General features: G+C 29.3%; 10 protein-coding genes across 26 annotated transcripts; 4 read left to right on the top strand and 6 right to left on the bottom strand.

Moving 5' to 3' along the window:
- Positions 1-3,023: 3,023 nt before the first annotated feature.
- LOC111033993 (eukaryotic translation initiation factor 4B) lies at positions 3,024-18,416 on the bottom strand. The gene is made up of 12 exons (XM_022314997.1): positions 18,172-18,416; positions 14,551-14,661; positions 13,703-13,884; positions 10,005-10,115; positions 9,568-9,730; positions 8,688-9,131; positions 8,301-8,559; positions 6,346-6,585; positions 5,936-6,267; positions 5,813-5,873; positions 5,718-5,751; positions 3,024-4,941 (listed from the first exon to the last, which is right to left on the bottom strand). The coding sequence occupies exons 1-12, from the start codon at positions 18,176-18,178 to the stop codon at positions 4,894-4,896; spliced, it is 1,992 nt and encodes a 663-aa protein (XP_022170689.1). The 5' UTR covers positions 18,179-18,416; the 3' UTR covers positions 3,024-4,893.
- Positions 18,417-20,220: 1,804 nt separating this feature from the next.
- On the bottom strand, positions 20,221-24,297 carry LOC111033999 (ribokinase-like). Of its 4 annotated transcripts, none has more exons than XM_022315004.1 (7): positions 23,863-24,297; positions 23,724-23,793; positions 22,210-22,342; positions 22,002-22,125; positions 21,748-21,921; positions 20,550-20,839; positions 20,221-20,478 (listed from the first exon to the last, which is right to left on the bottom strand). In XM_022315004.1, exons 2-7 carry the CDS (start codon positions 23,768-23,770, stop codon positions 20,302-20,304), a joined length of 945 nt encoding a protein of 314 aa, XP_022170696.1. In that variant the 5' UTR covers positions 23,771-23,793; positions 23,863-24,297; the 3' UTR covers positions 20,221-20,301. The 4 variants fall into 4 exon arrangements, with proteins under 4 accessions (XP_022170696.1, XP_022170699.1, XP_022170697.1 ...); XM_022315007.1 differs by having other exon boundaries at positions 23,949-24,297; XM_022315005.1 differs by having other exon boundaries at positions 23,964-24,297.
- A 13,659-nt stretch (positions 24,298-37,956) lies between these two features.
- Positions 37,957-69,273, bottom strand: LOC111033994 (carbonic anhydrase 2-like). The gene is made up of 6 exons (XM_022314998.1): positions 68,866-69,273; positions 51,142-51,210; positions 48,047-48,211; positions 40,918-41,056; positions 39,872-40,205; positions 37,957-39,061 (listed from the first exon to the last, which is right to left on the bottom strand). Exons 1-6 carry the CDS (start codon positions 68,903-68,905, stop codon positions 38,840-38,842), a joined length of 969 nt encoding a protein of 322 aa, XP_022170690.1. The 5' UTR covers positions 68,906-69,273; the 3' UTR covers positions 37,957-38,839.
- LOC111033996 lies at positions 41,539-44,819 on the top strand. The gene is made up of 6 exons (XM_022314999.1): positions 41,539-42,258; positions 43,210-43,384; positions 43,925-43,968; positions 44,079-44,145; positions 44,387-44,517; positions 44,663-44,819. The coding sequence occupies exons 1-6, from the start codon at positions 42,196-42,198 to the stop codon at positions 44,765-44,767; spliced, it is 585 nt and encodes a 194-aa protein (XP_022170691.1). The 5' UTR covers positions 41,539-42,195; the 3' UTR covers positions 44,768-44,819.
- Positions 69,274-127,027: 57,754 nt separating the features above from the next.
- On the bottom strand, positions 127,028-227,687 carry LOC111033991 (maternal protein pumilio). 12 transcript variants are annotated; one of them, XM_022314986.1, is made up of 21 exons: positions 227,383-227,687; positions 227,161-227,248; positions 225,145-225,242; positions 224,486-224,689; positions 224,272-224,376; positions 220,611-220,781; positions 208,143-208,266; positions 206,840-207,000; positions 206,600-206,772; positions 200,529-200,832; positions 136,059-136,362; positions 134,421-134,717; positions 132,698-132,802; positions 129,896-130,036; positions 129,633-129,800; positions 129,351-129,534; positions 128,718-128,967; positions 128,390-128,617; positions 128,138-128,300; positions 127,839-128,007; positions 127,516-127,765 (listed from the first exon to the last, which is right to left on the bottom strand). In XM_022314986.1, exons 3-21 carry the CDS (start codon positions 225,223-225,225, stop codon positions 127,516-127,518), a joined length of 3,582 nt encoding a protein of 1,193 aa, XP_022170678.1. In that variant the 5' UTR covers positions 225,226-225,242; positions 227,161-227,248; positions 227,383-227,687. The 12 variants fall into 12 exon arrangements, with proteins under 12 accessions (XP_022170676.1, XP_022170680.1, XP_022170681.1 ...); XM_022314984.1 differs by having other exon boundaries at positions 127,028-127,765; positions 227,161-227,685; XM_022314988.1 differs by having other exon boundaries at positions 127,028-127,765; positions 129,896-130,033; positions 227,161-227,685.
- On the bottom strand, positions 174,083-182,574 carry LOC111033992. The gene is made up of 2 exons (XM_022314996.1): positions 181,090-182,574; positions 174,083-174,604 (listed from the first exon to the last, which is right to left on the bottom strand). The coding sequence occupies exons 1-2, from the start codon at positions 181,387-181,389 to the stop codon at positions 174,545-174,547; spliced, it is 360 nt and encodes a 119-aa protein (XP_022170688.1). The 5' UTR covers positions 181,390-182,574; the 3' UTR covers positions 174,083-174,544.
- Positions 227,688-231,090: 3,403 nt separating the features above from the next.
- Positions 231,091-239,265, top strand: LOC111033997 (NEDD4-binding protein 1-like). Of its 2 annotated transcripts, none has more exons than XM_022315000.1 (5): positions 231,091-231,430; positions 236,003-236,880; positions 237,112-237,333; positions 238,636-238,743; positions 239,045-239,265. In XM_022315000.1, the coding sequence occupies exons 2-5, from the start codon at positions 236,009-236,011 to the stop codon at positions 239,151-239,153; spliced, it is 1,311 nt and encodes a 436-aa protein (XP_022170692.1). In that variant the 5' UTR covers positions 231,091-231,430; positions 236,003-236,008; the 3' UTR covers positions 239,154-239,265. The 2 variants fall into 2 exon arrangements, with proteins under 2 accessions (XP_022170692.1, XP_022170693.1); XM_022315001.1 differs by having other exon boundaries at positions 235,993-236,880.
- A 2,279-nt stretch (positions 239,266-241,544) lies between these two features.
- Positions 241,545-246,532, top strand: LOC111033998 (cell division cycle protein 23 homolog). Its single transcript, XM_022315003.1, has 9 exons — positions 241,545-241,973; positions 242,314-242,481; positions 242,549-243,197; positions 243,285-243,489; positions 243,562-243,741; positions 244,211-244,375; positions 245,061-245,304; positions 246,006-246,252; positions 246,321-246,532. The coding sequence occupies exons 1-9, from the start codon at positions 241,855-241,857 to the stop codon at positions 246,435-246,437; spliced, it is 2,094 nt and encodes a 697-aa protein (XP_022170695.1). The 5' UTR covers positions 241,545-241,854; the 3' UTR covers positions 246,438-246,532.
- Positions 246,533-257,857: 11,325 nt separating this feature from the next.
- On the top strand, positions 257,858-265,424 carry LOC111034000 (glycine receptor subunit alpha-2-like). 2 transcript variants are annotated; one of them, XM_022315009.1, is made up of 9 exons: positions 257,858-258,335; positions 260,621-260,813; positions 261,485-261,705; positions 261,790-261,872; positions 261,965-262,180; positions 262,628-262,744; positions 263,064-263,229; positions 263,337-263,499; positions 265,122-265,424. In XM_022315009.1, exons 1-9 carry the CDS (start codon positions 258,247-258,249, stop codon positions 265,362-265,364), a joined length of 1,491 nt encoding a protein of 496 aa, XP_022170701.1. In that variant the 5' UTR covers positions 257,858-258,246; the 3' UTR covers positions 265,365-265,424. The 2 variants fall into 2 exon arrangements, with proteins under 2 accessions (XP_022170701.1, XP_022170700.1); XM_022315008.1 differs by having other exon boundaries at positions 257,866-258,335; positions 262,589-262,744.
- Positions 265,425-271,519: 6,095 nt separating this feature from the next.
- On the bottom strand, positions 271,520-275,015 carry LOC111034001 (dnaJ-like protein 60). The gene is made up of 5 exons (XM_022315010.1): positions 274,764-275,015; positions 272,965-273,067; positions 272,716-272,882; positions 272,393-272,515; positions 271,520-271,758 (listed from the first exon to the last, which is right to left on the bottom strand). Exons 1-5 carry the CDS (start codon positions 274,838-274,840, stop codon positions 271,596-271,598), a joined length of 633 nt encoding a protein of 210 aa, XP_022170702.1. The 5' UTR covers positions 274,841-275,015; the 3' UTR covers positions 271,520-271,595.
- Between the last annotated feature and the right edge of the window lie 13,343 nt (positions 275,016-288,358).

The following is a 288,358-nucleotide window of genomic DNA, read 5'->3' as shown; positions in this document are numbered from 1 at the left end:
TAATATCAATAGATAATTTTCTAAGTCTTGATTTTCAAAAAGTATGCTTTTTATAAACCACTATAAAGTAATTACAATGTTATGTAAATATAAAATTGTGTGTTACCTACTTACCTACTCCTCAATATTTTACTGGACCTTTAAAAGAATGAAGAAATAGTTTAATGGCAGACATGATTGTTCTAAAAAATTTTTTACCCACTAAATTTAATTTTGAAGACATACAGAAAATGATAAATAACAATGTTTATCCAAATTTATAAAAATAATTAAAGTTGCTATCACTATACCAGTATCATCGGCTACGTGTGACTGTGTGAGAGATATTTTTCAACCCTGTAAAAAATTAAGAATTGGCTTCGAACAGGCATGCAACAAAATAGATTCACAAATCTATCTACAATATGTATTGAAAGAGACATTACTAATAATTTAGATGCTGAAAAAATATTCTAAATAAGTTTGCATTAAATAATAGAAAAATGAATTTATAATAACATATAATATTAGAATTATTATTATTATAATAAATATATATAATAATATCATGCTGAATTGATATTTTATGTTAGATTATTTAATGATTACCAAAGCAAAACATTTTTGTGTATAATAAGTTTGTTTGATGACTTGATGAGGTACTTAAGATGGGTACCAATTTTCAGCTCTATGCGGATTATTCCGAAGTTCGAATTTTTTTTTGTCCATTTTGACCGGACTATATGTTTGTCTCCCTTTGTCGACAAATAAAAATTTCTCCTGGAGAGTCAAATTAAATTTTTTAAGAGCTTTTGAAGATAAAATTTAAAGTTAACTTCATTTAGTTATAAATTTTAAGTAAACTATAGTTACGAAAGATAATAATATGTTATTCGATATGTATATATACAACATTCACTCGAATTCTCATGTAAAGATTTTCTTATTTTGTTGAATTCGAAAACGAATAACTGTAAATACTTGAAATTTACACCACGTATATTTTATCAATTCATATACTTGATACAATTGTCAAAATATTTTTACTCAATTTGAGCTGTTCATGGACATTTCCTATTTTAAAATTGTTAGTTTTTTTTTATAAATGTCAATAAAATTTTATTTATTCGAATTAAATGATAAACGTTATTCTTTGTGTTAATATGAAATTGTGTCCAAATTTAAATTCAAAATGTCTGTAAAAAATAACACTGTATTCATATATTTTTTAGATTTCTTAGTTATGGAAAAAAACTGCTCAAGTGGAACCTTGTTTTACATGTTCAATCTTTAGCTATGAAGAAAATGTTATACATTTTTAACTACAAAATCATTTTCAATTTTCAACTTGATAAATATTGTCAAAATTGTAACTTTAAATGCTTAAAAAAAAAAGTCCCTATGAATTGTTAATACTCTTAACTGCTATTGTAATAAGTTATCAAGAATCTTGTATTCAATTTTCATGCTTTTTGACCCAACCAATAAAATTTAATTGACATTTATAGAAAAAAAAGGAAAATGTTCAAAATATTTTGAAAATTTTATCAAGTAGGTATATGAATTGATGAAATAAACATTTATAAAAAAATCGCAACAAGAGAAATCGAGTGAATATCCAATGTTGTAAAAATTTCAACTTCAAATTTTCATATTTGACTTTCCGGTAGAAATTGGAAATGGAAAATTTTTTATGAATTTTTAACTAAATATATTTGCTAATTTTCGTGCTGTTTACGTAGTTTAAACGCTCATAAAAAATAAAAAAATTATTGTGGATTTACGTTCAACTTTTTTTTAAATTTCCATTAACAACTTACAGGAACTTTGTATTACATTCTCAAGTTTTTTGACTTAGTTAAAAATTTTTATCGACTTGAGTTTAAAAAAAAACAAATAATAATCGACAATTTCATACGCCTATAAATAGTTCAACACTAGTCAAAATATTTTGAATATTGTATGGTGTATAGAAAATGTTTACACAAATATTCAGTGAAAATGTCTACGGTCATTTTTGTTAGAGTTACACTAAAAACCAAAATCGATTTTTCGAAAAATGGTTTTGCCTAAAAATTAACGTTTTTACATAATTTTTTATTTGTTTTTCGTGTTGCTTAGGACACACAAAAAAAATAATAATAAATAAATATAAAAACACACATCATTGTAAAATCAATACATTCATCGCTCAGCTCAGAATCTAAAACGATTGCAAATTTATTTATTTATTATACTGACGTACCTACATAAAAAAATATAAATGTATGAAATAATATAATATACCTATAATAAATAATAATATTTTGTTTTCTGTAATAAAGCCTGTAGGAACTTACATAGTTACATACTTACTTTTTTTATCATGTATCCATGTAGAAACTCACACAGCCTCCACTGCAGCTGTCGGTTAAACTAGGGAGGAAAAAAAGGAACTTACATAGCAATATGTAGGTGCCTTTTTGTATCATATAGGAACTTACACTCGCTCGTTTTGTGAATACCTACCCTGAAATGTTGATTTTGTTTTTATTAAATTATTTTACATTGTAACCTCGATAGAAAAGTCTAGACTACAATTGATTACACCTGCATAACATTATATGGAGTGGCTGGTTGTGTCCGTAGAAGGTAAGGTAGGTCGAAACGAAAAATATAGTTTGATTTTAGTAGAGAAAATAATAATAATAGGGAAATAATGAGTACTTTAGGGCTTTCAAAACGTCAGGCAAATTAAAATAGCAGAACACAATAAAATTATATAAAACAAAACAACTTAAATAGATTTTCCCCTTGTCCACCCAACATTGTATCCAGTTTTAGAATACATAGACGACTTCAACAATTCTACGGCCAAGTCAATAAAATATATTAGCACATGTGATTAAGGTATATTATATTGCCTGCCAATACCTGATGTTTTCCTAGCAGTTGGCATAAAGATCATAACTTATGCAAATTTACAAAGTATCATTTCTTAGGATCATTCCTAGTGTTGAATACCTTTTATATTCAGTAATGGTTACATAACAAGACAATAATAATTGTGGGAGAAAACGATATATTCAACACTTAAACACACATTGTTTATACAAATAAACAGGACTAGCACTAAAAATGTCATACATTAAAATATGTATATAAATAAAATACATAAGAGTACCAAATACCATTATGCTATGTCAGACAATAGTTAACAATAATTTACACAATTTTCTAAATATAAACTGTTATATAATTTAAATACAATTATTATATTGTCATATTATATTTATTACATTTGTTTAACTTCTTGCCGTCCAATGTCATACTTTTAAGTTATTTCCCATTTCTACTATCATGAAAAAATTAACGCAAGGGAACAGTATTTAAAGACTAAATGTCAAATAAAATTAAGCTATGTGAAGAATTCTATTTCACGCAAGATCTAATAGTTATATTGCACAACCAAAAAATTTGAATTGGGATCAGTTGATATAAAAAAAATCCCACAATATATTATGTATGTATAAAAAAATTTGATAGATAATATCACATGTATTTTCAAAAATAATCCATAGAAAACCAATGTTCACAATATTACAAATAAAGTACATTCATTCAGAGAATCACTAAGGCAGTATAAATAATTACTGTATTGTCCAATTATTACACATTTTACATTACAATTTTAAAGGAATAAGTTTTTGTATTACTTTTGAAAAACTAACTAAATAACAATAATTTTCGGTTATATACAAAGGTTAACAAATAATTTTAAAAAGTGCTACTTAATGTAATAACCAATGAACAACACATTTAAATAAATAATGCACAATAATAATTATAGTTAACCTAAATATTAAAACTGCTCGAGCAGGTTCTATAATCAAAGAATACAATAATATCGATATTGTAAAAATTTAAAATACCTACTAGAAAGTAAAAATAATAATTTAATATTTTACAATTTATTATTATTTACATAAAACAAATGATTAATTGATGAAGTTTAAATCACATTTTGAAACTAAGTCAGTATCAAAAATTAATTAACTCACAAACTTAAACATTTAAGTATTTTAAAATTAAAACAAAAAGTATATAATAAATACATCACAAGACTGCATATATTCAATAGACAAAATATACAATTATTACCTAATATTTGTTTTATAAATTATAATACTTACTTATAATTTATGAATATATATATACATAAAATATATAATAGATACATTTATTAGTTAAAATCCAATTATCAAGTATTAGTCTGTTGATACACAAATCACTAACATTTAAAAATGTTTACAAATTAAGATGCTAAAAGAAAACTTGGCAGTGACTTGTCCTTGGTCAAAGTCTTGTTAACATAAATAATGAGCGTCTGTTATCATATACCTAATATTTATATATATATAAAAAAAAATTATAATTCACTTATTCAAGTAAGCAGTCTCATGAATTGTTTAGACGGCAAATTGCAAAATAAATTAATATTTAAATCACAAAAAAAATTAATTTGTACTGTGGCAGATAATAATTGTGCAAGCCACAAAACTTTAAAAATAAAAAAAATGAATCAATTGTTAAATTCAGATGAATGTCTCAATTTGTATCACTTTAAATTTGTATGGATATAGTGTAACAACAGACATTGTAACTTAAAATGTGTAACATACAATTATTAAATTACATTTACTTTTAAACAGACATTTTCATACATTAGACATGTTTTCAGACATTAATGTAATGAATATAACATGATGAGATTATAAAGAAAGAAGCCAGCTGTCTTTCATTTTATAAGAGCTCTCTTTCTGTATATATATATATATATATATATATACATATATCCTTAAATATAAGTAATATAAGTATATAACAATTTAATGAAAAATAATAAAAAACAAAATAAAACATAAATTGTATTTTCTATTCATTGGAACCATCATCAAGAAGTGCAGCAAATTTATTACTAGTCTAAAACAAAATAAAGTAAATTTATAATTATGAAAAATTGCAGGTCATGGAATATTTTATAATAAATAACTATAATCTATCTAACAAGAGAATGTGCAGTTTCTGTTCATCCCCACGTGATCTAACCAAACCAACCCTGCTCTAACGGAACTGATCTCAATGGCTGATAATCACAGATTAACAGTTTTTATTCAGACCGTAGCACGTTTTCTCACTGGACAGAACTTATTTGAACAATTATTAATCTCAGTAGTGATGATAAATTGTAGTACCCATTCATTTTAACATTACCTTTGTGTAGTGTGTGTGGGGAGACCTTTACAAGACTTAAAAATAAATACTGTTAACTCGAGCAGTTTAAAATTTAAATATATTATTATATAAATAAACTGTAGTAAGAATACAGTAATGTAACCTTGAGTTATGTTTCAGACATCAAACAAAGGTATGACATCCTTTTAACAGTATAACTTTATAATTTATTATTACTACTAACTGTTATATTTGAAGTTAGAAGTTTTACTAAGATGGTATTTTAACACTTACAACAATATTAGACTTGAAAGTAAAAATTCTAAGTTGATTGGTCAAAATTACTCATTTTTACAATTTTGAGGCATACACTGATTATATTGAAAGAGAGAACTTTAAAAATACCATTAATTGATATTGTTGTACCTCATTCTACCCATAAAAATATTAATTCATAATTAACTTTACTCAGGATTAAAATTGCATGCTTATAAATGTAAGTACTAATAAAAAATAATGCTTACAGATTTCTTTAGCTCCTTGGTTATAACAGGATCTCTGTAAATTATATAAGTAATTAGTTATAAATTAATTATTATATTGAAATGGTTTAGCTTACTTCTTCTTAACTTCTATTTCTGGTAATTTTTTAATGACTTTAGGCTTCTTTTTTGATTTATCTAAAAATTAGTTAACATTTAATGTATTCATTTTTATAGTAACTTATATAATTATTATTTACATTTGTCAGAACTATTCTTTCCGCATTCAATAAATCCAGAGTCATTTGTATCTTCTTCGGTAACTGGTTGATCTTTTACTACATCAGGTTCACTAGATTGCCCATCAGGGTCAGTTCTCACATCAGTTGGAGCTTCTACAACTATGGGTTCAATAATTTCTGACCCATCAGCTGCTCTATCCGGGATATTTTTATCTACATCAGGGACAGTTGCTTCTCTAATAGGTTCAGATTCTTCAGTACCTATTACTACAGTTTCTTCATCGGAAGGATTTTTTTTACGAAGATTTGGTGGAATGTAAACATTAGGTCTCGGTTTTTCATCTTCCACTCTATGAAAATAAAAATTGTATAGCATGTTAAAATTGCTATTAAAATACATTTTGATCAATATAAATGGTTATAAGTACATTGGCGGAGTTCCATTGCACATATTTTCCTCAGAAGACAAGGATTCTTTAATTAGAGTATGTTTTTCCCAAGCATTTTCTCGTGGAGGTGGAGCTTCTTCATATCTAGGGTTACGTTCAGGAGAAACTCTTCGCCGAGGTACACGATCATCATCACTTTGTCGACGTGGGCTTCTGCGTCTCCATGTTTCAACTGATTTAGGCTGAGGTGGTGGTTTGACTTCAGTTTCTTCTTGACACCTAATAAAATGAGATGTTTATGATAGGTCTAGTTTCATAATTTTACCAAACACAGTTACTTCAAAATCTTAACTACTCCACATAAGATTTTGTATTATCTCCACTTAAGTAATTTTGAAATCATATTATCTTTCAGTTGAAACTTAAGTAGAATTAAGTACGTTCAAAACAATTGAATTGTCATTTTTTTTTTAAATTTATCGAGCAAATTGGAGGTCAACTAAATAGAATTAAATATAGCTGGTACTATGATTGCTCTTTTAATTTTGGCTAAATGCTCAATCCAGGTAATAAAAACAATATTTCTGGTCTATCAAAAATCAGCCTTGCTCAACTGTCAGCTCCTAGAATCATTATCCTTTAAAATAATCTCTTAAAATACACTTTCATGAATTATTTTACAGATAATATATGTTCCCATCATAATATTAAAATCATATATGACAAAAATGTCTCAGAAAATCACAATATTTCACCAATCATTTAAGCATTCATTTGCTGAGTTGCTGAATAAATAAAGTTATGTAAATTGTTAATTTTTGTAACAGATTTTAGAACAAATTTAATAGTATAGGTAATACAGTACATGACTAAATAAACAGGCATGTTGGCTAGATTTCACTGCACATGAAATGTTTCCTAGACTATACTGTCTCAAAAGAGAACAACCACATTTTGAGCATTATAAATGATGCAATTTGGTTCATCGAGAACTATGTGATCATGCGAATACTGGAAAGTAGGTGGGCGATGTGCAGCGCTGAAGTAAATCGGTCGGTCGCCTGATTGTTCTCTTTTGAGACAGTATAGAAATGAACCCTACACTGCTGCATAGAAGAAAAATGAATATATACGAGTAGTTCTCAATCTTTTTAATACCGGGACCTAAATTTCCCCCGAAAAATCTTTCGAGACCCACATTGTTTCACTTTTCAACAATTTGTGGAAAACAAAATTTGTATCATATAAATATGTATACATTTTTATTAGGTATTTAGTTGTTTTATAGGTTTATAATTAATATGAATAAAAATACATATAGTATAATGTAAAATGTACTTTTATAATGAGGTACCTGACATAAATTTATTGTGCAAACTGGAGGTCAACTAAATAGAATTAATTTAGCTGGTACTATGGTTGCTCATTTAATTTTGGCTGAATGCTCATTCCAAATGATCATAAAGTACTATGATGTTTGGTCTATCAAAAATCAGCCAAATTTGAATTAAATTCTTATAGAAATGATTCAAATTAGAAACTTATTTCCTTAAAAAAATTTGGAAAAATCAATTATACTATCTACAATGAGAATAATATTTTAGATCCTTCATTAAATTTTTTTTATTTTTTTATTAAATACCTATGAATCATCTAAATAAAGAAAATTTTAAATCAAGTATATTATTAGAATAAACTATGAAAAATAAACTATGCGGAGGTCCTCTGAACCCTTCATCCGCCAACCAATCACCCCTAGGGGATGGTCGCAACTTGTCTGTCCTCCTGAGAGTTTGGCTTTTAAATCTTAAAACTGAATATATTTAAAAATAAAATATAAAAACTTTTTTTAAATACTCAAAAGCATATCATCTAGTTTTAAGTATATAATCAATAATCATTAACATTTTTATTTTTTGGTTGCCATGGCTGCTAATATGTGCGAGATGTAAATATACTAAATTAGTTAATAATAAGTAAAGATGAAAACTTACTTATTATCAGAAGTTTCATTTAAACTTGTTTCTGAAGAAGCACGAGACAGTTCTGATTGAGGTTTAGGTTCATTTTTGGCTAAAAGTTTTTCTTCAATCTCTCTTTCTTTAGCTGCTGTGTCTACAGGTTTAGCTCCGCCAAATATAGATGGAGCTGCTACATAGCTAGGAGCTTCAGTCGTTGGTGCATCAGGATCAACAGTCTTTGGTTTGAGTATGAGCTTTGGACGTTCTTGTGGCAGTGAAGTATTATCTCCAGCTGATAAATGAATGTTAAATATTAGTTATAATTTTTAATTCAACGGAATCTCATTTTATATTATAAAAATATCATTGATGTGTGCTTAACATAAAAAAATATTTATTTGGAAAATAGTTTATAATTACCAATTTCGGGTAAATCATCATCTCGTTTGTTAAAACCAAATCCTCTTCTAGATTCACCAAATGGTTTTCGTCCTCCTTCTACATCATCACGACGCTCACCAAAAGGTCTTCTTCCACTATCAGAATCATCATAACGACGATCTCCAAATGGTCTTCTACCACTATCAGAGTCATCACCTCGGCGATCACCAAAAGGTCTTCTCCCACCTTCAGAATCATCTCCTCGGCGATCACCAAAAGGTCTTCTACCACCTTCAGAATCATCACCTCGTCGATCACTAAAAGGTCTTCTTCCACTTTCAGAATCATCAAAACGACGATCACTGAATGGTTTACGTGCTACATCATCATCAACATTACACCTGGCACCTCTCCAAGGACCATTATCTCGTTCGCTATCGTGGTCTTTATCAAAAGCACCACCATCTCTTCGCCTAGTAAACCCTATAAAATAGTATAACTTATGAAGTTATTGTGGTAAATTAGGGCTCAAAAGTTAAAATTGATAAGATAATATGCATGATGTGTGTACATATAAAAATCTTTAGTACCTAAGCACAAAAAAGTTTATAATTTTTTAGGTATAACTTAAAATAATAGTTTGGAAATGGTGGCATGAGCGATCTATAATAATTTTAATGATCTAAAAATGTTTATGCTGACCGCTAACTTGGGAAATAGCTTACGATACTAGAAAGGTCATACAGATCGTAAAAATTATGGTAGATCACTTACGACAAAATTAAATAGTACCTATGCACTTGAGTAGTATTACATAATATTTTTTATTAAATCTAACTACCTATGATATTTATGAAATATGATAAGGTAATTCCTACAACTTACAAGTCTTGCTAATAAAAGTACTTAGTATATTTACCTCCTCTGTCATCAGTGGTTGTTGAAGTACGGTTAGTTGATCGCCAATCACCAGGTTCATCACCACCAGGAAAATCCATACCCATGCGACTGCCTCTTTGAAAAGCATTTCTAGAATCTTGCATTCCACTAGCGAGTTCAACACGAACACGACGTCCACGGATCTAGATAAAGTATATACTTCAGTAAAATCTATTTGAAACAATTAGATGATTTTACTAATTAAAATAAAATGTAACACCCTGGATTGAAAAATTGATTATTTAAATCAATTTTCCACAAAGAATGTATGATTACTATACTTCCGTTGACGACCGATAAAATTATTAAATATATTATATTGGTGCTTTTTTAGAAGATATTTTTTTAATGATTCGATTTTGATATGATTTAAATGATCGAAGGTACTCATTTAAGACAATACATTTTAAAACTTACCAAATTTTCCATTCCAAGTGCAGTAATGAGTTCTTTTCGTTCTTCAAACTCAACGTATCCAAATCCTTTATTACGACCATTGTCATTACGTGGTAATTTTATGTTGTTTATCTATTTAAAAACACAGAAGCCAATTTTTAATATTTTAATGTGGTTAACAAATGAATTATTTATATTAAGACAAATAAGCATAATAAAAAACAAGGACTGCATTAATATTTGTATTTATATAGATCGAATAATATTTTTGAATTAAGTAACTTTTTGTTCTAACTTTAACTCACCAATTGACAATAATGTATTTATAATTATTAATATTTTGACATAATCACCAATGAAGTTTTAGCCATTCAGGGTTAGTAGTCATGAAGTTATTTAAGCATAGACTATACTCTATTCAAAATGAGATCGTACCTCGGCAGCGACCAATTTTCGTCCAAAACGGTCAGACGCATCCCCTACTTAGTCAAACAACGGTTCAGAATTCCGATAGTGTATGCTCTGTAAAACAGTTGCTAATGCTGCAAGTGCGGAAGTACTATATTGTTTACGCGCGCTTATATACAATTTTAATTAAGTGTTCACTTAAGCTGTCGGTACTATACTAATGCAAAACTCCCTTTGACGAAAGCACGTGGAACTAGCACTGCAGAACGAAACAACGCCTATGCCTAGAACTCGGCCGCCCGAGGTATGGTCTCATTCTGAATTGAGTATAGAAAAAATATTTTTTCCAAGAATTTTGATTTTATGACATTATCCTATCAAATTATTGATAGCTTAATTGAATGTTCATTGTAAAGCCGGTCAGTTTTCATTTGGCGATCATGACTGATATTGTCTTGTTGTTCAGAATTAGAGAAGTAATCAGATTTGAATAGTTAAAAAAATTATAAGCTAGTACAAACGAACAGACTAGTGTTGAAGTGTGTAAAGCACACAGAAACAATTTGGGTAGTGGAAATGCACAGCTTCCTCAGACATGAAAAAAAAGCTTTAATGATTGTATCTGCTGGAAAACTGATGTAGACACATTTCTTTAATAATAAAAAGATATCATTGATTCAATATATATGCCTAGAGGTTAAATGGCAATCAACTCAAGTGCAACTACAGTAAAACCATTAAAAAATTAAGAATGACAATCAGTGAAACCGAAAAAAAGAATTCATTATATTATGCTTCTCCGTGACAACACAACTACATTGTTTAGCGAAAGTAATGAAGAGTATTATTCTCCAGAAATTCTAATGAAAAACGAGAGAACCTCCTTCACAGAACTGCCACCACTGTAATATTCTTGAATTAAAAATATATTAAAATTCAGCAGAGATACAACAAAGCGATAGATGCCACAAGTGACGTGTTTTAACACTAACTGGAAGGAAGTTGTACAAGATGGTGCTTTTAGGTTAAGCTGGAAAATGTTACAATGTTATAACTTAAAGAGGACATTATACCCGCATGTGTTGTCTCAGTCTTACAAGAGTGTAACATATCAAATTTTACATCAGCAGATCATGTTTGGCTTAAAAATTAGAAGGAATTGACTTCTTACAAAAAATTAAAAGTAAGATTATTATGGAGGGCTTTTCACGGACTTTTTATTGTATTTAAACTTTAAAGAGTTGAGTATTAAAAAAGTGTAAATTGTTTGTACAGCTTAAAATTCTCGTAACTCTTTAAAATTAAAATATAATAAAAAGCCCACAAGAAGCCCTCTCTTAATTTTTATAAGGTCAATTCACTCTAATTGTTAAGGTGACTGAGCTAAACGTGATCTGTTGAGCTTAAAATTTGGTATGTTAAGCACTTGTAAGACAGAGACAACACATACGGGTATAACATCCTCTTAATGACGATATTTTTTGCAGAAATCTGAGTACTTATAACGTACAACTCTAATGTGCTAATTCCTTAAGAACAACCCTCATTGTTCTAAAATCATTTCAATAAATAAGCATCAGAATTTTTGAAATATATACATAACATTGGTTCAACTAACACAAACATGTGAAAGGAACTCCACATGCTAATATTCGCCTTTGATTCATCATGTTTAAGTTGAGCATTACATTTCAAAATGAAATACCAAATAAATACTGATGGTTTTAACTAATATTTTAATAATCAGGTGAAGTATAACTTGTAATAAAATTATTTAAATATTTATTTCAGTAAGCTCAGACACATCAAAATTTTTTTTAATAAACTAGGGAAAACAAGTTAGGCTATATTGTGTAGTTACTGGTATACATTTGCCATTGAGGTCAATGTGTTAACCTCTATTTCAAAGGATATTAAATAACTCATTTATCACTATAAGTAATAGACATTAACTAATGTATGCAGAAAATATTCTATACTTATATTTTATAATATATTATTAAAACATTAGATCATAAATTATTTTATTAACAACACCATAATACTGTAAAATCACTCCTCTCAAAATCTAAAAATGATTTAAATGATTTTAAGTACATTTAAAACTATTTAGTAGTAGCATTTTTCAGATTTATTCATAAATGTATTAAACCAATAACTAAAGATTGATAAGCATTAATTGGATGTTAAGTTGACCATAATATACATTACCAATAATAATTAATTTAACATGATTTTAATCTAAATTTAAAAGATTATAAAAATTAATTATAAGTTCAATTTTCAAACAAGACATTTTAAACAAAACGTGTTTCATATATTAATATTTAACTACTTTATAGATAACTTAGTTGAATATTCATAAGATTTTAAATAGACTCAAAGTAAGTCATATACATTCATAGTATTATAATATTATAATAGTAAGATATTAAGTAGCATATTATAATGGAGCAACTTACTAAATGCTTATGTCTGTATTTTACTTTGCGACCATTTTAGGTATTTATCAACACTAAAATAGTGTCTAAAGAATATTTTATTTAGCATAGTTTCTGCAAAATACTTATCGATGGCAATAAGATTATCAACTCAATGCATTTTTTTTTCAATCAGAACAGAGTACAATATAAATATTGAAAATGTATAACAACTGCTAAGACAGTAGCTTATTCAAACTTAATACTTATTCTAGGAGCTGTCTTTTACTTTGCGACCATTTTAAGCATTTATTAACAGTAAAATAGTGTCTAAAGAATATTTGATTTAGCATAGTTTCTGCAAAATACTTATCGATGACAATAAGATTATCAACTATATGCATGTTTTTTTAAATATAGATAAACTGTTATAACAGTAACTTATTAAAACATTATATTCATTTTAGAAACTGTATTTAACTTAGCAACCGTTTATAGCATTTATTAGCAGTAAGATGGTGTCTAAATGAAAATTTAATATAGCACAGTTTCTGCAAATATTTATTGACAGCAATAAGATCATCAACTCTGTGCGATTCACTAAGTATAAAATATTTGAATTATACAATACAATTTTTCATAACTTTTTAGAAACTACTAGTGTATTTAAATTCAACTATTTATTTATTTAAGCTGTTCAATGGTACAAATAACGTCAACCACTTGCAAATGAAATACCAACATAGCCACACTTCTGTGTACAAGTCTTCTACCTGGTACTGATCTCATTCTGATTAGAGGATCAGGATCAGATAATAGAATTTACTAATAATTATCTGGTTCACCAAAATTATAAAATATTTATACATAGATATTTTAACTATTTTATACCTTCAGTCCTTTAAAATAATTTGTGATATCATCTTCATCAATTTCAAACTGCAAATTTGACATATGAACCAAGAATGGACCTTCTTGGGGCACAGTGCTTTCGTCTATAATAGATTCACATGCTGCTCTTGGTGCCTTAGGAAGGTTTAATGGCTTAGGTTCAAATCCAAAGCCAGCAAATCCTAAAAAAATATTGTTTTAAATATGGTTTTGTTTACACAAATGTCAATATCATAACATTATGAATAATCAAGTAAAACAAACAATGTTAATTATGAATAGTCACAATAACTGAAACATTCTTGGGAATTTATTCAAAAATTGTACAAGTATAATTGATAAATGTAGTATAATAGACGGAAAATGTTATAGAAGTCATACATAAAAAGCCCTCAGATTTAGAGATAAACAGTCAACAAGAGATTAGTCTGAATTGAGTTACACTAGCATAAGCTAGAACCTTGCAAATTGAACTAAAAGTGCGAATCACAGGAGGTTCCAACAGTAACCAAGATTATAGTCTCAACCAGAGGCGTCTCAGACCCAAAAATCTTAGAACTGGACCAATTTCTGGTTCTCCTGCCCAACTTTTTCAAGAAGGCCCCCGGCTGGAGGGTAAGCGATTTTGCCTCAGACCTTCCCGGGGTTATTAAGTAACAGAGTACTCAGTGTGTGAACCCCTGAAGCAAGATTCTTGTTGACTGATGTCACTCTCGTTAAGAAGCTTAAACAACCAAATAAACGGGGGTAAGCTCTAAAACATTCATCATAAGGCATGTTTTAAAACAATTAGGTATGTATTAACACATATTAAACTGCAATACTGTACAATGAAGTAAGAGGTGTACCGTGTTTTCCATTATGTTCTTTTTCTGCTTCGTCTGCCCAGCATGTTCCACTAGCAATTGAAATAACATCTGTTTCTATTGATATCCACTTCTGCTTTTTATTCTTTTTGCCTATAATAAAATTTCAATAAAAATAATTATTTAATAGGTACCAAAAGGTATACATAATTTCTTGATAATATAACAGTCACCACAGTATAAATGGCATACAATAAAAAACAACAAATAATAGACAACTGAATGTAACATTCCGGATTGATGGACTTATCAAAAACTATTAGTCCCTCACTAAAGAAAGTCATATTTTAATTTACTTCCATTTGACGGCCAAAATGACAATACAAGTACAATTTGGTGCTTTTAGGAAGACCCTAACTATCTATGAACTTAAATCAAGTAGGTAGTTCTTAATTCCAAAATAAATCATTAACTTGAAGACTTATATTGAAATAATGTAACATTCCGGATTGATGGATTAATCAGAGTGGACTGATCCCTCACTAAAGAAAGTAAAATTTAATTTACTTCCATTNAATATAAAATAAAATAAAATGTTGTATAAAAAATAATAATTTACATATATAATTGCTATATCAAAGTTACCCCACTCAACATTTTTGGTTATAACTAATAAAATAAAACTCTTAGAAAAAAACGAGGGGTATCTTTGATTTAGTTGGCTGAATGCCATTACATCCAATGGAAAAAAAAACACTGTATCAAAGTTACCCCACTTGCAGTATAACATTGATAATGAATTAGGAAAATTCATATAAAATTAATTAATGCACTTAAAATCAAAAAACTAGTGCCTACTTCAAGATACATATGTAATTGAGCCTCAAACACTGTTAAAACAAATTTATAAGAGTTAGTTTACAACATATACTAAAAACAAGTAACAAAAAGTTGAAAAAATTATCAAAGTAGCCCCATTTTACGGTAATCAAAATGGAATGATCCCTCACTAAAGAAAGTAGTTTGATTTACTTCCATTTGACGGCCAAAATAACAATAAAAGTACAATTTGGTGCTTTTAGGAAGATGTTTTAATCAATATTTAATCCTTAGAGTTTAAACAATAATATATAAAATCAAGAAAAAAGCAACTTAACTATTGAATGCATGAGAGTTGCAAGCCCTAGTTTTGGTCACCTAGTTTTAATACCTAACTTATAAATACAATCATGATATTATTATAAATGATACATAGGTAAAAGGAAAAATGTAATTGATGAAAAAATGACTGGATGATGTCATTAAGTAAGGGTGGAGTGGTGGTCAATACTTTTTCAAAAGAATTCAAAGTGCTTTTAAGCGACTGCCTGAAACAAGGCGTTGCGCTTTCACTGCTACTATTCAATACGGCATGAGAAAAAATTCTACCTTGCGTTAAATATTTTAATCATGAGGTCAAGATTGGTATAACTAGACTGGAAGATTTAGATTTAGACTGATAGATTTCTTATTTGCAGAAGATCTGAATATACTTGGAGAGGATAATGAATCAGTAATACAAATTACAAAACATAACGATAATAAACTAACCAAAAAAAAATATTAGTATTTAACCTCAAGTAATGGAATTCCGTGAGATTTGCAAACATGTTATCCGTCCTGGATAATTTATGTCATCAATGCACATGCGCCTAGATTCTCAGGATCCATATGACACAACCGGGGTAACCACAGGGAGCTAAGATGGTTTTACGTAACAAGTCGAGGGATTTTTTTGTTTTTATTTGTCCGAGCACAGAGCCACAAGTGAATGGCCATGTGGGCATCATTGTAAAATTTTGTTCTTAAAAGCACGTCTACCCACATGTGTTGTCTCAGTCTTACAAGTGCATGATATAGTAAATTGTACTCTCAGCAAGTCACATTTAGCAGTTGATTTAAAAATTAAGAGTAAATTTGCCTCTAATAAAATAGGTAAGATTATTATTTAGACGACCTCATGAGCTTTTTATTATAATTTAATTTTGAAGGGAGTTAAAAGTATTTTACAATGTACAAAAAATTACAATTTTAAAATACTTTTAACTCGTTCAAAATTAAAATATAGTAAAAAAACTCACGAAGACGTCTAAATAATAATCTTACCTTTAAGAGGTAAGTTTACTAATTTTTAAACTAACTGGGCTGAACACGATCTGCTGTGGGTACCATTTGCTATGTTACGCAATTGTAAGACGAAGACACTTCATACAGGCATGACTTTCTCTTAACTTGGAAAAAATATTCAAATCCCGGAGCATGCACATTGATAGCACAAATTAACCAAGACCTAAGACAGAGTTTCAGAATTTATTAACATTAGATATACCTACCTATGCATATTATGGTTAAATATTTACTGTTCAATAATTTTAAGAATGGCTTTTTTTGGAAATTCAACAGATTATAAATGAACTGGCAAATACCTACCTATACTCTGTCCCAAAAGAGAATAATTACCCTGACCAACAAACACTAACTGTTTCTTTTTACTTGTCCACGCACTGACCAAAGATTGCAGTTAGTGTTAAGTTGGTTGAGCTCACTGTTTCAAACAAGTGCTCATAGTATCTAAACTATGGGTTGCTTGATTTGTATGACATACAGCCAAAATATCGATGGAAGGACCAAATTAATAAATATAAATAACAAAAAGCGTTAAAATTAAAAAATAACCAACAAACGTCAAATACCCATTTTACAAAAAAAAAATTTCAACGTGGAACACGGTTGAAGCATTCGCATGTAGGAAACAACCGGTAAGCACCAGAAGTAAATGAAAAATGAAATCCACCAGTTACGCCGTTGTAAGAAGTATCGTTCGGAGACAAAACGCCGAGTGAAATCAAGGATACTATCGGGAATCGTGACGTAACAAAACGTAACAAACGCACCGAAAGATAACAAAAATAAGGACTTCCTCGACACACGGCCGGAAGAACGGGGGTGATGGGGTGGGGGATCGAGAGGTAACGGTCGGTTCACCCCCACCACGGCGACTTCCGTCACCGCCACCGCGTTACACATTATTTACACATCGCGCGACATTGACAGGTCGCTGGAAAGTGGAAACCGTCACGGTGACGGGTGGCTCTGGGGGACACTCCCTTGTAGACCGCAGGAGAGACGAATCGGACGCGTCTCAAACCACGTATCGGGTGGGCGCGAAATTCACGGACCGACGAGCGTGGAAGCCATTGACCCGTTATCATCGGACGTGTGATAAAAAAAAAAAATATCGTACGATGCGTGTAAAACACGTGAACGGTGTAGGTATTTCGATAGCGCGAGGACGGTCGACCAATGATCGTCGAAATAAAAAATTACGCCAGACAGACTCCCTGTGCGGCCGAGCGGCGGTATCCGGAGACCTTGTTCCCGGACAAAACGTGGTCACGGCCTCGGCACGAGGCTCAGACCTTAGACACGCGCGACGACGACCGTGAAGCGCCGTCAATGCCGCCGCCGCCTTTGGGAACGACGAATTCGTCGTCGTTTGACGGCGGCGAAGACGCCTGTCCGACGGACATCTTGCGCGCCGTCAAATCTCGTCACCGGACGGAGGGCAAGACAACATCATAATATAATAATAATACGACCGGACACGGGGAAGGAGATACTTACTCGACATGGTAGTTGTTGGAGCGGTGATCGGATGACGTGTAGTGAACGGAACGCTGACGACTGAAGGTGGACTCCCGGGTTGCACGGCGCGCCGTCTATTTGCGTAAACGAAACGAACTCGTGAGGACGCGTTCGTGCCGAGTTTTTCCTTTTCGAACGGCTGTGGCACTACACCGTCGACGCCGTGTGAGATGAAAATGAACGAGGCGGTTGCGGAGTGCGGACGTCGGTGTGTGTGTGACGCACAGGCTTGGCGAAACTATCGGAACGGATGCTAGTGGGGGTGGCCAGGAGGGGGGTACCTGTCCTGCCGAGCAATGAGAACCCACGGCACCAAAATCATTGCTTGTTATGTAAAACGTGTTCACGGTGTCCAAAGAGGTTCGGTATTTTTCGAAGAACCTCTTTGGCCGCCAAACGGTGGTTCAAAAATATAGTAACCATCATATTAGTATTACCATTAATCGTACAAGACGCGGGCACGACTGCGATTGTAACCACTGAACAATATTGTAACCGGCATACCATTTTCAAAATTTTTTATTTTTTTTAGGGACATTCAATACAGATGTTGTTTGATATTTATAAATATAATAATATATATAACTGTTGACATTTAACTCACGCAGGTCTTGGACTAAAAAAGACAAGTATCCTTGAAAATTATAGAGTCCCCTGCCCCACTAATTTAATTTTAACACCTTAATTGACTATCAAGTTTATTTTTAGCATCACTATTCTACATTTCTATTGGCTATTTGGCTATAATCAAAATAATATCTATTAAATAGGTATTAAAAATTAAAATTAAAAATTATATTTATAATTTATTATCATTATAAGTTACTGAAAAATGTTATAAGTTGATGGTTTAATTATTTTACGAGGCACTATCCAAAAAACAATAAATATTTTTTTTCTAATGGTTCAAGAAAGAATCCTTATTAATTTAACAAATCATTAATTCTACCTAATTATAATATTATACGCTGATACGATTGGAATGGTTGTTCCATTTAACATGGACACGCCTTTTTTAGAAAATCTTTTTGAAAATATTAAAGGCAGTTTGTCGTTATAAAACAACATTTTTGGTAAAAGATCATTTTTTATATAATTATAATTTGTAAATTTTATTATTTTTGATTTCATATTCAAAGCAGAGTATTATTTAGAGTATTTCAGAGAGTGTTTTAGCTATTTTTCACCCCATTTGTAAGAAGGAATTGGATAGCTCTCACAGGAAATAAGTTTTGGTTCATCCAAATTGAAAAAAAAATTGTTAATGTATAGTTGGCTACAGAAATAAAAACTTTTATAATATAACCTAAACATAAAAAATTAATTTGTTAGTAGGTAGCTCATATAGGTACTTGACTGATTTCGACAAAAATTTCAAAGATAGTTCTCAGGAATGCTTAGAGAGTAGTTCAAAAACATCCATAGTGTTATATTTAATCAACCATTTACAGATTTCCCATCTCAGTCAAATTAGCCAGTGAATCGAGGAACACTAAAATCAATTACACTTATATAGCAACATATATATTTTATATTGGTTCATTTGTTCAGGGGGTGTAAGAATATAGAGCTTGTTATTTAATAAATCATAATAAGCTATTATTACGTATATTTGTTTCAATTAAGATTAGTTAACAACTTTATACAGAAATGAGAATACTAAGACTATGAGTATATCTACTATCTATACAGTATACATTGCACTTACAAAGTAAACAGATGAATATTATCTGTTATATTCATTTTTTTATAAAATTAAGATTAAAATGAATGTTCTAGAGTTGATATGTAAACTAATTAAATATGAGAAAAACAGTAGGTAGATAATGAATGAAAATTAAATTGTATTTTTGAATTACCTATATACAATCACTACACCTTTAATACCTAAGTAAAAATGTCTTACTAGGTATACACGTGTGGTTTAATGGTTTTTTTTAAACTAAAATGTAGATATACATTGACAAAAATATGTCTTATTATTATAATTTAAAATGGTTTGAAAAAATAACATTGTGTTTAAGACATAACAGTTATAACAAATAACAACTTTTTAAATGTATAAACTATTATTAAGTACTACCATATATTTATTTCATGTATATATTTTTAATCGAACATATCGTCGGGTAAATCCTTTTTTAACGGATAACTTTTTTGAGTTCCTTGAAATAGAACTGTCCTAGTAGCTATAACACATGCTCTATGAATTTGTTCATATAAACTCAAATTTGGTGTATGAACAATAAAATAAGCCAGAGATCCTAAAAACGCATCCCCAGCACCCTGAAAAAAAAACCAAAAAATGTTTCATTAGAACCCAATAAATTACAAAATTGTATTTTTTTAATATTTACTGAGGTATCAACAGGATTTTCTATTTTTGGCACTTGAACCCACTGTGGTTCTCGTTCATCTTTAGATGCAAATACGGCACCCAGAGATCCTAATGTAATAATTACAGTTTTACATCCTTGTTTTAAAAGTAATGTTAAAACCTCATTGGCGGATTCAATACTATCAATTTTCTTAATGCAATTTGTGTAAATTTCTGCCTCAGATTCATTTACACAAAATATATCAGCCAATTTAAGTATATTTTGATAAGAATTTGAATAAGCTGGAGCCCCATTTACAATTTTACAACCTAAACAAAATATAAAATAGTTAAATGCTTTGATATTAAAATGAATTCTATAGTTGAATATAAGTCCTAATACTTAATAATAATTAGTAGTAAAATTGAAATGTAAATTGAAAAATTAAAAATATGAGCAAGCATATAATATATCTACATAGAACATATTATTATGTTGATCATGTAAACATAGTATAAGTAATTCAAAGTAAATAGCTCACCATTAAGTAACATCTTTGGGTCAAATGAAAATAGATAATGAATTGTAAGCTTATTGTTCAGATCAGGATTACAATATTTGATGAATAATAATGAATCACTTATAATATTTTACTAATACCTAATTTAAATTTTAAAATAATAAGAGCAAACTTCAGATGCCTATAATTGTAAAATATTAAAAAACTATGCTATGTAATAGATATACAGTGGTGTTAATGGTGTTATTGATATTATGTATGGTTAATAATATTAATAGTACTTCATATTTTAATTCTTACAAAAACTAGTTTATGAATTTATAGTTCACGCTATTATTTCAATTCTATTTTCTGATTTTTTTTAAGAACATTATTTGTTGAATATATTTTAAATAATTTGTTTATATACTATTAACTGTAATATTATTTTGTGTTTGTAAAACTAATACATGTGTAAATGTATTATGGGAAGAATTTGAAATCATCAATTAGCAAAATAAATATAGTACCTATAAACGAATAAGCACATTTAAGACCATCCAAAAATGAACACAAATATAATATATATAGTATGATTAAATATCCCAATTTTTAAATACGTTTCTGCTAAATTTTTGGGATCAAATAGGAACTGTAAAATGTACTAACTATCAATAAACATTATTTCAACAATTACATTATAAAATATTGGTTGCACTATACTTAAGTATTATTTACATTTACTGTTGGTTGTAGAAAGCTTATTAAGTATAAATTCCGTTGTTTCCAGAGGTGTTTCAAATTGAAATAGTACAACCCTAGCCTCATTGAGTAATAAATCATGAGCTTTATCCACATCCTCTTTTTGTAATGTTCCATTAGCTCCAGCTACTATAATGATATAATTTTCACCTGAAATTTAAATAAATTTTATAGATAGTAATTTGTAATATTATTGGCTAACTACTAATAATAAGTACATCATTTTTTACCATTATCAGTAACATTGATCTGAGCTACTCCAGTATCAACTGATTTTTTTGTTATAAATTGAGTGTCAACACCCCATCGTTTAAAATTACTTATAATATCTCTACCAAAAATGTCTGATCCAACCTATAACATAAAAAATTAAAAATTGCAAACAAAATTAAATGTACGAAACAATTTTATTTGTGTTTATGCATTATAATATCTCACACAGCCAATAAATACAGTATCAGCTCCAAGTTTCTGTGCAGCAATACATTGGTTTGCTCCCTTACCACCAAAATCTAAAGTAAATTGTTTACCATGTATGGTCTGTCCAGGGTTAGGCAATTTTGATGTATAACTGTAAACAAATTAAATGTCTTGTAAAATAAAAATGATTATTAATTTTATATACAAATAATAATAGATATTATGATAAAATAATGTTTTAATTTTGTTTATGTTATGTTTTAATTTCCTTTATTCTTTTTTTAATATGCTGATTTTATTGTTTTTAATATATTTGTGCTTATGTTATGTGAAATAGATACCAAATTATAATACCTATAGAATAATTTTATAAGGATCCAATAATAAATTGAATTTAAATATTATCAATATTGATATTAAAGTAAATTATATTACTATTAGTATAATAGTATAATGGTAGATTGATTTAATTTTTTCCAAAAACATTGTATTTAATATTTATTATATTATTAATGCTGAATTATTATTAACTTCTAGCCAATACCAAACATTGATACCTTGAGCTACAAATTTGATATTTTAATACAATTTTAACTACAAAATAATTAACAAACTTTTGTAATTTTATCAGTTAGAACTTCAAATATGCTTTTTAAAAAAAATATGCCTGTGTATCGTAAATCTTTATTTTTTATAATTCCTTTAATAATTACTTGGGAGAATCTCATATTAAATTTTCAAGCTTTTAACTAAGCAAAAAAAATTTTGACAATGTTTCAAAGAAAAAAATTGAAAATTTCAACTGTCTACAAATAGCTCAAGACGATTAAATAAGAATATTTTATAAATTATAAAATGTATAAGAAATGTTTGTACAAACATTTGGTGATAATATTTGATTTTAAATATTTACTATTATAAATTTTTTGAATTGCAACAAAAGAAAGTTAGTTATGCATACGATCTACTTGTTTTTTCTTCATTTTTTTCTTCATGATTATTAGTACCTCCTGGATATTTTCAATATTATCCTCCTAAAAGTACCAACTAGAACCAATTTTCTACAAGAAACTACTTTTAAAGCATTTTTTATACTACCTACTTATGCATTGGGTAAACCTACATCATTGTAAGATCAATACATTCATTTCTTGGCTCATATTCTAAAACCAAATGAAAAATATTTATAAACACTACTGATAGATACTACATACCTACATGATGTAGTACTTAATACCTACTTACTGCTTTTTGTATCAATTATCATACTTTGTATTTTTACTAGGTAAGGATTTATATTTTACATACTACAAAAAAAATAACAGTATTATAAGTTACCCATAACTACTACTTTTTACAGCAATGTATAATTATATCCATTAGATTATTATCACCTGCAAAGGTACATTAGTTATTTGAATACATTTTTTATAAATTATTTACTAATAGATAATTACTGATAATTAATAACTAAAGTACTTAGTCACAAAATAATTTGAAAATATACTTGTTTAACTATAACACATACTTACAAGAACATATCAGTACTACAAGAACCAATAACAACAATCTTCGACATTTTATATGGTATGAAATTATAATCTACAAAAAATTTAAAATTTAAAATTATGGAAAACCGAATGAAGAGAATAGACAATCAGTGGTTTATACAATTATACTTCCGAGTTCTGGGATAAGTATTATATAGAGAATAAATGTACAATTATTTATACTTTTGTACGATAATAATTACCAACCCAATTAATATTTACCAAAAGCTGAAGGCAGAAGTTACAAGAACTTAAATAATTTAAATACTACAACAGGTAGTAGGTGCTAAATAGTTAATACTTTAATAGTTATTGACCAAACGACCAATTAGGTCGAGCCATCAATGATTAGGTGATAAATGATAATCGTAGTAATGTATCATACTTCTATATTATAATACTAAATAGAAGTCATTAAATTGAATAAAGTAAAATGTATTAAATTGCACTAGTAAGTATACTTATTAACTACTTATGTATATAGTATTATCGTTGAGTGTTACGCGTTATACAATTCTATATAATCTGGCTAGAATAACAGTCTGTGGGTACATATTATTATTATCATCATCTAATTCTACAACCGTCAACCGATCATGTCCATGCCCCATAGATAATAAAGATATCTTTATTATCTATGCCATGCCCCGGCTGCATCCAAGGTTTATAGATAGTACTATCTATTGCCGTGCGTTCTATTATCTTATCTATATGGACTATTTTTTTTTTTTAAATACATATTCTGTGCAAGGTGGATATAAATATTATGTATAAATCATAGAGTAATATTTACTCTATAGTATAATTGTATACCCACCTTGGGTCTATGATTAAATGTAAATTACACAGATATATATTATTCTATACATCTGTGGTAAAAAATGTAATAGGCAAAAGCGCTCCTCAGTTGTTCCCCGCTTAACAATAGACATTTATATGCTATGTTACCTACCGGACATTTTGACAATCCCTGGGAAATCTGAAATTATGAAAATTCCTATTAACGGAAGGAAATGATAGCATTGCCTAGGAATTGTCAATTGTCATTGTTTCCTTAGTTTATTACACGGACTAAGATAGAGTCTTATATTAAATAAGTCTATCTTAGTCCGTGGTTTATTAGTCATTGTTATCACGCATCGCTCTCTTACTTTTAATTTAAAACTTTAAAACTTTAAAACTAAAAAATATAAATAACGATGCTTTCCGGTTAACGTTAATTTGGTGTTAAAGGTAGAAAAACTTATGAAAGATCTTTTATTCAACTGTTGAGCGTTGTTTATAAAAAGAAATATTTTTAATGAATTTCAAACTGAAAAAAATTAGCACATTTTCACGATTTTGATGAATTTTGTCAAAGTTCTAACTTCGAACAACCATAAACAACTATTGTGGATGTACGCACAACTTCTTTTTTAATTACACTATTCATAATTTATTTGGAACCATGTGTAACTATTACAATATCAAAGTTTTTGAAAGAACTAAAAATTGTTTGTCGACAATAACTGAAAAAAAAACTTTTAAATTCCTCATGGCTATACATAACTCAAAAAGAGTTAAAATATTTTTATAGTTATTTAACTTATGGGAAATGCCAAATGGTCATAACTCATATTAATTATTTTATAATTTTACTGTGTAATTTGTATGGTATCATTAGGTACTCAATATCGTTAGGAAATAATAGCATGTATCAGACAATGATGACGTTTTCTTTCCTTATTGGGAAATGGGAATCGTTATAATTTCCTATTAATCATCATCATGTTCTAACACTCTAAGTCTCTAACAGTCAACATTTCTGGTAACATAGGTATATTTTTGTGACAATTTTTTGACATGGTAAAATTTTATGATTTTTAAGGTTTTTTCTCAATTTTTATTTATAAATAATTTAAAATTTAATGCGATGTTGATAATTAGTTTTTAGCTTGGTAATTTGAAAAATATTGAAGATACATAGACTCGATTTTGTCGAATAATCATTTTTAAGTTTAATTTCGGACCAAATATGATATTTTAACGGAGAATAACGATTTTAGTTATTTTATTGTAATTTTGTTGTTTTATAACTAGTAGTATTTGAAACGTTTATGCATTTAACCGTTAATTAAATTAATCTTTATTTAAAAAATAATTAAATCTTATTTTTAAAAAAAAATCGGGGGGAGGTGGTGTTAGGGTTAAACCCTAGCCCCCCCCCCCCCCCCCCGGCTAGAGCCTTGTCCGTTATTCCGTTACAGCGACTGAGCGGCCTTTATTGACAGCTACAATTGTATATACAGCTGAGTTATTCCCACTTGCTCACCTTTTTTTTTTAACTGTTGTAAATATTATTAGGAACTTGAAAGTTAGAAACATAAATTTCCACAAAAATGTGTACCGATCCAAGAACGCAACTACGCAAGTTGTTGCATGTTAAATATTACTCAAATAAGTCATCCCTACCTACCTATATGTATTATTATAAACGTAGTATAATAAATTTTGATAGGTATTTAATAAATAGTAAGTAATTCTTATTTTTATAAAATTATGATTTCGGATGGAACTTAAGCTCTTAATATATCACCACAAGCTCCTGATGGATTAATTGTAAATATAAATAATTCTTTGATAACTATAATATAATATATTAGGTACATTATAATCTGTTATAATATAGATAATATTATGATATATTTTGCTGTAAAAGTATGTGCTTCTAAGTAAAGTTTTTGTTAAATATAAAATTATTTTTTACCTATTTCAGGAAATTAAGAAAAGGTTAAATATTTAAAAAAATAAATAATAAAAGTTATCTAGAGCTGATACCCACCTACTCTATTACTCTTCTCGGTATTTATTTATTGTATATTCGTATGGCATTCATTCCATTACAGATTAACTACTATCGAAACGTCAGCGTTATTTTTTATTGATGAATGGCAATTGGTAATTATTTTATTATTTATTAAAGTTAAATAGGCACATACAAAAAATACAATAGGTACATAGGTACTAAAATTATTATATAACAGGGATGGCAATCCTTTTGAACACTGTGTGCCCAAAATTACCTTTTTTTAAAAGCTTGCCTTGAAAAAAATATAAAAAATGTAATGTTTTGTTATACTATAATTTGATTGTATAATTAATGTATTGGTATAAAAAAGTTAGTTTAGGTACATAATAATTGTAATAATATTGCTTTGTTAATTATTTATTTTGATGTGATTTTTGTCGGTGAACACTTGATGCTAATTCGTTGCTATTTGGTTTATAATTTGTAACTCTTAATAAAGTACATGCGGCACTGCATTCATCAGTTAATCGTGACCGATAAAAGCCATATGCTTTTTACCTATTATTTAATTAAATTATATTATATATTATATATATATTATATATTTGAATTATATTTTATATAATTAATTTTTTTATAATTTTATTATATAATATATAATAGAAAAAATTTTCGAGTGCCCACAAAATCTTTTCACGTGCCACCTCGGGCATGGATTTGCCATCCCTGTTATACAACATACTATTATTATATGAACCAACAATATTATTAAAATTTAAAGTCTTACACAGGTATCACAGAAGAATGGTTTGGTACCTACATTAGTACCTATATACGTATAAATGTATAATACTATTAAGGGTATAAGATAGGCAATAGGCATTTAATTTACATTTACTGTCTACCCACACCACGATTAAAAATAGTAACCATCTACACATTACTCTATAATCTATTTGTAATTTGTATTACTAATGAGTTAAAAATGTTTGTGATTCCCTACTACCTACCACTTACTAGGTACTTATTGGTACTTAGTAGGTACTTATTGCCTGATATAATGCCCGGGAAGGAGTCCATGGAGCGGTATAAGCAGAGCCGCAGAGGATCGAATTCCCCCGACCTCCAAATATAGAGGTGTAACGCAGGATGGGTATCTGTTGCTTTCTTTTTTTATCAGTAGAATAGTTGTAACTTGTAGTGTTGTACACCTCTAAGGCCTAAGGGGGTAGTTCAGTGAGATAAAGTCCTCTCTTTTCTGCGGAGCCCGCCTCATAGTTTCTTATTATTATTATGCCTGTTGTGGTCAAAAAATGTTTGCTTGCATGAGAAGCTATAATCGCTATATTGCACGTATTGTACGCCCACTCTGAGCATGTTTGCAGGTTGTGTTGCCCAATGTATTCTTCTTCCATTGTGTACCGTTATTATTATTTTATTGTTTTTTTTTTTTTACAGTTGTATAATATTTGCTTTGTTATATTATTATTTCTGTAATTGTTTCAATTAATAAACGAAAATGATGACGTCGCGGCAATAATGCTCACGCGGTTTTCCGTGACGTTGTCGATACAAAAAAAAAAAAAATAATAATAATAATAGTAAACAATAATTTTAGTTAGTACCTATCTACCTATATTATACACTGAGTATTATAGATATAGGTATCTACTCAGTACTCCTATTGCCTTATTGTTTTAATTGATCAGAAATGTTTGAAGTGCATTCAAATTATGTTCAGACGTGCAGTACAACATTATTTAATTAGTGTAACTATTATGGGTAGCCGCCAGCCGGGTAGGTATGCTTAAGAGTTAAAATGTAAAATTATAATTGTATTATAATAGTTTGCAATGTATAGGTACTTAATTACGATTACCTATATAAGTTATATGAGTATATATAAAATAATATATACTACTTTATAATATAAAGTCTATATTATAATTTATAAGTAATTCTGAGTTATATAGGTAATACAATCGTCACAATAATAAGTAATAATTAACATTAAGTTTTTTGTAGGAATATATAGACGTGTGGGCGTATAAAAAATATAAAATAAGTACGTATATCTGTAACTGTATAAGTGGTGTGCGAAGCTATGCATGCTATTGTTTATTTTTCTGTTTTTTTCCGAATGGAAAGACATGAATTCACATTATCATNATACACGATCGTACTTATTTAATAGTACTTATTTAATTATGGACTTAGTAAAAATTGCATGCTATAACTGCCTGTGTCATTATTCATTAACCATTTCAACAACATTTTATTTGTTGGGTAAGAAACCGTGAATACAAGTTTACAAGGCTCCTGGTATATTGATTATTGTTACTATAGCAGTTGAAAAATATTAAAAATACATAGGCACCAGAGCTTGCGCTAAAGAAATATAAGAGTTGCACATACTGTTTGTTTTACTGAAGTAAAAAAATTTGATGTTCGCTTCGCTCTCACATAATGAATAATACATACTATTATACATATTAAATAATATTATATTACACGTCATAATATATGAATATTAACAATTAAAATAACAAATTCCTTTAATCAAATTTTAAAATAATTTTATTTTTTATGACAACCTCTTCATCAGTTTCACCACTATCATCACAGTTTTAGAACCGTTGTATGCCCATAGTTTTAAATGTTTTAATCTTTTGATAATCTTATATAATAAAACGCTAATCATAAATAAATAGGTATTTACTATAACAATGTTTTAATCATAATTTCTAATAATTTCAGAAATCAAAATGTCAAATGGTTACAAGCTCATAGACATAATATAAAATTAATTATTAAATATTCAAATCATAATATTTTTTATGAACTGCACACCATTTAAATAAGAACTACACATTTAAATTTAGAACTGCACATTTTATGCACAACTGCACATTAGTGCAAGCTCTGATAGGCACAATTTTTTTTATAAGCATATTCAAATTTAAAATTATTTTGTAGTTAAAAATGTATAATATGTTCATCTTTTATAGCAGAGGATTGAAAATTAAAAACAAGGTTACACGTTGAATTTAAATTTAACACTGACTTACTTGTAACTTACTGTACAACAGAGCGACACCCACTTAACCACCTTTTAAATAATAATATTGGGTCAGGGGCCCAATCATGAGGCAGACTGACATTGCATGGAAACATAATTTTACTAAAGTAAGTAAAGCCATCGTACAATACAATAGTGTTACATTATAAATATATTATGTTAAATACTACAGGGTTACATTAAACAATAAACATATTCTACAAATGTCAGTTATTTAGTAAATTATCACATCATAAATATTACTTTAACAAAAACAATACTACATTGGTTAAATTGTTTATATAAAATATAAATATCACAATGGCAAAATCATGATTGAAATCATAGAATCTCACATCAGATTCTCTAAATTGAATAAAACATTAATATTAAGTATAAAACATTAAAACATGTTTATTGACTATTCTTTATGTATTTTAAGATATATATATTGAAAATAAATTTAATAATATTATACTTTTATTTACTTTGCATTATGAGTTGATCCTAATGGTTTATTTTTATCCACACAATAAGACAACTGATGAGGCATTTTTGAAACTTTTTTGGGAACAACTGAAGGATCAAAAGATTTTATATTACCTCTTGGTAACTGGCTTGAAGTCAATTTTAGGTGTTATCCATGTTCATTGACTCTTTTCCATTTAGGAACTCGGCCAGAAGTTAAATTATGTCTACCTCCAATTTGTGTAACACGTCTTCCTCGAGCTGTTGGTTGAGTTCCAATATGTTTATTCCCAATAAGTTTAGGCTTTATACTCTTAGGATTTATGCCAGAGTATTTTCCAAATGTCATCATTGCAGATAACAAAGCTGCATGAGTATTTACATTTTTATCAAATGAATTTACAAAAGCGTTAATACCTGGTAAAAAATATTCTCTATCCGATTCAAAAGCTCTTTTAATTTTATCCACTGTGGAATCAAACTTTTCCAATACTTCATTGTAAGTAGGTGAAATTTGAATAGGTGAACTTTGATTTTCACTTATGTTTAAAGAATGACTGGGTTCTACTATTATATTATTTTGGATTTTTGGTTCAACACATAGTTCAGTATTTTCATTATTTTCGGTGTTAAGAAATGGAGTATACCAATCTTTTTTAATATCACTGCATCCTGTAGCAATAGTATGTAGTTTTATTCTAGTATGTTCATTAGATGGTAAACATAGAGGTATATCAATATTGAGATCTTTGGCAACATAAATTTGATGCTTGCAAGGTTTTCCTGTGTCACCTTGTGGACATGAACACAAACCAGTATCAGTATCAACATTGTACATTGTATTTTTTATCTTATTTTTTACAACAAAAAGTGATTTTCCCAAATCTAATACTTTATACTCTAAGGTCTTTTTTTGTTTAGCTGATATAAAATATTTTTTTTTTAGATACTGAGGTGGTCGATTAGCAGCAACGTCCAACATTTTCATCTCATAAAATTTATCTAAATCATTGATAATAAAAAAAAATAATTGCACTGGAGAATATGCTTTTGTTCTTTCAAGCACAACATCTTTCATTATCTTAACTCCAGCTTCACTTATATTGTTCGTATTTTGACCTCTTGTAACCAAGTTGTTTCTTAAACAAATAGCCCATTCCTGTCTTCTTTTGAATAACCCTTCAACATATACTTTAAACCTAGGATAATCATTTGTTATTGGGTTTTGATTTATCAAGTTAAAAGAATTATTTAGTTCATCAGTATCCTTTGAGTATATCATATTTTTTATCCCACTAAATAGGGAAGGTCTGTGTTTTAAGGGAATTCCATGGTTAGAATCCCAAAGATATCTCCAAGCGGCTTGTAATACGTGAAAAATACAAAGTAAAAGTGTTGTCTGAGGAAATACTTCACGTAATGCGTTTCTTTCAGCTAGTGAGTCATCTGTCATAAATATTCTAGGACCTATTTGACCTCTTTTACCTAAAGACTCCGGAGATAACATTTTTTTCCACAGTTCCAATCCTTTTACAATGATTGATGTAGCTTCACTAGTAACAATCAAACTACCAACAAGCATACCACCTGCACAACTGTTAGTATAAATGAAAAATACTTTACATCCATAACGATCCACATTGCCTGATGAATCAATGAATAATACTTCTCCACTCTCATCAAAACCTTCACTTATCCTTCTCATCAATGGGCTAAGTATTGCTATAATAAAATTTCCATCATCAAGAATTTCCATTGATGAACATTCATAATTACAGTCTCTGTTGTATTCATCTACAGCATCTTTTAAAGATATCATCATAGCATCTCCATGAGAGGATCCAAAGTGTTTTTTGAATGTCTTATAATATTGGTAATAAACCCACTCAGGATCTGGGAGTTCTCCTCGATCTCCTGCACAAACATAATAATTGCTACCTTTGTCAACATATAGCTGTTTTTTTAATGTGAGAAGAGCTTTTGATGGCGATTTCCCTTCTTCAAATAACTTCAATATTTGCTCTTTAACTTCATCAGATGGAATTCTGTACTTTAAAACATCTGCACACATCAGCTTATGGTTATTAATATGTCTCATTACAACAACAGCCTTTGATGTGGGTTTATCATATGGAGCACTAATACAAAAACAAATAAAGTGGGACAATATGTAATGGGCACTAGGCGTTAATAATTTTAAATGTTACCTATTGTAAATAATTTTTGAAAATCATTAATACCTAATTTGTTATACATTTTATATTTGTATCTATAAAACAACTCTACAAACAGTGTTTTAGTTATCAGGTTTTTTTGATTAATTTTTAGGATTTAAGAAAAATATACATTAGGTATGGCCGTATAGGTAATATTTTGAGTGAAGCTAATTTTATGTTTAAACGCCCAGGCTATAACATATAATAATACATTTACTTACATTTCATCAAAAGTGTGTTCTATTTGAATTATAAGTGTTGCTATACAAGACAAATGTTTTGCTCTAGGAACTGAATTTTTTTTAGGTCTGGTATTATGATGACATCGGTACCTTTTCTGTAAATACATTTTAATTAAATAAAAATATTCAAATAATACTAATGTAATAATGTTAATGAGAACTTGCCTTAAAAATAACTGAATCTGGCTTTTTACAATTTGTGCTAAGGTATGTTGTTTTACATTTTCGTCTCATTTCTAACATCCAATTGGTAACATCAGAGACATCAAAATTCAAAATTTCAAACTTAGCTATAAATTTCCCATCACTTAAATTTTTCTTGGTTAGTATATTATAATTATAACCATCAGGTATTTGTTCCTATTGTAAAAATATAGCTATTTTACAGATATTTAGTTGACTAGTTGAGCTACAGAAAATGTTTTATGGATATACATTTGATGTAGTTACTACATGTATGTATACTATAACAATATTTATTGTTATAATAATATTATTGATGTTTTATATTACCATTAATGCAATATTACTGCTTGTATATACCATTGCTTTTTTAGGTTCAGAAGGTTTTAAGTTTGCTGAAGGCTAAAATTTAAATTATTTTTAATTTTACTATTTTTCTTATTAAAATGAATACCACCACATTTACCTTGGGGTGTAATAAAATATTTGATTTTAGATTAAGACTCATATTAGAAATCTGAGTTTCTGTAAATCCATGAACTGCTCTTAAATGTCGATTCAAGTTCTTTTTTTTGACATTCAAACAACAGTCTTGTTTTTCAAAAGATTCAATACATTTGGGTACAGAAATAGGTGGCTTAACTGCAATTTGATGCTTATTTTTTCTATGCCTTGACAGAGTATAGCTATACTTAAAACTGGCATCACACTCTTTACAAACAAACAACTAAACAATGGAAGTAAAAAATAAGATTTACCTTTTACCAATATTTCAATTATTATAATAATGTCTTTAATCATCATTCAGAACATGAATAAAAATATTAATTATCTTTTCTACAATATCCAAATCTTAACAAAGACATTCGACCTTTTCACAAATTATAACATACTAAAATTTATAAAATAATATCATAGCTACTTGTAAAATTAATATATTTTCCAAGATATTAATTAATAGTTTATTTTTTGTTTTCTTGATTAAAAAAACAACTAAGATATTTTAACTATAGGTGTAGAAAAGTTATAAAAGTTTATAAAGACATTAAAAAAAAAAACAATTCTATTGCACATAAAGTTTGTTTATTAGACATAATATATTTGTTAGTGACATACGTATATTTATATTCTAAATGGTCAGTACTATAAGTATCTAAGTCTAAACATTAAATTACATTACCAATATTTTTCTACATTTATATCATAGGTAGTCATAAGCATTTTTAATCTTTAAATGTATTGACAATAAATATTAATACTTAAAAATAATCATAAATATTAAATTAAAATTAAATTACAGTCATATGTTAATATTTCAATATAAATAATCTAACATAAAACTAGAAAACATAAATAATACATAAAACTAGGGTATACTGTTCAACTATAACCTTGTCTGGTTTTGTTTAAGTGATTTGCTGACTTAAAATCTTTTGAGAATATAATCTAGATAATAAAAAAACCATAAAATCAAAATTGTAAATTAATTTTGTTCATTGGTTAGGTACACATTATTTAGTAACATAAATTGTATATTCTAAATGGTTAATGAATAATGACACAGGCAGTTATAGCATGCAATTGTTACTAATAAATAATAAGTTAAATAATAATACCTGTGATTTTTTTGCTAAGTCCATAATTAAATAAGTACTATTAAATAAGTACGATCGTGTATAGCATTTGATTATATGATGATGAGTATAAAATATAAATTATAAATGAATAAATTCAATATTTCAATTTCTGTTGTCAATTGTCATAGAACTTGCCGTGTAGGGTCCGCCTTATCAATGTATTTGTAGTCTCACACTATCGCAGTCTAATCTCGCAAAGGTATGAAATGTGATTTGGCTTAAATAATGATAACGGCATATCGAGGAGCCACCGTGACACGATTTAAAATTACGCGCCCCGGCAGGCTGCATCCAAGGTTTATAGATAGTACTATCTATTGCCGTGCGTTCTATTATCTTATCTATATGGACTATTTTTTTTTTTTAAATACATATTCTGTGCAAGGTGGATATAAATATTATGTATAAATCATAGAGTAATATTTACTCTATAGTATAATTGTATACCCACCTTGGGTCTATGATTAAATGTAAATTACACAGATATATATTATTCTATACATCTGTGGTAAAAAATGTAATAGGCAAAAGCGCTCCTCAGTTGTTCCCCGCTTAACAATAGACATTTATATGCTATGTTACCTACCGGACATTTTGACAATCCCTGGGAAATCTGAAATTATGAAAATTCCTATTAACGGAAGGAAATGATAGCATTGCCTAGGAATTGTCAATTGTCATTGTTTCCTTAGTTTATTACACGGACTAAGATAGAGTCTTATATTAAATAAGTCTATCTTAGTCCGTGGTTTATTAGTCATTGTTATCACGCATCGCTCTCTTACTTTTAATTTAAAACTTTAAAACTTTAAAACTAAAAAATATAAATAACGATGCTTTCCGGTTAACGTTAATTTGGTGTTAAAGGTAGAAAAACTTATGAAAGATCTTTTATTCAACTGTTGAGCGTTGTTTATAAAAAGAAATATTTTTAATGAATTTCAAACTGAAAAAAATTAGCACATTTTCACGATTTTGATGAATTTTGTCAAAGTTCTAACTTCGAACAACCATAAACAACTATTGTGGATGTACGCACAACTTCTTTTTTAATTACACTATTCATAATTTATTTGGAACCATGTGTAACTATTACAATATCAAAGTTTTTGAAAGAACTAAAAATTGTTTGTCGACAATAACTGAAAAAAAAACTTTTAAATTCCTCATGGCTATACATAACTCAAAAAGAGTTAAAATATTTTTATAGTTATTTAACTTATGGGAAATGCCAAATGGTCATAACTCATATTAATTATTTTATAATTTTACTGTGTAATTTGTATGGTATCATTAGGTACTCAATATCGTTAGGAAATAATAGCATGTATCAGACAATGATGACGTTTTCTTTCCTTATTGGGAAATGGGAATCGTTATAATTTCCTATTAATCATCATCATGTTCTAACACTCTAAGTCTCTAACAGTCAACATTTCTGGTAACATAGGTATATTTTTGTGACAATTTTTTGACATGGTAAAATTTTATGATTTTTAAGGTTTTTTCTCAATTTTTATTTATAAATAATTTAAAATTTAATGCGATGTTGATAATTAGTTTTTAGCTTGGTAATTTGAAAAATATTGAAGATACATAGACTCGATTTTGTCGAATAATCATTTTTAAGTTTAATTTCGGACCAAATATGATATTTTAACGGAGAATAACGATTTTAGTTATTTTATTGTAATTTTGTTGTTTTATAACTAGTAGTATTTGAAACGTTTATGCATTTAACCGTTAATTAAATTAATCTTTATTTAAAAAATAATTAAATCTTATTTTTAAAAAAAAATCGGGGGGAGGTGGTGTTAGGGTTAAACCCTAGCNTATCTGTAACTGTATAAGTGGTGTGCGAAGCTATGCATGCTATTGTTTATTTTTCTGTTTTTTTCCGAATGGAAAGACATGAATTCACATTATCATTTATCATATTATGTGTAATTGCATAGGTATACATTTGAAGCAGGCATTTGTATGTATAGCCAGGTGGGGATCTACGACAATTGGGAATATAATATCGTATAGGTAATCTTATTTCTAAAATTACTTTTTTCATTCCATCGATTATCGACAGTACGTATAGTGTATCAAGTACTGCAGTGACGGTGTGAAGGTAAATTTTTGAGGCATAACGTGTCGGGGGTAGGGGAGGAATACCTGCATTAAGTAGGTAAGTATAATAAGTTGCCTGGGAAGGTGAAAGTCGGTAGTTAAATGGTAGATAATACTAGATAAAATGTTAGTAGGCATGGTTATAGAGTAGAACAACATATTATTTGGTTTTGATTGTAAACTTTCACGGCTGTTAAGTACGTTGCGGCTAGCAATAAACTGGGCCCAAATATGGGAATAGTCCAGTTATTTAACACCCTCAGTTCAGGAACTGAACAAACGTCAACAAATGCTTTAAAACGAAGACAACTGTGTTTATCTAATTGAATAAATCATTTTTGTTTTCAATCGGTAGGTGCCTAATAAACATAATTGTCAGTGGTCACACTGTATAACTACAGTTACTATCAACATAATTTGACTCTTTTTAAGCTATTTATAGCCACGATCAATTTTTGAATTTTGTAAAAAAATTTTAATTATTGTTGACACAAAGTTAAATAATTATTTGTGTGTATATTTAATAGATTTATGTTATTTTTTAATGAAAGTGAACTATAATATTAAATAGAAATTGTCTCAATAAATATTTGTTGGTGTTCATTACCTAATAGTAATAATATGGTTTTATATGGTTTTCTTAATACAATTCTTAATGTTAGTTTAAAAATAAACAATACTACACCAATCTTCAAATTTAAACTGTTTAAATGATAAATATGATGATGAAGACCCATTAATGAATATTATACTTTCATAGCAAACAAATTCTTAAATGTTCAATCACTGGGGTGAATCAATTATTTTATTTTATCATTGTAAAAAATTGTTCTGCTCAGAAATCAGAATCTAAATGCTTTGCCATCATATTAAATGTACCTGAGTTAAATAGATTATTCAGAATGTATAATTTGTTTATGGTATGTGTTTTTAAGACAGAAACAACTCAAAAAATAACTTATTTGTTGTTATTTGCAGCTTGCAAGTATTGGAAGGCATGGTCAGGATATAGTAACACAGAAATTATAAATAAAAATGTTGAATTTTTTTTCACATAGCTAAATCACATGTATTTATAAATTACAATACAATTTATTCATTTAGTTTTTAAACATACGAATATTTACACAATCATTGTAATTATACTTACACTTTTTATTATTTATGGCAATATGTATCATTAAATAAAAATAAATAATTAATTGTAATACTTATACAATTTAAGATATAACTATCATTATAATTAAAATTATTTTTCGTATAACAGTATCTTAATATAATACCTATGCACTAAAAAATGTTAAATGTTCAATACATTTTTTGTAATTCATAATATAGAAAACATATTTCCTTAACTTGGTATATAAATACAAATATCAATAATTTAAACTTATTACAAGCTAGTTTATTTCTTATAAAATATTAATTGGCTCTACAATTCTATCTTGGCGAGGTAATTTTTATTTTATAATACTTTTTTGCTTTCATAGATTTGTTAATTTATATTTTACCTTAGTATTAATGTACAAGGTATCGGTCTTGTGTATTTATTAAATCCTGATTAAATATATGCACTTATATAAAATATTATATAATGAATATTGTTCTAGTCTTAATTTTTAATCAATATAGAACAATAATAAATTGTAATGCAGGTATATAAATAAATTACATAATTAAGTAACTCTTTAAATAATATGTCCATATTGCTTTAAGGGTAAATAGAGTTTAGCCCCATTCAAAAAATTCCTGAGAAATATTATCACTTGAACATTATTTTACATTATCTTTAAATTAAACCATACAAAAATATAGTATAATGCGAGACCATTATTTAAAAATACCTACTTTCTAAATGTATTTAGTGATTATAAAGTGATTGACAGAATTACAAAATATGGCCATAATTTTTATTGAAGGCAAATTAAGTGCATCATTTGCTTTTAAATGTGAAAGCTATGGTTCTGTAATGATGTAATTATTTTTAGAATATGTTTCAATGATAGTATTCAGACCAAATAACTCACAAGAATTAAATATAGGTATTTAAAATTGTTAGTTTAAAAAATAAATGGTAAAATTATTATAGGTAAGAAAAAATCTTAATAGGTACATAATTTTTATGAAAAATAATAGTAAAATACTAAAATAGGTACAAAAAATGTTTCGTTAAATAGAAGTAAAACACACAAAACGTGTAAGACTAATAAACTGTTGAGATCTATCACATAAATATAGTTATACAATTTTTGTTTTACATATATATATATATATATATATATATATACATATTGATTAATATATAGTGTAAATATCCTTTTCATGGACCATAATAATTTAAAAAAATTCTGTTGATGGTTGAAGTTGGTTTTAAATACAATAGAAGAATCAGAATAGAGTTAGTGTAACAAGTTTGCAACATAATAACATGAACATTTTGGAAATGGTAAGACCAAATGTTGCAGCTGTATTTTTTTGAGTAGTTGGTGTATTCAAAGCCGCAAAGCCACCTACATTATACCACACTGGTCTCCCCGACAACTCTTGTACAGGCCTAGAATTGTGTGTTAGTTGTCCATGTTTTGAACGCAACATACGAAAAGCTTGAACCTACAAAAATCAAAAAGATAAATTAATTCAAAATGTGTTATGATACCTTATTATATAATATAATCTTAAAAAAGGTGTAGACATGTACTGTGTAGTAGTTGAAAGTGAATGAAACAAATTTCTAACAATATTTTATACTTAGAATTTAGATAGGATATAACTACCAATTATAATTTACACATTGGTTTACTTTTATCGTATAACTATTATAGTTATTAAGAGGACATGATACCCACATGTGTTGTCTATGTATTACAAGTGCGTAATAGAGCAAATGTTATGATCTATGACTTAATGTTTTATATAATTTGTAGTGAGTATCCACCAATTTAAATTATAATTTGTTTTTATCTAGACGCCATTCCCTAACTGTTTCTTTATATCTTCAATCACAATTTTTAAGAAGATATCAATAAGTTTTTCTGTTTATTCACATTATATTATAGATCTTGGGTTTTATCAATATTAGGCTCACTCTCAACTTAGACATCAACATAACAATTGATGGAATTCTAAGTATTAAGACTTAAAATTTAAAAAATTAAATACCAACATTTTAACTAATTTTAACTACTGTCAACAGGGCCTTCAACAGTCCCCTTCAAATCTTTAAAGTGCATTAAAATTGTGTGCAGTACAACAAATAAAATAGTCATAGTTTTTGTAGGTATGCTATTGATAAAATCAGTAATACTGAATTATTCAATTTATTTGACCCAATAAGTATATTGAGTTGAACACTTGAACATGTCTGATTTACAAGCTTTACTTATCAATAATATTAATTTAGTAATTAAATATATATAGTACCTGGTTATGAGATAGTTGAATTGGATGTTTGAAATCTATCCATGTAACGACTTCCAAGCAAGGTGGTGTGGTTAAGGAACCTTTGTATGTGAAATAGAGTTCGGTAGATTCGGGTAACATGGATCTAATAGTGAATCCGACTTGTAAATTTGATGATTGATCAGGCATATTTATTTGACCCAAGGTGTTGACGATTTCTGAGTATACAGGATTGTCTTCTTGAGTTATTTCAAAGAACATGGCTAAAACAACCAATCCGTCATTTTTTGTTAAGGCTGTTTTTTCATCATCGTAATCTGTGTTTGAAAATACCATGTGCAATTCCATCGGGTAGCTATATAAAAACCACAAAATAACAAACATTTGAAAATTGTATTAAATAATTTGATACATTAATTATTAGTATAATAATAATATATTTTAATACTTAATTATACATTTATGCATCAACTATTGAATTATGTGAGACGCCCAAATAATTTAAATATATATATTCTGTTTTATTTTAATTATTGTTTATAATATTGTATTTTAGTCTTCCATAAAAGTTTCACATCAATATATTTTACCAACTTCTAGATTGGTTAAGTTTTAATAATAAATAATAAATTACAAAATAAAATAATATGTGGGTAGACCGCTAATCCGATTTATATGGAACCAGGGGGTGCCGATAGTTAATTTGTAACACATCAAAGTCTTTTGGATAAAAATGTTTTCAAATGCTTTATTAAATTATTATTTATTACAACATTTAATTATGTTTAATTGTATTTATTTGATTTAGATTACATTTAATACAACGTTTAGAAATAAAAAGCACTTTAAAAAAATGTAAATTATTATTAATTTTAATTTTTAAATAATATGTTTGTACATTTCTTAATATTTTGTTGATAATTGTTAATTACATAACCTTCATAATTGTATTACAATTACAATTAAATTAATAGCACATCAATATAGTCAATGTGATTTAGGGTACAAAGTAAATTGCTAATATATTCACTGCTTGCTTGTATTTAAATTTTCAACTATTTACATACCTATGGTTGTTGATGAGGTCTTCACTGCCCAATGAGTCATTGACACCCCAATGGAAATGTAATTGAGTAAATCTGTAGGTTGGAGTTAGTGGACCTCCACTGATCATTACTGGTGCAGTATAATTCAATTGTAAGACCACTGTAAATACACATTTCAAATAAATATTTTTGTATATTTTTAACAGTGTAACTTGTATATGAACCATCTATTTAAGAAATGACGGGAGTCACAAAATATCACAAATTGAGATATTGAATGGAAGTGGAATGTGTTAACGAATGATAGACAGATCATTTGCAAAAAAAAATATTTAATAACACCGCAAATTATCAGTATGAGAAAGAAATAACCATGTATTACTGGCCGCGTAAAAACAGTTTATTCCTGTTTTCTCAGAATTACCTTTTATTGACTTACGTGTACTCAAATTGGTGGTTCATATAAGTTATTAACAACAGGTAAACTGTATGTTCCTGTATTCTGTTAATCATATACATATCATTTTACTAAAGATATATTTTCAATAGCAAATACCAATATAGGACCTAGGTGTTATAGATACCTACCTAATTAGCTCCGAGGAAACTATTATTATAGATTAGAAAATATTCCATCGTCAATATTATGTCAAATGATGAGTACCTAGTTATAATTATTTAGTTGAATGCCTACGAGTCTATAAATAAATTAATACGATATAGGTATAGAAGTATAATGTTACAGGATAAGTTTTTTAAGTATTTCCAGTAAACATCTAGGAAAATGTAGTTGAATTAAATTATAAATGTTACATCATTTTTTTTATCGTGTCTTTATAAGTATAGAATAATAATCGATTGTCAATAGCACTATTTATGTAAGGTTAAAAAAATCCTGGTCTAATATTATTATGTAATATAACGTAATAACTGAAGTATTTTACTCTTATAATTTAAAAGGCCCAAATAAAAAAATTTAAATTTGTATAAATCTTTTATTCTCCCTGATAATGTGTGTCTGTATGCTCTGTTCATTAGTAAAATATCATCTATGGTAAAAAAAAAAAAACAGTATCTTAAACATAAACAGAGGTTTAAATCTATGTTATAGTGGCATAGCCATTATTTTACAAACTTTTTAAACAATGATCAATAATTTAACTATTTCAATTATAATAATGTAATCGTAAATCAATATCATTCAGTATTAATTCTTTAATTCAATTTTAAAGTTGTTCAAAGGAGTTAAAAGTTGTCTTAGTATTTAATTAAATATAGTTGTTTTTAAGAAGAAAAAAAATGGCCACACCAGGGGAATTTGACGACAATTGGGTGGAAGAAATATTCGCTAAATCTGAGTCTGTATGTTAAATTAATTTAAATCCATGATTATAATTAAGAATAATATATCAGTATATTACAAAATATGCAATAATGACTAAAGCCAGGAATTGTATGCATTTGCATGTTTGCATGTAGTGTATGCACGTCCATGAGAGTTTGAAATGTCAACATAATATCATAATATAACCAGACCAAATTCAAATACCAAATTGTATTATGCACATTTTGCATATTTGGAGGATTGTTGCATATTATTTCATAAATGCATATTTATGCATTTTTAATGTATATCTATTAAATACATTTATGATAGATCAATTTTACTGGAGTAAAAATTGTTGATATTGTTTCTCAGAGGTATTTTGTTAAGATATTGGCATGTATACCACACTATAATACGACCAAAAAAAGAATTTAGATGATTATAGAAAATATAGAGAAATCTATTATATTTTATTATTGATTGCAATGAAAACCATGATAACTATTTGAATTTTATACTGACAAGTCTTAAATCTAAGCTTTTTTATGTTTAAAATATTTATACATAGGAGCTTGTGATTTTAGTTTTTATTATTTTGAATGTTTTATTTTGAGTTTTCTGAAAGTTTTTTTAAATTTTGATTTTCTTGTAGAAAGTTTGTTTTAATTTTAATTATTTTAAATTAGTTACCTATCCAAAAAAAAAAAAAAACTTTAAATTGTAAATAATACTATTGTAAACCCTTATACCTATGTACATAAGTAACTGTCAAAGTGCCTTTACTGAAAGGTCTCTTTAATCTGTTTCACTCAAGCCATTATTCATTCATCACTTTTAATCATTGTTCTTTTATGTAACAGATTGTAAATTGTATAAATAAAAAAAAAAAAAAAGTTACCTATCCAAGTAATTTTTAAATGCATAGAATTCTAAACTTTAATAATGACATAAAAAATTATATTTATGTCTGTTTTCCAAACTGGCAGGTAATTTTTCATAAGATGCAGAATATTATTGAAAACATGAAGTGTGTATTAGAGTTAAAATCAAAAATTAAAACTTCTGAAGAACAAGGAAACAAATTACAAGAATATGTAAAGATGTTAAAAGATATGATTCATAAATCAAGTAACTACCACACATTGATTTCAAACATTAATAGTGAGTTGAATACAGCTTAAGTAATATAACATGATAATATAATTTAAGTGTACCTACATGTATATTTTAATATCAAGGTTAGGTTAGGTTAAACATTTATTGATTTTATGGTCAATTTAATTAAAATTAGTTTTTTATATGGATGTGAACTTTAGGTAACTATAGTAAAAACTTAATTATTTCAAATGTCTTTAGATCATTATTTTTTAAATAACAAATCGACAGGTTGGTCAATCATAACAGTGGTGTAATACAGAAAAAATGTTTTTTTTTCATAACTATTGTATTACAATTATTTTATACAATAAAGTCAAAAGTACATATGCAAATAAAAGTTATTACATAGAAAATAAATTTAAAATGAGCGGTAACATGATTTTATCAATCATACAAAAACATCTGTACAAATCATTGTTACATCTTTAGTCTTAAACTAATACTTAAATATTGTTTGGGATTATATAATGGATTTTTAGTTTATGTAATCTTAAATATAATAAAATATATCATATAAAAAAATTGTTATTTGAAATTGTATAGGTGCAATCAATGAATTGGAAAAGTCAATATTGAATATTAAAAAGGTAATTTTAAGTATTAAAAAAGGTCTTTTTTGATATATAATTAGTAAAAATATTATGTTTAGATGACTAAGTTAGAAAATTAGTTATTTTTTTAAATTTTATTAATATAGGATATTGCTGTTTTGGAATTGGAAAAAAAAATTGAAATGAAATCAACTGAAGGAAATGCAAAATTAGGTGGGTATGATTATTATGATTATTTATTTAGGTACTATAATTTCTATGTTATGCAAATTTTTAATGTCCTAAATGTTTTTCAAAATATTATACTTATTTATTTTGGCATTAGTACTTTACCTATAAGTGAAAATACCAACTAAAATGTCTTTCTTACTTATAATACTTACTATATTAGTATAATAGAGATTAATAATAATGTTTCTCATTAAATTTTGAATTTCATCATATTTTTGCCCAGTGTTGAGTATGAAAAAAGTATTATCAGAATTATATAATAAAAATTTTGATTTGCTGTTACAAAAAGAAAATAGATTGCTTGAATTGAAGAACCAAACAAAAGAATTTAATGCCACACATAATTTATCTAAGGTAAAAATATATTTGTTACTATTTTCAGAATTTAAAAAGAATTTAAAAAGAATATAATATATATTATATATTTATATATTATATTAAATAGATTCCTAACTTATATAAATGGTTACATTTCAACACAATGTTTTGTTTTCATTAGGAGAAACAGGAACTAGATTGTTATAAAAAAGAATATGATATGCTAAAAGCCAAAAATATGCACCTCAAAGAATTAATATCGTTCAGCATTAAACAACAAATGTAAAATGTTTGTCATTTCAAATAATAAAAATAAATAGTATAAAAAAAAATTCAGAAGATAATAATAAATTGGCAAATACATAGTTTTTTTGATACTGATAATTTTATAATTTATTACCAATATATCATATGTAAATCAATTTATCTATTTTAATTACATATAAATATACTATATTAGTTTAAGCGTCATTAAGAGTTGTATATGTGTAATTTATTTTGAGATTATTGACAGAAAATGGAATGTGTGGACTGGCAAAATGACATACCTACTAAGCAGTGAGTAATTGTTGGTCTAAACTTTGTACCTTAAAAAGCTTAGATATAATCGTTGACGATGTTGATGATGTATAAGACAACATTTACGGCGAGAGATTCATAATAAACTCTATATTATACCTAGTTTATACTATAGTCATTAATTTTTTATAGTATAATATTTGTCTTTTTACATTTAAGTAAGAACTCTATAACTTATATTCAAATTATAAATTGATTTATAGGTACCTATGTAGGTATTAAAGTGATAAAATGTAATATTTTAATTAATGTTTGTCTTATGTATAATGTATAATGTATAATGTGAATAATTACTAATTAGATGAATGCTACCTAAGAAGGTAGATAATATTAATATTAGATTCAAGCGTGAAAATGATATAAATCATCTAGAGTATCAATGTATAGGTACATAATACACATAGGAAGTGCACTGCATGTCATAATCCTTTTTCATTCATACCTACTAATTCTAGTCCAGTGCACATGAGGTCAGAATACAATAAATTATTGTTACAATTAAATAGTAGTTTAAAGCTAAGTTTAAAGTGGGAAAGTAAAGAGAACAAATTAAAATAATTGGTAATAGTAGTATATTAATGGGAGTATTCAATATAGGATTATTTTAAGTTTACTTACATAAGATAATTCTGTATTTTTGTATGTCATTAAGTTTGAAATAGTTAATGCAGTGATTAATATCTTCAAGTTTATATTTACCCTATCATTAGGTAAGCAAGAAGCAACGAAACACTTATATTAATCATTATAATACAATTATAAGTTTTATTGAAGGTGCATAATTTACAAAAAGAGTATATTTATTCTGTGACATATAGTGCCCATACAATATATTCCTATAGACTGTAACGTTAGACCTTGATTACCTATATTATAATAAAATATGCACCTAATAGATACCAGTAATATCTATATTTTATAAAATATACACATTTATATTTATAATTATTACCTACTACTGTTGAATTCTTATGTAGGTACTTATATCCTTTACTCTAAGATAGTAAATGAGGATTAAAACCACCTGATAAAAATATATACTTAAATAGTAATAAATAAATTATCCAACAGCTTGCTTTTGGTTTTCAAGTATGTATTTTTATCGTCAATCAATTTTAACTAGGTAATTATTATATTTTTGATTTCTCTTCTACTGAAAATCAGTGTACTACTAATGAATTTATCGCCATTGCTCATTAGTTATTGCCTAGTAACATAATATAATAACTACATTTACATTTGTAAATTATGTTTTCTATTTTAAAATGTCTGTATACGTGTGCCCCACAACTGGAAACTGGAATCATTCTTATTGTTGGTTGGGAAATTTGAATAGTGTTTTGTAGGTTTCAAGAATAGTTGAGAAGCAGGGTCTTTACTATTTGTCTTCTTATCAAAGACATTCCCAGAGTGTGTTTATTGAAATTCGAACATCACAAGTGACTAAGATTAATGACTATAATCTCTGTTGGTAAGATATAGTTAATAGAGAATGTTTTATTCATTGTCTGTTAATGACAATTTCTTAGTTACATACTGTAATCATATGTATTTTTGACAGTATGGTATTATAATCAAACTAAACTTTTAATTTGACTAAAATCGAGTATATTAAGTAGGTAGGTAGTTTGTAAAATATGATATTTTACATAGGTGTAGAGATGAAACCGCTATGTAGGTAATAGGTTTCTATTTTTATTATTATTATTATTATCTGCTTTAATTTATTTCCGTTTCATGTTTTTCATGATCTATTGTAATATGGCCAAGGTTTTATGTAATTGTAATTATTATTTGTATGTTTTTTTTATTCTTTTAGAAAATATAATTTGAAGTTAGAATTTGTTTCAAATGTATTTTAAATGCATTTTCCCAAGCATGGTACACTGTGAAATACTGAAATGTATGATTCTCTAGAAACTAGCTGTTAAGCCATTAATACATTAATTAACTGACATCATTTTGACCGTTGTATAATATATTATACAGTTTACAAATCACAATATAATATGTAGAGTAATTATTTAACAAATTGATTTATTTTAAATTACTATAGTAGGTAGTTGTTATTTTTCCAGAGTTGGTTTTGGACCCATCAAACATTTAATGTCTGTACATACTAAATTTTGTCTTATTAATTACATAATATATATCTTTCATTTAAACGGTTTTTATTGATTTTATTGATAGGATTGGTCACAACTCACAACTGTGTACAAAATAATAATATGGCACACAATGATCTGCCGATATACAGTTGTATCTACTTCCACTACACCTTTGAAATTCACTACACTTCCACACAATGTTTACCTATACTTTTGTAGGCAACTACTTATATAATGTTTTACATAAACTGGTTAGCTGTTTTAAAATTTATTTAGTGATTAAAAAAAAAAATATTAATGAATAAAATAATTTAACAATTAAAATAAATAATTGATAATTGTTACTATAACCTCTACTAGCTATTGTAATATCATAAATTCAGTTATTTTCTTAATAAAGAGCAAATCAGTTTTGTACCTATATGATAGATAAATATTTATAACAAATTTGTAAGAAAAAAAATATAGATACATATTGTTTTGCTATTGAAATCGTTCAAGTATCATGGCTTTATTTTTATTATGATATAAGTATAAATATGACATATTTGGAAAAACTACAGCTTTAAACACCACGTATACATATGTAATATTTAAACCAACGGTTTAGAAAAGGATAGAATGTTTTCACTATCTATGAAATATTGTGGAACTTGAGTAACTAAAGTAACTTAGTATAATATTGTTTAAATGTAGGTACTGTATTGTTCTGATATGCTAACTATTAGTGTTATAATGTTATATACTCATGCAATACTATTTCATTGTTTATTCTTTGACTGTTGAAAATTTGATACTTTATAAGTTATAACTAATTTGCCTTTTAAAATAAATAAATATCTAGATATAATAAATAATAAATAAATTAATGTTATTACCTGTATGTCCATTATTTGTTATGGTTGTTGATGTGGGAAGTGTGTCAATATTGTGAAAACGTAAAAGTGGTAGATTAACTTTCGTCACAAGATTCTCTTCTATGTCGATTGGCGATTGATATTTTCCTGAACATGTTTTATATTCAGTTGCCCAATGCGGAGGATCTAAAAAAATAAAAAGGATTATTATTTGCATAATTTAGATGCGGCTGCTAAACATTTTTTTTATCATTGTTGTTTAAAACTTTTAATAAACACATTCTCATCATCAAACATAGAAGAAAAATCTTTTTCTATACTTTATGAAAACGTCTAAATGATATAATTAGATTAATTTAATTTAGCTAGGTATGTAGGTATTTTCCAAAATTCCAACCATTCTACTAACAAATATATACAATATACCTCAATTTTTTAATTTTTTTTTATGTATATGATCATTGTGGTATTCATCAAAAATATTCAACCATTTCTATTAAAGTAGATTCTATTTAACATGTTTTGTATGGTTATCATCAATATTTATTATTTTAAGCATTTGATAATAAAGACCTAGTTCACTGATTGTATAGGTTTCAAATACAAATTGTATGGACACATCAATGATTCCAATAACATTTTTAAAATACACAATTATATATTATTTTTTTTTTATTATAATATATTTAACTAAAGTTAACATAATATTACATGATGGTATTTCAATTATTTTATACTTTGTTTATTCTATTGGTATTACATGTTATAGCTTATAGGTAACTATTTTGTGAAACTAGTTTAATATTTAGGGTACCTACTACCTACAGGCTAAAAATATGATTCTATTTTGCCATGGTCAGCCTGTAAACTTAGTTACAACCATTAGTTTGTGTATTCGTGCATATCAAATTACCTACTGATGAAATTGTGGTTATTGATACTACATTACTAGGTGTAGTTATGAATATATTGGTGTCTCTAGAATTAGTGGTTTTAAGGTCCTAAAATAATCCATGATAAATTTTATTTTAATCTTTGATCAATCCTAAAAACAATTAAAGGTTATAATCAATTGCAATATAAAATATTTAAAAACAACAAGCTACATACCATGAAATGTATAGTAATATTTCTTGAAAACACTTTTTACGTGGATGGTGGATATAAACATGTTTCAACATCTGATTTACAGACACTATTTATCATATGAAGGTATATCATGTAACTGATGTAACATGCATAAAGTTAATAAAAGTTTATTAAAATATGAAGTTTTCAAAACCATTATTTACAGTTTTTAAATGAAGAACTTTATTTTTGAAGTTCGACATAAAACAAAAGGCACTTTATACAAAATATTCAAAATCATTGGAATTCTCCTGCAAATGGTTATAATGACTAATGAGGAATCGGAATAAATCTTCTATAATAATCGAAACAAGTGTTTAGAAACTTTACAACAAGAACTAAAATAAGCAAAAAATGGTATCTCCCCACTCCTAAATAACAATCATTTTAAAAATAGAGTCTAAAAAACTTCTATGTCCTTCCTTTCATACTATAGAAAACATAATACAAAAATAAGCACTTTAAAATTTTATATTTGAAATTGTAATATGATATGATATAAATTTTGTCTTTTGATACCACTCTTTTGTCTTACTAAAAAAAAAAAAAAAAATGCTTGTCTGGTTATAAATTATTATGAATACATTTTTAGAAATTATAGTGAGGTACTAGGTATGGTATATTTTTTACCGTATTGTGTAATGTACTAATGTGTATATTTGTATAATACTATAACGTTTTATTAAAACATATCAATATATAATACTGACATGTGACATATCAGCTTCTGTCATTGTACCTCTGTCTGCTGTTCTCTAATAAATTTTAAGTTCAAATTACGATGTAACGTATACACTATACAGCATCCATTTATTTATCTACAGTAGCAAGGAATCTATTGGTTTTGCAGATATCTGCTCATATTTTCTATGCCATCAATTTATAATCTATACTAGTGTAACACTTACCTATTTTTGTTTAAGCTATTAAAGGCAGTAGTTATGTGCACCCAAACCCATTTATAATAAACCATATTTAGAATATAAGTACCTATATTATGTTCCTTTTTTGGTTACCTACAAAGTTTTTGAGAAACTGAAAAACAGTCAAATATGACTCAATGTTATTTCCAGAAACTATGAAGAATTAATAACTTATTAATTGCTTATGTTTTTTATACTAGTTATAATATATTTAATAATAATATTAGATAAGTACTAGGGTAGGTACTGTTGTTTTTATAGCGTCCTAAAATCTAAATAGGTTACCTACCTAGAGATTTTCATAATGGAACATATTTTTTTGTTTTAATTTGTAACTTGATTATTACGTTAAGTTAATATTATTTTATTTTCTAATGTGCGTAATAAATAATAATAACTCATGTGTGATTGAAGGAAGTATCCATTTCAAATTTTTTAAATAAAATGCTTGAAAATAAATAAATAAATTCTTTAGGAAGGCATGAAATTTTATGTGTTTATATTAATAGGTTTATACTTTTAAAGTTTTAACTTATAAACGTAATATTGATACAAACTGTAATCGAGAAAACTTGCTACGTTTGGTTCATAGTATGGAATTCAACTAGGGCTCATTTATACGAAGTACGTATTATATAATTAAAATGATACATAATCCGTGTGGTATTTATTCCAAGCATATTTCTTCTACGAATTACGTAAGAACATGTATATGCTATATTGCTTTATAACGAACTAACTACGATGTATTTTGCGTTTTAATTAATATTTTGTTAAGCTAACGACTTTCATGTTGCCATTAATCAGATCGATTTTATACATTTTATATTATATAGGTACTATTCGACTCTGCACTTGTGAACTATTTTTTTTTTTAAACAATGCTGTAATAGATAATATTATAAAATTCATCTGGATTTTATTAGTTTATAATTTATAATGTATAAAATACTCGGTCATCAATTAACAAGTTTTACCTTGACCTTAGAATTTTAAAGCTTGGAATTCGAACCATACAATATACATAATAATTAGTAATAACGTTTTGAATATTATTATTATTACCAAGCTCTCCAGAATCGTAACCAAATGATTGTTCGTTTTCCCCGTGGCTTGGTGATCCGCATGCCAGACCTGCAATAAAAATATAGTTGCTATAAATATTAATAGTACATAATAATATTTCCTTTTATAACTGATTTTTGTAACGATTTTTACTGACAAAATTAGTTTAGCTTAAAAAAAGTATAGTTTGAATTCAGATAAATATAGAATATACCTAACACGTGCTGTCAAGTAGGTAGGTAGGTACTTACACGTATTTTACAGGAAAATATTAATCCACTTTCCACTAGAATTTATTAATTCAACATTTTAAGTTGTAAAATAATAATCTAGTACCTACATTTATTAATGATAAGTATATTTATCCACATGGCTATATATTATATACAAGTACGCTTTATTAAAAATTGAAATGTACCTATTTACCTACAAATAATTTGCGTACGACATGACCTACCTTCACATTATTTTATTACGACTTTCACATTATAAACTTGTATATTAATAAAATCATTATAATATTTCAGTATTCATTCGACCATTTGATTTTTATATTTTGTTTATTTTGTTTATTTTTATTTATTCTTCAAGATAATGGGCCCTACTGAATATGTTCGTGTGGGGGCCCATGCCCCATGAGTTCACAATTTGAAATTAAGTTCTTCAAACAGTTAATATAAGTTAAATAATAACAATTTGTAATATACATTTCTCACATAACTATAATAATAATATTAATATAGTTAAATACATATACATATTTTCTTTTCTATATATTATCCTATAATTGCATAAGACTCGTGTTAAAGTGTAATTAAAAGTATCCATCTCAATATTAAATACTTTCAAAAATATATTTCAATTATTATATACTTTATACCAACATATTAAACTTAAACGCGTTTAATTGTCGTAAGTGAAATTACTTGATTATCAACACTTTCAAAAAATATTTGAACTTTGAAGTGTGATTTTTGATATAGGTACCTACGTTTGAAAGTTAGTTAATAACTAAATTCGCACGTAACACTTCTTTTTTACAACTGTCTAGGGAGATAGGTATAAATGTGATATAATGGTTTAGCGTACGAGAGTGTTCAATTGTCCATATTTAAATTTTAAATTATATTGAACCAATTTAATAATTCATTACGATAATATTTATTAGTGGCGTCTGGTGATAATATGATATTATGTTGATGAGTGGTTATCGTGTCATATACTTCTTCGCGTTGTGCTCGTTAATAAATCAGATTTGTATAATATTTGTTGCATATATTATATAGACACTAGACGCCGCACAGAATAAAAATAAAAAAACGCGATAAAAAGATTGTAGTCTGAGCGAGTAATTTTGATTTTCCAAAATGACCCTGTGTCGCTTTTTAAATGACATAGCTGTTATTTTTATTTATTGATCGATCGCAATTTATTGTGTGTATAATACACACATGCACGTACGATGGGCAAACATCGCGGGGTTGAATTTGAATGAAAAAACGTGTAAAGTCATGTACAACGAGTTAGTGGGACAATGAGGTTAGCCAAGGCCCAAGGGCAACAATGTCGCAATCTTAGATCGAGAAAACAACAATGATTGATAGTTAAAGGATAGGTACTTAGTACTTACTATATAATGTAATGGTGTATAATGTATTAATTTTACGGAGACAAACTCTTGCGACGTTGTTAGTGCATGTGTACACGCGTGTTTATACGACCTGCGTAAAATCTGTGACATTTATGTCGTCAATACTCCTCTACAGGAAGTTGTCAGGATAATCATCAAGAGTTATACCAGTTCATAAGGACTTTTTTTATATTTCAACATTTTATCGTAAATTTGAGATGAATGGTAAAATTGCGATTGGTGAAATCCCGAAGTGTGATTTGACACACTCTTTCTTAACTGTAAAGTGAAATATAATACTCCGTTTCGACGTCATAGGTGATGACATTATATATCATATCCATACAAATTTTTATAGCTTGTAAATCAAAGTGAATTTTTAAAAAAATGACTGACTTTATTTTTATTATTAATTTTGTATTAGATAAGTAAATAAAGATATTACCTAATACAAATTATAAACATTGATTGGTTTTTGTGTCCAACTTTTTAAAGTTTAAACAAAACAAATGATTGTGGGACTATATTTTTTAATCATAAAAATGTAACAAATATATCTAATTAATACCTAGTTTTCTTAGCTAAAACTCCCCCCCCCCCCCAAAAAAAGGAAAAAATGTCATTTGTAAATCCGTTTAATGTATATTATACGTATGTACCTATTATCTATATCATATAATTTTGTTCTGGAACAAATTGTTAACGGGTAAAATATCTATAGTTATAAATAAACCAACTTCCAATCTAATTGTTATGTGTTAACTAGCTGTTAAATCAACTGGAGGTACATGAACGGTTCAATATAATATTATTGTCATTGACACTAATTATACAGTAATAAACGATTTAATGATCCATTTAATGAATCATCAACTAAATAAACACACACGAACGGTACGTGGGGGGAGGTGGGGTTATTAGCTAGGTATTACGCTTTTGAGTTATTGATACCATACGAATTATTCTTTCAGGTTTGTTTCGAAGAACATTCGATTTTTTGTTAATATTTAAGCAATAAAATTCATGCTGCAGGTAACCATAAATAGGTAGTATTAGAATTGTATTAAATCTAATGCCTTTATGAAAATCCTAAAGAGGTTACACTTTTGTGCCAAAATAAATTTTAACAAAAAAAATTTACATTTCATAGGTATACATACAATTTGTGTATAAAATAAATGCACCATTATAATAATATATGGGTTTATTGGAGATCATAAGTATAATTACATACTTGGTGAAAACATAAAAATTAATGACCGCAATTAATACAAACCAATTTTATTGATTATAATTTAGTATTAATAATAAAATAATCTGCAGAGTTTATCTAAATTAAATATTAGAGTATATTTTAATATTAAATATTAATTTAGTAAAATATAAACTTCAGACTTAACCAAGGAATAAGGATGTATTTAATTGTGAAACACACAACATTCGTTTGCCAATAGTTAATAGTCATCAAAATGTAAATGAAAGTTTTAATTTTAATTTTAGATTATGGGCCATTATTGTATTCATTTTACAAAGATAAATGTTTTTTTGTGTCTGTGTGTGCAAGTTTTGTAGGTGGTTAAAAAATTTTTTGATTTCAACTTTGAGAGTGGTTTCTGATAGAAGATTGGATCTATAGTTGATATTTATGCTAAGTCAAAATGAACTATTTTCAGTGCTATTTAAAATTGTTTTGTTGTAATTCAAAATATACGGTAGATATACTTAAAATTTTCATCAAATGTGTACATATTATTTTTTATACATGGATAACTTTTAAAAATGTTTGATATAATTTTGAGTTATTTTTATCGACAATTCTGTTGGTATAATATTGAATATTGATAAAATTTGTTCGCATTGCCATAAAGTTTCAAAATGCAATATTCTAAAGTTCCTCACAAGTTATTATCACCAGAATTTAAGAAAAAAGTTGAACGTAATCCCACAAATATTTTTTATGAGCGCCTAAATATTTTAAGCGTTGACTAAATTGGACGCAAAAAAAATTTCTCCTATAATATGATTTTAGCTTTTTTATTGTTATTCAAAAATAATTGAACGTAGGAACTTGGAACTTGAAACTTTAAATTTTCATTTTTCACCAAATTTTTCATATATGATAAAATGTTCAAACAATTTTAACTCTATGAGGTATTTATATAGGCATTTTAATGAGACGTGTTCGATTTTTTTGTTTTTTTTCAATTATTGTCCATAAATAATTATTCGCTTTTCAAAAAACTTAAAAATGTATAACAAGGTTTCTCATAAATTGTTATTATAGTGTAATTAAAAAAGAGTTAATTTACAATAATTTTTTATGAGCGTCTATGAAATTTGAGTTTTAACAATTCGTCAAAATTACGAAAAAATTGTAAATTGTTTTGAGTTGGGAATTTAGAAATTGTTTTCTTTTATATCTAAGATTTAAAAACTGAATACGAGATTACTCATAAGTTTTTAAAAATGAATTCCGGAGAGTCACATCAATTAATAATTTTTTATGATCGTTTGAAGTTCAAATTATTATGACATTGGATATTCACCCGTAAATTAACAATTTCTCATCGGACGATTTCATTATTTTGTTGTAATTCAAAAATAAATAACCGCAGATACTTGAAATTTTCATTAAATGTTTATTTTATCATTTTATATGCTTGTCAATATTTTAAAAATAATTTAATTCTTTTTGAGCTATTTTTAAAAAAAATTAATTTTATAAAGTACCTATTGATAAAGAGTTTTTTACTGTTTCTAATAAGTTGTATTTTTAGTTTTAAAAATATTAAAGATATACAGGCCCAATATTTGTATAAGCATTTAATGTTCAAATATTGCAGAACTTCATTAAAATCATAAATATTTGCTATTTATTTTGTAGCTGAAAATGTATAAAATATTCAAGTTTTATAGCTAAAGACTGAAAACAAGTTATACCTAAATATTACTTATTTTATATTTAATTCGGGTACTTAAATTTGATTTGGGGAAAAGATAATAAAAAATAAAAATGATATGTTGCTATAGTTTAGCAAATATATTTAATGCAGGTATTATAATAGACTGTTCTAATTATTTAAGACCTAGAGTTACTAAAATGTAAGGACAATTAAATAGTTATTAACTTTAAAATATACAATAAGTAATAAGTTATAGCTGGGTAGTATGTATAATAAGTTAATATATACATACTACACTATACTTTCGACCCCGGGAAGGTATAGAAGAATAATTTATTCCATCCATTTGATTTAACAATAGATTTTAAAGTTAAGAGATATAATAATACATAATTTATATAAAACATAAATAGTATTTTTTTAATAAGTACGACTCAATTAAGTATTTATAATTAATATACCTACTTATCAACTATGAGCAGATATTTTAATAATTGTTTGAAATTAGCTACCGTTTTTTTTTATTTCCATTTAAGTTGAGTTTGTAAAAAGTACATAATAATAATATTTCATAAATGGCGTATAATTATTTTTTCCTATATGTATAACATACATTATACGCGGAAGACGCTCTAGATCGATATCGTATTATTTTTGTAATAATTTTTCGTGATAAACATCAAATTTATATGTAAAAACATGCGGTATCAAATAGAAGCACAAGGCCTCGGCATCAAGAATATTTTCAATTAATTGCAATAAAAATTAGAGGTCATCGCACACCAAACATCGTATAGCATAGAATGTACGGGATACACGCACTGCACGCTGTACAGTCGCGTATCGTCACACAACCGATGTTATAGCAGAATGTGAGTGGTCTTTGATATCCAAAAATCCTACATACTCCTATACACATTCGAATGGGTTTATTGTGAGATGAAAATCCAGCCCATTGTGATTGAAAATATTCAACAGCGTCACAATGGAAGTCCAATTGTCAGGCGTGTATTATAGGTACGACCGTGTGATGTTTTCTTGCGATAACAAAGAAAGTAATTCTGAAATGTATAATGCGCCGAATTGTACATCGTAAAACTATTTAAGATGTATAGTTTAAGCGTTAACATATTATAAGCATACTGGGTTAGTGTGTTCCAGTTTTTACGGTTTCGGAATGGAGTATAATATACACGACAAACAGCACATTCTCCTTTTACCCTGCAGTATATTATAGACACGATATTACGATAATCGCTTAGGAGAGGGATGTAGTTTTTACTATACACTTACTAGCGCTTGTCAGTAGGTAGGTCTCCTTTGAGGCATGTTCCTTGCAATTATGGATTTCGAATTTCGTTTCGTTTATAAAAATATATAAATTTAATCTTCGAGTATAGTTTTTATACGAACAACGAAACTCGCGTTTCTTTCTATAAACACGCCGATGAATATTTTAATAGCAATTTACCTTGGAATTTCGGTGTGTGTGTTAGGACTGGTTATACTGAGCAGGAATGAGGATTGAACAGTCGACAGATTTTAGTCTCATTCCGATTTTTAAACATATAAAAAAAATAAGCCACGGGACAATACATTTAACTTTACTTTGGTTCAGACGTTGGTGAGGCTACTTGGTCAATTCGTATTGAAATGAAAGTGTACCGATTATTGACAATATTGTTAAATATTTGATAAATAAATAATGACTGATGGTTGACATGTTAGTTTACCTACAAAATATGTGTGCCAGATAATTTCTTTGAAGTTCGAGTACTTACAGATATAAATTAAATAATGACAAGTACAATACTAATTAGGTAGTATTCATTATTATATTGTTCAATTTTATACTTCGTTAAAACCTTAAGATATATACTATATACTATAAATATACCAATACAACTTTGAATGTTGGTGTTTTATCTAATTTTCTTATGGATTACATATTTGATAAAAAATAATTTCTTGTATTCAGCGCATACTCGACACATATTTGAAGTGAATAATTTGTACTTTTGAAAACAAATCTTTCATACAATTTTTTATATTATGCGAACGCATACAAATAAAAATAAATGTTCGCGGTGAACTTAAATGTGGTAGGCAGCTATGAATAAATAATTTTTAATTTTTAAAGACTTTACATTTTAAATAGCTTATAATTGAAATAATCAGAACATATGGAAACTAATTTATTCTATAACTTACGACTCCCGCGTCTAAAAAGTTTTCATATTGCAAGCACTAGATGTTTCTTATTTATGGATAAGCCTGGACATGAAAATGGGAAATCGGTGAGAAAATGGTTAAGTTCTTATAACCATATATTGTACAAGAATTAGTAGAATTGAGAAAGTATAAAGCATAAATATTTTAATATCTAAAATAATTACCCAGAGGTTGTTAAGATTTTATTAAAAAGTGGAAACCATAAAATTAAATTTAAAAATACTACCCATACTACTAAAGTGCCATATTTCTGTGCTAAATTATCCAACCCATTTACTACAGGAAATATTTGGGGCACTATTATTCCCGAAAAATTATTAACAAACTGTACATAAAATGTTGGTTTATTTCATATTGTTTGTATATTTTCATACATGGATTGATGAAATTGTGAATAATGAAAGGCTATAACCATTATAATTCGGACAACGAGCACTAAAAAATTAATAAATTTGACTATAAAACAACGGTACTTTTCCTTGTAAGATTTGAATGATGTTTTTATTACCTATCACTTTTTAAATTTATTTGTAGTTATTTTGGTTTAAATAATTGAAAAACATAAACAAATGCAACATAAATATTCCATTGTATTGAGTTATGTAAGAAACAATGGATGGATTATTTTTACTATCAATTACAATTTTAACTATGTCTAAATAAATAATATTAAATGTACTGTAGGCTGTAGCACATTATCGAACTTTCACTCAAAATTGTTTCCTGATTATCATAATTTATCGTTGCTTTTAAATTTAAAATAATGATTAAGCACTGGTGACTGAGGTAAACGAAGTGTGACGGTAGTACTTAACACAATAACACAGAACAGAGAATAGCCAGTATTTGAATCAAAATTACATTTCAATGTACCTAAGTACTTTATTACGATTGAAAAATTAAAAACTTCAAGTACGTATATTTATATTTGTTAAATCCTTATTTAAACTAAAACCCTAGCTAGAATAATCAACACCAGTACGCCACACTGTTTAATGATTTGTATTGGATTTGTGTTTTTGAATAACTATTGAATCAAAAAAAAAAAAAATTAGGTAGGTAATTTAATTGAAACAATTATATGAACAGATTATTCTAATAAATATTAAATGTTGTAAATATTCTGTTATCAAAGTTAAATGCTAATAATGATTATTATTTATTGCCTATCATAGACCATATAGTTCACAATCATAGACCTTATTCTTATATAGCTATACACTTAAACCATCAGTGGGACATGGCTGCATTACTAAAATTACGCGTGGTGAACTCGAGATAGAGGGCGCTTGAAAGTGACTATGACAATGATTCACAAACAGCGCACGATATAAACATTTAAAAAGAAAACTGTATGCGTGTATCAGTTATTCAATCAAGTCACTATTATACGAGCGCCCTCAATCTCGGGACTGATTTTAATTCATAGAGCCGGTCCATTAGTGCCTACCTATATAAGGTCTACTTATAGACTGATTATATTTTTATATTTTAATCACGGATAAAACAACGAATCTTTAATAATTTTGTTATGTGGAAATACAATAAATTATATAAATGTAGATTGTTATCACTCATAAATGAATCGAAAACATTAACATTTTTCCACAAATCAGGTAACTACGTTGAAGTCAGAAATGCCAAATAGATTTTAAATATTTAATTATCATTGATATCATATAGATTATAGGACTATTGTATAGTCATCACATAAAATAAATTTATGTTTATCCTATATTCCTATATATTTTGTACTTTAAAATACAATACCACGCGGTACACTATAATAACGGATTTTCGCAATACAGAATACGTTGTTTATTGACATTATTTGTTCACCATTGTTGGGATAGAAAACCATTTGAAACTTTTTGCATTTATTCAAAAGTCTAGTTAAGTTAGTAATTGATGATCTACTGCAGTATCAAATGGTTTAGCTGAATTTAAAATTATTGCTATGACTAAGGATTTATTAATAATATAAAATATTAAAATTAGTTGTAAAATCTAATAGTAAAAATAAAAAAAATGTTTTTTTTCTTTATCTGCAGACTGAAATTGATAATTGATACAGCCGTATAGGTATTATAGTTGTGGAATTTTTATTTTAGGCTTAACAGTTAACACACTAACACGTCTAGTACACATGAATTGTAAATACCTATGTATTATATTTTTAAAATTATTTTTAGTATTTAATCTCACAATTTTGAAAAAATATTGAACTAATTCCTTTAAAGCTAGTACTCTCAAATTGTACAACATTAACGGGCACGTATACAAATATTTTTGCCATAACAATAGCGTTAATAGATTATATTATTATTATAGTTATAATACTTAATAGGTACGGTTAAACGATATTTTTGTTAAAATTACTAAAAAATTCATTTCACCAATAAAAATGATTTATAATATAATAAAATAACCTTTTTCAAGTAACTTTTAACTTTTGATTACAGTTGAATTAATGTATTTATTCTTACCAATAATAAGCAATACATATCCCATTATAGTATAGAAACTGATAAATTACAATGAAAAAATTAAAATAAGACGTAGTCATAACAGTTAACAATTAATATAAAATCCAGTTATAAAAAAAATATTCAAACAAAAATACATGTGAATATACAAATATATATTATGCCTAAATTGTTCGTAGATAACCTTGTTAATTGTCATTAGGTAATGTTTAAAAAATAGTCAGGTATACCTATAGGGTACCTATATGCCACTCAATTGTTGAAAAGTTATTAATTATTTATTGTATTTATAAAATATATGATTTTCAAATCAAATTTATTATTTATTCATGGTTATTATTATAATTTATAAACAACAAAAAATGACCACACGTTAGGTAGGTAAAATGTAAATATACAAAATAATTTCTTATAAATATAAATTATATCAAATTTACATTTAGGTTATTTATTTAAATTTTTAATGCAAAACAAATATTTTTATAGTGGGTGAAGGTATGGATTATATAGGAATCTATTTTCTGCGTATTTTTGAGGTATCTTTATTTTTTATTGTATAGAATCTTTTAATACACATTTTTTTTAAAGTTAAAATGCTTATTTTATTACAACATTACAATATTATATCAACTTATTATTTTCAGATTTCACCAAACTTGTCATTAAGGTCATGAATCACAGCATGTATTCATTGCAATAAATTTATATTATTATACACTGTGTCAATAAAGGCGCTATTTACATAATCATTAATCATCATTCATTATTCTATTATTTTTGTCAATGTCAACATTTTTAAAAATACTTTTGATAAAATGTTAACAATATTTATTTCCATTCCATTCACTTGTTACACTATGCGAAATTGCTTAAAATATTTTGTACAGGGTACATTGGTAATATACTAATATCATATCACAATAAAATAACCAATAAGGCTTAAGAATTTAACATTGAACAAAGCTAAATACTATAAAAGGTACTATTATTTATAATCGCACAAAAAAGGTTACTCAAAATTAGATGTTGAAAATAACACATAGGTATAACTTACTGTTTTTTAATGCATTTACCCAATAAGTAATTTTTTAGGAAAACTGTGATAAGAACAGTATAATTTTATTAAATTATTCAAGTAACAAAATTTTAAAATTTGTAGATATATAGGGCAAGAATAATGCTCAAAGATTTGTATGTAAGAAGATTTTATGAGAAATTAATTTTCTATCTTACTAACTTAGTTATGAACCTAAAAATCTTTTATTTTATACTTGAACATAAAAAAATCATTAGCAATTTTATATCGTATTAGAACATATAAATTTCATTCCTACATAGAGGTACTTATAATAATAATCCGTTCATAGCATAATTAGGTGCAGATAATAATATATAAAAATATTTCAGGCAATTAGCTTATCCTTTCATTGAGATCGTAGTACCTCCGTCGTACAAAAATATAAATAGTTAAGTTGTCAATCTAAATTATTCAGTATCGTTATCAGATAGGGCTGTGAATAACAATCACTGAAAATATATACGTGCACTATTATGCACATTTTTTTTGAATAAACTCTAAAATGTGTTAGTTGACACGCACTAAACAATTCAAAAAAATACCAAATTAATGTTTAAAAAAAAATTATAAAGTATTAATAAGTAATAATGAATACACTAACTCAAATTAACTTTGCTCAAGATTATAATCTTTATGACTCTACTTTATATAATTGTACTCTTTCAACTTTCAAGTATTGTTATGTAAATTGTCGATGTTGCATTCAAAAGCATTTCATAGCATTGTTATCAATATTTTGTTCCACTGATAACCATTATGTTATAGAAACAATTTGTGTACAGCAATACAAGTTTAAAGTATTAGATATGATAGAAGATAAACACTATATTATAAACATAAAAAAACTATACTTATACACAAGGTGATTTACCAAGCATGCTCATTCCGATTGATTTCTCTTATAGTGAATTTGTTCAAATTATGATTTTTGGAATTTTTAAGTACCTAGGTACTTAAGGACTGTATACTCAGTTATTTAGATTTAACTACAATTTAAGGTGTGTCCTGATGTTTTCAATTAATGGATTAAATATATCAATAATTGAATATATGGTTTTTAAGTACAGGTACTTAAAAATTTCAAAAATCAGAATTGAAATTAATTTATTATTGAATAAAAAATTGGGAGTGAATATGCTCGCTGAAAGATATATTATAATAGTTTTTTTTTTTATTAACTTTTAGTAATGAAATATTTTAGCTCAGATACATAATATATACAGTTATATCTAAAAAATTACCAAAATCTACATGTAAATGCAATAGTAGGTATTAAAGTCCTGATCATTAAAAATATTTATATTAGATTTAAGAAGGCAGGCGCAAAATATAGGCAATACGAATACATGTTAGGTAATAATGTAAGCGTTTTTAAGATACACAAATAAATAATTATTAATTTATTATAACTTATAAGGAATACATATAGGTACAACTTCTAAAATTTAGTGGGGCTAAATTAAAAAAAAACAATGCGTTGACGTTATTTAAGGCGCTGCTCTGTTGTATTTTTTTAGAGTAAGTATAAAAAGCCTAAAACATTGGCAACATTCAATGGAAACTTGCCATTCAGAAGAACGTAAAGACCAAGTAAAGATAAATGTAAGCGACACGTTAGGCATTCAGTATTAACTATTAACACATCCGACTTATATTTTCTCGTTATTTAAGACGAGCATTAATTTTATATCAGTAAAATAATAAACATACGATTGCCGTTTAGTTGTGTTTGAATAATAAAATTGCACTACATTTATTGAAATACCTATAAGTTAAATATCATTGTTTGTTTTAAATATTATTGAGAGGTTGTCTGTGTTAAATCTATACTCATAATACATTTAAAACTCCAGGTTTGTACTGTAACGGAAAAATAGTAAAATAAAAATAATTATTATTGGTCTTAAATTAAATTATATAAGATTCAGTTTTATAACTATATATAGATAGGTATTATTAAATAATATTGAATAATCAATTAATATACGGTATCTTTATATTATCTATATATTATATGTATAAGATATATATTTATCTTGATAATTAATTTACTCAGCCACCCAGGTATGATTTTTAAACTTATTGATTATTTAGATATTATTGTCATACAATTACCACGAGTAGATAAATACATAATATTAGTATAATATCATACATTAGTATGGTACGTATTATTATAATTTATAGGTACCTACCTATAGTATATTATAGTTATATAAGTAGGTAGGTAAGAATAACGTTTTATTAAAACTTACTACCCGTTTCCTAATCATAATAAGTAAAATATAGGTATATTTTATACCTAATTTATTATATACCTAATTCCTATATAAGTATATAGCATTACTGTTATTTTATTGTAATTTCGTCTAAATTGGTAATGATAAAATTAATAACAATCACTTATCATATATGTTACTTACATAGAACATACTACACATTATTCATTACTTTACACTCTGAACACTGATTAAGGTAATTTATAAGCAACAATGGTGACAATAATGCCATTCTTTACTTATTGAGTACAGTTGAACTTTGTACCTATCCGTGGATAGTGTTTTAGTTATTTTATGTAAGAAAAAGGTCATTCTATAGAAAGTAAAATATGTATAAACTATTGGTTAAAGTTGAGTTAATTTTGTGGGGCAGTCTTGCTTGAAGAGTATTCTTTCTTCGTTTTAGGTGGTAAATCATTGGTATCAGTATTATTTTTTTAAATTTTCGATTTACGTTTTTAAATTGTGAGAATATGATGATCGATTTAAATCAATAAGTATTTATAGATTCAATTCGAATCAACGACTGGCTGCAAATGCATTTATGTGTAACACGTGGGATGTATTATTAAACAGTCGCTATCAATATATTATTATATTATTGTTTCCGCGGCCATTAAAATGAAAAATGGGAATCGATTATACTGCATAAATTATACCATTATACGTATAGTGTGAAGGATAAAAAACATGTTTTGTTCTTTCACAAGTCAACATTTTCAAAAAGATTACGTTGTGGTTCGGAATCGGGCGGAAGAAATTAAGAAAAAAAAAAGTCATAAAACACTAGTTAACCTCAACACGTCTTAAACACGAGTCAGAGACAGCTCCGTCGTTTGCAATATTTCGCATATGTACCTTATTTTAGTTCACCATTATTCATTAATATTTAATAGGTAGGTATATATTATTATATACTATATGAAAAACAACAATATACTTCCCAATAATGTAATAGCGTCTACATGGAGCATACTATTATAACCACAGTATATAATATAATAATATTTGATATGTGTTAGAACAAGCTTTTAATAAAATCTCGACATGATAATTTATTCTAAATTAATTTCTCATGTTAAACAATAATAATAAGTATAAATACGATATTAATGTTTAACCAGCTGCCGGAAACGATCCGACCGGTCTCCGAAGTTCGCGACGCCGCCTAATAACGCATATATATAGGTAATAGCCGGTAATAATGATATACCTAATAATAATACCAACTCGCCCTGACGGCGATAATGTCCGCAAAGTCTCTTGTTGTATTACAACCATTAATTATTATTATTTTAATATAATATTGTGATGCACAACATAATATTATAACGCATTATCTATCGCGAGTATTCCGCAGCGTATTGCAGGCTCTGTGCAATGACTGTCCCATACAATATCGTGTATAAATTGGCGCGTGCGATACGAGCACAATATATTTGTATAATATTATGCGTTGTCCTCGTGCCAATATAATAATAATATAATATGTACACAAGCACAATTATTATTATTATTATTATTAAACATCGTAACGTTACGGACCGTTTGTATAATGTGCACTACCGCCGGTATCTGTTTAGCTGCAGCGAAAAATATATATACCTATATATTATTATACATATAGTGCTATATACTTATCTATACCTACATAATATAATACGTACACGATATACCTCATAATATGTACCTATAATATTTTATATATATGTGTGTGCATTTGTCGGTACACGGCCACGCGGGCAAGTGAAAGATCTCGGGGAAATTGAGCAAATTTCGTATTCGCGCGAACCGGGGCCGCGCGGCGAAAGAAACGCACACGCAAAGTATAATGTATAAAACGTGTTTTGTTATTAAACCTTTTCTCTCCGATTGCGTTTAAAATTATACAATAATAAATAATAATAATATGAGCTATACGCTACCGAGTTGTAATGTACCGACACAGAATACGTGTTGCGAAACTTCCGCCGCCGCAGTGCACGATATATTAATTTGTACGGCGGTGAGTTGATATTAATGAATAATAAATATAATAATAAGTAAGTAGGTAGGAATATAAATGGAATAATAATATGAATCCGATTTTTGTTTAGTTTTTTTTTTTCAATACAAATAAAGCTAAACTAAATTATTAATGAACGACGACTCGTCGACGAGCACAATACAGCGCGGAAAACAACAGAACTCCTAATTCATAAAACCGAATTTTTACTACCGTGGCAGCTGCAGACAGGTACCTAACCGGATTTGTATGATTTGGTTTCCTGATTACGAATATTTTAATTTTTAATTTACTTAAATATTCGCAAAAACAAAATCGAAGATATAATTCGCAAATATCACGTCGTTGCACGTTCGATTTTATAGATTTTTTGCTTTCCAATTTACCGCTGTAATTTTTTAGTAAACAGAATTTGAGAATTTAATGAGCTGTAACGATGCGTTAGCCGTTACTAGGTTAAGGTTTAGCGACAATTTATTTAAATTAATTTTTTTTATGTAAATACACATATTATATTTTATATGTATATATTATAATGATGTATGTGTTATTATAACGATTAAGCTATCCCATTTACAAAAGATTCTATATGTCACCATAATATTTAAGAACCATATGTGTACATTGCCGCCGGGTGGTCTGAATAACGATTTTGTACCTATCTTGTATTTAATAATAGATTTCATCGTTCGTATTTATACTTATTGTTTTTTTTTATAGATGGAAATCTGGCAGAAAATTAAATATTTAGATGTTATCAGCGATTGTTGTATAAAATATACAAATGAAACACGTATAATTATACCTGTATATTTATTTAGGTAAGTGGAAATAATAATATTACAATGAAAATATATAGTTACACACATTTTTTGTTCAACTCAGCATATAAAAATTTTTTTTTAAGATTTTGAGGGATTTTTATACGTGAATTAATTTTCAATGAGTATTATAAGTTTTGAATTTGTTATCGATACGTGTGACCAGAGTACGATAATATACCTATAATGATTATTTATTTATTCTGTTAAGACTGAAGAGTAAGGTATTAGTTATATTAAGATTACTCGATAAGGGATCCAGGGATCAGGAGCTAATATTTTTGGATACAGCTGTCACCATATGAAGTTATATATTATATTTTTAGGTATTTTACATACCTAGTTCTCAGAGTTTTGCTTAATGCTTTGACCTCACTTGTGCTTTTTAGTTTTTGAAAAATGACAACCTCTATATATTTTAATATTAAAACTGCGTGGTTGAATTAAACGGTTTTCAAGCAATTGATTTCTAAAACGTTTTAAACTACATTGACACCACAGACAATGTATAAAATATGCACGACCATTGTATAGGACACATGTGGTCGGCGGCTAATGGCTTTTAATAAAAGCCATAGTGCTAAACTTTAAAACAATAATTAAGTTATGGTATATTTATGTATAAATACATGGTGATGTCATAAGCATGCTCCCCTCCATTTTCTCTTTAATAATACAATTATTCAAATTCTGATCTTTATAATTTTTAAGTATAGATAAGATCATATTTTTAAATTTTTTAAATTCTGATATTCATATGATATGATATTGTATTATTGGTCATTAGGTGACATATTATATCGTGTAATGTGAGTAAATATAGTGATATTTTTTAAAATTTTATCATTATTACTAATTTTAGTTTTGAAGATTAATTACTATTTTATTATATTGATGACCAAACTTTATTTACTTATAAAACAAGATTAATGATAGTTATTTGAGAGGTAAAGTAGTTATTTATAGTTATTATAAATAATACACAACATAACACAATACGATTTGTGTTAGTTAACGTATTTTTTAGATTAAAAAATAATATTGTAGTCAACACTAAATGTTGCAAACACAAATACAACACCTATACATAATATGATGTTTAACATTAAAATAAATTCATATTAGATAAGTGAACTTAATTAGTCATACTGGTACCTACAGTATCTATTATTTTCAAAATTTGGTGAAATATATCTTATATTACATAAAAAATACATTTTCTTTCGAAATATTGTATACCTCAAACTATAGTGCCCTATAATATACAATTATACACGCGTATAATATTATATTATATAGATCGCGACAAGGGAACAAAAATATAATTAGAGTAACGTAATTACTTACGACAACCGTCCGTCTGTCGAGATCCGTGACGTGACGATAATAATGCTACAATTTAAAACGATATTATCGTGCGTAACATTTCGATATATATCTATTTTCGATGTAGTATAGGTACCTAAGTGTCTACCTATACATACCTTATGCTTTTGCGAAACGGCATTTAGATACCATAAATAAATTATTATTATTAAAGTGGCTCGAGAATACGCGTCTATAATAGCATTATTATTATGTATAGCATTGTTATTAAACGTGACTCAAATTAAAAAACACAAATACCGGAGTTTTTTTCTCAGAACCCGCGATGAGGACGATACTTCTATGCCCACAACCCACCACTATACCAGCGGGTACGATATTATTATATAGCTGGCCGTCATTATTATATATTTTGCGGTCTGTCATTACTCGCCCATACGAGAATATAATATCGGGGATTCGTCTGCGGAAAAAAAACACACACACACCGCACCACACATGTCCGCCGCATACGGAATTCCAGCGAGATCCGGGGGGACTCGCCGCATCTGCCGGGTGACCCCGTGCGTAAGCATATTATACCTATATACCGCGATATACATGGCGTGCAACAAGTATTTTATTATTACTATTATTATTATTATTATTATTATTATTATTTATTATACATTTATCGTCGTATGCGCTATATTGTATTATATTATGGTCGCTTGTCGTTTTTACGATATATGTTATAAATTATAATGTGGGACGGCGTCAAAGGGTTGAGGAGAATAGGTCGTCGAGATACTTTCGAATTTATCGTTCATTAGTCATTCGTTATTTTACGATCCCGAGCCCATAATAAATAATATATATAGTTCGTACACCCCGCAACCGGAAGATAACCGCGGTATACGTGGTCGTGTCCGAGTATTTTAATAACGCTGCACATTATAAGGTATAAACGATGCATTTCACTTACCGACGGTCCAAAGCACTGCAGCTGCGAGTTCCACGAACATCGTTATTTCTGTATTATGTTCTTGTCGCCGGCCGAAGGGCTACGTTAGTTGTGATGTTCGGACGACTAGGGCGATTTAAAAACAACAACAATAATACCGTCTTCACGACACGATATTCGGTAGATTTGCGAAGTCAAGGTGCAGTGCAGTCGTTTTCGATGTTCCGTTTGATTTCTCAGCTCGACTTGACGAGGAGACGACGATGTTGGTGTCGTGTATTTTTGGCGTATCAATACAATGTAATGTAATATTTGTTATTTGAATGAAATGTGTGACGGATATTGGAATACGCGGACCACGCGGTGCGGACGTATTGCAGCTAGCGCAGACGCCGATTGTCTGTGAAGTGTGAAGTAGTCCGGGAGCCGGGGAGCCCAACTCGTGTCGTTGCACTGGAGCAAGTCTTCGCGTGCACGCGCTCCCTGGCGGCGGCCGACGGAGTCGGTGGCGCGCGCGCGCTCGTTGCTCCGTTATTGCAATAATAATTATAATATAATATAAATTATGATTTACAAGAACAATTATTATTATCTGTACAGTATACAATATACATAAATATATCATCAAATAATACAGTCTTTTAAATAATTATTGTATTTTCTAGCATTGTTATTATAATTATTAATTAGTAATTACTAATATCCTCGTTGCCGCCGTCGCCGCCGTCGCCGCCAACGCCGTCTGACGAATCCGGTTTTTTGCACGCATATTATACACGATAACTAACCAACGACGTTTACCCACTGGACATGCACCAGAATTTTTTTTTATCAATGTCACCTCATCACGCACATTTCATAGAGAACTTTAAATTTTAATAATATTATACGTGTTACTAGAAAAAGTGGAAATTAGGCAAACTTAGTAATACCTACATTACAATAGGGATTGTATTGTTTTATGGTCATATTAGTATAGTAAAATGTTATTCTTAAAAATTAAAAATCACCAAAAAGAAATTCACAAATATACTATCTAATAATTAGTTGATAAATTGATTATTATAATAATAATAAATATAATATAACTATAGCAAATACAATTTTAATTCATTATAGTAGGCACATATAATAATAATAAAAATTAATACAAAAATATAAAAAAAAAGGATTTCATATGACTTTCAAAATCTTGTAATATTTGTTATTTACACTATCTATACTCAGATTGTAAGCATTTTGAAATTTAACAATGAATACATTTTAACAGCTTACCCATAATTAGAACATTTTTTGATCAGTCTTAAAAAAAATTATAGTATAATTATACTTGCACAATAATATTAATTTTGTAGTTATTTATATTTAATACTAAACAACTAAACAATCATTGTAAATTTGTACCATATGAAAATTGAAAAATATTCAAATGACGTTGGTCACAAGTCACATAACTGACAATATTAGGTTTCGCGTTCAAGTTTGTGTTGGGTGTGTGTGTTTGTGTGGGTGCATGAGTTTTTGTTTGTTCATAAAAGCATAACGATTATCAGTGTCTACAGCTGTTGTCTCCATCTTTACAAGAAAGCGGTGGTTTCGTAGAAGCACTCAATTCAGACCCAATACAGATGAAGAAGATACCATCTAATATATTATATAGGTATATCTTATATTTTGTGCAGGTTGGTACCTATCATGATTTGCACAGACCTAGGTATACTCTGGCCAGCGAGAGAACGCGCCGTGGGCCGACCAAAATCGGTGTTTTTAACGTGACACCAGTTTCGGTAGCAGAATGGCGGGAAATGGGGAGGGGGCTAGTTGTGGAGAATTGCCTCGTACTCTAGCTAAACTATAAAATAATATGTTTTCACTGGCCCGCTGCAGTTGCTGGTATACAATTTGTATTAATGATAACAGTGAGGTATACCATGTCCCATGATTTATTTTTTCTTTGTAACCGCAGCATATGTCTAAGGACGAACCACATTCGTAAGACTTGTCCCTTCGATATAGGTACTAAGATATCCAACATGGTAAGTATACCTACTGAGTTGATGTACAATCGAATGCTTGATTAACATAGTATAGTATAGGTATTTAAAAAGTATTCGGAATACTACCCGAGTATAGCATGGCGTATTGGCGTGTATAATATTAATATATTATAATATATGTATCTGGTATTGTATTAGTGGTATAAATTTTTTTTTGTATATAATATACTCTACAGCTGTATTAGTGATATTATAACTATGGATTACAATTTGCAGCAGCACTTAACTTTTTGTGTATGAAACTAGAATGGATGAAAACAAAGTCGTCTGTCGATGAGCTTTGCCGGGAGCAAGCGATTTCGAATTTATAACGGTATTTATTACCATGCGTGGTAGATTATAATATACACTCTGTACACGCCCACTTCTTGCGCCTATAATGAGTTATTACTTACTTATACAAATAGTTATGTAATATAAATATAATGGTATTGTATTACATACACGATACCTATGTCCAAGCCAGTGGAGCCACTAGTCAAACTGGGGCTCCAGTATCATTTTTTTTTATAATGGGGCCTAGGGGCGCTAATTTAAGATTTTTTTATTTCATTTACGATTGTCATTGTATTTAAAACATCACTTTGTCAATTAACGTAGGATTCTTACACAATTTCTATGGTATCAAATATGAATATACATTTTTTCAAATTAAAAAAATAATACGGAAAGAAGCTATTGTTGGTTTGGCGGTTTGGCCGTTGTGGCCTCATGTCAGTTATATTGGGGACCCCAGTGATCGATACTCCCAGTTCTCTCGGAATTTCACCACTGGACCGGGATCACCTTCCAAAAAAGTACATTTTACTCACTTAAATATTACACACGTCGATGGTTTGGCGATTTTCTATTTTACTGAAATATATTATAGGTATAAATAATAGTTATTATATTATTATTACGTTATGTCGTTATCCATGTTCGATTTTCAATTCGAAGAATTACGTTATCTTATGATCTGAATAGTAGGATATAATATAGAAACCCTTCTCTCATCCGTTTGTTGAAATCGACATGATTTTCAAAAACACCATAATCTTAACAGTAAATTACCCATATATTTTCTGGTTAACGATTTCTCGGTTGCGGTGCGTCTATTTTGATACATCGTCATAATAGTCACTAGGATTCAGAGTTATTTGATTTTTTGTTTGATTATACAATCTATCATATTTTCCCCCAGGATAAGGATAAAATCGTACCTATACAGGTATGTATTATATATTTATATGAAATGGAATAACAATAAGGTAGAAATCGTTATCGTATCTTTATCCATTACCTTAATTAAATATTACACACTGCAATCATGGCGTTGAGAATCGGTTTTGTTATATTTTTTATGTACATTTTTCACAATCGTTATTCGACAATATTAAACTATAGTCTATAATACATGTGTCACGTATGCCATTGACATAATATTGTTATGTTTATAGTATATTTCGGGTTGAATATCCTGCGCGTGGACGAGTAATCAATTTTATCGTATTTCATTAACAACATTATTTATTTTCTATATTTATACCATACAATATTGATTTTAGCTTATACTGATAAGGCTATTAGCAGTATACGAAATTGATAACATAATAATATAGTATATTTAATTCAACGAAACACATTGTATACAAGTATACAACTATTCAAGTATTATCTACTATGCATAGTTGATAGTTAAACCGGAGTATAATTTAAGTGAGAAATGTTTAAACAAACGTATAAATGAAATACCTATTGGCTATCATTACATTTTTTATATATTTAAAGGCTTATAATATAATATTTTTATTTCTTGAAAATGTACATCATTTTCTGTTATAATAATAGCTCATACGATTTTAACAACGATTTCCAACTATTTTGGTTGTTATAACCTTATCAACATAAAATATGTTTTTGGACTGGGTACACGATAAAAATGTTTCTGATCGATTTTTCATGAGGGTTTCGTTGTCATGATGATTATTTATTAACGAAAAACATATTTATGATTCGTAGATTTTCCTTGTAAAGGAATAACATCGAGTAGCGTGCTATGGTTTCTATTATATTATGGTGTTCTTTGAATTCATGATTTTAATTGCATTTGTTTATTGAGGTCCAGACAGTGGCATCAATTGTGAGACACAATGGTATGCGTTTGTACCCTACACGATTTTATTTTATTACATATGTAAGTTAGTCTACGCAATTTTTTATCGGTTTTATACCTATATTATCGAGTAGGTACTTACTACCTACTTATCTACATAATACATTGATTATACGTTTATTTCAATTCCATGGAATAATGTGAAATTACGAAACCAATTGAAAATTATCATACTTATCTTCAGTCTAAACGACATTACGATTTGTTATAGATAGGTACCTGCTTATCGGGTAGAGAGAAAGTATTTCGTTAAGTACTGGAAATTGTTTTAATAAACTGGTTAATTGTCGTAGGTCAAGCTTACACAGAAAATTACACAGATCAAAAATGTTCACGAAGTATATTTTCACAATTTGATATAAACAACAGTATAAATAAAAATATTTTGCATAGCCGACTGACCAAAGCATTTTGTTATTTTATTAATAACAAGCGCAGAATTGTACATTCTGTTTAATCTGTAATCACACGTTTTTTTTTGTTCGAGCTTTGGCAGTGTTTTATACAATAGTTTAATATTTAAACTGTTTTTCGTTTTGTGTTTAATACTATATAGTGTTTATCTAACACCCGACTAGTGGGTAGAATTTGAGTGATCGTTGATAATTCAATTATGTGCCTTAATTGTCGGATTAAATTAATTATACCTATTGTTAATATTATTGTAATCGTAACTCATATCTTATACTATTAAATAGGTAGGAAATCACATTTAACGTAGTTAATTTTGAAACTATTAATATTCATTACTTCCCTACCAATCTATTATCATGCATAGCCAGCGTAATATATTTTATTAACAAAATGTGTTGAGGTTAAACCTAGATGTTTTAAAGAAAAAATGTCTGAAGACATATACATATAAATGACCCTGAAAACCAGACGTATATAGCAGTAATAGCAAAAAGTACCCTCGCACGTAGTCACGTACATCGTATAATATGTCCTGATTTATAATGTAAGTTTAAACAATTCAAAATTGAATTATATAGTATATATATAAATATGTAACAAATAACTAATGAATAATGTTGTACTTTTCAAATAATATAATTGTTGAGGTATAATAGTTTATGCAAGAAAAAAAGTATATATATTATGAATAATTTACGCCAATAATAAAAATAAATAAATAAAATGTTGTACCTACCTCTAATTTTTCAAATTTATCTTATTAAAACGGTAAACGCGTTATCTGAAGTCTAAGCAACACGTGTGTTAAACTGGTAACTATAATTATTTTATGAAATTAGAGTAGAAATGGTATTACATATTATTATTGTAATTAGCAGTAATTCCAAACACATTTTTCTACAGCTTGATCTTTTACCTCTTCTCAACACCAATTCTAAATAGTATATGTATTATGTATATAATAACATGCATTAATTTGATTATTCTGAATGTTGTTCAATAATTATATTACTCATTTTTAATTTTCTTTTTAGGTTTATATAATATATATACCTATATTATAATATTATCATGCATATACACTCGATTATGTTAATAAGCGTAATAATCGTTGAGCTAAGAGTCAGAAAGACTGAAAGCTAACAAATAATTATATTTATATTTTTAGTCGAAGGTTTCATAGCAAGAACAATAAAACAACAATAATATATTAGTAATTATAATACTCCATAAGGAGTGTTTGGTTTAACAAAAATTAAATAATATTCACCTATTTGTATAAAAACTAACAATGGCATAGCTATTCGCTTAACCATAAACCAACGAAAATCGCGACGTAAAGTACGTAGGTAGCACATAAATACTAAATACAAAATATCTAAAATTGAAATTAATTTTAATTATAGCCATATATCAAGGGCACTTGGAGGAATTAAAATGCTTGTTAATATGGTTTACGTGTTTCAATAAAATTGTTGAAGGATTTACAACAGGTAAGTACCTATACACTTACATTTTTAAAATAATTCATTTACGAAGGGAAATTTAATTTTAACGCTCGGATGTATTTTAAGTTTGTTTATACGAACTCGTTTTTATTCTGTCGGTATCTATGTATATATACAACATCCTCGAGTGTTTAAACACTTTAAAACCGAGATTCTCGTGAAATCTATAGTTTTTTTTATGGACACTCACTTCCGAATTCACTGTAAACCTCTCGTTACATTTTTTTTCTCTTTTATCATCAGTTATAAAAAGGTAATTATATTTTTATTTTAACCTCATAACAATAGAGACTAAAGTGATGTGAATTTGTGAATAATACACGTGTTCCGAATGGTATATTATACACACTGCTTAGAATTATTTTCTACGATTCGATGCACAAGGCGGTATCACACAAAGTTTAATACACGTATAATACAAGGTATAAAACGGAATAATACAAAAAATAAAATACCGTACATTATATTTACATCACTAATTAGTAACTTTAGAGACTATCTACAATAATGGATTTGTTTGTATCCCGTGCCGATGTCGTGTTATGATGTTAAGAGGTTTTGTAGCATAAATAAACAAAATAAGAAATAACATTCAAACGTTCGTAATGACTATAATGGACACATATGAATCAATACTGATATTGTAAGTAGGTACGATATTTTAACTGACATTATATTTCAAATATAATATACCTGTCATTAGTTGTATTAAACTATGTTTTATTAAATAAAAAGGTATATTGTTCTTTTCAAGAAAACATGTTTCGAAATAGGTACCTAAATATTGTTAAGTTATACTATAGACATGAAGCATATTATGGCGTTATATATATTTTCAAAAAAAGAAAAAAATATAAAACGTATTTGATTTTAATTTTTTCACCGGTTAATTTCAATTTAAGAGAATAAGAATTATAATATGCACGTAATACAACTTACAAGTATTAAAGTATATTAATATTTTATATATTTAACACCGGGAATGAATTAAAAGTTATGACTTTTATCAATTATTGTAGAAATATAATAGAACAAATCCTATTATAATTACTTAAAAAACAGCGTAATGCCCAAAATAAACCAAAGTTAAATTGGTTTACAGTAAAATACAAATTCAATTATTTTTTCGTTTTTTTTTTGTCACCTATTTTATTTATTACGGTTACCTTTTTATACTTAATAATATTTTATATAAATTATTATGAATTTAAAAGCTCCACTGAAAGAAGTGAAATATTATTTAGTTTTATTTTCAACCATTTGTGTTAAACAACCCAATATTATTATATATTGCTAGCTAATGAACAATTTAACATCATATGCAACTACTGACGAGATTTTATGGTCGACCAATCTGTAGTCCATTTATTATTTGTTGCTGTCAATACGCACCTAGGTTATTTCTAAAAAAAAGGCTAACATCGTAATGAAATAAATCAAGAGTGCAGGCTTCACAATGAAAACGTGCTTTAATTTCGTAACGAATTAATTGATTGATGAAAATGCAGTGATTGATGCTTATTGTTCATTGTTCCTATAAACTCTTGACAGTATAATATAAGGGCGTTTCATTATTCATTTGTGTCCAATTTACTATATTTTGTTTTCGGTCAAGTTAGCTCAAGGCGCATTTGAACACATTCTACTTATCCAGACCAGTCGGAAAAGAAATACAAAATAATATTATGCCCACTTACTTGAAAATCATATTTTAGCACAGTTAAAATTGTTTTATTGGTTGAAATAATTGTTGTACTGTAATATTGAAAAAAAATGGTTTTACGGTATTGATTTTAAGGGAAAAGGATATAGAAATTCTTGTTATTTGATCGATAAATAATTACCAGGTACGTAAATACTTCAAATTAATACGTATTCACACCGCTTTCAGGATTTTATGCTAAGAATAAATTATAAGGAACATAAATAACATTATAGATTCCTTCGACAGTCATTGAGTTTTAATAAATATTTTAATTTACTGTTTTTGAATCATTGAATGTATATTCAATGTACCGTAGGTACTCCACCAGGAGGTGTTAGGAACAAAGAAATATTTTGAATAAGCTCTGGTTTTAGCAACAGTGCAACACATATTGTAACAGTGTAAGGTTTTTGCGTAAATAATTGTTTTGAAGATGAGAAACAGGATGAAACAATTGTAACTTGTGACCGTAAACTTTTAGAATCTATTTAAATGAAAGAATATAATCTTAGCCATAAATACAAAGAAGCGACTAGGTATTTACAAATCGGATAGCATTCAATTAACTACTTTTTAGTCAAAAAACTATTTTACAGAATTTCAATCGAAATACCCCGAAATGCATCTAGAATCGCTACTATATTAGTGTATACATCAAAAAAATAAATAGATAAATCTTTTAGCTCACTGAACGTGGATTCAAGTCAACTACAGAAAATAAACGATTACTGGCATCCTATCGTATAAAGTTTGTCTGGACTAGACAGTGGCATTGACAACTCTGGGGTTGTGGCGTTGTGCCACTAAATCCATTGTAGGTGATGTACAACGTTGCCAAGACGTCATCCTACGTCTCATCATCAACTCGAAACGGTAGTCAAAAAATAAAATAAAACTGCGATGTTCACCGTTATATTATAATGTTTCTCACAGTAGAGGAAAAAATTATATTATACAGGTTTGCACAGGTCAGCATTGAAAATCACGTCAGCCCAGCGGCCATACGCATTAACTCTGAACAAATTCTCCTGTTAAAGTAATACGTCGACGAATGCCATATTATTGTGACGTTATTACTTGTTCTAACTATACCTATTTGCCTGTAATATTAATTATGTTTGTTTTGTATCAGGAAGCTTTATTAATGTAGTTATAAATATTTAACATTGTAACTTTAACATGTATAATAGGTATATTGTGTAAAATATGTCACATACCTAATCTGTAATCACATTCTAATGGTGAAATCACTATGGGCATCATGAGGTGGACGATAATTTAATTTTTTCATCTTCGCGAGCGAATATTCATTTTGCACACTTCGCAGTTCGCAATGAAATAATACAAATCCATGCGACTATGCGGCATAACGAGGAATATACACAATTTCATGAAATGTAACAAGAATTGATTTGTTTTTGTATAGTTTTTATAACCAAACTATGGTAATGGTATCTGTGAATAACAGTTATGATAATAATTATGATATTATATTGCATTGATGTACAACGCAAATACTGGAATCAGAAAAAAAATATACTTAAAAATTAAAATTGATATAATACTAATATTTGTACAAACTACCAAGTTCATATACTAAATAACTTAATATTCGATACACGGTTGCTGTATTTTCCTTTCTCTGAGAAGCGACTAAAGTACAAGTACGCATATATTTATATACTGCAGTAATAGACTAATAGATAATAGTGATTAGTGAACTAGAAGTTCTGCTAGAGGGCGTTTCAATACAATCCTTAGTTGTCACTTTGAATAGATGTATACATACAGGCGATAGCTTACGCTTACGACATCAAATATACTATTTATCATACTTGTATATTCAATTAATTTGAATGCAAGATACACAAAACAAATTAAAATTTAATATAATATAAAATTACATTAGTGGCGATAATTCTGGTATTCGTAGAAATTATTTATACACAGAGTGATTTACTAAGCATGTTTATTGTTCATTGTTCACCCACTTTTTTCTTTAATAATGCATGCAGTTATTCAAATTCTGAATTTGTAAATTTAGTATTTACCTACCATTTAAAGTCCATATTTTCAAATTCTTGAGATTTTTTTATAATATACTTCAGGAGGTTCCTGAAAGTCAAGCAACTTTATGTTTTACAAATGTTTTCTCCCATTTTCTACTGTAAATTATTTAGTTGCTAATTTTCCTAAAAACGTAGACGTATCAGAACCAAAATTAATACGAGTAGTTATTGAGTTATTTAACTACGTGTTCTGCATTCTATAGTCTATAAGGATAACAGGTATGTGATAACGGGGCTGTAAGATAAGGGGGCTTTTGGATTTGAAAATATTATGGATTCATTTATTAATTTATTTTATAAATCTATCAACATTAATAATTTGGAGAAGTGGAGACTAATGAAAAACAACAAACTGAAATAAATTAAATCAACCACCCTCCCATGGGTGCACGACGTGTCTCCCCCGATCAAAAATCAAATCATAATTAACAGATTAAGCATTGGTCACGCCTTATACACTCTCGAACATCTATTGAACAAAAAATAACTACGTAAATGCACCTCATGTAACACACAACTACGGTTAAGGGGAGGGGAGGGGAGGGGGTCCCATTTGAAAAAAAAACAGTTTGTATTGTGACAGTGCATCACTTTCTAAGTTATATAAAAAAATTCAGGAATTTTCATTAAGTCTTTAAGTATTATATATTTAGAAATTCAAAAAAATCGAAATTCGAATAAATGCATCATTAAAGGAAAAACGGAGATGAGCGTGCTTGGTGAATCGCCCTGTATAATTTATGGACATTGTAATATTAAACATATTTTGATATGAACCTCCTTATATACGAAAATAAATATTTTTCTAAATTAATATGATATTATATTTTATTATGATAAATAACAATTTTATTAAATTAATAATAAACATCTAATTATATTTGTATATTTTATTTATAAAATAGATAACTTGATATTTTTGTCTACCTATTGATAAAGGTCATCAAACTATAGTATTATAATTTATCAAGACAAATGAAAGAGATTTAAAAAAATAAAAATAAACACATTCTCACAACTAACTGAGGATTTAGTCTTTTACATATTGATGAATGTACATAATTTAAAAATAATTTTCAATACTAAATAGTGTTTGAGTGAGTAGCTCAAAAAATCAATTTAGGTACAGTTTCTTATGTTGACTTTAGATACACTATTTAACCATTATTCTAATAAGCATACATTTATCGCATTTACGTCTCAATTGTCTATTTAATTTGCCGAAGACACTACGGTATGCTTTTATGTACAAAAATTGTATAGATGAACATTATTTTAAATCAAGGCCCAGTGCCCCATGGTCTCTTTTGAATCAATAACTGCAGTCTACAGACCTACAACAGTAGTACCTATATTAGTAAATAATTACCTCTGTATTGATATTGACTTGTAAGTATAGTCTAAACAAGACGTAGACCGCGATTTTTCGATAGATATTTTACTATAGTACCAATCTATTTAGTTATATTATTACTATCATCATAATTATTATGAGGTTGTTGGCCTTGGCTTTATTACATAAACAGCATAAAATATCCAATTTATATAATTAATCTGTCATTCATAAATAGGTCCGGAGTAGGAATTAAATTCAGACTATAAAAAATCCGTTAATCAAAATTATTTCTTTCAATATTATTTTAGAGGAGGGAACTATTATAATAATAGATAGTAATTACTAATTAACCACCAAACAATTATTTATGTATCATTAATACAAGCGTCCTTTCTTTCTAATTATATAATAATAATATTATTAGCATGGATATAATATTTATGTGATGTAATCTGTAATATTAGATTTTAAATTTGCAGGGTAACTAAAAACATTATGACCGTGGATAGGTAAGTACTCGTATATAGTAAGTTAGGTTAACATGGTATAGTTTATCCTAGTGTTAATGAGTTATCCATTGTTTATTGTAATATATTTATATGTATGCTACTATAGAGAGTACTTGACAATAAATACCTGATTGTATCGCGAATACAACATCACTAAAATTCAATTGCAGTGGAAGATAATATGACATTTTTAAAAGTATCTTACCTTAAATATCTTGGAGTAGGTGTGAATGGAAGGGTAAATAGTCACGAGGAAATTTATCAATCATAAATCTACGATTGTTAAAAAGTATTAATTTATAAATTAGTTATTTACATTTATTTCCGGAAAGATTCTGAATGATAAACGTTATAGTACCTAGTTAGCTGTGATGATTTAAAATGTAAAATATAAGTGGGCAAGTGTTTTTTTTTTAAATGTATAAAACTATAAACCCACATATCACACATATTCCAAATATTCAATTTAAATGCATTCATGAATAGTAATACACGTAAATACGTGTTGGTAATAATATCTGAATGAGATTTCAAGTTTTGTCAAAAGTATTCGTGTTTAAAGATCATAAAAAAATAGGGGGAAGTAGGTAGTCGCTCTGCCTGTACACTGTGCAGTAGGTAGGTGTTGACTGTTGAGTGTACCTCATCAATGAGTAAGTCACTGTAATGAGTATGTGTTAAATTTTAACTTGATGATTCATTATCATCATTGCATACGAAAAAACGATTTTGAGAGAAGACGGTCTTTCAGTCTTTATTACTAAGTATATATTTTAATGATACATTTATACTGCTAGTGGGTATAGTAATACTGTAGGTTGCATGAATTCATTTTTGCCGAAAACATTGCATTTTAAAATGCAATCGTGTGTACAAAATATAATAAAATAGGTGCGTAAAAGTTTCAAGTATACTATTAGGTAATACAATTTTCAAGATACAAAAAAATATTGAATATTTTTATTTTTCGTTTAAATATTTAACTTCATCCAAATATAATAACTTATGATCGGTAACTATATCCAGAAAGAATTGTTATATATTTTTAGTTTTGTAGATTACAGTATAGACTACTTTTGAAGATCTTTCAAGAGATCTTCAAATGCTTGTAAATAAAAAGCCTGCCTATATGTAGGCATCTTATTATTCTTTAATATTATTGAATACCTATAATTAAAACTAACTAGAAAATTTGTATTTAATTTTCAATGTTTTTGAATTGGCAAAATTTTTTTTATCTACATTTATAGAAAAAAGGTAAAATATTGGGTATTGTACAAATGTCTATAAATAGCTTCAAATAAGTAGTTATTTCGGCTTATTTTGAAAGGTACCTACTACGAATTGCTTACTTCTGACTCCCCAAAGTACAACCTAGACCAAATTTTCTACCAGAATCTAAACTCAAAGTTGAAAATCTAAGAAATTTTACTAAGCCGAAATGAGTGATGACTGAAATAAAAAGATTCAGATACATCATTGTAAAATCAGCACCTTCATCTTACTGTTCGAAATCGAATATCTTATATCCTATATAGATTAGATTATTTTGCAAAATTTAATTTGGTACATAAAAATGACGTAATTAATAATAAATCATCCATGTACAGTTATAAATTCATTATTTTATAAATAGTATTTACATTGACTCATGTAGTCATGTCTCATCCATCCATCAAAAAAAAAACAAACACAAGTGGCGGTTGGCATATTTTTCTGAGAATCAAACACTTCCCATATAATATTAGTTATATAATGCTTAAAGTACTGTCAGTAACAATTAACGATGCATTTTAAACGATTTCATACTTCCGAAAATAATTTACCTCTTAAGTAGGTAGTATTTACATCGTCATAATAATAATAATAATATTATTAAATCGTATTATTGGAAAACTAAAGAGTAATATATACAATATACATGCTGATTATATAGGTTCCTACAGGTCTTTAAAATTCGATTTTTAGTTTGATGTTGAGTAAACTACAAAAATTTCACATTTTTTTCACTTTATAATAATAATTGTTATTTAAATTAGTATCAGGTACGTAGGTATATTGATTATCTGTACTTTATTGAACTAAATTTTATTGTTCTAAGATTGTTTTTATTCTTAGGTTATGTTAGGTTAAAAAAAAATTAGTTAAAAATAATGTTAACGTCAAAAAATACTTTTGTTATTTTCTTTAAATTGTTTAAATAACATATTTACAAAAAAGTTAAAACTTTTCCAAATAATACGAGTATGAGTACAGACAATTAAATGGATCACCTTGTATAATGTATTATACATATTATTCCGTTGTGTATCTTTGAAAGCCGATAGGTATAGGTACTGTCTTTGCAATTTAAAGTCGCATGCTGTGACCTACTCCAATTGATTGACACACTAGGGGTTTTAAAGTGTCATATTATATTGTCGTATTGATTTGCATGCTTTTATAATTTTAATGACGAGTATGAGCATCTTAAATATGGTAAATATTTTAACATTTTATATAAATCAAGTTAATTCTTGTCGTCAGCATTTTTTTTTTCGATAGTGAATTTAATTATACTTGCTATGAATTTGATTGATAATTGATTATTTTATCAACTTCATATTATTATTATCGAATCATAATAATAGAAATTATAACCCTGTTGTTTACTAATTTTATAGTTGTTGTTGTTGTTGGAATCAACGTTTTTACAATATATTATGTACTTAAATATATCGACCAAAAACAATTTGTACCAGCTCCCACAAAATCTATTTCGATTATTTTGTCATAATTAATTGACCTAACCTTCTAAGCAGTACCTATATTTATGCATACTCTTAATGCATAATTTTTACTATTATTTTATGCATCATTATTTATAAAGCTTATTAGCTGATCATCGAGTGTCGTGTGCTGAATGATAATAGCTGCGATACGCATCCGCATCCGTATCTAATACATTGCGTCAAATATCATGATAAAATAAGCTTAGGTAAATAGCCAATAATAAACAATAGTACCTAGGGTGTTAGCTGTTGAGATATATATGGTGTTGGTAATAACGAGTAACGTGGACACGTGGTTATGGTTGTAGTTCCATCTTCTATACACAGTAAGTACACGATATGCCTAATTTATAATTTGCAATTTAGGTATATTTAGTTTTTGGATATTATTTAAATTCTTGTCATTCGTCACATGGTACCTACCTATACATTTCCATTAGCACTTTTAGTTGAAAAATAACCAGTGTTGAGCCTGAAATAGAAATTACCTATATGTTTATGTAGGTACTAGGTAGGTATTACAGGTTATTATATCCTCAAAATAGTATATGTGTTGGTAAGGATATCTCTGAGAACCCACCATCTACAAACGATGCCTGTATTAAGTTGAAATTATAAAACACTAGATAGTTGGGTAATTAATAATTATTTTACATGATTCATTAAAGTGAACATTTTTTTTATAAATATTGTTACGCTATAATCTATATAATGATGGCTGTACAATAAATAATTATTCATCACCAAGCTTCCAATCACCCACTCACCCACAGCCTAATGTTAAATGTGTTGCTGAAACGACACACGGACACGGATCTGACGGATCATATTATAGGAATATAGCCATATAGGATAGTCGCCATTTGTAGATATGATACATTTTCAATGTGTGATACTGTGATGTGATGACTGATGAAGGTGTACTTACTTAGTGTCAGCAGGGCATAACTACCTGGAGATTTCAAAGGAAAATTAATACAAAAAATTAATAACTAAAGTTAGTTAGGTACGTTGGTACGTACCATTTTCAATCACATCATGCCATTGAATTAATAGAGGTATGTATATTATTGTGTATTACAATCATTATACCTAATGGTAAACCGTATATTGAACTATTGTATAAAACAGGTAAGTACTTGCGTTTGATTATTATGTCTTGATTATAAATAAACAAAATCATGGATTCTGTACAGCTGACGCACTTCGTCCAGATTTTATTCAATTAACAATAAATATTAAATAATTTTCACAAGTCATAACTGCTTTGCACGCAGTTAATTACTTCACCCAAACGGTTTGTATACCTAGTGAATTTGAGATCAACCACTACAGAAAAACATCCCAACGAATTGATCTTGGGCCAAGTTATTTTAACAAGACAGCAAAATTTATATAGATATAAGTATAGTACGACCTCGTGAAAAACCCAACTAAGCATTTTCAAATCCTGGGCTGGGTAATGGGTTCTATTATAGGTAGACATATATACATGTAACATGTATAATTATAATATAATTAATGTATATACTATATTACTAAGACTGATATAATATTAAAAAATTAAAATATAAGTAAATAATAGTTGCCTGTAAATCACAGGTTAGGTTAGTACATATAGGTTACATTCCGGTATCTTTATTTTAAAATTTTAAACTGACAATATGTATTTCTTGTATTGAAATATAGCCATTTCACTTCTTTTTAACTTAACGGCTAGATCTAATATGCTAAATAAAATGAACTTAACTAAAATTTAAAATTTAGTTTTTACTTAAGAAAAAATTTTTGATATCTACTTTTCTATCTAAAAATCGAAAAAGTATTATTTATTAATAATGTGTCACCATTAAAGACAAATGTTTGTAATTTGTATTAATTTGAATTGTTATTCGGTGTAAGAATTATAAATAATAAATTATAATATAATTATAAATACATCTATATTTCGTTAACAGTGGAATGGGTAAAACATTGAACAGTAACCCTGACGATTCAAAGATACAAGGACTCTTAAGCGTTGCAGGCGAATCCGAAAATAATTTAAATCCATATAAATAGCGTAAAGGGTAAATTTGTCAGAAGGATCGTATACGACCATATAAAACTACAACTGTTTAAAATTAAGGTAACACAGACTTTCTAGAATCATGGTAATTATTGTATATACGACTATAATACAATGGTCACAATTAATCACAATATTATAATCTCCCACTTAAATAACGTTGGACCTCAAAAATTTAACCACGCAAATTTAAAAATAATATATTTTATTAATCTCGGGTAAATTTATAGAAATTATTGATCGAAAATGTTCGTAAATGTACGTTAACATTTTAAATGTGCGTTAAAAAAAAATTCGCTCACATAAGTTGAAATACGCGAACATTAGAATAATATAATGTAGACGGCCGACACTCGGCAGGTGTGTACAATTAGTGTATTAGACAGTAGTATGTATGTATAATTTTATAATTAGTTGCAGTAGTAATGTAGACTATAGATATTCAGTTATTATGTATATGTACTATTATACTATTATGTACCTGCACTAATCGTAAACGAGTTGAGAGAAGACGTAATAATAATACCACTAAACGAACGCAACTCTAACGTTTGACAACTATAAGTACCGACTGTCTATGAAAATAGATTAGAAGCTTAAGACAAAAAAAGTTAGCACTTATTGAAATCATTTAAATGTAAGTTCCTTTTATATATATATATAAAAAAAAACGTAATGTTTATTAATTAAATGATAGATGATGGTATAGGTACAATTTATACTGTATTATGTATATCATCAATTATGTATGTATGTATATGATGTATGTTTTAAATCCAAAATACGAAGTATAAAAAAACTAATGTTATATCATATAAGTAAGTCATTATTAATAGTTGTTTTTTTTAGAGAACAATAACTAAAATAAAATGATTCTAAGTGTTACAAACGTATAATAAATAATATGGATGTTTCATACATTTTAACTAGGTACCTATATAAAAAGTGTTTAAAGGCATAAATATTTTGAAATCATTTCAAATGTTATTAAAAACCTATAGCCGGTAAATAGTCAGTAGATTCGTTTTTTGCATTCAATAATGCTATTATTTTAGACGTATCATAAAGAGTTTTATATAATAAGTAGCTATACAGGTATATATTAATGTTGTTTTAATTGAATTTTGGCAATTTGCACATTACGACCCATCAGTTAATTTATGTATAGCCACCAATATAGTCTACACTGTAGACTCTATGGGTATTAGATTTATACAAAGCTGGTACCACATAATATGTCCGTTTGTTATGTCAGACTATTTGGGTTGTGACTTGTATTCTGTAGATAATTGACTGATGACATTGACCAATATACGCATACAGTTTAAAGGATATTATTCTCACTTTATATTAACAATGAGTGTTCTAACGGAAATCTATAATATATGTCACAGACCACAATTGTAGTTGCGGTGGTTTCTTAGAATGTGGTCAGTTCTCAATAATAGTTTGATTTTTAGATCGAAATAAAAAAACGAAACATCCATCATACACGTAAAATATATGTTAGTTTTCTTAAATTCAAGATCATACGATGTCATCAGTTATAAACAATAATTGATAATAAAATATAAGCTTCAACTTGTATTAAAAATATTGTTGAAGTGTATGCGATTAAAGTATTTATTTAATAGCCTTATAATAATTCTTTCAATATCGTATAAATAGCTGTGATACAAATATACCCACATTACGAAAGCATTTAAAATACTTTTTTTCATTTTATTTATTGTAATTGTACAAGTAGGTAAGACAACTTATTCGGTTATAAGTAATTACCAATTTAAAATTGTTATGTTACAATTATTAAGTATCATTAGAACTTTGTACTATCTTTATGGCTATATATACTTAATTTTTTACTAAATAATACAAATAAATTCAAATGTGTATTTTTCATTATTTAATTCTGAAATACATTAATATTAATAAAAAAAAAAAATTAAAATACATTCATAATGGTTATAAAAAAACAATACGAAATGTGACGATTAGTTTTTTTGAATTTTGAAAAGTATTTATAATTTTTAACTACAAACACCTACATCCCACGTTCTGGACAGTTTTTAAATATATTTACTCGTATACTATAGAATATTTGAATTTAATAAACAATATTTATGTATAATAAAGCAATCATAGAATACTCACTATTCGTATAAATTTGATGCTAATTTTACAATTAAATATTTACTTATAATTTCTATGATATAAGCAAAATATAAACAAAAACGACACCCAAGATATTTATAATTTAGATGAATGATAAATTGATAACGCAGATTATCCAAAGGTCGATTAATCATGAAAAAAGTCTTTCAAACAAAAATTGTATTAACTAAATATCTCTGGTTTTCGACCAGTAATTGCCATTACCGATTATTTTACGATTACTTTTAGATGTGTTTGTATTTGAGTTAAAAAACAGTTCTAAGTAGTCGATTTTTGTTTCATATTATTTCCGTTGTTTCGTTACACTTCAATCATCCGGATTATTTAGTCCAGAATTCAGTGGCAGTGCTAAGGTAAATTTTCCTAGGGCCGAGACTTAAAAAAGTGGGTGGGTATAGATGCCCGGGAAATTGAAAATCAGTGGCAAAATGTTCATTATTTATAATTGATGTATCCATTAGTATTTTACCTTTTTTTTTAGTTGCATCACAGTAATAACTAATAGTTATATGTTTAAGTTTGTGCTTCTGAACTGGACCGTGGATAACCGGAGTTCTTCTGTCCCTAATTGTTCATCGAATCGAAAATAAAAACGTGTGACAATCCTAAGTTCCTATTCACTGTTATGGTGGAATTACAAATTTAAATAAACTGGGATTTAATTTGAAAGTGACTAGGCTATACTGTATAATATAAAAGATTTTAATTTTAGAGTTGTTTTGTGGTTATTTTTCAAAAATGTATTGGAAATTTCGTTTCCTTCGATTCATTTTAAGCCAAAGTATTTATAACTGAATAGTGTAACTTCGAACTAATCATAGTGCATATTATTATAATAAATATTATATACGTAGGTATATGTTTCATATATATTTCCTAAATATTTTTAATACTTTAAAACTTTTTATTTGTTAAGAAATTGAATTTTGAATTGCTCCTTGCCTCTTTATTGTTTTGATGAAATCATTGTTTTTTGAGATCTTTTATTATATTACTTATATATGAAAGTAAACATTTGCATTAAGTATTATTTCAGTATACTATCATTAAGTCCGGAGAAATAATAAATAAGTCTCTAGAAAAATATTGTCATTTTGTCATCATAGTGCTATAAGCTATAATAGGAGCTTTAAAGAAACTAATATAGCAACTAAGTCATGCGCATTGCTTATCATCACTTTTAAGTTATTAAGTTATGTCGTTGATTGGTAATCGGCTGGGTGCTTTTAAGTTATAATAAGTAATTACTAATTTATTAACCAGAATTTTTCATAATTGATAGTTGGACATACTTTAGCTACCTCTACATACTATAATACGTACATGTAAAATATCATTGAATTTAAAATTTATAATTAGAAATTTGTTTGTTTAATTAACCATAAACATCCTATAAAAATATATAATATCTTCTTCACACTTGATAAATTTACTCGTAGTGAAATAAATTGAGAAGTTTCCGTAGTAGATGTGGTTTTGAAAGTTATATAGTTGTTTAAATACACCGGTGGATCATTCTTAAAATAATTTTAATTACAAAAACGTGAAAGAATCTAAGATTAGAATCATATAATGTGTTATGTGTATATAAAAAACGTGTGCGTAAGACAATAATTCTCTCAAATGTGTTTATTTTGCAAAAAAAAGTTCTGAGATGTAAATTTTTTTGCCCGAATTGTTGAATGCATATTTGTTGAAAACATTTGCAAATTAACAGTCACATATAGATTATAAATAGAACTAAATGATGTATAAACTATTCAATCCATAATTCTATCGTAGTGGTTAAAATAAATAAATTAAAGTATTTTGTTAGCATTAATTCTAAAATATTTTTAAAAAATATTTCAACCATCGAAACTTCCTTTATAGTAAAATCTAAATAATGTTAAAAAGTTCATGTAAAACAGGTTTAATATAATTTAAACAATTTATGTGGCAAATAACTACAAAAAAAATTTTTTTCTAAAATTGTATGGCATGTGGTATATTGTTATTTACCAATCGAGGGTTAGGTTAGGTTTGGTGGTTAGGCCTAAGTTTAACTCGAGACAATACAAATATATGACAACTTTTCTTACGTTAATTGAACTTATAAATAGTTAGGTACCTATGTGTTTCATATGTAAGAGGCTTTTGTGCGATACAGTAATTTCTTATACCAAAATACTTTTGAACGAACATTGGCAAAATATAATAATCAAAATAGATAATAATATAATAATAATGAAAATGTTAAAGTTTTTGAGTAAAAATATTTAATTAATTACTTATATTATTTATAGATACCTACCGGGAATAGATTTAATGCAAGTATTTTATTTTAAAAACTTATTATTTGTGTTGTTGAGGGGTTATTAGTTTGTATTAAATAATTTTAGGTCTATATTCTTAGCGGAGCGATATTGATTTTACAATGGTGTTTTCTAGTAGTAAAAATGCTTGGATTTTAAACTTTGAGGGAGGTTTCTGATAGTCAATTGGATCTATTTGGTACTTTTGAAGGGAAAGGTGTCAAAAGTAGAAAATACCCAAAAAAATAATAAGATAAAAAAAATATATATAATTAAAGAGGAACGGATATTTATACACGAAACCAGTTTTCGACAAAACCAATTTTGTAAGTATCGAAAATACATTGTCACAATATTTTTTATGAAAGCTTACAGTTAGAATTTTGAATACAAAATATTCTCCAAAATCATGTTCATTTAAAAATAATTATTATAATTATTTCATGGGTTAAACTCATAAAATGTTCATCATTCATACCGAACACTTGAAAATTACAAAATTCCTAAGATGTTGTTATTACTGGAATGCATAAAAGTATAGTTGAGCATAATTCCACAAATATTTGTCCCCCCTCCGTTGAAGCACCGTTAAATGAAAACTAGAACAATACAACTGAGTATGCAACCGAAAATAGGAGAAATAATGGACATGCTCTGACTTACCAACCCTCACAATGGACAGTCTCAATGGTTTTGCTATAACCGTCGTCCCACCCGTAGTGCCAAAAGAGAAAGAGTAATTAAAATATGGTCTGTGGTACAAATGCACTTAACATGTAAGTACCTAGTATGTGTATGTAGTAATTAATTAAAAATAAATGGATATATAGGTACCTACTAAATTGTTCAACACGAACAAAATATTAAATAATGCGTGTGGTGAAAAAAAATTGAAACTTATTACCTATATACATTCTATTGAGTTTTAAATATTCAGAAAGCTGACTACATTATTACCACTACTAATGTACCAATTTTTATAATTACGTGCCAATGTTTTAAAATAATTTCTTAAATGCTGCAAGGGAAATTTAAACTATTCAATTCGTGTAAGTACTACCGCATTAATAAATTATGCAAAGTAATTCAACATCATTTCCTCTTTCCAGTACACGATTTCACAAGGATTAAGCTTAAAAAATCCTTATTATATTGAAATGAACCATCATACCATATGTTTTCTGTAATAACTAATATGCATAGTTTATTATGTAGTCTAACAGAATATCCTATATTATATAACTTGTCCACCGTCCATTCAATACCTATATGGCTATATTCATTAATATGATAAGTAGCTAAAGCATTTTACGATGTTTAATTTCTATACATGAATCACATGAACCTAATAATATTATACACATTTTTTTTATTATTAGGCACTCAAGTATAAATCCCGCCAATACAATCATTTAAAATAATAAGTTTATTTACCCGATAAAAAGGATTTATATTAAATGAGTATTATATTGCAGTAGGTAGATATAATTGTATAATATATTACATACTATATATAGATGTAACACTCGTCACGTGGTATGATGTATACCTACTTTGTAAGACATATAACACGTGTCATGTGTTATTGTAAAATATAAAACCTAGCACAAAATGTACAAATATGAAATAGGTGAGTTGTAAGTACATACAAAGTAAAATCTAATTTTCAAGAGTTATTTGGCGCTATGTAACACGTAATGATGTAAACACGTGATTTATATTTCATACATATCAATCAATATCATATCGCTGTTCATATAATGGCGAGTCGTTAAATAAAAATATTAAAAGGTGGTTTTTTTCATTTACTTTGTAACTCATATAGTCATATAATTATAATAGTTAACCCGGCTTAACAGTGAGATAATTCCCCTATAGATACTATTGTCCTATTGAGTATCATCTTTGAAAAAAAGGCTTTCATGGGTCAATCACATGAAAATAAAAATAAAATCCCTCGGCACAATACTTCACAATCTCCAAAACCTTCATAAATCGAAATCTATCTGCTGTAAAGTAGGTGTGGAATGTAACTTGTCATTGAGTAAGTCACGCTGTATTAAATTTGATATCAATGATAAAATCATTTCATCAGATTTTTTGAAAGAGGGGATATGAATTTTCGACTATTCTCAGACCACCTTATATATACATTCATTGCTTTGTCATACATTTTATGTGACAAAAATAAGTCAAAGGGGGGGGGGGGGTGACATCCTCTTCGTCGTTCCTCTATTTGCATTTAATACAAAAAACGATTCTATGCGGAGACGGACGGACTGTCAGTCTAAATTTTATTTTATTACAATATATACAGGCTACAGCCTAAAAATAAAGCGTGATCAGTGATCATGCACATCGGATACTTATAAATATTTTTGTAATGAATTTAAGCAAAATAAAATAAAAATAAATAATAGTGTTAAAAAAAGACCCAGTTAAAAAATGATTTACTGTTTGAGAGACAGCTCTGAGTAAAAGAGAAGATCTAGGTGTCGAACAGAATTAGTAGACGTCATTTTAGTATCACGAATGGAGTAGTCGACAATAATCGGAATGACTTTTTGAAAGAAATAGACACAATAAAATACACTTGGAAATATTGAGATTTTCAATGTAAGTACCAATTATTGATCAGGATGTGATTGAAGTACGAGCATAATTTTCATTTCAAATACGCATAAAAAGTTTCATGTCATCGGCAAGTACAAAGAGGCATGAGAGACGAAAAACAAAGGCCGCACCGCATTAAGAGATAAAAATAACGGAGAAAGAAAGTCACCCTGAAGTACCCCCAGATGAAGGTATAACGATGTCGGAACTCGGAAGTACTTTCATGTAATATCACATAATATTGTTTCAAATATGATGAAAACTAAAAGAGAATAGGTTCAACATAGGTCCACCATCATTCGTCCATTGGACCTTGAGCCTGATGGGAGTCTAAAAAGAACGGTATTATTTACTTGGTCGAAGGCGTTAGTAAAATCAGTGTAAATTATTTGAACTTGAGAATGCTGAGCAAATGACTATAAAATATAAATAAGCTGAAAACATGGTTACAACTTACAAGTGGCGGTCATATATTAACAATTATATTTTATATGCGAATATGCTATTAAAGTAATTTATTTTACTATTACTAATGCCATGATAACATAACATGGTATGATGACAACGAACTGACATATCGTTGGGTCTTCCACTCTTGCACACATCATTGTATCCAGTTCAACACACATTACACACTACATATATTAATCATGACAACTGATGAAAAGTGGAGAACTGGATACTGGTGGTTGGAGGGGTAAAGAATACGAGTATCATTAAATTGCCATCATGCTATGTTATTTTATCATGAGTAATTTATTTATTTTGCGAACGGCATGAGTAATTATATGGCTGATTTAATTTTGCCGAAAACACTGCATATATTTTATTATTAATGATTAAATATTATAACAGTAGGCATCTATGAATATTATATATCATAATATGTTATTGTTATTAACTTTTGAGTCAATGCCAACTTACCTGATTCGGTGTGAATAGGTTTTGGGGCACCTATAAATTAGCAAAAGCATAAAATGAATTCAAATATTTTTTAAATATCATTATACCTATAAATGATACACAATAACATACGTACAACTTTCAAGATCCCACGAATAATATTTTTGAGTTACAATGAAATAACTGAAATCGTTTCCTTCTTTTAAATATCTAATTTATCCAAATTTTAACTTAAAATGTCTGTAAAAAAGTTGTGTTTAAATATTTTTCGACTTCAGTATGGATTGCTCAAGAGTCATAAGGAATGTTGTATTAAATTTTCAAGTCTTAGCATTAAAAATTATTAACTACGAAAAATAAAAATGGCAAATTTTATTCATTTTGACGAATTTGGTAAAAAATCAAATTTCATATTCTTACAAAAAACAATCATGCCTATATGTAACCGTCATATATTTTTGAGGAACTTTGTGTTTAATTTTCGAGCTTTTTGACTGAGTGAAAAGCTTTTTAACTATATTTATGAAAACAAAAACTAAAAAGAAATACAAATATGTCAAATGTCTATAAATAAATCAAAAAAGTAAAAATATTATGAAAAGTTTATCATGTTTAAAAAAAGTTAATATAAACATTTGGTGATTATTTCAGGTTTTTATGGTTATTAAGTTTGTTGACAATGTGTGACAAAAACAATTTTTTTATACATGATAAATATAATATTATTTCAGTTTATACTTGAGAACTTTTTTTTGTTGACTACTCAAGTTAATATAACCGGCAGTTTAGTACAATAACTTTCTCATAATAAATCTAACTCACTATAGTTATAATAGGTAACTATTTAAAAATATAATGTGTTTACAGGTTTTTTTTGTTCATCTTCCCGAGTTGAGTTGAAAATTCATCCCGGTTGGTGATGACCACTAATGACTCATTTTTATTTTTTAACTTTATGGTTTTAACGTTTAGTTTCAGATATGAAATATGTACCTTCGTATCAAGAAACGGGTATTGCCATTAGTCGTACACTACTCGTATGGGTGACTATTGTAATACTAAATAGATATTATTAAACATGTTATTTGATTATTGTTTTGTAACGCTGAAAAGTCGTTTGTAATATTTAAGAACACGGATGTTCTAATAGCGATGTACCATATCGTAAATGGTTATTTATATTTTATTTTATAGTTAATTTATTACAAGACAAACATAGTAAAACAATAAAATATGGTGGCTCAATTAATAATATATGAACTAGGTATTAATACTTCAGTTTCACTAAATGCATAAAAATAAAATATGTTAATGATGGTAAGATTAAGACACTTCCTACACTAAATTACATCAGCTACGCCTGCTGTGAGTTGGAATCTCAAATTGAGAATTTGAAATGTTTCGTGTTGAATTGAAGTAAACTATAAAGCCTGAATCCGAGATGAACTGATACATTTAATTTCATTCGATTTAATATATGATGTAAATTGTAGGTTGATATGTAATACAAGCCACAAGGTACTTGAATTTGTTTTTTTGCTAATCAACTGATTTGGTTAATACTTTTTCGATTAGAACAAATGTTTTTTACTATATTGAAATAATAGTACTTATTGGAATAATTGATAATATTGTAATAAAAACCTAGTTTTTCTTAACAAGCAGTTTTGATGATCCCATAATGATTTAAAATCAGTGTAATAAAATATTTGGGAATATAAATAGGTAGGTATCCAATATAATATAATATTAAGTTAATGCAGGCTAAAAACCTGAAGTCTTGATAAATTATTTTAAAAAAAAATTATATATTTATATAATATTATTAAATAATCATATTTTGGTTCGGATTTATAAATTGTTTTTTCATAAAAATGTCACAGATAAATAATTATGATTTGATTTTAATGTAGCAATGAATAAAAGCAAATATATTAATTTAAATTGAAAAATTATTTGTACAATAAGTGGTATTTTTTTTTTATCAAGTATTTTTAAGTATTATACATAGGTAACCCATGTAGTATTTATATATGTTGCACGATAAAGCTTAACATAAATCAAAAGTGGGTAAGAATAACTATAGATTAAAATGTGCATGCACATAACATAAAATGTAAAACAACGTATCTCCGTGATATACATGTGATGGGTAAGTTAGTCTATAATTACCGATTGAATATGTAATTAGACATTTTGTAAATAACTATATCAAGAATACTGCTCATTCAACCCTACCTATAATAGCACAGGTGTCCATGATGTGTATATTTATTTACCAACATAAATTAAATGTTTACAATTAAAAACTAAATAACTTAATATATACACTCTACGTCTCTCCATGTATACCTATATTAAATGTATAAAAGCATATATTTATATGTATAGGTATAGCAGTATAAGTACGTTGATGTCTAATTTACCCCATTAAGTGAAGAAAATAGCTACATAAAAAAAAATTTTACTGACAAAATACTGAACCTAGATTTTATGAGTTTAAGTTTTGAACTCTGAGGGTTCAGCCTCCCTCCATTTGCTTGTTGTACATATATGCCACAGACTATAAATTCTCTATTTTAATAAAAAAAAGTTTAGAATTCAAATTTATACATTTAGGTATAATATATAATATATAATTTAATAGTGTCATGAACACTGTAAAATTTTATGAAGTGGAAACGTCTTTTTCACACTTTAGGAAATAAGAAAAAATGTCACAAAATGGTCACTTATTCATGAAATGGTCAATACAATTTTACATAGGGTAAATTTTTTCACATTGCGGTCATTCACCTTGTGAAATAAAATATTTACCGAACACAATTATTATCATTATTATTGTTACAACTATTATTAGGTACCTATTAGTTATAAATTATAACTTATAATAATATTAGGATTCGGACTTTTTGCCTTTGCATGTTTTTGGGGTGGTTGTAAATTATTATTCTAAGTAAGATATAATATTTGTCTTGTGAAAATTAAACACAGAGATTGAAATATTTTTACATATTTCATTATATTTGAAAATTGTTTATTTTAATAATATTATTAAAATGTAATATTGTCGGTCAATATCGTGTTTCGATAACTTTCTAGGAAAAAATATTTCCCAAAATGAATTATCTTCACATAAGAAGTATACCTTTATCGATTAATAATAATTGCTATCGACAACAGTCGGCAGTCTCACATTTTTACGATTATAGGCATAATGATATCTGATTCTCTTTATAGTATTTAGAATTTCACATCAGTACCTATCAGTGTATCGCTAAGGTTGTAATTTTATATCCTAATACGATGTGTAATTAGGAAGTATCTAGGTATTTATCTATATAATTACATTTTTTTTTTGTAAGTCTAAGTACTTATTTTTTCCTTTTTTTTTTGAATAAGTATTTTTATTTTTTTATATTATTTAATAATATGGCTTAAAAATGTATGAGTTACTAAAATATAAGCCTTTACGTATATTTATTTATAAATACAACTAAAATATAAATTATATAGTATATAAATATTTCGTATTATAATATTAAATAGGACAAAAATAAATAACAATAGTTTAATTTTGAGCGGTAAAAGTTTTTATTCACAAAGTGAATAACATTGTGAACAAAAATTGCACGATTTAATGGAATCACTAAATTTTATTGGAGTGACTCACTTCATGAATTATTTTTTTATTTTCCGTCCGAAGTGGCTACGACATACATATAATATGAAGCTATACATTTTTTTTAAATTCATGTTTCGATTTTAAAAATGTATTTTTTCTATACAAACGATAAGGTATCTTAATCTTTTGAAATTAGTAATTTTATTGCTGTCTTTAAAATGTATTACTAAACCTATAATTAGTTCCATGGACAAAATTTAGTTCCAAATTTCAACAGCTTTATTGTTATACTAGTGTGGTGTAAGTGGTTTATCTTATATTCTTATCAAAGCTAACTGAACAGATTTAAATCGGTGTTAATAGAGTTTAAGAATCAACATAGATATTATGCGAAATGTATGTTTTTATTTGTCCAGTAATTATTAGTACATCACTTATTTGACGGACAATTTTTCAAATTAATAGTTTTGCATAAAATATGTATTTTCGGTTCTTTGGTAAACAGTATACATGTATTTGCTTCTTGTATTGCTTTGCAGTTCATTTCTTTCTAGTTGTTCTGGTAAATTGTTTTCTTTTTTTGCCTTTTTATATTTTTGAGGCAGTCTCTTAAAATATGTTTCATTGTAGGTAAGTAATTTGATTTGTGCATGTGGTGCAAATTGGAGGTGCTTCTTTGTCCATTAACCGAGTGAAAGCTTTGTGTAGAATATTCTCAATCAGTTTAAAACTGATTCGTATTAAAGTTTTTTTAGTCGGGGTAAAGAAACTAACAAAACTTTGTCATTATATTGGCACAATTTATACGAGTTTCAAAACAAAAACCACATCTTAATAATTCAGTGTTTATGATTATGATGTTGTTAATGTAAAACAATATATAATATAAATTGATCATCTAGCTGTTATTTAATTATATGCTAAATATGCATGATATTGGCATTGAGTGTAGGTAAGTAGTAGGCACATACCTATACGATGTATCTATGTGATATATTGCTATAATATTTCTATAAGTAGAATATTGATGTTTGTCAAATGCTATTTTTATGCGTCTTAACGGTTTTTTGTTATTCGTGGGTAAATATTTAAACTAATTGTTCAACAATATATTTAAATATTAGAAAATTATTGTTCTACAGTGCCATATTACAGTCCACGTCCTTGTACTTTGTAGGTACGTCATGCAATAATACAATTATATCCAAATATGAATAATTGAGAGCAATGTAATTTTTAGTAGTTAGGTAGATAGGTATATACACCTAGGTATATGCACGGCCCAACATGCTATATTGCTATAATGACGTATTGGCGTACAGCAGGTAAAGGTACCATTATAAAATACAGTATACCTATATAATATAATACATATAATGGCAATACAAAATATTATACACGTATATGAATTTTAATAGTAGGATAAGTGCACACACATTAGTGCAAACACGGCATATATTATCGTTGTTTCCACACATAATATTATGTGTTCTCCTAAATTATTAATATCAACCTAAAATATAATATACATAATACATAATATACATATATAAATACATATATATATTTATGTATACATTACAATCTACAAGGTCGAAGACCAAATAAAATATATTTATATTATATATGTACATATTAATTATTAATTTTACTATGGTTTATTATACGCGCATACTTCCCCGTAGGTATGTAGTTTAATGTAATTTACACGCACAATGCACACACACATAATATATGATATATTTATATACATAAAATATACATGTATACATATCGTAGCTATACCTAATTTTATATTATAGATATAGACTGCAGCAGTTACCGTATCTGCAGAGCCCAGGCTCCGCAATTCTAGCGCGCATTTCATAATATTATAATTTTTAATATATTAAAATAAAATAATCGAATATTTTTTACGACTGTTGTAGAGCTATAATTGCCCATCTACGATTATTGTTGTTGAGCAGGCACAAAATCACGCAGATGCAGTGGATCACAATAATTATATTATTTTATTGTGTAAAAAAAAATAAATATTATACCCGCGCTTAAATTTTGTCGAAAACAAGTCTAAGACAAACAGTCGAATTGATGACCGAAGGACGTTGCGTGAACATAAAATAATGTATTGTATATTATAATATACTGCCACGTGTTTCGAAAAAATGGAATAGAGCGATTAAAATAGCGACGACCACTGCGGTGATTTTGGTTTGCATGAAATGTTTAAAAAAAAAAAAAAATGGAGTCGCCATTTCTAATTATTATTGTACCTATGTGGGAACGACGATAACCCGGATAATAACAATAGTTGGGTATTGATAATAATATGTAGTTGCCTTGTAAATAATTAGATAGGCACCTGCCGTAAACAAAATATAATATTACAGTTTGATTTTAACATTTCACCATTTTTCTGTTTTTTTTTTTTTCAATGAGCGAGTGGCATTTAATTGCGCTTAAAATAATATTCAGGTACCTATCTACGCATAAGCTTAACACGTCAATTTATTACGTACCAGACGTTATATAGGTATAGTCATAGAAAAAAAAATAGTAACAATGTACCGTCGTTGGTGTAACAATTGTCGGGACGTATTATATCAATTATTACGCCAGTTTCTTTTTATCTACAATAAAGAAATGAAACATAGGCAATATTAGCAGATATAAATTAATATATTATTATTATTTATTTTATACTGTACAATAGATAGGTGACAATAATGTTGATAGTATATAACTATTGTTGAACTAAGTATTGATTTAAGTTAATCAATATTTTTTTGAACATTCATTCCACAGTAAAAAATAATTATTTACATATAGCGTGAGTATTATAATATTAATGTATACTTACAATATATAGTAACGGCGTAAGTATGGAATTGGGTTGATTCCCAATCGTTTTAAAACGACTGCGTTGGTTGGATCCGAGAAACTCAGAAGTCGAGATTTATTTTTATATCGACTTTTTGTAATATAATATATGTACCACATAATATAATATTATTTATTTGCATTTTATAAATAGTTAATGCTGTTGACATGTACGCATCGGTGCAACACGCATGTAAATATGTAGTAGCATTTGACATTATTATAACCCTCAGTCTTTAACACTGATTGTTGATCTTAAATAATCAAAAATATTATTTTCATATAATATTAATACTGTTCCACAAATGTTTTAAACACACTATCAAGTGCAATTTTTAACGTGACTACACATCAAGATACAAGTACACAACATCACAAGCTATATAATTGGTCTGCTCTAAATAATAAGTTTTATCGATAGCTCCCAGCTGATTCAATGCCACCCAGCATCCTTCTATATAACCACCATACTATTACTAGTAAGGCACTTTAATTAGTACTCCGGTCAAGGAACTAAAATAAATACACATTTCAATTATTATTTTGGTCCTTAATAATTTTTTTCGATTTTCTTTATATTATATTAAATTTATATTAATAATAATGGATGAACATAACATCATCGTAAAGCAGATATAGAATATGGGTATAATTTTGTTTTTGTTATGTAGAGAAGAAGAATTTACATGCCATATACACAATCACTAAATATTAATTAATGAATTAATATAGTGAACTAATAGTACCTTAAATACGAATTTGGTCCATTCATTTTAGTGAACCGTCATGAAATTGATCATTGTTTCAAGCAACCCGGAATCACTATTCTATAGTACTATTAATATTTGATTTTCTGATACTTCTATGCACAACTGTGCTATATAAATTACAATATTTGAAGGAATATAATCATGAATCACATTTATTAACTATAGTTTTTAATTTTTGGAGTTTTCATAATAAATTAATGAATTATATGCTATAACAACCAAACCCAAGAACTTATGAATTTTTTTATCTTAATAGACTTTATATTTATAAGCTATAATACACATAAGTAGGTAAATAATATAGGGGTACCATAATACCTTTATAGCCATAAAAAGTACAAGAGCGTAATCAGAATTTTTCAAGGGGTTTCATCCTTGATTAAACATCAGGGAGAATTAAATTAAAGAAAAAAGTCTTTCATATGCATACTAATAATAGTACGATCCAAGGGTGGGGGTGGCCCGGGACCGGGATTCCCCCCTTGTTGCCACACTGCAGTAAAGGTTAAATAATTTGATATACTTTTATACGATAAAAAATATAGGTAAGCATCGAAATATTAAAAATTATAAATACTAATCTTTTTTTTTTTTTGATCATCACAGAAATTGTAATAATTTTTTTAAGCTAACTTTTTAATTGTTCGTTATTTCTATCATATTGGCATATTAATAATATACTATAATGTTTAAAATGCCAAATCAGACTGCGTTAAATTAAAATATAATACTATGTAATTGTATATATACAGACGGTTACTAGGTAAACTAAACTTGGCTATAACTATAGTTAAATAAAATCTATGAGTTAATTTGTATAAGAAAAATTGAAAATAAATTTATAAAAATAATTTATAAATTATAACATAAAAAATTCTTCAATTTTTAGTATAGGTGTAATATTTTATTTTATAATTAGTAGAGAACTGTAATTGAAAAATGACTTATGATAGCTTTTTATTTCATTTTATTAATGACAAAGACAAGCAGGAAGAAAGAAAATAACTAATATTAGGTACCTACTATAGAAAATGTAATTTATGTGTATACCTAACAGTTATGTAATAAAAACCGCACAAACAATATTAATAATATTTTGAAGGTAAGATAATATTATTATAATTAAAAAGTGGGCAAGTAGGTAACCGCTCTGCTGTATAGTAGTTGTGGAATTTGCCTCGTCATTGATTGGGTCACTGTAATGTATGTGTTCAATTTGAATTCAATGAAAATATAGGTGCCTATCTCGTATACGAAAAACGGATTCTGTGTGGAGTCAGTCTGTCAGACAGCCTAGGACATTTTGTATTATATATTTATGTTGCTATTAATAATATATTTTTAGGTTGATATAATTTTTGGCAAAAACATTGCATTTGCATATCCTAAAATTACCAGTGCTAGTGGAAAAATAATAAGATAATAATATGGAAAATCGGGCTTTGTTTTTGGAACCAGTGATGCATGCATTGAAGACACCACTGGAAGTCAGTAGGTAACGTTTATCCAACCATATAACGGTATATATTGTAATATATTATATTTTATATGACAATCGTTTTGTTTACATTATGTTTAATGACGTCGATCGCAGTTTTTTTAAATTAACATTAATATTTTGCATTTGATTTTAGATTTCAGATTTTTAATTTTTAGTAACTTTAGTTGTACCTATTATATTATAGCGTGTTGTTTCTTTATGTGATTCCCGCTTGTGTTTAGAATTTTAGATGTATTTATTTTAGTTTTATTCAATTTTTATTTATGTATAACATCGATTTACATTAATTAAATTTTACAATACTTGAATACCGTACTCTGAATTACTATTCAATTATATTATTAGCAGCTCAATTATTATTATTATAATGATTATTACTATGTTTACCAAACAATCATTTCAATAATTATTGTAATATTAAAATGTTATCAAATGATCGTATATTTTTAATCTCGATTATTTTGAAAGTATACTGGGAAGTGGGAATTTTTACTTTTGACCTCCCAAAGAACAAATTATATCAAATTGTCTACCAGGGGCCACCTTCAAAGTTGATGATCGGATCGTTTTTCTACTAAAATGTGTCTAGAGACATAAAAAAGAGATTGTAAATACTACAAATGTAATAAAAGTAAGGTTTTTTTAAAGTTTAAATTTGGGTACTTTTTAAATTTTACTGAGTAAAAATGCAAGTCATGCAAATGCATCACACATTTTTTTGGACATCAATATTCTTATCCCATAATTAATTTACTTTAAAAAAGTGATCGTAACGTAAGAAAAGTACAACATTTTAAAATAGAAACAACATTTTTTATAGGGTAACTTGAATAAGTTTTTATATACACCTTCTAAATGTTTTGCAATTCATTATTAGAAAATAAATTTCAATAACTGCAGGAAATTGATGAAAATTTGTGTACAGCAAAAAATAGGAACCATAATCTTTATATCATGTATCAGAGGCGTGCTGACGGAGTGGGGGGGGGGGGGTCATCCTCCCCTTTGGATTATTTTTGTCATATAAAATAAATGATAAAGCAATGAATGTAGTGGTCTCAAAATGGTAAAAATTCATATCCCCCCTTTCAAAAAAGCTCAATCAAAATAGAGTTCGCAGTTCAAGCAGAGTTTTATTTATAGTGGTAGTAAAAAAATGTGTAATACTATTGCACCTACGACAGACACAGTTTGTTTTAATTTTCACCTCTCTGGCAACTGTCTCTGGGGTTGGGTATGTAGACAATATTATAACTGTGCAGTTTTCAACTAAAAATAAGAGTTAACTCCATCTATGAATTACACAGAACCTATAATCTGAGTTATAATTTACAAAAAACCATTATTGAAATAAATGATGAAGTTATTCAGTTCCTCAGTGTACCTTAACTTACTTCGGTTTCTGTGAATATTCGATGACAGTCAACCAACGTAGGTATACCTACAGTAAACTTATAAATAATAATATTATTAGAACACCTACAGCAGGAATACAACACATGTTTTTGCATACGTAACGTGTTAGGATAAAATTATTAATGTCATTAGTATTTGAAAATGACGTATGATGATATAAATTTTAAACAAGTCTTGTTTTGGCATATACTTTTATCTCCGTGAATAACTATATGAGGCACCTATCTGTCCTACCTGCATTATTTATATATACTGCAATTAATAGTATATTTTACTATAGCACCACAGAGTGCATTTAATTTGATTGGATGTAGACAGTAGACTTGTAGACAAGTAGATACTTTTTAATTTTAATCTGTTGTTAGAAACGTATTTACAAGATACGTACACGCGTCATAAAGCACAATGGACATGAACCTATTATACGAACTACAAAGCATAACTACAAACGATATCGCCAAGTACTTATATGCAAAATGAAAACAGTATAGACACACAATATTAAACAATTTAAATAATACAATCGATTTGTAAACAGTTAACATTATAGTCTACGCCATACGCACTTTTCCAAAGACGAATACGTGCAAAATATGTGACGTGATAATATCACTATTTGCATCACACTACGTACCTAGGTATCGTTTTACCACGTTGGCGACCAAATTACGAAGTTACCAATGTTACCACGTAGGTTCGATATTTTACGTTCATTTTCTCCGGCTGTTTGATTTAATTACAACTCTTGCTTCTGAGTAATCGCTCGGTTCCGGATATCCAGTGAAAATGGGATATACAGCAACAAGGTAATAATATAGACATATAATGTCCACTGAAGATATCAGCTGTGGCGACGGCTTTCACATCTGATGCCGGTGACCAATGAAGAAAATCAACTGCTCAAAAAAGAGTTAGGTTCACTATATAATCTCGCTATTTTATATTTCCATTGCTGTTGTTAAATTAAAATTAAACTTTCAATGTTTTAACCTAATTAGTAATTATTAGGGTTCGGGTGTTAAAAAGTCAAAATATGCAAAAAAAAATTAATAATAATATTCAAAGAAATTCTAAATTCTAAACAAAAACATTTTATATTGTTATTAATTTGCATCAAAAGAAGTGTAAAATATGGAAAAATAAATTTATAATTGTGGCGGAAAACTATTTGTATTTTGAAATTTTATGGAATTGAAAAAATATATTCAGCGATGGTACATCAGAATATTAGTGCACATAGATATTAAATGCATATAGCACAGTTGTCGCTAGTATAATTACTATAGTCGACTGCAACAATAACAACAAATAATAGGTACCTAAATATTAAATTATATTGGTTTTTATATTCGATATTATTATTAAAATACTTAAGAAAAAAAAATATTTTTTTAGAAAATATTAAATATGTATAATAATATGCGTATGAAAATCAAGAAATATGCAAAATTTTCGATTTATAAACTCACTACTCAATATTTGAGTACCTAGCTCGGATTTCTAGCTTGGTTTGCCATAAATCTAAAGCAAATAGAATAATATGCAACTCCTACAAGTTCCGATCCCTAATTAGTATTTTGAACAGATTCTATAAAATTGTCAAACAATTTAAAGTGAATTTAATAGACACCTTTTATTATCAATTTGAAAAATATTGTCTTAAAATAATAAAACTAATATGTATGACCTAAGTATATTCATATATTATTATTGCAGACTTGACTGGTTCTTCACCTTTTTATCAATAATTAGACTCCTCTCTTACATTTTAAACTCAAAAATTATTACTGTATAACTATTAACTAAAGTTCAAAAGTGTTGAAAATAAGAAATAACTGGAAAAGTTTATTTAAAATATAAACATTGAAAAAATATTTATTCTGTTCAATCAATTTCTTTCTTTATTTTATTTTATTTTTTTGTTGAAAGCTAACTAATTTGTTAATTTTCTCACTACTTTTTCCCTTCCTTGCTGACTTGAAGTACATAAATTCCTCTTCCTCCTGGTTGAGAATCACTGTAGGTATACATTTTAATGGACGAGTATTAATACACTACAACAGTGTGGTCCAACCTTTTATAACTGGAGGGACAATTTACACATTTACAAACACTAAGGGGGTCAACAAGAGAAAAAAAAATTTTTTATTCGTATTTTATTTTATTACAAACATATTATAATTATAAAATGTAATACACAAGTTATTACATTATAGAATACGTATAGATTAGTACTGCCATCGAATCATCTCCCACCACCTTAGTTGTTTCTTTTTTTAAAATTCATCACACTTAAGACTCTAACATTTTTAAATTTATAATGTTTTTTTAAGGAGCGCTTGGAGGGCTGCGTTCGCCTATAGGTAGTGACATTAGAATTCATAAAAAATAAATGTATTATTCTACGAATCTTGCACACACTTTGATTATTCTTACTCAATTAGTGATAATGCTTTGTTACCAGCTGGTGGTGATATTACAAATTTAAGTAAGTAGGCATTATGTTATTACGAAGTACCATCATTGGTATAAGCCTCTTCACTCTTTTATTTTCATTTTATTATTGTATCAATTAAGCTTATTATTCAGGTCTGTAACAGATGGTCCAATAAAGAACTTTATTGAAGAAAGGTATTAAGACGGTTGTTTAGCCGAGAGTTTAATCTGTAATCACATTTTCATAAAATCTGCCGTAAAGCACTAAAAATGATATGAAATATTAAAAGAGTAGGTATATGTACTATGTAGTGAATTTAAATTAGTGCAGACGATCCGTCTAAATTAATTTCATTATTTTGCTTCTGTGAGGTCAATTTTGTAGTGTGGAGTTGTGTGAGATTCGTGTACATTCAAAAAATTATGTGGTAATTGGTAGAAATTAATTTGAGCCTGTTCAGCACACGTTTCTCAGTAATGATGCTTTTTTTATTTTATTAAATATCGATGTTTTCCTCGTAGTTATTCTCCCGTTATAGATTTATTAAGCTTAAGTACATACTTAGGTTGATATTAGACATGTCCCTAATTTAACCTTTCTCAGCGATGACTGCACTATTGACTCTCGGGCACTTCTGTTTCAGTCCCATCCTTCAGATTCCACAATTATAGATACATGCCTATGGTTTAATAATATGCACCACCAATAAATAAATTAATCAGCTAAGTTTATTAAGATGATACGCACTGCTTATGAGGCTTTACGATTTATCCTATATTAAGTATAAGATACTATAATACGTGAGGTATAGAAATATTGATAATAATGATAGTAAATAATAATGCTATAAACTACTTACTTGAGTAACTTATCATAATTTATTTGAGTAATAATTACTCGTATAATCTTTATAAATTCTTTTAATAATCAATAAAACTATACAATTGATGTATTTTTAGATTTAATCGTCGAGTTCTGTTTAATGTAATCTAATAATCTATATTTATATCACTTAATGTTTCCTAATTTTTTTTCTTTCCAATTATTTATCGAAATGTCTTCTTTAATAGCTAATTTATGTTAAGATCTTTCAACAGCACAACGCAAATAAAAATTATCGCGTTTTTTTATATGTATTTACAATGTGAAAAAATGTTTAACAGATTAAAGAATTCGTTCAAGAAAAAAGCAAAACTGTTGTTAACTTATGAATTATTAGATAACAAATTACGTTAATATAAAAATATTTTAAGCAATTTATCGCCTCATGGGACACCGACTAATTATATATTTTAACAAGCTGTGTTGATCAATATTTAAAAATTATTTCAAATTAGTTAGGTATACTTATAAGCAGATCGCAGGTTTTATGTGAATACATAATTATGTTGAATGTAAATAATGAGAATCTGATTAAAAATAAGCACGTTTCATATTAACACAATTAATAAAATAAAACTCACTGTTATTATTAAATATATTTATGGATATTTCGAAGCAAATATATTTTCTTAAGTATTTTTCTGATAAGTACCTACATATTTTGTTGAATATTTCGTATTTTTTTTGAAAATAATCATTATTTATTCTAAGGGAAATATTTTCAATCTGTAGTTAATCCTAATAGATAACGTCTTTTGATAAATAAGATAAAGTGGGTAAATGATTTTCGATATTGTTGTATCTGTTACATAATATATTTCTCTAGTGACAAGTTGCTCTATAGTTTGTACATTAGTTTTTATATTCAGTGTTTTTAATTTTTATATAATTCAAATTTTAAAAAATTAATGTTCAAAATTTCTTGTTTTTAATAGATATTTCCAAAAAAAACAAAAACATAAGTATTTACATAATTTGACAATTTGATTACATAAAAATCCTCGCCTTACTTTTAAGTTTAATTTTTAATTTGATCCATAAGTGTGATGTATATTAATATGTATTTGTATTCGTTCATACAATATATTATAAATGTAAATATAATAAAATTCATATTAATTAATTTTCATTTTTTTTAATAGAAATTTATCACACTCAATTGCCAATATTGTAAACAACGCAAGACGGAACAGCATAATATTGTGCAATAGCTGTAACTCAAAGAGACAACGACACTTTACCACATTCAAATATAATGATGATAAAAAAGTCTATAACGAATTTATTGGAAATCAAAATAAAATAGAAATATGGATCTTTTTATTAATAATTAAAAGTCATTTTATTTGTTACACTTAAGAACTTAATTTGGTTTCGTACCCGTAAAGTAAAAGAATTATTAACTAATGCAGTTTAACGTAATATGAGTCGTTAGAGTATTTTGAATATTGTAATTGAATTATAATATAATTTTGATTAAAAATTACAACATCGTATAAATACCAACTAGAGGACGCACAGTTAATGTTCAAACTTTTAAAATTAATAACAAGTCCATTAACTTTAATGTTTAAATTATAACAAGTAACAACATACAATTAGAACTGATGGACGTACTTTTTGGTAAGTTATGCGTTACAGCCGTAAGACGGAGACAATTCATACATGTACCTAATAGGTATACGCATGCGGGTAGGACGTCCTCTTAAAATTGTTGGTTAATTAGGTACTAATGTGACCAGTGATTAAACCTACATAATTTAGTGTTTTCCAATATGGTCATTGCATGTGTGTATTTCCCGATGTAAGCTGATTCAACGACATAATATTATGACATAATGTGAGATAAACTCCCGTACAAACATTGAAACATATCATAACATTTCCGTTAGTACGATATTTATGTATATTGTGTTCCTTTACATTTTAATATTACGTCAACGTCATGAATGATGTATTTCAGTAGACTGATCAATTTACTTTTTTTTAAGTCGCCCATTATTATTTATTTTATGGGTTTTATATCGGATCATAAATTCAGTAGAGTAAAATACATTTTAACCTGTTTATCATCGTTATTCGTAGTAATCATAAAAATGCTGATGAATGATTTTCTTTCCACGAGGATTGTACTTTCTCTAAATTATACTAACACATTGGTTATATTTAATTACCCATTATTTATTAATGTGGTATTTGTAGTCTGTAAAACATTGTCTCAATTAAAAATTTGATTTTTATGACTTATTCAAACATTTTAATTTCAGTTCATTGACTGATGTGTGGCGATTCGCGATTAGGTATATGTTTATTATTATCACCGAGTTATTTATGCCTTTAGTAAATAACTAACAAACTGTAACTAAACAAAACAATAAAACATTAGAACATAAAACAATCTATGTAGAAGTTAGTTCCTGGCTTTTAAATAAATATAATTCCGAGAAAAAAAATTTTGTTTTCTTAGTATGATTCTCGGTGAATTGTTTCAATAGTTAAAAACTGCAATTATAATAATTATTTTCAACAATAATAATTTATTATTATTTATTGCTCATTAAATGTATGCAAAAACAGCTTTAAATATTAAATTATTTAAAGCACAAATCGAAAATATTTACTTAATAGTTTATTACTTATTAGGTGCTGTAGTACAACTATAAACAAGTTTGTTAACGGATAATAGGTAAATAATAACTCGCTGCCAGTTATATTAGATAGTTATGGCACTATGTTGAACATAACTTTTTATAAAATATAAATGACTAATGACTGTTGTAGTGTTGTAGGTATTGGTATCATAATATTTGACAGTAAAAATGTATACACCATACAGTTGTATGTTTAATATTGAATGAAAGGTCATATTGTGATCTGTCTAATTACCGTTAAACCACTGTGTATATGTAGGACATCGCGGCCTGTTGTTATAGTTTGTGTTCAATTAGTGTATCGAAAAAAAACCCAGATTTTTTTATACTATTCCTCGTACCTGCGATGTATTAATGCAAAAATAAATATTATGTTATCCACGGTAGCGTTTTTTTCATGAGAAAGTTTTTTTCTATTACCCATTTAGGATTGAATAAAATTGCAATGCATTATATAGTAGGTATACCTAGGTATATAGGTATACACTTTTTAGTAAGCGTAACATTTTACGCATTTTTTATTTTCTTCCGTATTATGAAACTCAATGCGTTTTATGTGATTTTGATTTCAAATCACTGTTATCCAACGACGACCCAATACTTCGGCAGGTACCCACCTACCATAATATTGTACGACCCCACAAGTAGTTAAAAAATATCGCAGGCACAACAAAATTAATTTGAATAATTAAAAATATATTTGTTTTCTTAAATCGTTAAATTTAACCACTTAAAAATGAAGTGCCCAATTATATAGGTAATATTTAAGTGTTTCAAAAAAGTCTACTTTATTCAAAGAATGATGTGTCTATTCGATTACACGTATTCACTATTCTCATTATTATAATTTTTTATTCTGAAAATTCTATTTTTTATTATAGAAAATATTATGAGAACATGTTACGCAATATTAGTAGTTGTGTATTTTATATAATATGTGAAAATCTATGTTTTTTGAAGATAAATTAGTGAGCACGAGTTATATGCTATAGATATTCTTCCTTACCTTTCTATTGTTACCCATTTATAAAGATGGTAAAATATAATTTTGTTCAAATTAAAAATGAATTGTGTGTTTATTTTATTGCGTTGCTTGTATGATATTATTTAGCATGAGTTGGTGAAAAATGTGGAACGAATTAAATAAATTAGGGAAACTATTGAGTGATGCTTTTTGAGGAAACGATTTAGCCAAACTACGATGTACAGTCGACTGTCGACGGTCGTACTAATGTAAATATTCTTGAGATATATCATTTAGATTTTAGAGGTTATTAACAGGTCATGAAGAAACTTCAATGTAAAGGAGTACAAAACAAATATTTGTGTAATTTTTATAATTTTGTGATTGGGTTTACGAAGACAATACCGTTAACGGGATGTGATTCAAAGAAAAACTAAACTGTGGAAAATGAAGTATTTGAAGTAAAAATAGTACTGGAACATAATAGCTATGAGACGAGCGCTACAAGTAAGATACCATCAAATTGAGCAATGTGAAAACAAAAAAAATTTGTTTAAACTAAAATCGAAAAGAAACGCATAATATTCTTCAGGATATGTAGGTATAACGAATGGCAATATATTATAAGAAATCAATAAAATTTTATATTAATTATAACCTGCCCGTGAAGTGAATGATAAAATTAGTGGAAATCGAGCAGAATATAATGTACAAACATAGTTAACGGATGATATATGATATTCCTAGTTGTTGTCAAAAATCCAATCTTATGGTCAGGTTAGGTAAATATTCAATTTGTTTTAAGAGATTTTATTTAAAAAAAAACAACAACAAACCAATAATAAAAAACAATTATTAGAACAAATAAAATTAAAATAATGATTTTAGTTCTAGGGATGTATGATGGAAAATAATGTAGTACCTAAGTGTTAATAGAATATGGTTACCCCCAAAGGAGTGGAGAAATGATAAAATTAAGAAGCTATAGAGTCAGGGATCGAAAGACTGTTAATCAAGATATGTTAGAAGTTGCATATGTATACAGTTTCTACAACACTCAAGATGGAGCGTGCTCGAAATGTGGAAAGTAAATAAGAATATAGAAAAGGGGTAGATTATGACCGAGCTACGAACGTAACTATAATATGGTGAGTCGAAGAAGGAGATATGCAGAAAACTGTTATAAGGTGGGTTAGGGTTAGCTATATAATACTATGCATTGTGGGCATAGGGAATGGTACACATGCCATATATAGAATAGTGAGGGAATAGAGAGAAAGGCCATTTTAGTTTGCTAATATTTCAAAAAAATGTTTCTATAACCGGTAAGAGGTCAGAAAAAGTGATTTCAAAACGTAGAGTTAATTAATTAAGTAAGCTATAGCCCATAATAGTAGAATAAATAAAAAGGGAGAAAGTAGGTAACCTCTCTGCTGTACAGAACTACAGAAGGTGTCCACTGTCCAGAGTACATGCCATTGAGTAAGTCATTGACCATTGTAATTTAAGTGTTAAATTTGAATTCAATGATAAATCATTGCATAAGAAAAACGATTCTGAGCGAATAGTCAGAATCTTTGACTTTTTATATTTTATTACATAATTCTGGGTAAAGCCCAAAAACAAAGTGTGATGATATTCATTTGATATTTACATATTATATCTTAGTAATAAATAGATGAGTAAATAATTGAGGTAATAAAAGACCCAGTGAAAAATAGTTTAAGGATAATTAAAGGGGTGGGTCTTCATCAGCAATACGCATCATAAAACGATAGGGAGGTGAGTTTAATACATGATTTGAAGATGAGATTTGTGTTTCTTTTTAGACTAGGTGAAACCTTAAAATTAATTTGTTGAAGAATGGTCAATGCATTAAGATAAAATCAGATAATAAGTGATCTATTTGCAATGTAATAAAATTATAAGATGTTACAGTTATATTACTAGATAAGTTTATTTTACTACACATTATTTACATAGAAAAGATGAATACATTTTTGCCGAAAAAAATTGCATTAAATATTAATTATATTATTAATATTTAATAGCATGGATATGTATATTAGATATTTTTGTTATAAATACATTAGAGTTAATACCTACTTACCGTAGAACTCTGTAATTGGGTTCATGGTATAAACAGGCTGCAATATAATTAATCTTAATTTTTTTAAATTCCATTGCCATTGTCATCATCGTCTAATATATTTTCGAATTACAACAAAATAACTCAAATTGTTGTTCAGCGTTTAATTATTTAATTTCAAATAAATTAGAACTTAAAATGTCTAGAATAAAAGTTTTGCTTGCATAATTCTATAATAGATTTTGTAGTTTCAGTATGGACTATTTATTAGGAGTATTTAATGTTTTTATGTATTTTTAAACCTAAGCTCTAAAAATTGTGGAATATTTATACCTTTTTAACCAGGTGATTTTTAAGATGTTTGTCCGAATTTGAACTTCATAGTTCATATACTTACAAAAATAATCAAATCTACGGATATTTAGTATATTTTTATCAAATTATGTTATTCAACGATACATTTAAAATACAAATAAATAAATAATTTTAGTGTAATCGAATACGTACTTCAGGTAGTTCAATTAAACTGCCTTGAAAATTGGGCGGGTGCATACCCATGGGTAAAATAATGTAGTACCTATGCTTCTGAGTCTTTCTGCCATAATTTTATTAAACAAAATATGGTCATTAAATTGGTTGTACATAATATTAGTTAGTCCCGTTTCACAGTCGTTTGAAGCCTCGAAGAGGTGGGTGGGTCAATCGTATGCCAGTTTTAAATTTTTTCCCCGCCATCACTGCAAATAACACACTGACAAACCCGGTAGATACTTGATAGCTGAATTAGAATTTTAATACAAGATACGCCTGGAACAACTAACAAGATTAGTTGATAATCTAGGTAGGTTTAGGTATTGAAAATTTGAAAAGTCAATATGAGTGCATAATCTGAAAAGAGCATAATAAACAAGAAATCAAACCATGCGAATCATGCGTTTGATATGACTATATGGGAATAGGTAATCGATAAGTATTATAATCCCGATAAACGGAGTGCTCTTGAATCGATAAAAGTATATCGATGAATATAATTAAAATAATCATCAAGCCTAGATTAAGGGGGCAGGGAGGCATGGACCCGGACAGACATACGACATATATCGAACAATATAGCCGCCCCCTGGTGTTATAGTACATATGGAATATGGATAGTGGATATAATATATTATTATAATTTGGGCCCGGGCCAAAAATTATCTTAATCAGGGCTTGCATTAATAGAATCATAGGCACGATTAAAATTTTTTCCTCTGGTTGGCTAAACAAATTTATGCCAAATTCAAAGTCCTCCCCCTCCACCTTCCTTTAGTTTAATTTTTACTATATTTTATATCCAATAACAAGATTTTTACGTTACATTTCATTGATTTATTGTTATTGTTATAACTCAGGCCTGTTCCGAGAGGAGTTTTATTGGTATTATTACCACTGCTCTGGTATATAGTGTGGTGTAATTTACACACCCCTAACACCAATCTGCTACAAAACAAATTACAATAAGTAATGAGAAGTCATGATAAAATAGTTTTACAGCTAAAATCAAAAAGAAAATAACCTCTAATGGATTATACCAAGAATGTATTTTGATAATATTTTATCAAGACTTAAGTACATGTCAGAGCACTATAATATTTTGTTTTCTCTCTCCTTGTTTCCAACCCACGCGTGGCATGGCGAATTGGCATTCGACTGAACCAATCTTATTATGTTGTTATAAGTATAATATTATGAGAATTTATTTTCCTATTATCTATCAAACATAACTTAAGGACATTATCTGAATTTGTACGTTGACTTTATTACAATACCTATTAAAATGTGTCTGTGAACGTTTTTTAATTGTAATATTTTAAATACTCATAATTCACACAATACACAAATAAATTGAAGCATTATTAAAAGCCTTAACCTACAAAAACAGATAATGTTATGTTTAATAAGAGGTAAATTAATTTTAATATTAAAGCTAATAACATAAGACTGGTTCGGCAGAATGAAACTTCGCAATGTTGAACCGTCGATAGTGGTTGAAAGAGAACAAAAAATAGTATGCTGACATTATCACAGGTAATCAATCTTATACCTATACACATCATTTTCAATAATCAATATAAATAGTAATCATTCAGATAATCATAGTGCGTTTAGCACATATAGAAACCGTGCAACTGTGGTTGCAGTTGATTGGGTTTTAGTGATATTGACCAAAAAAAAAATTATTATACATTTTAAAATTTCTTATTTTTGTGTTAGTGATAATTTTAACGATTTCTTTTGTTACAACTAAGATGAAAAATGCTTAATTTTTTGGATAGGCAAGCGGAGGGACTATCAAATGTTGATTATGATGATAATCTGATATATACCTATCAATCATCTGCATGTGGCATTCATAATACATTATAATGTATAATATAGTTATATGTAGTATTAAAGTCCCCTCTCGCAACCTGTATCTTAAATTTCACTCTCATTTTATTAAAAACAAACTTAACCGTAACTGTATGTAAGAAATAAATTTGTACCCCTCCTTTTCTCTTCCTTAAAATGTACAATGTATTCTTTGCCTACACCTAAAATGTGTATAGTTATACAGAGTCCTAATATGTTTATTTTTTAAGTTTATTGTGCTACTTGATGTAACACAAATGTAGTATGGCGTTATTGATAATAAATAAATAGGTATTAACAATAAAAGAATAATAACTAAATAATCCTATACTCCTATGTAATACTTTAATTGTTGAGATAAGATTAAGGTATCTTAATTTAATGAGTAAACACTTTAAATGTGTTTTTTGGACAGAAATATGTTGACCACCTGGTAGATTGAGGCGATTTATGATAATTATTTGCAAAGTACAACTTTAATAAATATATATAAATTACAATTGCTGTTAACATTGTTAAATAAAAAAAAATACGATAAGTAGGTATTATTTATTCCCATTGTTAATTAGTATTATATCTACTTATGCTAAACATTTTTAATTACGATTTAATCCTACAATTTTATGAGCTTTTGTAAAGTTTATCTAATCTTAAAAATTTGCTATGTTACACTTAGAATAATAACCTTTAGGTTATTGATTATAATAATCGGATTACATAATTAAATGATACATCTAACTATTAATAGTATTTTTTTTAAAATAGAGTTTAATGTTAAAATTCATAAAATCACACAAAAATCACAAATTATTTTGTAGTAAAAAATTTTAAAAATGCCCAATTTAACAGCTAAGGTTTGTAAATTTAATAAAACATTCTTCGTATGTTTTTGTTAGTGAAACCGGAAAATATCGAAAAAAATATATTATTATGATGCATTGTAAATTGTAATCTTAAATACCTAGTAGGTACTATAATACAGTCAGATTTTGTTTTCGGAAGTACAAAAACGCATGTCGAACTTCTATAAAGATAACTCTATGATCGGAGAAAACTCTACCGATCGACAGGCATTATCTGTCGGAAAATTACTTAGAACTACTCACCAATTCATCATGCGTCCACATCGTTTGGTGAACGAATTCAAGCCAATAGTTAAAGTTTTATAGAACTATATAATAAGTACAATGTATTTGATGAACAGTAATATCGGTATTAACATTAAAAAAATTGTTGTGAAAAAGGATCGTAACCCCGATAGAAATAAGGTTTTAAATTGCATATTTAATTTAAATGGAACAAACGTATATAGAAACTATTGACTAGCACAATAGAATATTGCTAGATAGTTTGACGAATAAAAAGGTCGTGTGTCTACTGTTTAACATTGATTATACCTAAATGTCTAAATACAATTATACCATTAATAATCAATGGTATTATTGATTACCTATACAAACTAACACAATAAAGATAGGAACTAGGTATATAAAATAAAATACAACGTCATCGTAAAATAATTATATTTTAGCGAATACGGAAATGTCATGGAGATTGGAGGAATTTTACAATTTTCGTTACTATTGATTTCTTAATCGAAATTCTCTTTATATATATAGGTAATAATGCAGCATAGATATATTATTTTAGAGATTGTGGATGTGTTCATCTCTTGTACGAAACAAACATTTGCACTTTCGACAGACCCAAAAACCCTTTTCTAACGACAGTAAACCATTTCGGAGATTTGATAATTACCTACTTACAACAACTCAATAAGTTCCATCATTAAAAGTTACAATATATCTCAAAAAGGAAAACCCTATCGTAATGCTGTAAATAGGCAGAAGTATTATTTTGTATATTACTGATGTTTGATTTGATTTCTTTATGGCGTTAGGAAAGAGGAAATCAAATGAATACAGTTGTATACCATTAGCTTGTATAAGGGTAAACCAAATCTACTAATTTTATAAATTTAAAAAAAAATATAACCGTAATTTTGTATTACTTGCCAATTAAATTTTTTTTAAATCTTAAATGTACCTTTTTTGGTTTTTTTGTGTATCAAGATACTTACAACATCATGTTTTCGATAAAAGTTTTGTATGAATAATTCATAGAGGAAGCTATTCACTAACGGCTCCTCCGGAATTAATGTACTTATATTTTAATTTTAGCCAACACCAAACCCAGAATTTGTGAACAATTTAATTTATAAATCATACTGAACCAAATATTATAGTGAAATGTTATTATTTAAATTACAGCTGTTCGAAGAAAGACAGGAAGAGTTCGTAATCCGTAGTTAGCTTAGAATCGGCGCCTATATAATATGACTGTGACTATCCCCGGAAATCCGGTAAATATGTATATTATTATATAAATATCTACGCCGGCATATATCGAATGTCAAGTATACCCACGCATATGTTACATGTTACTATGTTACTATCTATTTATGTGCTATTTATACCATGTAAATTATTTATACATTCATATTATAATACAGTATTAAATAATATAATCACGTAAAGGCCGGGATGTTCCTATCGGAGACACTTTTCAAATTATATTAAAATCCTCTTGACGAACTGTCAGCAGTCAGCGCCATTTTTTATTTTAATAATAGGTAATTGTATATATACATTTTTCAAGAAATACGAAAAAGAAACTAGATCTAGTTTAAAAAATTAAAACACGCATTATTATTTATTACGTCACGTAATCACATTATTTTTTTACATTCAAGTTTGACACAATAGCCACCAACTTTTACTATTCACGTCTAACGTATAATTAACAAAACTATGTGTCAACATAACAATGGCTACCTAGGCACTATGTGTATATATTATGTATGACTGTGTACCTTTCTCAAAAACAAATAATTATAAAGTGCTTTTCTTAGGTCATCATCTTTCTGCTTATTTAGTCACTGATAATTATAAATACATTTTTTATTTTGATGTTTTTGGGGCATTCAAATATGGGATATAGTTAGTAGGTTGCCTAGTGTAATCAATATAACATCACAAATACAATAACAGTAAAATATATTTTTTTAGTTTTTGAGTTGTATAGAAACGTTTTAAAAGGAAGACGAGAGGAGGGAGAGATCGCTGTGGCTGTACTTTTATTCATGACAACATGATTCTATAATCGAGCATGTGTTTATACTATTTTAATATTATTATTCATGAAGTTCCATCAATGGATGGCCACTTCACACAAGCCCCCTGTCTGGAATGTCGTTATAATTTTATTTTATTTATTTGATTACATTTTTTAAATGTTTGTATAAATCCACAATACATAATTTGTGCTTATTGTAAAAGCGTTACTTTACAGACTGCACAATCACTAGATAAAAAATAAAACATTTTTTTTTTATTATTTAACCCTTATTGTAGTCCTGGCTTTGTTTACTAATAATTGTCTTTCAGATCGCTGCAGGTAAAATCGTATGTAAAAGCTTTAAGCTGCTCGTAGTCTATTCCCACTGGGATATTTTTTGTAAATCGGTCTTAAAGTAATACAGTGGTTGGCAGATACCATTTTCTCTGCATCCACCGCGCTGATTTTCAACGGCTCTCGGATCAATAACCGCTTTCACGTGGCCGTCCAAGAGTATTATTATTGGTCAGTTGAGTATATTGATCAGTGCGACGACATTCCTGTGAAACGAGTCTTGTAATCACATTATTATTATAGGTACCTACACGTATTTGTGAGCATTATCGTTTCTGGTCCAAAGAAACGCGTCACCCGTTTACCGAGCATTACGAGCCGAGGGCGAGGTAAGACGCACATCGGTCACTCGTGTTTGCGCAGTGGTCATTCTAGACAGCTCATCATCCAGGACTTCCCCTCCCTCGGCCCCCACACATTCCTCACGAACGCTGTTATTTGAATTGAAACTATACACAATATGAACAAGTGTCAACTGTCTAAGTGTCTTGTTTGTATATTATGTTATAGGTTAGGAAAATCCTGTTTGTTGGTATCATTCTGTATATTAAGTATTATTGTAGGTACGCCGAGACTGGTCGTTGAAATGTATTTAAACATATCTTTTTTGGCTTGGTGGGAGGTAGGTCGCATTTTTGTGTTTGTATATTTTTTTTTTTGTTTTCTCTTTATAGCTAAATATATAGTAATTTGATTATATGACATCAATTAAATTAATTGGTATCGTCAAAAATCTAAATCTTCCAGGATGACAGATGTAGAAAAATGGTCACTAAGTCTTGGACATGGGAATACGTCGTGTGGTACTTTATAAGTTGAAATAACTATTAAAAAAAATATTATATTGGTTTTACAGCGATGAGCTTTTAGTTTTGTGTGTAAACTTTTGCTATTGTGTTTCAAAAGTGTTAACTTTATTTATAAACGACAAATTCGACACAGATGAAACTTTCCTTTTGAGTTTAGAAAAGTTAATTTTGAAACTATCGAATTTAAAGTAACAATAGTTTTTTTTTAAATAATGTTTGATATATTATCAAAAACTCAAGTGGGATTAATAGTATAATCAATTTCAACTCGATATATTATGTTATTATTTTTGTAACTTTATTTAAACATTTTAACCAACTATATAATATGATATTATAATAATATTATAAGACCAACGTTAATACTATTTTAATGCAGTGATGCCTATAATAAGTCTCAACCACTTTTTACTTTCCAGTTTTTATATAGTGCAATTTAGGTACTAAATTGCAGACTTACGCATTTTAATCGAGCTAAAAACTTAAAAATATATACCTACATATTACGGAGTTTTAAAAAGCTATAATGCCCTATAATGGTTTGTAGTCAAGGCTGTAGCAATGCGTAGACGATGTTCATTAAACACTTACACTTAGGGTCAATAAAAAATAGTTTTTAAAATGCCATGATTTAAAAAATAAAACAGATACACGCCATTTGCTAGTACATACATATACGTTAGTGCTGATGTGAGCTAAGAAGTTCGACTACCTTGCATGGTATATAAGTTCACAGAGGCAGAAAAAAAAATATTATATGTTCAAAACCACCACCACCACCACAATATAGTAGTTACAATGTGTTGGGCTTTAACAGCACTATTATTACATCGTCTTCCTCTCTTTGTTTTTAGTGTTTTTCCCAACAGGCAGGTAGGTACTCTAATATTCTGACTTCATACGAATTCTAAATATTTATTTCTGTTGTTACTTCTTAGGTTCTATTTTACGTAATATAACCAAAAGTAACGGTACTTTTAAATTCATTGATATAGGTACACAAAAGTACAAAACTATGTTACTTGTGTAAGGTCATAATGCTGTACATTTTTTTTTGTTTAAATTTAAGTAATAATTTAATCTAAATTCATAAGGTTCGTTTGTATACAATAAAGGTAGTTGAGATAATATAGACAAGACTATCAATTGACAATGACGTATACCACACAAGTATAATGATATCATTATTTTTTTAAATATTGGTACTTATAATACCTATAATGGTAGTATTGTACAAAATATTTGCATAATTTGTAAATTATTTCGTATATAAAAAACAAAAATGTTATACCTACTTATGATTCGTGTATGAGTGCCTCAGTGCATACCACTTACCTACATCTCTAATATGAATTTTTTTTTCTTTATTTGGAATAAACAATCTGTACCTATGAGGCATAATGAGTACATGATGCGATGAGAGATAAAACATATACAATTAACATTAGTACAAAATACTAACCTAAACATATATTTACATGAATACACGGGTTGTGAGAAGCCATCCATTAATGGCACTCACTATGGATATTTATTATTATTTTTTTTTTATTGTTTAAATTTGGATGGGGGGATGAGAAGGTCACGACACCAATTGCGTTTTAGACGCCTAGGAGGATCGCCAGGAATGGTCGGGACTGAGAGATCGCAGATTAGTGGATTACTGTTGGTGGACAGACGGTTATGAAAACGCTTATAATGCGCTTTGGCTTCTTCCTGGACAGTTTTCATTTTTAAGTCAGGGTGAATAGTTCTGTTCGAGACGTAAGGTGGAACATTGAGTAGTTTCCTGAGGGCTAAGTTTTGGAAGGTTTGGATTTTGTTAAGGTTAGATTTTTAGCATTACCCTATAGTTGGATGCCATATGTCCATACAGGCTTAATTAGGGATTTATAGATGAGTAGTTTTGTCTTTAGGTTAGTGTGTGTGTTATTATTGATGAATGTTTTGAGCAAACGAAAACGAGCATTAAGATTTGTAATATGAATTTAAAAAAAAAAAATTCATGATACTCATGGAATTCTTAGGTATACTTAATCATTTGTATTTTCCAATGCGTTTAGAGCATTTGACTTGTGCTATATTCATCAATGTCACATAAATAATAATTATTAATGTACAATAAATACTACGAGTTTATAAATTTAATTATTTTTTCAATAATTTTCGATTTTTTCAAATTTCTTCCAGTTAGTTAAATTAGTTCGCGGAAAAAAATCAAATATAATTAGGCACATCTACACACATTATCAGTTTTAATTAACTCGTAACCTGCAGGATTGTATAATATTTGCTAATTTCTATTAAAATGGCTAACAAATAGCAGAGTATAAGCTTTAAATTTGTTTCATGATTCAGAGGATTGAAATAAAAAATTGAATATTGAATATTTTTGCGTATTTCAGATTTTAGTACATTAGTTTATATGGTCTATGGCTAGGTAAATCCGTATTTTTTTGCCATCTCGACCTTTAAACACTTTAATTATTTTGATACTTTAATGAACATGTTTTTGATTGGCTCCTTTCTTTTGCCAAATACGGCTGTGATAAACGTCTAACTATAGTACTTCATTAATATACAGTTGACTTGTGTACGTGCGTTATATATTAGTTATGGTTATTCTTTGTCACGTCTAAATTTGTAAAAACCAATAATGTTGTTTTAAAATGCCAATTTTTGCGTATTATTTTGTTGTTTTTTATTATGGCTGAATAACTAATTATTTAAAAATAGTTTTTATCAAATGCTGAGTTCCGAACCCCACAAGTTACCTAACCTAACCATGGTTATAACTTATAACGTATGTCTGAAGTCAGATCTACACCTCATTGTATTGTGTAGAGTTGAATACATTCAACTTGTAGGTAACGTGTGACCAACATTTCGTTACCTATGTATTAAATATACAGAGCACTACACAACACGACGAGGTGTGGGTCTATCTTTAGTCATATCGCAATTGGACAAACTTGTTGATATCGTATAATAGCCAAGTTACAACCGAGTATGCCAATAATATTGACTACAGCTCAAACTTCAAACCATATTGGTTACGAGTTAAAACCATAGTTACCAAGCGTCCAAGCCCTCGAACGCCAGGACACACGAAGTAGCTGTGAATCTGGCTTAACTGTTTCATGTTTACTACACATCTAGGTATACGTTGATCATTTTGAACAAACATTTTATATCAATAAGCATATAAAAACGATTAATAGGTAATGTTTATGATAAATATTGATACGTTATGGATAGCTGTTTTGTAGGTACTTTAATTATTACCAACCACTAAATTGACGGTCTCGGCGTTTAAATGATGATTGCCAGGCTAGGCATACGTAACATCATAATAAATAATGTTCCGATAAAAACAGTATAGGTAAATAGGAAAAATTGCTTATCTAGCTACACAGTCGAATTGGACACTATTCGGCTCATTTGAGACCGATGCCGATGATGCGTAACGGTAACTACTAACTATTATACTACAGTAAATTTAAGACGTATGATAACAATTGTTATATAATTTACCACAAGTGAGTGTGACGCAAACATTATTCAGTCCAATAATTCTTACAAGGTGACACGGTGTCGTAAAAAAGTCTGCAAGTTATACGTTACCGGTTTGACAGTAATTAAATATATTTTCTCAATTAATGACCATCACCCTTCACCTTAGAATACTTAATTACTTAACTACCTACTTGATGATGTGCTTAAGACCATGACTAGATGCTTGTGCATAGTCGCATGTGATGTACATATCCGGCTTACACAAACGAGCAAATTTGATCAAATCAGAACTCATTTTGCATATTGTGTTGTTACAGTAAATTGTCCTGTTTAATCAAATTTAAAAGTAAGAATATTGTCCGTGTTAAGTAATTTTTTTTATATATACCTTCACAGGTTGTTTAATTTTAAAGTGAGTGCTGTGTATTATAAAAACATATTATGCAGAATAATACAACTTAAAAATTCTCAGAATTCTCTTTGAAATCAAACTAACAAAGACAAAAGAAAACAGATAATATTGTATATAATAGGTCAATTTAATGCAATACCTATTAAAAAAATGTATTCTGCTAAACGGAAACTTGCCCTGCTGAACGTCTGGTTTGTATGACGAACACATGACGATTCGATGCAACTAGGAGTAGACAGGTCAGTGTGGGTTGTAATATAGTGTAATGATTGTAATGTGAAGCACGTTGCGCCGGTTTACCATGCCAATTACATATTAGTATTGCTACAAATTTTTTTTTTTTATTAAAGCTTCAAGTAAACACTAATATAGCTCAACAATCATAATAAAAAGTATATTTAAAATTAATTAAGGAACATAGATATCAAATAATAAAGCCAGCATCCAAAATAAAATTAATAATACTTTTAATAGTGAAGATGCTATAGTATTGAGAATGGAGTGGAGATTAAAGAGAGAGTTAAAAGATCTAAGATAATTAATTAAGATTAGTCATTCGGATATCAGAGCTGGGCAATCAAATAATACATGAGATAGATCGCAGACACTCATTGAGATTAAGTGTACAAAAAGGAGAATCGTTTAAACCAAGTTTGAACGAATGACTAGGTAATTGCTACAAATTAATTATGCAAAATACATTATTTACAGCTTACTGTGCAACATAGTTTCCTTAGCACCAAGGTTAATTTAGGAACGAGGTAGATAATTAATTCAATTTTGACATTTTTTTTAAATGTCCATCTTACAAATATTCATATAATGTTCGTTTATTATACCAACATAAAAAGATAACTATGTTTCCGTTCTCAGTTATTAACTAGAAGACAGATAATTTGAAATAGTCATATGAAATTAGAGACATTACCAACAGTGAAGAAATAAAAAACAATTTTTTTTTTTTAATTATATTTTTATATACCTTTACATAGTACATTATTACACAAATGCTAAACATTACATCAATTACATCAAATTACACAGAGAACTATAATTTATATAATATTACTAATATATATATATTTTTTTATTTATATAATATAACAAATATTATAATTTTTTTAGGGTTTTTTTTGTCGTGCACATAGCATCAAAATTTTAACTTCAAATAAACACGATAACTACAAATTCAAATGTTACACTATACCAATACACAAAAAAAAATGTTTTTAAGTTTGAATATACAGGCGTTATAATATATATGTATATATGTATATAGTAGTAATAAATACTAAGAATATTATTTTAATTAATAAGTTTTTATTACATTAATCAAATACCACTACGATATTTCCTTAGTAAATCGAATAGGGTCTATAAAATAATAATGTTTACATTTAAAACCACAGCACAGTTTTAAAGCTGTTTTGAATTTCTTAAAAAAAAAAATAATAATAATAATAATAATAATTGTTTACACATAGTGAAAGAAATTCATACACTGATCGTCATTAAAAATAACAAAAAAAAAAAAAATACTAACAAAATGTCAATTAGAATAAAAAACCTAATAAAAATTAATAACTTTTTAACATTATTTTCATATATTTATAAATATTATATAATGGAAATAATAATGAACAATTTTACTTACACTGTCGAAAATATTAATAAACCTTTACACATCAGTCTTGCTATGAAATATATAACTTTTTTACGTTTTCTTTACACTGCCAATATTTAATTGTTAGTAGTTAACCCCATACAAATTTACGTAGGAATAATAAATTAAAATACAGATAGACAAAGTTAAAATTCTAACCGTCGTTAAGTCATAGATAAAGTAAACAGGCTGTGTTTTTTCATTTTATTTATATACGTGTATTCTACTTAAAACTTTAAAATAAGTTTATGTCATAAATCATTTATACTGAACATAATATGTTTACCATGCATAAATTGCATGTTAAAATGTCTACAATAATCTAGCTATTATTTTATTAGTAATACACATATATTTTTTTTTAAATGATAATAATAGACAAAAAATTATAATTAAAAATAAACCTAAAAATATAAATCAAAATATATTTATATAATATTATCATATTAGTACTAAACTAATGTAAATAGATTACGAGGGGATTAAAGGAGATGTCCGAAATATTTTTCATTTATATATATTATTATTATTATTATATTTAATATTATTTATTATAACAGCTATTTCAAATATTATTATAAGAAACATTACAAGTCTAATTTTAAAGGGGAAAAAATCAGTATCTATGCTTTATCGATGAATTAGTTACTTAAGAATTTGATGCGAGACATTTGTTTTATAATCATATACTAAGTGCGTCTCGAGAAAAAACTATCTGATCAATCTATCAACGAGTATGATGGGTCGGGATGGCATTTCACACATAAATACAGCTCCATTTATTAAAAATAAAATATTAATGAGGTGTTTATGGTTCTAATAATTAAAGGTTGCGCGTAATGTACTCGAAGAAATACAAATATAAATTGCAGAAGTGGTTAAATTTTTAAAAATATAATATTAACATACATAAAAATGTGTAATTTAATAATTCTGAATGCAAAAATTGTAAAATCCGTTATTAATGGAATTTATATTTTAAATAATGATTGCGTATAATTAAATGAGTATAAATAAAAATGCAAATGTATAAAACTGCGATATCTTTTAAAAATGGAAAGTTACAAGACAAAGGCTACAGTCAACAGTTTTATTTTGATGAATTTGCGATAAGCGCTGAAATAAATAATAATTTATTGCTGGTAAATAACATTTTACTGGTTACCTATATTTGTTGGAGCAAAATTTACAATTTTAAGTTCATAGATGGGTACAGGTCCATTATATTAGAAAAAAAAAGTTTAATTACACAATATACTAAAAATTAGCAGTCTTAATTTTTTTTTATTTTTTAGATGTTTTATACATATTATAACCAAAACATAAAAATATATTATTTTAAAATGTTTCATTTTTCTAGCCCGTTATAGGAGCTTTATAGTGTTATTTGTGTTTGTTTTAAATGTTTAATACATAAATTGGAAAGAAAAGAATTTTTTTTATAATTTATCACTTGAGAAAAAAGATTATGTTCACATTTCTTCATTATGTACATATTATCAGGAACATTGTAGTCTAACTTATGCGTCTATGAGAAACACGTTTCGAGTTTTATAAAATTATATAAAATTATTAGTTATTACGAATGACAGGATAATTTTTGTATATATATATATAAAACATAAATTTATATACACATATTTATCACCAATTTTTTTTCAGTACGGATAGAATAATAATAATAAAAATAAAAAATAATTGTGTACCCAAAACTGGTAGGATTTAGCTTACAGATTTTTCATATACAACATAAACATAATGGCTTTCACAGATTTAAAAATATGCAATTTTATACATTTATATATATAAATATATATAATAATAATAATAAAAAAAAAAAACAAGCATGTAGCGATTAAATGTGTACATTATATAATTTCTTTATACAGCGTATATATAAATAAAAATTACAGGAATGAATTACTTTCGATTAATAGGTATATATGCATATTTATATAGAGAAAGAAACTTGATTTTATATTACAGAAAAACAAACAAAACTTCACTATCAAAATCTAATTTAAACCCTGTTTAAAAATTAAATGAAATACTATATAAAAAAAAATTATACAAAATATTATACACAATCATTTGATAAGTTAAAAAAAAATTTATTTAATAAGATGACCCGATTTTTTTTTGTACACTATAATATAATTGGAAGCAAAATATACACGAACGCTGTATAAGAAATTTGCTAAGGTCACAAAAATGGGGTGCTAATTGTTTTTAATATACATACCTTGTAAACGTCACCATATTAGAACTTGTTAAAAAAAAAATTGTCGTATTTGCCATATTGTATTCAAAGTGTAATTAATATTAAGATATATTAAAGCCCCACACTAATAAGCTAATTAGTAATTATTTATTTTTTTTTTGTTTCTAACAAATAATAATAAAAATAAAAAAAAAATCCAAATCCATGTATTGCTAACTAAATTTGGATACTAATCTTTTTAACGCACAAAAATTAAGTTAAACCCACTAACTTTGAATAATAATAATATAGTAATTTAAAAAATAAAAGAAAAAAATTAGAACTTAATTTGGATTCAAAATACTAATTAAGGGATACAATGATAAAAAAAAAAGATTGTAGTAGAAAATATAGAATTGTTTAAAGCACTCCGTTTGTTGGTGGTCCAATAGGTCCCAATTCAGATACAGGCACTGACTGTTGGTTACTCTTCATGAAGTATTTTTCCAATTTCGAAATAATATGCTTGCCGTATGTGTACTTGCGCAGTGATGCAAAATGGGGACGGATTTTGTGCATAAGCACCTTACGTTGAGAAGATTCGCATACATCTAACATTTTTTGCACTACATAATTGGCGTATTGATCTTTCATCATTACATGTAAAGCGCTAGATGATGAGAAAAAACACAATTTAATAATAACATAAATAGAATGTATCCACAATTTATATAACTACTCACTTGTCGTTGAAACCGCAAACTTCTTCAATAAGCATAGATCGTTCACTACGTGTAGCGTGAGTTACACATTTCTCCACAACGTTCGATGCAAACTTATGCTGGGACAGTGTCAACACCTTTCCGCGGACAGAGCATATTAATTTAGATTTGTCCTCTTGTTTACCGTGTTCTGTGAAATGAAATTACAATTGAATAATTTAATACATGACCCTAAGAAAGTGCACCCAGAAGAGCAGTTATATATTAATATAAATTGTACTCTTTAAAAGAGAATGAGATGATATTTAACACAAACGTACCTAGTACATGTTGAATTACATAGTTTCCATACTGGTCCTGTATCAATTGTTCAACGTGTGCGTGCATTTCGTCAAGTATTGGTGCTGTCTGTTCAGATGTACAATGTTCGAGTATACGCTGAATTACTCTGCATCCGTATGGGTGTGTAGATAATGTTAAAACCTAGATAAATCAAATGTAGTTAGCATCAGTAGAGTTTGTATTTTTCTTCCAATTCCTAATATTGATTTTTTCAATTTAAAATCACTTACTTGTCCTTGGAAAGCATTGATGATGAATTGCAGGGCGTGTGGATCAACGCACTCGATGCATTTTTGGACTACGTGATTACCATTTTGGTCTTTAACGCATTTCAGGACATGGCCGTCAAGCTCGCGCACAATTTCCACTTGTTGTTCTCCACCCACGCTCTCCAACGCCTTCTGGATAACCCTACAGCCGTACATTTGCAATGCCAACGGCAATACATGTCCACGTACCTATTTAACACACGGTACAACAAGTCGATGTCACATTAGAACGTTTAAATATTCAAACCATTTGGAGATAATAAAATATACAGCGACAACAACGACATACCTTCTGCGCCAATGTAGATTTCTGTTCGGGCGTGCCGAACTCGAAGAACTTTTGAATGACATAGTTGCCAAACACATCGGTCATCAAGCTGTAAGCGGCAGCCAATATCTCTGAGAACACCAACTGCTTCTCGGGCGTGGAAGCCCTCTCCAATTTCTGTTGTATGAATCTAGAGCCGTGTTGGTCTTGGGAAAACTCGACAATATGGTTGGTGAGGTCTCGTAGTTGAAGACTAGGGTAACGATTGTTCCTGCCACAGTGCAGGAGAATTCGATTGATTACGATTGACTGATCAGATGCATGTTACCCCACCAATTGGGAGATGAGCCACAAACTTAAGCGAATAACTAAGACAAGCCCGACCTTTTCTCTCAATCTTGCAGTGATAAATATTTAATCCAGTATTAATATGATTTTGTGTCACCGATGTTTTAAATAACATATTATAAAATCATGGCCAAAAGGTATTAAGGGATAATTAATCTAGTAATCGGTTTCATTGATTAAAAATCTTTTCGACTAAGTTAAATACAACTCAAATTACTCACACCTGTCTTCTCCTCCCACCCTATTCAGTGAGCTCATCCCCCAAATGGTAGTAGACTAGACGTTGTTCCTAAGAAGGTAACCTACCTAAAGTCTTCCAGGAGCCTGCTCCGGCCGGACGGTTTTGAGTCCAACGTTATGGAAGAACCGCCCAACGAAGATGCGCTGCCACGGACACCACCCATTTTGTTGAATAAGGAATTCGTATTGTTCGGATTTGCCGCCGTGCTAAACATGGCCCCGTTGGCGGCTAAACCACCCATAGCGTAATCTAATGGTCACAAAAAAAAAAAACAAAATTCCAATTAATATCGACGTAATATCATATGACGATGTCATCAACGTTATTTTTTATAAACATGTACATACCACTGGCTCTAAACTTGGACATGGCTTCAGCGCCAGGTGCAGCGTTCATCAGGCCTCTGTTGGCGTTATTGGCCGAATTCATGAGGCCCATCTGTAAATTGGACGCGGAGCCCATAGCAGGTGGAGGGGTTAGAGATCCCGAGGCGAGACCCAAAGGGCTCTGGGACGCTGTATAGGCAGAAGAAAAAATTTGTATAAGTCACACGACGATTGACGCGGATGGATGAAGAGGAAGAACAAAATCAAATATTATCGGTACGTACCCAGCGTGTTGTACTGCGGCCACTTATGGCGGGCGTAATCCATGGACGGTGAAAAAGCGGAGGTGTTACGGTCAAAGGAATCGCGTCTGCCTGCATTTCCGGAGCCCAGACCAAGACTGACGTTGACATCGTGTACGCCTGCTGTCGAAAACACACGCGGGTAAAAAAACCAGCCCCGTAAGTATTGTTGCTTTCAGAATACACATACTTATATAGTTATATATTTGTAGGTAGGTAGTATAAATGCGACGATAAAACATAACAATTAGCCGCAAAAGCAGTGGTGTCATTTACACTGCAGTTTTAATTGTCGGGTAAACGTATTGTTCGCGTAACTCATACGCGGCTAATCTACTGTTTAAACCGAAACAATAACTAGACGTCTATTATATTATAAAATACAATATTATAAATTTAAAAAACAAAAAAAAAAGGTTAAAAAAACTGTTAACGTTGTTTTTATTATCCGAGCGTATGTAATGAGAATTAATATAATAAAATACGCCTATACAGGGTGGGCGCACCGTGGTATTTTTACTCGTGTTAGTCGTACATAATATTATTAGATATTACTTTGGGGCTGTCCGGGAAAATGCTATTACAACGCCCACAGTGTATAGGTATGTACATAATAATAACAATAATAATAATATTAAAGCTGCGAATCTAAATCCACGGGAACCGAACAACAATATTGTGCGTAAAGCATATCATGTTTTTACGTTAAAATTTATGATCCCACTACTCAGGTTTAATTTAATCGACCCCTAAAACTTTAAGACGGGATGATAATAGTAATAAATTTTACCAGTGGTATAGTAGTTGCAAGTGCGTTTTCTTCACCCGCACGCCAAGGCGCGGGGGTGGTTTAACAAGCACATCCATCTTGATCGTGTTGTCACTATACTTCCGTTTTAATTAACCCGTCGGCCGAAGATTTAAATGGGCACGTGCACGTTACACGGCAGAAACGGTTATTCTGCTAATTATGTATATACACCGAGCTACAAATAATACGACCACCGACGGGTATACTTAGCAACAAATCTATCAGTCCGCGAACACGAGATAATAATACGGTGGTGGGTCGTCAAAGGTAATAATAATGCGTAGGGTATATTCAAAAGAAAAAAAAAACGCAACACAGAAACGATACGACGGAGAACGAGTGCATAATATATAGGCACGGCTGCAAGTTAAACAGTGTGTACAGAGTCGAGGTCGAGACGTGGATGGAAAAAAATGCCGTGGCGTTGACCCCGTAAAAGCACGAAAAATAATACGCGGCTATGGAGAACACCTCCTCCGTGGAAATCCACACTACAAACGGAAAACGGAGAGAGACTGCAGCCAACTGGATGGGAGGAGGCTACAGTAGAGAGCAGGAAAACTCGACAGTTCTCTCTGGCCGTGGGGTAGCAGTTCACACAACGGTGTGCGGGCTATGCCAGCAGTTTGGTCAGTATTTTATCACGTATAGAATATAAAGGCCTAACGGAATTATTTGGTAGATACTTATAAATGTATGTTGAATATAGGTAGCATTGTGTTTTCAGACGACAAATTGTTTACAAATCCTATGCATAGTAATTAATATACATTGGCGATATTGTCAACGGGATTTGATCGTGCCGAATTTTTTTTTAAAAACGTGATACAGAATAAATACAGTAAATTATAAGCTATAAATTATAATACTAGGTATAGGTAATAGCACAGCTAGCAAACGTATAATAATATATTATAAGCACGTATATACACTGCAGTGTGCGAATCCGTCATGTTAACAGGTGAAATGAAAAATGTTATAAGAGCGAATAGTAAGTGTGTAGCCGTTCAACGCACACGCTATACACGTGTAGTAACTATACCCATCCGTGTACATATTATTTAATATAATTATAACATATAGGTGCCATGTTATACAAAACAAAATGTCATATTAAAAAAAAACCTACTCGTGTGAGAAATCGTGTCACTCAAATATGTATAATCGGGTATTAATATTAAAACGATAACGGGTGGGCGGAGGGGAAACAACGACGTGTGAAAACCTGCACTCGAGTCCCTTTATTTTACCGGCGTTGACGGCAGGGTATAATAGTATAGTAGTTATAGTAGTAATGGGGGGCGGGGGTCGTGGGGGTGGTTAGCGTGTAAGAGTGTGGGGCGGTTTTAAGTGCGGCATGGTATATTATTATTAAACGCAAAAGTGCGTACAACATAAACGTGTTTACAAGAGTAGTAGGTAGGTACTCGCAGATCGCGTGAAGGCGTTTGCAGGATCCTTCGGGAGATCCTTTGGTGTGTGTATATATATATATTTTGTACAAAGTCGAGCTGCGGCGGCGGCACATAATATTATTATTATTATTATTATTATTAATATTATGCAAAAGCGTGCAAAACAAAAAACAAAAAAAAAATTAAAACAAAAACCACATATTATTATAACAAACTGCGCGTATATATTATAAAAGGCGTCGCTAAGAGAAAAACGTAAAATATTAATCCACACGAAACCTATACACGCTGTGGCTGCTGTTGCACGCTATATATACGAGATTATTATAATACCACACGTTTATTGTTGTTAGGTATATTATTATCATTAGTCGTTTTACAAAACGTTTGAGGCGGGCTGCGGAATTTCGCAAAAGGCGTACTATATATACTTAATATATATAAACGTATAAAATATGTACAATGCGACATGCAACAACAACAACAACAACAACAACAACATCAACAACATCAACAACAACGACGACGACGACGAAGGCGACGAAGGCGAAAACGTACCTGCGCTGACCCCCAGCGACGAAAGGCTGGATGTCAGTGAGGTCAAGTTGGTCGAATAGTTGTTGGCTGCCGAACCGACCGCCTGCTGAGGCTGTGGTTGGAGTCCTGTCAAAAAACACCCCGAGATGAAACACCAATAACAAGAAAATGGCGGCGACGGCCGGAGGCATATTATAAAGTCGGCTCGGTCGCGTCGGAGTAGGCGTTGATGACGGCGGGCGTATATATAATATACGACGACATAATATTATATTTTATTTAACGTCGTACGCCGCGGCGGGGCTAGCAAACGACATAATGTACCAGCGTTTGTTATAAATATTATATTATTATCCACATAAACGTGCCCACTGAAAATTCATTAGCCTCTGTGTTCCATATATACGCACGCACCACACGCACTGCCAACATTACTATGTACATAAAATACACGCACAAGTATATATATATTATGAACGCGCGAGCACTATACGTCGCTTTAATACGGTCGTCATACACCCCGACAACCCCCCCCCCCCCACCATGCATTTGGGTAGTAATTTAAACGCCCCGCCGCTCTACCGTCGATATCAGTAGTTGTCACGACGAATGAACATAATATAATATACATATTATACACACACGCTCGCTATGACGACGCGTCGAAACAATACCGTTATTAGTTATTACTATATTATATATTGTGTCTCGTCAGCGTATATATTATTAAAATATAATAACCACTGTTCGCGCGCGACAGTTTTATATTATATTATTAGTTATTATTATATACGTAGAAGACACACGACCGCCGTCAAAAGCGCGCGGGGGAGTGGCGGGGGATGCGTCTTTCTTTCCGTCGCACACGATAATTAAAAACATTTCGGGCGGTTAACATACGCTAATGAAAATAATACTTTCGCTTTGCATATTGCACACACGCACACACTCACACACACACACACTCAACGTATACTTAATATTTATACAATAGTGAACATATGTATAATATGTCGTAGGCGTGCGCACTCTTGGTTCCGGAGGAGCACATTAAAAATTAGGGGCCACAACAATACATTTTGAAAGAAATATTAGGTTTAGGTAATTTGTTTACGATTTTAACTGAGCAAAATTGACCGAAAACTTTATTTAAATACAAATAAGTGCATGTAACCTACAGATTGACTAAGTTATGTGGAAAGCAATATAAAACGTAACTTTGTATAAATAATTGCTTTAACATACAATTTTAGGAGAAATTTACTCAAAATTTCGGTGAACCACTCCGACACAGTCTGTCCCTTTTTGATGGAAAAATAATGTTTTTGTTGTTTCGGATCATTTGTAACTTTCGTGAGCTTCGATCTATCATTAGTTTTGAACTTTCGATATAGTGTTTTATATATTTGAAGAACTCATTTTGAGTAAAGCTTCAAAAACTCGTTATAATACTCTTGACGTTATAAAATTATGTACATACACAGAATACCACAAACGAAAAAAATGTCGAAAACTGACCAATCCCCCCATCCATTGGGGTCTTTAATAATAATAATAATCGTGGCCTCGGGCGAAGAGTCCGGGGGTGCTCCGCCCCCCCCCCCGTGCGCACGCCTATGTACAATGCATTATATTGTACGACGTAATAATTATAAAACAATACTGCGTCGACGCTATAGTAAGTAGTAGTAGTGCCTAGTAGTAGTATTACAATAATTATATGATTTTGGACGATATAGCGTACCTTGTTGGGCGTTGACGATGACCGACGCCGGTGATACGAGCCGGAGCTGACCGCCGTTGCGGGTCATCACCAGCGATCCGTTTTGGTCGTAGAAAGCCGGTATGACCTGGTACTGGGTGCCGTCACCCTGCGACGGACTCATCGGCCTGCGCTGTTGCTGGGCCGTGTTGTTGCCGTTGGCCGCGGCGCCGGGCTGACCGGCCGCGCCAGCCGGTTGTATGATGCTGCCCGCCGGATACATGCCCCACGGCACGCCGTAGTATTGCGGCACCACTGTCGGACCTGAGCCCATAAAGCCTTTATTGTGACAACACACACACACACACACGCACGCACACAATAGTAATAAAACGTTCAATGCAGTACAATAATATATTTTAATAGAATATGGGAACAATATAATATAATATGTTGATAAAAAAAGGTGGGCGTATATAACGCAATTATATAGCAGCATACGACGTGGGATGTAGGCGGGGGGAGATGGGAGAGCAGAGGCCTTGTTCTAACAGAAAATACAGAGCCGGAATGTTGACCACCAGAAAATAATGTGCAAAATTTCCAGCTGATTTACATATTTTTTATAATACATGTAATACGTACGAATGTTAAGTTCGAATAATCTTATCTACAGAAAAATAATAAATATCATAATATCATGTAGGTTTATATTTATTTGCTTAGTTAATTATAGTATCGAACATTCTACTATTGGCGTGCAATAGAGAAACAACACTTGATGAACAAGGCCAATCAGGATAATAGACATTACATAGGTTCGACAAACCGACTGTGTAATTTGGATAAGAGGTAGAAGGTATACTATAGAGAGGACGTTAGACATTGTGATGAAATTTGTAATTTAATCAGTACGTTGTATACATAATATAATACTCAGCACTTACGTATATTATCCAGACCCTATCGATTGATAATTTACCCGACTATATTTGCAAGGTATTCACATTTTTATATTCAAAAATATAAAATGTTGTTAAAGAAACATAAACAAAATAAATTAAAAATTTCCAGTGAAATAAAAATTTAAAAATCAATTTAGTTTTGAAAGAAAAAATACACACAAATACCATGGAATAAAAACAAGTAATGAAAAGTAACTAGGTATAAAATTGACATTGTTATTATATTGTGTTAGCATATATAATACTTGTATTTTTATTAAAAAGTGTCAGTCGGAAAGGAAATAATTGTGTGTCCATCAAAATCGAATTCAAATATTTTCGAATTAGCGGGATTTTTAAATTACATAAAATAATAATTCAGAACAAAATCAACCAATGCACTTACAACAATATTTGTTGACACTTTCAATATGATTTAGGTATTGATAGGGCTGAATATTAATGTATTTCTCATTAATTAAATTAAACATAGCGTTCATCTTTATAATATATTTTAGTTGACACTACAGCAGAATTATTGTAGTCCAGTAAATCCTCAATAGATGCGGTATAATGGACGTTAGGTGTAAGATCCTTTTTAATATGCCTCACAAATATTACAGATGACGATATGCCGGTATATTATAATATATTATACAAATACTACGAGTGATGTGTAATAATAGGAATACGTCGACGACAACTACTATAATATAGCTCGTCGTGGTACACTTACCGGCGATCATGTAAGGTTCTTGCGGGTTGATGATGTACGGCGTCGTGGCCGCCGTACCTGGCGGCGCGAACGAGGCCGCGGCCGCGGCAGCGGCGACCGGCGTTGCAGCCGGTGCCGATGCAGCCGCCGCCATTCCAGCGGCCGCCGCGGCCAGCTGTTGCTGCTGTTGCAGGTGAAATTGTTGCTGCTGCTGTTGCTGGATGAGCTGCAGTTGTTGGGATGCTAACGCGGCCGCTGCGGCCGGGTTTGCTGCCGCAGCGGCGGCCGCTGCTGCCTGCTGAGCTTGATGGTTACGGAACAGCTGCTAAACAAAATCGGTAAAACGAATGAGTAACCCGTCAACGATATCATTGTTCAGTGCAAAGTATGTAAATACATTTTTATAATTGTGTATCGATCGGCAGATTTTTAGTGTTTTGTTTCGCCGTGCCGAGGGGGCAAGGTTAGGTTATGTGCCGGGGGCCACAAAAATATACACTTATTATTTTGTGGTCATTATGACAACTAGCGCATAGTGTAGTGTTATTCGACACAATTTTCACAAGAAATAATAACATAACAATGGGCCCACTGCCCACCCGCATATACATTATTAATAAATCGTTATATTTAAAGAGCCGATATTGTGTTTCTTTCATTACTTATTAATAGGCTTACAGCAAAGGTTTTTTGAAAATTATAATAATTTAAATATTTTTACATCATTTTCAGCGCGACACGTGGTGGAAGATATCATGTTTTTCAATGTACGAATGAATAATGAAAAACTTAGAGCGGAAAATCCTAGACAGTGAAACCTGGAACGATAACACTTATAGCTTTCCGTACACCAAGATATCCTATAGTAATTCTGGGGAGACAATAGAGCACAATCATATCAGTGGAACACTGGTGCCTATATAGGCAAATTACAATATGTCATATGATACTATATTCTCGGAACGTCGTTGTCGATAGACAATAGGTAATTATTATAGAAAGCGATATGACAAAGCGACTGATAAGTGTATAATAGGTGTAGGTACATTAATACGACAACAAACTGCACCATACACGGCCTTCGGTCGAAAGCTTATTACCACCACACCACTAGGTTTGTACATAATGCGCATGTCGATCCGCAGATATTATAATCAAATTTTTTTCATGTCTAGTCAACTTCCATTAATGTTATCGATGGGATATTAATTTATTTTCCACTTGTTTTCAGAACGGTCAAAAGTGAAATTGACATTCTCATTTTACGAGTTACGAACAAAATATAATATTTCATGGACGAATACGTTTTCATGTAATATACGACGGCACGTGGTGTATCCACCATCCTCGCCGTTAAGTTATTTTGGTCGAGTACTAAAATGTCAAAAACAATACAATATTTATGTTTTTCACATAACGCAACAACTGAACTTGTGGATAAATGAAACGTATGAATATATTATTATTGTGAAAGTACAGAAAATGTAGTTTTTGTTTTATTTAACTTAGTACCGCTAAGTATATATCATGTATTGTATACAATGCGCATGAACAATATAATATGAGTATATAAAGTTTTAATAATTAAAGGGTCTGTTTTTTTTCTTTGTGAACTTGCAGTAACCGCAATTCGTACCAAATAGGGATTTTATTAAAAAAAAAAAAAACACAAATAAACATTTAAAGTTATTTTTTTGCTACGTTATTTGTACTCGAGTTTAATAATAACACAACAATACATGCATGTAGCTGCTACTGTATATAGGAAGAGGTGAAGGTATAATAGCATTTTAGGGGGTTTTAACATACGGATAAAGATTGCAGGCGTGTAAATACACGTTGAATCGATATGAATATTTTTGTGTAATATAATCATATTTTTTTACAGCCGGTTGCAGATTTCAGAACGGAGTAAAAATGGTAATATTTTTACCCTACATATGCGCGGATGCACATACACAGAACTATAAACAGTTCATGAACCATTCGTTTAAAACGCGATTGCGATACCTATACGCGAAATAACGCGAACAATAAAATAAATATATATGTAATATGTGTAGATACGTGAAAAATACAGGGCGGAAAAGAAAATATTATTGCAAAAACGCACGAGTTTCAACTATATTTTGACAAGCGTCCTAAGTACATGCGCCGGCGTAATAGCAGAAGGGAAGAAGAGCGCAGGGCGTTATGCATTATTGTAATATTACAAAATGGGTAAGTTACTGTATACTAAAAGTAACACGACTAAAGGAAAAATAATAAAACCATAGTTCTTTATTTCGCCCCGCACATGTGTCACGCGGAGAAAGGACTACGACGAAAGGAAAAAGTGTTGTATTTCGGGGTAAATTCGATTTGAAGGTTCTAAAACGTTCGATAAACAATATCTTCTATAGAAATACCGAACGAATAAATACGCCGAACGTAGCTGTCAACACGTCCTCTTTCGTTCATTCCTGTGAGTATTTTTCCCTCTCTCTCTCTCTTTACCGCTGATATATTATAATGTATAGATTAAATAATTTAAAGCTCTCGTAAATAATAATAATAATAATATGTGCAGCCGTATTTCGCCCGAGGTAAAATGCAATTATTCACCGTTGTACGGACGACGCTATAACCACCACAGATTTCGTTTAAATTCCAAACGCGCGTCTATGCATATATTGTTTCGTTTAAAAAGCTTTATGTTTTTTTCACCCCGTTGTTAGCCACCGAGGAGAACGCGCGAGCAGAAAAGCTCGGTTTACCATTTTAAAGCGGTGTTCTCAAAAGCGAACAAATGAGAGGAGCGTAAGGAGGAAAAATATACGATTTTCTATAGCCGCGTTTTCCACTGTTCGTCGACGTCACTGATCACGTGCGGGCGAACAAACGGCGATCTCGCGGAAACCGAGTAGACACGATGCCTCGCGAGTGAGGAGACGGGGGCCTGGGACGAAGTGTTAAATACCTGCAAAGTGGTTAACAGGAAATTTGACACGGGTATTAGCTACAGAATAGAGGCACTCTGTGCCGAAAAAAAGGAAAAGAAAGAGAGGAAGGGAAACGAAAAGAAAAAAAATACGTAGAACTATGTGCGCGGCGTGAGAACGGACGAGCGGGACCGACTACTACGACAATGACAGGCATTTTCACGGACGATATCGGAGGTATTTAGAAAAGCAATTTTGTGTTCCGCCACGCGTCGCACCGCGGGGAGTGGATATATACGGAATTTCGCGGGCGCGCCCTTAGCCCGGGAAAAAGCAATTGATCATTTTGCCGACTATATACCATATATATATATATATACCTACACACACTACTACGCCATATAATACTATATATATATATACATTATAAGAAGTAGGTACTACTACTACCACCACCACTGCTACTGCAGATACTATATAATACTTCTACTCGTATTATACGACGATCGCATATCTCTATAAATATAATATATATATTATACACACGCCGCCGATCCCTCCGGGGAATACTATATATATATATATATAAATATAACATCATGTACGAGACGATAATAATACGAGGTTGGCAATTATTATTATTATTTATAGATAATTATATATATATATATATTACAAGGTACAGGGACTATACACTATGCGACAACTACCCACGGTATTTTGATCGAATGCAATTTTTTTTCCACAAGCAAGAAGCCGGGATCGGCCCACTCACTGTGCGCGGGCGTGAGCTGTTTGTCATCAAAATTTCATACACCTGCATCAACGGTCGCCGCTCAAGTCCACGATAACATGTGGCGATGTATAATGTATAATAATATAATATATATGTATAAGACGACGACGGTGAGAGACTTTAGGGTTGATTGGCCGTACATTTTTAACCCCAAACATATTGCACGGTCGTTAGGATGAAATACAACGGTTCGTTTGTTCATTTAAAATGTATTATTATCTACAATACCATTTGCTGTACCTGGAAATTTTCACATAGACCCAATTTGCAGCAAGTGCTCGTAAAATTTTTACGCAGACGTGCACCCAAGTTTAGACCACAACTAAGACACTTTATTGTTCTAATAAGGCAAGGCACGTGTCTTACAAACGCAGGTATACAAGTAAGTGTACAGTGTACACCATAGCAAATTCGAGTTCAGCAGAACCAATTTTCTTGGGTGAATCGACTTAATATTATCAAACTTAAAGGTATACAAGAAAATCATCTTTGTGTTGGTAGATTGGTTTGTTTTTTTTCAATTTTCTATGGTATAATGAGTGTTTTTAAATTGTAATATTCCACATAAAATTTAGTATACTTTCAAAACTTTGTGACGAGAAATGAGCGTTTGAAAACACATGTTTTTCGGTTGTTTCAGAAAAAGAGCATATAGTAATATTTAATCATCACTTCATGAAAAGAGAAGTTTTGGAAATTTTATTCACCCAACACTTATCTGAGCGAGTACCACAGGTCCACAGCAACATTAACTTTACCTCGTCGCACAAGTTTGTTTTTGTGCGAGGTGCATAGTGATCAAAAGAATAAGTTAAGTCTTTATGTGTATAACTTTTAAAATTATTTCTTAAATAAAATGTCTTCTATTTTTCGGCACAGAGCTTTATAAATAGAATTCAAAATTATTGTATTATGGGCGAAAAATGAATATATTCAGCAACATGGTAAGTTTTTTTTATTGACGATGCCGCATTTTATAAACTTTGCGTAATCTAACTTAATCTTATATATACATAATCTTTTGGCTACAATTTACAAATACATAAACAATGAACACAATTTTTGTTAAAAACATATTTATAAATAAACCGACGAAAACAATCTATTATGGTTAAGACCGTATTGTCACGATGTCAATAAGTTTTGAAATTAATATACCTAGTATTGTAAAATGACAAACGTTTTTAAAACTACTGTGAAGTACCTTCTAACAGTTGTAATTAAATTCATGATGGGTCATTTTAACTTGTTACAAACTTAGAATAGGTAGTAAAACTGGAGGAGTTAAAACTTTTACAATGTAAGGTATAGATTATAAGTACTACGTTAATCGTTCATTGTAATATATCAATTACTTGATAATATTGAACTCATTCAAGATTAAAAATTATAAATGTTTGAACAGTTTTAATATATAAATAAACATACCTATTAGTTAGCTAGTTTGTATTTATTTCATACGTATATTTAATTTTTGGCAAACAGAAGCAAATGATCGACACTTAACAACAATAAAATGGTCATACCTAATAAGTATATGATAACTTATTATCTCCCGGATAAGTATTATATAGTTTTTTAAGATATTGTTTATTAAATTTTTAGGAAAACATTTCAATATTTTAATGACGTTCTGACATAACTGTGAAATATTCCTAAATTAAATATTTGTAAGCCGGACAACAACAGCAAAAAACGTTATTTTGAATAGGTAATTATAAGTAATTTAAGGGCCATACTATGGGGATGGTGTAAGAAAAAATGACAAAAATGCGAGTTAAAATCTAATAAATATACATAAATACTCTGCAACAAGAATAAAGAGTAAAATGAAGTTCGCTAATATTAGACTTTTATGCGGTGAAACGTCTGAAGAAATTATCGGAATTTCAATCGAAAAAAGATTAGTTGCTTTTGAAAATAAAAATTTGAATACTTTTTAAGCGTCCAATACATAAAGAAAAGAGATATTAAAATAGGTTTTATGTAAATATACACAGACATATATATACGGTAAGTATTTGACGTATTCATGAATATTAAAAAAATACATTCAAAACTGTCGAACTAAAAAGGGTTGTGGGTCGATAAAAATGAAATAAAATAAAAATACGACCTTCGAGTTTGTGTGTAGATTGTAGACGCGCGCTTCGCGTCGTGACAAAAACAAGGCCGAAAATAGCGAAAATAAGACGTTATTGTGATCGAAGTACACATTTTGGAAGATGACCGGCGTAGACGTTTACAACAGTAATTAACTCTGGACCGAAATCACTGCCCCACGGCGACACTCGAAGGATGTGAAGGGGTTCAACGCCGAATTTAATATATATACGTATACGAATGTTATTGATTCGAAAATCCACCACCCTCCGATGCCGCACTTATATTATACACCGTCCATCATCACTAATGCCGTACAACAAATACGAGTACCTATATGCTACTACGACAAAAACAAATACCGATCAGTCTGCGCAATATAGTATATATCATATACTATAATAATAATAATAATAATCATTATTACGCACGCTGCACCGATATGACGACGATGACAATGAGGAGTGGGGTGAGACGGTAGTGCAGAGGGCAAAGGGAAATTAATTCGACGTGAAACTTTACGCGAATATAGGAGGGCTGCAGGAAGAGTCTGGGAATTAATTGATTAATTAACGGTTGTGAGTGTGTGCGTACATTACACGACGAGACACGACCGATACACCATCATTATTATTGTAATAGAATATAGGTACATAATATCATTATTATACTAACATAATCACGACGGCGGAGTTAAAAAATAAAAAATATGTTGATTCGTGAGCGTAAATGAGAAATAAAATAAAAAACAACGCAATATCGAAGAAAAAATGGACAGGACCATTTACGGAAAACCGATTTGTAAGAGACCAAAGGGGAAGCAAAACGTCCGTCGACGGATAAAAACGGCGGGACGACAACGGCCGGTGAAAAAAAACCAGACCAGAACGAAAAATTTACATAATATTCCAAACAACTAGTGCATCAGCGGATGGCTCGCCTACGCGTTTCGGATCGGCCGAAAAAGGTTAATAGACGTCGACGAGTGCTTGCGGCCCCGTCGTTAACAGATCCGACTAGTATGACTATGTGTGTTGGTATTTATTTGTTTTGGTATTTAATTTTATTTGACTATACTCAGGTGCGATGTTCCGAATCGTCGGGGATGTAAACACGGTTCGTTAACCCCACGATTCGTCTTTGTGTCCGACAGATGCGACGCGCAGATAATATATATGTTCAGTGCACACACGCCGGGCGCGCCTGTCATATGCAGATAATATGTATATACGACGCAGAGCGAACATATCGCTCAATAATGCGTCGGTAAGTATTGTTTTGTGGTTTATCATCGGAAACACGTCTTCGCCGTTTTCCCGACATCGACAACATGCACCAGGGGATAAAATAAATAAATCGGGGTCGATTTTTTAGTGCACGGTGGTCGTGCGGAAAGGGCTGCCACTCCACTCGTTCGTCGCCCTCGCCGAAAAACGAAATGACGAAAACCGGAGTATGCAAATTGGAAGACGATTCTTTATTTTTCCACGGACAAGCGGCGCCTAAGAGGCGATGAGAACATTAACGAGTCCACGAAGACTAATACCACAGAAACTACCTATATTATATATATGTACGCCTTTTTACTTATATACTCGTTTAGTTTTTTACACTCCGAATAAATCACTATTATTATTCAGACGCATTAAAAAAAAAACCGACCACCGCGATTTGCTGCAGAAGACTCGGAAAAACGACAACCTTCCTCCCTCCACTAACCATGGTCGTCACCGGACCGGATGTGGGATAAGTGATGATGTTTCCGGGATGCGATTTAAAAAGGTTTACTCGAACAGCCTCCGCGAAGATGGTAATTCAATTCACTGGCACCCTCTCAGCTATAATTACATACACTACAGTTTATTATATATAAGTCATATTTTCGTTACAATACATAATTAAAATGCAATTTCGTAGAGGCTTAATCTTTCAAAACAAAAATCTGTTAAAAGCTATATACTGAATAAATTTAAAACATTCGACCGTTTTTTTTTTTTATATCAAAAGCGATACAAATTTATTTTAAAAGTTTTTTTATACATAGGTAGGTATACATATAGTTTTACATAAAACTATAGCATTATCTTTTTGACACTGTAAACCGGATTTAAATGAACGGCCATAAAATATATTTTATACATCAGTTATCTATCTATTTATTTATATCCATACCAAAAAACTTTAACAGTACGAGATTTTAAAAATAATTATATTTTCTTTTTTAAATTTTAATTAGGTTATTCTATTTCATTGTATTAAAAAAAAAAAAAACAATAAAAAAAAAAATCTGTTTAACATATCCGACAAGTAAACGTCGAAGAGTTAAGAAAAACACAATAAAGTACGATTTTTTTATTTGATACACATAATTTATTTACAACTATGAGATAGATTGTTTTTGAGAAAATAAGAGGTACATTTCTGATTTTATTGTTATTAAAACATCATTTCGATTTGGTAGAAAGCATTATATATAAAATCAAAATGACGATAACAACAACAACATAACGAAGACGACGGTAGCATTGTTTCTGACTCCGCGTACAATAATGAAAAATCGGTTAAAATCAAAAACCATTCAAAATATACATCACGGCAGAGCCATCGTAGTCGTCGTTGACTCTTAATTTGCATACGGTCCTTGGAATCCATTAGAATTTGTTGGATTGGAATAAATTCCATTTCCCTGACTTCCCAAAGTCAATATACAGTTGAGGATATGGTGGTGAAGGGTGGGTGGGTGGGTGTGGGTAAGGGGGCAAACGGGCGAGCAGTAGTAGCGTCGGCGACAGACAGCAGCCGAGTTGATCTCCCCCTTCCACCACCATAACCATCAAAACTCATAACCCCGTGGAAGAATTTCCCAGTCGAATATAATATCAGGCATAACAATGGCCCTAAAGGTTTATCTGTCGTCCGTGCACAGTAATTAATCATCTAGAATACTGCTCAAATTGACGGGCCGTGCGCATTGTGTTTTCATATACAGATATCGAATTGTAGACAAATATTGAAACGAGTGACAATAACACATTAATAACAACGATTCGCCGTTGTTAATACATATTGTGTGCGTGAGTATGCAAAACCTATCGTCTGTATATTTAATATTATAATTATGACGCATATATTATGTGCGTGGATGGTGGTGTTAAGAGTAAAACTTGTAGTACTCCGTAATAATCAAATCAATTAAAAAATAAAATAATAATTCAAACAGAGTGGTCTAAATTGACGTGTGATGGGAAATTAAAATAAAAAGGTGTTTTCGAACACTATTCAGCAGTTATATACATTATATATGATATTGTATACTGTACGGCTGCTGCAGGTAGATATAATGGGATGGGTATATGTTTATGTGTGCAGCACCTATATAATATAATATTTATTATGTATTGTGTGTTGTGTGTTACACGGCCGGCAGCAAGTTTGTCAATTAATTTGAATTTAAGCTCTTTCTCTCTCTTCTCCACTTTACACACACCACCGCTGCAGCATCCTCTCCAGATTAAATTCTAAAGTTATGTACATTTTAAGATTGCCAGCTGGTATCGCGCGTGGTCCTTCGAAGTTTATGTAAACGATCTAATTATAATGCGGTTGGTCAAAGGTTTTGTAACCGGAATGGGATTATATTATCTACTGGAACCATCGATGGTTTGCGTGGTAAGCTCCGGCCAAGTTTTCTCTACACGCCGTCGACAGGAAGTATCGGACTCGGAACTATACTGTACTATACCATCACGGTCTGACAATAAAATGTTATAGTTGCAATGCAGTTGATTTATTGTTTGTACATTAATTGGTCGATTGAAACAAAACAAACGATTAAAGTACGACAGTATAGTACCGTTGCGAATATGCAGGTTAGGTTAACCTATATACACTGGGACGGATGGCGTAAATTGCCAAAAATCGGATTTCAGCTTTAGAACGCGATCACGGTAGGTTAGCATTTTTAAAAGTATATTTATTAACAGTGCAAGACTATTTTGACTTACTGTAGAAATTAATTTATACATTAAAATACTTAAAGGGGTCTAAATATCATCAGTATTAAAACACTTTGGAATTTTCCACATGTGAATTATTTTTTCTTTTGTTTTTGGTGTTCTGATAAAACCTACCTAGCATATTTTCCGTTTGCTCACATTGCTTGTGACGTGATGAATTAAGAGTTATTATTTAAAACGTTAAAATAAGTTAAAAAATAAATCACAATAAAATGAACTGTATTTCTAGGTGTGTAAACTATAAAATTGAGTTTCACGAGGGGAAAAATGTAAAACCACTTAAGTGCTACGCGTATATACAAAAAGCGTGTTATGCTTTTTCTATGCCCGGCAGAAACTAATCAACCACCCCTAACTCCTATATACCAAAGGTACATAATGGAATTTCATCGCGTAGTATTATATTATAGTCGCGTATCCAACACACGACGGCTTTATGGATGTTTTCTGCAACGAAATCCTTTTTTTTTTTTTTTTCGAGAACAGTATACACAACAAGCAAGACGCCATGGCGCTTAAATTATATGCTTTCTAGCGATATTTCAATATCCCTATACACCAAGCGTTGCTTATTAAAATAAGCGCGGACAAATATGATACATATTATTATACATCTATTCCGATAAAGGAACAATACAAACAATAAACAAATTTTTCAATAAACCTTTCAGCGGTTTTCAAATGGCACGTCTCATTGTGTTTAGCATTGTTATATAATAATCATAATAATATACAATAATAAAGTAATAAATTACTATCAATATGTACGTGCGTAGTTATGACGGGAATTGAAAAATGAATGTAGTTTCATGAGTATAAAATATACTGTACAATGAACATGTTATTAAATTAAATGTGTTATTTTTATTCAACGTTTAACGTTAATGAGGTAGGTTTTTTAGAAATAACAGTATTTTACAAAAGTATGTATATACATATTATATTATACCAAATAAGAAACATGATTTAGTTTGTTTTATAATTAAAATTATTGATTAAATTAATATGCAAAATATTTGTGCGAACCCAAGTCTGGGATACACCTATATCAATTTGATATTTGAATACACACAAACTCCTTTATCTTAAACCCGACCTGCCTAGGATATTGTGTATAATTCATAAATGCGTCCAAACTTACAACTTCCCTTCGGTATTCTCACTATTCAGCATTATTGTTTATGACATTTGTGGTCAAAACAGGGATTTTGGATGATTTCTGCAGACTTTACAAAAGTATGGGATTTTAATACTTAAAGCTCTCGACAGGGGTATAATGTGGGTTCTATATTGAATTGCTCGTTAAAATGATTTGAACATGACAACCGGTAAAAGTTGAGCCACAATAATAATAATAATCATAACACAAAACAACAATATGTAAACAACATCTCTTTTGAAAACCGCTCAAGTATGAATAAATGTGTGAATAATAATTATTATTTGTTATGCGATTGAAATTATCTAATTAACTTTTGTACCTATATAAGCCGTTTGTTTGGATCGAGTTCTGATATTTATTAATCTTCATTATTTGCAATAAATTTGAACAAACATTAAAATGTAATCGAGAAATAAAAAATACTTGTATACTCAGTAAAACAGGTAAAAATTTAACACCATAATATAGTATAATCTTAAAATATTTTAATATTTCAAACTGTTAATAATTTGTAAACCGGCGTATCGTATGATAACGAAGAAGCGATACATGGTATCACTGTATATCAGCTAGGAATATGGGCATGCGTTTTCGCGTACATTAAATACTGTCGTACTTACGAGTCGGACCCAAGTAATTAGTTTAGAAATTCCAACTCGTACAGTTCGGACAGACGTTTTGGATCAACTACTTAAGCCGCTTATAAAACTAACGACGAGTCACGCGTAGGTATTTAAAGTGTATGCCTACTCTCCACTAATTGGTCCACAGTGGACGCCTATAACGTTTTGGGTTGGCTAATTATATTATTGTATACGAGTTTACTATAATACTACTATCATTCCTCTGGGGAGGTTGAACGGTGTAGAAACTATCAAAAACGACCTTAACGACGACGTGACATTTAAATGTCGTCCTACGCTGACATTTTTTAAACAATATACACAGGATGCGAACTCGACCCACCACTGGTAGCGCGCACCGCCGTGTTAAATCATATTGGTTAATAGAATGTGCGAGGGGTGGGTGAACATACATGGCCTTTGCGGAAAACCCCTTTAACAAAATTTAAAAAATAAAAAAAAACCATTATATTCCTATGCACGTGTAAACCATTGACATTTACCCTCGACACCGGCATTATACAATATTTGTTGAACGTTATAAAACGGTCACTCGACAGAAACGCTCGTAGCAGCACACAATTGCCATTTGGACACAATTTGTAGCATCGAACACGAAAACATGAACACGCATGTCCCGACTCGTTTTATTATATTTTTTTATTGTACCAATACATTACATAGGTAACGTGTGAGACTACGTGTATCGCCACCGTCTCTGGGATATATGCGACGTTCAAACAAAATCCAAATACGGACGCGGGGCGACACTTTTTTATGTTGCATTCAATTCATCCCCCCACCATAAAGAAAATCAATTTTAGGTGGGTCTACTAAAATGCATTAAAAATTATATCCGCACGCAGTCCATTTATACACCGCAACTTCGTCAGTAAATCTCGAAGATTGCAAAGTTCAGGGATTTTAATATATATATATATATATATATATATTTTTAAAGATTTTTAAATTATTTCATTTTAAATCTAATTTGCACTCCGGTGCCTTTTCAATTATATTTTGATTAAAATTATTAAAAGAAAAAATATCATTATGGAAACTTCCTCGGTGTACAACGCTAATTATAATTTAAATGAGGCTTATGAAGAGCCAAAGTTAATTTCATAAAACTTTTTGCAAACTCCACACACAAAAAGTGTAACAATATGTATAATACGTATTTATTTTATTATAGCTTTTGTGCGATTCTGATATCTCTCCGATATTATAACTCAGTCAACTCGTTATTCGTGACTCTACAAAGCAAACGTACGACTACAACACTGGGCCAATATTATATGATATAAATTTCAACAGCGTTCGGCGAGAGTGCATTATATTTCACCGAATAAACGTACATTGGTATTTCTCTACACGGATAATTGAATTAGTTTTCAACAATTATTGTGTTTCTGCAGTATCCATACAACACGTGTTTTCAAAATATATAATCTTATCGTTTTGTGGTCGCTGTTTACACGATATATCGTGTTCGAATATAAACTTCGACAATACTGAGCGAAAACAGCGACTATTTTTTTGTTGCATTTGTTTATCCCCCCACCGGCACTAGAGTGATTTTCCGGTGGGTCTACTAAAATGCGTTGGACCACGTTTATTATTGTTTCATTTTATTTTTATTTATTTAGACTATACAGGAACGGGAAATACACAATTCATCTTATCGATGTGCAAATTGTATACGTGTAGTACGGCGGAAAAAAACCGTTCGTTAAACGTGTAACACACCAACGTTAGGACATATTGAACTTTTCCAAAGTTATGACCCGGCCTCCCTTCTTCCGTTTTCATTATGACGACATATTGTTGCCCGAGTCTAGAATGTTAAATTACTAGAATAATAATAAAAATAATAAAAAAAAAATCGGGATCTTGCTACACACATTTTATTGCACATTGCACTCCAACATACAACGTAAATTAGATTTATTTTATTACATAACATTTATAATATATATATATATAAATATACTTTGTATTCCGAGCAGCTAACAGAAAAATCCCTGTATTAAATTGAACAAGAACCATTGCTACTTAAAACGCAAGAGATCATAAAACAACATACAAATCCTACCTTTAAATTACCGTTCTAAATTTCATTTTCAAACCAAAAGATTATATTGTTTTAAGAAAAAAATAATGTAACAGCAAAAATATAAATGCATATTATTTTAATAAGTTCTGTTTGATCATCATTATGTGACCTATGTGTATTTATTTATTCACACAATTAAAATACATTTATTTAATTTCCTAAAAATATTAAATACATTTATTCTGTATACCTACTATTAAACTTTTAAATACTTATATTATATACGTTCTCATTAAACTATAAAAACGAAAAATCAAAGAGTAAAATTGAAAGTGACAGAAAACATAAATGCATAAATAAAAATTTTACGTGCATCGTACTGGACATTTTAACATGTACGTAAAAAAAGGAAACTTATTTTCAAAGCATACTTTAAAATTAACGTCTTCATTAAATGTTACAAAAATAAATTAAAAAACCTCATCATTAGTTTGTACAGAAATAATAATAATTAATAATTTCTTATTCGCATTTATCGTATGGTAATACAAAAATTAAAAGTTTGTGTCGCCGAACCGATTAATTTGTAACATTTGCTAGAAAAAACAACTATAGCTGCCAACGAGAAAAACTTTGATGTTATTTTTTTCAGTCATTAGTAATCCGGAGGACTAAAAAATATTGGATTATGATTGATCACTATCAAAAAAAAAACTTTTTTACTCGGTTGGTAAACTGGTCAAATAAATACCACAATTCGTCATAAAATCATAATTTGTGTGATTTTCTGTTTACGCTGAAAATGTTGATGGCAATATAAATTTCAAACGATTTGTTTCAATGTAAAGTTAACAATTTCAAAGTATTCATAATACATTCTAATAAATTTATAGGTAAGTACCTTTTTACAAAAAAAAAAAAACCTTTAACTATTTATTAATTATTTAGGGTAAAATGTATTTTAATTACAGGGTACAAATTGCACTTTCAACATGGATGTATAAATGTATCATATATAATAAGTAAATACTATTTTATTTTTCAAGTACTAACTATATACATATAGATAAAATAATCCTCTAAGCCTGTGTTGAAATAAAACCTGAGGAAGAAGATTTGAAATTGTATATTAAACATATAAAATGTTCATAATTTTAATCCCTGGGATTAATAGTTTTTTTTTAATTTAAGCAAAACTAATTTCATTAAAAAATAGCTTTGAGAAAATTGCATTCTAAAGGAACTACTGGAAAGTTATTGACGAGTTCTAAAGGTTATGCAAATGCATAGAAATCAAAAACCAACAAATTATGCAAGTTAATAACGGCTTAAATAAATCCTAACACAATTTAAAATTAAACTTTATCGTAAGAAAAGAAATTTTTATAATATAATTCAGAAAATAAAATTCGGACACATTATTATGAATAGTTCGATCAAAACACTAAAAAATGTAATACGAAAAAAAGTGTTAAAAATTAACATATGATATTGATATGATTATTGTACTTTCATGTTAAAAAGCTTGACAATATTCTAACATGGGCGGGGTTCAATCATTTTAATTTTTAATATTTTGCACATACAGCGAATGGTTGCGGGGTAGTGGGGTTGTGTTGTTATTTTTATTTTTTGTACATGTCGAACAACACCACCACCCAAGACCTCTCACCCGCCGCAACGCCGACAAAAGGTATTTCGCATTAATCAATTATTACAATTTGGTACATTATTTTCATTACTCAACCTCGACATAGCGTGTTTTAATGACAAATGAGCCGATTCTGGCATAGGAAAATGACTAATGGAAAGCGCGTCAAAGGCGCCCAACGCTCTAGTAGGGGATATTACGGGGAATGATTGGTACCAATGGTGAAAACGTGCCAAAAAAAAAAAAAAATAGTAGCAATTGATTAATTCTGTCAGCATAGAATTGTTTGCGTGACCTTTAAGCGATCTAAAAATTCCATACCTTAAAAAAAATGTATGACAGTTGAAAGTCTATGTCTTGACGAGTAACTGACTGCCAGGAGAAGTATTTATCATTTTATACGATTTAAAAGAACATTTTAAAAACCATTGCCGTACATTATTTAATTAATTTTTTTTAATGTTTTTATCAAAGGCCAAATTCATATGATAGATGATTATTCCAAGTATTTGTATCACCGTTTCTTTATTGTGACGGGGAACAACAATAGGCTGACAAGAAAAAAATAAGAGTGCTTTAGATTCAACATATTATTGTGCATAGCACATAGAAACATATAGTTAAATCGAGTGCTTTTTATATGGTTTCTGAAGGGATAAAAACATAGTAACTTAAACTAGGTCATAGGTACGTAGATTTGAATTTGAAAACAATATTATTTAAACTTGTAATAAAAAATATAAACATATATTTTTTTAAGCAAATCGAATTATAACTATTTATTCTATTGAACAGTACTTGCTATATGCAAACCAACTTTCATAGTTCCTTTGCAAAACGATATAAAGTCTAAAGAAATACGACTATGGTGAATGACAAATACGTATTTAAGCGTTCATTTTCATATATTACTTAAGATCAACCTTATTTGTTTCTACTCAATTTTATATTCACTAAGAATACTCAATTCTAATATCGAGAGAATGGAAACGTCGTCTAACGATTTTTAAGCATTTACTAGTGTACACTAGTATTCTACTGTTTTATAACTTATTTAGGTAGATAGTATTTAAAAACAATATTAACAGTGAAAAACAAATAATTATAACTATTTAATTTACAAGATTTCATTGACCGGAGAAATTCGAAAAATAATGATCTACCATGCATTATTGTTGATTATTTCGTACTTACAAAATACATAATGTAGTACCTCCCTATGTCATATACATTTAATTTGAATGCTTGATCTGAGCAGTAGTTTACAATATATATTACATTCAAACAGATTTTATGAACATAAATTAATATTTATAAATTATTTAAAAATTGTTAAAAACGATAAATTTAATGTTTAATGATAGTGTATACACACACACATGTATATTATACTTATGCTAGGCAGTAAAATTTCAAAAAGGGGTTTTATGTTTTTTTGTATATAAGCCAAATAGAAAACAAAAGAAGAAAACCATTTATCCAACTATGACATGTAATGTTAATTTGATTGAAAAACCTATATAACAAGGGTCGTGTATTCAATTCTGCACAAATTCTATGAGTATGTTTAATTTACATATGAAATGAACCCAGAAGAGTTTTGTAATAAGCACTCGGGTTTCTTGTCATTTTACAGAAACATATCAACAAATCTGACTCTATAAGTTGTTTACCATGGTGGAAAATGAAAAATATACGTATAACAACTATAGTATATGAGAAATATATATTTTGGAGGCATACTTAGATCTATAATAACCACAAACCGGTAGCAATAGCAATATGTAATCGAATTTTTTGTAATTTACTTTTTTCGTATTATAATATACCATTTGTATTCCCTAGATAACAAAATACTGGTCTTTTTTTACGAACCACGTCACCGTCATATGGATTCTTCTAGTTCAAAATATATAAATATATTACACATATCAACCTACCTATATATTATATTAAATATGTTATACGCATATCAAAATGCTTTATATCGGCATATCAAAATGCTTTATATTGCCATACGTCTACTTATATAATATAATATTTAAGTTGCAATGGTTCAATAAATAGAAGAAAAATTGTTGTACACTGTTCTTGAAATAATAATCTGCAGACAGACACGAAACATCTTGCAGAGAAGTACATTATTATTTGACTAGTTGAGTCATGCACTGCAAGATATAATACACATAGAGAGGAGGGGTGGAATAGGTGTCATGATTACTGACAACCAGCAGGCAGCAACCCTCTACTATAGTTTCCATTAACGTCATTTTATACATTTCGACTGTACAAAACCGTGAAAAACAGGGAAAACATTTATAATTTCCTAACGTTTAAAATATTCACTGAACCAAACTTTGGAATGTATAAATAACCGAAAAAAAATGAACTCAATGTTAAATTGTACATATACACTATTTACCCGGGTGTTATATGGCACATGTATTATGTTATATTAATCCGTAGCAGTTACTTTCCTTTCAAAAGGCATTAATTTATACTTGTTAAATGTTTCGCTATTACCTCACACTGTGGAAATACCCTTTAAATGGGTTATTCTCTTTCTGCAGACAGGATAAAATTACACGAATTATATTTTTCATCAAATATAACACACAGTATTATATAGATGTATTAAATTGCCATCTTTTTTATATACTTCAGCTTTGATACTAATAATTTAATTTTACTTTTCTTTTGTTTTTGGAATTTAATGAATAAAATATAGTTTTAGATCCCAGACTGTATAGGTTCAAAGGAATAAACAGCTCTATATACACACAATTAGGGCTCGGATTCTATGAGACGTACTAATTATTATAAAATACAAATTTAAAAAAAAATAATCGTCAGCTAAACATTTGTTTAATGCATCATAAGGATTATAAATATAAACTTATATGTTGCATTGGTATTGAAGAGATTATATTTTAAGTGCATTTTTCTCAGTTTTGGTGCAATTTTTGCGTTTAAAATGAAATGTATTTCATAAGTCGTAAATAGGTTAGGATAAAGAGTGAGCAGATAACAAATGTATCTATAATTCCGTTTAGAATAATTGAATACCTAGTATTGTATTGAAGATCTCTATTCAATTCAACATATTCGTGTAGCTATTTTCTATATTTTCAGTGTATATTAGAACATATTATTTGAAGATTTATTGGGTCACTTATAGTACTTTATATATACTGCTACAAAGTACGATTCCTGTGACAAAATTAACAATATAAGCAAATTCTATCTTTTACAACCAACTTGGATATTTTATTAATTCTTTATTTTATGTAGGTAGGTACTCACGATTTGTAGTTATCTAATACTTGTAATAACCCACTCACCTGAAACAAAAAAACAAAAATATCTGTATAAGTAAAAGATATATCAATGAGATACATTATGATTAATCTATATATATATAATGAAATGAGCTCAAGCGCATCAGCTCAAGCACTGTTATAGTGTTATATATATCAATATAAAATTAACTATGTGCATTTGTATTCACGAGAGAATATTCAATAGGTTTCATTTTCGTTTTTATTTTTGGCTTTCAAAATTATTATTTAGTATGCAAACGACTATATCTAGGGGACGGTTCATTGATATTAACAAATACAAAAGGAGATAACAAACTCGACCGCTTCAAAATCAGTAGCTGTATACAGCAAGAGAATAATACTTCGTTAAAAAAGAAAGTTGATGTTATATTTTTTTCAGCAATCATTTTTGCATAATATTATATATTAATACTATGGAGTTTTACTACATGGTATATTCATGCGCTGTGCTTGCAAATAAATAATTAAGTACACATTTTGCTCAATTGCTGACGCGTTACATTTAGTATTAAATTATACTTCAGGAAAAACACAACACACTTATAAGATATTTTAATGAGATGTGTAAGCCTAGTAATAGGTTAAATAATAAAATACTGTAGCCAATTTTCTAAAAATTATATTCCATTTAATGTTGAACACTCAATTACATCAAATCCGTACTGCATTTAAACATGGGAAAAACAATTAATCAGAATGTGTTTTATCAGAAATATACCGATAAAAACCATTTTAATCAAGGAGCTTGGTATAAAACCAGTTACAATAATATATAGTACATTATGGAATATAATATGCATTGTACTTCTAGTCACATGTGTTTTATCACATTCCTCTCTCAAATTATCCGGCATGTTCTTCGAAAGGTAATGAAAAGGGTTGATTGAGAATACCATTCCCTTGATAGTTTGAAAGGTGTGTCAGTCAGCGTGAGACTACCACACCCACAAAGGCTTTTAAGTTAGTGAAACTACGCCCTTTATTTACTTTAGCAGGTTAGCTCGTCAATACTTATTCTGTTGATTGAAAGTGTTAAGGTTTATAGTTGACCGTCTAAAATGATGTTTATCGACTGATGAACTAAATGTGAAAAACAACTGTGAACAATTTCCGATCAATTTAATAATTCTGATGGACAGGTATAAAGAAAGAATAGGTTATTATTGTGTTCAGTGTACCTACTATAAACCTATCAGGAAATAAAAAAAATCTTAAGGTTAAGAAACCAACTAATAGGATATATTTATTAGCTGTGGAGTTAATCCTACATAAAGCCGTAAGATAATAACAATTTAATTCCAACGTTAATTACAGTTTACTATACTATAAGGACCGTCACTTAAGCTCGTTTCCTTTAACACATACACAAGACGTTGAACTCGAAGCCGGGATTTATGCAACGATGAATGATTGTATAATACCAACAAAAATTATTAGTTATCACACTTAACGAAAGAAAACTAGCGAAGTTCGGGTTAGGTGCGTATAATATGGAAAACAAATACACGGAAAAACGTGGTGGTTGTTTATAGTCGTTTTGGCGGCGGACGCGATTTCGTATTCAAAATAAAAGGTTTTTGATGAAAACTCTCGTTACGAACGAAAAAGCAATGATTCAACGACAAAGCGTGCATTCAGCATACGGCGTGGGCGCGGGCGGGCGGTGTTTCGGGGAGAATTAAGCTTACGCGCGTGTATTTTATTTATAATTGCCAAAGCAAACGCGCGCGCGCACGAGCACATCGTTCACGATAAAATACGACGTTTCCGCGCGTGCGTCGACAACTGGATACAGTCGACAAACCCGAGAATAATTTACAAACCGGCAAAGCGCCCGTAAGTCGGACTTTGGGTGAGTGGAGGATCACGCACACGACCCCGCCGAGTGCTGTGCGAGCGCACGGAGGACAAATAACGTAAGCGATGAGAAATTCGGAACCGCTCCGCTTTCCCCGTCCGCGCGCACACGTGTTCGCGTGTGCGTATACATAATATGTCCTATATACCTCGCACGCGTATATATCCCCGAAAATATATTTTATATGAGATTGAAGTCGTTTTCGGAGAGGCTGTGGGCGGCGGTAGCGATACTCACACCCCTGCGTGTGTGTGTGTGTGTGTGTGTGTGTGTGTGTGTGTGTGTGTGTGTGTGTGTGTGTGTGTGTGTGTGTGCGGCAATACGATATGTCTACAGCGGGTAACGAGTTTCTATAGATTCTGCCGACGGACTGCCACAGCGACCGTACCGTCGTAATAGTATACGTCGTGTATATATGCATCCGTCGCACGCGCGCGTCGTAATCATTTATCAAAACGGTACGGGTGCGCCGCGCCGCGCATACGTCTTCCGACACCGACGCGGCTGCAGCGCGCTAGTGTACCGAAATTGCATAACCGGAACGCCGGCGGTCGTGAGAGGGGGCCTCCAAGTGTCGAAGTCGCTTTTTTCTGGTGATATTATTATACTATATACTCTCGTATTATTATATGCATAATAATAATAATAATAATAATAATAATAATAATAATATATCGTTTGTATATGTTGTGGTTTTTCTATACAAAATATGTAAATAGATTTTTTTTCCCGTTCAGTATAATAACAGCGGTACAGCCGCTGTGCAATATATAACGGCTGGGGGAGGAGGGAAAAATTACTTTAACCGAAATGGTATATAGGTATATTGTAAGTACGATATACTCAATACTCTATATATTGCAACCACTGCCATCGGCGGCGGGATAATAATAGAGAAATTTCGATAACCCATTCTGCGATTTACGTGTCGGTTGGTAGAGGTAGTAAGTTACGACAGTGACGGCGGGTGTGCTACGGCGTCTCACGCGACGGGACAGGGGAGAACCGAACACGAAGACAGATGGAGGTGGAAGAGGAGGCGGTAAGAGGTTATTTTCGTATTATTAGGCTTTTGGTATATAAAAACGACTTACGGTGAGGGGGAGATGACGGAGGAGTGCACAATTCGTGCTGCGAGCCCATTACCAATATTAACGATTCTCGTGTTGCTAGACAATTTGAGGGCCCCGGTCACAGTATATAATCATTAATATTGGTTACCCTTTCTGTCGAAAAAGGCGAGATTCTACTTAAATGGAAAAATACAAATTTGACCATTTCAGTCAAAGACGGTTTTTTCTTGACCGCTACCGACACAACAATATATATCAGCACTAAAGGTCGATTCCCTGGGTAATAAAATAATAATAAAAAATCAAACGTAGTTATATTTATACGGCATATGCCTTCAGTCGTGCTGGTCGTTATTAAAATATGAAAAACCATTACAACGACAACAACGCCACCGCCGCGTGTGGACATCTTTTTCTTCCTACACCCTAAAGTATTTTTCATTTAAACTGGATGTAGAAACTTATATATACGCATAATGATGTTCCTTTTTTCTTTTTACATAATTAGTTTTAGTCTTTATGAAATCGCTCGTTAATAAATTATCGTCACTTACTATTATAATAATGAGTAACTATAATAGCCACTTAGATGATTAAAACGAATTCAAACACAAATTATGACAGCCGCATAAGCGTTAAATACGAACCATTTATGTATTATTTACCGAACAAAAGTTTTGACAGGACGCATTATATCAACATTAAGTCAATTTTCAGTTCTAACCCCAACAGAAGAACACTCGGTAAATACTAAACTGTAATGTGTATTATTTGTATTAACACTATATCAGGGTTAAATATTAAGAATATATATAATATATTAATGGCAGTAGGAAACAGATCCATAAAAACGTTGAGCCGTAATAAATTTACTCACAAGCCTAATGTTAAAGAGTCTGTACGTAAGGTTTTCGAAATCCGAGTAGAATATACGATTAAAGGATAATATTTCGTTTTCTCAAGTAATATGATATAAGTACTCAGATAAAGTGTATACAAAATCTTTTTTATGAATTATACACATGCAATTGATTTTCTTTATTAAGTTCCAATAAGCATCATTTTAATAAACCAATTTGTAAATAAAACGATTTTTAACGAGAAAAATCATAATTATTAATAATTATTATATTAAACTATGTTTAATAGTTAAATATTTAATTCGGTGATCTAGATTTTTCAAAAAATAAGAATGTTTAGGCATGTAATAAATAGTTACACATTTTTAAAATATTTAATTAGATAATTATAACCGTAAATAAACAACAATAATTATTCTTTTTCGTCATTTTTAGGCACAGTAAAAAACAAAAAATACATTAGGTACTGTTTACAGAAGACCACAACATTCTATTGTTAGAATACTTATTTAAATTAATTCATAATTAGTTTAAATTGAAAGTTCTCGTTTAATGACGATAATTGCTTTACATTAAACAATTTGTAGTTTTCTGTGAAGTACTAATTATTTGATATTTTGAATGATTTGCTTAAATAAATACAAAATTATTTTTAAAAACGTGCTACATAAATTTAAAGTTTGGAATGGACTTTACAAGTTTTCACACTTAAAAAAACAAAATATTGTATTTAATTAATTTTTTAACTGCTGAAATATTATAATTATTAAACAGATCACCCTTCAATTTTGTTGTTGTTGTCCAAACAGTAAAAATTATAGTAAAACTGCAATGTATTACAAATATTTGAAAATCAATATCATTTTGGGTAAATGCTGAAAACATATGCTTGGAAAAGAGTGTCACTCACTGGGCTAGGGGAAAACTGTACTCAAACCAAAAGTTGAATAATATTCCATGATCCTTTATTAAAACAGATGAGTTTCTATATACCGAAATCCTCTATCCAAGTAAGCACTTGGGAAACTAGTCGCACGTGCGATAAGACAATAACAGAAGTTTTAATCTTATAACTATATAAGCGCTGTGGGTACGTATTTTCATATATAAAAGTTATGAATAAAAAAATATTATACATAGAATATACACAATACGGCATAATAACTTCAATACTATTATAATAAGGAAATACACGCACTGTAATTAATATGAATTTAATAAGAATTCTTAATCTAGTGGAGCCTATTAAGTACGGCATTCGGAATTATTATTATCCATACAACATTACATCTTATAGGACTCCGATATAGACGACTGATTTCTAATAAAGTTGGTAGGGTTTGCACAACACAATAAACTCACGGTGGACAAAATACATACGACTTTTATTCAGTCTGCAGACGTCTATTTATTATTATTTTTTTTTTTAAACTTCATCCATGCGGTTATTGGATTCTATTAAAGTTTATTTCGAAAAAAATAAATATGTGTATTACACACTAAAATTAATTTATTACGTAAAAAAAATATTTGCATATGAAATATTGTGGGTGCCAGTCTAAATAGGGGGTTCATAATAGGTTCATATGTCAGATTGAATAACTGGCTTAGAATCAATTTCATGACGCTGCCTCCGCCACGTATAAATATGCTTCACTTGTGAAATATCGATTAATTAAAATTTTAAATCAAAACTTGATGTCGCTATTCCAAGATAATTCTAATACCTAGAAACTCGATTAAATATCATAAATTGTATAACCTAAGTTATAAGGATAATATATACAAACAGTGTTATTAAAACGACATAAAGTGGACTGCTCACCATGTGAGTTGCCAATTGGGCAATCTACTTCACAGTACAATGTGTATATAGCTATTTTTAATAGAATAGAGTTTCTAATCCTTCTTTTCCATAAATTCATCACTCATTCGTCAAGCTGTTATAAATTGTCCATAATATATTTAAGTACCTAAAAAAAAAAAATGTTATTGATGATAAAAACATATCTTTCCAACTGTTACAACTTGAAACTACATTTAATAACCTTGAGAGACAAATTAGTTTGATAACACACTTATTTTATGCAATCTTCGGTATTTCGTATACATATTAACCTTAATTCCGTGCCTTCTTACCAGTCAAAACTTAGCCTGATTAAAATTAAAGTTATTGATCGTAAAGATACGCTAGGTAAAAGTGATAAAAATCAACAAAAGCCAACAAATAATCAAAAGAATTTCACTTCGTAGAAGAAAAAACACTTTAGAAAAACAACACTCTAATACTGCATACGGTAAGCAAACATTAACCTAACATATAACAAAAACAACAATGTATATTAATTTCATCAGTATTTCTCGATGGAAACTATTTTTACAATTTGTATCTTCAAAGAAGTTATATACCATTCTAAATAATTATATACCCCATATCAAAAATCTTTTGGCAAGACAAGCAGGTATAATATTATATTGTTCTCAATATTTTTAATTGATGGCGGTAGGTATCTTTATTTCGACCATGAAGTTTTACAATAAGTAAGCTGTGAGAAGTTTTTATTTACAATGCGTATAAAAAAATTATTGACTAATATTTTCTGTTTCGCCCTTATAATAGCATAATAGCATGTTGTAACCAACATTGTTGAAATTTAATATTACACATGGTGTGAATAGGAATGATTTTATTTTTATTGACAGTAAAATGTATAAACCACTTGTGCATAAAAGGAATCAACAACGAACTGACACATACAGTGAACCCGGGTCATTAATAATGCAGTGACGGTCGTATATTCAAAAAACAGACAAGAGTACGAGTATTATGGGGCACATCGAAAATACCAACATTTCTGAATAATGATTTTCTCTTGTATCTTAAATTAAAATTGGGAAAGACGCATACTAATAACAACTTTATGTAAATATAATAGTGTATACCATAAAATCATGGATATCATACCAGGTACTATTAATTGATAAAATGCATATAGGTACCTATCATAAATTATTAAGGCAATTAACCATTGGTGATAAAGTTAAGCATTTCAAAGCGCAAAGAAACTTGTAAGTCTTATATACCTACTGCACATCAAAGACCCGTAAAGATTCTCGTCGGCAAATGAATTAACGTCTAAACATCAGTCACTATACGAAACTCGCTATATTAAATACACAACAATATTGTACGCTCCTACAAGTACAAGCCTATATGCACTACACGCGCGAAACGCTAATGACAAGAAATCATTTCCTACTCCTTACATTTTCAACCTCCCGAATTAATAGACTCACTGCAATATGTCCGCTGCCGATCTATAAGTACATCCGGTGAAATCAAAATTGACTTCCATTAGAAGCGGCTACCGTTTCCAATATTGCACAAGGTGCAAAGTACTATATTCTTCTTCGTGGTCAGCACCACTAAATTATTGAACCGATTCCACAGCGATGCGTACAAATATAGACACATTTAAATTAATGTTCATAGGGGAGGGGTTATTTTTTTGCCACAAAAGACACTTTCTTCCTCGGCATTTGATATTGACCCCCTGCGGTAGTTTTATACAGAAGTGGTGATTTGTTTTTGTGTTTTTTTACAACTTTGTTTCTATTTTTTTCCCCCAGTCACCCAACTACTGCTATCCGAAGAGACATGAAAAATGTATTTGCTTGTCAAACGTTTAGCGTCTGTAAATCCCTCAACAGACCTTTAGCCCTACGTAACCATTAATCTTAGCCGCCGCAGTCAAGTTATCCGGGCACTAGTGGAACTGGCAGTGGTGTTTGGCCGACAAAACTACAATTCGTTTGTCGCATTTTCCGTTGCCTCGTCGCGTCACTATTCCATACTACGTTAAGCTCCAGGAATGATACGGAAATCTCCTGTGTAGTTCTTTTCGCACATCGAAGTACTTAAACATAGGTAAGAACACTATTATGTAGGATCGCTATTAATACGTCTACAAGACCAATCCCATTTCTCTCAATTCAAGGCATTTATGAAACTTTGTCTGGATAAAAAAGGATAAAATGTTTCATCAACACATTAATTGAGTCAATTTCAAAATGAAAAATGGAATTGATGAATTATTAACAAAGACATAATTTTAGGAATGCATCTACAATAAATAAAATAAATAATTAATCTTCATACTTCTCGATCAAAATTAAGTAAATTATGAAAACAATACAATTGTATGTATAATTTATATTTGAGGTATAGGTTTAAAATGTATACATGTTGTTCTGCCAGGTATACCCATAGAAGTATATTCTGAAAAAATAAAGATATCATAATTCTGTTTTATTGTTTTATAAGACCCACAGGGAAAGGGACTACAGATATTTCTTATTTTAATTTAATTTCATATTTTGGAAAAAATTAAAAAAGATTTTTATTTAATTATTTTCAAAAAGAAATTGAAGGTAAATATTTTGTAAAATTTATTTTTCTGAAAATTTTTATCAAAATTTTTAATTTAATTAAAATTATGAAATATTTATAGCATTACTCCCTATGAGTCTTATAAATAAAACAAAATTATGACATCTCGATTATTTCAGGAGGTATCTTAATGAGTAAAGCCTCACGGGACAAACTGCACAATATGTACCTGCTGCAATAAATGCATATTAAATGTAATAATGAAGTAACATTAAATAAAAAAAAATTAAATATAATTAAATAATTTATATTCAGATAGGTAAGTATACTGAAAAAATCAATATTTTATTATCAGTACCTATAATACAATATAAATGAAGGCAAACTTAAGATACTTATTATGAGTTATTATATTTGATATGGAGAAAGAAAAATTACCTACAACATATTTTAGTAATAAAATACAATCGCAATCAACAGTTTATTTTTAGCAAGTTCACGTTGACTAATTATGTCCAATGCTTCATTTATTCACAATTAAATAGTTACTCAATAGTCGTATTGTCTTTTTTTTAAGTTAAAAAATAATTTCTGTTTATTTTTAAAAAAATGTTCTGCGGACGTCTCATCTCAAAACGTATACCACGACATATTTATCGAACAATGCACTTTCTTTCAGACTTATTTTCGAACACTTGATTATCTGCCAGCAAGAGCAATCAGATAACAACAAATATAATAATTTATACATATATATATATAAATTATACATAATATACTTTCTAGACATATTTTAATGCAAGTTATAAAGCTGTACAAATAGTGCACAGAAGTATACGTGCAACAAATTTGTAAAATATGTTTATCCATATACGTATCATGAGAAATAGCACTTTTTTAGTTTATAGACAAACAACCTTCCTATGAAATCCATCGATGGATTAGATCTAACGGTTCTACTTGTACCTTTCTATTCTACGAACCATTTACTTAAGAATTTATTACACGTATTATAACTTAAGTTAACTGTTCAGTGTGTTCAAATATAAATAAACAGATAGCTAGCAAAATAGAAGATCTTTTTTCACATGCCATATCAATAATCACGGTTAAGCTTTCAATAAAGTTATAAATGCTTTATTAAAGAACGTTTTTATTAGTACAACTAAATAATTGAGTGCTTTTTTTAAAAGCTTACTATTTATAATTGTTTATATATAACTATCTATAACGTTTTTATTTATGTTAATTTTCTTAACTAACAAACAAACACATTGTTTTGAAGTCAACACATCTAAATAAACATTTTCTAATGTTAATTTTTATAATAATATTATAAGAGTACTTAAATATCACTCTTGAGAATACTGAAGATATCATTGTCTGACCAAGAATATGAACTTCGATACATGCTAGCGCTAGTTATTAGTTATAATTACTTGTACATGGTGGCACGAAGTCACGTACTGAAACCCAAGAGCTAGAAAATTTATTTTGCCCATTACCCACTCCTAATAATGTTGGATACCAGTTGTCTTTAAGCTTAAAGAGTTTTGTATTTCATCAAAACGTTCACTAAGAATATTGTATACAAAGTTTTATTTTTAATAGAGTTTAAAACTTTAATATTGGTATCAACCCAGCGGACTGCCAGAATACCAAATCATATTAAAATTAATTAATTAAAAAGTGATAGTCTCCCTTCAAATATTTTTATCAACATTACTTTTCTTGAAAAAACAATTTAATAATTAATGGGTTGACATTTATCATATTAAAAAATGTATTAATTGAACTGCCCTGCAGACATTCTTCGTTAAATATCAAAAATTCAATTTGTAAAATTCTAAAAACTATATTTAAAAATATATTATAGTATAGAATTCAATAAAAAAAAAAATATGAAATTACCAGTGGATATATTGATATTTTTTTTACTAGGATTAAATTTCATAGTAATAAATAAAATAAAATATAGCAACAAAATTTAATATCAAATAATAACAATATTTTTAAATAGGTAATTAATATAAATCAAAAACGTAGGTATATCGTTATACAACTAATAACGACTAACGAGTAAGTAATCACGTAAGTTTAATAAATATTAGTTATACAGAATACTTTTAAGTTCCAGCTAGTGACTTATATTACGTACCTACCTAATGTTATTTATTATTTTTTTTTTTTAAATATAAGTAACATGAAAACTTTCAACGTAGGTGCATAAGACGCATTAGGCTACACTGAGCTAAAAATAATTATACACAGGTGTTCTTACTTTCTGAACACGAAAATAACTGATATTCGAACACAAAAGATAACCTGTAGGTACGGTTTAGCTGTTCAGCCTACATCGTATTACAATAATCATATAATTGCGCTCAAATAAACTTTTTTTATAGTCTACATGAAGAAGAAAATTAACTATATTATAACTTCTGATCGATAATAATATAAGCAAAACCAATATTGCCAAAAAGAATCCTAAAAAAATATTATTTATTATTACCATTTTTAATCAGATTTCGAAAACGTTACTGTTATTTGTTACGATTTTCATGTGTCACTTCTTGTGAGGAGAAATATAAATTATTGTTGTACTTGAACAATTATATAAATTAAATAATTCAATACGGTCCTAGGTATGGGTAAATTTAGTTTTGAAAAATTAAAAAAACTGTATTAAGTAATTTTTAATAATACCAAAACATCAAAAAAATATATAACAAAATCTATATTATAAGGTATAACAAGCTAATAACGTTATTTCGTGTTTGTTTTCACTCGGTACAAATTATTAAAAGACGGTGAACTGATTTCTACAATTTTTTAACCGGTATTTTGTTTTATACATTTATAGATCATTTCTTTGGCAGTCTAAATTAAATAATCTCGCTTGTTTTCTCACATAGAATAATAGGAACATGTTGAACAACATTTTACACACATACACACACAGCGTGCATACTACAAGTGGTGAAAGTGTTATATTTTTATCTACGTGTGAATATATTTCCAAGTATAGATTTTTTAAATGTGCGTTAAGTAGTAAGTAGCTCTACTTATTTCAGAGTCGATTTGGGTTTTTTCGTTTTATTTTGTTTATAATGGTTAAGCCTAATTTTAAAAAAGAAACATACAACATACACGACAATTGGGACAAATCCAAGAGAAATAATAACCACGAGTGTTGCTCCGTTGAATATTTGATATGAGTACTAATTTTTTTTTTTGCGTAAGTATACCTTCTGTATATAATGTATTTATTTTTCAAGTTTAGAGTATGTATATTAAGTTTTCGAGAAGATATGGCTAAATATCATGAATATACGATTATATTCTCCAGCACGATTCATGTTGAAGGCTTGGAGAATTAAGCAATAATCAGAGTAGTAATGTAAAAAAACCACTAATTGGTAATGAAAGCACCTACACATTTAGTATTCATGAGTCAGGTTAGTTGTCTGGAAGAGCAGCTATCCAAAATCATGTATAATCACTAACTGATAAGGTTTAGGATTGCAATGGTTTCGTAAAGAGGAGGACAATTATGAAAAGTGCTGCAGACAACAATAACGTTTAAACACTATAACGTTATAGTCGTATATTAATTTACTTGCTGTTTTCATATACACCTATATATATTTTTTATTTTTCCATTATTAACTTTTCGTTTCATTTGGTTGACGTATATACAGATAACATTATGTTACAGTAGCAACTATGGTGAGTGTATTTGTACGTCAGAATGCCAGCGATGGGTTACATCCCTCGGAGCTCCGACTGGGCGAGTGGGAGAATAAAAATAAAATAAATGCCGGGTACACTTATTGTACGAAAATGACACGCCAGGCAACAATAATGATATTCATAGTAGTAGAATGGCATCGTGGCGTTATTTCGGATTCCATTTTAGCACTCAAGGACTTACGCACCGAAGACGTGCCCGAACATTCATTACACGCGCGAGACGCATTTAAAATTCTTGGATGGAGCGGGGAAAATGTACACAGTTTGCATGCAGAGTTTTGATCATAATTCCCTTAGTGATATATATATTTTTTTTTTTTTGAAAACGAAAAAATGCCAGGATTTTTACGGCTGTCTGGTTTTTTTTCGAAATGGGTACGACTGTACGAGTAACATTTTATGTCATGGTAAATCCACATCACGGATAACAATGGTGAAAAAAGAATTATTTCCGGTTAGATGCGAGGATTTTGGAAGTTTTTACTCCACTAGTCCGCGGAACATTTAAGACTTAAATATCCTAGAGTTGGTGTATAGTATATTGAAGTATATCATAGTCCAAGTATTCAGTATAACCTCAGTTAAAATTAAAGCACGCGCGGCGAGACTTGTTATTCACGATGATTTTACTGTGAAATAATAAATAAATACCTAAAAGTTATTTTTAACAGCTCATACATTTACCTCCTTAGTTAGAAATATAGGTACATGAATAAAGTCTCTTAAATTAAAGATATAAAAATAAATATTTAATAAATACATCAGTATTTATGGTCTGATAATGTATTGTGGTGTACTACTGAGAAAGTGTCTTTTAAGACACACGTTTCATTGCAAAACCCTTAAATACGCAATACGTACAGAAAAACATACTTACATATTTTGTTGAATAGTAGCAAATAAAAATAATAGTCCTATATATTAATTGACTAATAGACACAGATCAATATTAAATCTTTTCATTGAAACCGTTATCGTAAAAACATAGGTACACCTATTGCATAATATTAAATTTCAAAAACTGTAGTAGGATTTTAGTTAAATTATTATTTTGAAAATATCGTTGTTTTAATAAAAATAAAAATAAACCATATTGATTTACAATATTAAAAAAGTATATTATAACTGAGATAAATAACTTATTTAAAAACAGAAATTTATTATGAAACAAAATGTTTAATTGAATAAAACAAACGTTTTCATTAGCTAATTGAATATTACTTTTAAATGTTAACCAAATATAACTTTCAGTGTTAAATTAATTTAATTAGGAAACAGAAAAATGTATATCATATTTATTGAGGTAAATGTTTTTTTTTTTGAACTTGAACATAGTATAACCGTAGTTAGTATATGGTTCAGAATTCATACAATTTACATTAAAAATGAAAAATACTTCTAATTACTAAAATAAATAATTTGTGAATTTCGCCAAAAATGTATATTATCAAATAATAGGGAAAAATATGTTTAATCCATTTGAACTAAACAAAGTATTTAAATATTTAATTGGAAAATATTGGTAACAACATAAACCAATTTTTTTAAGCACCATAATGCATTGTTTTTATAATTTGTGTTAATTTTATAAATTTAATGTAGAACAACTACTATTTAATTGATAGAAATTAAATTGTGAAAATTTTTTTTTTTAGAAGATAAACATTTAATTATTAAACATAACACATATATAATTTTAATGGTTATTTCATGAATAACATACAAAAATTTAAATCACGTATAATTTATTGTTTCGTACATAAGGTAAGTAAAAATCTTAAGCACATCATACATTTAGTCATAATATTTTATTTTGCAAACAAATCAATAATTTTCAATTTAATTTTATCATGTAGGTAGAGCACTAAACGTGGGCAACTTCAAATTTATTACGTCCACAGTAAAACAAAGTCCTAAAGACGACACATAATACAATATTCGTCCAAAAGTTGTGTGCCTGTCTCCTCTATACTGGGGAAATAACGTTAATAGTTCCACAATACTACCCCCTCCTAATGTACATACCACAAAATTGCTTTTGAAAAGCAACCACCGCCGCCACACCCCTACCACTTTCAACTGTATTGCGCTGAATAAAACAACACGCACCTCAGTACAAACAATACCACAGCGGCTCGACGGGTTCAAGTTATTATTAAAACGTCATTATGTCACTGACTTCAAAATACAAGAGACCCGGGGGGGGGGGGAGGTGAAAAATGCAATAAAAATAAAACGTTGGTCTTCGTCGAGGTTAGGCGATCTTTGTGAATACTAAATAGGAATACTAATACTACTAAGTTCAAAATACAAATAAGAAAAATTAATTTTGAATTACGATAACTTAATGTACATTAATTTAAGTACTTATCTAGATATTTTTCTACACATACTTATATAATATGAATTATATTATGAGGTATACCACAAGCAATAAGAGTATACCAAATCAAGTAAAGTAAATAAAGAGGCAAGTATTTTAGATACAATAATAAAGGAAATGTATATGTACTTGTTAATTGATAAAATAATATCGATATGACACACCATGACAATTTAATTATTAATATGTATTGATATTTGATAGACATATTTATATATACATTCTATACGTTATTCATAATAAAAATTATGACGTACTTAATATTAATCATAAATATTTCACTAGATAATTAAGATTTATTATGAAAGTTCGGTTAAAAGGACTACAGTAGTAGTCATTTTAACCCAACCTAATCTATAAATTATTACTTAATGTAGTAATCACTGAATTATTTTCAATGGAAACAGATAACACAATACCATTTATAAAAAAATTAAAATATTTAACTTGCTATTATGGATATAGTTACATATGTAAAATTCGTCAAGATTATCTAAATTAAATACAAACGCAAAATCGTAAATGTATAATATTGAAGAACGACTTTTTTGCATTGTTTTTTCTACTAATTTTCTATGTTTAATACCAACGATAGATACAAACTCAATTTATATAAAGTATAAATGACTAACGAAAACTAAAATATTTTTTATAATAAATAGGTAAAACAGATTGAAGGTTACTATAAAAAGTAATCATAATACCAAAGATAGACATATGTGTCAACAAAAGAACTGATAAAAAAAATGATGCATCAGTGTATACTGTAAAATGTATCCATGATAATGACTTGAAATGGGAAACCATTATCGCTAAATATACAATATTAAACATATCCTGTCAGATAAAAATGGAATGTTCGTATCAATTTTATGTGTAAAACTGTAAACGGGCTTAATATACTTTGCATGTTATGGTAAATTTAAAGAATCGCCTTCAATATTCGGAGTTAATAGTATAAATATAATATCGATGTGTACCTAATTTGTTTATAAACCTAAACAAAAAAAATAATTATTTTTAATATTGAAGAACGACTTTTTTGCATTGTTTTTTCTACTAATTTTCTATGTTTAATACCAACGATATTACAAACTAACACTTAATGGGCATTTCAAATCAAAACTGTTAGTTGTTTAATAAAACCCCGAATTCGAAGATATTCCGTTAAATGCGAAGATGAAAACAGAATATATAACGAAGAATATCGATTACTTATTAAAAAAGGTTTTCCTTCGATTTCTATTGTGTTAACGAGTGGGAAAGAAAAGCATTTATTGTTCAAAAAAGCATTATTGATTATTCGGCTATACAAAAGTCATACATTGAAGAAATTCCGCCTTCTGTAATGGCATATACATCTTTTAACAACTTATATTTTGATGTGTATTATTTATTAACTAATATAATAAATTGGTTTGTTTTCTTTTAATTTAACTTCAAACGGTTATAAAACCAGATTACGGGATAGCAGCAATTTTTTCAAGGGATATCGAAATAAACCATCGAATCTGTTACATAGCACAGTCACCGATTACCTAAATAAAATATGTATGTATATACAAATCGCCTATTATTTAACTTTTCTTTTAACTGATGCTTTGTCAAACTCAAGTGACGTTTAAAAAAAATTCTAGTAGAATACATACAAATCTAAAATAGAACGAATTGTATTTCCGGCAACGCCGTAAGCACGAACAGAGTTCAGTGGCCGTCCGGTTTACGACGAATCTCTCGCGAAACCGGTTCCTAATAAAAAAAAAAATAATAATAATAAAAATAACGGATCTTGCTATTTTATTTCTCTCAGACTATCTCGTTCAATGTTCCATTAATTAAGATCTACCATCAGCCAACAATTACCCAGTAATGTTCATGACTGGAACATTTATAATGATCAGAGGAAAAGGAATACTAATATACACACTACACACTGTAAGGTAATGAATGAAAATAAAAATAATAATTTTCTTTTGTTACGCGATCTGAAGTAAATGTACGATTATAAAATATTTTGAATCCATCCAAGCCAAATATTACGATGTCCAAGCTCACATTTCAAAACCAAACTATATTATAATGTTTAAATCCTTATAAGCGTACATTGAACTGGTTAGCAGGCGAATAATAAAAATAACCACACAAATAATTACTTAACATATCACCACGCATTCTCGCATATTGTAGTTAACCACTGTTTACATAAATATATATTTGCAAATCAGCTTTTTTAAATTATTAGAAATGAACCTATAACACAACTGAACAGATTTTTTAACTATAAGCTAACACTTATGATTTTATACACGTATGCATAATCTATATGAAATTCTGTAACAAATTACTTGATAACCTTCACCCATCAAATGAAAAAATTCTATGTAACAATGAGGTTTGAAAATTATATAAGTATACTATTATACTTATTATAATAAGTATATATAACATATATAAAAACATGTATTATTTATTATTTGAATATTTGTTAACTGTACTTACTCTAAACTAATTTTATTGGATTAACATGAATGGTAATTATTTTGTATTATAAATAATTATTCTACATAGATAATAAAAATATACTATACGTTTATTTTCATAGTCACAAAATACAGAAGAACAATTATTTTCATTGATTTTGTTGACCCTAATAATTAATAATTAATTTAAAAGTTATAATAAATGGATAACAAATATTCATTTAAACTAATTATGTCTATTTTATAAAACATAATACATTGATTCGTATAGGGTTTTTTTATGCATTATAATTCAGTTAGGGTTTAGAGAACATTTAGTATCCGTAAATGAATATCAATAATAAGGACCAGAAATTGTACAATGTTATATTTAAGAACAATGTAAATAATATGCGTTACCCAAAACCTTATAGCATATAATTGGAATACTCTATAATTTATTCTCGACAATAATATGCCCCAATAAAAAACTATATGCCACCGTTATATCTCAGAATACTTTATTACAAATAATATAGATTTATTATAAACAATTATTGGAATTAATATTTATTTATATAGGTAGGTACTTATTTCAATGATATTAAAAAGAAAAATATATTCAAATCTATATGCATATAATATACATTCATCAACTTCTGTGAGCTGTTTAATATGCTAAGTTCACATTATTTATTATTGCACTGTTATTTATGATTATCACATAAATATTATACAATTAAAACAGCTCGTTGAGTTAACGAGCTTGTTCGTTTTGATTGAGTTCATCGATTTAATATTGCGGAATTCAGCACCATATTAAATAATCGGTCTAGTTGAATATAGAGGACAGGGGTTTGAGATAAGAATTAATTTTATGTATTTGTTGTGAATACATTTTAAGGAAGAAAAACACTGTAATATTATACGATGTAATCGTAAATGATTTAATAGAATATATATATTTCATATTGACTTTTTTCTTCTTTTCAGCTGGTTATTTACACATAAAACATATACGTTATTTATACCTCAATATATATATATTTTTTGATATTCTCTTTAAACCGTAAAAAAGCGTCCTTTCTAAATACGAAACGCATTACTCCATACTTCTAAAGTTCTAACGGTGAGCGGAAACGTTTATCTATATCCGGCACCAGCGTTTTGCCAACAGACGCATGAGTGTTCATCCGGCACCGTACACCAAATCCCACCCCTTGTTGCATACGTCGAGACATTCAGCGTCTTTTGCACGAATAATTTAATCCCTCTTCTCAACATTACCATGGCAAAGAATATGCTCGGCGTACAGCGAGGCGGTCCCATTAGCATTATTATTGAGCGATATTCGTTGTTATAATTTTTCGATTAAGCTTGTATTATTGACGTGCACGCGCGTGCGTTGAATCTCTGTGTGACAAAATAACTTTTAATTTCCTGTGCCCACTGTGCGAGGTTATACACTATTGATGGCTAACTCGATACATTTTACCCGAGCGAACAATGTTGTTGTATCATGTACGTTATACGCTAAAAACATTAAATAGGTATACATATAACCGGCACGGATGATATCGGTAGCAGAATTTATAGAAATATTGCATATTATTGAGGTGGACGAGATGGGAGAGAAAAAAAACCACAATAATAAACTAGTTAGTTTACATACAGTTCTCAAGCATTTTTTTTTAAATACAATATAAACGACACAGCCGATTGTTCGAATAAATAATAAACATTTGTATAAAGATATTGTTGTGTTATGTTAATAAAAAACCTATAGTATTTCTAAAAAAAATAGAACTACAACCCTAATTAAAGATACTCAAAACCGAAAAATAATTATAAATACATTACAAATGCAAGACAACCTGTTTTGATTTGATCAACAATGCACCACCGTTAGGATGTATAACGCTCCATGACAAGAGTATGGCACTTGAATACCCGCCGCGCCGCAGGGAGGCAAATGGAAACGTTGAAATTTGAAGATGATTTATAAAATAATCGACAGCCCTTAATGCGATTATAAGCCTCGAGAGGTATAGCTAAGTGCTTTAGTTCAAAGTTATATAAAATGAACATAATCCGATCAAAACCCGGCAGTGTTAACCTTTTGCTCTTTTGATAGAATTTTTGTGGATTTTCTTTGACCACTGAAGCGCTAAGCATATCACCCGACAACACCTTTAGGTATCAATAGAGAAAATATTAGAAAAAATGAAATGATATTGAACTCTGGGAGATCGTTACTGAATCTAGTCTATTTCTTTCTTAGATACGCTGCAACTTAATAATAAACGCAAGCCTCAATAAATAAATATACTATATCATGAAATTGAGTAATTTGTTTCAGTCAGTTTAAGTTTAATATTCTAATGTGCTACCATGTGAAAAAGATTCAAAGTGACACGTAAGAAATAAGAACACATACAACTACATTTACAACGATTGTGAAGTAAACATTCACTAAAAATAATTTAAATATAATATATAACACTGTTTTTGATTTTTGACACTGGTAATAAAAAAACTTTAGTATGTCGATTAAAAAATAGATATAAATGTGCTATTATTAAGATATAATACTTAAATGTATTCATAAATTATCATTATATGGGTTTTCAAATTATCTTATTTTAAAGTCATTTTAAATAATATTTCGAAAACGAAAAAGTTGATTACGACCGAGCGTTGATACATCTATGATCCAGATTTACTCTTAACCATGTATGATTAAGAGCACAAATCGAATTACTGCACTGGGTGACCTCTTCCCACTTGAACTACCACAATGGTATCACTACCAGCTAGGGATTTAATTAAATTTTTCCACAAGATAGGGAATAGAGGAGGCACAATCAACACACACATACAAACTCGCAGGCACACACATACTCATTTTCAACCCTTTCCAGAGATACATAATTGGTTTGGTAAGTAATTTTAATTAGTTCCGGACATCCCATTGAAGTAAATTAAGTTTTGAAACAGGTGAACCAAATTAAAATAATATTAAAATTCTATCAGGTATTCCTTGGTAATTTATATCATAAAATTTAAAAATTACTTACGATAACAGTACTTTGTAAACTTTGATTTATATAAACATCACTCACCTGAAAATAAAATAAATATTAGTATACAGAACATAGAAAAACGACAGTTGATATATGTAAAGCTATATAATATAAAGTAAGTAATAAAAATATAATTTTTATCATCTCTTAAATTATTAAATGGATAATTTGTAATTGCAACACGTCCATATTGCGTAAGCATATTATGATACATTAACTACATAGGCTATAAAAATAACATTTCACCGTGATGTTTAAATGTTTTTTTGTCAAAAGATTTCAAAAGATTTGATGAATAAACGATAATTTGCATTAAATACAAAAATGAAAATACAACCGTGTTCTCCTAGATACGTAGATCGATTATAATGATTTATTCTAGTTACTACGCGTAATAACATAACTATCATTGCAAGTAAAATTAACATTCTGTAAATTAAAATCACGGAAGGTTAAATAAAATAAAAACATTTATCAAAAATTAAACCGCTTTTGATTTTAAATGTAATTAAAAAAATATTTTTTTGAAGCCCGTCATTATTTTTGTAGATAAATACTCTTTATTTCTTTTATAATTGAAGAGTTTTAAAATGACACTAATCCGACCAACTCTTACTGTGGTCTCAAGCTACTTGAACATTTTAAATATTATAAAGTGTTGGAATTTTATTAACTTTTAATTCCTACTCTGTGCATCGTTCGTTTAATATACATCAATATACAGTTATTTTTAGGCAAATGAATTATGAAAAGCGTACATACACTATTTAAATAATAAAAGAAAGGCTTTTCCACTATACATAATAAGGTGAAAGTTAAGGCGATCGATTTTCTATCAAGGAGGGTTCTCCTTCTGTTGGTTTATGACATTCGATTTGATTCGCGTCATTATGCATTAGGTATATATAATATTATATTAAAGAAAAAAAGAATTTGTACAACATATTATATTTTGTTATTGTGCGATGACACAAAAAAAATTGGTTTGAAACCTCTGTTTTTTTCTTTATCAAGACAATATAACACCATTTTTAATAAAACTATTTTTTTTCCAATATCAAACAGAAATATAAATAAATAACACCAATTAAACCGATTTTAATATTTTGAATAACCAAACAATATAGTATACATTTATAGGTTATACAAAGTCATAGGCAGATCATGGCCAAAATAATTACTATGAAATAATTAAAAACCAGTGTCAAATAAGAGATAAGCAAACCAATAAGTAGTCATTTTTGTATTCAAAAATTGGGTCTATTAGTCATTGAATTAATTTAGAGCAGATTACTACAGTTTCTATGTACGATCAACTCTTCAAACGTTTTTAATATAAAACAATCTTAAATTAATACTGTAAAACCGTTTATAAAATATTATCAATGAGTCAATGCAATTTAATTTATGCTACCAACATGTCATTGAAATTAAAATTTGTAGTAAGATATAACAAAAAAAAACTAAGATAACAATTTAGTAAGACACCAGTAATTACGCAGTATTTTTAATTATTTACTAGCCCACTACCAGCATACTTATTTATTATTAAATTTGTAATTTAGAAATTAATTTGATAGTTTTGCGTAACATTTTTAACACGATGACGAAGAATTTTGTCAATAATCGGAAATTGTAAAATGATCGGACTAACGAAAAACATGAAATGCGAGTCACTTTATTTAATAAAATTGTCGGAATAGCATAAAATAAACATTTTCATCGAAACTAATACATATATACTATAAAAACCATCACATACACAGTTTATGCAACCTTTTATTTATTAACTAATATAATATATATTAATAAAAAAACAAAGGTAAACAATAAGCACACCGCACACGCACACGGTGATGATTTATACAAATAGAGATATGGATGAGAATCGATATTATCTTTTTTCACACCCAGAGAGCTGTACCCCTTTTTATTTAAATACCTACATAGATAAGCACAAAGAATAATATATAAAATGCCTTACTAGGTACCTAATCTACCTACGCACATAAATAATGGTACCAATAGAACGGAACTCAAATACAATACATCACATCACATATCCGTAATGCTTGACCAAAAAAAAATCTGTATACCTTTGTCCAGTGATCGACATACACATTTCATAGAGTATTGCGATTGAAAAAACGCCCCACAATTATGTGTCAAAGCTTGAAAAAGGGTAAAAAAAACATAGAATATATTTAAGACTAAACTTTAGTATACGTTAGTAACTAATGGACGGTGAAAAATGATTTCTAATTAAATAAACGTCAAAATATATTAAATTATTGCTCCCTCAATGAAACTCCCCTGCACTTTATTCAATAGATAAAAAATTACTGTTTACTTTTTTTGAATTCGTACATTTAAACTTTCATTGTTTTTAAGTGAAGAAATCTCATTATAAATAAATTAAAAAACAAAATACAATTGACATGAATGTATTTCTTTTATTCTTTCATAATTCGTTTTAAACGACTGTTTTTTTTATAATTAAGAGTTCCGAGTGCCAAGTTTTAAGGGTTTAGATGGAAACTTTTTATTTATCACCTATTTCTAACATAAAAGTTTAGTTTTCTAGCACACTCTATTTAATTTAATTTTGCTTTTTATCAGAAAAAATATTTATATCTTCAATAGATAAATGAACCACAAGTAAAAGTTACCTAAATGACGTATCCACCATTCTAGAAAATACCTTACTGAAGTTCAAGAAATTAATGATCGGGTAAACTAAAAGATGTTATAACTAATGATCGTATGACGATACCTTCCTTTACAGAGGAAGTTTCAAAATTAATCGCCATTGTTTTAATATTGTGGGCAAGTGAGGGAGGAGGCACCTTGAGTTTTCAGGACTTTTTGTTTCAAGCCTTTAAAGAAAGTTAATTTCATTAAATTTGCGGCTGAAAAACGTATGGCACTTAAATTGCTCCGGATACCTTTTTGGTCTTGAAAACCATTTTTCATTGCTTTCATTTTTTTGTATATAAATACAAATAATAGTAATGAAAGCCGGTTTTTTAAGTAGATACTTGAGTGGCAATAATAAACCACAGTTTATATACACTAAATCATAGTGTTATTATAAGACCAAATAAATAAACATAAAATGCATTATTATACTTTCTTTCACGTGGAAAAAAGTAATAATGCATACTATTTAATCATTTTTTACTATGTTCAGCGGATAAGTAATAAAACACTTTATTCAAATACAACTACGTCATCCAAGACACATAATGACACGAAATATTGGAAATAGACTAATTCTTTTAAACAATAATGTAATTAAATACCTATAAAGTATACAACATTATGTAAATAATAGCCGACTAGAACTTAAAAAAAACCAGGTACCTAGTAATTTATATAAAAAACACATTTTTACAATTTAAGCACAAATAACTAAAGTAAGAGAAAAAAGACACGTGGAACTATAATAATAATAAGAAATATTAAGACACGCTGATCTCTACATTTATACAGACAATTCGTTGTGACATGCGAGTTTGGGTCAATACTGATGAGGGTAACCATAATTCGGCCTGGAAAATATCGTTAGATCATCAATCTCTGGGATCCCTCCTTTTTCATACTCAACAAGCATTCTGAGAAGGAATTTCATTATTATACGACGACGTAAGTACAAGGAGATAGAAAATGAGAGAAATTATGATGTATAAATATAATATATTGAAGATTGCGGGGAAGAAGAAATGGAAAAATCCACGTGGGTATAATTTTCTTACATAAACGATTTTTACCGAACAATAAGTCCTCAATGTGTATTTAGTATAAACCTTTTCGAAATCAACAATTGCGTATAAAACTGATATGCATTATTACACATGTATAGTACAAAACGCTATACCAACAGAGAAAATAACAATAGGTTTATTTAGAGTGTTTATAAATGATGATATAGCTCACAAAATCAAAATAATAAATAAAAAAAAACAAGAATTATACATTATTTTCTGTGTCAAATTAAAAACCTTGAAGACTGTCAAACGTTAACAAATTTGTATGTAAATATAATATTATTAATAATATGTAATATAGGTATTCGAATTCGCCACAGATTCTTCATGAAGACTCTAAAGCAAAACATGACAGGCTCCCAAAGCGTGTAACACACGAAAACAATCTGCTTCTAAGCAGTGGTTTTCGAAGAGTCATGTCCCCAATTTGGAAGATTTGTTTTGTTCTTTGCCGTATTGATTAAGACACAACAATTGTTCGAATACTACGTGTCCCTGGGCATGTTATTGTATCAAAAGATGACCAATCAGCGTCTGACTTGGAGAACGCAATAATCTCTCCACCGTATTGTCACATTTCTAACAGCTTTTATACAGTTCATAATAATATATTTCTAACATCTGATATCACGAACGAGTTTTTAATGAAGTTAATTAAGTTTAAAAAAAACTATATTAAATTGCATTGCTTACGTATAATTTACTTTAACGTAACTACAACGTATGTCAAAATTAAATTAAACTGATAAAATCTTTTGAAATGCACCACAACACACAGCATATACACATAAATGTTCATTTAACTTTTAAGAATATTATTAATAAACATTTATGTTTGGTCGTTTAGATATAATATATTATAATTAACTTTGCTGTTTAAATTATTTATTATATTAAATAACACATTTGTATTGTATAGTATAAAAACCTACGATTATGATTCAAGAAAACGACGTTTAAGACCTAGAACAAAAGAATTTTTTTTAAATAACTGCTAGCGGGCATCGTTGTGACAATTAGAAGATTATTCCGATAAACTCGTGAAAATGTTGTGGCAAAAATTAAAAAAAACACCTTATGGGGTCGTCACGCTCTGGTTGCAAAGTAAAACGTATCATTGTTAGTGGTGGGTAGATTTTTCCATCGCTGTGTCAACAGCCTCTTAAAAAACTTAATATTTCTAGGGTTTTTCACGCAAACGAACAAAAATCAATCTGTACACGGTCTACTTGTATTGGTTTCGCACGAATAAAACTTTTTGTGAGTAAAACTGATCTAGAATGAACCATGAAAACTCAACGACCTGTATCCAGAGGTCTATGACTTTTAGAGCAATTGCTAAAATTTGGGTACTATACTCCACCAATTCACTTTAAATGTGTTACATTTTGAATTTAAATAACGCATTTAAATAGCAATATCCATGATCGCGTAAAGTTCGTTAAATCTATACATGTAACATAATATATAAATATTATAGAGGTATAAGCAAATATACATATATATTATATATATGTATATATAATATACATTATACGCATGCGTGTAATATATTTATGCGGTTATAAAAAATAAAACAGATTTATGGACGAGGTCTAGCGAGATTTTAGAAACTGTATATACACCATTTTATTTTTTTGAAATCGTAATATATTTCGTTGTAGTCTCCCAGGACGAATAGAGTTATTATTTCCCATTATAAAATAATTCATTTTTTTTTCCGGGCCAAGTTAACCGGCTTAAATCGCACACGCATGGTGTTTAACGAAAACACGTCGCCGCATAACACCCGTACCCACCACCATGCATGTACTTAGAAAACTGTTCTACCTCCCCACTTTTTTTTAATGTCGTTCAGTAATGAGTATATCGCGTATAGTCGGACGTGTGAAAACGATACGGGGTATTATTCATCCGTATTAGCAAAAGAGTAAAAGAAACAGTGACGTAAAACACGAGTGGGCAAACGCCACGGGCTCACAACTGAAGAGGGCCCTAAACTAACCAACAATACCCTATTTTTATATATGAGATTACAAATGTCACAATAAAATAATAAATATTAAATAATATTATTTTGGCTTTTGAGATAAAGTCCACGAATTACAGATCAATCGATCCATAACCAATTATAGAATATAAATGTATGTATATTATTATTTATTAAGTAAAGTTTTTTCTAATACTATTATATAATAAATGTTGTGATTTTATAAGATAGTTTATTAAATCAAAAACGTATGTAATTTGTTATGGTTATATTTAATTATAATATAACATATGATACAATAAATTTTGTCACTGTTTGTTTACTTTTTTTGAGGCCCATATGAGTCATTGCACACGGGCCTCTATAAACCTAGTTACGACACTGAATAGAAAGATGATGGCTGATGGAACAGAGAAAACGTTTTGTGAATAGAGATCAAAATGCGTATACATGGCACAAACCATGACAGTGGCGATGGTCATTATTTGTAGAGAAAATAATATATTTTACGTATATACACTATACATGATATAAGATTTTTGTATGTTTCTTGCCAAAAATATATTATTGTTAATATTATATTTTCTTTTCTCGTAGACGCGATGTATAAAAAATAGTAGAACACCACATTGAGGAGACATGCTAAGGGGACGGTTTTGAGTTTAATCCCAATAGAAAAAAAACCACAAGAGATCTGCTGTGGCTAAGTTGTGCTTTTGTTATGCGTGGGACGGATCGGGTATACAAGATTCGCGCCGTGCACGTACCATGGCCTCTTTGATCTGCTTGACGCCGATCGGGTTGAACCACTGGTGCATGTTGATGAACCGTTTGGGCACCATTTTCAAATGGTGCCTTTGGCCGGCTACAGCCACCGCCGCAGCAGCAGCGGTCGTGGGTATCGGATACGTGGCAGACAGGCTGCAACCACCGACGGACGACTGGTGGTGTTGTGGTGCCACGGCACCGGTTGTGTCCACGGTCAACGGGGTGGTTGCCGCGGCATCCTGCACTAGACCGACGCCGGTGGCCAGAGGATCTGGCATCGGGTTTTCCAGTACCACCATGGTGTCGGCGGCGTTGGAGTCTAGGCGGTCAACAGATGGTCAAGTGCCGCTACACGCACTGCCGGATTTCGACCATGGTGGTATAGCGAGCGTAAGTTAAAAATTAGTACCTATTTATATTAGAATTATGAGATATTACACAAACTTCGCGAAAGTGTTTTTTTTTACGTAAAAGAAAAAAATGTTTTTACTGATATCATAAAATATGTCCGCAAAGATGCGACAACCGCGAGGATTGATATCGGGACGACAAATACACGAACAAAGTTAACGACGTAGTCCACCGATAAAGACAGTCGCACAAACACTGATGCGTGTGCGTGCGCGCGAATGGAGGCGGCGGCGGCCGCGTGTGTTTCGCCGCGCGCGCGTCGTGGTCGGACACATAGGCGGCAGCAACGGCGTTCGCGCAAGGTGGGAAGAAGCGCACCCCGCACATCATCCGCAAAGAGTGTGCCGGCGCATGCGCACACCACCGCGGCCGCGCCGGCGTCCAATCGCAACCGGCCTCACGGATTGAAGTCGCAGTCGTCGGACGATCGCGCAAGAAAATTCCCACTATTTTCGCGAAACTACGCAACGATAATAAACGAGAGTCCAACGGACGTCCGGAAGTCTAATATGTATTTTAAATAATAAAAATAACAATAGTAATAATAATGATGATGATACTAAAAATAGTAATAATATACCGTAACAATTTAAAATACTGTCGTGGTGATGACATGGTAAAAAAAAACCCTAACGCTCGTCCTATAAACTGTTTAATACGTAATCGGTTTGGATAGGAGTGTGGATTTAAACCCCGACATTGCACGAGGGAAAACCATCGGCTGTCCGACAAAAAATACGCATTAAGTTATATAATATTAATAATTACTTAATTTGTCCTACTCGCTGGCACGCCGCGACGATGACGAGTATGTAACGTTTGGACATGACAGCGGAATTAAAATATTACACTGTATTGTACGCAGCGTGTAGAACGCATTTCATGCTATGTGAATATGCAAATGTGTGAAAAATAACAACACGCCACAGACTACTGCTGTTCATCACCGATGACAGTGAAGGGTTTTTATTCGCAATTAACAGTTACTTTAGAGCTCAAAATGTATAACGATATAATAATAAAAAAAAAACCATACAACCGTATTCACATAAAAATATTAAATTCTCAATGAACAAAAAAATAAAACGACGATGGTTATGAAGTTAATAATAACATGCAGTGCGCAGTCATATTTTAAAAATATATATAACATTACTATATCATTAATCTACCACAAGATAAATCTCAGTATGACGAGGTGATGTAAAGACGGCAGCAATTAAAACAAATTATTTTAATTATATCAAACTGGAAATGCTTTAACACTCTATACCTATCTCAAATCGTCATTAAGTACAATCTTTAAAATGATTCGTTATGTCGTATTCTCAGGAATATTGTACCTACCGGCATAACCATTTCTAAATAAATTACTACGATATTTAATTGCGTTTCTATGACATGTTATTTCAACGAAGATTTATTTCTCAGCTTGACTATACATACAGTTATTATATTGTAACTTTTTATTTTTCAAACTGAATAGCTATATTTTTCTCAGAGGTTCATTACCCTTCTCCAAACTGTAAGTTTTTACCTTCTGGTAATCAAATTAAATCTGGGATACCACAGTATAATATACATTTTTAAAAGCCATCGTAAAAACGTCTTGAATACACAAAAGAAACACCCAGAGCTGGCCTTATTAAGCAGACTTTAAGAGGGGCGAGCGTAAAGAAAAACCTCATTTAACAGCAGCCATAAAAATTTGAGATTTTACCCTCGCGCCGCTTCACACAAAAGTTATTGGCAGATTTAATCATTTAACTCTTGTAATTAGGTTAGATTCATGTTACCAATGAACATTTTTTAATTTGCTTCATCCAACAGTATTATAATTTTTGAGAATACAAAAGGCCACTTAATGCACGTATTTAGTTTAAAAATACGATAGGGTGATTTATGCTTAGGTTGTGGTACAACCATCAAATATTTTCTAATTCCGTATGTGACAAATTAATTTAATAAGTTACACGAAGATGATAATTAAGTTTTATCACGAGAAAAATTACTTTCACGATTAGTTTGGATATCACACGAGCACTGCTGCAGCAGTCTAAGGAATAGTCAACTTCCAATTTAATACCAAACGATATAAAAGAAATTTAGTTCTTTAAAAACTAACAGAGATTATAAAAACGTCAGATTTTTAATACAAAATATTAAGTTTCGGTAAGCTGGTACTTACATGTGTAATAATAATTAATATAATATAATATACCAGTTCCGGCAGTTATAGTTCTATAACATAAATAAGTTAAATTTCTATGCAAATAATTTTGTATACTTCCCGTGTATACAAACGTATTTATTTTTAATCCTCGGACGTCTTATGCAAGTGAATCAACAACCAGTGAACCTCATGAAAATTATATGAAATAGGAGATGACAAATTTTTATAAAATAAAAATTATCGTACTTCGAGTTACATTGTTTACGCCAAATAAAATAAAATCTTATTAACAATGTGCTAAAAATATTTTGTGAAGAGGAAAAATACTACTCTTCGCCATATAAATTGAAAAATCAAAAATAGTCTAGTATTATATCTGGAATAAATGTATAGATATTACCAAAATGTCCACCAACTCATGCTCAATGGCTGAAAAGTTAACACTTTGTCCAGGGAACTTATTTATTGAACTTTATTCGTTGAGGAAATCCAAACGGGTTTACTTAGATGCATACGAATATAACATAATATTTCAACATCGTAAACGGTTAATATACTTTTAGTTTCTTTAGATAAATTTACCACTGAAAACTGACACGAGTCTATATTATTAAATGTAGTGCACGAACTCACATTACAAAATGAGATATTAATTAATAGATTTTTCTTTATATTTTTTTTTTCATACGGAGTACTTGAGGTCAACGGTTCAAAGAAAATATCGTTTACCAGTCATCCGTGCGAAAAGCACTCCGAGCGTTATGTCCCGGAACAACGTAAAATGTATTTCACCTCCAACTCTAACTCACCCCTCCCCCAACCGCTACCAACGACATAATAATCACATCACAGACACACTTCCCAATAAAAGAACAAAGCACATACACAATCAAACAAACAAAAAGCGGGCATCGATATAAGTATACGTTCACGCGTCGCATGCAGCGGAGGTGTTATTCCCGCCCGGACGTGAGCCGCTGTCGACGGATAATTCGAGCAAAGATAAATCGAGACGGATTTCAGGCATACAGCGATAATCGTTTACCTACCCGTGCAAAATAAAATCTGGAAAAAATTCCAAACACTATACGCAACGTGCAGACAACAAACATCAGCATACGTACACATATCCGATGTCTATACTCATATCCGGCGTAAATGTCTTTAAATATTCTATCACGCGAAGCTTATGGCAATGTAAATATTTAGACAACCAGCGGCTTCTGCGTTTGACGTGAATATTGTGCACGGCCGGTTGCTGTGTACCGCCGCGCGCACGAATTGCCTATGCTTTTTGAACGTTTTTCTCTCATCGTAGCCATCCAATATACCTACAACTACTACAACTATAAAGTCAGCGGTCACGAACAACGTGATATTCTACAATACGCATATACACAATATATGATATCCACTCGAAATAGATAGGTCCCGTATAGAAATCAGAGGCCAGCACCGCACACGGCACAGCAGACACTGTCACCTCGGTGTACCGTCACCGTTGTGCACCTTTTCGACGGTTCACCAGTACACACAAAAAAAGCCGCAGTGGAATTTTCAACGCAGAAGAAAAATCGTCGCGTCGCGAGGTCGAGCGAACGAAATTTATAGCGATGAGACGGACGGCGGAAAAAGCCGAACCGGGAAGGGCAGTACACAACATTGCGGCGGAGGGCGTGCGTCACACACACGTACGCGAAGTACATTAATGTCGGTGAATTATAGCGGGGTCAAGTCACGTGGATGACGAGGATAGTCCAACACTGCGTGGTTTTCCGTGATGGTTTTAAAACAAAAATTAATGACCGGTAGTAATAATTTAAATTTTTTAGTTTTTTTTTTTTAGTTATGTATAATGTGTTTTAAGGGTAACGAAACTACGGACAAGCCGCAGAGGGATGCAAGCAGAGTTTAGATAGTACGGACGTCAAAAAAATATTTTGTATTATCGTTATTGTAACTCTTCGTAAACAAAAAAACAGGATTCATGCTTTCACGGGAAATGTTAATCATAATATGCTCGTAGTCGGTTTCACGAATCTTTTACATCACTGTATTTTTCAAATTACTATTTATCAAAGCGAATATTTATCTATCTTTTCAAACCCTATAGTCACAATGAGACGTTTACGCGTGCACTAGAAAACAATGGGTATACGGATAAATTATTCGCTGATTAAAAGGCACAAATATGTTATGGTAAAATGCATACAATCAGTATCAGATTAGGAGTTCTGAATCATAGCTCATTATTAGTTATTACTCATTATACACACGCTAACTAGCTGTATTGAATACAATTTTTAACGAGCAAATATAGCAAATATACATAATATACAAAAACCATTATTAATATAATATATTATAGGTACTATGGAAAAGACGACAAAAAAACTTAATTAATTGCTAGGATAATACAACTAAAACAGTGATTTTCTTCTAGGTCAATAATCCAGAGTAAAATAATTATGTCTTCTATGCATAAAAAATTATCTCTATTTTAAAGTTGGTTGGTAATTTGACAATCCGTTTTAATCGGGAGAATTTCTCCCCTTCCGTCAAATTCCTAACGCATAACCAAAGTGATCCACACACCCACACACTACAATCCACTCGTTTAGCTGTAACTACATAAATAAGAAGAAATATGTCGTATATTATACAGAACTGCGACAAATATAATGAAGTGTCCGCGAGACCTTAAACCGGATCTAGTCTAAAAACATATACAACCCTTTCATGTAAGTATTCTGCGGTACAGCCTGCCTACAGATCAAAGGGAAATAAATAAACAAACCACCAACCCGTCACCCGCAAACTCCCTATTATGTATACACGAATATGAGTACCTACATATGTACACATGCAATTTACAATATACGTCACAGAAATGTAGGTATGCCATCATATTCTGCGTATATTAACATTTTCCACTACGCCAGGCGCAGGACGTCTTTGACACAACCTATCACTATTTCATTTTCGACGGAAAAAATAAACGGAATAAAAGGGATCTTTTGTCGCGTGGTTTTTTTTTTATTATTATTATTTTTATTATTACTACGATAAGCAAACAATGCAAAAATCGTCACGGCCGCGAAGAACACGCACGCCAGGCTTGGAACACGTTCGCACGACTAACACGTAACGGGAATTCTCGCATATACATAAGGATTACACAGCACGGCTGCGGCGGCAACGGAGGCACTTATGTTATGTAGGTACAACGCATATTATATACATAGTCCGCATAATCGTCTAGCAATAAAGTGCACACAATAATATAATTTATATTGTTATAAATTATAATAAATATAGTGGGTAACTGAATGATGAAAAGCGAGCACGTGAAAGCCGGGCATCGGATTGGGACACTTTTTGCGTCGCGATATAAAAAATTAAGATCCCCGGTTCAGTAAACGTGAAATAACAGGTCGTTAGAAAATTGATACAGACTCGTCGCAATACAATAATACGAGTATATGCACTGCTATATTATAATGTAGTCGCCGTAATGACATTAACCAAATGAAATCGAATATGACGTTAAAACACTCAATGCCGTGTAGCAGGAAAGTCGCTTGTGATGTATAATATAATTATAAAATAAACTTGTCAGGATTCTTAGAAGAAGAAAAACACGCGTGCTGTGGGTCCGTGTTGTTTTTTTGGCTTCGATTTTTAATTATGAATATTTGTATCCAGCGCAAACCCAGAAGATTTCATTTTCTAGCTAAAATTGTGTATCGTAAAACCTATGAAAATAATATTGTCACAAGTGTATTACTCAATACATAATATGTATTACATATTATAACAACTGCATTAACTGTGTACCTACTACATTTATAACACAGTAAAATACAAATAATGTCCGTTAACGGACACAGTTGTTATTACATAAAATCTATGAAATCAGAGTAAACAATATGGTTTTAACCATGCAAACTGAATTAAATTTGTACATGTACCATACATGTATTATGTACATTGTATATTGTATATCATATTAACGCAATCAAGTAATTTACTTTAAAAAAACATTTGTATTATTTTCGTTAATAAATGTACCTATATACAATAGAGTTCTGGAGTATATATTATACTACATACATTAAATTAAATAACTATGCAAACATATTTCATAAATTAACAGTTGACTATTATATATAATCATATTATTTTGATAGGAATTAGTAATTTAAATAATTAATTTAAAAATTAAACTAGTATGCAATGATACACCATGTTAAATATATCGGATGTACTGTGCATCGAAAAGGAATTGGTGTAAGTTTTGTATGTTATCAACTTTATTTCTCGGAGATGTGTAATTTTAAACAAACATTTACAAAAAGTTGATTTAAAAATGTTCTTATTAGTAAGAGGTACACCACTGAATTTGATTACTCGAAACTTACTACAATATAAAACCATAAGCTAATAGTACAGAATAAGTATTATTAAATAATTTCCCACCTGATAAACAACCAATAAGAAAGTATTTTAATGTTTGATTGAAAATAAATTTAAATTAGTGATGATAGATATAGAAGGCAGAATCAATTTTTTTTTTGACATAATTTTAAACATGATTAAATATATTTAACTTAAAAATATCACATTCACACAGAAATGGCATATGTGTATAGGCAATAGGCATATTAACATCAATACATAATATAAATATTTTCCATATACCTGTCTATATAGTATAATTATTATACACTAAGTCTTTCAACACTTCACCAACATTGACAGTTGACGCGAATATTTTTTTTTTTATAGGTAGAATGTAAATTTATAACAACATGCATAATGCTTGCAGCAACTAACAAAAATTCGAAAAAAAAACCCAAAATAAAAATCCATCCTATAAGGTACCATTACGTTTATAACATATCAATATAATACCGTTTATAGATAAAAAGGTAAGTACACAAAATACAATAATATATATTTAATGTTCTTCTGAACATGTTTATTGTTTACTAAGTAGGTGGCATTTCCTAGGATTGAAAAAAAGAACAAAGAAAATAGTATCCATTTTAAACCAAAGGAAATTATTTTTGCCGATTTTAGTGGAAGAAAAAAAAACAATAATTTTGAAAGCGTAAAACACCAAGATTAGGAAAATCGGCGGATCCGATCGAAACATGGTAACCGCTAGTTTTCACCAGGCGTGTTTGCAATCGAACCCAGCAATTTCTCACGCTCACTATGCGTGCTCTGGCAATGGCGGGACGCGGGAGCGGTACAATTTGAAGTGACATATAGATCTTTCGTACCAACAACGGCTAGACAGGTGCCTCTCGTCTTTTTTACATTTTAAAACAAAAACATAACACTCTTAACATAATACACATTTATATGTATATAATGTACATACGTCATATTTAACATAATGTACCTACCGATAGAAAACAAGCATTTAACAACATCAATAAAACTACTACCCAAAATCCCATTGTTTCCGATATTATATAATAAAACTGGTTTCAAGTACTATCGTACAATATAATATACAACTCTGTTTGCAATTATACATCTCAATATAACAGATCATACAATGTCGATACCGTTGCGGTTACCACTCAAACTTAGCCCCTTCCTCCACACTCCTACCACGACGACGACTGTACAGTCCGAAAACGCTGCAATTACACCCGAAAGATCGCCGCGTCACGGTTGCTTGACTAAAACATCGCGTACGGGTCGACAACCTCCACAATATATAATATGGTCGAACGGCGGCGATGTTCTTCTCCACGGCCGCCGCGGGTCGTTGACGCGCGTGCCTCTCACACACGCACAAAGTAACAACGAAACCCGTGAACAACGATTATTTATTTTTAATATTTTTTTTGCGTATAAATGATGACCAAAAAAAATAATAGAATAGATATACCAGGCACACCGAGGAGTTTTAAACATGTCTTATTAAGAGTGAGGATAAGGGCGAGATGTACATACCATAAGAGAATGAGCACAAAAATAAATTGTATTGTGAAAACAAAAAATAAACCACTATTTTTCGATTACTGGTAGAGGTATATATTTGATTCATTTTCGTTATTTAAACTTAAAAAAATATTTGGAGTGGATCTCCCAAAACCCATACCCCGTTTTTGGTATATACACACATGGTTGCAGTTGACGATAAACCTCGGGGGACACATTGTTTGGGGGCGATGATATTATCAGTTTGTGCGTGATATCCCCAAGACGATGATTTGCAAATAAAACAAGAGAAAAAAAAATCAAGCGTTTTGCAGTTTTCTTACTAACGACCCGGTCGCCGCCACCGCCGCCGTAGTATAAAACCGGTCGGTGGTCGCCAGCGGCCAATAAACATAACGGGTCAAAGAAAATTTTCAATCCTCTAGTGGGTCACTCGGATCCTCGTAAAAAAGACCTATGGCTTCTACACAACTGACGTTTTTAACACAACAAACGTGTCACGATGGTCTCGCAACGACTTTACAAGCCAAAAGACGTTAAGGGTGATTTCGTTGTTTTACATGTATAACTATTATAATAATATATACATAGACTTGTAAATAATATACATTTTTTCTTTAACGTAACTATGAGTACATTTTTTGGCAAGTGAATACTAAATGCTCGAAAATAACGTTCTCAAATACTACACAGTTTGACGTTTCACTAAAAAAACTACTCAACTCGTTTGCGTTCAAGTCTGAACCGTGAAAAACAGACAATTTTAATTACATTTAACACAAAAGTTCTACACTAAATAGAAAAATTATATGAGATACCATACTTTTAAAACTGTTATATTACTAATTTTAACACGCAAACACGATTCAGACACATTTTACACATTATATGCCTATCATGCAATGTTTCAGGAAATGTTATGAAATTTTCTGCTAACACCTAAAAGGGACACTAAAAAAATAACAGGTTAATGAAAGAAAACAATGGCAATAAATTACCTTACAATATCATGTGTCACGTAACCGTTTTAAATGTTTTGAACTATCAATTTACAGCAGCATTTAGATTATTATACTCGGTTTTTGGTTGCAAAAATATAAGTGCATTTAGAAAAAGGAACATAACTAAATTTAATTTAACTAAATTAAACTTAAACATTACGACATAAATCAGTCATCGTGTCTAATTGCAGCAACAATACATGTCAAATCCAGTATTTTCCGTTAGCTTAAACGATTTTTATATGAACAAGCATTGTAATTACAAGCGATACACATGATTCAAAGAAAGAGATGAATGAGGGGGAAGCCGAGTTTTTGACAAACTACCGGAGTCTGAACGAGACAACATTCAAACCCCCGCCATTATTAATTAGTTGTATATCGTTCAGTTTAGACCCTTTTCGTGTATGTACATACAGGAAGATGGGTTATAAACACTAAAATTATTATAAACTTTTATCGAAAAATATAATAAATAAATAAATAATATTTGAATTACGTAAGCATAAGTCTAGCTATGATATTTGTAAACCAACATTCATGTTTAAAATATTTAATTAAGCATCATTTACTTAGGTATGTCATTATTTAGTTATTAATATTACCTATGCAATAAATTGAAGAGACAAAGTAATATATGGTTTTAAATTTCCGAAAGTCGTTCACGATAAATGTATTGAACCCTAGTGCTGAAATATACAAAAATATAAAGATTATAAATCACAAGGCAGTCATTTATATTGACACACTTGAAAGCGATTCGCCAAGGACATAAATAGACACCTGAGCGGAAACCGTCATGCAGAACCACCCTCGCGGGGCATGACTAATGATTAATGTATGGTGAGAACGAATTATTAAACGGAACGTGATCCGCAGGAAATTATTTGAAAAAAGACAAATTGAGTTCATAAAATGTAATCTAAGTAGAAAGAAATGAGAGGTTTTATTATCTTATGAAAAGTGAAATGGTCCAAATCATAAATGATGACAACTCATTGGGAAATAGCCAAACCGCAAAATTTTTATATAATCGTGGTTTATAAAACAGAAATTTCACATTTGCATTCTCCAACTAATAACTATGAATACAATGTATTATAAACCATTTAAATATAATAAAAGTATTGACTTTAAATAGGTAATATTATAAAATAAAAAATATTATGACACACAAATAACTACATATACTTAGTATGAATGATTCGAATTATTTAGTTTTCAAAACAATGATCGGTAAAAAGTTTAAATTATATTATGAAAAGGTTATCTATATACAAGTTTTATATTATAGTTGGTTTGGAATAAACAAAACACATAAATCACAAATACAAGTTTAATATAATAGAACAATAAAAAAAACAAAATGTCTACTATTCAAATACTTGGAACTGACATTTATTTTACCACAGGTAATGTAGGTAATGCATTTTAAAATATTCCTTTGCTACTGGCAGCTCTACTATTTTACAGCATATTCGTTATAGCTGTAATGTGTTGTTTATATTTTGCAAATTTCGGATGAACTACACTTTCTATATTATCAATATATTTACATTTCCTAGTACTACAATTATTTAGAACCAATTCGAACTTGGTAAATTGAACAAAAAATTTCTATTATTATAATTTATTGAAAAAATAGAATAAGTAGTGTGAAAAAAAACAAATAAAAATTCCAAAGCTTTTCGTAAAAAGTGTCAATCGAGATGTCAATATATACTATATTAATTAAAAATTACTAATCGAGCTCAATATTTCCTGGTAACTGGTATTATTTCGATCGCATTAATTATGATATAATATCGAATGTAACGAAATTTACCAACGACGTTTTTATTCAATTCATACTCAAGAAATACTAGAGTTATACAATACCAATGTTGTTTGTTTTTTTTTTTTTTTGATGGAACAAATCGTTATATAATAGTCATAATATTACTGGTAAAGAAGTTATTAAACAATTCCGTTAGTTAATATAACTAATTACCTGCATCATTGAGTACGGTTATCTTCAAACCTAACCAAATTAGGATAGCACCAGTATCAATTTAAAATCTCAAATCTTGAATTACACTTTACCAATATAGTAACACAATATAATATGGAGAAATAAGTTAGAGCTATTGGAAATCAAATACGACTATTTCACCGGCAGTGTATACGAGTAGAATTATATACTACTGGATTGATCTCTATCTTGGCTCACCGGTAGCTAGTGATAGGCAATTTGTTATTTAGGAATTTTGGTGATTACTTTTTTATCTTACAATGGTATAGGTACTATCGATTTTATTTATAAGAAAACTTAAATAAATCTTGGTTTCGTCAACAATAATAACGGTTTGTAATGAAACTCTAATGATGGTATTAACTCACAATGCAATCTAGGACTCAATTGTGCACTATTACGATTTATTTTAATATACGGGCCAGCCAGTAGTTAAGAATCTATGAACATCTGAGTAGATAAATAAAAAAATGAAAGTAATTTTTTAAGTCTATTTATTTCAAATTAGGTATAGCAGACTTATTCTTAAATTAAATGTCTAAACGATTAAATTTGTCTACTTCGTCTAATATATGCGTATACATAATGGCATTGCACTTAAGGATAAGACTTTAAAATAGTTATAGTAATTGCCCAAAGTTTTGAATAATGTAATCCTTAAGTACCTGCGAATAATACTAGAAACAATTCACTTTTTCACGACATCCATTTATGTGCTATATTAAACATATATATATATATATATATATATTATATAACAACATATCGTACCAATAAAATTTTATTTATCCTACATTTTGATTTTGTGTAATAAATATATAAAATATAATTGAATTAAGAGGATATATGAAAGATGTACCTAATGGTATCTATTATCTATCGTACATTTAACTAAAACTATATATTGTAGGGTTTTAAAACTAATAAAAAAATACACTCGCCCATTCAAGCTCACACGATCACCCACTCACACACACACACACACACAACTCCAACCTATATCCACCCTCGATTTTATTGGTATTTGGGTCGACACTGATTGATCGACGTCGGCCGACGGCGTCCGATCCCGAAGATTTGTTGATTTTTTTTTCCACCTATCGCACACGGTTTTTGTTCGCTCTTCTTCACTACAACACACACACACACAGAAACACCAACTCTACTTCCACGCACTTTTTCTCCGTCGGCGTTTTATTATTAGTAGCGCTTTTTTAAACGATGCAGAAAGGTGTGTACGAGGGAAAAATCTGGCCGGCCGACAACAGGCCAGTCAAGGTGTGCGGCGCCGTTCGCACCCTGTCTACGCGTGCCAACAACACCGGTGCGCCCGGCAGCGGTTATACTCTCTCTATTAATAACCCCATCGCATGCACGCCGCCGAATTCCACATATTAACATCGGCCACACCACCAAGAGTGAGGGAGACAGAGAGAAATAGAGCAGAGAACACTACACGCCGACGACAATTCCGACGACCCAATACTTTACTATACTCGCGCGCGGCGCGCGCGTACAAAACACCTGATGATGACACGGCCAACTCCACCAGAAAGTACACAGAAGATAATATAGCTGTGTACACAGTGGCGTTGTTATAATGGTTATATTTATGACGAAACCCCGACGCCTGGCTGTCGTTGTCCTCCTCATCCATCACCTTATCCTCATACTCGTCCACCAAACCCCTGGAGGAGAAAATTGCGCTTGGTCTAAGGAACGGGCGCGCGCGTACACGTGTCAACGTACTCGTCGACGCCGCCGTTGTGTAACAATAGCAAGTTTACGATACCGTGGCTGGCGGCATGACGCGATCGGCCGTCGTGTCGTCGGTGCGGAACAAATGTGTTTACGTATGTACGCGCACGCAGTAACGGCGAATCCGTCTTCTAATTGGCACCGAAAAGTACGTTCGCTTGTCCGTCCGTCAGCCAACCCGCCACCCAACCACCCACGCTAAGTACTGCATCACCACAAGCGGCTATCTATATACAACACCACCACCACTACTCTATATAGTGGCTATATCATTACACGCCGACGACACCGTCGTCAACAGAGATTAATACGCGGCGACGGAGTAGTAGGAATTGCGAAACACGCGCGCGCTACCGGGTTTGGTGGTGAAGTGTAAGGGAGGTGGAATACTGCTCCGAACGCTCGGAAAATTCAATTACGTAATATACCTAGTTTTCGAAAACCGCAAAATGCAATAATTCCCTGAGCGCGGGGACAACTGGTGAGTCGCGTAATACTACTCTCCCCTCGTTAGGCTCGTGATTTATTTAAGATTTCCCGTAAACCACTATACGATTTAATGTCACACCGATTAAAGCAGGAAAACTTTTAGCGGGCACGTGGTTTGATTTGTCGTCGTGTTTATATACTCATTAACAGTTTCGTAAAAAATAATAACGACTGCATTGTTTTTTAATTGAAATTCGAGCTGTGCATAAAATTACTTAACAAACACGCGATTTACTGAAGTTTTACAATATAAATTAATTTAGTCAAAATAATGGAATTAGCGAATTTAAACAAGTAGCGAGGTTAATATATAGCCGACTTCAGCAATAGTAATGACTTAATGACCAATGTCTCTTAAGAATTAGAATTCATAAAATATTTTTTTCCCCCGTGATATCAAAGTTAAGTACGTAAGTCCCGCTTAAGACCAGATAATAAATAAATAAAAGACAGAAAATACACAATATGATTATTGATTATGAATGTTAAAAACATGTGGATACAAATTAACACTCAACATTTCCATACAAAAATCATAACTCTTTTAACACGTGTATACCACAATATAATTACGATCGTATCTTGTATGATGCATAAAAAGAAACTCTGTTAATACTATTTAAATATACGTTATTTGCATCAAAAAATATAATTCCTTTGAAATACGAGCATAATACGTATAACTCGCATAAATTCATAATAATAATTCAACAGATATCTGGTACTTGGCATAAATTATTTAAATTTTAAACACAATTCATTGTTCCACTTTCTCGTTATTTCTCGTTGTTATTTAACTAAATTATGAAAATAATGTGCCCAACATAACAATTAAAAACGTACGTGTTCTTAGGACACGAAAAAATTAAAAAAAAAAAATAAAATATAGCTATTAATAAAAAATTACCTAGGCAAAATACCATTTATAATATTGTAATATTTAAACATTAAAAATCAAAATTAGGTTTTTTGTTTAAAAATTGGGTTTCCGGTTAAATAAATGTTAAGGAAACCGTTCGTATTTCAAAATAATATAAAGTGTATTTCAAACTACAAAATCAGAACAGTTTATAAGTATATGTACTTAAAGAGTTCATTAGTGATTTCTTATGTTTAGCAAAAAAAAAGCATCTTTGACCTGTAATTTTATCCATTCCAAGAGAATTGAGATCAATATCCATCACTTTTTGCTCGTACTATCTTCATTCCTTTACTACCAGCAATTTAGGGCAACCCCAACTCGTGTGAACGACAAACACTTGCGCAAAGGCTAATGTCGTTATAAAACACTCACAATAAGATACCTAGTAAATTAAACTTTATCTCAAAAAAAAAAAACTGATTTTATTCAAAATAAGTGCAAAATATCACTGATAAAAAAATCTAACACAAAGTGTAGATAAAACAAAGTATAGAAAAAACAATTAAACTAAGTTTCTTTATAATATATATTTTAGAAATCAAATGTTTATTTTGATACAAATAAGTGTTTTCCCGTTATTTAAATACTAATATGTACACATGAGCTACATCTCGATTTCATACATTCAAATATTACCAAACAATATTGGTGCATAATACCACCTACAAACACTTAAATTATGTTAACATTCATTATGCACACTAAAATGAATTATTTAATGTCCAAGGATATTATTACAAATTCAGTACATTCTATTAGGATTTAAATAAATGTTCGATTTCCAACTACACGCAAAACAAAATATATGGCTGATATTAATATCAATATCAATAACAGAAACACGAACATATTATTAAAAGGGTTAGCCTTTATAAAGTCGTTTGAACTATAAACATTTAAATTGACACCGACTAGAATATTGCACCTACAAATATTTTTAAAAGGGTATAAATAGCTACTGACTATAAACATTTAACACACCATTATCCTCTTTAGTCAATTAATAAAAGATTTGTGTTTTAGAAATTTGGCGTAAATATTATTGAAAATATTACAATTTTAAAATTGCGATCAGAATTGTAATTTTACAACCATGCAGAAATTATAATTTCTCTAACAAATATTTTTGAATTATCCATTATATCCGATATACGTACATTGTATAGTTAACAAAAATTATTAATTTAATATTATCAACGAATGTGGAAACTCATAATGTGAAAACAAACCAGGACACCGGTGAGACGCCAATTTAATAATATATGGTTCATGAAGTTATAACATTTTACTATTTTTGTCGGAGAGAAAATTGCTCAACACTTTTCCTGTACTTGCCCCTGGCAAAAACTCTACGACAAAATATTTACTTCTATCCTGGCAACAGCAAGTGTGATGGCTGACGTATTTATGTGAGCATTGAAAGTGCTTATTGGCGAAAAATGTAATACTTGGCACAAATATATTGAAAACAGATAATTTTTAAACGCAAGAATTCGACAAATCGAACAAAAAAGCGTAGAATTAAAAAAATTAATTATAAGAAAAATAAATATCAGAATAAAGCGAAATAGAAAAAAAATTAATGAATATAAAATTGTTTATACAAATATTAATATTTCACATGAAAAATGGAAATTATTTGCAACATAGCCGTTTTTCAGGCTAAAGGTAATAAGAAATATAAAAAATAAAAATGTTATGCATACCATTGAGTATATTGATTACACAACGAGAATTGATCATCAGATCATTTTAAAAAGAATTATAAAAGATTAAATTGGAAATTATTCAAAATTCCTTAAACCTATACTGAATCGATAAAAAAAACAGTAAAAAAGTGTACTTTTCATACTACTGGGAACTAATCGGATCCAAAGAGTAAAAGACAGACAATTCGAACAATAAAATCGTAAATAACATCACTTGATAAATTTAATAAAGTATATGCAATAAATAACAATATAAATATACATCGATGGAAATTTCAATCTTAAATCAAATATAATAATTGAAAGATTGTAATAACAATTCCTAATTTAAATTTTTGAGTATATTATCAGTAGAATCATTTATACAGGGTTGTACCTCACAAATAACAATATTAAATCATTAATTATTTATCATTCTCTATAATAAATATAAGAACAGACTGAGATACATTTCAACAAAATACGAGTAGTGTTAGGAATATAGATTGAATGAGAGAAAAATCATTTGATAATTTTGTTATTACTGATCCTACTGATTTCTTCGAAATAATAAATTGAACATATATATATATACCTAGCTAAGATTTTTGAATCCCGATAAAAAAGCTTGACGGGCCTGAATCGATCTGCTAACCATTCGAGAACATTGACTTATATGTTTAAGTAATACAAAGATCAACCATCCCTTTTCTAATTTAATAAAAAAAAAGTAACATGTACATTATGTAATTTTTAACCTTTCTATTATATTATTTTTCAGTCATTTTTTTCTGACATAATATATTTTACCTGGTACCAGTAGAATAAAAATGTATTGCAAAATAGCCAATAGGTTTCATCACAAGGTAGTTTTAACAGGATTTTAATATAAGATCTAGAAGCAGTAGAATGTTAATAATAAAGGTCAACACACAACAATTTTCAAAATATAATGTAACTAAAAATCGTCAATGACGCGCGATTTTAAAAAACATAAAATATAATCCATCGAATAGAAATCATTAAATTCGTCGAATGTTAAAAACTCTGAGGGTAAATTCAAACTAAGTTTAATTTAAATCAAACGAGTTATTTTTAAAAATATAAAATAAACCTACCTATTTAACAAATAAGAAATTAAATTATTAAATTATGTTCAAACGCGTTAAGATCTTATAAAATATAATTAGTATTTTGAAAACGATTCGAACGTGTCACAGAATGTTGACATTATTTAATAACAAGTATTTCTCCTATAAGCCTTAAAAATTAATAAGTAGTAACAAATCGAAAATATGAAGAAGAATACAGTACATTATTTTGATTCAAGTACCTTTTTATTAGCTTCTTCTTTTTTAGCACAAAAATTACCAAATCGTAATACACGAACAGATGGCACCCAAAACAACAGTAGGTAGTAGTTGTCACATGCTATATGTAAATGTGCACTGCAGTTTCAGAAAACATAATACATCACGTCCCTATTAACAGTAGGTAATCATTTTCATCGGACGCAAACCACACAGCGGCGTAAAGCACACAATTAAACTACACACGCTATACAAAATTGCATACACATAACCCCTTAATAAAAAATACATAATATTAATAATATTATCACGTCTACATAAACATTTAAGCGTCTAAAGCACAAGATTTTTTCGTCCTTCAGTTTCATTTTTCACACCATACCTAATTATACCGATGCCCACTCAAGCATATAATACCCCTGTATGTCCAATACACGTGGTACAAATGTGATCTATTTATAAATGAATTATAAGAAGCCAAGAGAAGACAAACGGCACAAAAGACAGTTTTACTAATTGACAGATTGACGGAAGATAAGACAATCATCACCGTGCCGTATACTAAAATGGACAGCGATTTCTTAGATCGAGCTTACACGGCGGTCACTGACGTACAGTTAGTATAGAAGTTCACCCTAGTCAGGCGCATTCCTGAAGTTGCCACTGAAACCAGATCAAAATTGCCAAGAAGTACCAGTAACCAGTGTCAGTTACCAGCGTATACTGCGGGTAGTCCGCCGTCAATATAATGTACATTGTACTGTACTACTGTGGTACCTACGAAAATTTATCGTCAACCAGTCTAAAGAAAACGATCATCATGCTTTATGACTTCAACCAATATAGATCGAACCATTTTCGAAAAGCTGAACGCAAAATCATTAATACGTATTACATAGTGATATGCATGCATGCATGCATGATGCATACGTCAGCCACGAAGTGCAATAAGACGAAATTCCGATAGATCGATTAATGTACAGATTTTGTGTATTTGCTAGTGCCATCACTTCAGGTTCACCGAAATGTGTCGTTTAATTTCCTAGGATTACATCCGCAGCAATGTCAATGTGTCACACATCTTTCACCTATTATACGCAGGCTCATCTAGGAACATAATATGCAGTTCTAAAGGCCTCCATACCGTTTCTTTAGAATGTATTGAATTTGCATTGAATACAATGAGTCAAAACCTTGATAAAATAACCTTATAAGACTTATAACAAACAGTACATAAAAATTAATTGATTTTCCAGATTATACCTATACAAATGAGGAAGAATTAAAGCTCAAAAATGAACTAACATTCTATTAATAAATGCTATTCATAAATAAAAATCATATTATTACTCAAGTAAATACCTATACAATTAATTTTCACAGCAAAAAATTAAATGATAAAACATAGTATCAAATATTGAATTTGATATTTACTTAAATGATTATTTAAAGGTTATACTTTTAAGTTTAAACAATGACTTAATTAATAATACGAATACTTTGAAAATGAAGCAAAACTGACTTTATCTTAATAAGATAAAATAATATTAAAAATAACCAGCAGTTTTTTGTGTTATCATTATTCTCTTTAACTTAAAGTAATATGTACTTCCTTCCAATTTTAATATTTAATATAATTTTAAAAATTAAAAAATTAGGTAAACATCTAGTTAAAAATATGTTTGTAGTTGTACAAATATAATTTAAAACATACCTGAATATCAAATGGAGTCATAACATTTCCCTGGGAGTCAATGGCGCCTTGTTGTTGTTGAGCATTGTTAGCATGGTATGAATTGAGATCCATTTGATTTGGATCGCCTTGTACTTGGAATTGTTGGTGTAAAGGCATAGTCATTCCATGATGATGATGGTTCATTAGTTGTCCTTGGTGTAGTGCACCATGCAAACTATCAATCACCACTACATTATTGGAACCAGCATTAGCTACTTGATTGCTTGAAACTGCATTCATTGCATTTTTGTTGATTTCTTCTTCGCTGGGTGATGCTTGTCGACTAAAACAACATCATATAACAATTATAAAACTTAATAAAAATAAATGGAAATCTTATATTTTTTTGTAATTTATTGCACATTAATATTTTAAGTTTTATTATTCAATTATATACACTTAATACATTTATGGGAATATACAAATGTAATAAATTATAGTTAATGCAAATAACAACTCAGAATCTGTTATCAGTTATAATAACAAAAAATACCTTAATTTGTATGAAGCACAAATTAATAACATTTATTTATTTTAAATAGCTATACACGTCTTACATTGAAACTATAACTCAATGACAAATTTAGTTTATAATTGTGTATACGATATACCAGATGATTCATTTAACAGAAAAAAACTCATTATTTCAAAAGCTAAAAATGTTTTTAAAAATATTTTTTTACATAACAAATTTAAAAAAAAAAATTATATTGTTAAGTAAATGTCAGAGCATAATTTGTTTTCTCTCTCTGATTCATAATCAACATAGAAGATTTATGTTTAAATGAATCAACCCTGTGTTGTTACTTTTAGTATTAAAGTGTTATCCAAGTATCTTACCTATGTCCTCGTGATCGCTTTTTTACAATAATTTAACTTTTATAAAATGTATAAGCATTTTTAAATGGTAATAATTTAATATTAAATATTATTTTAATAATATATATACAAATTAAAATAATAAAATAGACAATGTAGGGAAATACTGGTTATGTTCTTCTAAAATTCGATAATAGGTGAATTCACTTTAATATTAAAAGTAGTAACATGGAGTTGCTTTCGCTTAATGTAAATTTGCTATATTGCAAGTGGGTTAAAGAGAGTAAACAAATAGTTGGCTGACATCCTCCTAACAATTTTGAACCAATAACATACATTTTAATTTTATACATTGAAAGATACCAATAAATATTCTACTTTAGAATAAGGAATTAAAATGTATATTGCCATTAAAATATTTTTTAAAAAAACTTTAAGTATGATATTCTCAAAAAAAGTAAAAACAAAGGTCATAATTTTTTTTTTTAAATGAGTGTTCTTTGAAAAAAGAATAACCATAGCAAAACAAACACGTGAATCAGAAATCATATGCATGATACAAATAATAAATTACTATTTTTTATATAAATAAAATGAACAAAATAGTATGAAAATACTGAAAAGTCACTTAAGAATCTACTACAGAATAATAATAAGAATACAAGAATATAAGTTAAGAAGCACATAAATATATAATATAATATGCTATACTGTATTCAGAATAAGAATATATCGGGTTAAAACATGTCCTGTTCACACATCTATCCCCACTTCAATTTCTAATAGCCCAACTTGTTCTGCCCCCCCCCCCCATGGCCAACATGCTGTATCGGAGATGTCGCATGATAATTCATGAACAACACCATTCCCGACAATAAACAAATTGGGTTAAGCAAAGGCGCAGAGTTCAGTTATAATGCGCAAACCAGTATATTCTTATTCAGAATAGACTAAAGAGAACGACTGCAAACAGTGTTTTTTCTCTTGGGTCCATGTACAACAATGAAAATGTATAGTATAACCAATATTGTGTTGTTGGATTTAATATTCATGTCAATCGATCTATTATCAATCTTAAAGTTAGGAACACTATCCATGTTCTAATATTGGCTTTTTTTAGGATATTTCTTCAATTTTTATGGGAGAAATGAGTATGTACATTTTTCAATTTAAAATGCTTCTCGCTTTAAAATTGAAATATTCTAAAAAATCACACAAAAGAAACTATAAGATTGATAATAATTCAAATCACTTTAGTACTAAATCAAACTATACAAAGTTGGTTCTACTGAACCAAAATTGACCATGTTGTCAGTGGGTCACAGATTAAACAGAGCGCTGACATCCACTGATAAATCACTTAATATCAAACATTTTCTTATAACTTAGCATACAAATTTTACAATAAGTTTATAACACTTTAAGTACATCTAATTTAATATATCATAATAATTATAAGTTAGCAAAGTCACATTTTTAAGAACAAACTGAACCAAACAAAAAATAACCTTTAAAAATATATAATCTGAAGGTTTAATCAAGTTTAAATTATATTTTACATTATTGAATAAACTAATTAATAATTATCCAATAGAATAATAAAAATAATATTTTTCTATTGTCCTCCAACAGACCAAGTTTTGCTTAAAGATGAGTTTAGTTTGGGTCATACATTTAGCGGTATCTAATATCCCTAAATACTTATCATTCTGTTCCGTGATCAAATTTAAAATTATTATTTAACTCATAGATGTATTTATTTAACGTTTTGAAAGAATCAAAATATTAACATGACAAAAAGAAAGTTGAAGAACATATTTAAAAACTTAAAAAACAACTTCCACAGGGATACAGACAATCTAAATACTTATTTTAAATGTTATAGTAAAGAACATAAACTAATAAAACTAAATAAACTATTAATAGTGTAAATTTAAAATAGTCATAAACTCATACAATAAAAATTAAAGGTATGATAAAATAGCTTTAAAAAAAATTATATTTATTAAATTTAACAATGTTAAAAAAAATTTCATAAATAATATTCAGGTAAAAAAAATTAATTAAATACATTTAGATACAGCTTAAATACAATTTATATTTACATATTATCGCATACTTATACAATATTAGGATCATAAATATTTACTAGATAAGATTATAATATAATTAAATATTCCTAAAATGCAAATATTTCATACGAATTTTCTCAATAAAGCAATATACAGTCAAATTTGCTTATAATGATTTTCTAGGGACCTAGGGAATCTGATCGTAATAATTGAACTTCGTTGTATCCGGATCATAAAAAGTAACATGTTTTTTTTGAAAAATAAATTCATTATACAAATTTTTTACTGTTTAATTTTATTTAAGATTACATATTTTAACATTCAAAGTATTTACAATTTTTAATAAAAATAAATAATATATATTATGGTATATGTTTACGATTTGTTTGAAAAATAATTTACTATAGTGGGTTGTTTAAAATTTGAATAAGATTTTTAGCAAAATTAGAAATATTGTTTATTGCCATTGATACTGTTTACACTGTCTACCAAAACAAAAGTACAAACCTAATCAATATAAAAATGCATTTCCGAAACAGACGGTACTTGGAATGGACTTAAACGGTCTTTTATTTGACATTTTTAACTTATACGGAAAGTGTCTAAACGGATAGCAATCATTACGCCGACTAAGAAATGTATAGAGTATACAATATGGTTGGACAAGACACATTATCTGTTACAGATAAGACTAACAATTATCGCTATGAACGAAATCCAATTTACTACACAATATACATATTATTAATCGCTATAGGTGATTATAAAAACCAATTTTCGTTTCAAAATAACATCGCTATATCCAGATTATTATTATAACCGATATCGCTCTATACAAATGAAAGTACTACACATGACATATAAAACCAACCAAATACATTGCTTGGAATCGTTTTACCCGAAATATTGTTACATACGGCATTGTTATAAGCGAGTTCGACTGTAATTTGTAAAATACAATTTCATAAGTATTTTAACATTTGAAAAGTATTTAATAAGATAAGAATATTTAAGAACATTTAATTAGAATGTGAAAACAAAAAATATAATTTACCTAAACTCTAAAATCAGTTTTATGTGGTGAAATAAATTGTAATTAGTCAAAGTCAGTTTTAAAAAAAAGTCCAAGCACATTTACATTTGCAGACAAAATGGCTGAAAACACAAAAAATTCTAAAATATTCTATTAACTACATTTTCATTTATAGTTAAATTAATAATTAATATTAATTTGAAAAATGTAATTAATTTTCCTATGCAATATTACAACATACCAGACATTAAAAAATCTTAATTAATATGTAATAAACATAAATTTGAAACCATTTTAATGGATTTAATAAGAGTTGAATTAATTAATTGTACACTTCATTTTTTTTGAAGATATAATTACCTAATTTTCAACTATTGAAGTACATTATTATGAAAATTCTTCTTATGAATAAACATGCCTTAATTTAGATCAGTATATAGTTTCAAAACAAAATTATAAAATTATAAAATAAGAACTTAAGTAATAAATTAAGTAAACGTTAAATAAATTACTAAAAATGAATCTAAGCAAAGACTTAACCCAACAAAATATAACTTTAGAAACTTAAGAGGACGTGTTACCCGCCCACATGTGTTGTCTCCAACTAACAAATGTACAACATAGCTAAAACTGTTTTTGGTGAGGAACAACTTTACTCTTTCTATATTCAATTCAGAATAAGACCGTGACTCGGCGGCTGAGTTGTGCACATGGGCAAGGCTTTGTTCCATGGCAGCGTCTGACCGAAAACTGACAAAAACTGGTCGCCGCCAAGTCACGGTTTTATTCTGAATATAGTCTATATTCATAGTAGAATTACCAAAATTTCACAATGCATAGGGAAGAACATTATCTGTGATGGAGTTTTAATTTTTTTAATAGCACTAACAAATCGTTATTAATTATTAAAACTAATTGCTTTAACTGTATTTATATAATCCAAATAATAAAAACGTTAAATCACACATTAATCACACATCTGTTGCATTGTGGAATTTAGATAATTCAACTATGAATACAGAGGGAGTAAAGTTGTTTCGCACAAAAACAGTTTATCGTACAAATGTAAGAAGGAGCAAGCATATGTGAGTACCACAAATATACTTAGAATTATAAAACCAATAACAATCCATTTGTATTTTAATGCAAAAAGTTGCATCCCATAGATCAAAATATTGTCTGGAAGCAACAATAATTTATTCATAACAAATTTTGATAAAAAGGTTCAAAATAAAGATTAAGTAATAAAATACTACTTTCAAAGCAAAATCTAAAAACGTAAAAATTTAGGTCTAAACAAGTTTAATTATAATTTTAAAATAATATAGAAAAAAATTATTGTTAATTATATTATGTTATTCTCACGTTATTGAGTTTAAGCAATCTTATGAAAGTAAACATTGTGGTAGAATCAATCAACATAGTCATAGAAAATATTAGTATAATTTAGCATATTTTGGAATATTTTTTAAATTATGAAAAAAAAATGTATTTATCTTATTTTTAAAATTATTTAATCAACAATTTTTTCACATAATTTTGATAAAAAAAAAATATATATATTTGCAGAGATAGTACTATTATGTTGCTGCCATAGACTTTAGTATAATATTATGGCTGCTATTTTTTGTCAATATATTTTGGTTTTGGGTTGCGTGTTATTAAGTTTATAAAAAGAATAAAATAAAAAAATCCATTAATTTTAAATACATTTTACAACAATTAATAGTACACAAAATATACTATTTTATCTGTAACTACACTGAAATTAGACCATTATGCAAGTCTTGCATAATGAAGTGTATACTTGACTATTATAAAAATTAAAAAATTTTAAATATTGCATTTTTAGGCATTTGTATATAGTGCGGTTTTTTGATAATTTTTGCATATTATTCTAATTTTTCAGAGAATATAAGGAGAATATTTGTAAGTTTTTTAAAGAAAATTATCATCGTATTTTAGGTGTTCTAAGAGAATATAAATTCGGATTTTAATTAAATGTACATCAAAAACTAATCAGAAATAAATAATAATACATAACATAATAAAAGGAATCATAAACAAGATGAAATTCTCATAATTATTAGGTATATACTTGGCCAAAATGAACCAACAACACTAACTTGATATATTTATCTTCGTCTAAGCCATTTTGTACAACTACCATTCCATTTTGTTGAACAACAGTTGAACAATTTCCATTTTCCATTTCTTTTTTATTACTATTTACAGAATCATAGGGAGAACCCGGTGGTTTTTCTTTTTCTTTCTTTATAGTTTCGCCATCATTAGAGCTCTGAAAAAAATTAATATCAGGCATTAATATCTCATAATTTTAGTGTACTATATTGAAATATACATACAATAACTAAATTTCTCATTCTAGGCTCTAGGGGCTCCATTTTATTAGGTGTGCTGGCTAAAACATATTCAACCATCTTCATGCCAATTCCAGCCTCTGATGATCTTGGAGATAATATATTGCTAGAATCATTACCAACTGGAAACCCAGCAACTCTCCTTGCTATATAAAAAAAAATTGAACATAAAATAATTATCATTTAGTTCTAAGAAATAACTCAAATATATTTTTCTGTAATTCTGGAAGATGGAGGTCATACATCATAAATTGTTCCAATTAAATCTAACACTTTGTGCGGTAGAATTTTTTTCATTTAAACCCATTGAAATTTATGAATTTATTTGAATTTTTAATTGTTTTTACTACATGCCTACAGATTAATGTCAATGAACACTTGTTTATTTAAAGCTTTGAAAACCATTCAACAAACAATAAGTCACTATCTTGACTTTGAAATAAACACTTTTCAACATGTAAATACAAAATACACAATTAGAATATTTCTTTGCTGCATACAGATACAAAATATTATGTATTGAGAACTAAAAATATGAATAAAAGATAAAACCGGTTCTGTTATTTGACTGCATTACTCTTGATGTAATAATGAAAATGAAAATGATTAACTAGAAGACTGGTTTTTTTTATACTGCAGTGATGCACAGTATCGACAACGTGAGGTAATGCTATTGAACTTGATTTATGTTGAATACATTATCTACACTATTATAATAACCAAATTGTAGCATTGTTCCTATTCTAAATGTTATACAAGCAGTGACTTACTTCTACAGAAGTACACATTATATAATATAATTAATTTTTTCACAATATTTCATAAAATAATACATTTAAACAAAACATTTCAAAATTATTTTCAACTGTCTATTTAAATGTTCACATGGGTAATTCAATTTTAAGTCAACCTTTACAAAAAAAGTCTGTAAAGTATGGGTATATTATCAGTTACCATCTTATTGGTGCAGACTCCTTACATTAAAAACTAATAAATAAAATATACTCATCAAGGAACCCTTATCCCACCATTAATTTAATTATTTATAATTGGATTCATACTTTGTCCCTAAGGTAAATATTTTAGAATGCTATGACATTTTTAGTTAAATTTAAATTACTTGTAATATTAGAGTTCATATTGAAATGAACCCATAAGAAATGTCCAGTACCATAGTTTATAGAACATCTTGTTCGTTGGCAAGAAAACAAGGATTTATTTTAGTGTTATCACTTGGATAGACAATAGTTAACAAAAACAATTATTCATAAAAAAATCGAAGACTTACTATTAGAACTCCAAGTGGAATCTCTCCACATTTGGTGATGATGATCATTTAAGTTAAGTATGCCTTTAGGTCCATCTTCTTTGCCTTCTTCCACTCCCCATAACTTTTTTGTTGAAGATGCAATCTGTAAACAAATTTTATCTATTTTAGATATATTTTAACAGTACACAAGGTATAATAATATTATACTTATGAAAAAATTGATAGTATAATTAGGGGGATTAACTACAGTATTTTCTATTATTATACACACTAAGAAAGTATTTATTACCTATAATATATTTTTATCAGTTCCATTTTTTTTAATTAAATTTTTTGAGACTCCCTAAAATTTCAGTACCATTTTGAAGGAAAAGAAACTTCAAAAGAAATTTGACGGTTTAAAGAAATGATTATTCGATTTTTCAATGGAGAAAATTTACTTGACTACTGCCAAAAAATTTTTGAGAAATGTTATCGACTACAGTTTCAACAAAGCTTTATTCAAAATCTACTTTTGAAATAATGGTTTATCAATATTTTTGAATTTAATATCCAACACCACAACCCATGAAAACATTGACAAGTGCCCACATCCATTTCTATATCTCGTCCAACTTTTTTATCATCAACATACTTTAAAACAATGCCTACATATTTAAAGGTAGGTAAAAAAAGTATTTTTTTCAACAACAAAATATTTAGAAAATGTAGTTATATTTATACAGTTTTTGTATAATACTACTAATTATAGTAGTTGTTCCCAGCCTTTTTTATCACGCCCCCCTTGTAAACTTTTAAAAATCTCAGCCACTCCTTGAATTAGAGTTTTAGGCAAATTTTTATTTAATACTTATCAATATTATATTATACGAAAGGTCTATAGTTATAAAATATCATTGTTATTGATGTGCGGTAATCTGAAAATTAATAAAATGATTTCAATTTTACACATAGTAAAATAACATAATTACTATAACAAAACAAATTATCGTTATTTCATCATCACTATATTCCTCCTCCCCCCCCCTCCAAGCAAACTCTAAATTAGGAACCGTTGACCTATAGTAATATTAATTAACTAAACAATATTATACTAAATAAATCAACAAGGATACCGAACCTAAACACCATCAAGATTTTTCATTCATGCCACCAAGCTGACAGGTGTTTTCATTTTTTGAACTCTAAGATCCTGGCAATATACAAATACATATATCCAAGTAATTATTTGATGAAAATCAGTAGAATTCAATAAAAAAAAATTAAATTGTTTATTCTTTTGAAAAATCATGAATTTTCTCTTTTCGATGTCATTGCATCTCTACCACTCCCCAGACAATTCTGGTCCGCTTTACAATAGCTAGACCATCCAGAATTATATACACGATGATTCAAATAGTTATAGCACATAAGAACGATTATTTCAAGCCACAAACGTATTCGTGAGTCCCCGGGGTCTGGCATAAGCCCAATCCCAAGAAGAACAGTCACTAGAGCGGCAATCCAATGAAACACGTCCGTCGCATAGCAGAAGAAAAGCAAGAACTTGGCGATGATAGTGGCGAACTGTGGTTAGTACGCACTAAGTAGTGTTTGGCGGCGGTTCGCAGTACCAATAACAACAACAACCACAACACCAGTGCCACTGCAGTACAATATTAAATAACAATCTAACCGGTTTTGCAACAGACGACGCCGCCGGCACAAGGCATAGAAAAAACCTCACAGGGACCGCCGGCCCAACAAGCCCCAAAGCAAACAAAATACGAAACGATCAGCCGTCGCCGCACATGCTACGACGGCGATAAGTGCGGTACGCGGGCGCGTGTTCGAGGTACCGAGTGGTGCGTACAGGCGAAGAAAAGGACGATCAAAAGTGGCCTGGGCGGGGGCTCTGGAAGAGCTAAGGTGACCTTGATGATAGAGGACAATGCCCGCATCAAGGTTTCTGCCGGCGATCAACTACCTAGTCGTGAACACATACAGCGCGCACGCGCAGGAAAACAACATGCACCGAGACTCCTACACGAAACGCAACGACGTTACTATAAAATTGTGTGCTCACAAGAGTGGCGTAGACGAGTTTTACGATTTTTTTTATTCTGGTCTTCGACAGTTTACCTAAGTTTTGTAACAACAAACGTTAATGTGCGAGATGCACACTCGGTGGACTAGGACAGGAAAAAATGCGACGACGAATATATAAAATTATAATTGTATATCGCGATGCCAACATACACGTACACGGTTACGAGAAATGTGAAAGAGGAGGGTTACCACTTTACTAACAACGAAACAGAAGTAAACAGAGAAATACGAAGCCTTTCCCCCACACGCCAGCACACGATGAGCACCCTAAATCGCTCGCGACACCGACCCTCCGATGAGGAGCGTCGTTCATATTGCGTCGCTTGGCGCGGTAACACAGCAACCGGCTGCCGAGCGGCGTGCGCGCGATTACATCATCGCGGAAGCTTCGGTAGCTGAAACGTCCGTTATTATTTAATTCCGTGGACTCCTAGCATACGACACAGCACACACAGCCACCGCGCAATTGCATGAATATGTTTTTATTACATTATTAACTAATAAGTAATAAGCAATTGGAAATACAAAATTTAATACACCAAACGTCGAATTGAGACGCACCCAACATAAAATTTATAAAAACGACATCTTATATTATTATTAATCAATAATAATCCATTTATGAGTTTTAAGAGTTTAACCAGATAAAGATATTAATGTACCTATCCATTATTATTATATTAACCAGTTGACTAAAAAACAAAATCTCATGAGTAATAAAAAACAAATTCAAAACCAGAATCATGAATTTTCATATTGTCTACAATTAACAAGACTTTAAAAATTAACACAAATAAAAGTTTGATCATTTGAAAAAAAAATCAATAAGAAAACATCATTATGATACTATAGAAAGTAAGGTATAACAAAGCTATTTATTCATAGTATTAAAATATTTTACACTTATTTTATAGCACCATTATAAGAAACATTTAGATATACTAGAAGATAGGTACATATTAACTTAACATAAAACTTAAATGAAATTTAACCTTGAATAACCGTTGAAATGTATAACTAAATAAGCTAGAATTAAAATAATTAAATTAACAATTTACATTATATATTTAAGTTTTAAATACAAGTTTAAGTAGTATTATATTTATTAGGAGAGTATCACTGTAAGAATTTCTAATAATAAAATACTACCTCCTATAGGTTGGTGTACAACTATATCCACATTTCATAAACTTAAAAACTAATTTCTAACTTTTTAATATTTTCTAACTACATATATATAATAAGCAAGTCTAAGGCTCTCTTAAAGTCTTATCCACGTGTTATTTTTGGTAAACCAATCCGTAACTTGAATATATTTAAATCATAGGTAATCTCAATGTATAAAAAAAAAACAACCTAATAAATAGTAAGGTTTATATTATTCAAATAAATTTATAACTTATTTAAAATCACTGATCTACGAATTATCTCCTCATATTAATATTGTCCACATGTTTTCTTCGGTAAACCAATCCGTAACTTTAATATTTTTTAAATCATTGGTGATTACAAATTCAGGAAAAACCAATAAATGAATATGGTTAAACAATTCAAAATTAGTTTTTAGTTATGTTTAACTTAACAATAATGTAAAACTACCTACGAATTTCCTCATATTAATATTTGTCCTCAAATATTTTGTTAGGTAAACCAATCCGTAACTTAATATTTTTTAAATCATAGGTATTTTTACAATTATTAAAAAAAAATTTTTTAAAAATAAGCATAAGGTTATATATGTTATATATTATTTTATATGTACATGCATATCAAAACTCGCTGATTTACAAGTTATCTCCTCATATTAATATTGTCCGCATGTTTTCTTTGGTAAACCAATCCGTAACTTTAATATATTTAAAATCATAGGTGATTGTACACTTATAAAAAAAATTCAGTAAGTATATTTCCAAAACATATTACTTAGGCTAACTACGACAAAATGATCACCTCATAAAAATGTTTTCCGCATAACTAATTTGGTAAACCAATCCGTAACTTAAATTGTTTTGAATCATAGGTGATGTATTGAAGTACCTAATCTGTTAAGAGTTTTAATAAAAAATCATTTCAATGATAGGTCAAAACACAAATATATAGGTTAATTAAATACTTTAGTAAGTCCAATCTCTTCATATTAATGTCGTCCGCATGTTTTCCTTGGTAAACCAATCCGTAACTTCAAAATTTTTTAAATCATCAAAGATCGAAATTTAAATTTAAAAAACTTATAATAATTAATTTTTATCATAATATACCTATTCAAAAGCTTTTATTGCGTTGTAAAAACCCAGGATCTACTACTAACTGACCATAAAAGGTATGGTATCTCCTCATATTAATGTTATCCGCATATTATTTTTGGTAAACCAATCCGTAACTTTAATATTTTTAAATCATAGGCGATCTTAATTGTATAAGAAAAAACCAACAAAATAAATAATAAAGTTTATGGAAAAACAATTTGTTAAATGTATTACTTATCAAAAATTTCTGATCTACGAATTATCCCTCATATTAATATTGTCCGCATGTTTTCTTTGGTAAACCAATCCGTAACTAATTTTTTTTAAATCATAGGTATAATGGTAAATTCAGGAAAACCAACATGTATATATGGTTAATTAATTTGAAATTAGTTCTTAAAAGTCTAGAATTTAACAATAATAGTACTACTAATTTCCTCATATTAATATTTGTCCGCATACATTTTGTTTGGTAAACCAATCCGTAACTTAAATATTTTTTAAATCATAGGTAGATATAAATTTACTATAAACTTAAAATAAGTGTTTTCATAAAATAGTATTACTTAGCATTAACTAGTTAACTACCTCCGAAAAATCACCTCATATTAATGTTTTCCGCATAACTTATTTGGTAAACCAATCCGTAACTAAATTATTTTAAATCATAGGTGATTATAAATGAATGTACACAAATAATTATTAAAGTAAGTCTTAACTAAGTTGGGAGTTTCTAAAAAAATACTTCAAATGATAAATAAATATAAATTATTTGGTAGTATGACCGTTGCCCACTGTTATATATAATAACAAATACAGGTAAATATAAAATTATATATATAATAGGTATAGGTCACATAGGTAGATAATAATACATTTTTTAAGGGCGGTTGTGTGTATTAATTAATATAAATAATATACCATTCCCTGACCAACTAAGGTACATATTTTCATTAAATTCTTATAATCAAATTTTTTGTTAAGCCAAAAATCTTTTTCAGTGTTTGAGGATGGTAGATAAACTGTCTCATCTCCACACCAACGTACTAAATTGGGATGACATTATACAGCTGTAAGATACAGATAAAAGAGTGTGTTTACGTCCTTTTGACGAAAACCAATATAACAATTTTGGTTATTTAAAGACAAAAGTGGTCGTATCTGTTAAACACATGTTTAGTATGTACAATGACGGGATCAATAGAGGGGCATTAGAGGTTTACGTGTTTAGTTTAGTAAATATATTACATCCTGTCTAAGATATTTTGTTGTTATAAAATTAAAGTAAAAAATACAAACAAAAGAAATATTATAAATATATTATTTATAAAGCTATGAAGTTAGTGATAATCAAAATAAAAATATATTATAGGTAGGCGTTGCTTTATTCGATAAGATAAATATGATATAAATAGAAGATATCGATCGTAAACATATACCTTACATGGACTAATACAATTAATAATCAATTACACTTGTGATACTAATTTTATTAGAATAAAATAGTTCACTAGTGTTCTTATAACTTAAAAGATAAAAAAACCTTTATTCACAACAAAAAACTTATTTTAACAGGGTATTAATGGCGAGTTAGTAGTTACTTGTTTATCCATTCAAGTTGAAAAGAACTCGCTGAACAATAAAATATTATTTAAGCTGATTACACAAGCCGTAAGCAGTTTTCATTTTACAAGGCGAAACCTTCCAAAAAGTGGACATTACGTAACAAACAGAACACGATTATTTTATAAAAAAAAGCATTTGAGATATAAATTGTTAAATGTCACGTACTTGCATTAATGATAATAATAAAACGTTATTCTGGAAAACTTATAGATCAATAACTTATGTCTAAAAACAACCTACAACATCAAAAATCTTAAGGTAAATAGTCCAATGACAATAAAATAATATGTATAACATCGCAACCATAATATCATTATACCTATATTAAGGAGCAAGCAATACCATGGCGTACAAAATACAGGGCAAAACACGTGGGGGGGGTAACGAAATATACGCCACTATGGACAGATACTGCGATTTATTGATCAGGCGTACCGCCCAGTAAGGTTTCCCACAAGCTCCTGCGAAGAACCCGACACCCACGTGTTGCACGCTCCCTGCCACAACACTTTTTAATTCCCCGACCGGCGCGGCAGTTCCCCACCACCTTACGATACGTACAGCACTCGTGCGGTGGAGAGTACGGGCGCTCCAGAAATAACCACGCAAATAACGCGCACTCACAGGTAAATCGTCGCGCTTTAATCTCAGACCCGCGAACGGCTTACTTTGGTCGATTGTCTTTTATTTATTAACGAATGGCAGAGATCCAAAACCAAGAAAATTTGTTAGAAAACGTTTTCGCATTAACTGCGGTGTTACAGAAGCTAATTAAGTGAATAATAATGAATCTACTAAATACCGTTTACTCGGAGCTCGACCAACTACCAACCAACCTACTTTTAAAGTAATTCGTAGCAAACAAAAGCCTCTGCGATAATTCACCTCAATTCCGAAACTATTAAAACGAAATAACCACGGAAATAACTATCTGTAAGCCATAAATTAAAATAATGGATTGAAATTTTTAGTGGAAACAACTGCATTATGTATAGATAGTAGCAGCATAAAAGCTAATAAATAAAAATTAATTATTTCAGACATATTTTGAATAAAATATATAAATAAACGTCAAGTTGTTGAGTTTTAAAAAGTATTATACTAAATGAATTGTAAATAATAAAACATTTCGAATGACTATAGATCCCACATGGAATGTTCAATGTAAAAATTAAAGGATTTTATTATTTTTTAAGAATTATCAAGGTTTCCTAAACAGTGTAACTTACTCAGTGTAAGCACATTATTTAGGTTATACAAACATCAAGCTTCTTACATATTATGAATAATTTACTATGAACCTTTTGTTTTACACATCGATGACTAAGTATAATTAACTGCGCGTATATAAATAAACAAAAATGGCCTTTTTTGATACCACAACTTTTAAAACTAACAACTCATGTATTTTTCATCACTTATATACCCAAAACACACTTTTTATTAACATTTATGCAGGTAACTTTTAGGTACTACAGAATTTTTTTAAAATGTTTATTATTAAATTTGTTATTGTTTTACACAACTGATAAGATAATATATTTTTGACTTTCGTATTATATTTTACCAGTCTAAAATCGTCCCTTTTGAACTATTTTATTCCTCCTAACAAAAAAATTAAAATATTCAGTATAGGTATTACCTAGTATAGCGGGGATATTATTTCACGAAAAAACAAAAATGTTCAACAGCCTACTTGGTTTATTTAAAGTGTTCAAAAAATTTTGAAAATCAGAAATTTGTCACTTGATTTAATTAGGCACATAACAGTTGGATTCTGCACCGGTAAATCTGGGGTAAATACATTTAAAAAGTATTTCGATAAGGGAATAAACGTATTGTATGAATAAGTTAAATTGAATAATTAATGCAAGAGTTACCAAAATAATATCTACCTACTTATTAGAAATTTGAAATTAAAAGCAATTTTGTCGATAAAAAAATACAATGCACAATGGAACCAATAATACATTCTGATAAACGATACAGTCACTATTATGGCATAGTCTTAACGAGTGAATAGAAAGGGAAAGGAATAATTTTGACTTGAGGCCAATACGAATTGCCTTTACCATCATACAATAATACAGGAAAATCGTAGTCAAAAGTTTTTCAAAGGTAACGTAATGAAAACAAAGTCAACCTACTTAGCTCACTTAAATATCAAAAAAAATGTTTTAAATGAATCCGGTTTTGAACCACCCCAGGGGAGTCCAACACAACAACGTAGCTTATTGCTTCCGCCGATGAATTTAACAAGAAAAGTAGAAAACGACTTATCTAACGAATAATTCGACACGATTTCGCAAGACGTTAAATTTCGATACAAATTTAACAACGGACGGAATTAACTCGTAAAAACTGAAAAGAGAAAAACATGTGCAGAAATCCAGGGCCGAGCGATCCTTAACGGCGGGTGTTCTACTTGTGTTCAGAACACGAGAAGATACCCCCGAACGGATATTTTGTAATAATTCGGCAGAGACGACAACCGACAACTACGGAACCCCGCAACGTCGTTGTCCATAACCTACCTACCTACCTAAGGTACGGCGCATATGCACAGAACCGAGTCGAACAACGGAAACCATACAATTTATACAAAAGGTGTGAGCATAACACGCACGAGGAGGACGACACCGCTCGCCTCATCCGCACCGCACCGCAGACTAACAATGAAATCATAACCTCAAAAAAACATACGTACGCATGCCATATGTGGAACGCATATCATCATAACATTATACATACACACACACACATATATATATATACATATGTATAAATATCACGTCAACCACGAAACGTGCGTAATGGTCGTAAGAAGGACGATAATAATAGTCCCATTCGATGTGATACGATTTTGTGCGATATTATTATATTATGCCCAAATTACGAACGTGCCTACGTCTTGTTATTATTGTTGTACAGACCGCTGGGCCTTATGATAGCGTTCGCGCATTGCTCTCAGCTCGCGGAACCGGGAGGGGAAAATACAAACGACGTATCTCCAAGATAATAATAATTTCATACTACTGGCCGAGCGTTAGTCGGGCACGCGTTTTCTGGGCCAGACCTTGTGCGCGAGTGCGAATTGCGAATTCGCCGCCGCCGTCGCTGCCGTTTTCTAACCTTGAAAATCGGTCTAGCGCGCGCAAACACACACGCGCCCACCGACGGTGGCGGCGACTCGCTCGAGTCTCGAGAACAAAAGCGTCGGCCGACCGGTAGACGATAAACGTGGTGGGGGCACACTCCGACCAACTATAAACCATCGTAACGCGCACGTGATGGGTATAATAATATTATTATTAAACCGTACGAATATGTAATATTTATAAGGATTTTTCGCGATCGACGACGGTGGGGCCGTGTGTTAGCTGTGAAATACTCTACCGATCGCTCACCATTTCTGTGCCCATGTCTTTCATGCTGGTCGGTTTGAACTCTTGCGACAGAATCATGCGCGTCTCCTCGGTGGCGTGGGCGACACACGACGGTGTGTGGGTGTGCGGGGTGGTTCGTCTTCTACCCTACCACAACCGGCTCACGACCACATGTACTCTTATATAGCACTGTGACTCGGGGGGGTGTGATCGACACAAGCGAAAAACGGAAAACTCGCGTGCACATATGACTATTACTACGGTTATTATACACAGACACTCGCTAGAGAACACGTCAAATTATATTTGTACACACTATTTACAGTGATGCGACTACGGGTTGGAGAACGATCGAGTGAGAACTGTTTGCCGAATGCGAAATGTGTCCGGCTAATCGATAGCAGTAAATAATAATAATAATAATAATATTGCAGCGAAAACACACGGTTAACGTACGCGCCGGGAGGGCAACATTTCGCACGCGAACACGGACACACACTGACACTGGCGCGGTGGCTGAGCCGCTGAGGGCTGCGGCTGCGGCTACCGGTCGCCCGCCACCCACTACCCACCGAACACCATACCCGGTTGAAAACACTAGCGCTCCTAGTGCGCGCCGGCACAGCGGAATGTATTTAGAATAATATTATAATAATATAATGCTATACGATTATATTATATTATTTATATTTGTATCCCTCCAAACGGGAGTTCAAAACACCCGTATGCTGACGACACATAATCTCGTTTGTCTTTGATATGTGAATAATATTGTTTTGCTTCGTATGGCGACGCGATCAAATTACGACAGTTATTAAGTATAATACGACGACGGCGACAATATTATGGACTTGATAAAACGTTATAGACGATCGCCGTCGATGTGTTCGTAGGGCGAGACGAGTCTTGTACGGTAAGTTCTACCTCTGTCGGTTGCTGGGGTCTGTCGTTCCGTCGCTATTATAACTTTCGGTATTTTCACGGATATTTCTCGGAAAATAATCCATTATATAATGTTGTTATAAAAATAGTTACAATAATAACATAACATTATTATGATGTTATTATAGTCGTAGGCCGTAGCAGAACTGCAGAAGAAACCATTGCACCGGAACGCACGACGCGCGTGCGCGTTTGCGTCGGTACAACAGGTAGACACGACACGCGCGCGTCAGCGGACCGGGAGACACCCGGGCGCAGTGGCGGTGTGATGTGTGACGGCCGAGGATAGATTCGCCATTCGCGACGGACAATCGCAGAGCGAACGCCGAGACGCCAACGCGTGTTCCCTCTGGTCGTCGACACCCGAAGTCGCGTTGTTCAACGCGATAAAAACCGACGCGACATCACAATAATATTATTGTGTTGCACGCATTGTGGTGGTGTCGGACCACGGTGACTTCTAATCACCAATATTCTCGATTTCCAATGTCGGTGACGGACGACATACCGTTTTGCGCGAGTAAAATTCCAACAATTCCTGTTATAATCGGCCCTAATCGACGGCACGCTGCGTGCAAAAAGTACAAAAATGCAATTATTTTTTTCCGCGTAATTTCACAAGATTAATCTGCCGGCACAATATTATAATTTATAATATAGTTATAGATACTTAAAATCACGTTTGCAAGAAAACAAATTACGAACATGTAATTGCGCTTTATTCTGTTGCTAATTGCTATGGTAACCGTAAATAACTCTCGATGACGTCATTTGCGGCATAGTCACTTGGCTAATATATTATTATTGACATTTATCTCCGTATGCCTGAATTGCCTGATAATAATATCATTATAATAAATATATTTAAATATTACAATACTATAATACTATGTACAGACAAGTAACAACGAATAAATTATTATGGTGTAAATGAACTTGAGCTACTTTCAATTGTTTTAAAGTACACTTCTGAATAATAAAAACAATGCACACACTACACAGTTTGCATAATAAATAACAAATATTAAACCAACACAAACATGTAACATAATCCAATCGTTTATCTTATATAATAAATAGAGTTCAAAAAAACGATGCAAGCAGTAAGTACTTATGTACTTCGATTCATATTTTTTTTTCAAAATTATAATGTTTTAATATATTATTATCGAAAGAATTATATTCATATATCAATATAATTATGCTAAATGTGCAGATATTACCTTATGAAAAATATATATAATACATATTTATACAGAATTATCGTTGGATATCATAAAAAAATGCCTGAATAAAATAAACTGTTTTTATCTGAATTGCATCTTTCTAATATATTGTCAAATAACTAATGTCAACGAAAAAAAATTATAACATCAAAATATGTTTCATTTTTGTTGATGAAACATTTTTACTCTTTGTTATGCAATTAATTAATTTTTATATTACCATGATGATTAAAAAAAATTGACAACAAATTTAAATAGCATGCTTCATCTATTGAAAAAAATTAACAGAATATTTTAACCAGGTAACTTAAATTGGCTGAGAAATAGAATAGTTATAATTTAAGCAATAATATTATAATTTATAACAATAAATCTAATACATCATTTTTATGTTAAAATATTAAAAGCAAAATGTAATATAAGTCTTCAAAAGTATTAAGTGCAAATTTGTTTCGTATAGACTCCTTATAAGACTCTAAGCTTCTAACACATAATCCATACCTCATACCCCCACACCTTGATTTGAGTTGTAAGAAATTGTTTTGAATTTCAAGCATAAATATTTTGGTTAATTTAAACTAGTAAAGGTGGTCAAACAGTAATTACTTGCATAAGTAAATACATATAAATACATTAAGATTTTTTGTAAAAACCACAATTACAGAAAATTTATCAAACTAAAGTAAACTACAGTCAAACTTGGTAAACTTGATCATCTTTAACTTAAAATTGTTGACATCTCAAACTTTTTCCCCAATCCCTTCAACTTCAAATTAACCAAGTTCCACTGTACAACACAAACACATACAATGTAAAATGTTTTCAAAGGTCTTCTAATATTTAAAAAAACATAATACTAGGCCCATTTAATTACTTTTCATTTTGATTCTACATATTTGAACTAAAATACTAAATTTAATTCAAAATAAATTAGGTTAAAAATTTTAGACATTAAAAATTGAAAGAACTTACTTCTCCATTTCGCATGTGTAAGTCCATAGTATGTTGCTGTTGGGTTGACATAATTGCATGTGCTGAATTATGTGCCATCGAAGAGTTTGCTAAATCTGCCATATGCTGTTGGTAGGGATGCAATCCTGGGGGTGCTCCATAAACATACTGTTCTGCACCACCTTCTCCAGACTAAAATATAATGAAAAAGGTATAATGTAAGTTACAATACAAACTTATAAAAACATCTTTAATTTGAATTGTATGTCTATGTAACTATTAAAATACTAAAAACTATAATGATGAATAAGTGGTACAAATGTACAATATTGCAGTCAAATGCCTTAAATAATTTAGACGTGCAATAATAATTTTAATAGATGAAAATATATGCATGCTAGTTTTTTAAATAAAGCCATACGTCTTTAACTGTAACAAAGGGGGGAGGAGGATATTGTTTTTTTAAAAATTAATACTCGTTCAAATTTATTTAAATTAATAAAGCCTGGACTCAAATAACAAGTAAATATTAAGTATTAACAACTTTATTTGACTAGATAAAAATTGAAAATAATATCATATTATCTAAATGTCCATAAGTTGCTATTATCTAAAACTGATGATTTTTGTATCAGGTTATCAGCTCTAAAACACAAACAGTGGCACATTTAGGAGGGAAGGGTAACTTCAACAAGGCCCTAGGTGCCCAATTTTAAAAGTGGCAGGAATTGAATATCTATAAATGATCAAAAGATATCAATCGCAGTTATGTAAGTATTTTTTTTATAAAAAAAATAAAACTACAACACAGTTATCTAATACAGCTTGTTACATATTATAGAATTTGTTCTCTTTAACCAAAATAAAAATTGTAAATGATTTTCCCACGAGTGGAACACAACAATAAAAACTAGGTAAAATACTAAACTAAGATATTGAATTTGTATTAATATAATAGATTCAGATCACAAGAAATTGGATTTTGATCAATTGGAGATGTTACATCTATCTACCCCAAAAAATATAATATAAATGTTAAGTTATTATTAATATATCTGTAAAACATATTATAATTGAAAATGTGTTAAATGATTGAACCATTTTGAATGAATTATTATTTATTTTCAACAAAATATATTTAATATTGCATAAATTAGATAAGGCCAAGATATACCTAGATAGAAATGTTATGTCCATTTATCAAAGTTGGGAGTAAAATATTGCTTGTGAGCACATAGTACCTAAATACACCACTAAACACAAACACAATTCGGTATTCTTGTTGTACGCGGTGCACTTGTCATCTACCACACATCTACTGAATCATTTTCACCAAGTTGACCGGCTATTAAACTGTATCCTAATTTTAGTTTATTTCTATTTTATTAATTTAGTGCCTAGTTGCCACCTATGTCTAACTATAACCATAACTGTAATTGTAATCGAATAAGATAATCAGTGACGGTTTAGTTTATGCTGAACCCACATAGTAAACGTTATTCTGTTTTAACATTATGTTAACCAAGAATTTCGATCAACAATTAAGTAAGAGAAACTCTTCTTTGCGAATACTGTGGCACTCAAACAAAATTGTATACTAGCAAAGAACAAACCATACAATGTACCAAGAAAGGTTGTGAATGAATTCAGTCCGTCCATAAAGGTAACACTTTTATCATGTACAATGGTAAATAAGGTAAAAATAATAGTGGCTTATGAATGTCACAAATTTTAGAACTGGCTTATTATTGCAATCAAAAAATAACATAAAACGAGCATGGAAGTTACACAATAAATAACTGGACACATTTATGCTGGACATACTAGTAGCTACTTTTGAAAAAAAAAAGTAAAATGGGAGGTTCAAATATTATTGTTTAAGTTGATGGATCTGTAAAGCGTGATAAAAAAATGTACAACATAAGAGATTATTAGAGTCTGATATTGCTACAGAAAATTTGGATACATATGGGTTGAGCAATGAAGAGAAATCTGATTTTAGAAGTGGAAATTATGTCAAAAAATGTACTGCTTTGTTGGTGGAGTTTGGTATGTGTCAAAAAGATGAAAATTATGTTATTGAGGTGATATTACTATGACATATAAAAAAGACATGGCATGAAATAATTCAAAATGAAATTGGTACAGAATTACACTCGGATAAATGGCACGTATTTAAGACTTTAGGAGACTAAGGGTATGCACATAAAACCGCCAACCAATCCTATATTTGCTTACATCATGTTTAGCAAAACGATGATGGGATCTGGTAATAATAAAGACAACCAATTTGTTTGTTTTCTAAGAGATGTTAAATTGTATTGTAATACATAATATTTTTTGATAATTATTTGTTATATAATATAAACGATAATAATAATAATTGTTCATACATGATGAATATTTATAAACATACATATATTATACATATTATATTTTATTATTATTCCTAGATTGATGTATTTAATATAAAAAATATGTGGTACGCCACATATGACGTATAGAAGTGTGCAATATTCAGCATATGACAAGAATACCCACAGTATATGAAATTATTGGTTTTTTAATAATTTACATGATAAGAAATAGGTAGATTATTAAATATTATGTGTTAGTATTAAAATAATAACAACTTTAAGAAATACAATCAAATGCATTGAAAAATTATCATTAATTCATTATTTATCAATATATATTAAAATTGGCCCAACCAGTATAAATTTTTGGGAAAGGGTTCGAATTTGAAAACAATTTTTATTTTGGCAAGTCTGAAAGGGTAGATGAATGGGAATAGGAGGAGAAGGTTAGGTTAAGTTAGGTTTATGAGTAAAATCTTTGGGAGTTATTCGTTTCTGCCAAACTAAAAAAAGGTTTAATTTTTGTTTCTGCAAAAATCTAGACATACATACCATAAGTACTGTTTCAAAAATCCCTTACAGGTAATATTTTTATATTTACCCATACTTAGTCATTGCACATGACGCATTAATTATACTACTTTGTGTATTTTATCTTTTAGTTTTTGGATATTTAATTTAGAACCGTTTATTTGTATAATACATTTTTGGAACACTTGAAATTCAAGTTTTACTAAATATATTAATATTAGGATGCAATTTGTAAAAATGTTTGTTGAACAAGTGTGCATAGAATTGCAATTATTTGTTGTTTTGCATAAACTATCACTGGGATAGAACCATACTGTGGGTATAAATGTATTATTTTCAGAAATATACTTTCTAGAATACCATAAAACAAAAATAACATATAGGTAACCGGAATTATAACTAATGGTACTCAAACCCAAATATAATATTTAAAGAAAAATGATTTGGCAGAAACAAAAACCAAAACTTTTTTTTTAGTTTAGCAGAAACAAAAATGTAGTTTTTAGTGATAAATGTTAGTCATTTTGGTTAGCCAATTTTGTTTTTCTTGTCTTAAAAAACACGAATAATTGAATAAGTCTAGAACTTCTCAGAATAGCTTTTATTTTAGTTTAAAATATTAATATTATAATTTATACGCTATTTATACCCAATTAACTAATAAAAAAAACTGAGTCCTATCTACGTGCGTAAAATTGTCTCCTTATAAAAGTTATGCAAATCATAATATAATAAAACCTTTCTAAGTAAACAAAAATATATGAATAAAGCAACGGTTTTTTTTAAATTCTCACTTTAACTAATATAGGTTGTAATTGATATTGTACATTTGGTACTTCAGATATCTGAGGTGGAGGTTGAGACATTTTCGCAGAGAAATATTTCCATTTCTCCTGCATCTTAAACATAAATAACAGTCAATCAAACCTCAAATCCTACTTTTTATCCTATATTTTATTTAGTATTATCAATGTCATCTATAACAATAACAATATAATATTAACTTACTTGCTCTAAAAAACAGTCCTCAGAGGTTGCTGGCCACCTAGGCTGTGGGAGTTTAGATGGTAATGGAGCAGATTGTAATCCATATTCTTGTGATTCACCTGATGCACAATCAAATACATAATTGACAATTGGCTCTTCTTGTACTGTTTGTCGTAATACATTATCTCCACTTGGTTCATTCTCATTTAACTGTTGTTGATGCTCCTAAAATAATTAAGTTGTAAATATTTTATTTCGGTGCATAGTAAAATATCAAAAACATTTACTTTTGTTATTACTATTAACTAATACAATTATTAATGATATATCATGAACTTAATAATTTATTTTAAAATTTTTATGTCACAGGTACTTTGTACTTTGTACAAATCAAACAGATAGGTTTGTCTATATTGTCTATTTTTTGAAATTTTAACAAATTTTTTAAGTATGAATTATAACAAAATTATTAATCTGTAACATAATGAGGTGCAAATTATCACAATGATTATTAAGTTAGATTCATATCCAATCAATGATGGAGTAATTGTTGGTCAATTGTTTGTCTAATAATAATAATTACAAATATTTATTTACTATACCTATATAAAATATATTATAACATAAAATGCAAATGCTTATGATTATGTTAAATCTTTACATTAATGTAAACAACTTACTTGCAAATGATTACCACTGTTATTCAACACTGTATTATTTGTGCTGGAAACAGGTACATTCCCTGCGCCTAACCACTTCATTTGAAATTGTAAGAAATCTGAAATTTTTAAAAAAAATTTATTTTAATTTTATTTTATTTTCATAATAATAATCATAATATTAATATTGATATAAATACTAGGCCTATTAAAAATAATATTCATAGTATATTATTATAACCTAGCTATAATACTATAACTAATTTATAAAAACCAAATAAAAAATGTTAATAACACTATGTAATAGTTATATTCACTAAAGAATACAAATCAAATGAATATATATATAGATACCTATGATACAATTAATATTTTGGTATTGAAATATTTGAAATAATTTTAGAACATATAATATAGTTTTATAAGTAAATAGAAAATTATCATTAACTAATATCAATGTATCAATAGTATCGACAAAGTATAAAATAAAACAACCATGATACACAATTTCTTAGTTCATCATTGTACCTATAGGCTATAAGTAACACTTGGCTATTATATAAATATAATTTATTCTTTGAATTTGGTTAACTCATTAATCAACCTATTATGCATTAATTAAATTTCAAAACTCATTTAATTAAACAGAATATATACCTAATTTATAAAGTACCTACTAGGATACTCTATACAATACATACTAGCTATATAGGTATATAATTGTATACAAATAACTACAAGAAACGTGTGAATATAATTTTAAGAATACTGATATAGATATCTACAAACAATATTAAAAAACCAGCAATAAACTCAACAAGATAAATCTTTAACACAATTTTATTTTTAGAAATCCTATAGGTAGGTACCAATTTTTTGGGTTGTATTTGGTCTTTAAATAAAATAAATTAAAATAATATATTGAACCCTCCTATTATCTATATTTTGTTAGTTGTTAATCAGATTAAAAACATTATATTCATTATTATTATAAAATATAACTGCATAACAAGGGTCACCAAGTCATATGTTTTTACAGATACTTGTCAATATATGACAGATCCATATTGACTTACATATAGACAGAACATTTTACCACTAAGTATTAAAATAAGTACTCAGGTACATATGAAAATGTTAACAACATAGATGACAAAATATAATATATTTCATACACACCATTTTAGTTTCTTAGGTTTGCGATTAAAAGTAAGACAATTCGAGTCTGGAACATAACTATGAAGGTGCCCAACAATATTTAATAGAATAGTAATAAAATGATTATATGCTTCATTTTGATAAATAATTTATGTTGAAATTATGAATTAAGATCTTAGTTCACAATTGAAAATTGAAATATTGAAGTCCTAACATTACATGGCATGTAGTAAATTTTGAATTTTCTACACTGAGACCGCCTGGTTAGCAACAACAATTATTTTACATGTGCTTAATACACAATTGATCTTCAGCCAAGTACAAGTGACAATGGCAGCATAAAAACAGCAAAAACATTTTAATAAAGAAAATTATTTTTACATAGTTTTAAGAATCCAAGGACCTTCATAGGGCCTGTAATGTACCTCAATATAAATTACTAAAACAAAATTTAGTTAATAAATTAAAGCCAAGATTTTTAAATACTGTAAATGTTTTAATGTTGGATCCTATTATAAAGTAAGAGTAATAGATCATAATATTAAGAAGAGTTTAAATGACTAACTGTATTTAAACTCTGCCTATATTAATTTATACAAAAAAAACCATCTAAATTTTTCTTTTATATATAAAATAATAAAGCAACTTAAATATTCTATGTAAATAACAATAAACAAATCTATCTATACAATAATTATAGCAAAACAGTGAACTAAGGTCATAAAAAAAACTCATATCAGTATTAGACTATAGGGAGAAGTTAAAATAAAATCATAATATTATGAGTTTGCATGCAATGAACGTCCGTCAAAGATGAACAAATGGGGACGAGTCACTGGCGAAAAGGATTTAGTTTACACCGGTATTTGGTGGACTCACTTGTAACGATAGCCGGCGGATGGTGAACGAAGAACCAATTGAACCGATGGAAAACTTTCAGCAATAACCGAGAGATGATTTGTTTACACTGATATTAATCAACCGACAGTTTTTTAATTGCAATATTATTGGGCAATGGCTAATTACTAATTGTTTCAATTATATCTATTTGTATTATTTATTATTATTATTATTATTATTATTGGTATTTATACAAAGTACCTCTGGAACGCACAGCCGGCACTCAGCATTCGCTCACACCACACACACATGCACGCACACAAACACAAAACGAACGGACGAACGGAACTTTACAAAATTTTACAACACGAAATATCTGTACAACACCTATACAATATATACTACACACGTATATAATATATATTATGAATGGTAATTTTTTTTAAATTTTTTTTTTAAGCTATGATATAATATTTACAAATTACGCGGCCTCCGTCGGGAGGTTTTGTCCACCATTGAATTACATTAGACAAGGACGGTCGACATTGATAGTTCTCCGTGGTGTTCGCTCTCTCGCACGCGCACGCTGGCGCCGTATACCGCCCGGTTATCTCGCTCCCGCCCGTGCGCACCGATCGGGTGTTCTGCGACGGCTCACGATTCTCTCTCTCGCACGCTGCTACCCCCGTCGCCCGGTCAACAGATAAAACAGTAGCTACAGCTGCGGCGGCGGCACTGTTCGGAAGACCTGATAAAGGCGCTGCGCGGCGGTGGCCTTGCCGAAGTGTTGTTGATACGGTACGGTCGGCGAGGCGCCGGTGGGCGGTCACCTGGGTGCTTGTCACAATTTCTGAAATCCACAATCACACGGGCCCGTCCATTGAACCACACCGATGACAACGGTAACGCCATTGTTCCGACCCATCGTTGACTTCCGTTTCTCCTCCACGCCGACCGCGAACGCTGTACCATAATTCCGGGCGCGTCACACCACCAGCACTGCGACAGCCTTATAGATTATATATATATATATATACATAAAATAATATAATATTATTATACGGAATAAGACGTGCTCAGCAATTATAAGTTAGCTGACGAGTGACGAGTGACGGCCCACGGCCACTACGGTCTACGACAGTACAGGTCTACCGTCTACGGCGTCTGTCCGTTACTGACACTCGCTGCGTTACTGGCTACATCGATGCCTCGCCACTCTGCATCAGAAAAATGTACACCAGTACAGCAGAAGTGCAGTACACCCACGGGCCACGGCTGAAAGGCGAATGCTCTTAAATGTGTATTTAGCCACGAGCATGACAAAATTGGTTAACTATTATATGTTCATGTCTCTGAGTGCAGCAGTGACTACCGAGCACCGTAGGATCTTGATATCCTCGTTACTCATTGCGGTAGCCAGGAGGGGGGGGTTTAAACCCCTCCTCCGCATTGCCTTCCCGCCCTAATTAATGTATTATTTAAAGACTATAAAAACAACTCAGTTTAATTTATACTTAACCCCTTAACCTTACACCTCGGGAAAGTGAATCTAGTTGGTGCATTCATAGGCCAAAGTTTAAAATTTCTAGTACTTTTCAAAAGCTACGGGAAAAATTTTTTTTTTTTACAACATCGATTTTGGTTTTTGGTCTATGACCATAAAAAAAATAGCCTTAGATATATGACATTTTCACTGGATGTATATACACATTAGCATTATTTATACACCATAACATTTTCAAAATATTTTGACTCGTGTTCAGCAATTTACAGGCGTGTATGAAAATTTCAATTTTTATAAGTTTTTTTTAAAATAAATATCGATTTAAAAAATTTGCAAGGTTACAAAGCTATAAAGTGTAGTACAAAGTTCATCATAATTCATAAGTTTTTGATGGTGAAAACTGAAAACATTTTTTTTATAGTTTTTTAAGTTCAAGTTTGGACGAAATTAATATTTAGTTATTTTTTTTAACTAGTAAACTAAATACAACACACAATTATTAAATTTAAAAAAAAAATTATTAAATAATAAATAAATATTATATCTTTCTTGAAATTACCTCTTTTTTAAAATAAGCTATGACACATTTTTATTAACTTCTATCATTTATTTCTACTTTCTAGCGTTATATTTATTTTTAATTAATACGAGAAGACGAGAATTAAATAATTCCATCTCACTATTATTTAATATTTAATTGAAAATATATTTTTGGTCACCCAGTGAAAATTGCTAAAAAAAATCCACTGCATTACATAGGTACTAAAACCAAGAACAATGATTTTAGTTTTTTTTTTTTTATTAGCTAATAGTATGTACTATGATAACTCAACATTTACAATTATACACGATCGATTTTAGTTATTTGTTGTAATTTATAGTACTATTTGTGGGTAGATACTTTTAGGAAACGTTTAGAGTAGGACGAGTAGGTATATTACTAATTACTATATTGTATACACACAATGACATTTTAAAAGACTTGGATAAATTTTCAAATAAAAATGCACGTCGATTTTTATGCAAATATATTCTTGAATCGAGAAAAACTTCGTTCTACACAGCCGTTGAAGATATTGGGGCATACTTAAAGTATACCAATCACTGCATGAATAGTCTTCCGGTATATATTTTAATAGAATCAGCTAACGGAAGACATTGCTTTTCTTAGCTCGAGCTGGCTGTTTTTAGTATTCCATAATATGAATAAATAAATTCTAAATCGGCTTTCAATATGTTTTCTTCCAACATTGAGTTTTTTTCACTTTTTCGATGGACATAATTGCGTCCCCGGCACTCAACTGCTGAACTACATTTAATATTGATTTAAAATATTAACATATAAATATATTATGTATTATATCATAAAATATGGTCTGTCAGTTCATCACTATATAGTTTTTCGTTATCGAGATCGTTAGCGACGATACATGATCGTAGAGGTACCTAAAGCAAAATTTATCTAATTTTAACGAGTTATAGTGGAAATACGTGTAACTGTATAAATTGTAATTGTTGTATCATATCTTTCCACATTCGCGGGATTTACGTAGGACATAGCGTTAAGTATTAGCATTAATAACTTAATACTATTTTTTCGGTAAATATGCATTATATTCTTGAAAAATGATAAAATATGCATACAAATTTATAATGGTTCAAATATTCAAAAATATGCAACATTTAATTTTGCATACCAACACATTAGCTTAAGATTCAAATTTGTAGTTTATCTAGCTACTTTTAGACTATTATAATAAAACATGCAAATTGCAAATGCATATAAATCCGGGCCCTACTAGGAACTATTGGTTCTAATTATAATAAGAGTATAAATAGGATAAAATATTGATCCCCCCCTCCCACCGGAAAAAATCCTGGCTACGGTATTCGCTTTGACTTTTTGTGCATTCCGTAATCCGTTTCCTGAGAATGGCCGAATGCATCGTACAATCACTTCTTAGTGTAGTAGAGTTTATTTGAAACTTAAATTATTATAATTAAGTTTAGTATGTGGAGAGGCTGCAATCGAGTTATTGCAAGTATATCATCTCGGCACGTTACAAGTGTTACTACTTAATAAATAGTAAACTCCAAGATTTTCAAGAAAGAATTTGGAGTGTATCGGTACGTATCGGGTCAATTTTGAACGTTCAAGATGTTACACGTGCAATATACAAGCGATACGTACCGACCCGTATCGGACTCGAACTCCGATACCAGGTGGTACGTAACTATTTCGTATCGATACGTATCGAATTTTTCTTCTTGAAAATCTTGCACGTACTGATGTAGTTGTAGTAAGTACTAACGAGAAACAAGCACGTTACTCGGATAAAAAAAAAACGAAAATATCCTTGGACTTGCTACGCAACATTACCACGATGTAGAGAAGATTGATTCTCTACATCGTGGTCATAGCGTAACCGCCGTAAAACCACTCTTATCATTTTTCGGACAAGTGCTTATCTCTCCCGTACTCTGTGCTGATTAGTGATTATGAAAAATGAATAACGATACTGGAAATACCATGCTGGCATTCTAACAATTCAAAGTTGTTTCTTAAATTCCAGATAAGCTGTTTTCTGTCATTTGAATTTCAGTTTTTCATGCTTTACATTCTAGTTACCGCCGTGTTACATCTTCGTGAGGTAATCTGAACTCTGTAGTAGTGTAGTTTTGTACTGACTGAACTGTACTACCACAAGCCAGTAAGCCACAGACGACTACAATTCATTGTTAGTTCTTATTATCTCTATTATTAAAAAGTCGACCTAAAACATACGTCTGGATCGTGAATAACCAGTAAGTAGACATTTTAATAAGAAAAATTAGTTTTGACTCTTACATTGTACATATTTTGTGCCTCTGTAATATACCTAGGTAACCGTTTTATCCAATAAAGTATGGTTGTGGTTCTTGCAAAATTTTTGAAATTCCTTATCTGTACATTTTGTTGTTTAATGTCTTTAATTAGACAAATTAAGTAATGGGTAGGTACTAGGTAGATAGGTACAACTAGACCTTTTATACGTGGGGTGGCATAGTTGTAAATACCTCACAAAGCTATGGAAGGCTTTGCCTCCCAAACCCCCTATCACTAAAATTTCATTATCTACAACAATGTTTCCCTACCTGAGTGGGGGGCGTGTACACATTGCAGGGCAAGCAGCTATCACAAAGTAACATTTTTCATGATGAAGCATTAAAAGTCCTTGTACAATTTTCTTAGACTTAATACAGAAATTACTGGGATGTCGAATCGAACTTGAGTTCCCATTTAGTTTATTTCTTAAGTACATAAAAAATATGATAGTTTTTCAATTTTCAAGGGGGGTTGTGAGATTATTGAAAATCTACAAAGAGGGCTTTGAATAAAGGAGGTTGAGAACAACTGATCTACAATAATCAATAGTTGAAAACTTTTTATGCACATTTTAACAAACTCGGCACTTGGTCAAGATACTCAAAAATCAGTATCGCAATACAAGATACTTGGATTTGGAGTATTAATGTATAAATATATTTGAAAATTAAATGATTTTACCTTTTTTAAAGCGGATTTGTACATTAATGTTTTAATATTTTTCTAACTTTTCTCCTAAACCATGATAGCTAGAAAGTTGGTTATTAGCTCATTAAAAAGGATTATCAAGTAAAAACAAAATGTGCAATTAATGCAAATTTTTCATTTCACTTTTCCTAGCCAATGTGAATTCTTCTGTATTATAATTTCTTTTTAATAAATTAATTCGCAATTAATAATTTCCTTAAAGTCAATTTTGGTTTAATCATATTGTAATAAAATATATACATAATACATACAGGTAATACATTTCAAAAAATTAAAAATTAAGATAGTTTACATGCCGCTCGCTCTCTGAATTTTCAAGCGTTTTATATGTATATATCTTTTTTTTAATGTTCAGATCTATATGATCTTATCAAGTTTAAAATATCACTAGCCAAGTTTCCTAAAGTTGTACAGTTACCCTTAAATGATAATATTATAAATCAAAGGAACATAATAGTATGATGATTAATACTACTAAAACTGGGGACTAAAACAAAAATATTCATATAACAACATAACAATAATCATATCAATGAGCTTAAGTTAATATATAAAACTATTAAATTTAAATTTCTAATTTACTTTTAAGTAGATTTTTATTTTCAGTTTTATGGAAGTAAAACTTAAGTGGAAGCCACGTGCCCACACTCACGAGTGATGAAGATTACAAACATACAACATAGAAAACTTGCATTGAGCAGAAATAGTTTTGTGTTGTTAGCTAATCATTTTTAATATTAAGAGTGAATTAGCCTAATATCAAACTTAAATGTAAAAATATTACCTAAGGGACCTCATAGACTTTTATTGGTATTTTAATATTTAGGTGAGTTATAATAGGTAACTATGTATAATATTAGAATTTTAAAATGCTCATAATTCAATTTAATATTTATACATCATTAATAGCTTACAGGATGCCTAGTTAATATTCTTACCATTAGATTTGATATTGAATCAATTCACTCTAATGTTAAAGCTAAAAATACAAAATTGGTTCTGCTCACTGCTAAACAAAAAATGTACTATGTTGTAAGTTAGTAAGACAAAGATAACATATCAGCGGGGTATGGCAGGGCTTAAGCAAAACTTAAACAGAATTCTCAAAAAAAAAATTTTAGTTTATAAAAATATTTTATTTCTTTGGCCTAATATCTTGGAATATTTTGTAAATTGCGAGAACAACATACTAATTTATTTTAATTTCAATTAGATTTTAATTTTGAGTTGGATAATAAGTAATACACATACATTTTTTGATTATTCATTCAATATAATTGTTTTCAAATTTTTTCAAATACATTATGATTATTAATATATCTATTAAAAACATTTTCTAAACAGTGCTTAGATTAAGAGAAAATTAGAAGGGATGCAAAAGTGTAATAAAAAAAATCCGCGTATCTAAATTTCAAAATGTCTTTTATTGATTAAGATTTAATAAGAATACGATTTAATAAGAAAGGGTACTCTCAAATATTTTCTAAAGTAAGACTGTCCTTCCATGCCCCGCCTTCAAAACAAGTACTGTTTCTAAAGGGTCCTTTTAAGGACCACCATCAGTTCTTTTCAGAGCTTCTTAAATAGCTAATATAGATTTGATTTGTAGACTGATTTGGTTAACATTGTTTATGCTATACCGTATATTTTATGAGGTTGTCAGCTCTCACTTTTTTTCCCCTCTCTGGCCTACGCGTAACATAGACCAAACACATTTATGCAATTTAACAATTTTTTTTCAAGTGTTTTTGAGTAATCTTAGAGTTATATCACCCATTACAAAAATGATAAAGATGAATAATTTTGAGGATATAATTGTCTAAATATTCTTTAAAAATAAATGAAAAATCATTTAAATTTACAAAATAAAATGTTATATCGAATACAAAGTTAATTTATCTAATTCTTATTTTGCTCTACAGCTCTTCAAGCCCCTTTTCTTCGCTCCTAGGTATTTGAAAGTTTCTACTTTTTCAAAGATATTATTGTTGACTTAAGGTGCCCTTATTTCACCTTCCAAGGTTTCCATAACTTTTGTTTTTTCCTCATTTACTTTCATGCGCAATGCCTTTGCATTCCTAATTAGGCCCTCTGTGTTTCTTTCCACACTTTCTATATCTTTTACTATACTGTTTAGGTCATCCACAAAGCCTAGTTATTTAATATTTAGTGAAATAATAATAAAATATAAAACCAATACTTCATATCCTCAAAATTATTGTCCTCTATAATTTGTTTAACAGGAGATTCTACTCTAAGATAACTCAAAAATATGATGTTTTTCATCGGTTGGTGTGTCTATTGACCTGATGATATAGATTCCCTTCTGGCTTGCCATTGGATGTACAGTAGAACTTCATTAATCCGGACTAATTGGGGTTCTAGGTTGTCCGAATTAATGAAAGTCCAGATTAAACAAAATAACCAAGAATCGTAAATTATAAATTTAAAAAAAATTGTATTGGATATTTTACTATACTTACAATACTTAAGTCTAACTAATACATATATCTAACAATATTAAACCTAAAAAATATTACATAGTTGTTATAATTGAACTCGTTTTCATGTTTATTTTAATCTACATAATGAACTATCATGATAAACGGCTGTCCAGATTAAGCGAAGCCTAGACTAATGAGGTCTGAATTAATGAGGTTTTCATTGCTCTCGCTTGTACAATGCAAAAGTCTAATGGTCGCGTCTTCTCAGTTTTTGTTGTGTCTTTTTTCGTGCTACAGCTAAATGTGCACTTCAAGTATCTAATTCAGAGACTCGTCTCTTATATATGTGTAAAATTGTTTACATGGGCAAGTGGGCTGGCTCCATCCATTGTATGTAATCTAAGGTCCACACATAGTAAAATGGTCAACCATAACAAAAGCTCAACTTTTTTATTCTGTATGGACTCAGTTTTCTACAATAAAATGATTTATAAAAATATAATTCAGTTTCTTACTTTCTATAATTAGCTTTTCTTTTGAGTTTTGATGACAACATAATAAATTCTCATTTTACGTGAGAAAATATTCTTTTCATTTATGGTAATTACAACCTTTGAGTAAGGGTGTGCTCAAAGAATGTGATGAGAATATGTCATATACCCATGTATTTTTATTTCTGAATTATCTACGAACATGATGTGTATAATGTATTAATGTGCACATAATAAATATAGACCAAACTTTTAAGGCTTCAATCCAACCACTAATATATGTGTTTATATCTGTGAACTTAATCTTTAATACCTTCAATATTGCACACAGAGATGTTTTCTCAACCCCCGCTATTTAAAAAGCTGAGGATTCCACTGCCAATGAGTATACATTTTAAAATCTATATTAATATTGTTATTAATTCTATATTTTGGCTAAACCAGTCTTATCACTTTACAAATGATCATTGGTTTATGATATTCTGTATTAACTAAAAACGAGTAAACTATTTTAAAATATGAAAAGTCTAATATTTTATGTACCTATCTTAGTAAATAGTTATTAGAAGAATATAGTTTAAATATATTTAATATTAGAAAATCACTATAACAAACAATAATTATTGTAAGTATCTGTTAGCTCTTTTAGGTAATCTTAATTTTAATTCTCTAGTACTCATTAATTTAAAATTTTTTTAAAAAATTCCGATAACTTCATGTTTTTTTCATTTATAATTACTATATTCTATTCACAAAGATAATAATATATCTTTAATATTTGTGTTGAATTAGATGTTTATAACTTATCAAGTAAAAATCTTTGTAAAATGTTGTGGTATAATTAATTAGTATTAAAAGTATTTTACAGATATATATGATGGGAAAAGTAAAGACTAAAAGGAAAAGTCTAGGTTCATTAAAAAACCGGCTGCGGTCTTCTAAGAAGTTGGTTGACAATGAAATTATGTCAAAAACAGTTGCCATAAACATTAATGAATCAATTAATGCAAGTGCGGTTGATGTAACAGAGGGTAATAATGACAATTCACTTTCTACTGATGAGCTTGAAAGTATAAAATCGGTTTCTTCCAAAGTATCCAACATTACTAATGATGAAATTATCGATATAACTGATATTACTACTGATAGTATTACTCTTGAGAACTCCCAAACTGTAGATCATAAAAAAAGAGGACTTAATATTGATCATGACGAAATAATAGATATTACTGATACTACTATTACGAGCAATGCAAATGAAGGGGATGTCCCTAAACAATTTCCAAGGAATACAATATTGATTGATGATGATGATGTCCAAATTATTGATGATCCTACTCTTGGTCAAAATAAGTCTATAGAACTTATTACTATATCGGATGAAAGTGATGAAGAAAATACATCAAACGAACAGTTAATTATTAAACCAAGTCGTTTAAAATCTGTACACGAGCGTTTAGGTATTCCTACAACCAGCACAATTAAGAGCTCATATAATAGTCCATTACGTAATCGTAAAAGAAAATGGGAAGAAGAAAATATAACTAAATTTAATTATTTGAGTGACAACTTAGGAGGATTTATTATTGATAAACAAAAAATGTCTTCTAACTCACAGAATTTTATTGCATTAAATAAAAAACCTGTTAAAATTGTCAAGCCACACGTATCTTCAAAAGGTACAACTTCTAACACTAATAGAAAGCTACGACCAATCATCATTGATGGTTTAAATATTGGATTTGCGTGAGTTTTATTTCTTAAAATTATAAATTTTTTCACTACAATAAAGATAGTAATAACTTATGAAAACATTAAAACCAAAAAAAATGTTTAATGTAATATTAACAGAATTTCTCAGAAATATTATTATTTTTATATTTTTACAGTTTCTTACATTATGAAAATGTATATATCTAACTTATAAATTTTTGATTGTCTTAAAAATATTAAATCACACAATTTACTTCTCTCTAGACATGGTTCAGGAACGTTTTCAGGAAAAGGCATTGAATTATGTATACAATTTTTCACTGATCGAGGCCATAAAGATGTGATAGCATTCATTCCACAACATCGACAGGGACCACCTGGGTCTGAATCGAATACCATCTTAAATAATTTAGATAAAAAAGGGCAAATTTGTTTTACACCTAGCAGAAAAGTCCAAAACTTAAGGATGACATGTCATGATGACCGGTAATTTAATAAATAACAAACTTATTAGAATTAGTTGTATGTAGTTATTTCTCTACTTGTATCATCAAAATATTAGAACCACAGATCAGATAGATGATATTAATGTACAATTTTTTTTTTATTTTTTTTTCCCGGTGATAAATATACAAATTTTAAAGATTGAGAATCCTCTTCATAAAATGTTTATGGAGGGACGATCTTAGATCTAAACTAATGAGGGTATGAATTATTTTCATATTGCCAACTGACTAAAAAAAAATAACACTTCCTTATATCAAGAATTATAGTAAGAGAATTGTTTTTATTAACAAATTATGACAAATAGTTTGTCTGTCTTGATAACACTTGTACTTATATGAAATTAAAATTAACAAAAGTATAGATGTAAACATGAAACAATTCTTTAATCTTATCAAACAATATTATCATAATATTTACTGTACGGAAATTCTTTGTTGCTTCAATACACTCCACTTTCCACTATGTCACCATTGTCATCCAATACCTAACAGTCACTAAGATCTTTTTTTGTACTGAAATGCATTAAAGAATTCAATCTTTCATCTGCCATATTCGATTTTATACTATTTTAGATTATTCAGCTCTACTCCAACTAGTTCTAGGTCAATTATATGGCCCATATCACATATTAGTGGAAACAAAGAAATTGCCTTTTTAATAAGATCCGCTTCGTAAGTATTTTTTTTCTTTGTCAGATTTTGGTGATTTAAAAATATCAAACAAGGATTAAATAGTTAGCAAGCACTTCAAAAGATTATCTAATAATATATTTATTAATATGTCTAAAATCAATTAAAATTCTATTTTGTAAAATATTTTCAACTTGATTATTAAAATTTGGATCTTTTTTTTGTTGGTATATGTCTATTATGATGAGGTTTGTGCAACGTCCTCTTAATACCTTGGTTATCTTCTCTTATACAAGATAATGACGATTTACTTATATTATGAGGAATCAATATAATTTAGTTGCTAGTGCATCAATGACCAAATTGACAATTTTTTTCATCATGATTGTTTTGGTAAATTGTCAATAGCCTTTTGTTTTTTAACAAACTCAAAATTGGCAACTTTTCATGAAATGCAACTATTGGGTGGGGGGGGGGGGGCAGGAATACCCTACAATGCCTCTATAGTCTCGTCCTATGTCTATAAACTTGTTTTATGAGAAATTTGGTTTAAAAAATAATAGTTATGACGTATGAATGTATAGCTGATTAACTACAGTAAATTGATTTTAAAATTACATTCACCATCGCTGTTGTTATTATTATTTCATAGAATTATACTCAACTATGCCCATAAATGTGATGGAGTGGTGGTTTCAAATGACAACTATCGAGATTTATATGATGAAAGTGAAGCATTCAAAGATATCATTGAAAATAGGTAAAGTAATCATAATTTATGTCTCATACCCACTTCATAAGTATAAAATACAAAAATAAACATTTTTTAACAAATCTTATGTAATAATAATAATAATTTTAACATATTTGTAAGAAAATACAGTCAAAACATAATAAATTAATAAGTTTTATTCAAAAATCTTTTAAGTTTCCTTTTTATATAAATTCAATTGTTAACAGTTAAAATATATGCCTTTTTGTTTTTTTTACTAATTGGACGTATTATTCATAAATTGATTAGTGTACAATAATAATTTATCCTTTTTCTTTTTTGTTTGTAGGCAAGTAATGGTCACATTTGTCAGGGATGAAATAATTGTTCCAGAAGACCAATACAATCGAAAGTCCACTATCCGATCTCTTTCAGATATTCTGTGTTTTCCAGAATAAATTTATACCGTTTTACAGTTTTAATATACTTCAACAAAGTAATATTTTAATTACAAGTGAAAATGAAATCTCCATGTATATTTTTTATAACTCATACCAAATTCAAGTTGAATGTAAAAAACATTTATAATTTCATATTTAATATATTCTTATTTAAAACATTTAAGACTGATAAATTTTTTTTATAAGTATACAAATAATATTTAGTTAATTACATTAAAAAGAAAAAAATGTAAAAAAAATGTAGTTTTAGTTTATTGTTCAAAACACTAAAATAATTACAACGTTAACTAAAATGCATTAAAATGTTTTATTTGTACCCAATAAATTATAATTTACATTTTATAGTAGATACTAGATTGTAGTCAAATACATGTGAATACTAAATAATTAAGATGTATTAAATTTGAAATTTATAATAAATCATTTTCTATGTTGAATAATGATTTTGAGCAAAGACAGAATGTCAGTATAATTCTAAGGATATTTTATTATTTCACAATTTTAATATTGCTATTGGAAATTTATTTTTCTATTCAAAATGCAGTATTTAGAGCTATTTATTGCTAAAAAAATAAATCTTTTTACTATATATAAATTAGTATAGTATAAGTAGCTCTTATTCATTTTTAAATCAGTGCCAACTTAGTATTTAAAAACGGTATGAATAGGTTAATAAACTATAAAGGTTTTATAAACTATAAATGGCTTAAAATTAGTTAAAACATTTTGAAAATTTAATTACATTAAGAAGATAATAATATGCATAGTGGCAAAAAGATCTAAGCTCACATAAAAAACATTTTTGAATTTCAAATAAATAAAACTTAGTTGGGTCCAGATCAGATAATTTTTTTAAAAATAGGTGCTTGTTCGTTATCCCCCTGCCAGTACACTATATACAATTTATTTCCCTGCCACTCTTGTTTGTTATCGTCCCGCCATAAATAAAATAATCAATAAAAATGAAAAAATATATTGTGTATATAAATTATAAAAAAATGTTGCAATATTTAATATTTTTTTATACATAAAACTTGAATTTAAAAATGTATTGTTTAATTATAAATTTTGAGAAGACATTTATCAAACCCAGTAGTATATAAAATGGACAATTGTGTGTATTGTTAGTCTAGAACCAGTTATCCAATTATTAACATTATTAAACCCTTTCCCTTACGGCAACTTCTTTTCTGACACCTCTATTACAGTCCCTTAATAAACATTATAATATGGCCATTTTCACACATTTCACTAACTTTAATTACATTATTTTTTTATAAAAATGTTATTTCAGTATAGACAGTATCGTTGTTGAAAACCACTGTAAGTAATTCACTAAAATTATCTTATATTAAATTTAATTTTTGGTATTGGTTTGATCAAAGTAGGTAGTATGATAACAAAAGCCAGCAACATACTATTATACTAATGATATATTACTTAACCTACTTGCCAAATACTTTTAAGAAAAAGTATTTAAAATGTATTTGAAATATTTTTTAATTGGATTCATATCTGTATTTAATAACAATTTTAAAAGTTATTTTAACCAGACAGACTTCTTATACAATATACATACTATATAATTGTATTATTTATTTGAATTTTTTTCCCTACGTTTAGCTACAGATGACAAACTACTTCTCGTTTTTTTTTTACATTCCCATAAATTGGTATTAAATAAGTTTGTTACTTAATCACACAAATATGATAATATGCAAATAACATTAATTCAACCTACTGGCTACCGTAGTAATATATAATAAAATAAAATACATATTATAATATAAAATATCCTAGGCCGATAAACTGTTTCCACTCAGAATTGTTTTTTTGCATACAATGCCAAATATTAGGTTTATTATTGAATTCAAATGCTTCTGCACCCATGACTTACAAGCTTTTTTTATGTGGGTTGTTTTTTTGTGTTTTTTAAAATACATTTACCTTTGAGTTAAGTCCACATCACATTTTTAATTTATTCATGGCATAAATATTAGATCATAAAATAAAATTGTATAAAATGTTGTATTACTTTATTTATGAGGTATGATCTAAATTCTAAGGGCTAAGGTATGAATAGATTGAGGAAGGTGAAACAATCATGTGGTCATCAGGACATTTTTTTAAAATAAATTTGAGCCGGAGCTTCCGTCACTCGAAACATTGAATCATTATATTATATCTTTTATAATAAATAATAATATGATCATAGAACAATATGATATAATATGATATGATCTAAGCTCGAAAGTTCCCAGTCGAGACAAATATTTTTATGTTTCTCAGAACAAAATACCTTTATTATCTACCTATATAATACATGATAATACTTACGTTTATTTTTAGTATTAATTTAATTCGCACAAATTGACTTTGGAACAAAAGATTGTGGTCTGGCGTAGACTGCTTAAAGCATCACATCTTTATCAAGCCATGGACTGCATTTATTATTTGGTGATAAGCCCGGCTAGATACTAATTATCATCTAAATTCTCAATATCTTTAGTCTATACTCTATGGTTATCACAGATTCACAACGGTCGTCGACGAAATCATGATTTTAGTTTTTACTCGGGCTCGAATCAACTATAAATAATAAATGTTATTAATTTATTATGTAGGTAGTGTGAACGATTGTAAATAACATAAAATTAGAATTTGTAAATCATTTAACGTATTTGGTGAGATCTGCATAATGGCCAATATATACCTACCTTATTTGAAGTTCTTCAAAGATCCAATGCTCATAAAAGCTGAACTTATTTACGCTTTACAAGAATCCAGGGACAGATGTTTGCACCAGAGCACAAAATTGTAAGTACTCTTTTTTTAAATGACGTGACCTTATATAATAATATGAATAAATTTAATATAATTGAATATAATTTCTTCAAAAATATTTTGTTGTCTCTCATAAGCGTAACATTGCAATATCGCCTTACATTACAAATGTTTGTGTTTGTATTGAAATTATTATTCATGACATTATACAATATTGCAATTTATTGGATGACACTGGCTTTCCCTTTGACACCAGTAATTTCACACATCCCCTCTCGAGAGCAGCCACAGTTAAACATCACTGTTCATAAATGCGATATCTACCTATATCATAACACATAATAATAATACAAAATTTTTTTTTTTTTTACAGTCTCTCAGAACTGATGATGACTTTAAAAAATATTCCTCCATATTTTGAATATGAAAATGAAAATAATGAATTTATTCGTTTCGAGTTAGAACCAGCGTTTACCAATTTAGAAGATTATTTGGTGTATTTTAAAGCTCGTGCATATTATGATCTAGAAGATTATCCCAGGTAATTTTTAAATATCTATGTAACATGTGCATTTATTTTAATGTATTTTTAAATATTATATTTTTAGCTGTGCACACATAGCAAAACATACAAATAACAGCAAATCGATGTTTTTGCATTATATGGCTAGATATTTAAGTATGCATAATGAATGTATATATGAACGTACTAACTTATTTGATTCGTTTAAACCAATAAATATGCGAGCATACATGGAACTATTAGATGAACTATTAATACTCAATGTATATGGCAGTGAAGATGATTCTGATGAAGAATCTGAAGATGAACCTCAACCCCTAGAGGCATCTGATCTTGACACTATTAATCAAAAACACTCTATACAACAGCAAGAAGTTGATTCCACTCCCAAAGGAAGACGATGCAGTAGAAGACCACGTAGTTTAAGAATTGAAAAAGCTAGTACAAGTACCCTAGCGAAAAAAAACAAGATAACTAAACGCAACAACACTACTAAAAAAGTCAAAGTTACAGCATTAGCAGCTCAATCTGAAAATAGTATGTCTGCTGGTGATCATAAAGAGCCTAGAATTAAACGTGAAGACCCTTATTTATTATGGCTTACAGCTGTTATGTTAAAAAGAATAGATCGATGTGATGAGGCTATAGATATATTGGTCAGAGCATTACAAATTCAGCCATGTTTCTGGGGCGCTTGGATAGAACTATCAACACTAGTTAAAGACTTACATATGGTAATTGCTAAAAAAAATTTATTGTAAATAACTAAACCCGTTAAAACATTTTTTTCCAATTATTTATTCAAATAGTTAATTTTTTAGCTTGATGCTTTGAACTTACGACTCAATGAAAGCAAAGAACATCACTGGATGCATCTTCTTTTTATTGCACATATGTATGTTGATTTTCAAATAACTGACCGAGCAATAAATATATACAATGATATTTGGAAGCTAGGCCATGCTGATTTTCAAGATTGGCCGTATATGCAAGCCCAATTAGCTATTGCACATCATAACAAGCGTGGTAAATATTAATTGGTTGACTAATATTTTCTACAAAAACTAACTTTTAACAACAAGTTTCAATTTTTTACAGAAATTGCTACTGCAATAGTATCGTTTAAAACTGTTATGGGAATGGATCCATTTAGGATAGATAATTTAGATCTATTATCAAATCTAATGTATGTCTGTACTAGTCCTGATGAACTTGTAGTTTTATCCAAGTATGTAGCTTCTATCGACCGCTACCGTCAAGAAACATTATGTGTGCTTGGTAATATATATATATATCAATAATAAATAGTGTATGGAATTTAAAAGCATCTGTCTAATTCTAATAAAGTTAATTACATTTTGTACGTAGAATATCTTAAAGAAGGCTTTTATTCAATCCCGTTTAAAAATTTAACTGTCTATTACACATGGTAACAATTAATGTAATTTAATATATTACTATTTAACTGTTTGTATGGTTTTGATTATACTTATGTTGTGTTCTCAATGTAATTATTAAAACACTTGAGGATTGGAAAACTGATTTCATGTACTTTGTGAAAGATGCCTATGTATTAAATTAACACATTTTAATACTTTTTAATATTTATTCTATAATTCTTTATTCATTTATAATAGGAATTATTTTTGTATTTTATATTGTTTTAAAATTTGTACCCTACTAATAAATATTTTTTTAATCAATACTATTTTGAGTACATGATTGAATTTTATAAATTTGTTATTAGGAAACATGTATAGTTTAAAATGTGATCATGCTAAATCAGTTTTGTATTTCAAAAAAGCTGTGAGAATAAATCCATTTAATGTAACTGCATGGACTTTACTGGGTCATGAGTACATTGAAATGAAAAACTCTTATGCTGCCATCATATCATATCGACAAGCTTTAAGTAAGTTATACCTTGTCTATATTATCAATGATTTAATAATTATTATGAAAAAAATATTCTTTGTTAGAAATTTATTTTTAAATACTTTTAGCTGTACAAAATGTCTTTAAGGGTGTCTGGATTTACTTTGTACATACTATACTCTATTCAAAATAAGACTGTGACCCGGCAACGACCAGTTTTTGTTCTGCTACAATCAGACGCTGTCCCCACTATGGCGGCATGTCGGGTGCTGCCACGGAACAAAGCCACGCCCATGCACACAACTCGGCCGCCGAGTCACGGTCTTATTCTGAATAGAGTATGGGTGTTAATGTATAATAAAAACAGCATAGGCACGTAAGTGGCTACACTTAATACGCTGATAATAAACTATCTTATACAAATGTTCCTACTTAAGTAATTTTGTTATTATTATTCATTAATTCACATATTTTTACCCTATATTGATACAATATTAATAAGAAATAAGTATAAAACAATAATAAACCTTTTAGTTTTAATATAATTATTTGCATTAAAAATATTAAAATTTCAATTTATCAAAATTAAAATATTTTTTGGATAATGGGATGAATTTAAAATAAAACAATAAAAGGATTTAAACAATGAATACTTTCCAATTATAAATGTCTCACTTAATATGATTGATAATAATAATAATTTGAATTATTTATGTTCACAGAAATAAATATAAGAGACTACAGAGCTTGGTATGGTCTGGGCCAAATTTACGAACTAGTGAAGTTGCCTAATTATGCTTTGTTCTATTTTGCACATGCACGTGACTTAAGGCCTAGAGATTATCGTATGCTAGTATCTTTAGGAGAAATGTTTGACCGTGCCGATCGTATTTTGGAATCGATGGCTTGCTTCTATAAAGCCTTATTTTACGATACTGACGGAACAATAATGCTAAAACTCTCAAAGTTAGTTAATCATTATTAGTTTACTATAAAATTAAGGTTTTATATTATATTAATTAAATATGTTTACAATTGTATACTAACATTATAATTATATTTTAATCTATGAATTGATGCAATTTGGCTGTGATACTAGATATTATCTTGTGTCCACATCATACTTTCATCATGTTTAGTGACTCCCAAAAGTTTTTCAATGGAAGGGACATCTCAGGATGGTCACAGGTCCGGTCTAATCTAATTTTATGAGGGTGCAATGAAATATTAACTAAGAATTAGGAGATGTGGCCACTACAGAATACACAAATTATATTACAAACAATATTTATAATATTAACTTAATATTTTGGTGTTTATGTATACATTTCATAACCATATTTTGTATGCACAATAGATATTAAATTGCAAACAATTGCTCACAGGTCATAATAAATTGTATAACAATTTTTTTTTTCATTTTATTGTAGTAAAATGTGAAGGAGCATCCAAGCATTGATTACCTATTAGAAATAATTTTTAATAGTTTCCTGTTGTGCACATTTTCATTCAATGCTGTAAGCAGTAACAAAAATTTTAAAATTGAAATTTTTGAATGAATCTGTTGTATAATATGTTAAAATTAAACTATCATAATTGTGAATTGAAAAATTATCTATAAATATTAAATATTTTATTAGTGTATAATATTTATTTCATTTCTATAGATTTTATGATAAATATGGCGATTGCAGTAATGAATTAACCCGTGAACATTTTAATACAATAAATAGAAGGGCTTTGAAAATTGGAATTAGAAATAGAACTGCTGTTGAATTGAATTTAATATTAAGCAAAATATATTTGTACTTGGGACATTATTATATGGATCTACATTATTATGATCGAGCTATTTCTTTAGCTGGAAAATGTCGTGATTTGTGGAAGGAAACGGAGACTTGTCAAACCTTTGGAGTAAATAAAATATAAATATAACTATTCATTAAGTTACATAATATATTGTATTAATTTTCAACTTTTAGGTGACAGAACATGTTACTGCTCTATTAACTGAAATTGAAGCTAGAGCTGGTTCGGATAGCTCTCTCGCCTCAACACCTGGTGCCATTAAAGCACGCAGATTTTTGTTTGGACTTTAATACTTAACTGTACTAAGTTCAAATAAAATAATACATTTAAGGTCAAACTTAATCAGTTGAATTAAATATTTAAATATTTGTATTATAATTTATATGTAGTTAATAAATTATTCATAATTTATTTTTTATTACAAATTGTCTGAATGATAATATTTAGTTTTAACATTTTTTTTTTTTGGAACAGTACCATAATATACTGCTTAAGAAGACGTACTGTATCAACTCATACCCATTTACAGTAATTCCGTTTATGACTAATACATGACCTAAGGGCTAAGGTACGGTTTCCAGGCTGCAATTAGCTACAATGACTGCTCTACTATGAAACAACATACAATTCGTGCATATGTCTTATAGCCAGCTACGAATTGGACCACCGGGATACCAATAAAGTTTCCGGTGGGTCGATCCTCTTATTAAACTGGGCGGGCTGATGCACTTAGATTACAAATTATTTGATAACATTTAACTGCATATCTACGTCGTTTGTTGTCATATGTTCATATTATGATTTTGGATGTAATTTTGATTGTACTAAGAAGTATAATAGTAAACATGGGTTCATTTATCTGACAAAATCTTTATAAAATATTTTTTTATATTTTATTCTTTGAGTCACAATGAACGTATTGATTTTATAGTGGTGTGTTTTAAAAGAAAAAAATTGTTGTGACTGTTTTTCACTTTGTGATAGTAGAAAGACTTTGATTTCATCATCTTTTCTGGTAGGAAAGTGAATCTAGTTGGTAATTTAGGTGGTCATAAAAATAATATACATACTTACATGTCAAACGTATTATTTATATTAAATCATAAATAAGTCTATTCATAAAATAAAAAAGTTTTACTACAATTTATAATATATTGGGTGGGCCTCGCACGGCAATTTTCTGGGCCGAAATTTTCAGACAATCCACCTCTACTCACTGCCATGTATATTATTATCAAGCTATCAGAGTTATTGAGTGGTTATTTTTCCTATCATATTTTACCTACACAATAGGGGTGAGGTTAGGAAGTTTTAAAATTAAAAATATGAATTAGGTTGTACGATTTGCCACAGACCCTGCAAAACAGCCATTATAACAGCTTGAGCGACTGAGTGCTTAATTTGTATGCCTTCATGGGTACATCATATATGGATGTGTATCTATGTTTCATAATTAGAGATTGGATTTTTGATGACCTAATAAAGTACCAAAATATCAAAAATGTTTAAATGCTCTAAAAATATATAGAAAAATGATCTGAAAAATAATTTCTTTGACAATTAATACACCCATGTAAATTTAATCTTGTTTATCAAATCCATTAATTATATCGATAAGAGTGTAGATCAGAGTATGTCTTATGTATGTAAAAGCAATTGTATAAACACATGAATGTGTAATGTGTATCGTATATAAATTTACAAATTACGAGAAAACTCTTTAATGATAATGAAATGATTAATATTTTTAAATTAACAAATTTTCTTTAAAATCTAAGAAAAAAAAGTTGAATCATGGGAAGTGTTGTTAATGGGTGGCTCCTTTCATCAAAATAATGTTGACCTATCACATTTGTTGCTTTTAGCCTATATTCTTATTGTATCAGACGATACAGGTTGTATGCTGCTTGTAAAAATAAAAAATAAATACAAAATTTGAGAAAAATACCCCACATTATGAAAAAACTAAAAAAAAATAATAAAATTACTTTAAAAATAAAATTAGTACATTTTGAATCACAATATCATGAAACTAATATTTAGCTAATACAGCAATATATAGGATCAACAGAAAAAAATTCTTAAGTCATCAGTGATGTTGACTCATCACTGTTCAATATAACATTATATTCATAATTTAATTTTCAAATATTTTTATAAGTAGGTAAGAACCTATATTTTTTTCATTGTTGTACAATTTTTATTAACTATGGCCACATTTAATAATTAATATGATGAAAATCAACCATGTGAAAATAAAACATTTAGATGACTGTAATTAACATTAAGGGGTGGTTCAAAATTTGTTGAAAATATCAAGTTAGTATGAGAATTCCTTAATAGACAGCTTAAAATCCATTACCCAAAAAATGTTTTGTATCATAATTTGTTTTCCTGGTACAATTTTTGTTGTTGTTAAAGTTAGGTATCTTGTGTTAAATTTACAAAACTTAGATATTAATAGAAATATTTTGAACATCTTTTAGATTTTATTCTTACTTCAGACATACATAAAAAAATATTGAGGATTACCACTCAAATTTGTTTTTGAATTTCCATAAGCTACAACTTATGATTTATGATGAACCTTGCATTAAATTTTCAAGTATTTTGACCGAGCAAAAAAATATTTATCATCAACGAGAAAAAAAAAGACTAAAAAAAAATATTACATTTTTCATATCTATAAATAGATTGAAATATTTCAAAACCTATGGAAAATATACCTTATAGTGTTTAGAAAATTGCAATATAAACATCTGGTGAAAATTTGTATAAAAGTATCCGAGGTCAATGGTTTTTTAGTTACCCCAAAAAACATAAATCGATTTTGTCGAAAACCAAATTTTGTGTAGAAATCATCGTTTTGCTAATTTTTTTTTATTGTTTTTCCCGACGCTTGTAAAAACTACTCTGAATTTTCAAATCGAACTTTGCATTCTAATGTTTTGTACCGACTCAAATCGTTTACTCGTCAAAAAAGATGCTGAAGAGGAAAATTTCTACTAGAAAAAATGATTAGGCACAGACAAAAAAAACACATTATTGTAAAATCATTACATTCATAGCTCTTCTTAGAATTTAAAATGACTTTCTTAAAGCTTTTTCAGTGTGATAAATATAATGTAACTTGTAAGAATGTTGACAATTCGGCATTTGCATTAACCTTTAGTCCCTACCTTTCACAATCGTTAGTGATCAAATTAAAATAAAAGTGTGGATTACGGAAAATCAGAAAAAATAGCCACTGGCCACCGACATAACAATAGATTAATAACAATAACCCTATATGTATTTATTGTTGTCAGGATGCAACTACTTACATCGACAATCGGATATGCAATCAGAAGACGATATGGATTCCTATAATTATGTATTACGATCAGCGTAATTAGACTTGCATAGTGGTGAGTAGAGCGTTGATACATTCATAGGCGGAGATCTTGTGAAATATTGAGGGGGGCTACTATGTATGTAATGTAGGTACTAGGTACACTTATGACTTATATATAATTGTGGTTATAAGAATATAAAATAATGAAAACAATTCTGCAAACTGTACAGAATTACGGTATTGTTTGTTTAATATTTTTAGGGGAGCTTTAACTTCAAATAATTTATTCAGGGGGGGGGGGGGCTAAGCCCCCCCCCTCCCCCGATCACCGCCTATGGATGCATTTAAAAGGTTAAGTGGCCTGGCTTAAAAATAATCGTGTTAAAAAAAAATGTCTTATATTTAAACATTTTAGGTAGATAGGGACTTATTTCCATATGAATTTATATACGTCATACTAAGTAGGTTCTGACTACTAAATTCAAAATTGGTAGAGATTACTACTTATTACTGACTAGTTATACTACTTACTTATGGACTATGGTAGGAATTCCGAATTCACCATGCCATTTTATATCAATCGTATGGGTACATCTATTATCAGCTAACCGAATCGGCCATGTCCTATATTTAACATATATCTATGAAAGTATACAAATAATAATATACATAAACCAATATATAGATACACGCCGGCTGTGCTTGTTTTCCTTTCTACTCCGTGCTTGTCGTTGTATAGTGTATTGTTTTAGTTTCTCTTACCTACATTTAATGATCGGTTTAACTACGTTATCGATAGAATAATCGAATGAGCAATAATTGGTCGTATGATATATGACAACAATAAATTGAAGCTATTATAGGTACATTACAGTTCGACATTTTAAAAACGCAAGACCAACACGCAAGCAAGTCGTGCATGAAAATAAAACATATTCGTGTACCAAGTAACAACCAGCTATACACCATTTACCATAACTTACGCCTTTAACTACCTAGGCTTTACGCGAAACGTAATACCTACGTCCTTCATATCCATACATTGTCACCTGACAAATTATCTTAAGTTATCTTTTAGATTTATTGCAAGGCTACGAGTTCCTATCAAGTACCAATAGTGTTTGTCTTTTTTATTTACGAGGTCGTATTAATTGTGGAATATATAGCCCAGCTAGTGCTTATAATATGTACCTTGGGACAAGTTGCGATAAAGAGTCGTGACTGTTGTGAGTTTACAGGATATCGATAAAAAAAAAAAAAAAACAAGCAAAGGAATCGTGACTACACCTATACATTTAGGTATTTATACCAACTATTGCACTACATCAAATGTAGGTAGCCGTTAGTTACTGAATACAGTTTACACTTAAAAACTTGCAGATAGCTGCAGGTGACCCACCAATATGTGGTAAATATTATGTGCTAAGTGAGTCCACCTGCCCACCTATACCAATAACTTATAAGTAAGTATCTACATGATATATCTATTTAGGTACTTATATCATAAGGCCCCATAACTAGGCACCTACAACCATGGGCACCCATAGGTAACATTTTAGGGGAGGTAAAAATAAAAAATTTCGGTAATAAGGTAATATTGTGGTAATATTTATTGAGCTACAAGTTCATAATATTTTTTCCCAGGGGGGGAGGGCAAGTGCCCTGTCTTGCCCCCCCCCCCCTCAATGGGCGCCCATGTCTACAACCTATTTAGTGGTAAATAGATAGAAAATTACGTTTATTGCTTTGACTCTATAGATAATGATAGTTGTGACAATAAATAAGAATTCTAAATTAGCTTGCAACTTATAAGTCATAAGTAATATGCCGGTGATACCCCAAAGAACCCCTAAATTGTCAATTTGTTTTCGATAGTCCGTTCGGACTAGCCGCAACAACCGTGTAGGTACCTTGTGTATTAGTGCAACACTGTAAAGTTTCAGTTTAAAATTTGGCGTTCATTATTATATTTAATTCTCAAATAGGTCTGGAAATATTTAAGTCGCGGAATCAGCTTCAAAAACATCAATTGAATGTCATTTACACTAACTTATACAAACTAAGGAGTGCAGTGCATTATGTACAGGCTAATTAATAATTATTCTGATTTTAATAAATTAAACTTTATTTTTATTTTGTCAAGATGTATTTGCGTTTTGCGCTCATGGGTAATTGTTTTTGCTCTTACACAGCCGTATAATAAGCATATTTTAGTATACCTAATTTATAATATGTAGAATGTAGGAGGAACGAGTGTTAACTTTTATTGAATCTGGTTTTTGAATTTCATAATCTGTTCAAAGTGAATGACAGGCTGCTATGGCGTGGTTAAAGTACAGGCACTAAACAATCAACTGCTAATCGCACTATGTTATTATTATATTAATTTATTTACTATGTAAATTTTAAAGGTTCATAATGTGATCCAGTTACATATTATTATTATAATTATTATAATTATTTTTTTTTTATTTACATTTAACAAATTATTTGATAGGTAGGTACCAAATATTATTATTCTATAATATATATCATTAAAATCTCTATCTACTCTATCAATATAGTATTTTGAACATTGATACTTTTTAATTGTTTATCCAAATCAAAATATATGTATTGATGAAATCTTAAATCTATTATTTACGCGTCTTTAAATTAATTTTAACAATGTAATAAGAATACATTATTTATTGAACTATAACAAATTATATTACATATGTAATAATAATTATATGTGTTGGTATATACTACTATACTAGGTATATAGCAATAACTTACGTCTATAACACAAATAATACGCATAAAAAGTATTGTTATTGTTATGCCTGTGTAAAATTTAAATCATGTAAAAAGGTAAACGGTAAAAGTACCACAATATTTATAAGTATACCTACATAAAGTTCGACAGAAACCAAATATACAATGACTGTTGTACTGTCTGCACAGATGTAAATATTGTAATATATCATATTTATGTATATGCAGTTATAACTTATAAGGTACCTGGTACCTTATAACAATACACGCACTCATCAAGGTCGTCCGAAGCATAAAAAAAAACGTTTACTTAAGACTTTGGAGTTTAACAGCAAATAAATAAATATCCCTTGATTTGCTGGTTCAGACTTCAAGGTCGTCAAAGTAAATATATTTTGTTACTTACCCATTATGTTCATATAAACTATTATAATGTATACGAATACGATTGTTGCGTGCACGCATATTTACCTAGCTATTTTCTAGAGAGCGAAAACGACAGACCACGTCGGCGCGCACGAAGCGATGCTGTGGTCACACGGTATACCTAGTCACAGTTCTATAATCGTTTAAACCTCAAATATAAATTTATTTTTATTTTGTTCCCTCAATATGGCGCGTTTTTGGCGAAAAAGGGCTGTGGATATCGATATTATTTTGATGGCATTATGATTATGGCATCGAGTAAAACCCCTTCCATCAATATCTATTATTTTAAAACCCTTTTCTTCTAAGTACCTACCGACTAAGTCCAATATGGTAAATCAATTTGTTTAGTTATCGACTGCATAACTACTACTTACTAGTTGCAGGATCATTTTAAGGCTATCATCTATTGGCCGTGTTTGTTTTGCGATGCAGTTTTGAGCAAATTGTTAACTAGTTTGAGCGAACAAACTAATACCTAATTAGCTAAACTGGAACCAGGTGGCTCAAAACTGCATCGCCAAAAGTTAGAACACGCCTAATAGGTGATAACCTTAAAATTATCATGCAACTAGTAAGTAGTAGGTATGCAGTCGGCAACTACTAGCCACTAGGTAATTAATATGCCTAGGGCTTGGATGTTAATGAAATTTCATACTATTTATATTTTATTTCTATAAGTCCAATTTAATGCTGACTTGGATACAAATTTAATTCATGTTCTACTGAATCAAATAATACTTTTTTCAACTTTTCATATTTTCACATATTTAATGGTTCTGTATTTTAATCGCATATTTTGGGATTTTAAGAATATAAATGTATATTTCAGTATATTTTTGAACTTTAAAAAAAAATCTAAATCAACTAATTATTTAGAGCTACTATAGACAGACACCAGTCTTCCAAATACACATCAATAACACATCATAGAGTAGTGGATACAGTTCATGAGAAAGTCAATAATGTAAACTGACTAATGTGTCTAAATTTAAAAAAAGTATTTTTAAAATTCCCATCACATTTATAGAGGTTTTTAAAATGTTATTTTATTTTTGATTTCTGTTCCTGTGGTTCCTATAATTACCTATTTGGGAACGTGGGCAGAGGTGACATTTTACCACTCTGATAATTTTACAAGTATACAAAACGCATTATCAAAATTAAACCCAGATGATGCAGTTTCAATAAAAAAAAATATTAGGATTATGTCTGAATCTCATTTATACCCTTACTATTCAGTCTAACTTTAGATGTTTACGGTTTACCAGTCAACATAACTAAATTAGAATCATCTAGACTGACTTTGTTTACCATAGTAGGTAGGTACCTAGATTTTTAGTGCATAATAATTAATACAACCATGCATATTACAATAATTTTTAAATGCATTAACAGTTTAACACCCAAGTCCTAGATATACTATATCAATGAAGTGTTTTGATAAATAATATATTATCATTGGAAGTATTCATAATTACTAATTAGTGAATAACAGTTTTTAAATCCTTCTCCCCTATCGTTGGAACTGTTGGAAGCTTCAAAAAAACACAGGGCAGTACCTATATGATAGGTATCTTTTTTTATTACGGTCTTCACTGAGCAAGTTCGTGTGGGGGTTCATGAGAACTTGTTACAACTTAAATTTTTTTTTTCTTAAAGTAGTATAATTACAGGCAAACAGGCTTAATGCTGATTCATTAAAGAACATTAAAAAAATTATACTAAAAAAATATAAACAAAAATACAAAAAGTAAACATCTAAGACAATACATAGGGGAAGGTAGTAATTATTAATATATAGAATAACATAAAGATATGTTAAGAGACTATTCCTTCTAGGTCTCCAGTTTGTTGCATAAGCAAATTTTTTAGAATAAATTTAAAAATGTTATCAAGTAGCGTTTGAAGAAGTTTATTGTATATAAATGGTATCTAAGATACATCATACATCTGTAGACTGTAGGTACCTCTTGTATTTTTTGTTATATCTCCGTATTGTATATAATATATCTAGTATTTTATTAATCATTGAACATTACTTCATAAAAATAAAAATAAAAATAAATGGTTTTGTACAATAATTAAACATAAAACTAGAATCACAAAAAGTGGATACTTTTCCACTTAGGTATCTTTTCGAAAATGTCAAATCACTTGAATGTATACTGTAATTGTCTTGTATCAAGAGGTACAATTTGATGTATCTATAAATACATTTGTCGAGCATCTTCCCCATCCTCGATAAAGATTGAAAATAAACAGGTTAGGTTAAAAGATCTCATTAAAATTTGGGTACCTATCGATTTGTCCCGTAGATTCTTAGGGTGAATTGAACTTTCGGGACAACCTGCAGTATAGCTAGTATTTGTAAATTATGTTAGCATTAGGCATATGGCTTCCATTTAGACAAGCTGCGTATAATATCACCATATTTTAATTTATGTCTTCACATCACATGTCTAATAATATATTGATATAATAATAATTTAATTTATGTGGGCTGGTGTGGTGGAGCGGTGGTTAGCTTTAGCCTTCAGTCACAAAAAGATGTTCTGAAGTCAACACTAGTCAGTATCACTAGTTCCCAGATTTGTGACCACCCGGCACCCGGATTCTAGTGACAAATTCTTGTCACATATTACATACGCGTGTTCTTAGTTCTTACCAACCGTGTCCTCCCTTACAATTAAAAACCTACTTAAAATAACCACAATATGGACAATGTTGCCGAGGGTTAATTAATAAAAAAAATTCATAATTATTATTATCATGTGACGCCTGAGATTATATCCTACATAATATGTCATTTTATGGCAAGGGGTTTCAACCTGTGCGTCACGGCTCGCAGAGACGTCGTTGATAATTATCAAGGGAGTCGTGTCAGTGGTTGTTTATTTTATCATAATCATTATTCGTATGAGATACGTTTAAATTGTTTTCAAAATCGGAAGAGCTGTTGACCCTGCAAAAAGGTTAGAATCTCTGCAGCTGTATCGGATATCCTATCTACCTAAATCCAATGACCGCGAGTTCTCTAGCGCATTCAGGCCCGTATTTACAAAAATTGCCGCCAGGGGCAACATACAATTTGCCGCCCCCCCCCCCCAAAAAAAAGAAAAAAAATTTACTTTAATGATAATACACTATTGTAGTAGTAAATAGGTACATTAATATAAAATAAAACTCAGGTATAACTATAATAACCAATATATTTTTAAAACATTCTTTAAAATAATAAAACAACTTAAAAAATAAAAATATTCAATTATAACTTCATAACTTTTCTTAAACTTTTCTGCGAGATTGTTTTGATGCAAATGATTTAATAATATCATCGTAATCAATCGTTTTGGTTATAGATGACTCTATGTTTAATATGGCTAAAGTGTTCAATCTTTCTGATGACATGGTTGATCTTAAATATGATTTAATTCTACGTAGAGTGGAAAATGATCTTTCCGTTGAACAGTTAGAAGCAGGAGTACATAGAAACATTCGGAGAGCAACATAAACATAAGGAAAAATAGATTCTATGTTTTTTTCTTTAATGAATTTACACATATTAATGATATTTGCTGGAGGGTTTTTAATAGTTTTAAGCAAGCTCTGAAAATGAACACACTCGTTTTCAAATGTTTCATCCAAATCATTTTTGTATATTTTTCTTAATTTTTTTGCACCATTACGAACTTCTGAGGTTTTTTTTTCACTAATATTTAAGAAAAATAAGTATTTAGATATTATATCATCATAAGAAATTTTTCTTTTTTTTAGTTCTTCTATTAAATTATCATAAATAATGTAATTGGTATTAATTTTGAAATTTTCGGGTCCGTTTAAAATAGCATCTGGTTCAATATATTTATCATTTCGTTTCTTACGTTTTCTATTTTTGTGTTCATAGTCAGGAATTAAGTCATCATTGTCAAACATAGCTTTTGCCAACTTTTCATAATCATTAAACATTGATCTTAAAGTTTGCACATATTCAATTAACGAATTATACAAACTAACTACAGTGCTTATATCAATATCAACAGATTGTAATAGAAGACTAGTTTTGTTAAATGTACTTTATTAGGTACATTCTACATTCACAATCTATTCTGGTATAATATTATATTATTATAGTTATTTTTTATTATAAGTAATAATTATAAATTATATTTTCGTATTGTACTCGCTAGGTAAAATGAGCTACAAATAAATTTTACATTTTTTCCCATTTCAATATTTTGCCTCCCCTAAACCTAATTTTAATATTGCCGCCAGGGGCAATTGCCCCTCCGAGCCCTCCCTTAAATACGGGCCTGAGCGCATTATAAACGTCGTTTAATGGGAGCACGTTCGCTGTATAGGTATTATTTAAAAAAATAATATATGTCACTATTGTTTTAGATAGGTACTTGTATCGTATGTATTCGTGTGTACCTACACATTGCAGCATAATATATGCGTAATACCTGCAGCTCTCTGCTGCTACGCTTATTGTCAAAATATTATACCTCAGAACCGACGTGATTACAATAATATGTAGTAGGTAGGTAGGTACCTATAACGTTACGCATGATTATATAACATATTATATATTATTATATTTTATTATAATGGTACCCACGGTTGCGAGCGCGGTATACCTACACTGCATTCGCGCATGTATATATATATTATTATATATTATAATTATAACAAGAATATACGGTGTACATACGTGTAAATTGGAAATTAGGAAAACGGTGGTCTGCCGGCCGTTCATTAATTATTCAAATCGTATATTATTTTGTGTAATTATGGTGGCGGCGGCGACGATGACCGCTCTTCACACTCGCGTTCGCTTACGCCTGCAGTATACCTAATATACAACGTACACATGCGGCTGTACGTGCAGTTATCTCCGGTGGTTGTGTCGCCGCCATATTATTATTATTATTATAATTATACGCAGGTACAATTATATTTGCATAAGCATAACAATAATCATCATAATAGTAATAATAGTGAAAATACGCGGTACCTAAATGTATTCGTCACCGTCTACGTCGTATGCATATGCGTCGGAACAAACGAATTTCGTTTGGCGCGCCGGCTGTGTAATGAATGGGATCGCCGCGGTATACATAATACGTGTAAATGTGTAGGTTATAGTCGGCCGTGTACAGGTATTATGTACGTACATATTATCATGTTTAATACGATATATTATTATTATTATACATTTATGTCGCAAGCCTTTACGCACGCGCTTCGCGGCCGACGGATGACACGCGGCACAAACGTCGCGGCGTGCCGTGCCGTCGTCCGATGCCATTATTGCGTTCGGGCAAAGGATATTTTCCGTGTAAATGTACGATAATATACTAAAGTTCATAATATAATATATCATATAGGTACCTACCTGATACATCCGGTTTCTTTGCACGATTTAATATTATTATCGTTTGGTCTATCTTATTCCGTTGTTGCGTTATATTTTACATTACATCTTACGCTGTCCCGTCGATGGCGTGATGTATAGGTATATATGACACGCAGTGCACCGGACAAATTTCACAGCGAAGCTCGTGGGTGGCGGTGGCGTGATGATCGGATACCGTGGTCGCGGTCTTCGGACACTGCAGGCCGTAACCGTAATAATGTACACGGCGTTTTGCATTCAAACAGTTCAACCGTAAGTCCAGCACACGTCGCATACGGCATACCCATTTAATACACATATAATATAGGCTTATATTTAGGCGGTTATAGTGACCATATTTTTATAGTGTCGAATTATTTCGTCGACGAACACTGCTGCAGCAGTTAGCAACGTCCGAGTTGAATGTGCTGATATAGATTTAACCTGATTACATATAGGGCGGACCATCAACTACCTGTTTCCCGACACGGCCAAAACGAATATTCTCTTTGCAAGTTTTTTCGTTCATTCGACCAGAGTTTGCGACCAATTTCATCTGACCATGGAAAAACATATTATAATTTATAACGTGAATGATAGCTTGTATATATATTATATATAGCGGCACGCCGTAGATATTTTCCTGAATTAATAATATTATATTCTCGTCTCTCGGCCTTGAATTGAGTACTCTCTCCGCGAATACATTGTATAAACTCAAATCAGTTTTTGCTGTAGTTATTCACAATATGATGTTCCGACCGACAACAATTATAAAATATATTTTGCATCTCGTGCAACAGGTGTATGTTGAATTTATATCTAGAGAGTATATATCTTATAGTGATTAGTGGGATAAATAATTTGTTTTGATAAAACGAACACACCCTTTTTAAGAACCGAACCGCCGTCAAAATATTTATTACCTAGCAATTAGCCATTTTGATTAATATTGACACAGGATAAACGACGTAGGCTAAAATAAAATTATGTGTAATATAGATTTACAATATCCACGATCCAAGAAAAAAATTAGGTATGATGTGTTTTGCAACCAATTGTCAATGCGCCAACACAAATCTCATTCGAAAACACGTGGATACATTAATATACAATATATTATTTTTATCAAAAGAACCTTAAATAATCATACTAATGCAATAATGCAATTTATAATCCATTTGATGGAAATTCATTATATTTTTATTAATTTCATACAGTACAAGTGAGTGATGTAGGTACCTATAATCTATAATATAATAATATTATTATGTAGGTTTATGCACATTATTGTGTAGATACCGCATAAAGTTATAGCTATAGCCCATTGAAGGAATCTTTTAAATGACCCATTTAGATTTTCTTTTATATTTGAATTAGAGTATAGCTTTTATTTTGAATGGTACAACAACTGTTTAAATATTTCTATGTACATAGATAGGTACTATACTATGTATCTACTTATATACCTACATAATAATTAATAAAGTACATATTAGATATGCAATACCACGAATTTGCAAATATTAGAATTTATTAGTTAGACCATAAATGATGTCAAATACGTTTTACTAATTTGTTTATTATACATCAGTAATGTCAAATTCAAAGTATACCTATTAACTGGGCCAAAAATATTGAATATAATACTATATTATGCGAGGCACACAAAAATCGAATTAAAAAAATATTTCTCATACAAAATCTTTATAATTGTATTCATCAAGACCAAAATTGGTATAATTAAATTGTATAAATAAAATAAAATTACCAAGTTATTTATTATTTTCACTGAATTTTCCAATGAACTCGGTGGCCAAGGCCACAACAAAGAATTGAAGGCCGCTTGTTTTGCGTGCCTGTTATATATATTATGAATAATCGATAAATGAAAAAAGTATTCAATATTCACCTATATGCATGGTTCTTATTCAAATAGATACTAAAAAACTTTAAATTATTAAAATAGTTTACACTTAAGACGTATCATTTAAGGATCATCACTCTTCTAAAATACTTTGCCATCTCTTTCAATCTTATGCAACTTCTATATCGAGAAATGGATTGACTCTTTTTAAATCTATATTTCCACTTTGTCATACCATCTCTGCCGATGCCTGCTTTTTGGTCTTTTCCCAGTTATCCTGTTTTCCACGATTTTCTTAATGAGCGAGCCCAAGGCTGTCCTGCCCAGTCCGACCTATTTCTGACTAAGAAATGACGTAGACTCTGTTTATTGTACAGCTGTCGCAACTTTTCGTTGGTTTTTCTTTCGAAGCTTACCAAGTTATTATTACACACAGCCACACAGGTCCATATATTTTTCTTACTATGTTTTTCTCAAAGCGTTGCAATTATTCTTCATCCCCCTGGGTTCTAGACCACGTTTTAGGCTCTCCTTTGTGCTTGGACAGTATAACTTTACTCGTTTCATTGTGAAGTGACATAAATTTGCCGCATTAAGTCTCATGTGTAAAGCGACAGTTATATACATACATAAAGCGTAACATTAAGAAATATAAAATACTTGTCATAATACTTGTCATGTTTTTTATTAGGGCGTGCAGTGATGACAATACCGCAGACGGTGGTAATCGTGTAGAAATGCTCATGTGGCTAACAGATCCATGTCGGTACGATCGTTGGACAAGACCAATACCACCAGACGGTAACAGTAAAACCGGAGCACCTACGCAAGTCTCTGCTCGAGTATATGTATACTTTTTAGGATCGGTAGAGGCCCAACAGCTGGTTAGTACAATTAAGAGCTTTAAGGTCCCACCATGATGATTCGTGAATGACCATTAAAATTAATAAAAATTAAAAAAATCTCTTTTCCAACTTGCTGAGCGTGTATATATAGTCGATATCGTCATTACTCGTCCATAGAAAATATTCTGTTTTGGACAGTTGTAGTCAGTTCATTTTCGACAGGTTATAATATAATTATAAATTATCTATGTAAATTTTTTAAAAAAATTATGAAAAATGTACAACAATTTTCGTTTATATAACTTTTTCTTTGTACCTTTATTATTGTACACTTGTATTTATAAAATAAATAATACATGATGTATCATCATAATAAAATCTATGATACTGACAGACTTAAGTCGCATACATGAATATCATGACGTATTGTTCTGACGAAAAATTATTCTATCCCTATTCCTTCTCTATTTTTCAAACTGGTAAACAAAATCTCGGAAGGACGCAAGGTTGTCAGCTGATTGAAGTTGCAGATATATCATGTAAGATGTAGGTATCTACCTATTATTTGATAGGTTTTTAATGTATCCCGGGTCGTCAATGTATTATATTATACAATACTTCGATGACTACCCCGTGCACACGTGATTATATGTTTAAAGTGACTACTGTCTATAGCATTAAACCTTATAATAGTCGTTTTTAAAATTCAGCATTTCACGGCGCATTTATTGATACGGTATCGGTGGCGGGATGATCGACTCGTGCATTCTTCTTCGAAGTCTTCAATACAGGGCGAGAACAAACTTAAAGAACGGGTATGGACTCCGCATGTTTACATCGTCAATGAACACGATTCAAACATTATGGGATCTGGCCGTCAAGACATACTAGTCACGGTTCAACCGGATGGAACAGTTTTGTATTCAGCTAGGTCGTAAAAAAAATAATTGTACATCAATTTGTCTGTACTATACTTTTTGATAGTAATCGAATTGAAGTATATATTCGTTTGTAGGTTAAAAGTGTCATTGTTATGCATGATGAATTTACAAAAATTTCCATTTGACCAACAAACATGTCCTTTGATACTGGAAAGCTGTTTGTAGACTATTTGATTTTGTTATACATTTTATGTACATCAATGGTGAAGTTGTATGCATTCCAACATGTAGAGTTTATTATATTTTCAGGGACTTATAACAATACTCATTTGGAATTGGTTTGGGAACACGATTCTCCAGCTGTACTGAATAGTAATTTGCGAATGACTGAATACAACTTAGTGTCAATTTGGACTGACGAAACGGTCAGTGAATACGCGTTGTTACCGTCCGAAAATAAACGCGATAAAAAAAAGGAATATTCACCAACATCCGTTGAACATGTACACTACTACGGAAAATTTGGTAAACTAATTTCAGTTTTTTAATTTGAACTTTGAAAGTAGGTATATACCTAGTGACGTAGCCAGGGGGTGTTATGGAACTCCCTCCCCGAAAATTTAAGAAAATAAAAAAACAATTTCTATGGTCTATAAAAGTTACTGTAAATACGAAGTTCCGTAGACGTACAGGAACTTAAACCTAAAATACAATTTCGAGATCAGTATGCTATAATTATGGAGGACTCTTTAAACCATAATTTATGTAAATACATTATTAGCACCCTCCCCCCCAAATATAAATCATGGCTATGCCACTGACCTACTTTACACTGTATTTATTTGATGATATTACACTATTTGTGTTAAAATATTACAATACGTATAAAAAATATATTATTTAATAGTATATTAATATTTTGTTTGTCAAAAGCTGGTAACTACAGTCAGTTAATCGTTAACTTTGAATTAGAACGCGAAGTTGGTCACTACATAATGGACTATTACGTACCAAGTATTATGCTTGTAGTTGTATCATGGGTATCGTTTTGGTTGGACCCAAATGCAGTACCCGGTCGCACAACATTAGGTAAATATATAGCTATATTAACCATCCATAATTTAAGATTGTTTTTATTAGTCCACTTATATTTTTAATACATGTTTTCTTTTAAAGTTTTAACAATGTTCTTATACCCACATCTAAAGGAGATACTGTGGTTTAAATAAACTTGTGCCAAATTCAAGCCATTTTTCTCAATATATAATTATGACTAAAAACATAGTATTACATAGATTCATTAATAAAATTGTTCGTTTGTGTATTTATTAATATACGATATACCCATTTATCAAAATGTTTTGTTTTAAAAATTAATATCCACATGATGCGTGTGTATTTAATTCAGGTACCAGTACAATGTTGACATTCATCACACTGTCAAGAAACATCGGTAGCTCGTTACCAAAAGTTTCTTACATTAAAGCTACTGAAATATGGTTTCTTGTGTGTACGGCATTCATATTCGGTTCGTTGGTGGAGTTTGCATTTGTCAACACCATATGGAGACGAAAGTAAAGTATATCTCATCACATATACTCAGTATATAAATATCATATATTTCTCATATGAAGTAAAATAAAGTGTAATCATGCTAACGATGTATATGGCATTGCAATAGAACAAACGTGGAACTGAAAAAAGTCAATAGTAAACATATTCTTAAGTCCACACTAACGCCTCAGATGCAACGCAAGTCAGTATCTGTGGACAGCGGTATTGATAGAGGTGCTACTGGAGCAAGTCCAACAGTGACGAGTGGAAAATTAAATAGGAGAGATAATGTAAGTATAATATTCCCATACACATTATCAGTCTAAGAAATTTGAAAATATGTAATTCAATATTATAATGCGACATTTATCCCTCACTCACCAACAACTTTAGCGTGGTATACATTTAGAAAAATTAATACCTAAATGAATTACCAAACTACCCAATAGGTAATAAGTAGACAAATCTGAGGTCTATAATATAAACATTAAGCCCAACACTAGTCACCCCGTGGTACGTAGGTACAGTCAATGACTTGGAACGATTTTGACATTTAATAACTATGACTGAATAACTGATTCATTATTTATGGTTTAAATTCTCCAAAAATCACACAGTTTAGAACACTTCCAAGTTCCAAAGAATAGATTAAGTAAAAAAAAAACAAGTTTATATGTAAATTAAGATGAAAAATAAAATAAAAAGTGTTTCTACTACAAAATAATATTTCTGCTAATAATAAAAGCAGTATAATAATATGTAACATTGGCAATAGTATTAATAATCAAAAAATAATATTCGTTTCTGCTATACCGACAGGGCCACAGCTACTTTTAGGGATTAAAAAATACTCTATAAGCATCAGCCAAGTCTCAAGGAGTCTATAGGCTTAACTCAGTGACGTACATATTTATGGGGGGGATAGGGGGATGGATCCCCCATGAACTTTTTTTTTTTAAAGAGTGCGCCACTGTGATACTAGCATTTATTGTATCCGACATACAGACATAGTACGACACACGTATATGGTATTTGTGTTTAGCAGTTCCAATTGTATATAATAAGTAAATAGCAAGATGTCAATGTTGAACTATAAACGTTCGCAATCGTGTTAATAATAAGGTAGTCCTGATAAGTACCGTCCGCAATCGTGTATCATCGGTAATAACCTTATTACTTATTAGTAATAGATAGACTTGACTTATTATCAAACCTAAAGGTAAATTCGAAGATTAACATTTAAGTTTAATAATAGGTCAATTCACTAAATTATCAAAGCTTACTTATTACACAATCGGCGCTGAATACCAATTTAACCTTAACAGATAGATTTAGTTATTGATGCGTAATTATTGCTTTGGCCATTAGGCATGTACAAAGATATATTTTAATTAAAATGTTGTATTAAAATAGTAAATTATTTTACCTATATTTTTCTTTACTAATTATTAACTAATAAGTTATACTGCAATAACATAAATTCGACAAAAATATTAATAATTCGATTTAGGCAATTGTACGATTACCGATTCGTTGTGAATAAAAAAAATATTTAGGGCCAACAATAAAATAATATTTTTGGATATATTTACACTGCGGGTTATAACATTATTGTATTTATACTATCTACTTGTTATAACTTGGAAAACTGTCCAGTAGTTTTTGAGCATCTAGCTAACAAAGAAATAGACAGATAGAAACATTATATCGTTGAATTCAAATTTAACACATCCATTGTAGCGATCCTCGAGACACCTTATGTACAAAAGAGCAGTACTCACTTCCACTTGCATGCCCACCTTTTTTCAATTCATATTATTAGTAACTGATTACATACGTGTCTATAGATAACTATTTATAAATCTATTTACACTCAAACTATCGCTTGATTTTTAATTTTTTTTTTTTAAAGAGATCGAGGAGTTTGTTGACTGTTGGCGATGTGGACCCTGCCGTATGCACTAATCCAGAGCCTCTCGAAAATTTTAGTATTCGGGTACCAACGTTGAACGATAATAAGACTGGTGGTAGCGGAGGTCTGTTTACATTGACACCACAAGAGATAGCTCAATGGATTGATCAACGCAGTCGTATTGCATTTCCTGTAGCGTTTCTCATATTTAACTGTTTCTATTGGCTTTATGTGTATGTTTGAACATTATGATAGCTATATTTTATATCAAAATAAACCAAGATCCATTTTTAGCTGTATAAACCTATTTTTCCAGTGAAAAAAATATAAAATATATTCCTATCTATAGGTGTGTCTTGGTTTTAGTGTACCTCAGTGCACAGACAAAACGGCGTTTGTATACCTCTATACCTCCCTGTGGGAACTAATTTGGTCGAAGTGAACCATTGGACCGGATCACCGGTTATTGGTCCAGTTTTTACCGGATTTTATATGGTACTTTATATAAACCGAACGTGTGGTTCAAAGTACTCTCTAAGTTTTCCAGGTATCTCTAAGAACAATTTGAAATTTTCACAAATTCCATAAAGTAGTTTTTGATTATATGAGCTTGTAGCTCATAGCATGTTTGTAACATGCATTAAATTCTCAAATTTCTTTTAAGATATAATTTCTTTATTATTGAGAAAATGCACGGATTTATATACAAAGATGTATGAAAGAATTTATATTATGCTTTCTACTAATTTTAATAATAGATAATATAATATTTGACCAATGGCAACACAAAATATTAACGAAAAAAAATTCGAATATAAATTCATGTGTAAGCCTATAACAGAGGCAGTGAACCTTTTTGGAGTCAAGTGCTAAAACTTAAAATCCAGTATTTTGAAATATGCTCGAGTGTCAAAAAAAAAAATGAATTTTACTAGGCAAGATGAAAATAAAAAGCATGCAATAATTACACATATTTTATTAGGTACACATTTATTTATAAATTTTTATTTCATATATTAATGTGATGCGTGCCACTGAAATTTGGTCAACGTGCCACTTCTGGCACGCGTGCCATAGGTTCGCCACCCCTGGCCTATAACGATGTATAGCGGTTAAAACAAAATAAGCTATAAACAAACTTATATAGTTTATTTTGAATAACTTTTACTGAAAACGGTCCAGTAGTTTTTTAATCTATTAATTAAAGACCGAAAGGTATACCAATATCCATTTTTATATATACCCATATAGATTTAGATCATAATAACTTCATTAAATATAAGATGTATACAAAACAACGAAATTCCTTTCAAATTACCTATGTTGGTTGTTTCCTAGTGACTTAGTTCAATACTTCAATTGAAAAAAAATTTACATCTTAAAATACTCCAAGATGTTGAAAATAATTTTAAAATACAGATTTTAAAAAATTAATGGTGTAATTTTTTTTTGACTACTGGCAATAAATTCAAATATTGTGTATAGTAAACTAACAGAATAGCTTTCTTTCTATTACTATTTTATTTTAATGGATATTATTTTATTAGCTATACATTATTAAGATCCGAATAAATTCACGATCTCGAAGGTCAACTACTTGTCCATCGATTCCACGAGAAATAACTAATTCGGGAATCAACCTCTCTCCCATTGATTCGTAGAATTATCCCAGTTCCTACGACTACCAATAATATGAAAAGCACTTAAAACCACAAGAGAACTTAAGGACATTACACGCAACGATAATTCCGGGTCGGCACTTTTGATTCTCCTCCTGACTCTTATAGTCTCCACCGTATAGCTATAATCTAGGGGAGACTGTATAAATACGAGTCTCATTATGTAGCATCTACAATAATTAGTCTACCACCCCACACTGTAGAACTTAGTTTGGTCGTTGACACCCTAAATTAAGTCCGGATGCCCAATAACTTAATTGATTTCTCTCGATTTCTAATCAATTCTACTTGAGTCTTCGTTGGTTGTACGTCAACTTCTCCTTACGCAAGTCCTGACTTCTGATCATCACACGACCCAGAACAATCTTAACTATCGTGGTGAGACTGTGAGGGACTACTGGGTGCAGTTATTGTATGGCAGGTAGGTACTAGGTATACTAATATAGTATTATAAATTAGGACCATTATGTATATTGTCATTTGCCACCAACAACTTGTACTGTAGAAAATACCATTATCTATCATTACTTTGTGCAGAGTTGAGATTTGGACCAAGATCAAATGTGGTTAATGAATGATGACTTATGGAAGGTACCTACTGTGGATTTGAAGATGAACAAACCGAATCCATTAACAAGCAGGGTTGCTATCTGCAGGATGCATTGTATACCACGGCATTCCTATTTCTTTCTGTGGACAGACTTAAAATGCCTAACTTAATAAATATTTTTATAAAATTATAACAAAAGGCAAACAACTGTTAATTAATAATTTTAATTCATTAAAATATTGTATATTAAAAATCATTCAACAGTTGAACCCCATATACATCGTTACATATACACGAGTCTTACACACAAAAAATATATTATGTAGGTAGGAATTTACTATTAATTATTTTGAAGTAAAAGTTTATTCTGACGACGAAAAAAAAAAATGACCCGCTAAAAATTTATGTTGGGCACCCCAATTCAAAACTGAAATGCCGCCAAAACTTCCCCCAAGTGCTCAAGTATGCACCTACGTATAAAGCGATTGTTTAATTAGGTGGTCAACTGCAAATATATCGAGAGAAGTTGTAAATCCGGCTTATAAGATAATATAATTAAGCCATAGAACTTTTACTACTAGATCAGTGGCGACTCGTCGCTCGTGTACCTATATGTGCAGTGTGCACAAATGCACAAATTCAATAAAAATTGAAATGTGAAAATATAAACCATAATAATACAACTAACTACGAACTATACGTACTTGAAGTGTTTACATTTATTGTTTTCAGCGAATTATTTTCGACGTTGCCGTCGCGCGTCGGCATTATAATTTATTTTTACTCTCACTCGTTTATAATTATCCGATTATCAGCTGATATTTAATCGTTTAATACAATCTATTATATGATATGTAAAATATTGGTCACATATTTTTGGATGTGCACTACTTCATTAAAAACCCACGAGCCGCCACTGTGCTAAATAAGAACTGTGTATATTGTATAATAATAGCTTTACGAGCAATACGAGCGGCGTAACAACATCTCGCAATGATGCAGACTTTACGAAAAAAATACAATAATCTATATTATGTATCTTACCTAACCTAACCTAATCGTTCGTACGAGTAATTGAGTAATCAAAAAGCGCCCTCTATGTGGTTACGCTCTCCATACCTACCTCCTACACTCATCGTTTGTTTTATTGTATAGTTAAGGTCTATGAACAAAGCAGACCGTAACTTTCCAATAAACTTAAATAAATAAAATGTTCTTGTAATTTATCAATTCCGTGTACCTAACTAATTAATTTAAATTTCTCGAATAGTCTACTATAGAATAAATTATAGTTGGTTTATTACGGTTTTTCCAGTACAGTCGAGCTTGGTTAACTCGAAATTGTCGATAGGTAAATCGAACTTTTCCTCGGTCCCTAAAATGGGCTATTATTGTATTTTCCTTGGATAACTCTAACTTTTTGGCTGGTCCCTTCAACTTCGAGTTAACCAAGTCTGATCGTAATAGAATATGAAGGTGAATAATTAAAAATAATAACTTTCAACTTTTAACTAACCTTAGTTAATATTTCCTTAAAAATGTCTAACTCGTCTTAATTAAAAAAAGCAACTTAAATTAGTTTAATTTTTTTTTAGGATAACCTTAATTAAATTATTTTTAAAAAAATGGTAAAATCTCCGATCTTTGGCTTAATGTATCTCTCCCACCATTATAAATTCCCGAGCATGGCATTGTATTTGTGATTAATGATTATAGTGCATTAACCTATAATACCTACATAGTATAAGACGTACCCAACATACTTAACATCAAACATGTATATTATATTATATATTTATACTTATATATCTAGATAGCCAGATAAGTATTAATACGAGTAATACATCCGTCTAATATATTATACCATTATTTATGTTCACAAAATAATCTGAATCTGAAACCTGATATATGTGTTGAATACCTACACATGTATTGCTACCTGTAAAGTTATTTCGGATAACCCTGAACCTAAAAAGAAATATTTTAAAAACATAAGCAATTAAAATATAATAATTTTACCATATTCATATTTTTATTGACAAATTTATGTTGTTATAAGTTATTATCAAAATCAAGGTACCTACCTAGGTATTTACTAAATTAGTATACATGTATAATTATGTAGGTATAGATACCTTATTGTAACTTGTGTGTAGTATAAATTATAGTTAAAATATCACAAATGATATCAGCTATTACTGCTATTAGAATAAAATAATAAATTTATGTTTTCATCTTGTGTTATGTACAAGCAGTCTTAAAAAGTATTCGAATACTATTTTAAATACTTTTTTTCCCATCCAGAAAAATAGTTTTAAAGTCGTGACAAGTCATTAATTTAAATCATGAACATTATAGTTTTCGTCCACATACTATCGGATATGTTTATCCACATACTTATCAAAAAGTAATAATAAATTACTTTTATCATTAAATGAAACACCTACAATAAAAAATGTATTCATAAAATATAACCTCCCCTTCCAAGTAATGCATCTGTTGAAAGAGTTTTTAGTGTCGGAAGCGCAGTGTTCACAAAAAAACGTGGTCGTATGAGTGACGACAACTTAGAAAAAGTTATGTTATTTAAATGTAATAAGAATGTATTTGATTGAATTGTAAATACTTACTATAAATATAACAACTATTTGCAATTATATTATATTGATGTATTTTAAATTATTAACTACCTAATAAATGTTAATTTCCAACCATTCCAAAACCAACAAAAACTAGTAATGAAAAAAAAAATATTCTAATAATATTTGAATACTTTTAAAGGTATTAGAATATGTATTCTGAATATATTTTGTAAGAAGTATTCAAATACATATTCTGAATATATTAATTCTCATTTATTTGAATATGTATTCTGAATACAAAATAAAAGTATTCTTTACAAGACTGTAGCCTGTAATACAAGTAGATAATATGTATTTACCATTCGGTATTTTTCCCTCTATACTCTATACCCTATGACAAATTTTTGTTTTCAAGGTGCTTTGGCCAATTGTCAACCAATGTCAAATACTGAATTTTTATTAAAATTTAAAATTATGTATCTAGTTTGTTTACTAATGTTTAAATGAATACTATTAATGTAATATAATATGACATATTAATTAGTGATATAAATATTAGTGCAAAAACTTAAACGATTATATGTTGACCCTCAAAATTAAATAATAGGTATGACAAATAAATAAGAATAAACCATCTTATATGTTTTAATTTTCGTAATTGGATAATTGAGTTTTCGGGACTCAAATATTGGTTTTTATTTAAATATATCAGGGATCATTCTTACAAAATTAATGTTGAACAAAAATATTTACCTTGTACGGTTCTATTACCCTTAGGGCTGCCTCTTTTGAGAGATGTCTGATTGTTAGAATTTTTAAAATGTTTTGAAAATGTATACTAAATAACCTAAAGGAGTTCTGACTTCAAGAGGTGAAAAGATAGGTAATGAAATGTAAATAATGTTAAAAATACACTACAAATATTATTGTATTATTTTAATAATTCTAAGAAATAAGAATGTGACATATTTTACTCTTTTCTTAGTCTGGTTCTGACTTTAAGATTTCCACCTACAGGTAATTTCTATCATCATGTGGTCAATTAACCATTAAAAAAGACATACTCAACAAAAATATTGCTAAAAGAAATTAGATTATTTTTCTAATAATTTATAAAAGTTTGATGACATTTGTGTTTGTGAGCAACTCCACCACGTATCACACTGCCACAGTAAAACCAAAGTTTCCATTTTTCACAGCTCTGAGTAATAACTGCTATATTATAAAGGTAATTTATGTAGTTTTGAAATGGTGAATATAGTGTTTGACTTCGACATAGTGATGTTACTAGATATTTTCTATGTCGGGTAGGTCTGAACTTGATTTAAAAATTTAGGCAATCTAGATTCAAGATGTTTTATATGTTCCTATTTAAAATACACATATGTCTATATAAAAAAATGTATATATTCTACTGGCTTGATTTAGGTTTTTGTGTAATACATTTTTAATATTTAATTTAAAATTTTTTTGTTAAGACTTTAAAATTATAGTTCTGTTATAGCTTTATTAGTGTAATTTGTCAGTGATAATTAATATTTTTATGAAATTAATAGTATCGCAAAAACAAATAGTATAAACACACGTTTTAAACAAATTTATTTCAAACATATAAGAGTTAACAATAATAATCTATAAACAAATAATACAAGGTGACAACAAATTATTTTTTTACGATATGACCGTATTCTTTTGCAATATTTTGTTCAAACAGTTTTATAAGCTCATCGTTAGTTTTATCAATTTTCATTAATTTTTGTTCTTCTAAAAAGGACAAACGTTCATCAGATTCATCCATCAATAAACTTCTCATTGAGGAAGATTTTCTAAGAAAAAAAAAATATAATATACAACAGACATTAATAACACTAATTCAACCATTTTTTAAGACTCAATAGTCACTAAAAAATGGTTTGATAGGATACAATAATATTGTCAAAATGCAATTTGTATTAGTTGAATTAATATACCTAATAAATAATATAATAAGTAATAACTAATGAGAAAACAATTATATTAAGATTTAGAGACTAATATGATTAACATTACATTACATCAGTTATCAAATATCCTTGAATGCATAATATAAATATATAATATGGTTACAAGGACGGATCTATGGAGGGGGCCTAGGGGCTCAGCCCCCTTTAGACTTATTATTTCCCAAAATTGTTTTTAATAATCCTACAGATCCTGATAGGTATTACTATATTTCAAATTACATGTATGTCTGATAATATAATGTATTATTATACGTATCATTCTGTGGTGCTCAAACTTAGATAGTACTATCATAGTTCATGGTGAATAGTGATTCCAATATTGCAATCTTACATTAACAAAAAATTGTGCCCCCTCCCCCACCTTTGCTCTAGATCCCTGCCTGTATGGTTATGAATTATATGATAAAATATAAATTTGATTATTAATTATTAAAATATAAAAATTGTATGTACTTACTTTACAACCTTATATCGTATTATGGATCCAACAACTAGTATTGAAAGACAGACACCTGCAATAGCAACATTTGAAGCTAGCCAATGGTTTTTTGGATTATTGTACACATCTTTCCAATTTCCACTAATTACAATTGGAAAACATCAACTTATATTAAAAATCAAAATAAATTTTATAAATTTATAATTGTTATTAGTTATGCAGAATATTCTGTATTGATTTTGTAGATTTTGATGGGATACCTACAACGGCTATGATCTATCAAGTAGGTATCATTAATTTAGCATTTCATCAGAATAGTTATGCTTTCCTCTTTTTCTTACCTATTTTGACGTTCGCGGTAATGATAATAAATTGGATTACTATTATTAGTGTATACCAATGTTTCATCATATAACTTTTTCTTGTTTTCATCTATTAGTACATTATATGCTTCATTGATACGTACAAATCTATCATTAGAAGAAGGACCACAGACATCTGGATGGTTCTAGAACATATATGTACAAACTGTATTTGTATCAAATGTAACTTGTGTTATCATTTCAAAACAAAGACCAGTAAATACTTACCAATTTAGATAGCTTAATAAATGAGTTACGTATTTCTTTTTTGGAACATCCTGGTTTCAAGTTTAATGTGTCATAGTACGAAGATAAATTTTGTTTTGATGATCTAATAGATGATAAAAATATATTTCAATATTTAAAAAATATAAAACTAGTTTTTACAATATGTATTAGACATAAGTGTATTTTATAGAGAATTTTAGACATTATTTATATTACTATTTAATTAGGACAAAACACAACTTATAAAAAATACTTTTAGAGAGTAAGAAATTGTAGTGATGGGGGTGACTAGGGAGGAAGTTGCCCAGATAACCGAAAGACTACTTAAGGCAAGCATGTCCATGGGCTTATATGTAAATGAAAATAAAACTAAGTACATGGTGATGTCAAGGACCAACCTAAACATAAACGACCTATTGGTAAACAATTGGAAATTCAAAGCAGTGAACAACTTCAAGTACTTGGGATCAAACGTCAATGACAAGAATAATATGCACCAAGAGATAAATGAAAGAACCACGAATGAGAACAGGTGTTACTATAGTATAATAAAATTAAGCTCCTAAAATCAAAATTACTATCATGGACACATCGGAGATACGTTCATACCATAGCTATTTGAGACCAATAGTGACATAGGGCAGTGAGACATAGTCATTAACAAAAGAGGATGAGAGAGAGTTAATAATATTTGAAAGAAAAATACTCCGGAATATATTTGGACCAAGCTTTAACCGAGAAACAAATTTCTGTTTGACAGAAGAAAACATGAAGAGCTACAAAAATTATACAAAGACCCATCATTCTAGGCTTTGTCAGGAATAAAAGACTAGAGTGGTTTGTACACAATCGGAGAGAAGATGGTCAACTAATAAAAGAGTACACGTGGAAAAAATAAACAAAAAAAGACCTCTAGGAAGATCCAGGTATCACTGGATTGATAGTTGCTAAGGATTTGAAAGCCATAGACTAGAATGTAACATATGAGTTGACTTACAATCGAGAGATATGGGGGACACCTGTTGAGGGCAGCAATGGTTCTTAATGGACCGGTAAGCTGAGAAGAAGAAGAAGAAGAGTAAGAAATACATCATAGATTTTATGAGAATAACTTTGGAAGATTGACAAATAAAAGAAAATGACACAAGGATACTAATATTATGAGGCAATTAAACCCCTGAGTTAAATTTTCATTTGTCTTAAAGGAAAGGAAATACTAAAGGAGATATGAGAACTTACATACTAAAAAAGGTATCATGACAAGTACCTACAAAAGGTATGATTATTAAAAAATGGGGATGGTAGATGATTGTGATTTATGACCAAAATTAATAAACAAATATTATATAGATGATTAATACATGGAAAATCAAAACCATAAATATGTAGATTAAGTACTACAGTAAAACTATTTAAAACCCAATCAGTGCTGTTTAAAATAAGACAACCTACATCAGAGAATTTGATTGCTAAACAAATATAAAAAATTTAATAAAATTGAAAGTCCAGCCATAATATCATGCTGAAGCGTGTACCTAAGTAATAACCACCTCTACATTTCTAGATAGTTTTTTTAACTAAATATATCATTATCAATAATTTCTTGGATAAAAGAGAAGGCAGAAGGACATAGGACGTACAAGTACAGAGAATAAAAAATAAATACCAACCAGCAAATCTTGATGTTACTTGACGTTCAGAATTATTTAGTATTAATTATAGTTAGAATAATTACCTATTAATTAATATTTACAATTTATGTTTTAAAAATATCAAATAACAATGGCGTCGTGACTTACTGGCAACGTATTGATATATCCTTGAAACTAAGTCGAACTATTTTAAGAGCGATAGGCACAATATGAACATTGTTCATAATTTATTGTTTTAAGTAGACATAAAAAGTGCCTGATTAATAGAAAAAATAACTTCACCAAAAGTAAAGTGTATAGTTTAGAAAAAAAAAACAAATCTTAAATACCTAGGAAATGCGAAAACGCCAAAAACAAAACTTTTGTAGTAATGTAGTTTTTAAGATTTCTGAATTTCATTTATGTTATCAAAATAAATGTTTGAATGTAAAAAATATGATAATAATAACACATGATATACATATGATAGATTTCATGATAATAACGTCGTAATAGGTGGCGGGAAAATAATGTCCGATTCAAACAAAAATATATAAGAATATATTTTAGAAAACATTTTGAAGCGATAATGCTAAAATCTAAAATATAACGTAACGTGGTCAGTAGTCGGTAAAAAAGACAACAGAACCAAATTAATACACCCTAGTCGTGTCCATTGGTTGTGGTGAGTGGCGTGCAGCAACTGTTTACCGGAAGTAGATACAAATGTACAATAACTATATTATCTAGTTGTAAACTGATCGAATCATACATGTATGATATATAGGATCTAATAGCGCCTAATGGTGGATGAATTATAAATGACAAATATAAATGGGTTTAATTGTGTTTTAGGTGTATATTTTGGATTTTAAAGAGCAGCAAAATCAGCAAATACAAATACATTTTTTTTCGTAAAAGTTAAGCTTGTAGATAAGAACAACTTAACAAAATACTGTAGGTGTGTATTTTATTTTTATTTTTTTATTAAATTAGTCTACCGGTGCTTACAATATTTATGGATACTTGAATATAGACATATTATTGTAGTGCCAAAATCGTGTTTACATTCTGAATTTAAACAAGTACATTATATATATATATATATATATATATATATATATATTTATTATTTACTATGGAAATAAATTAATCCTTGAGATACTTGTATTTTTTTGACATCAAGCACCTACCTATTTTTTTTATATAGATTTTAATTTTAGACAACGATTTTTCCTGGTATCATTTTTATTTGAACCCAGTGTGGAAATATTGTATTTAGCTCCAAGGTAAATATTAATTTAGTAATTTATTATATGTACCTATTACTATACTTACTTACTAGAGCTTATAATATTTTTTAAACTGTATCTACTGTTCAATTAAACTGTCTGCTATATTTCGTAATAAAAAAATCATACAATTATTTTATAGACAACTATAGCTGTTCCTGTGCACTTTGTTGCCCGTTAAATATGAGACTCGAAGATGATAATGCGAGCAGTATATTATTCCTACCTGCTGTGGATTGAGGACCCCGCTTGATGAGTACTTTATACATATAATATGTTTTATTTTTATTTCGATTGCGGACACGCCGACAAGCGGCTATAAGTGCAACTCGGCCACCTTGGTCGGTAATGTGCGAAAATTCAATTGTATGCATGCTTATACATGATCTGCCCCGTGGACCACTGCAGGCAACCAACAAACAAAAAAAAAAAACACCTTTTTCTATTAAATATTATATTTATATTTCTCCTATAGCCAATAGCAACCGTATATAAACAAATATTTCCTGTTTGAGCAACTCCCCGGGTCGGACCTATCGGGTCCAATAATTGTGAATCTAAACCATCCAGGGTGTCACCCAAACGCATACGAACTCAGTTTAGGAGGAGTTCAGTGACATACACACACGTACAGTAGAATTATATGTATAAAGATTGGTTGGATTACCCACTTTGCTCGGAGATAAATCCAAGATGCTTAATCTACACTCTACCTGCGACGGCTGATTAAGATATAAGTAATTCATTTTTTCTGAAAAAAATGCATTCTAAAATCTCATTGAGTATATAAAATATAATATAATATTTTACAAATTTCAAATACCGTCAATAAAATCGAGTATAAAAAATCCAATGTCGTATAAAAAATTGAACTTCAAACGCTCATAACAAATCCTTCCCGGTAGACTATTTTTTTTCTCAAAGGTAAACAATCTTATGAGGAATCTTATAATAAAATCGTTGATATCAAAAGAAAAATTTTTATAAATTTCTAACTCAATAAAGTATGCGAAAAAAATTTTGTAGATTTACTTTTAACTTTTTTTTAATTACCACTAACAAAATTATGAGGAACCTTGTATTTTAATTTTCAAGTTTTTTTTATCAACATTAATTTTAAAAAATGTATTAAAATCGAATATTGTGTAGCTTAACATAAGAAAAAAGTGTATGGTGTATAGAAAATACTAATACAAACATTCAGTGAAAATTACATGTATCAACAGCAACTTTTGTTAGAGTTGCACTAAAAACCAAAATCGATTTTTTCAAAAAATTGTTTTGTGTAAAAATTCTTTTTTTTCCTATTACTTTTGAAAACAATTGGGAATTTTAAATTTTGACCTCCCGAATGCACCAACTTGATTCACTTTCCTACCAGAAAAGTTGCTGTTGAAGAAAATCGAAGCACTTTATAACTACAAGAAACCCTGATGACAAACACAAAAAAAAAAACAAATATAAAAACACTCATCATTGTAAAATCAATACATTCATAGCTCCGCTCAGAATCTAAAATAAACTAATATGTGGTTATGACATTTATCCACTCGGGTAAAAAATATGGTGAACAAAATATCAAATACAAGTAAAAATTATATCTATAATAATAGTTTATAATCTTAATAACAATTTAATTTTAGTCAACCATTTAAAAAATGAAAATAAATGCTATTTTCTGCTAATTCCTACTCTTACTATTCTATTATTCTTATCTGTAACCATTAACAACAATTATGCATTAATAAACAACAACAAAATTATATTTCTATCGCGAATCTCAAAATCTTTGTGTGACTGTGTGGGCATCTCTCTAAAATGCGAATTTTAGAAAATCCTTTTTTAATTCACCATTGTATAGTGGTACTAAGGTACTGTAAAAACGTCAAGTTCCTAGCTACCATAGTTTAGGCTCTACTTTGACCAGTCAGGACAATTTCGATCAGATATCTTACCTTTATTGGTTCCTATTTTAGTATACACTTTACACTTATTAAGAGCCATCCGGGCTCTAATATGTGTGTAAAATTTGGTGCCAATCGGTAAAAAAAACTATGGATTTACATAATATGGGTCATTATTAAATATTAACCGACTACTTATGAAAGTAATATTTATATATATTTCTCCACTAACTATCTGTTATAACTAATCGATCTACCTATCGTTTCCATTTGACTTCAGTCGGAATATTTTCCATTGTTTTTTGTTAAAATAGGTACGTTGAGTATTTTTATTTTTATGATAAACAAACCTCAACCAGTGTATTGCCTCTTATATATATTATAGTTACTGTTTAAGTGTTACTATACATTTATATAGAATACCTAGATTTATTAGCCTAAATTACAAAATATAATAAAATACTTACAGACAATTTATATTCAATAATAATAGCTATGTTATTATCTGTAACCAATGGCAACCATTTAAATAAACAGATAAATATTTTAATTTTATGAGCCGAAATAAAATGCAAATGTGAGCCATCTTAGTCGACATATATAGATAAAAAATTAAGGTATAAACACTCCTTGAGTCTCTAGGAATCTATTGATATAACTTGTATTAACGTAGAACACGCGAAAACAGTGAGTGATCCATACCAATATAGGTATACTAATATTGTAAGTATAGCACCTGGTAATAACCAGTGTTGTCCGAATTTTTTTATGAACAATGTTGTCCTAAAGTAACATGTGATAATAGTATTCTAGTTCTACAAAACTTAAGAAAAACAATTAAGTGCCCCTCCCCAACTAAAAACAAGAAAAAAAAGGGTTGCATTAAAAAAAAAGTAAATATGAACAACTATTTTCATAAGACAACTAATATTCGAGGAATATGACTGCAATTATTGGTCAATCGATGTTACACGATCACAACAGACACATACAAGAATTGTCCATAACATAAAGATAAATTTTTGTAATTTTTAAAAGCACCAACTAATATTGGAATTTACTCTTTACACAAACTACAAAAGTTTACTGTTTTCGACTAAAATCGTACCCTTCCCATTTCGGCTAAACCAAAAGGTTAAATATTTACTTTATGTTATAAATATAATAATATATTTTAACATTATTTTTAAGTTGATATGTTATAAACCTATATGGTATTTATCGTCCATCATAATCAAACACAAATACCACCGATCAAAATAATCTATGGCACGTTTATACTTAAACTACATTACTTACTTATATTTTTAATAATTTTCTACGTGTATAACATAAAAGTAGATAAATATTTATTGTTTTGGTTTGGCCCAAAAGGAAAGAGTATGTACTTATGATTTTATTCGAAAAGGGTCGAAAAGTGTAATACGGCGTATTACAAAATGTATTGTCTTGTGACACCAAAAATATTCAAGTTTGTACATTTTTAAATAGGTACTTATATGAGTTTTGTAACCAGATATTTATTTATATGTTCACAATATTATTGTACTAGGTATTAAAAATGACAAAAAAAAAAATAGATTTAAAATTAAAGATTATTTATTTATTTAAATTTTGTTATTTATCAATTTATCATGTTATTACTTTTTATTTTTTTATTTAGAACTTTCAGGGCACAACTATTTTAGTTCGCCAATTACAATTAATTCGGGTGGTATGTATAAAATCGAGTAAATTAACCGTGGATAATTATATATTATGTTATTACTATTAATCTTTTTGTTCTACGATGATAGGTACACCTGTTAAGTGTTATTTATATTGAGTTCAGAATCAATTTTAACTTTTAGTTAAACACTATTTTGTTGATAATGTTTTAGAAAGATGTACTACTACTTTACATACATTTTTATATTGGGTGATCGAGGAATGAGGATCAGTAGTGGGTGATTAACTATACCATAAAAAAGTTTCAGAATAACATGTATTATAAACCTATAGGTTTGTAAATAATTGAGAATGAGAATATCTTCAACATTTTTTTCTTATTTGTAGCTATTACCATCACATCATAACACCATAATAATATCATATATTTATACTTGGAACACTTACTATACAAATAGGTAAACAAAATGCTTGGCGACACACACTAGTTTGCCTCGACACACCGGGTGAGAACCAACTGCACTGGTTAGAGTGGTCGATGTAACGGAAGTTTTAAAATAAATAATTTATGGCGCCGGTGCAATAACCAGGTACGTCCACATGGTCAATTTTTTTCAAGAGACAAAAAACATCCTGTTTTTTTTTTTGTTAAACAATTTTAGAAAAAGTTGAAGTGTTCTAATAATATTTGAAATTCAATAAATTGAACATGAAAGATATGATTAAAATTGATTAATATTCATGCTAATATCTCAATAACTATACAAAATTCGTCAGAATGTTAATTTGTGGTAAGTACTATAAAAAGTCACGTCCAAATTGTAACTGGTTATTGCACTGAATTTTAAGGAAAAATATTTAACGTATAACTGACCTGCAAATAATAATATTTTTTATATTATAATATAAATATTATGTATATTTAACAAAATTAAAAAAACCTGTATTTATTATACACGTGGGCAAACTATAATTGTATATTTTGGTTGAACATGTTGGCAAGTATGAAGTAATAGCATTGGTTACAAATAGTATTTATTAGTTAATAATAAGAATAACAAAAAACTAAACAATTAATACTTACATAAATAAATATTAAAAATTTATAAATATAAATATTTTATATACTTACTGTATAAAGGTAGGTAATAAAAATAAAAATATTTTATACAAAACCTTGTTATTGCACCGAATAAAATAATAAAACTTCTATGTATTCGTTTAGTGCAAGAACCAGTTACGTCCGGACGTAACTGGTTCTTGCACCGGGAGAAAAAAAAAGTTAACGAAAATGCACAAGGTATGTCCGGGCGTATTTGCTTATTTCACCTAACCATAACGTAAAATATAGTAGTTGTAATGTATAATTTCTTTTATATTTATCGGAAATATACGGTTGTTTCACCGGACAATAGAGAATTTTTTCTTTCAAATGTCTGTATAAAAACGATTTTTTTTAAAAATGTAGACGTACTTACCTGATTATTACACCAGCGCCTTCGAAAAACGATTCTGAGCGAAGACGGTCTGCCAGTCTATAATAATATTACTATGTATATTTTATCATATTATTGTTATCAAAGTAATTTATTTTAGACTAATGCCATTGTGGTGTACAATATTATTGATTAATAATATACTTCAAAAATATCCACAAATAATATTTATCACAACAAAATAACTAAAACCCGGACCCCATTCCCCCCCTCTCTGGCTGCGTCCTTGAAATGAACAATGACAACAAATGACAATCTTCAATCTTGTTTTACATTTTCAATACTTAGCTTTACAAAATTACACATTTTATACATTTTTAACTACAAAATAATTACAAATTTTAGAGATGTTGATACATTTTGTCAAAATATGAGCTTAAAATACATATCAAAAATAAAACGGCGACTGTCCATCTTTAATATTTTTTAACTGATATTATAATAACTTATGCAGAGTTATGAAGTACCTTATACTAAATTTTCAAATTTTAGATATAAACAAGAGAATATTATTTCTAGTTCAAAATAATTTTGCAAACTTTTTGATGAATTTTGTTAAAATTCTAACCACAGATTCTCAAAAAAAAAAAATATGGATTTCTACTCAACAATTTACACAAACAACTAATAAAAGAAATTTGAATTCAATTTTCAAGTTTATTGAAAAGAACATTTTTATTGACAATAATTTTAAAATAACAAATAATAATCAAAATTGTCCAATGGCTATAAATGGCTAGCACCAAAAGTCAAAATATATTTTGTTGGAAACTTGTTTTTTAATTTTTTTATTTTTAAGAACTATTGAAGAATACTTACTTTTGATCTCCCCCCCCACCCCCCAAAAAAAACAACAGAATATTATTAATTAGATTCTCTTTCCTACAAGAAAAGATGCTGAAGATGAAAATTGAAGTATTTTTACTGCAAAGGTGATAATAGACACAAATAAACAGGACACATCATTGTAAAATCAATGAACTCATCGCTCTGCGAATCAAAAGTAATTCTTGAAAAATAAAAATACATATTATGTAAACTTATGGATTTTAATGGGAAAATCATATTTTTTTTTTAAATAAATGATTGTTTTCAATTTTTTCGTTTTTTGTCTTATTTTAATTTTGAAGGTTTTAGAAAATCTTCAAAAGAAGATTTTTGAAAGAGTATTCATACGTAACCTTAGGAATTAGTAATTCGTGAATCTGCAGTTATATAGTAATTTGTATTGCAATAGTTTTATTAGCTTTGCTATTTTCCACCAATTAGACCAATAAATACGTTGGTACCTACTTGTCAGAACTAAGAACACAAACCAAACATTTTTTTAATTGAAAATGTTTTGCTCTTGTACTCACTCACTGGGTATAGTGCTAGTTTATTTTAATTACAAAAAAAGTATCAAAACTGATTGAAATATGTAAATAATATTCTTCTTCTTAAATTTATATTTTATACATCTACCAATTTTTCTATATCAGATGTATTTATGGTATAGGAACAAACTGAATACAAATTCAACAGGTAGATAAATCGTTAAAAAATGCATCTTTTGTTATAGGGTTGTCAGAAAAACATTTGTGTGTTGAAGTACCTATACATAGTTGTGAATACTACGCCATAGTGTACTAAACACGTATGCATTATTTATAATTGACCATAAATCTAAGGTATAAATGGAAATTTGGATGGGTTATATCCAGGGGCGTCATTTCACATTTTTTCATGGGATGCAAAACCAATATTGAAAATCTTAAGTAATACCAGTCACTCGTATAGTCGAGTCATCCCATGAATTTTTTTCAATACACTTTTTATGTAAATGTAGATCATTTTATAGAAATTATAGTATAAAACAAATAACAATAAAAAATAACACAATATTAGGTATATGGATCACCACAGCTAATTTTTCAATAATCAATTAGATAATATAACTGATTAAAACTGTTCATCTGATCAATTAACGCTCTAAAAAAAAACTAAATTACCTAATAGATTATGATATAAAAATGTGTATAAACCAAATAATATAATAATTAAGTAATGTATATTTAAATATAATAAAATAAATTACAATTTACAATAAAGGAAATCTTCCAGATTTTAATTTAGCAAAACTATCTACTACTTCATTAAGATCTAATGTATCAGCTTCTTCCTTTTCAGTTGCAATTACCATTAAATCACTTAACCTTTTATCTCTCATAGTTAAGCGCAAATAATTTTTCACTCTTTTCAATGTAGAAAAAAAGCGTTCATTAGAAGCAGTACTAACAGGCAATGTTAAAATAATCGTTAAAATGTTTAAGGTTTCTACAAAAGCAGATGCTAGTTTAGATAGCATTTCTGTCAGTGTTATAATATCAGGATTAATTTCTTTTTTTCTTTGAGTAGTGTTTGGATGGAAGAAAATTCAGAAGATAAATATATAGAATTAATTTTAAAATGCCTATAATGGTTAAGAAATTTTTCAAGATAAATAGAATTTGAATTTAAAAAATGATTACTGTTGGAGTTAAAAATGTCCATAACCATCAAAATATCATTATTAGTACAAGAAAATCGTTTTTCTATTTTAGCTACAAATCTGAAAAGCAAAAATCAAAAAAGCATAGTATAAGCATTGTCAAGCAGATAGAATAAGGTGTAAAAAAATCATTGTAAAATTAACATTATTACTCCTTTCAAAATCTAAAATATTATAATATGTGCATGAGTGGCGAGCAAGTGTGTCTTGTGGTATTTTGTATTATAGATATTTATTATATAAATATGGAAATTATTTTAGTAGTTCGACATGATAGAAGCTTCTGATGTATCACGTTTTTTATTCATCTTATAAAATATATAGAATATAGATATTTTATCAGGTGTTTAAGTATAAAAATTCAACGCGTGTCACGATTCAAGAACGACACGGACAGTAATAATATAAATATATAGTATATTAACTATGTTCAAAGGTTCAATACCATATTTTTTATAATATTACCACAGTACAAACCACAATTAAAAATATCTATTAATATATTTAATCGCGATACAAACAAGAAACGACAACACGACAACGGATGACTATGGAGTAATAAAATAGTGGGGGCCCCGCCGCCCGCTAGACGACACTAACGAACCCGACTATTTGAGGCCCCGCTGTAAGTTAGTAAAATAGTAACGGTTATCGACGTTTTATCGTTATCTACACAGTGTAGATATCATGTTATATTGGTGATCCACAAAATATTGTGACAAATCAAAAAAAAATTACAAAACTATTGTTATTTGTTTTATAATTTTATAAAATAATCTACACAAAAAGTGTGTTTAAAAATATTCATGGGATGCATTTGCATACCCTTGCATCCCACAAATGACGCCACTGGTTATATCACAAACAATTCTGGGAAATGCCTGTGTACTTCTCTACAAATGTTTTATAAATTTTAATTTAAGTATGTATATCTACTATACTTGCAATTTACACACTTGTATGGTCTGTGTGGGCTTCAATAATCAATAATCATCAACACTCTTCAGTATTATAATTTATTAAAAATAGTAATTTATAAATGTGTAGAATATTTTATAATCATAATAAGCAATAGTATAATTGTTTGATATTTTATTTATACCTTGCTTACTATACTACAAAATTAAAAATAATAATAACTAATTGAAAGTGTATAATAGTATAATACTATAGTACCTACCTATACGAAGTCGTATTTTATTTTGTTTTATTTATTCAAAACAACCGTCAACAGCTGTCGCCACTGGGATAGATTTACATAATATTATATTTGCTAATGAATAATTTTTTAACGATTAGCAAATATGACAATGTACAAATGGTTAATATATGCATGTTAAATTCGGTTGAGAAGATTGACGACAAAGATTTAGTTGGACTTGTATTTAGTTAAATGTTAAATGTAATATATTTTGCTTTTATTAATAATACTTTAGATCAGATTTAGAAAAATTGAAATGAATACAATTTAAACTGCGGTGAAGTAGGTTCATTGTCAAGGAAACTTATAAACGTTTGGTTGACCGAAGCCTGAAGTCGTATAGCTTGTATTCAGATTAGTCGCCTCTGTTATAATCGAAGCCACACCCTCAATCTGAAAGACAATCAAATTATGTAATTATTTATGTCCGGTATTTATATCAGTATATTTTTTTTTGCTCTGATCCGATTTAATGATCATATTTGTTACAATATATATATGCGTTCTGAACGTTCTGATTATTGACAGCCATATGCCCATATAGCTATTTAAGAATATAAGATAAATCGAAAAGAAAAAAAAAAGAAAATTAATATTTAATTTCTATTAATTTTCCTTTTGTATTCTGAGCGGAGCGTTGAACGTATTGATTTTACAACGATATTGTATTTTGCTTACGTGTCCGTCGTCACCTTTTGGAGCAGTTTAAATTGTTCTAACTTTTTTCTGGTTGTTGTTGGGGGGGGGGGGGCAGTGGTTTATAAAGTAAGGAAAAACAAAACAAAAAAAAAATTAAGAAAATACTGGATACTAAAAGTTTATTGAAAAGTCATTTTTATGAGCGTTACCACATAATTTCGATACTTATACAACTCACCTAGCCAGTGGTCGGGAGTAGCGCGCTAATTGTAGCGACGCTACTTCAGTTGTAGCGATCGTATTATGTAATATATACAATGTACGTATATTATATACATTATACATATTGTATATTATTTTTCCACCATCACTGATATTTTAGAATAACATTCAAATTTCAAGTGCATTGTTTTTTTTTCCAAAAATGAATTAAATCTACCGTATTACTAATGCCAATAAAAAAATATAAATATAATATAAAATATCTCTTATTACCCTGACAAACCGTCTCCGCACAGAATCGTTTTTCGTATACAATGATACATCACTATTCACTGGATTCAAATTTAACACCATCCATCACAGTGAACAGCTCGACACCTATAGGTATAACAGAGCGGTACCCACTTACACACCTTTTTCTTTTTTGACTTTTAAAGTTTACCCGACCAACAGTCATTTGAACTTTTTGTTGATTTTATAATGTAATTTCTTAACGTCAGCCGCTAGGAACAAAAGATGTCAAGTTTGAAGTTATATAATGCAAGTAGAGACGATTATGTATTTATAATATTAGGTACTACAATACTTTTCAATGATATAAGATGTAACAAATATAAGATATTACACTATTTACACAACATTATTAGTATACAGAATACAGATAACGAGAAACGCATTTCAATGATGTAAAGAAAAAAAAATGTACAATTAAATTAAGTTAAAAGGCCGTGCACGCTTGAAGGTGGGCTTTTCTATTAAAATTTCTGTATATAGTATAATACGGTTTTTGAAAATAAATACACTATACTCTATTACTCTTGAGCTTAGCTTCATACAATATCATAGTACAATATACATATTTACATCATACTGTATTATATAAATAAAAACGTAAAAACAATTTCTAGTTCAATGACCATATTATTTAGATTGAGATTTGAGAAATAGTATAGGTAGGTTGTAGGTATACACAATATACATGCCTAATGAATAATGACGAAGAAAGTAGAAGCCGTTATTTGATTATAACTTGTAACGTACTCAGAGTATAAATACGAGGGGAAAATTATTTTTATTTACATAATTTGAAATAATTACTAAACAAACTCCTTTATTAATAAAACGTTCATTTCAAGATAATAAGTATTTACTGTTATAACAATCACTCTATATAGGTATAGTGTAGTATCATGGAAATTATTGGCTATCAAAACCACTTAATAATCAACACATTTATTCATTATTAAATTAAAATATGAAATTTATTTACATATTATTATATTTATTAAATGCAAAAAGATTTATATTAAATATAATGTAGGTGGTACAATTCTTAATATTATAGAAAATAAAATGCACATAAGTAATTATTATAAACCGGATTTTTTAATTTTTCAAACAATAATGATAATTTTTGCGAGTTATAACCAGCCACTCTACTCTAACCGGTTATTTGTAATTCAATATCTAAATATTGGTTATTGTTTAGAGTAGATGCACAATGCACCTTCAAATAACAAACGAGTTCGAATGCACTTTGTCATGGTCTGAAAATCAAAAGTGAAAGGAGGCTGCAGCCGCGTAATGCATATTATGTAAGGTGGGCCTTTAGATCGCGATATAGATTAAATTTTAAATAGTATTATAGTATTTAAATTTTAAATAAGTGGAGGTATCGCAATATTGAAAATACAAAAAAATCTGTGTAATTACCTTTACAATAGTCAAACATTGGCATTAGAAGACACACCCTATTTGCGGACCAAACTGCACTGCATTCCTGTATCATTTTTTTTTTATTCGTGGACGCATTTCCTATGTGCAACGTTTGGGGCAATGTAAAATAGTAGTTCTTACTTCTTAATAATAATATTAAATACAAAATTTTATGATACAAATATATATTTTAGTTATTAGCAATCCGTGTAGAAGAATAATTTATGTGAATCTAACTTATAACTTTTAAAGGGAATACAAAATACGAATAATGATAAATGATAATAATTGATTATCAAGTTCAAAACTCGTTCTGAACCAGTTATATCAACTATAGTCTTGTATTTTTTTTTCATAACACTTATTTATAATCTATTTTTAAATATTCTAAAACATAAGTATACTTATTTTAAAGTCAAGTTTTTTTTTTGCAACTGTTGAACATCGATAGTTCATGAAAGTGGGTATATCGTATATCTAGTGGTTTGACACGTGTAGCATAGTAATTAGTAGGTAAGTACTGGCCACAGCTGTTAATATAATTATTACTGTTCGATCAAAAATATGTTCATTATTAAGTACCTGCATATATTACTTTATTGAACGACTAATGGACTGAATTATATTATTATTTGGCTAGGTAATCGATAAAAAAATTATATTCATTAAATGATAGGGTCTATTGTTTATTATTACATTGTATTTTCTGTGTATAATAAATTACATATTATCATTGCTAAATTAAATTAAAAATATGTATAATCAGATATTAAATTTAAAGCAATTCAAATTGTACCCATTAACATATTTTAAGAAACATTGAGTATCTCAAGGTAAAGGGTATTGTAATCCTTATTGAGTATTCCGCGTACACTTAAATAATTCTTATTGCTTAAAACTTTTAATTGTGTTATGTTGTTGCAACTAATTTTGTTCATTATACAGAGTGATTCACCAAGCATGCCCATTGCCCAAATCCTTTTTCTTCTTCAATAATGCAGTTATTCAAATTCTGATTTTTTCAATTTTTAAATATACTTTAAGACCGTATTTATAAACTCTTAAACATTTTTTATACTATTTAAGGAGTGTCCT

The sequence above is a fragment of the Myzus persicae genome, unplaced genomic scaffold, assembly GCF_001856785.1.
Source record: "Myzus persicae strain clone G006 unplaced genomic scaffold, MPER_G0061.0, whole genome shotgun sequence".
Taxonomy (NCBI): Eukaryota; Metazoa; Arthropoda; class Insecta; order Hemiptera; family Aphididae; genus Myzus; species Myzus persicae.
This window is presented reverse-complemented; position numbering and strand designations above follow the sequence as displayed.

Bases quoted from the DNA above. Each gene is read 5' to 3' on its own strand.
- LOC111033993 (XM_022314997.1), bottom strand. The intron at 9,731-10,004 runs GTAAGTTTTAAA...TACTTTATCTAG, and splicing joins CACTTGGAATGGAAAATTTG to ATCCGTGGACGTCGTGTTCG. The intron at 6,586-8,300 runs GTAAGTTTTCAT...TCATTTTATTAG, and splicing joins AATGAAACTTCTGATAATAA to GTGTCAAGAAGAAACTGAAG.
- LOC111033992 (XM_022314996.1), bottom strand. From the start codon at position 181,389: ATGGTGGTACTGGAAAACCCGATGCCAGATCCTCTGGCCACCGGCGTC. The intron at 174,605-181,089 runs GTACGTGCACGG...TTTTATTTTCAG, and splicing joins AGCAGATCAAAGAGGCCATG to GTGAGTGATGTTTATATAAA.
- LOC111033998 (XM_022315003.1), top strand. From the start codon at position 241,855: ATGGCCAATATATACCTACCTTATTTGAAGTTCTTCAAAGATCCAATG. The intron at 243,490-243,561 runs GTAAATATTAAT...AATTTTTTACAG, and splicing joins TGCACATCATAACAAGCGTG to AAATTGCTACTGCAATAGTA. The intron at 245,305-246,005 runs GTTAGTTAATCA...TCATTTCTATAG, and splicing joins ATAATGCTAAAACTCTCAAA to ATTTTATGATAAATATGGCG.
- LOC111034000 (XM_022315008.1), top strand. From the start codon at position 258,247: ATGATCGGATACCGTGGTCGCGGTCTTCGGACACTGCAGGCCGTAACC. The intron at 262,181-262,588 runs GTAAACTAATTT...GTTTGTCAAAAG, and splicing joins ACACTACTACGGAAAATTTG to CTGGTAACTACAGTCAGTTA. The intron at 262,745-263,063 runs GTAAATATATAG...TATTTAATTCAG, and splicing joins ACCCGGTCGCACAACATTAG to GTACCAGTACAATGTTGACA.
- LOC111033994 (XM_022314998.1), bottom strand. From the start codon at position 68,905: ATGTTCGTGGAACTCGCAGCTGCAGTGCTTTGGACCGTCG. The intron at 41,057-48,046 runs GTAATAACATTA...GTGTATTTACAG, and splicing joins AACAAATAATGGACATACAG to TGGTCTTACAATTGAATTAT. The intron at 39,062-39,871 runs GTACTATATATA...TGATTTTTGTAG, and splicing joins TTCAACTATCTCATAACCAG to GTTCAAGCTTTTCGTATGTT.
- LOC111033991 (XM_022314986.1), bottom strand. From the start codon at position 225,225: ATGAAGTGGTTAGGCGCAGGGAATGTACCTGTTTCCAGCACAAATAAT. The intron at 132,803-134,420 runs GTACGCTATATC...GTTTTTTGACAG, and splicing joins CATCGTCAACGCCCAACAAG to GACTCCAACCACAGCCTCAG. The intron at 128,968-129,350 runs GTAGGTTACCTT...GCACTGTGGCAG, and splicing joins AGGCTCCTGGAAGACTTTAG to GAACAATCGTTACCCTAGTC.
- LOC111033996 (XM_022314999.1), top strand. From the start codon at position 42,196: ATGGCCACACCAGGGGAATTTGACGACAATTGGGTGGAAGAAATATTC. The intron at 43,969-44,078 runs GTAATTTTAAGT...TTATTAATATAG, and splicing joins CAATATTGAATATTAAAAAG to GATATTGCTGTTTTGGAATT. The intron at 44,518-44,662 runs GTAAAAATATAT...TGTTTTCATTAG, and splicing joins CCACACATAATTTATCTAAG to GAGAAACAGGAACTAGATTG.
- LOC111033999 (XM_022315004.1), bottom strand. From the start codon at position 23,770: ATGTCGAAGATTGTTGTTATTGGTTCTTGTAGTACTGATATGTTCTT. The intron at 22,343-23,723 runs GTAAGTATGTGT...ATTTGTTTACAG, and splicing joins TGTAGTACTGATATGTTCTT to TTATACATCAAAATTGCCTA. The intron at 20,479-20,549 runs GTAAATATTAAA...TTTTTTTTTCAG, and splicing joins AAAATCCTGTTGATACCTCA to GGTGCTGGGGATGCGTTTTT.
- LOC111033997 (XM_022315000.1), top strand. From the start codon at position 236,009: ATGATGGGAAAAGTAAAGACTAAAAGGAAAAGTCTAGGTTCATTAAAA. The intron at 237,334-238,635 runs GTAATTTAATAA...ATTATTTCATAG, and splicing joins ATGACATGTCATGATGACCG to AATTATACTCAACTATGCCC. The intron at 238,744-239,044 runs GTAAAGTAATCA...TTTTGTTTGTAG, and splicing joins AAAGATATCATTGAAAATAG to GCAAGTAATGGTCACATTTG.
- LOC111034001 (XM_022315010.1), bottom strand. From the start codon at position 274,840: ATGAACAATGTTCATATTGTGCCTATCGCTCTTAAAATAGTTCGACTT. The intron at 272,883-272,964 runs GTAAGTATTTAC...TATATGTTCTAG, and splicing joins TTATTAAGCTATCTAAATTG to AACCATCCAGATGTCTGTGG. The intron at 271,759-272,392 runs GTAAGTACATAC...TTTTTTTCTTAG, and splicing joins ATACGATATAAGGTTGTAAA to AAAATCTTCCTCAATGAGAA.